This window comes from Stomoxys calcitrans, chromosome 2 (assembly GCF_963082655.1).
Source record: "Stomoxys calcitrans chromosome 2, idStoCalc2.1, whole genome shotgun sequence".
Classification (NCBI taxonomy): domain Eukaryota; kingdom Metazoa; phylum Arthropoda; class Insecta; order Diptera; family Muscidae; genus Stomoxys; species Stomoxys calcitrans.
In genome coordinates, this window is record NC_081553.1 from 8,901,969 (window position 1) to 9,168,518 (window position 266,550).

Below are 266,550 nucleotides of genomic sequence, written 5' to 3' on the forward strand. Positions count from 1 at the left end.
TTTTACTTCTTTTTTCATGTTTTACATCTTTCAACTTTTTATTTTGTCACCCGCCTTGCGGGTAGTCTATGAGGAGAGTTCTTCCTATAATGAAAACCTTTTTTAAACCATTATTTGCGGTGTTTTTTATAACCTCTACCAAAGGATGGGGTTATACTTATTAAGTCATTCCGTTACTGCAGATTATTTCAATATCATTATTATCTGTGTAAATTACCACAAAGCGGGTTAATGACCATAAAAAAAGAAAAGAAATGACCACAAAAGTCGAAAGAAAATCGTCAGCAGTCGTCGACAGTTTAGTAATAGAAAATTGTTCACACTCTATATTTAGTCTGCCCAAGCTCTTCCATTCAAACGAGTCGGTGTGAATGTGAAACTCACCACTCAGTATTCTCCCGCTATCATGCTGTTATTGGCAGGGCATGGGTACAATTAATATGGAGTGGGACAAACCTTTAACTTCCATAATGTTAAATTAAGCTCCATACTTGAGAGTGCCATTAACTGATATACCTCTTATAGTTTTCTCCAAATTTTTCAGTCGAATTCGACATACGTGATACCGGAAATGCAAAAGAATTTTCATCTTCGACAACTATAATACCATTAAGTAAAAATATCGAAATTCGACAACCGGAATATGGGTGCAGAGTCTTTGTAGAGCTCAAAGTAATCTCGTGTCAGATTTGATATGGGTCGTTGGGGATTGCAAATGGGCCATATCGGTTTAGATTTGGATGTAATTCCCATAAAAAGTTGTCCTTCGACTTGACTTCTTGAGCAACTACAAGCCGCAATTGTGATCATAATTTACACGTAGTGTTATGCTAGGATTTCTAACATTCGTGCTAAGCCTGGCCCATATAACCTGTTATGGCTGCCATATAAACCGATTTGCTGATTTGATTTCCAACATTCGAGCTAAATATGGTCCATATAACCTGATATGGCTACCATATAAACCTATCTGCCGATTTGATGTCTTGAACTTATGAAAGTCACAATCTTTGTGCGATTTGACAACAAATTTTGATGTGGTGTTTTGTTACGATTTCCAACAGCGATGCCAGGTTCGGTCCAAATCAGTCGTTAACCTAATATGCATAGCTCCCCTATAATCCGATCTCTCGATTAGCCATCTCGGCTCCTAGAAGCTTCAATGTTTTGGAATGTAAATTAAAATAATGCCTTTCAACTAAGTTTATTTTGGATTAACTTTTACAGAATACATGGATGTGGGCTCCCAAGATTTGCCACGGCCGAACTACGTTTGTTTTTACTTGTTCCAAGCAAATACTAAATCCAGAAAGGTTAGGTTATGTTAGGTTTAAGTGGAAGTCTGCCATCAGACTCACTTAGACGTTTTGGTCCATTGTGATATAACGAGAACAGAAGAAGGAAGATGCCTTCTAGTTCCTACAGTTGAACCATCCAAATCGCTTTAAAAAGCCCAATAACTTGCGAATGTTCGCATCCGATAAATCAGGCAGGTTCTCAAAGAAATGAAAACCTAAAGTGGAACTCCTTCTAACTGCTAGTGCGGCACACACACACAGAAGGTGTTCTATAGTCTCTTCTTCCTCGATGTCCCTACAGCTTCTACAAAAGTAGTTGCAGGCAACATTCAGTCTGTCAGCATGTTTTCCGATTAGACAGTGGACTGTCATGACGGACACAAGGACTAAGACGTCTGTTCTAGCCAATGACATCAAAGCATTAGATCTCTATAAGTCTAGATGAGGCCACATAGTTTCCGAATGCTCACAGCCCCCTATTTGTGACCATCTATCATTCGTTGCCCTTCGGGTCTGTTCCTGAAAACTAAGCTTACATGTCGCTAGAGGTATACCCACAGATTCCAGTGTCCCCGGAGTGTGTAAGGTAATTCCTAGTCTCGCAAGCTCGTCCGCTTTAGAATTCCCTGGGATATCTCTGTGGCCCGGCACCCAGAACAGGTGAATTTTGAACTGTTCAGCCATCTCGTTGAGAGATCTGCGACAGTCGAGGGCGGTTTTTGTGTTTAGAAATACGTTCTCCAGAGATTTAATGGCTGCTCGTCTTAATGACATTATATCTTAGTCATTCCACCACTTCCTTAATTGCAAATCCAGAAAAGAATGGATGAATTTTACATATTTTCCATCCGAAAGCAAAGTGGATTTGAACTAGCAAATTCATTTGGTTTAGAGAATTTACAAAACCCATTCTTCTCACGCACATCCCATAACACTAAGGTGAGGAGACTTTTCTTAAATTCAGGAGTTCTGGCCGATTCAAGTTTTCGACTCAATAAGAAGAAACCTGGAGACCACCTGGGCATAGAGGTTAGCTTGTCCGCCTATGACGCTTAACTCCAGAGTTCGAACCCTGGCAAAAACATGGGACAAAATATTCAGCAGCGGTGTTGTCCGCTCACTAATGCTGGTCACATTTATGAAGTATTCAGTCGTGCAAAACTTCTCTGCTAAGTGGTTTCGCTCTGAGACACGGCTTCGGACTCCGTAATAAAAATGGCGCCCACTCATTGGTATGAGATAAGCATCCCCTAAAGTTCATTGTAACAAGGAACCTCCAATTTATAACCGATTCCAAAGGTTATGAGGCGACTCGGCTCCGTATGGTATTTAAGTTTTACAAAGTTGAAGGCTTGACAAATGCCAAGAGTAAGGAATGGATGTAGCGAGGTCACGCTTAAAAGGCATTTAATTTTAACTGCGCCACTGTGGCAAAACAAATCGGAATTTCGGTTTGTTTTATGAAAGGTAAGTAAACATCGATCGATTTGAATACAATATAATTTCAATAGTTAATTAAAAGCGTTAATGTAGGGGTTCTTTGCCATCTTCATCATATATTCCAATTTTAATGAAACAAATAAATTGTAGTGCTATCATTTCTCGGTTTAACGAAATTAACGAAGTGTTTCTATACCCTACACCACAACTGCGGTACAGGTTATTATAACTTAGTGCGTTTGTTTGTAACACCCAGAAGGGAGAAAGCTACTCCCAGGCATAAGTATGCCGACCGACTCAGAATCATTTTCTGAATCGATTTAGCTACGTCCGTCTGTCTTCCCGTCTGTCTGTCCATCCATGTTAATTTGTGTAAAAAGAACAGTTCGCAATTTTCATCCGATCGTCTTCAAAGTTGGAACGCATTTCTAATGAAAGTGGCTCTGAATATCTCCAAGGCATTTAATAGGGTCTGGCCCGGGGCAGTTTTATCAAAGCTTGTCGCTTTTGGAGTCGGTAATAACTTCGTTCGATTTATATCGAGCTTTCTTAGAAATCGCACTATACGAGTTGTTGTAGATGGGTTCCCATCAGACGAGTATACATTGACCGCAGGTGTGGCTCTGTCCTATTCCCTACCCTTTTTCTTACTTTCGTTGACGATCTATTGGGTCAGACTTCGAATCCAGTCTACTCATTTGCCGATGACAGTAGTCTGTGTCATTCATATTCATTCGATCATAGGCCCAGTTCTCAAGAAATTGTGAACAGCAGCCGCATTATGGATGAGACGCTCTCCCAGGATTTGTTGGTCATTTCCGAGTGTGGTAGAATGAACAGAGTAGACTTTAACGCACAGAAGAAGCAGTACTGTCTCTTGTCTCACAAGCGATTCACTGACCCATTACAATCGTCGATATCTATCGACGGTATAGATATTGAACAATCAGATACTCTTGATGTTCTGGGGATGAAGATACAATGTGATGGCCGTTGGTTAAAACACCTATTCGAAGTGTCGAAAGAAGCATCCAAGTCTTTGGCTTTCTTAAGCGGTGCAAGAAATATTTCACCTCTTCTGATCTTCTCGATATCTATACTACCTACATCAGGCCGAGGATGGAATATAACTCTCATATATGGGCAGGAGCTCCAAAATCACCCTTGGAGCTACTTGACCTGGTTCAACGGAGAGCAATGGTGTTGATTGTGGACAGTAGGGTATCCAACTCTATTAGCGTTGTATTGCTCTATCGTTATTTTCATGGCGTGTGTTCCAGGGACATTTATCTTCTTATCCCTAACGTTAGGATGTTCACCAGGAGTACAAGACTTGCCAGGAACGCACACCCATTTGTAATTGATTGGCTAGTCGACCGAACCATGCATTAGCGGGAAAATTAATTTTTCCCCCGAACCTTTCGTATGTGAAATCGATTTCCGGCTAATGTCTTTCCCACCGACATTGACGTTCAGAAATTTAAGACTTAACTTTCCTAATTGCCAACGCAATACACTGCATATATAGGGGACATCCCCTGCGTGTTGGTTACGTGAAAAAAAAATTGTTTTCCATACCACGACTTTAAGTTGTTTCATGTCTGGTATTGTGTCCCCACATAAGTGAAGGTGTCTGTTAGCCGCGAAAGCCGGAAAATGACATAGGAAATGCTCCAACATCGATGTTGCATAAGTGAGCTCATAGTCCTATGTGTTTTTCCTTTCAGTAATAGCCCCTTCTTCTCACGACTCGGATCTCCCAATAGGATTTTCGTCGTCTTATCGGCCGTCTCGCTGTCCCACAGTGCTACGAAAGTCTTCGGATTAACCAAGTTTATTGGCGGCAGTTAGCATGTCCGCCTATGACGCTGAACGCTGGGGTTCGAATCCTGGCGAGACCATCAGAAAAAAATTTTATCGGTAGATTTCCCCTTCTAATGCTGGAAACATTTGTGATGTACTATGCCATGCAAAAACGTCTTTCCAAAGAGGTGTCGCACTGCGGCACGCCGTTCGGACTCGGCTATAAAAAGGAAACCCCTTTTCGTTGAGCTTAAAACTTAAATCCTACTGCACTCATTGATATGGGAGAAGTTTACCCCTGTTCTTTAGTGGTATGTTCATGGGTAAAATTTGCAATTTGCCTACCCACAACGGTGAAGAAGAAACACATTTGAGTTCCAAAAGGGTTCTTAAGTTCTTTTTTTAATTATTTAAAAAGCTATCACGATTCACTATCATGACGATCCGAGTAGCCTGTCAAATGCATTAACATGACATGTTTGGCTTACTTTTTAAGTTTTGTGCTATGATATTCTTTGAATAGAAGCATTCCACACAATGATCTAATGCTGGACCAATATCATGCATGTAATCCCAAAAAGGTTTTGGGACCAAAGAAAGCAAAAATAGATATAAAAAATAGACGTAAATAATCCAGCTGCATCTTTGTATCCAAAAATTTGGATAAACGTAATTGTGGAGAATTCATCAAATCCATGATAGGGTAGGGATAAATTCTAACAGGTTTTTTTATTATAAATCGATCGCAGTGCTAAGCATTGAGTACACCCGTTTAACTCAATAACGACGAATGGGTAGACAATTACACAGAGCGGTCTAAGTAAAAACAAGCTCAAACTGTTGTTGTAACCACATTTTCATATGGAGGTGGCGATCCTGGTCAAGCTCCTGTAGGTGAGCAAGCTCGTTACGATCCAAAGGACCGATCGCTGCGGGAACAGTTGGCCATTGGTTATTTAAAGACGCCAATAACTCGCCTTGTCATATCGAGCTTCGTAGGCACTCAGTATTTGTGCAAGAGCTGGTGCCACCCGACCTCTCACTGAGACTCTTCGCTCGATACGGCTGATTGTCCGCGACTGTAGTTACAGCGACTCCGGATGGAGCATTCCACTATCCGCAACCTGTGGACGCGCCCGGTAGCTCGCAGCTAAGCTTCTCATAACAGCAATGAACACCACACAGATCGGACTTCAATGTTCCAGCTAGTGTGGTGCTCACAGCTATCCCTTGACAGCTCAAACTGTGTTAGAAGCATTCCCAGTTTACCAGCAAAAATGGTACTACAGCAGAATAAAACAAGTAAAAAGGCATTAAGTTCGGCCGGATCGAACTTTGGGTACCCACCACCTCGGGTATATGTGTAAACCCCCTTTCATCACAATCCGGTGAAAATTGGATAACTTTAAAATTTTAACAAAATTGGGTAATAAATAAAGCATTTATGAGCTTCAGGCCCTTAATCGGCACATCGGTCTATATGACAGCTATATCGAAATACAGTCCGATGTTTACCATATTTGGGTCGGATGACGGGTGGCCTAAAACTACCTACTGTTTAAAATTTCAGTGAAATCGGATAAAAATATAGCTTTTATTCGCTTTAGACCTTTTATCGGGGGATCGGTTGTATGGCAGCTATATCTAAATATATTCCGATTCGAACCATATTCGGGACGGATGTCGGGAGACCTATAAATACCCACTGTTTCAAATTTCAGCGAAATCGGGTAATAAATAGAGTTTTTATGGGCTTCGGACCCTTTATCGGCAGATCGGTCTATATGGCAGCTATGTCTAAATACCATATTTGGGTCCTATGTTAGGAGGCGTAAAACGACTCAATGTTTCAAAATTAAAATATAAAGCTTTTAAGGGCTTTAGACCCTTTATCTGGAGATCGGTCTATATGGCTGCTATAACCGAATATAGTCCGATTTGATCCATATTTAAGTCAGATGTTAGGAGGCTACAAATAATCCATTGTTTAAAATTTCAGTGAAATCGGGCAATAAATAAAGCTTTTATGGGCTTCAGACCCTTTATCGGCAGATCGGTATATATGGCAGCTATATATAAATATAGGCCGATATGAACCATATTTGGGTCAGATGCCGAGAGGCCTAAAACTACTCACTGTTTCAAATTTCTGCGAAATCGGATGAAAAATAAAGCATTTATGGGCTTCAGACCCTTTATCGGCAGATCGGTATATATGGCAGCTATGTCTAAATATAGTCCAATCTGAACCATAATTGGATCAGTTGTCGGGAAGCCTTAAACTACTCACTGTTTTAAATTTCAGCATAGTCGGATGAAAAATAAAGCATTTATGGGCTTCAGACCCTTTATCGGCAGATCGGTATATATGGCAGCTATGTCTAAATATAGTCCAATCTGAACCATAATTGGATCAGTTGTCGGGAAGCCTTAAACTACTCACTGTTTTAAATTTCAGCATAGTCGGATGAAAAATAAAGTTTTTATGGTCATTAGACCGTTTATCCCCACATCGGTCTATATAGCAACTATATTCAAATATGGTCCGATTTGGCCCGTTCAAGAACTTAACCAGCGTGTATCAAAAAGACGTATCTGTGCCAAATTTCAGCTCAATATGTCAATTTTTGAAGGCTGTAGAGTGATTACAGCAGACGCACTGATAGACGGACAGACATACGGACATCGTTAAATCGTCTTAGAATTTTACGACGATCCTAAATATATGTTGCAAACGGAATGACTAACTGACCCCCTATCCTACGGTGGTGGGTATAAAAAGACTAAAATTTTATGAAAAATTTCTAGCATTTGAAATTTTTACAAAAAAATCCTTTTTGTTCTTGTAAATATGTCAAAACTGATATGAAACGAAAAATTTACTCCTTAAAAGGCAGCTATGTATTTTTATAATAGCAAAAATCCTAACATCAATTATTTTTCAAAATTTTGGTAGCGAGATTTTTGCAAACCGTTGTATGTCGTATAGAACATGATGTCTTCTATTGGGTTGCCAAAAAAGTAATTGCGGATTTTTCATATAATCGGCGTTCACAAATTTTTTCACAGCTTGTGACTCTGTAATTGCATTCTTTCTTCTGTCAGTTATCAGCTATTACTTTTAGCTTACTTTAGAAAAAAAGTGTAAAAAAGTATATTTTATTAAAGTTCATTCAAAGTTTTATCAAAAATGCTTTTACTTTCTTTTAAAAAATCTGCAATTACTTTTTGGGCAACCAAATATATTTGAAAAAAGATGATGTCGTCCCATGTTTTGCCAACAGATTTTGATTTTATGACGTGGATATTGAAGTACACACTTAGGAATTTTTTAGTCAAATTTAGTTTTTTAGGAAATCTTTTTAACATAACTGCTGTAAATGAAAATCGTATCAACTACTTGAGGCATATACCAATATACCTAAGATCCTGTCGTCCTTGCAGCGTCTCATTTCGAGAACATTGTTTTGTTTGTACTTTTTCCCCTTTACTATTTGAGTTCCCCACACTGCGTCCTTACAAATTGGTATAAACGTCCGTCCTGATTTTAAATTGATTTTAACAAAAAAATAAAAAAATAAAAATAAAAACTCCTCAAAAAACAAAAACGTTGTAAAGAATGAAAAAAAAAGGAAATAGTATGAAAAAAGACAGATATTGCTCATGTTTCTCCCACTATATATGTCGTAAGGAAATGATGAAAATATAACAAGACGAAAATCATTGAAAACAAAAATAAATAAATACATATATATATAGAATTTAATATAGGCACCAAGGCACAAGTGATTGAATAACAACAAACCAACAACCCTGTAAATACACTATATAAATAAATTTAATACTTATAAGTGAAACCCCCCAACAAAAAAAAAAACAACAACAATAAAACCGAATTCAACAAAAAAAAGCATACATAAGATAATTTTTGTAAATTTTATGTACTAATTAACATATTGAAGACAAAACAAAAGTGAAATTGCGAAAACTACTTTTAATTTTTAAGGTAACCAAGCAAACAGCTCTGGGTTTAAAAATATTTAAAAAATATTGCAAATCTTAAAGAGAAAGGACGAATGAAGAAAAAAAAACAACAAGCAAAACAAAAAAACCGAACAGATAAATTGAATGTAAAAGTACTTCTAACATGTTTTTTTGTTTGGCTCTAGAACCTAAGAAGAGGAAAAAAACAAAAGAACAAACAAGTATTATACATTATAAAATAAAAAAAAAAAAACAAAAAACAAAATAAAAAATAAAAAATAAATATACGAAAACAAACAAAAAACGAGTAAACGAATACAATTTAAAATGAAATTTTATTTATTTAAATTAAAAAGGAACAAGTAAAATGGCGTTAAATTCGGCCGGGCCGAACTTTGGATACCCACCACCTCGGGTATATATGTAAACCACCTTTCGTCGAAATCCGGTGAAAAATTCATACCTTATGCCCCATGGCAGCTATATCGAAATATGTTCCGATTTGGTTCGATTGTGTATAACAAAATATTGATCTTTTTAGTAGTTATATCTAAAAATAAACCGATCTGAACCATATCGACAGGGATGTCGAAAAGCCTAACATAAGTCACTGTGTCAAATTTCAGTGAAATCGGAGTATAAATGAGCCTTTTATAGGGCCAAGACTATAAATCGAGATATCGGTCTATATGACAGCTATATTCAAATCTGGATCGTTTTGAGCCAAATTGCAGAAAAATGTCGAAGGGCCTAACACAACTCAATGTCCCAAATATCGGCGACATCGGACAATAAATGCGCCTTTTATGCGCCCACAACCTCAAATCGAGAGATCGGTCTATATGGCAGCTAAATCCAAATCTTGACCAATCTAGGCCAAATTGAAGAAGGATATCGAAGGGCCAACATAACGCACTGTCCCAAATTTTGGTAAAATCGGACTATAAATGCGCCTTTTATGGGCGCAAAACCTTAAATCGAGAGATCGGCCTATATGGCGCTATATCCAAATCTGGACCGATCTGGGCCAAATTGAAGAAGGATGTTGAGTGGCCTAACACAACACACTTTCCCAAATTTGTTTATTACTGTCACGAGAAGCTTAGCTGCGAGCTACCGGGCGCGTCCACAGTTTGCGGATAGTGGAATGCTCTATCCGGAGTAGCTGTAACTGCAGTCGCGGACAATCAGCGTTATCGAGCGGAGAGTCTCACTGAGAGTTCGGGTGGCACCGTCTCTTGCACAAATACTGAGTGCCTACGATGCTCGATATGACAAGGCGAGTTATTGACGCCTTTAAATAACCAATGGCCAACCTGTTCCCGCGGCGATCGGTCCTTTGGACCGGAACGAACTTGCTCACCTACAGGAGCTTGGCGAAGATCGCCACCTCTACATGAAAATGTGGTTACAACAACAACAACATTCATGCAGACACGGTAAATAGCTACCGGGTAAATGTAGTCCATGGGGAGCGACCGCCACCCATTGCAAACCAGAGTAGTTCTGCCATATTTACGTTCCAGAAGATGCAGCCGCCTTAACTCCCTCAGAGCAAGGATTAATGCCGACGTGCAAGATGTATGTCCCGATTGTAACCAAGGACCACACGATACATGTCTCCTGTTTAACTGTTCAGCCAGACCCACTCGACTCAGACCCAGATCCCTGTGGACACACCTCATCCTAGTCGCAGAGTTCTTGGGTTTGACACTCAACAGAATCAATCAGACGAAAAATAGAACACAACAAACTGCTACAACAACAACAACTCATAAAATCCACAAACTCGTCGATCTTGCCACGGAAATGTAATTCAATGGTACACTTCCCGGCACTGGCCTGGCATTATTGGGTTGGGATGATGCTGTTGCGGGTCGGGGGATTCACATAGTCCGGCGACGACGACGATGCTTGGGACCCACTGCTGTCTATGTTTGCACAGCACCTTGCAACATATTCAGTGTTACTATACTCTCGTAATGATGTAAGGCCAGAGCAAGATGGGAAATGTACCCACTCAATGCACCGGTTACACCTCACAGACACCGACCGATGATGGAGGTTCTGGCAAACCGAACAAAACCGGGATCCGGGGTTCTGAGATATGCCTCTCCCATGACGAAAAAAGGACGAACATACATTGAGGCGGCAGCCCATGCCGATGAAGGATTCCATCGGGTCAATCTGGTGCGTACAACCGGCTGCCAGGGGATTGAATCGATGTATCGCCAAGTATCTGTATGTTCGTCAGACATTTGTGGAATTTAGGGATAAGTCGAAACACCGTAGAGTGTAACAGAGAATTCCCCAAGGCGCGGTGATATGTCCGGCACTGTTTAATTTCTATCTCCGGCACTTCACCCCCTCCAGACAGCATAGAGAACGTATCGTATGCGGACGATTATACAATCATGACATCATCAGGCGCCCCATTCATTGTTGACATCGGGGATATGTTTAACGAACTTGCCGCTTATTTCGCTGCAAGAGATTTGAAGATATCTACCCCCAAATTTTTGGACACATTTTTGACTACATACACACATGTGGGGGATAAGGATCCGAATGCGATAATGAATGAAGAAATGATTCCAATCATCAAGTGTCCCAAAATACTTCATGTCACATTTGACAACTCTTACATATTCCCCTCACATACCTCTGCAAATTGCGATAAGGTCAGAAATAGAAACAAGGTCCTGAAATCACAAAGCAAACCCACTATAGTCGAAAAGATCCTGGATCTGGATATTCAACAAAAGCAAGCAAACGAAAGTTGGAATACAGAGCGAGTGATTAGTGCTTTTAAATAACGAATGACCATGATGTTCCCGTTCCTATGGAGCTTGACGGGGGATCGCTAACTCCACATATAAACATTTGGCTCCAACACCAACCAGTAAGGACATTTTTTCTAAATTTCCTTGTATGTTTATAAACAAATTTCAACTAGGAAATGCTTTATTTATTGAGAACAAAAATAGATTGTTATTGGAAATGTAATCTTTTCCATGTCAATTACCAAGTAATTAGATGAGAAAGTGCAGACATACATATGTACAGTAAAGATTGCTTGAATATTATATACGATTGTACCTAATTGACTTGTATGTATTTATATTTTTAAAGTTACGTACGCAACCGTTAAGTGATTGATTGTTTGATTGAAAAAAAACGGATGATTCATTTTTTGAATGGTAAGTATGTGGTAAGGAAATACGATAAAGAACATTCGGTCAAAACGTAAAAGAAGATGCAATGATATACAACTATTTGAAGATAACCAATTTCGCCTTACAATTACTGTACACATGTATTGGGTTGCCCAAAAAGTAATTGCGGATTTTTTAAAAGAAAGTAAATGCATTTTTAATAGAACTTAGAATGAACTTTAATCAAATGTACTTTTTTTACACTTTTTTTCTAAAGCAAGCTAAAAGTAACAGCTGATAACTGACAGAAGAAAGAATGCAATTACAGAGTCATAAGCTGTGAAAAAAATTGTCAACGCCGACTATATGAAAAATCCGCAATTACTTTTTGGGCAACCCAATATGTTTGTTGAAAGAAGAAATCGCTATGCAGGGTTTGGTTTTTCTTTTTCATTTAAACAACAAATAACTTTATTGCACATATTTCAGGAAAAAACATCCTGGGAATGATTCTTTGTATAGGTGTAGACGCAAAACTCAATAGTCATAAGGCCAAAATGACTTCTGGGGAATGCTGATGGCAGCCATTCTAGTTTCATGCCAGATTTTTCACACTTTTGGAAAAATGAAACAAAGTAACATTTTAAATTGTTACTCTGCGTCTTAGATGGAATTATAAACTTACCTCATAGTTATCCGAAGCCGTCTCGGGTGCATTGGAAAATTTTAGAAAAACTCTATGCTCAGGTTCTTTAGAACGACATTTGGTCACTGTTATTTGACTGGAAATTTTCGAGAAAAATGGCACAAAACTGCCCTTATTTAATGGTTCCGTAGGACGTTGTAATTCAAGTTTGGACTACAATGACAGAAAAATACAAGTAATTAAATAGTGAACATTAAAAAAAATTACAAAAGATATGAAAATTCCTAGTTTTTTGAAGTTTTATGACGCCTTCGCCAATTTTTTCAAGCGCCCATAAAAAAAAGCAGGTAAATTATAGATTTTTTGTTCGCTAATAATACAAAATAGGATCACTGGGTAATTCATATTGGAATCTCTGGGAATCAACGATTAACAGTGATAGTTGCCTTGAAAAAAAAAACAAGTAAAAAGGCATTTAGTTCGGCCGGGCCGAACTTTGGATACCCAGCATCTGAAGTATATATGAAAACCCCCTTTCGTCAGAATCCGGTGAAAATTGGATAAATTAAGCACCCAAATTCGACACGGACATTGAGTGGTCGAATATCTATGACACTATTCAATTTTGTAGAACAAAATATTGGTCATTTTGGCAGATATATCCAATTATAAACCGATCTGAACCATATTAAGGTCGGATATTGGGAAGCTCAGAAAAACTCACTGTTTCAAATTTCAGCGAAATCGGTTAATAAATAAAGCTTTAATGGGCTTCAGTCCCCTTATCGGCAGATCGGTCTATATGGCAGCTAAATCTAAACATAGTCCGATCAGAACCATATTTAGGTCGGATGTTGGGAGCCCTTAACCTACTCACTGTCTCAAATTTCAGCGAAATCGTATAAAAAATAAAGCTTTATGGCCTTCAGACCCTTTATCGTGAGATCGGTCTATATGGCTGCTATATCTAAATATAGTCCAATCTGAACCATATTAAGAGCACATGTCGGGAGGCTTGAAATATAGTCCGATCTGAACCATATTTAGGTCAGATGTCGGGAAGCCTTAAGTTATACTCACTGTTTCAAATTTCAGCGAAATCGGATAAAAACAAAAGCATTAATGGGCATTAAACCCTTTATCGGAAAATCGGTCTATATAGCAGCTATATCCAAATATGGTCCGATTTGGCCCGCTCACGTACTTAACCAGCGTGCATCAAAAAGACGTATCTGTGCCAAATTTCAGCTCAATATCTCAATTTTTGAAGCCTCTAGAGTGATTACAACAGACGGACAGACACACGGACATCGTTAAATCGTCTTATAATTTTACGACGATCCTAAATATATATATTTGTATATATACTTTGTGTTGCAAACGGAATGATTAAATGAATATACCCCCTATCCTACGGTGGTGGGTATAAAAATATAGCACGAACAAACGATATAACACACTACAATCACAGCAACTCGTACATAAAACGAGTAAAAAGGCATTAAGTTCGGCCTGGCCGAACTTTGGATACCCACCACCTCGGGTATATATGTAAACCCCCTTTCGTTACAATCCGGTGAGTATTGGATAACTTATGCACCCAAATTCGGCACGAACATTGAGTGGTCTAATAAATATAAGTCACTGTTCAATTTTGTAGAACAAAATTTTGGTCTTTTTGGCAGCTATATCCAAATATAAACCGATCTGAACCATAAAGAAAAAGGATGTCGAAAAACCTAACATAAGTCACTGCGTCAAATTTCAACGAAATCGGATAATAAATGCGCTCGAGAGCTCTTTCTAAATGGCACCTATAACAAAATTTGGACCGATCTGGACCACATTTGGACCGATAACCACTACAATATACGTAGTTATATCTTAATAGGGACAGGTCTCGATTATATATTATTCAGGTTCCGAAAACACATATACAAGTAAAATTTTCGGATAACAAATCTGCTTTTTATGGGATTAAGACCCTAAATTGGAAGATCGGTCTATATGACAGCTATATCTATATAGTCTGATTTGAGCTATATTAGGGGCGGATGAGGGGAGCGTTAAAACAACTCACTTTTCCAAATTTTACCGAAATCGGATAAAAACTAAAGCTTTTATGGGCTTCAGACCCTTTATCGACAGATCGGTCTATATGACAGCTATATCTAAATATAGTCAGATGTGAATCATATTTGGGTCGAATGTTGGGAGGCCTAAAACTACTCACTGTTTCAATTTTCAGCGAAATTCGATAAAACATTAAGCTTTTATGGGCTTCAGACCCTTTATCGGGAGATTAGTCTATACGGCAGCTATATCCACATATAGTCTGATCGAAACCATATTGAGGTCAGTTATTGGGAGGCCTAAAAGTACTCACTGTTTCAAATTTCAGCGAAATCGGGTAATAAATAAAGGTTTTATGGGCTTCAGACTCTTTATCAGAAGATCGGTCTATATGACAGCTATATCTAAATACAGTCCGATCTAAACCATATTGAGGTCATTTATTGAGAGGCCTAAAACTACTCACTGTTTCAAATTTCAGCGAAATCGGGTAATAAATAAAGCTTTTATGGGATTCAGACCCTTTATCAGGAGATCGGTCCATATGGTAGCTATATCTAAATATAATTCGATCTGAAACATATTTGGGTCAGATGTTAAGAGGCCTAAAACTACTCACTGTTTCAAATTTCAGCGAAATCGGGTAAAAAATAAAGCATTTATGGGCTTTAGACCCTTTATCGGCAGATTGGTCTATAAAGCAACTATTTTTAAATATTGTCCGATCTGAACCATATTAAGGTCAGATGTTGAGATGATTAAAATAACCCACTGATTTAAATTTCAGCGAAATCGGATAATAAATAAAGCATTTATAGGCATTAGACCCTTTATCGGGAGATCGGTCTATATGGCAGCTACATCCAAATATAGTCCGATCTGAACCATATTTGGGTCGGATGTCGGGAAGCATTAAATTACTCACTGTTTCAAATTTCAGCAAAATCTAATAAAAAATAAAGCATTTATGGTCATTAGAACCTTTATTCCCAGATCGGTCTATATAGCAGCTATATCCAAATATGGTCCGATTTGGCCGGTTCTAGAACTTAACCAGCGTGCATCAAAAAGTCGTCTCTGTGGCAAATTTTTGAAGGCTGTAGAGTGATTTAAACAGACAGACGGGTATAAACAAATTTTAGTGATGCTGTGTGGAATTTTAGTGGAATGCTCCATACGGAGTAGTTGTAACTCGCGGACAATCAGCGGTATCGAGCTGAGAGTCTCATTAAGAGGACAAAAGGCTTAAATACTGAGTGGCCATGATGCTCAATATGACAAGGCGAGTTATTGGCGTCTTTAAATAGCCATTGTGCAAAGTGTTCCTGCGACGATCAGTCTTATGGACCGAAACAAGCTTGCTCACCAATTGGAAGGAGGATCGCTCCCTCGACATGAAAATGTTGCTACTACTACTGCTACAAGATAGCATCAATCCCAGTTCAATGAAATATGGGGCGGATGCATCCGCCGGAAAGCAGAACTAATGTGGTTTCCCGATGGTTATGAACTTCAACAAATGATATGGGCGGCGGATGGTCTCTAAAAAGGCCATTCACTATGTAGCAGTTTACTGCTAAAAGCTGCCCAAGCTCCTTCGTTTCTTTTTTAAAACCTGTTGTAGACTACTAAACACGACCGTATGAAATGAGACAAAAGATTTTATACTTGCATTTTTTGTTGAAAATATTCGTTTAACTGCTGCTGCTTGATTAAAGTACCAACCGTACTTAACAAGTCCTTTATGTTTTCCACTTGTTATAAGCTGGGTAAAATTTGGCAGTCGAGGTCTGTCATTGAAACCAAATGTTTTACTAAAACATGAAAACATATCCTGCAGGCGTATAAAGAATACCAACATTATTTCCAATACACAAAAAAACGAGTAGACGATATAACCTCACCTCATGAACATGAAACGTATGCTTAATATTATTGGAGTCTTGTAGAATAATACTGTCATTAAGTATTTCAATGATATGATCTAACCATGCTTCATAGCTTAAGAATGGCTGATTGACGGCATCTCTTAGAGGCGGTGACGGCACGGTTGAGGTAACTTTTAGATTATTTGCGGGCTGTATACTGATGGAGGATTTCTGAGTCTGAGTCTGAGTCTTAGAATTAAGTACTATTAGTTTACTGGAATCTATTTTTGAAATCTGTATAAATTTCTTATCGATTTTGGGCAGCTTCCGTATGACACCCGGCGTGGTTATTTTGATGATTTTCACAGGACTTTGTTTAACTATAACAGATTTGTTGTTTATGAAAACTTGATTGCTTTTTGGCTTGATAATGACTGTCTTCGCACTGTCAGAGACGGCAGGTGTTGATGGTGGTGTTGGTAGTGGTAGCGGCAGTGGATTGATTGTTGATTCTCTTTCTTCTTTCTCTTGCTCTTGCTTGATTTGAACCACTTGTGACGATAGATTTGGTGTCACCTGCGATTCCAGATTATTAAGGTTCTCAATGTCCTTTGCTAAAGCTATATTATCACATGATACTTGAACGTCCTCGTTGAGATGAAATTGTTCAATTAAACTGTTTTCATTGGAATCAAACAGCATTGATAGGGGTGACATTGTGCCCGATGACTTTATAGTGGGAAAATTAAAGTCAAAGTCATAGTCGACATCACTTTTCTTAGTAATGTTAAATTTAAGTTCAGGCGTTGAGGTGGAAACTTTGGGTTGTTCTTCAAGTGGAGTCATCGGTGGTGACAGTTTATCAGAATCCACATCAAAAATCATGTCGGAAAAATCCGGGATAGTCTGAAAAAAAAAATAAAAAATTATTAATAATGTACTCTAGCATAGAATAATTCGTCTTAAGATTCCTACTTGAGAATGTACAAGTATCTGCATAGTAAATGGGTTGTTGGGCTTTAAAATACGAAATTGAGAAAAACTCACTGTTTAAAATTTTAGCGAAATCGGGTAATAAATAAAGCTTTTATGGGCTTCAGTCCCTTTATCGGTAGATATGGCAGCTATATCTAAATATAGTCCGATCAGAACCATATTGAGGTCGGATGTTGAGAGGTCTTAAACTACCCACTGTTTCAAATTTCAACAAAATAGGGTAATAAATAAAGCGTTTATGGGCTTCAGTCCCTTTATCGGCAGATCGGTCTATATCTAAATATAGTCCGATCTGTACCATATTTACGTCAGATGTCGGGAGGCTTAAAGTAACCCACTGTTTCAAACTGGGCAATAAATAAAGCTTTTATGGGCTTCAGACCCTTCATCGGGAGATCGGTCATTATGACAGCTACATCCAAATATAGTCCGATCTGAACCATATTTATGTCATATATCGGGAGGCTTTAAATAACCCATTGTTTTAAATTTCAGCGAAATCGGGTGAAAATTAAAGCTTTTATGGTCTTCAGACCCTTTATCGGGTGATCGGTCTTTATGGCAGCTATATCTAAATATATTAGGGTCAGATGTCGGTAGGCTTAAAATAACCCACTGTTTCAAATTTCAACGAAATCGGGTAATAAATAAAGCTTTTATGGCCTTCAGACCCTTTATCGGGAGATCAGTCTATATGGCAGCTATATCCAAATATAGTCCGATCTGAACTATATTTGGTTCATTTGCCGGGAAGCCTTAAACTACTCACTTTTTCAAATTTCAGCAAAATCGGATGAAAAATAAAGTTTTTATTGCCATTAGACCCTTTATCGGAAAATCGGTCTATATAGCAGCTATATCCAAATATGGTCCGATTTGGCCCGCTCACGTACTTAACCAGCGTGCATCAAAAAGACGTATCTGTGCCAAATTTCAGCTTAATATCTCAATTTTTGAAGGCTTTAGAGTGATTACAACAGACGCACAGACGGATAGACGGACAGACACACGGACATCGGTAAATCGGTAAATCTTTGTAGGGTAGGAAATTGATATTTCGATGTGTTGCAAACGGAACGACTAAATGAATATACCCCCTATCCTACGGTGGTGGGTATAAAAACAAATTTGGACAGCAACGAATAAGTTTTGCAAGAAATGAAATCTCTAAGCTCACTATTGTTCACCGGTTTATGGATGAAAATTTGCCCCACTAGAAAAAATATTAGTTCGTACATAAAAAAAAAAACAATTACATTGAAGCAACCTTAGCCGAAATTATAGCTTCTTCGAAACAAAATAAAAGAAGGTTTGTTTCGCTAATATATAAGAGAGTTGGACAGTCTAGATGTCCTTACTAAAAACGAATCTGCAATGCATGGGCCGACCCTTGGAATCATAAATTGTATGGCGTGTGTGGAATTACAAAACGCAAAAGAGTCCCCCATAAAATGTAGAGATTAATTTCTGTAAGTTTTGTAAAATTGCAATAAAATCCGAATGCTTAGAAAATCGAAAAACTGCATTCCAAAAATCGTTTGACGGAGGGAGATTCATGGTCATAAATGCCATAAGATAACGTAACACTCTAATTATTTCCAATTTAATTTGATCATATTTCAAGTGGAGGCCATCGTAATTCAGAGGTTAACCGCCTTTGACGCTGAACGCCTGGGTTCAAATCCCGGCGAGAACATAAAAAATATGATTGTGCCCTCCTGTCTCTACGGAGGGCAAGCCTTTCGCACTCGGCAATAAAAAGGAGGTCCGTTACTATTGGGCTTAAATTTGTGTCAGACAGTAATCATTGATATGACAGAAGTATGCCAGCTGTTCTTTAATAGAATAATCATGGGTCTGGATAGAATACACAGGTGCTGGCGAGATCGGTCTCTACTGTACCCAATGGTGTATCAAGAAATCCAGTCCCGCCTCCATTGAGTGTCCGATCCTTACGTAGCACATTGTAGATTAGATTAGGCGGGTCTATAACAATGCTGGGAAGTCGAGCAATTTCGACTCGCCTCGGAATTCCCAAAATTTTTTTTTATTTAACTTTAACAAAACTTTTCAAAATAAAACTAAATTTAGGTTCTTTTTTCCTATGTCATCATACTTTTGTAACAAAAAGATAATAGCGGATATTAATGACTTTGACATAAAACCGCACATATTGTCAACATGTTTATATGGAAAAAATCAAATACAACAATTCCATTAAAAGGTTTCCAGTCATCTCACTCCTTAGAATATTGAGATTTTTGTTTTTATACCCTGTCCGTCTGTCTGTCTGTCCGTCAGTCTGTCTGTCCGTCTGTCTGTCCGTCTGTCTGTCTGTCCGTCTGTCTGTCCGTCTGTCTGTCCGTCTGTCTGTCCGTCTATCTGTCTGTCCATCTGTCTGTCCGTCTGTCTGTCTATCTGTCCGTCTGTCTGTCTGTCTGTCCGTCCGTCTGTCTGTCTGTCCGTCCGTCCGTCTGTCTGTCCGTCTGTCTGTCCGTCTGTCTGTCCGTCCGTCCGTCTGTCTGCCCGTCTGGTCCGTCTGTCCATGTTGATTTGTGTACAAACTACAGGTCGCAATTTTCATCCGATCGTCTTCAAATTTTCTATGGGCATGTTTTTCGGCCTAGAGACTATTGAAATTGGAAAAAATTGGTTTAGATTTGGATATAGCTCCCATATATATGTTCGTCCGATTTGCAATATTAATGCAATAAAATCATCATTTGTTAACCGATTCTCTTGAAATGTATTAGGAAGGATTTTCTTATGACTCTATCCGTCTGTCTGTCCGTCTGTCTGTCTGTCCGTCCGTCTGTCTGTCCGTCTGTCTGTCTGTCTGTCCGTCCGTCTGTCCGTCCGTCTGTCCGTCCGTCTGTCTGCCCGTCTGGTCCGTCTGTCCATGTTGATTTGTGTACAAACTACAGGTCGCAATTTTCATCCGATCGTCTTCAAATTTTCTATGGGCATGTTTTTCGGCCTAGAGACTATTGAAATTGGAAAAAATTGGTTCAGATTTGGATATAGCTCCCATATATATGTTCGTCCGATTTGCAATATTAATGCAATAAAATCATCATTTGTTAACCGATTTGGTTCAGATTTGGATATAGCTCCCATATATATGTTCGTCCGATTTGCAATATTAATGCAATAAAATTATCATTTGTTAACCGATTCTCTTGAAATGTATAAGGAACGATTTTCTTATGACTCCCGACATTACAGGTGAATTTCATAGAAATCGGTTCAGATTTGGATTTGGATAGCTCCCATATATATGTTCGTCCGATTTGCAGTAATAATGCTATAAAATGGTCTTTTGTTAACCGATTCCCTAGAAATTTGACAGGAAGAATTTTCTTACGTCTTTCGACATTACAGGTAATTTTCATAAAAATCGGTAAAGATTTGGATGTAGCTCCCATATATATGTTCGTCCGATTTGCAATAATAATGCAATAAAATGGTCATTTGTTAACCGATTCTCTTGAAATTTGTTAGGAAGGATTTTCTCTTGACTCTCGATATTATAGATGAATTTCATAGAAATTGGTTCATATTTAGATATAGCCCTCATATATATATATCGCCCGATTTTCACTTCGCAATCGCATTTTTTTAACCAATCTTGCCAAAAAATTTGCACAACGCTTTTCTCGACGAGTACCACATTATCTGAGAAACATGGTCGAAATCGGTTTAGAGTTAGATACAGCTCCCAGATATATGTTCGTCAAATTTTAGGTAATTTGCAATAATATTGTCATTTGTGAACCGTAGTTATTATAGTTTGAACATATTTACTCGAAATGTGATACGGACTGATGCTCCGAGCACGCTACAACTCGGCTACTGGGGCGCCTTTCATTACTCGAGCTAGAATTTTTCCAAGACAGCTATATTCTTGGGTTTATTTCTAGCCACTCGTCTTTAAAGGGTTAAGTCAGTCTTCCCATATCCGTCCGTCAGTTAAACAGATAGCCAAATCACGATAGCATGCGAATGATTGAGGCTATCCGCATGAAATCTTTCATAGATACTTCTTATTGATGTTGGTCGTTGGCTGTTACAATTGCGTCATTTGGCCCGGCTTGATTTTATTTTATACTAAAGTCAATCTGTCTCGTACTACGTTTCTGGAAGTGCAAACTGTTGAGCATTTTCAAAAAAAGGTGCATGTTTTTTAATATTAGTATACCCTACACCACTATTGTTATACAAGGATGATAGCACGTGATAGCTGTGAGCACCAAACAGGCTGGAATAATGAGGTCCGTCAGTGTGGTGTTCATTGCTGTCACAAGAAGCTTAGCTGCGAGCTATCGGACGCGTCCACACGTTGCGAATAGTGGAATGCTCCATACGGAGTAGCTGCAACGGCAGTCGCGGACAAACAGCGGTATCGAGCGAAGAGTCTCAGTGAGAGGCCGGGCGGCGCCGGCTTTTGCACAAATACTGAGTGTATGAGGCAAACGTGGCGCAGAGGTTAGAATGTCCACCTATGACGCTGAACGCCTATGTTCGAATCCTGGCAAGGCCATCGAAAAATTTTTCAGCGGTGGTTTTCCCATCCTAATGCTGGCAACATTTGTCAGGCACTATGCCATGTAAAATTTTTCTCCAATGAGGTGTCGCCCTGCGGTACGCCGTTCGGACTCGGCTATAAAAAGGAGGACCCTTATCATTGAGCTTAAACTTGAATTGGACTGCACTCATTGATATGTGAGAAGTTTGCCCCTGTTCCTTAGTGGAATGTTCATGAGCAAAATTTGCAATTATACTGAGTGCCTGCGATACTCGATATGACGAGGCGAGTTATTGGCGCGTTTAAATAACCAATAGCCACACTGTTCCCACGACGATCGGTCCTTTGGACCGGAACGAGCTTGCTTACCTATAGGAGCTTGACGAGGATCGCCACCACCACCTGAAAATGTAGCTACAACAACGAAGAACGATCTACTCAGAATTACTTTCTGATTCGATTTAGCTATGTCCATCTGTCTGTCCGTCCGTATGTCTGTACGTCTGTCTTTTTGTTTTGAAATTGGAAGAAATCGGTTCAGATTTGGATATAGCTCCCATATATGAATTTGTGCGTCCGATTTGGACTAATACTGCTTTTTCATATAATTGTATAGAAATCGGTTCAGATTTAGATACAGCTCCCATGTATATGTATCGTCTGATTTTCACTTCTAAAGCCATTGCAAGAGCTTTTATCAACCGATCTCAACTATTTCTTCTATAACTCAGTCGAAATTCTACATAGAGACAAGATTTTAATAAATTTTTTTCAAAACAATTTTCTTAAGCATAAAATGTTAATAATAATTTCTGCCAAACATAACATTTCAATGAAGTTCTTTTAACACAAAATTTTAATACAATTTCTTCTAAGGAGTTGTTCAATGAAAAGTTTTTTACGACATCCATGCCCGTCTGTCTGCTTATCCGTTCATGTTGGTTGGTCGGTATGTCAGTTGGGATTGTAAATGGACAATATCGATTCATGTTTTGATATAGCTTTCATATAAACCGATATTGGATGATGAATCTTTAGGGCTCTATAGGGCTTAATTCTTATACGATTTGGGTAAAATCATGTATAAGGCGTTTTACTCCGACTTCCAATAACAGCGTTAAGAAAAATTCGAATCAGTTCACATCTCATATAGCTCCCATATAAACCGATCTCTGGATTATACTTCTTAAACAACTAGATGGCGTAATGCTTTTTATATTTTGCCGAAACTTTGTACAGTGGCTTCTTCTATGATCTCCAATATACGTGCTAAGTATGGCCTAATTCGGTTCAAAACCTAATATAGCTCCCATATAAACTGACCTCCCGATTTTATTTCTTGAGCCCTTTCATTTAACTTATAAAAATTTCAATGGAATGCATTTTCAAGATATGATATAACCAAATGAGAAATGAAACACGATTTTCATATACGAAATATGGATAGATGATTTTAATAAGACCCCGACTCCGCAGCTCGGGTCTAGGTAGCATTCACGCAGAAACGGTTGGAGAATCGGTGAACAGCTACCGAGTGAAACCGAAAGAAGTTAGACTCTCTCGACAAACCAAAGTATCTCGTACAGAGCTAGGATTGATGCCACCGTGTTGGATGTGTGTCTCGATTGCCGAATGCCTAGCCTATCCTATTCGACTTAGGGCCAGATCCCTCTGAACTGGATATTAAATAGAACCCAGCAGACAAATGGAAACTTCAACTAAGTAAGATTGATTGATCTCCGGTTTTGTTAAATTATCTCCTTATATGTTTACTTTTTTGGACTAGCCTATTACTCATCAATAAATTCGGTGTACTGTGCTAAACGATTATCAACTTTCTATCTAATAACAGCTTGATAATGAAACAATGGAGTGCGTATAATCGAATTGCTATATATTGTATTACGATTGTTCGGCTTTTTCGGGATACGTTTCAGATATATCATGTGATTCCTATTCTCGTTGTATGTTTGAGGGCAAACACAAATTGATCTGCACATTCCTAGTCATAAATCGCACGTGAAAATTATCGTTTGAGGGGATCAATACCGATAATGGTATCTGGGGAAGTTCTCAAATGAAATGCATCACTGTTAGCTACTGATTTCAATTCATGTGGAACACATCTCTCTTGAGATACAAACATGTTATCAGAGAACTTAAGTAGAGAAAGCTATTATAAATTAATATCTATGTACGCTTATGTTTGGGGTACAAGGTAAACCAACAAAAAAAAACAACATCAATTAACACACATTATATACAAACAGCTTAAACCATTAACTATCACGACCCGACGTGACGTGACGGCGACGATGACACGCTATCTCCAATCGATGTCGCCTTTGCATTTTTAACCAGTTCCCAGGCATATCAAGAAAACAATTGTTGAATTTCCGTTGTAAGTTTTTTTTTTCCAACTACAAATTAATGATACAAATAAAGCTAAATATGTCTACACACACACACACACACAGGTACATACACATATATGTATGAATGGCCTTTTACGTATTTGATACTCACATTATCGGAGAATAGATCTTCACTATAATTAAATAGATCTACCGGATTTGAGGGTAATATCGAATTGACTTCGCACTTATCGGTACTATCAATTAAAGACGACATATCAAAGTCAATTAGATTGGAACTGGAATCTGCATTTTGTTTTGGAGTTGATGTGACCCATAGGTGTTGCATAGCTTCAAGGAAAGCCCCATACATAGTATTGCCATCGGACCGGCTAAGAATGGCAGCCAGTAGCAATAGCAAATGGTCGCATATTTCCTTCTTCATTATGACCGTGTAATCGGGCTCAACGACAATTTTTAACTTTTTGCAGGCGCACAAATAGAATCCTTTCTTGTTGGCCAACGAATTTGCGCACACGGTAACATGCAAGCGTCCAGCAGGAAAATTATTCATTTTGCCGTCACAACCAACTACGAACGTTGAAGAGTTTAATCGCTGAACACATGGAACGTCTTCGTTTTTGTGACGACAATACAAATCCCAAAGATTTTGCTTTTGCGCCTCAGCAATTTTCAAACTCCACATTACTTCCTTGTCGATGACATAGACCTCGGCCTGTGGGATGTTATCTATTGAATATTTAATGGCCTTGACATGCTTACAGTTGACGACAGGCGCCTCCGCACTCCCATCATATTTGCACTCATCCACATAACACACGGCTTTTGGGTATCCAACCTCCAAAGAAGACGATTGAGTAACACAAATACCCACAAAATTACGAACATGGCTCAGTTTCTCTTTGATTCTCAAAGAGTAAAGGCTAATGTTGTCATTGTAAGTGACAAGTTGGATTGGATCATAGGGCTTAATTGCTGCTAACATGCTTTTACGCAAGCCACAATCAAGATTTCGACACACAATTGTCCGCTGGGTATTTACAAAACCACAAGATGGGCACTTTCTCGATCCTCCTCCCCACGAGGAGCAATTCAAAATATTACTTTTATTCAATTTTTCACATTCCGGTTCGGTAATCATCTTTTGCTCATTGGTTTCTATAATCTTTATTTTTTGAATCGACCGACGAGCATGCTACAGAGACATGATTCAATCCCCACCACACCGAATTCACACAAAACAAATGTAAATAAAGGGTTGAACTGTCAGTTTAACAGGTGGTTATGCGCAAGATATATTACCAGGGTAGTGTACAGCAAAAAGCCAAACAGCTGAGTACGCCTTTTGCCATGGTGTCAGAAACATGAACCCAATCAAAACAGTCGGACGACTGAAGAATTGTTATATATAAATAGGGTGGGGCGATTAGAACACCTTAAAGCCCTTAAAATCGAGCCTCCAGATTTTAACTTGCATATTTTCACACACTTTTTGTACGTTTTTTTTAATATTTTTTACTATAACTAACCATTGAGATTTTCGATCCAATGGCGAAACAAATAAAAGTGGTCTCATTTGTACAAAAAACACAAATCATATGGTGCAAACCGCCATCTTTACAAATAATGGTGGTCTCATTTGTACAAAAAACACAAATCATATGGTGCAAGCCGCCATCTTTACATCAAGCTGATCAACATTTTGCCAACACGCACAAAAAATTGTGTGTGCGTGTATGTATACACGTGCGTACATGAGCAAAGAAAATTTGCGAGAAAGAAGATCACAACAAGGAGAATGCAAACAAAAATCTGACATTTTAATACTGTCAAACCTGGCTGACTGTTAACAGCTGCTCTCGTGAGACCCACCTTATTAAATCCGCCTTGATCCAATACTAAAGCTGAGTCAATCCCAAGGCAGCCGGTTATACGTACCGAATTGACCCGATGAAGTCCTCAGTGTACAACACACTGCTACAACAACAACTAAAGCTGAGTATTCTGTTCAGTTTTTCGAGCGGAATGCTGTCAAACTCCATATAAAAAAAAGCCGGCGAAACGTTGACTGAAAATCGACGGAAGAGTAGCACTCTGTTTATAGTGAGGAAAATAGTGGCAACACTTGAAACTATTGCCGGCATCATTTTAGTTTGTTTCATTAGTCTCAATGTTTCGTATTTCTTTATTTATTTGGGAAAAATATATATAATAGAAAAAACAATTAGTGCAGATAAAGAAACGTGTTTTGGTATGAAAACAAAAACATTTGACTGCTGTCAGGGTTCACTGAATAAGGTTAAGCCAAGCGATCAGCCGATATGCTTTTTTTTAATATTTGGCAGTACTTGGCATTGAGGATGTCAACTTGTTCTCTTTTTACATTCATTCTTTGTTTACGTTTTCTCCTATATGATGACATTTTCAATCGTCAGATTTGACATCCTTAATGATGCTTATGGGGCCTATCCACTTTGTGTTTTGCATGTGACCTAACCTTCTATTAGTGAATCCTGGACTGCTGTCAAATTTCGCTCGCGAAATAACTAAAAACTTCATAAGGCCAAAACTGCCTCAAGGAGCTTCCCAATGCTATTGCCTTTGCGCTACTATTTTCGTCTTAGGGTTGGTAATCTATTGGGTTGCCCAAAAAGTAATTGTTGATTTTTCATATAGTCGGCGTTGACAAATTTTTTCACAGCTTGTAACTCTGTAATTGCATTCTTTCTTTCGTCAGTTATCAGCTGTTACTTTTAGCTTGCTTTAGAAAAAAAGTGTAAAAAAAGAATATTTGATTAAAGTTCATTCTAAGTTTTATTAAAAATGCATTTACTTTCTTTTAAAAAACCCGCAATTACTTTTTGGGCAACCCAATAGTTCCAGCCTTTACACAACAAATGCACGCTCGTATCTAACGGAATAAGTTAACCAACTCTCAACTTTGAACGCGTTTCAGGGCGTTCAGGCGTTAATTGTTCAAAAATTGTTTTGCAGTCCGTTAATTAGAGGAACTATTTTATTATAATAGGAGGCCACCATAGTGCAGAGGTTAGCATGGGTTCGAATCCTGGCGAAACCATCAGAAAAAAATTTCAGCGGTGGTTTTCCCCTCCTAATGCTGGCAACATTTGTTAGGTACTATGTCATGTAAAACTTCTCTCTAAAGAGGTGTCGCATTGCGGCACGCCGTTCGTACTCGGCTATAAAAAGGAGGCCCCTTATCATTGAGCTTAAACTTAAATCGGACTGCACTTAATGATATGTGAGAAGTTTGCACCTGTTCCTTAGTGGAATGTTCATGGGCAAAATTTGCATTTGCATTTTATCATATTAAACAACATCATTGCCAATTTTCATTAAAATTAACTTTGGAAATGACATAAATTAGCTGATTTTTAGAAATACGTGCCCAGCAAAAAGCGCATGATATGTTACTCAACCAAAAGAACGCATGTGGCCGCGTTAGATTTCTCAAGTACGCATAAGTGCTGCGCGTGGTATGTAACTCTAGCTTTTTTTTTAGATAATTGATTTTGAAACAAAAAAATTTTTCTTCAAAGTATTATGTTTTCATTGAGATTTTTGTATTGTTTCAATGTGTGTTTTCGAATGTGAAAAACGAATATAGTACCAGCCTTAAAACCACTTTGACATATCAATTTACTACATTTGGCACTCAAGGTATTTGTTGGGGGTAGAATTTTGTTGTTGTGCTAATGACCCTACCCCTTAATTGTATCATGTTGTACATAGCTGTTTGAACCAAGATATATTCATTTACAGGTAGTGGCAGTTGCCCAACACCAAAATATCGAGTACACTATCTGTCAAAATCAGTGATTACTGCAACTCTGACTAACGGTTCTTAACTATAATACACACACGTAACCAAAACTGGTTGACAGATAGTTCACTTCGCGAGAAAAAATTGTACTCAGCTGTTAATGGTACACTACCTGGTAGTTATGTCATGGTTCGAACGGCCTCACCCGAAACAATTAAAGGTGGTCTCATTTGTACAACAACCATAAATCATATGGTGCGATCCGCCACAACAAAAAGAAAATTGTGTGTATATGCGTACATGAGCAGAGAATATGCGGGAAAGAAGATGACAACAAAAAGACAAATGCAAACTAAAACCTCATAATACCGTCAAACCTGGCGGGCTGTTACAAGTGTTCGCGTGAGACCAACTTTTTAAATCCGCCTTGGACCTCACCTTAAGTGCATCCTGACAATGACCACACATCATATTGTGTCATGTAAAGTCCCCATTACAAGCAATGGTCAATAAAACGAAAAAGTTGGCCATTCGACTTTTTAGCCACTAAAAGTCGACCTCTACTTCTTAACCCAAAGCACAGACAATAGATTGTTATAGATGAAGTATCACTCTCTCAAACAAATAGCAACCACGCAATGATTAGAAATCTGGCATTTATAAAATCAGCAGAAAAATACAAGTTAATTAACAAAAAGAAGCTAACAGGAGAGTTGAAGTTTTTTGTAAAAATAATTTAAAGTTTCAAATCAAAAAAGTGTCTACAATCCATTGAAAACTCATTCATTGTGCATACACAGTAATGTTGAAATTCTCTATTTTCTTAATTTTCTTCGTTTATTACTAATCTTTGCAAGTGGTGCGATGCCTCATCTATACCTTTGAACATCTGCGGTCTAAAGTAGACTTTGGGATCCCTAATTCCTACTATATAAAAAATAAAAAAGATGTTTTTATTTTTAAGCATAATAGTGATTTGTTTTTTACTGACTGTTGCCAGAGACATTGTAAAACTGGTGCGAGTTTATTATATTGTTTATGGAAATGTTGAGATAAGTTTTATTTTATTGCAGTTTCGAATCTCTTCAAGAATCTCACGCCACTACAATGTGACTACAAATCCATTACAAGATGTACTAAACAAGGCCAAAGCGGAAAGGGACGCTATTCTAAATGAAACAGAACAAGATCGCTATGTCAGACAAATCAAGCTTATGAGGGCAGAAGACAAAATGATGGAGGCTGAAAAAAAAATCAAAAAGGTGCAGAGGAAAAAGGAGTTGGAGTCCTACTATGTAGAGCTTGTGGCTGGATACGCATTTAAGACCATCTTGTACTTGATACTAGCCTTTATAACGATTAGGAATCGGTATAATCCTGTTATGACATTTGGCGAGGACATTAATTTACAACCTTTGCAGGGCTTGTTGAGTTTTCCAACGGGCGTTCCCAATGCAATATCCGTTCCCATTTGGGGACTATCCTGCAATGTTAGCTTTAAATTGATAACTGATTTGGTAAAACAGCAACTAAGTAAACCAAAGATTAAATGAAACGATAACTATGATCGATTAATGGTTTTATAAGTTGTGGCTATTAAAGCCCTTAATTATTTACTAGTACATAGGTACTAGTGTAAAGAATAGTTAAAACATTTTTATTGTATGAATACCAAATAAATTATTTTCTTATTTTATAGAGTTGTTCATTACTAAGACAATCAAATTCCACCTGGGATTCTATCCATCTTGCAATCGTTAGTAGAAGCGTTTCGTTGAACATGTTACTCATCAGCTGTAGGGAAATAGGTAGACCTTGCTCTGATAGCCGTATGGGCAAGGAAATTGCAGGAATCCCTGCCATGTTTGCAGGTTGCGTGCAGAAATCCTGCACTGCGCATTGATCTCGGTTGGAGACGGAAGTGAAATCCTTATATAAGGGAGCAACCGTTAGAGTTGTTGGTGTAAGCAGAACGTCCACTTTATTCTTATCACTGGTGTGGACAAATACTTTTTTGAAGTCATCCGATATTAGCCGTCGTACTCTTAAAGCCTTTTCGAAATACTTCTCATAGTTCTCACGTAACAAATAGTAATTGCCTGAGAGAATACGATTCTTAACAACGCTGTTGAAACCTGCTGCTCTTGTCTTAGCATATAACTCTTCGGTGCTGCGGTCGGCATCAGCGCGGTATCCATATTCTATGCCATCATATCGAGCCATGTTACTGGCCACTTCGCACTGATTCAATATGGAGTACACAAATATGCTACTGGCAGTGTGTGGCAAAGAAACAGATTTTACCTGTGCTCCACCGTCTTCTAAAATGTCAGCTATCTTCTTCCAGGTTTCCAATACATCTGGCGAAAGCCCATCACAAAAATATTCCTTAGGTATTCCAATACGTATAGCACTTAGTTTTATTTGATCAGGTTCTGGTAGTTGTATGGGTTTGAAAGGCTGCTTAAACATAGTTGAGTCAAATGGATCAGGTCCGGCTATGACATTTAATATTTCAGCACAATCTTCAATGCTACGTGCAAATATGCCGGGTACATCCATAGAGTTTACTAAAGGTATTAAACCATGTCTAGAAACCATACCATATGTAGGTTTTAAGCCAACCACACCACAATATGAAGCAGGATTGCGCGTAGAACCTCCAGTGTCAGAACCAATGGAGCTGCAGAAATATAACAAAAAATGAGGATAACATTATAATACAATACGTTTTTAAACACATAGTCCCATAACCACCACACACAGATAAGGTCCGATCTGTGTGGTGTTCAGTACTGTCCCGAGAAGCTTAAGGGCAAGCTACCGGGCCCGCCCACAGGTTGTAGATAGATGAATGCTCCACACGAAGTAGCTGCAACGGCAGTCGCGGACAATCAGAGGTATCGAGCGGAGAGTCTCAGTGAGAGGACAGGCGGCACCGGCCTTTAAACAAATACTGAGTACCTTTGATGCTCGCTATGACAAGGTGGGTTTTTGGTGGTCACACTGTTCCCTCGGCGATCGGCCGTTTGGACCGGAACGACCTTGCTCACCTACAGAAACTTGACTAGGATTGCCATTTCTACATAAAAACTTGGCTACGTCAACGACAACAAACCTCCAAAAAGCCCGGCGCGGGATCATTACGGGCACAAAATGAGAAAAATTTAAAAAAAAAAATTCCAAAAAAAAAAAAACAAATCTGCTTAAATGCAGTTTACGAGCACCTTATCAATCCTCTTGAAATCGATATATTTTGTGTAGCTTGGTGTGCTGATTCACACAATGATAAAAAAATTTCCCAGGAAGTTAGTTAGTCTTGAGAAATACGCCCTCAAAGGGATGGTCAAAACATTGCAATATTTCAGTTGCATTTTATGGACAGCACACTATCGTAAAGATATTTTTATCATCTTTCAGATGAGGTATACTTAATTTGTGTGCATAATTATTAAGAAAGTTATAGACAAAAAACTAAATCTAAATCTCAAAATGTGACCCATATAACCAGTCCAATGAAAGCCCTTCTCTAGAATTTTCATTTGCTATATAAAAGTTTAGTTTTGCATACTGGGGAACTCAAGTAATTCATACATGTTTCGCAATAAAAAATGTTTTAGAGAAAAATGTACTTGTTTTTACTAGAATAAAAAGTGGATTTTTTATCTAAAATACTATTGAATTCATGAGAAACTTGAAATTTTTAATTCAATTTGTCTACATAATTTTATGGCTACGACCCCGTTTACATTAAATCCGAATTTAAGACCCTCGTCAGCTGATTTTATGAGGGAAAACAGATGATCGAGCCATTAAATCCGGATTTTGAGAGCAATGTAAACGGGGTTTAAAATTTTTTTATGGCATTAGAAAGTTTATACTATCCGGTCCTATAAAGTTTATCAACTGTATCTTTGGTTTTTTGGGTAATAATTTGAAGTTCTACACTTTAAATGAAAGTTTGAGATCTTGGTTTTTTTATCACGTCTTAATTTAGACCCATACAAGCTTTTTGTAAAATTGCTGTTTTTTAAAAAAATTTGTTTATGTTTATTGCCGCTCGAAAAGGGTTAAAGATATTTTTATATTTTGTACCTTGTTCGAAAGGTTATTAAAAACAAACAAGATGCGCTTTATTTCGTTAAAATCGGCTATATCTCAAGTACCGTGTCCTTACCGGACAAAATTTTTATTTTATTTGGTTCGGGGTATAAGCGCTATCATCGAAAAAGTTGTTTAAATCGGCGAGGGACTCGTAAACTGCATTTGCTCCTATTTTTCTTACATTTTTCTAAAGACAAAATTTCAATGAAATTTTTTTCTAAAAACAAAATTTGTTGACATGTGTTAAAGACGAAATTTAAAGAAATTTCTTTCTTAACACAAAATTCTAATGAAATTTACAAAATTTTTTCCTTAATCCTTCTTTGTTTCTCTTTCGAGATGAGCTCATTGATCGGAGATGTAAATGAAAAAGGAAAGCCAAAGATTGCAACATACACCAATCACTATGGGACGCGTTTCGTCTTTGGTTAGAAGACTTTTCAACCATATTAGGTGTGATAGTTTCAAGGGCTGTGCGTTGTATTTGAATCGCCTTAATAGCGAAAACGCATCTATGATACAATTACCACATTAACCAAACTCGACAACCCTGCTTATTAGCTGTACTTTTCCCAATGCATGTATTGGGTTGCCCAAAAAGTAATTGCGGATTTTTCATATAGTCGGCGTTGACAAATTTTTTCACAGCTTGTGACTCTGTAATTGCATTCTTTCTTCTGTCAGTTATCAGCTGTTACTTTTAGTTTGCTTTAGAAAAAAAGTGTAAACAAAGTATATTTGATTAAAGTTCATTCTAAGTTTTATTAAAAATACATTTACGTTCTTTTAAAAAATCCGCAATTACTTTTTGGGCAACCCAAAATTTTTGTGTAATGACAGACATTCTGTCTGTGGCAAATTACACTTCTTCCGTACTACACATGATTTTGTGCATCTATTGGAAATTGTACTGATGGCTTGTTGTTGTTGTTGTTGTTGTAGCAGTGTGTTGTGCACTGAGGCGGCAGCCCTTGCCGATGAAGGACTTCATCGGGTCGATCCGGTACGTACAACCGGCTGCCTTGGGATTGACTGATGGCTTCGATCGCTAAAGACAACGGCAATGGCTTTCGCTGTTGTTACATGTACCCATGTTCGAATCCTGGCCGGGCTCTGCCGAATTTTTCATTTTTCAAGTTTTTTTTTCTTTTTGAGCCTATAGAGGGCGCATTTCTTGAACGCTTGGCTGAAATTTTTGGACAATGTCTTGCGTAATGATTCTCATCTTATATGATAAATTTGGATCAAATCGGTCTATAATAAAAACCGATCTCTTGATTTTACTTCTTTGGCCCCTAAACGGTTGAATTTTAATCCGATTTGAGAAAAGCGATAATGTTGAAATTTCCAAGTGATCTCGTTCCACTGAATTTTATATCTAACATTTTCTTAAACAAAAAACCTGTACCCTAACAACCCTGATATTGTAATGTGGCAATGGAATTTTTCTAGCTTTTGATGCAAGCTATTTTTATATACTTAAATACGAACATAGGGTTTTCCGTTGAAAACCCATTTTTTGCGATTACTTCTTTGAAAAACTGCACAAATAACAATTTTATTAAAATTTTACCATAAGTAATGAGGGAATATCCTACTGAATGAAATCAGCAGGTTTTTTGTTTTAAAATCTTTTAAAAAAAATCAGTAAATAATACCGCGAAAAGCAAATAGAGTACCAGCCATAACTTTCAAATAATAAATCTTAAATAAACTGTTCAAAACTATTCAGTAGAAAACTTCAAGATGATTTCAACGCTCTCAGCTTTAAGATTCATATGTGTGTTTGTGCTGTCCACAAAACAACTATTTCTTAAATTACTTAATTCATTTCATACCATAGCATCTTTTCAATTCCTGTGTGAGGAATCACCCAATTTAAGTACCGTTACGCTTTCACTATTTTACGTTTTTTTTCAACAGATTGGCAATTCTCTTTCCTTTAACAAGAATGACATTTTTCTGACGTTAACTGTCAGTTCGTCTGTTTCTGTAGCAGCGCTGTTAACCATCGAGTGTGTTTTTCATATAAGAATTTTGACAAAATTTTCGTAATATTTTGACATATTTTTTAGGAAAACGCCAATAAAATGTCGGCTCTTTTACGTTTTGTCAATCGAGCTGCATTACAACGCACATTGGCTGTGCGTGGTATTAAAACTTCACCCAAGAAAGATGAAACAGCTGCTGTCGCTGGCCCCGTTACAAAAGAGGACTTTGCAAACCCTAATCCCAAAAATTGGGTGAGCTACGGCTTCGATTACAAAGATGAAGCCAACGATCGCAACTCAACAAAATCATCATTCTTCTTTGCCGTAACCTTGTGTCTGGCATGGGGTACCTTCGTCTGGGCTTATTTGCCCGACACACAAATGCGTGATTGGGCACAACGTGAAGCATTTTTGGAGCTCAGACGCCGCGAGTTAGCAGGTGTGGACTTGGTTAGCCCCAATTATGTAGATCCAGCCACAATTGTACTGCCATCCGACGATGAATTGGGTGATACCGAAATTATCATCTAAATAGATGTTGTGCTTTTCTTTAAAACTTATGAACTACTCTTAAGTATAATTGATAAACGTCGTTATGTAATGAATAAATCGAAAATTCAATCATCCACGGCAGAGGATTTATAATAAAATAGTATTGAAATGAGGAGAGAAATTTCAAGTGGTTTAATTAAATTGTGAAAATTATACAAATTCTATTTGAAATGCGAATGAAAAAGGTGGATATGTTTGTTTGAGGTTGTGTTTACATGCTCGTTAAACAGCCGATTTCGATAGAAACGGTAACACTGCCTTTGGATATGTGATGAAGGAATAATAAATACTTAAGTATTCTTTGTGTAGTTTTAAAATTCCCGCACTTACCCGTAACACATGCCAGTGGCTACTGCCAGAGCAGAACCTCCCGAGCTTCCACCGGCAATACGCCAATTATCTTCTTCGAAATTTTCGCTCCACACATTTTTTGCAGGACCAAATATAGAATCGACAGTTCCAGATCCCATAGCAAACTGGTCCATGTTAGTTTTGCCCACTAACACAGCTCCTGCTTGAGCCAAACGTTCGTACACTGTGGCATTGTAGGGAGGTACGAAGTTTTCCAGCATTCTTCAAAATCGAACAAATCATTAAGCCTTCGTTTATGAATACCATATTTCACTTACTTGGATGCACATGTTGTGTGTATGCCCTTCGTGCAGAAATTATCCTTTATTGCTACAGTTACGCCGTCTAGTGGCCCTTTGGCCTGCTGTTCATGATAACGGAGCGCGGACTCCTTGGCTTGGTGCAAAGCCAGTTCTGGAGTTATTTTGATAAATGCATTCAAATCTTTCAGCTTCACAGTATCATCCAAGGCACAATCGGTGACTTCTTTCGGAGAATAAAAGCCGTTGGCATAACTGGTGGTCAACTATAAATAAGAAAAAGCCTATAAGAAAAGTCATTTCTGTTATAAAACTGAAAATACCTGTTTAATATTTTGCTGAAGATGTCGTCTCATTTTTCAAACATTGATTATGAATGAAATTGTTAACAGCTGTTTTTTATTTACATTGGTGGTATGTTATATTTTAGTGTTGGTCAGTCTCGCATCAAACTTCAGAAGGCGCTAGTGCAAAACGAATACATTATTGCTTCGGTTATTGACAATCGGTTCCAGATATTATCAAACTTATTTGTTTCACAATTATTAAAAAAAAACTGCAATTCACTAAGAATTGCATAAATAGCCATCGGAAAATTATAACAACTCATTTGGGCTTATATAACGCTCTTAACTTCACGTTTGGATTTCATTGGTGACGGATCCGTGTGGAGTCCTCGTTGTTATTCCATTCGTTTGAAACCGTGTTTCCATGGAACAAATCTAGATTTCGGAAATCTCGTGTAATAATAACATTCGATAAGATCGCTACAACAATTTAATTGCTGACCACAATTTAGTTGCTGAACGCAAACAAAGGCAGATCACAAAAAAAAACGCTTTGACAAATGCAAATCACTTCAATCGTACTGTAAACGGGTTTTGGGGATCATCTCAAGTCTAGTGGATTTTAATTCTAGCGTAAACGTGATTTTAATGTTACACATAACTGTAGTATCGGTTTACTGGCTGTGAGGCAGGATTCAGGTGGAGCAAATCTAGATTTGCGACGAAGTTTCCCATACATTTTCAGTGTGATCAAATCACGTTTAAACCATGTTTCCACTAGAGCCCAAATCTACTTGAATTGAGATAATCTCCAAAACCTGTTTCAACTACGATTTATTCGGTTTTTTTAGGAGGCCACCGTAGCGCAGAGGTTAGCATGTCCGCCTATAACGCTGTAGGCCTGGGTTCTAATCCTGGCGAGACCATCAGAAAAAAATTCCCAATAAATACCGGTATTCAATGCAAACGCAGTGTTGCATTTGAAATTTGAAGGAGATTTGCTGCAAATATCCTCAAATAAGTAGATTTGCTCACATTGAAAATGTATGGCAAACCTCGTTGCAAAATACGAGATTTCCGAAATCTCGTCGCAAATCTAGATTTGCTAGAAGTGGAAACATGGTTTTACATTAGAGCTCAAATCCACTTGATTTAAGATATTCTCCATACCCCGTTTACACTGCGATTGGAGTGATTTGCATTTATCAACAGGGATGTTTTTGACAGCGTTTTTATTGTGATCTGCAGTTTTATTGTGTTCAACATATATATTGTGCACAGCAATTAAATTGGTGAAGGGATCTCTTAAAATTTAATTGAAATATTTTACAATTTCAATAAGAAATTGTCAGATCTTGAGAAAAAGTTCTGCCCAAAACTACCGATAAAAACCGGTATTCATACAAACGCAGTGTTGCACTTGAATTTCGAAGGAGATTTGCTGTAAATCTCCTCAAATATGCATATTTCCTCACACTGAAAATGTAGGGGAAACCTCGTTGCAAAACACGAGATTTCCGAAATATCGCCGCGATACTAGATTTGCTCCAAGTGTAAACATGGTTTTATGTTCACTGAACAAACCTTTTTTAAACCCTTAAACCCTTAATATGTTTATACTCGAGCCCAAATCCACTTGATTTGAGATAATCTCCAAAACCCGTTTACACTACGATTCAAGTGATTTGTATTTGACAACAGGGATGTGTTTGACAGCGTTTTTATTGTGATCTACATTTTTATTGAGATCGGCATTAATATTGTGGTCAGCAATCGAAATTTTCTGTAACGGTACCGTTTCACTAATTTGCAAACGGTACCGTTAAAAAAAAATTCGATTACAGGTACGCAGCTCAAATGAAATTTTCTTTGCGTAACAGGGTGCCACGATATTCACTGGTGAATTTTTTCTTGCAATTACGAATGAAAATATATATTTTAATAGCTAATTTGCAAATCAAAACGATACATTACAGCAAATATGCACTTTATTAGCAAAAAGTTATTAAAATTCGGCCAAAATTATAAATCGATGTGTGTCGTCATCTTGTAGTCTACACAACTATTTTCCAGTGGAGACAGAGATGTCTTGCCTGCAATCGAAAATTTCGCCAGAGGCACATTCCGCGCTTTATGACTATCGCAGGATTGTGTTATAAATTGCACTTGCTTCATTGCAAACAGGATTCACTGAATAAGGTTAAGCCAAGCGATTAGACGACACACAATTTTTTTAATTTTTGGCAGTACTTGGCATTGAGGATGTCAACTTATTCTCTTTTTACATTAATTTTCTCTTGTTTGATGATATTTGCAATTGGCAGATTTGACATCCTTAATGATATACATGGTGCCTATACACTTTATGTTTGAGTGCAAGCAGCTCAGTCAAAAAATATGAGAAACGAATCACATATTTGGGTTGTTTTATTTACCAGTCTAGCGGATTCACTAGCTTAAGGATGAATAAAACGCTCTTCCCGCTAAATGATTTGCAGCCGTATTCACAAAGTTATAGAGGCTTTACAAACTACTAATAGGCATTTAGGGTTTAAAAAAGCTTTGTTCAGTGAGCATTTGTTATTGTAGGCTCTGACCTTCCTTAATCAAATAGTAACCCCACTTATGGTAATTTCTGCATACATTAGCAAAATAATGAAATATCTAATAAAATATTTCTGTTGAAAAACAAAGAGAATTTTTTTAAGACTTTGGAAAATGATCTCCTAAGGACATTCAGATTAATATATTTTGTACTACTTTATTAGAAAACACAAATTTAAAAATTTGTAAAAGCTAAAAAAATTGGCAAAAACTATTTCTTTATGTGTGTTTGACAGATAATCGAAAGAATTTGGAGCGGACGCATGAAAGTCCCAAATAGCCAAAAGCAAAAATTAACATTTTTTAATTGGTGTCTCCCATTTTATTGTACAATGTGAATTATCTGATTGCAAATCTATTGGAATACATTCAATTCATTAAAAATTCATGTAATGTAGTAAAGGAGTTGTTCTTAAGTTACGCTGGTTATAAATCATTGCAATTTGAGATGTTCCGATGGCTATCTGTGCAAATTTTGTGATTTTGTAATAAAATAGCCGGGCTCATTTTTAACGATGCATGCCATGGCGAAATAATTAAAGGTGGTCTCATTTGTACAGCAACCACAAACTATATGGTGCAATCTGCCATCTGTCCATCAAGCTGATCGACGATTTGCCAACACACTCACTGTGTGCTTACAACCGCATGCTTATGATATCCCTGCTGCTTGTGACAAGAATAAATCCATGTGTTCTTAGTGATTTATAGTTTTTTTTTTTAACAAAAAAGTTTGATAATATCTGGAACCGATTATGAAAAAACCGACGCAGTAATTATTTTTTTCGGTACTATCACTAAAAGGGCATAGGATTACTCAATATATATTAATTTCCAGGTAGCGGCAGTTGGCCAACAGCAAAATATTGAGTGCACTATCTGTCAAAATCATTGATTAGTGCAACTCTGATTTTGAGTATGTCACTAGTTCGCGCCATTTTTCGTCGTTTGTGTGTATGGTTCTTAACTATAATACATACACACACACTACCAAAACTGGTTAACAGATAGTACACTTCGCGAGAATAAATTATACTCAGCTGTTAACGGTACGCAACCTGGTTGTTACTTAAGTTACTCAGCTGCTATAGTAGGGTTTTGAATACGAAATGCTAAAGTGGATTTATTGTACTAAATATAATCGTTTAAAAACTATTGTGCACTTTAATGCTTCATTAGTAAATTTTTGTGAATACGGTTGTTGTACTTTAACGTTGGAAGCACTGACGCACATCCCAAATAATGAAATATCAACAAAAAAAAAAAAATAATAAAATTTAAACGGATTAAATAAAAGAGAAAAGTTCGTAAACGTCATATGATCTTGGTAAAATAATATTCTACCGAGGTTTTGAGCAACAAAACCTCGAATACGTGTGTTAAGCTGCAGTCGCATGATGGATATAGAAAAAACCATGGCGAAACAATTGAAGGTGGTCTCATTTTTACAAAAACCACAAATCATATGGTGCAAACTGCCATCTTGCCGATCGACGTATTGCCAGCACAGCGAGAAAGACGATAACAACAAAGAGAATGCCAACAAAAATCTGACAACTTAATACCGTTAAACCTGGCTTGCCGTAAACAGCTGTTCGCGTGAGACCACCTTTATAAATTTGCATTGAGAAATAACTAAAATTTTCAAACCACAAATGATACAGGCATCATAGCTTTCAGAGGAAAACAAGGCGAGCAGCCAAGGCGTATTTATAAAGTGGCCGCATCGGCGAATTGCTACAACAAAGCATCTTTTTTGGGAACTTGATATGTCAAAATTTTGTATACAGGGCGAAAAAATTCGACTCGCCGTGACATTTAAAATTTACGGTAAATTTGCTTCAACCAATCAGAACAAGAAGAAAGAAGTTTATTATTATTTTAGTGTCAAGCTTCTTGCTTGCAAATTAAAAAATGTTTAAAGTTTCCATTAATTCCAAAGGCTTTACCCACAAAACTACCAAGATGGCAGGTTTAAATAGTTTTCACTAGTTTATTGTAGCGATAAAATAGCTCTCCAGTGCAGACCAGGGTAGTTCTGGCTCAATTCAAATTGGGCTGGCATTGTTTCTCGTTTGTAACCAGGGACTACACATCACATGCGTCAAATGTATTACTCTCTGGTGGACATGAGGTTCTTCCTGAATTGAATTCATACTATTTTGATGAGCAGAATGTTAAGCCTACCACTAACGAAGGGCACAAATAGGAATATTGTGATTAGAACTCAATCACCACAAGAACGGGTTTTGTACCCCTTTTTGAGACTCTTGGATATTTGTGGTATTTTCAGATCATTTGAAATGGAAGGGGTTACTGTTTGTTGGCTACGAGGATGACGTTTAATCTTGGTGACGTTTAATATAGTATGCTGCCAAGATTGGCCAAAGGGCTTGGTGTAAACCTCCGAAAGATACAGTTAGAGCTATTCACCAATATGAGGTAACTTGGTGTATTCTGGGGTCCACTCCTACATTTGGTGGAGCTGCCGCTCTCACTACTGATGCATTGCAATGTCAGAACTTGAACGTCGCTATGGACGCATGACGGATTTACGCATGGTTTGTGGGGATGAGGAGGAGTTGTGGACGGTTGAGCACCTGGTGTAAACCTCCGAAAGATACAGTTGGAGCTATTCACCAATATGAGGTAACTTGGTGTATTCTGGGGTCCACTCCTACATTTGGTGGAGCTGCCGCTCTCACTACTGATGCATTGCAATGTCAGAACTTGAACGTCGCTATGGACGCATGACGGATTTACGCATAGTTTGTGGGGATGAGGAGGAGTTGTAGACGGTTGAGCACCTATTGTGGCACAGCCCCAAAATTGTGGGAATAGGCACAGGACTATGGATAAATGAACACCTTTTTTCCTGTCTACATTATTTCCAGGCACATAGTCCTTTCGCTATTCTTGGCTATAATATGGGCTTAACACGACAGATAGGAGGGAACTTCTTCAGCCCGCCTGGCTTCCATTAATATCATGCATGTTGGTTCCTTATCTTCTTCATTCTAATGTCTGGCATTGTACTGCCGAAAATTTTTTTTTCTTGTTCTTCAGCGCTTTTTAAATGTATTTCGGGGACTACACAATGAACCTAGTTCCCTGAGTGAAGCTGATGGCGATTAACGTTGTTAGACGCGTAGCATTATATAACCTAAGTTTAAGTACCACAACAGCAGAAAACACAAAAATAAATTTAAAGAATTTTTGTTTTAAAGTTTTTATTTAACAAGGCGAATTCAAAAATGAATTGACATATCAAGTTCCATCAGCTGTGCTGATGCGGCCACCTTATTAAATACGCCTTGCGAGCTGCCATTTTCACTAGCGCCATCAAGTAGGCATCACCTTTACACCCATGAAAGTAGGCATAACCTTAAAGTTGGCAACATTGTTTTCTATGACAGCCGCGTGTTGTTGTTCCTTCTCATGGGAAACAGAGTGAGAGTGATGGGGGAATGTTTAAGTTAATTTAGTGACAGTTAGGTGAGTGTGTTCTGCCGCGCTGCCGTCCATGAAAACGTTGTTGTTTTCGTTTCGGTTAATATCCTCTCTTATTTGTTAGTTCGTTGGTTTTCGATTGTGATTTTCATTTGATTTGTGACAATATGCCCGCATTTTATTATAAATCGAAATAAATAAAATAGTTTAATTCATCCTACCGCTGTGTTAAAGTGAAACTATTTGACTGGCGTTTACAAAAAGAAAAACGTATGAAAAGAAGTAAGTGAAATTTATATATTTTGTATGCTTTTTTTTAATATTACTCATCGCAAAGTATAAGCATACATACCTTGCCTATATTTATAGTTCATGCGAGATCTCTCGGCAAATCAATTGTTGCTCCTATATTTTTTTCTGCTTCATACTTTTCATATTCGACATTGTTAAATTCCTTAATTTAGTGTGTTTGTTGTTGGCGTTTTATTCTCAAGAGAATCACAACATCATCATCGTCAAAGCAATCAACAGCAAAGCGACGGTGGGAAGTAAGTAGTAACTTAGTTTAGTGGTAAGCGGCGTCGTTGGTTGCTTTTCATTTCCCGCCGCACCCAACATTAAGCGGTGCTACTTACCATAAGGGACGGAAGAAGTTTTTTGTTTTACGCCCATTTTTTCAGTAATACTTGCGTTTGTTCTTGTAATTGTCTGCTCTTTTTCACCTATTACTTAAAATGAATTCTTTACTTTTTATTTTATTAATTTCATGCCGTTTACATCTAAACTACACATACACACGCGTATCCATACCACCGCCCATTGTCTTCCCCTCCCACCAACGGGGATGTTTGGATGTGCACATTCTTCCATACGTCAGATATCCATCCATGTGCCCACCATTAAGCATAAAACAGCAACAACGACATTCATTTATTCAAAAAAAAAAAAAAAAACCCAGGAGCGTGAGCACCCTAAGCAAAGAGCGAAACATTTTTTGTTTACGTTTTTGGTTAGCCAATTAGAAAATTCTCTTAAGTATATTTGCGCTCTTATTCGATTCTGTCATAAACAGTCGGTGTATATAGTGGGTACGGCTTTAAAATGGAAGATGAAATGGTTTACAGGCAAAGTAAATGGACAATGAAAATATCAAATCTTTTATATACCTCTGTGCAGTTCCTAGCAACATCTTATAGTAGGTTTGTTCGCGTTATTTTCCAGTAAAAATTTGCCAATTAAAATTTGCAGGTGAGTAAAAGCCATTTTACTCTCTTTAAAAAATTTGCAAGCAAAAGTACGCGAACGACTTCCAGTGAAAATTTGCGGAAAAACAGATGGTTTTTGTTTTGGTTTGTTTTTTGCCTGCTTGGAAAACAATTTTTATACCCTCCACCACAGGATGGGGGTATACTTATTTCGTCATTCTGTTTGTAACTGTCGAAATATTCGTCTGAGACCCCATAAAATATATATATATATTCTTGATCGTCGTGACATTTTATGTCGATCTGGCCATGTCCGTCCGTCCGTCTGTCTGTCGAAAGCACGCTAACTTTCGAAGGCGTAACGCTAGCCGCTTGAAATTTTGCACAAATACTTGTTATTAGTGTAGGTCGGTTGGGATTATAAATGGGCCATATCAGTCCATGTTTTGATATAGCTGCCATATAAAACGATCTTGTGCCTTGACTTCTTGAGCCTCTAAAGGGCGCAATTCTATTCCGATTGGAATGAAATTTTGCACAACAAGTTTTGTTATGATATCCAACAACTGTGCCAGGTATGGTTTAAATCGGTCCATAACATGATATAGCTGCCATATAAACCGATCTTGGGTCTTGACTTCTGAGCAACTCGAGAACGCAATTCTTATCCGATTTGAATGAAATTTTGCACAAAGTATTTTGTTATGATATCCGTTCACAATTGGCAGACTAATTTGCACTAATTTTTTCTAATCCCACTGTGCGACACTAGTTCAATTGCCCAGCTAGAACCACTCAATCCCATGACAGCATCTTCCCTCCTAAACAAATTGAAAGGAACGGTGTTGGTTTCATCGTAGCTCTCCGATGAGGATGATTCCATCAGCTGGCAAATAAAGTAGAATTTGTGCAAATTTGGACAAGTTTTTGAGTTCCCGAGCACAGCTATTGTGTAAAAAGCCTTCAAGTACAAAAAAATCCTGATCCGATCATTAGCCCATAGTCGAACAGCTGAGATTACGCACCACTTTGCAAAACAAAACAAAAATTTGGTAAATGGTGCAGAACCTATAAAAAGCATAAACGATTTAATAATTAAGGATTCTCAACGGACCTTAAACCCTCAAAACAATTTGCACCGAAGCAACCTTGGTTTGATATATCATGCTATTGGGCACAAAAGTAGCTTTCATTCAAATTAAAAAATGGTTTTCCCCTCCTAATGCTAGCAACATTTGTGAGGTACTATGCCAGCCCCACAACCCCTTGAAATGGGTTTATTTGACGATTATGACAATATGGGACTCAAATGAAAGGTATTCGGGAATAGATTCAGAATATGGTCAGGACCCTCCACCTCCACCGTTATCCAAAAAACACCACCGAAAATCAAAAGTGGACCGATAAGGACAATATGAGTATCAAATGAAAAGTATGCGGGAGTAGATAACGTATCACGGATATATGGGACTCTGTTTGTTTGTTCCGTATAGACTAAAAAACGATAATAAAACACAACCCAAAATCAAAAGTGCACCGATCGGGACAATACAGGTATCAAATGAAAGGTATTGGAGAGTAGAATACGAATATCGGTTGGCTACCGCAACCCGAAAACTCCTCTTAACAGATATATTCGAAGTTCATGTCAATATGGGACTCAAATGAAAAGTATAAGGCAGTAGATTACAAATATGGAATAAACCATTGGGTCCAAGTAAAGGGAGGTCGCCCACCCTCAAATTCCCCCAAATGGGCATATTAGCCGACCATGGCTATATGGGACTCAAATGAAAGGTATAAGGGAGTAGATTACGAATATGACATTAAAATTTGTGTTCAAGTCTAATTGGCGCTTTTCCTCCTAAATATACGTCAAATGGGTTATTTGACCCTTTAGGCATTTGAGAGTACAAAACGGAAAGCACACCCTAAACTGGGAATAAAGAACGAATTTGAGATCTATTTTCAGAGCAAAGTGCCGGTGGCCGCCCCTACCCCAAAACACCCTCCAAACGGTTCACATTTACCGTTCCTGGCAAATAGGGTGCTCAAATTAGAGGGATTTGGAAGTGCAGCACGAATTTGACATAAATATTTTAGTCGAAATTGTTGCTTGTGGACGCCGCTATTGCAAGGAAGAAAAACCTCATTGTGTCTAGTGATGCTAATGCACATCACCAACTATGGGGAAATTTAGGGGGTTATGGTATAAGTAGCACACCCCTACTTATCGAATATATTATAAGTAGAGAGCGGATATATATGCATTTTTTGTTTATGGACCGATTTTGACCAAAAATTGTATTTATGCATTTGGCGTAAGAAAACGGATTTTGACATCATATCTGATGTATGCAAAAAATATGCAAAATGTACGAGCAAAAATAGATACGTTTAGAACCTTCAATGATTTAATGGTTTGAGTTCTAAGTACTTTTGTGGGTACAAATGTTCTCTTTAAACCCATTTTCCTCTAATTGTAACCCAAGAACAAACTTGGTCCGATCTAGGGTCTTAGGCCTATAAAAGCGACTTTTATTATACAATTTTGCAGAAATTTGGCACAACGAGTTGTGTTTAGATCTTTGATATGGTTCAGATCGGTCTATATCTTATCATAGCTCCCATAAAGACCGATCTTCCGATTTAAGGTCTTAGGCCCATTAAAGTCGTATTTATTTGCCGTTTTCGCTGAAAATTGACACAACGAGTTGCGTTTAGATTTTTGATATTTGTACCAAATATGTTTCAGATCGGTCTATATCTTAGTATAGCTCCCATATGGAGTGATCTTATTATTTAAGTTGATCAGATTCTTAAACATTTGCCTTCCGCATTTTCAACGTATCGGGGTTTTTTGTTTGTTTCTCTTTCGAGACGAGCTCAATGATCGGAGATGCAAATGGAAAAGTAAAGCCAAAGATAGCGTTTCGTCTTTGGCTAGAAGACTTTTCAACCATATTAGGTGTGATGGCTTCAAGGGCCGTGCGTTGGTATGTTGTATTTGAATCGTATTAATTGCGAAAACGCATCTATGATACAATTACCACATTAACCAAGCTCAACAACCCTGCTTATTAGCTGTACTTTTTCCAATGCATTTATTCTTGTGTTATGGCAGACATTCTGTCTGTGGTAAATTACACTTCTTCCGTACTACCCATGATTTTGTTCATCTGTTGGAAGTTGTATTGATGGTTTCGAACGCCAAGACAACGGCAATGGCTCTCGCTGTTGCTCCGTGTACCCAGTTTCGAATCCTGGCCGGGTTCTGCCGAATTTTTCATTTTTCAATTTTTTTGCCTGTTGGGGCGAGATCATTAAATTGTAAAATTTTTGTTTGTTTCTCTTTCGAGACGAGCTCAATGATCAGAGATGCAAATGGACATGTAAAGCCAAAGATAGTAACATACACCAACCACTATGGGACGCGTTTCGTCTTTGGTTAGGGGTTTTGCAAAAAAAAGAAGCCGTTTCTTTAAATACATTTTAAAATTCGTATATTTGAATTCATTTTTAATATATACTAGCTGAACCGGGCCCGCTCCGTTGCGCCTTCTATTACTTCATATGGAACAAAATTGTCCTTTGAATATTTATTTTCGACAATTCAAGAGCTTTAAGTGAATATCATGCTACGAAAATAGTAAATGTTTATCGCTTGACTAATAGTAGAACAATATAAAGATCATCTGATCTGTATTGGTCTATGAATTCGCTCGAAGTGTTTTAGTTTGGATGTACTCCACATTTAAAAGACATTATTTGAACCCGATATTCTCATGATGTCCGATTTGGGGGTGTTCTCGGGGGTGAGGTGGTCCCCAGGCACTTAGCTCGGAAAAAACAATATATAAGCGTCGTGCTCTACTCTTGAATACCATTTATTTAAATATCCTATTGTCATAGGATTAAGGGAAGTTTATGAGATGAGGCGTCTCCAAATGCTTGGTCGAAATTTTTTTTATCAAATTCCATCTCAATTCAATCTCTAGTACCTTATATTTGAGAAACATATGGCCCATGGTAGATAAATTTGTACTCTTTTGAGAGTGTTTTGGGGAAGGGGCGATGCCCCAGACATATGGTCTCACATTTGGATATCAGATTCATATTCTACTTCCAAATACCTTTGTTTTAGCCCATTATTGCGATGGTCAGTTAATAATTGCTGATTGTGGGTGTTTTGGGAAAGGGGTAAAACCCCAGAAAATTGGTCCCGAAAGTGGGTGCCAATTTCATGCTCTACTCCCCAATACCTTTCATTTGCAAAGTCAGCAAATATGTCCGGTTTGGGGTATGGGCCCAAAAACTATCAATATCAAGCTCCAATCTCTTTAAGATCCAAATTGTCATGGCGAGGGTGGGATGTCCCTTAGACAGATGGTACCGAATGTTGAAATCACATTCATGATCTACTCCCAAATACTTTCTATAGTCGGCAAACATGTACGGTTTGGAAAGTGTTTTGGGGGATAGAGCGGCCACTCATTGACTTGACCCTGAAAATTTATCTAAGATTCATGTTAAACTATAAAATACCTCTTATTTGAGTCCCATATTGCAATGGTCAGCAAAACCGACCTACGTCCGGGCGGTGTTATGGAGGTGCGGTGGCCCCATAGACACTTTTCCCAAGTATTTATATCAGATTCGTGCTTTACTCCCAAAGACCTTTCATTTGAGACCCAAATTGCTATGGTCGTAAATTTGTCCTCTTGGGGTGTGTTTCTGGGGAGGGGCGGCCCCACAAACACTTGGTCCCACATTTGATATAAGATTCGTATTCTTCTCCCAAGTACCTTTTATTTGTGCCCCATATTGCCAGGGTCAGTAAATAAGTATATGAATTTTTATATATGTACCTACTTGGGCCTATCTTAGAGTTCTGTAGAGCCAAATTTTAGATACCCATCGGTCGGGTCTAGATGACATGTGTCCAAATATCTTAGATTTCAATCAGATATTGTCCCATTCTACCAAAGTTCTTTTGGGTTGGGCCGTTCACCAAATAGCTTGACCCCAAACTTACCACCATATTCGTATTTTTGAGTTACTATAAGGGTACATACAAAAATAAGCTTAAATCGGTTGAACCATCTTCGATAACTGGCGTTTTTATACCCACCACCGAAGGATGGGGGTATATTCATTTGTCATTTGACATGTCCATCTGTCTGTCTGTTGAAATCACCCTACAGTCTTTAAAAATAGAGATATTGAGCTGAAATTTTGCACAGGTTCTTTTTTTGTCCATAAGCAGGTTAAGTTCGAAGATGGAATATATCTTGATATAGCCCCCATATAGACCGATCGGACGATTTAGGGTCTTAGGCCCATAAAAGCCACATTTATTTTACCGATTTTGCTGAAATTTGGGACAGTGAGTTGTGTTAGGCCCTTCGACATCCTTCGTCAATTTGGCTCAGATCTGTCCAGATTTTGGATATAGCTGCCATATAGACCGATCGGACGATTTAGGGTCTTAGGCCCATAAAAGCCACATTTATTATCCGATTTGCTGAAATTTGGGACAGTGAGTTGTGTGAGGCCCTTTGACATCCTTCGTCAATTTGATCCAGATTTGGATATAGCTGCAATATAGACCGATTTAGGGTCTTAGGCCCATAAAAGCCACATGTATTATCCCATTTCGCTGAAATTTGGGACACTGAGTTGTGTTAGGCCCTTCGACATCCTTCGTCAATTTGGTTCAGATCGGTCCAGATTTGGATATAGCTGCCATATAGACCGATCCTCCGATTTAGGGTCTTAGGCCCATAAAAGCCACATTTATTATCCGATTTTGCTGAAATTTGGGACACTGAGTTGTGTGAGGCCCTTCGACATTTCAATTTGACCCTGATAGGTCAGATTTGAATATAGCTGCCATATAGACTGAATTCTCGATTTAAGGTTTTGGGCCCATGAAAGGCGCATTTATTGCCCGATGTCGCCGAAATTTGGGACAGTGAGTTAAGTTATGGCCCTTGACATACTTCTGCAATATGGTACAGATCTGTCCAGATTTGGATATAGCTGCTATATAGACCGATCTCTCGGTTTTAGGTTTTGGGGCCATAAAAGGCGCATTTATTGTCCGATTTCGCTGATATTTGGGACAGTGACTTATGTTAAGCTTTTCAACATCTGTTTCGTATATGATTCAGATCGTTTTATTTTTAGATGTAGCTACTAAAAAGACCAATATTTTGTTATACACAATTGAACAATGACTTGTACTTATTAGTATTTGGTCCAAATCGGAACATATTTCGATAGAAGGTGGTTTACATTTTGATGGAAGGTGGTTTACATATATACCCGAGGTGGTGGGTATCCAAAGTTCGGCCCGGCCGAACTTAACGCCTTTTTACTTGTTTAGTCAACAAATATGCACAAAATATGCAAAATATGCTAAAAATATGCAAAATATGTAAAAAATATGCAAAATATGCAGTTTGCATAAAATATGCAAAAATTTCTGAGCGTTTTCTAAACCTACATTCGATGAAACGAATTTCTGTGTTTTCAATATTTTTTCCGATGCTCCAAAAAATATATACAATTGCATATGTATCCGCTCTCTAATTATAAGTAGCAATCTGGCGAAGGAAATAGTTCGACCTAATAGTTCGAATACACTGTGGTAGGATTTCTTGACTAATGTTAAAAAATTTAAGATTTGAATCTTGTTGTTGTAGTTATAGCAGTGTATTGTATTGTACACTGAGGCGGCAGCCCTTGCCGATTAAGTACTCCATCGGGTCAATCCGGTACGTACAACCAGTTTTACGAGAGCTAGTTGCCTTTGGGAATTCTGTACTCGTGACCCAAATTGCGGGCAGAGTTCAACTATGGTGTTGCATACAAAAGGGTGGCATAACTCATAACCCTATTTAAACAAATAGGCTCTAGTGGGTAAGAGCTAATGGATAACCCTCCTTTTATAATGTGAGGAAGCTGGAAAGCAAGAATATCCTCAAGAAAATAGGCAAGTTTTCTATTTGATGTGTCTTTGTCTTTAAATGTTATTAGTACGGGTTTACAAAATAACAAATTTCTTAATCTCTCTCAAGTCTGGCGATAGTATAGTTTTAAATATGGGTGATTGCGGATTTTTCATATAGTCGATATTGAAAAATTTTTTCACAGCTTGTGACTCTCTAATTGCATTCTTTCTTCTGTCAGTTATCAGCTGTTAATTTTAGCTTGCTTTAGAAAAAAGTGTAAAAAAAGTATATCTGATTAAAGTTCATTCTAAGTTTTATTAAAAATGCATTTACTTTCTTTTAAAAAATCCGCAATTACTTTTTGGGCAACCCAATATATTTCATGTCAGTCCAAGATTTGAAGATTCTGTCATGTCTACCCTTTTAATAGGCTGATTGGCGGCAAATGAAAAAAATTATTTTACGTTTTGAATGCCCTATGATTGGTGATCGAATTATGCGATCAAGTAAATATTTGCCGTTTTGATAGAAGATGTAAATCCAGGGATAGATGATATATCATACTTTTGCAAATTATTCGCCAATGAAATATTTTGTTGACATGTGTGGACCCATTGTTTTTTTTAACTTTTTCACACCTTTAAAACATAAAATATGATAACCTTGAAGTTTTCATTTATTTTACTTTCTGTGGCAATTTTCGGATATACGTGTATTTTTAACTTTTTTTTTGGACAAAATATTTTTTTACCCTTTTTTAAAACTTTTATTAATGATCTGTTAGTCGTTTTGTTTTTTCTTCGATTTCAGTCAGCTTTAGTCATTTGCATTCGTATCTTTTGTAATCGGGATTTCTTTTGTGGTTTTTAGTTTTCTGTTCCATATCTGGCAGATTAAATGATAGTTTGTTGTATTTTGATTTTTTTGTTTTGCTTAATATGAGATTATGCGGGTCAAACTTCTCGCATATTCTATGACGTAATGGTTGTTTGACATTTTTTCAGTATAAAATGCCATTAATCAAAACCATCTAAATTGTGGTAGAGATTATGTTTTATACTTGGTAAAGACTTTACATTTCGATTTGTCATTGAACGTCTTTGCATGTGAAGTTACTTTGTTAGGATCTTTCATTCTTTGTTGATATTTGGCATGGCAGGAATGACAAATTAAGGAGCATCCTTACTTCAAAAACAGAAATTTAAAATGTTCAATCAAAGATGTATTAACCGAAAAGCTTTATCTTACTTACATATGTAGTCTACAAAGTCTACAAATAATATAAAGGGTGATTTTTTTAGAGCAATAGGAAAGTTATTCAAATAAGATATCTACAATTCAGAAAATGTTCTTTCTTTATTTGAATCGATAATAAAGTCCATATAATTGAATGTTTGAAGATTATTTCATGCAAATGTTGAACGTGACTGCGCCTCAAATGGTCCACCCACTTAGTCCAATGCATACTCTTGCAACATTTCAAACGGTATCTCACGAATTGATGCTTCTAAATGTCTTCCAGTGCGTCAATTGAAGCGGGCTAAAGGCGTTTAATCGTACGATCTAGGCGGTCAATTGACCGGTTCCGTACATAGAATACAATTTTCAACGAACTCGCCTCTCAATAGGTCCATTGTTACGCGTGCTGTGTGGCATGTGGTACGGTCGAGTTGAAACCACATGTCATGCAAGTCAAGCTCTTGAAGTTTGGCAAAAAATAGTTGGATATCATCTCACGGCAGCACTCACCATTCACAGTTACGTTACGATTCGCATCATCTTTAAAGAAGTACGGTCCAATAATGCCACCAGCCCATAAACCGCACCTAATTGTGATTTTTTCTAGATGCATTGGTAGCTCTTGCAATGCCACTCCAAAATGGACAATTCTGCTTATTTACGTATGTGGAATGGAACGTGCACACATCTTGATAATAAAACTCAATAATTTGCAAGTGTTATTCGTTTGTGCAACGATTCATGGTTAAATTATAAACCAAATTGAAGATGTTTGACAGTGAAACAAAACACGAAACGTGTGTGAGCTGTTTAAAACAGTGTTGCCAAAAAGATAATAGCTAAAAAATTACCCTTTACAATAGAAAACAAATGATATTTTTCACTGAGCAAGCCATACGGACTCGCCTCGCCTGCCATAAAAACCGATCTTGGGTCTTCACTTCTTGAGTCTCTAGAGGGCGCAATTCTTGTCCGATTTGACTGAAATTTTGCACGTGGTGTTTTAGTATCACTTCCAAAAATTGCGCTAGGTATGGTTCAAATCGGTCTATGTTTTGATATAGCTGCCATATAAACCGATCTTGGGTTTTGACTTTTGAGCCTCTAGATGACGCAATTCTCATCCGATTTGACTGAAATTTTGCATGTCGTGTTTTGGTCCATGTTTTGATATTGCTGCCATATAAACCGATCTAGGGTCTTGACTTCTTGAGCCTCTACGATTTGACTGAAATTTTACTTGTCGTGTTTTGGTATCACTTCCAACAACCGTGTTAAGTGTGATTCAAATCGGTTCATAATCTTGTATAGCTGTTATATAAACCTATCTTCGCTCTTGACTTCTTGAGCCAATGGAGCGCGCAATTCTCATCCGATTCGGCAGAAATTTTGTACAACGGCTTCTCACATGATACGTGTCTAATATGATCTGAATCGATCAATAGCTTGATACAGCTCCCATATAAACCTATCTCTCGATTTTGCTTCTTCAGCCCCTGCCAGGCGTAATTCTTATCCGAATAAACTGAAATATTACACAATGACTTACAATGGTCAGCATTTATTTATGGCCCGTATCGGACTATGGCCCGTATCGGACTATAACTTGTTTATCTATAGAAAGTTCCTCCCATTTTCGGAAAGTTCTAGGTCTAATCATAATTGCAAAAGCGTGATCATATGGATAATAAAACCATCGCCATAAAATTTTAGAAACATATTGTTTGCTAAAGTATTGAAAGTGAAATTTTAAGTATGCACTTATGGATGATTAAAACGAGTGAATATTTATTAAGTTAAAGTCGTATTTTCACCCTGAACAACCCTTCGTAAAGTAACCGCAGTTTTGCAGATGGGGAGCCATCCTTGGACAGGAATGATCCTGGATCGATCAAATCGGATTGTAATTGCGCTCACTCTTATTTGGCTGAAATTTGGCCCAAGCTATTTGTTCTGACCTCCAACATCCGTGCCGAACATGAACCGAATTGGTTTACAAACTGATATAGTTCCCATATAAACCGATCTCCAATTTTGACTTTAAGAGCCCACAATTTTCATCCGATTTGGCCGAAATTTGGACCAAGGCTCTGACTTCCGAGATCGATTTTGAGTATGATTCGAGGGCGCCCCGGTAGCCGAGTTGGTAGCAAGCTTGGATTTCCAGTGCAGGGGTCGTGGGTTCGATTCCCGCCAGAAGCCTTGATCTGTTGCTACTGTGGTATCACAATGGACTTAAATTGTCTAAGTGAGTCTGTGAAGGACTGCCACTCTTACCTAACCTAACCTATGATTCGAATCGGTCTATAGATCCACGGATTTGATTTCTTGAGCCCATAAAAGCCTGAATTTTCATCCGATTTGTTGGAAAGCATTCGTGCCAAGTATGATCCGAGGGGCATATACCAGTTATAGGCCGCCATAAATACCGATACCCCGATATGAATTCTTGATACCATACAAGCAGCAATTAATTCTCGATTTGATTGTTTCATAATAATTGAAATACAAACTGAGTTAATAATATGTGTGTTAGCGTACTCAAAAATTTGTCCAAATTTCCACAAATTGTTAGTGAAAATAGTTCGCGTAATTCACTGCCAGCAGATAAAAGCGGGAAAGTGCGTGAGAGCGAGCAAAATTTTGAGAGTTTGGTAATTGAAAGCTTGAAAATTTCTACTGGAGTTTTTTTCTCAGTTGAAATTTGCAGCATCGAACAGATGTTTTATGAAAACCAGTTGTTTACTTCAAATAAATAGCAGAAGATAGTAATAAAGGCAGTACTTACTGCAAATTTTACTGGAAAAATAAGCGAACAGGGCTAATGTTAAATTTTTAACGGAATCCCTGGTGGTTAATCATGTAGAAATTAGAATAGGGATATACAGTTCGATTTTTGACGTCATCTAAAGGTTTACTTATAAAATTTTGAAGGGTTTTTTTTACTCAATAGCAGAAAAATTAACTACAAAAACTCAGCAGAGAGTTTTTGCTATCAATTGAACCAAAATTTCGCAACAGACAGAGAGCTTGTTTTTGGAAATTTTGATAACTAAAATTTGTAGGTTCTGCCATTTTATCTGGGTATATATCATGCAGTAACACTACTACTTTATCCTTATTGTAGATTTGAGCACCTGATGATTAGATGTGGGCATTTTAGTTCCTTTAAGTGATCGCTTCTTTTAGTTCCATTCCACAAAACGAACTAGTTCCTTTTCTTAGTTCCTTAGATCTTTTTTTATTTGCGATCCCCTTTTTCTTCATAGAAAACAAGAAAGGGGCTTGGAATTTGGTTTTTAACCTTAAAAGATTTATTGACAATAAAAAAATAATATGTGGATGCCACCAAAGGAAAGGACACCTCACCCTCTTTGGTGAGGTGCCCACGTTTCTATATTTGTGCCACCACATTCATTTAATGTGGTTGCCACAAAAAATTTATTTTCCTTTCACTTAAATCACAACGTACACAGTTGTTGTCCATTAAAAAAAGTTGACGCTTCTATTTAGTTGCTGTATGAAGCTGAAAAATATGGCATGTCAATCAGCTGGTCTACAAATTAACAAAAGGGAGCAAAAGAAAAGTGTACATGCAAAAAAGGAACTATAAGAAGGAAAGAGATGGAACTAGTTACAGCAGTTCCTTAATTGGATGAGTTCCAATGAACTAGTTCCATCCGGAACTACCCAACTCCACTGATGATATCAGTATATCGCTTCACATTTGGGGTCACTATACGGTCCTAATTGACAACACCGTGTTTTAGCTTTTCTATGTGCGTACGAATAATTGACTGATCAATGTGATTAGTGCTAAACATTATATAAATTGGGGAGTGTATTGAATTGATTTCAATTTAATGGTATGCTATGGCATTAACCTCTCTGAAAGTCCAAGAAAACGAATGTTCAAGAAAAGAAATATTTTTTATTTATATGTTCACTTAGTTGATACTACGGTGCGAATTTTTGTATTACCTTGGCATTGAAAAATAATAATGGTAATAGTGCAAATAATGAATACTTTGATCCCAAATTTAGTTTATTGTGCCTACACTTAAAACTCTACCGAGTGATAGCTTTTAAAATTATTATGTCTTTTATTTGTTGGGTTAAGCTGCTAATTTTTTTATTATTATTGTTATTGTATGGCCTTCTTGTGGCAATTGGAGATTAGTTGTTATTGCGATATTCCTTTGGCGAGGTGTTTAAAGAAACTTCATTATGAATTATGATGGCACGCCTTTGTGTATAAAGACTTTGTACTCATCCAATGTTGTTTGATTCTCTCCTCTCTCCACTATTCAATTAATCGATCATAGATTCTTTATCCGCTTGTATAACATACATAAAATGTTTATATGTGAACTAAGTGGGATTCAATTATTTACTATTTTTATTTCGTCAATTATTATCAAATTTAAAAAGCTACGATAAAATATTAACCATAAAGAATTAAAAAGGCATTAAGTTCGGCCCGGCCGAACCATATTTAGGTCAGATGTCGGGAGGCTTAAAATAACCCACTGTTTTAAATTTCAGCGGAATCGGGTAATAAATAAATTTTTTATGGTCTTCAGACCCTTTATCGGGAGATCGGTCTATATGGTAGATATAGCTAAATATAGTCCGATCTGAACCATATTTGGGTCAGTTGTCAGTGAGTAAAATACTCACTGTTTCAAATTTCACCAAAATCGAATAAAAAATAAAGCATTTATGGGCATTAGATCCTTTATCGGAAAATCGGTCTATTAAGCAGCTATATCCAAATATAGTCCGATTTGGCCCGTTCCAGAACTTAACCAGCGTGCATCAAAAAGTCGTCTCTGTACCAAATTTCAGCTCAATATTAAAATTTTTGAAGACTCTAGATTGATTACAACAGACGGACGGACAGACACACGGACATCGTTTAATCGTCTTAGAATTTTACGACGATTTGAAATATATAACTTTGTAGGGTCGGAAATTGATATTTCGATGTGTTGCAAACGGAATGACTAAATGAATAGGGGGTATATTCATCCTACGGTGGTGGGTATAAAAATGGAATTTTGAATTAAAACGGCCCACTCATATACACCCAGAAAACAGATTTGTTGTCTCAACCAATATTTTTTGCCAACCTCAACTATGCTATTGTGACAACCAACGTTGGTTTTGAGGTTTTTGTCTAGTTTATGTTATGCTACCAAAAATTGGAGGCCACAGTAGAAGTATATATATAAAATTTCAGCCAAATCGAATAAGAATTGGGCCTTTTAGGGGATCAAGAGGTAAAATAGGGAGATCGGTTTATAGGGGAGCTGTATCAGACTAAAAACCGATTCAGACACTATTTGACACGCATGTTGGAGGTCATGGAAGAAGCCGTTGTACAAAATTTCAGCCAAATCGGATAATAATAAGACCTTCTTGAGTTTCAAGAAGTCAAAATACCAGATCGGTTTATATGGCAGCTATATCAGGCTGTGGATCGATTTGAACCATACTCAACACAGTTGTTGGAAATCATAACAAAACACTTTATGCAAATTTCAGCCAAATCGGATAAGAATTGGGTCCTCTAGTGGCTCAAGAAGTCAAGATCTCAGATCTGTTTATATGACAGCTATATCAAAACATGGACCGATATGGCCCATTTACAATCCACACCGACCTACACTAATAAGAAGTATTTGTGCAAAATTTCAAGCGTCTAGCTTTACTCCTTTGAAAGTTAGAGTGCTTTCGACAGACAGACGGACGGACATGGCTAGTTCGACTTAAAATGTCATGACGATCAAGAATATATTTACTTTATGGGGTCTTAGACAAATATTTCGAGGAGTTACAAACAGAATGACGAAATTAGTATACCCCCATCCTATGGTGGTGGGTATAAAAACGTTTGGAAACCATTTTTTAAAAAAATGTTTGATAATAAATACATATTTTTCGAGCCGAATTTTCTTAAATAAGTTTACAGAAAAAATAACAAAAAAAAAATTGGCCGGCCGGGGGACTCGAATCTCGGATTCCCAATTTTTCAGTTGTATGCGAAACTTTTATATGCAATACTAACTGCCGGAAGGATAGTTAGCCCAACTACCGGCAAGGGGTTAGTAGAACTCCGATATGGCAGTTAGCACAACTACCGGTAGGGTAATAAGCAAAACTACCATAAAGGTGTTGTGTTAACTCTTTGGTGGTACTGCAGAAAATAAAACGTTGTTGATACAATTGGCAGAAGCAAAACGAATTTATATTTTTATGGAAATGATTGATGGAACTAATATATCGATAAGGAGCATCTTCTTTTAACCCCATTTATTGTATCGTAGTTAAGATAGCTACTGAACTATGAAAATAACCAAACTGTGGTTCAAACAATTGAAATTTTTTTTACATTATTATCTTTTTGTTCTTACAATCGAATTCCAACCAATGTTTTCTCTGGGTGTAGGAAATAAAAGTTATAAGTACAATAAGTTTGTACAGACGTCTGTTTTGAAATTGCCACTTAGAAGCAGGAATTTTATAAATACTATAAACATTAAATACTCTATATTTCTATGTCTAAAAATGGTTTATTAAGAAATTTTTCTGTTTTACTGTATTTTAGATTGATTAAACAAATAACTTTTTTTTTTCAACTACCTTTGTTCAGTATCTTTTATTGATGCAAAATGCGCTGAAGTTCGAAAATTAAAAGAAGATGAATTCGCTTTTCAAATATAAAGACATGCGACATCTAAGCAACACTTGTTAATAAATACAACCATCAACTCGGCATCATATCATTCTTTATTACAATGGAATTTAAGAATTTAATTTAAAAACGAATGCCTGGTACTACAAATATTTACGACTAATTCCTGTAAAAATTATCAATGAATGATTTAATCACATATATCGGCGAATTCTGTGAATTTCCATATTTGCACATTTTAAGCCGAGTAAATAGAATTACTGCATTTCATGTTCATTGACATACATATAATTCTCAGAACAATACATTTTGTAAGGTGAGACATTTTTTTTCTGTACACAGTGTAACCTTGTGATATTTATGTTTACACAAAGAGCTTTTAGTTGTCACAAACTATAAAATCTGCGCAGTCAATTTTAGAATTTAACGCTGCTGTCAACCAACAGTTGCTGACAATATTTGGTATTTAGTATTTTTCAATTATAACGCCATCCTAGACATGACAGTGAAAGTTATATTGATGTTTCGTTTAAAATACACAACAAAATAAACATACGTACTTGTTAATATAAATAAACTTCATGTAGCCTTAATATAGTGAATTGTATAGTTGCCAAATCTTATATATAAAAATCAATTTGTTTGTCTGTTCCGTATAGAGTCAAAAACGCCTGAACCGATTTTCTTGAAATTTTCACAGTGCACAATGATCCCGTGGTGAAAATAGGGTCCTTTTTGGTATTTTATTGGATATTTTTTGATATCTGAAGGGAGGCGGACCCTCCCCCTTACCCTTATTTTCAGAAACTCCAGATTTCGGAGATGGATGGTGCAATTTAAGCGAAATTTTTTGTGCTCTCTTAACTTTTTTGTGCTCCCGTAACTTGAAAACAAAAATTTGGTATCCAAATTTCGGATGGGGTACCTAGGGGGACCCCCCCAAAAACTACCAAATATATATATATATACCAATCACGACAATATAGGACTCAAATGAAAGCTATTTAAGAGTAGAATACGAATCTGATACCCAAATGTGGCGCCAAGTGTTTGGGGGATCACCCCAACCCCAAAAACAACACCTAAATCGAACATATTTACCGACCATGGCAATATCGGACTCAAATGAACGGTATTAACGAGTAGAATACGAATCTAAAAACATCCCCAAACAGGACTTATTTACTGACCATCGCAATATGGGGTTCAAGTAGAAGGCATTTGAGTGTAGAATAGGAATATGATATCCAAATGTGGAACCAAGTGCTTTGGAGGCCGCCCCTCCCCAAAAACACCCCCAAAGAGTATAGCAATATGGGGCTCAAATGAAAGGTCTTTGGAAGTGCCGAACGAATCTGAAGTCAATATTCGGGAAAAATTTTTTATGGAGCCAACCCACCCCATAACACGACCCAAATAGGAAGTATTTGCTGACCATTGCAATATGGGGCTCAAATAAGAGCTACTTTAGAGTAGAATACGAAGCTGATATATATTTTCAGAGAAAGTCACTGAATAGCCGCCCCATCCCCGAAAACAACTTACCAAACAGGATATGTTTGCCGACTATGCAAATATGGGGCGCAAATGAAAGGTATTTTGGAGTAGCCCACGAATCTGATATCAACATTCGGGACCAACTGTCTAGGGGACGTCCCACCCCCATAAAAACCTTCAAATAGGACGTATTTGCTCACCATGGCAATTTGGGTCCTAAAGAGAGTGGATCTCTCCAAAAAGCTAAAATATTTGCTGACTTTTGCAATAAGGGATTTAAAAAACAAGTAAAAGCGTGCTAAGTTCGGCCGGGCCGAATCTTATATACCCTCCACCATGGATCGCATTTGTCGAGTTCTTTTCCGGGCATCTCTTCTTTGGGAAAAAAGGATATTAGAAAAGATTTGCTCTGCTATTAGAGCGATATCAAGATATGGTCCGGTTTGGACCACAATTAAATTATATGTTGGAGGCCTGTGTAAAATGTCAGCCAATTCGAATAAGAATTGCGCCCTTTGGGGGCTCAAGAAGTAAAATAGAGAAATCGATTTATATAGGAGCTGTAACGGGCTATAGACCAATTCGGACCATAATAAACACATATGTTGATGGTCATGAGAGAATCCGTCGTACAAAATTTCAGGCAAATAGGATAATAATTGCGACCTCTAGAGGCTCAAGAAGTCAAGATCCCAGATCGGTTTATATGGCAGCTATATCAGGTTATGGACCGATTTGAACCATACTTGGCACAGTTGTTGGATATCATAACAAAACACGTAGTGCCAAAATTCATTCAAATCGGATTAGAATTGCGCCCTCTAGAGGCTCAAGAAGTCAAGACCCAAGATCGGTTTATATGACAGCTATATCAAAACATGGACCGATATGGCCCATTTACAATACCAACCGACCTACACTAATAAAAAGTATTTGTGCAAAATTTCAAGCGGCTAGCTTTACTCCTTCGGAAGTTAGCGTGCTTTCGACAGACAGACGGACGGACGGACGGACGGACGGACGGACAGACGGACGGACATGGCTAGATCGACATAAAATGTCACGACGATCAAGAATATATATACTTTATAGGGTCGCAGACGAATATTTCGAGTAGTTACAAACAGAATGACGAAATTAGTATACCCCCCATCTTATGGTGGAGGGTATAAAAAGGTATTTGAGATTAGAAAACGAATTTTATATCCAACTTTGAGTCCAATGAAAATATGGGGTTCAGATAGATGATATTTGAGAGTAGAGCACGATACTGATTTATTTTCAGGGCTAAGTGTTTGGAGGACAACCACACTCCCCGAAACATACCTAAATCGGACACGTTTACGGAACAGGTCAATGGTCGGTAACCTCGAAAAGTATGAAGTTAATATTCTTGCCCCTCTTGGTAACCCCGATCGTTGCATTATTTCAGCATCTTTTTTTCCAGCATTTGAATTGAAAACTTTTTTGAACAACGACATAAATGCTGCGGCTGAAATGATAGAAAGGATTATCCTTATTGGAATGAAGTCATTTATTACGTACACGTGCCAAAGTTATTGCTTCTTCAAGGGGAAGTAAGAGCTTTTGATCATTTGTAAAAAGGATAAAAGGCAACTCGTCGACTATTGTGACTCTAGTTAAAGATAATCAGATATTAAATGACGCGGTTGCTTAGGCTAACCTACTGGTTGAAATGTTTGTAGGAAATTTCACCAACACTTCACTTATCTAAGTGTTCTTCGACACTTGCTCGTCAAATACGCAACCTCTTCAACTTTGCTTACCGTGCGGGAGTTTCCCAGCGTGTTGGAAGGTTGCGAACGTTAAGCCGATTCCCAAACTCTGTAAATTACCGGTCAATTGCTTTGTGCTCCCCGCTTTTTAAGGTCATGGAGAGCATGGTTATTTACCATATTGTGAGTTATTTGGTATATCAACACTTGTTCTGTCTAAGCATTACGGAACCTCTTCAACTTTGCTTAACGTGCATGGTAATCTAGGCAAACCTTGATAAGGTTTGCACGGTGCACTTTCGTCATGACTAGTCCCTTTTGTTGTGGGTAATGACTTCGTTCGGTTTATATCGATCTTTCTTAGAGATCACTCTATTCGAGTTGTTAAAGATGGATTCTCATCCATTGAAATCCGATCTACTCATTTGCAGATGGCAGCAACTTCTGTCTATCGACCATAGACCGAGTCTTCAAGAGGCGGATTATGAACGAAACACTCTGTCGGGACATGCTGGCCATTTCAGAGTGGGGTCTCACTATTAACACAACCTACATCAGGCCTAAGATAGAATATAACTCCTATGTATGGGCGGAGGCTCCAAAATTCTCTTTGTAGCTACTTGACGGGGTTCAAAGGAGAGCGATGGTGTTGGTCGACGATGGTAGGATATCCAACTCTATTGTTTCCCTCGAGCACCGCCGGAATGTAAGCAGCGCTTTTATATCGATACTATGATGGTGTTTGCTTCGCAGAGCTACGTTTCCTTATCTCTAAAAGTAGCGAGGTTCGCCACTACACAAGAGTTTCTAGGAACGCACACCAGATTGGGCAGTTGACCAAACCCTGCATTACCGTGAAAACTAATTTTTTGCCTGGACAATCGACTTCCGGCAAATATCTTTCCCACTATTTACGACCGCCCTACTCCTGATATTCCATTCGCCAAGGCAATGCCCTACATGTAAAGGGGACATCCCCTGCGTGTTGGTTAAATATAAAAAAACGTTGTAAGCTTTTAGCAATGAAACGATAGTTCTTATCAACCTATGCTTAGTTCTGCATCATCTTTGTCTCTAAGACCACGTTCGAAGCCTACCAACGTTTAAATTAAGTTATTATTGGATAGAATAATCATTAAGCATTTAAAGCTATTGAATTGCCTTATTCACCATTTAGAAAAAGATATTAATGAACTACTTTTGTGCATTTCTGATAAAGAGATTTAGAAATAAACAAACAGAGTAGGTTGTCCAGTTAGGTCTAAAGGTTAACATCTGCAAAGGTTCTTTCTTGGAACGTGCAAAACAAAACCATATTAAGAGATTTGTTGACATGTTTTCAAAGAAAGATATATATTTTGGGGACTTTGGGGCAAACTTCTCACAAATCAATGAGTGATGTCCGAGTCCGAACGGCGTGCCTCAGAGCGATACCTCTTTGGGGAGAAGTTTTTACATGGCAAAGTACCCCACAAATGTCGCCACAATTAGGAGGGGATAACCACCGTTGAAAATTTTTCTGATGTTCCTGCCAGGATTCGAACCCAGGCGTTCAGAGTCATAGGCGGACATGCTAACCTCTACGCTGCGGTGGCCTCCAACGGGACGGGGATTTAAAACAAGATATTTGTTTTGGGACTTCAAGCAATATATTAATATTGAGGACTTTTTAACAATGCAAATTATTTCCCATTTGAATCCGGTATGTTCCTAACACGTCAAAACTCAAAATTCCGCTATATAATTGTTTATTTTATTGAAGAGCATTTTTTCTTACACCTATCGTTAATTAAAGAATCACGTTTCAAAGTTCATTGTACAATCAGCAGAAATTATTCTGAATCGAGTTTCTTTGAAAAAAAATATTTAAATTTTCTAGGCCCATTACTTTTGACAAGTGTCTTTAAATTCTTAGATCCCGTAAAGTTCATTCGAATCGGCACCAGACTTCCTGCTCATTCAACATCGATCTCTTTTTTGATTTAAATTCGACCATCCAGTGCGTAGTGCGTATTCATGAATTAAATTTAAATCATATGGCTAGTTTTCAGATAGGTCAATGGCCGGAGGTAAAAGGGCTTATTAATATTCTGAAGCAGAAAAAACACCACAACTACTAACTGCGTCCCATCACTTTAATTTCTTTAACGCAACACGCTGTCGTTGCGCATCATGATACTGGTGGAATGTCCAAACGGGTTTCATAGCTTCCATTATCTGAGGCGTTGTAGGAACTGGCAGAAGAAAGACTATTCAAATAAGCTCTCGCTTTCTGTGTTTGTTTCTATTTTTGTCAATATGTGTAAGTGCGTGCATTCCTTTGGTGGCCAGCACGATAGCCAAGAATAACACAGTGTTTGGGAATGCGTAATAAAAAGATCAAATCGTTCTTTACAACAAAATGTAAAAAGAATGTGATGGTAATACGATATTAAGTTCCTGATTGGAATGATTATACCCTACAACACTACTGTGGTACAGGGTATTATAACTTAGTGAATTAGTTTGTAACACCCAAAAAGAAGAGAGATAGACCCATTGACAAGCATACTGATCGATCCAGAATCACTTTCTGATTCGATTTAGCTATGTCCGTCCGACTATCCGTCCGTCTGTCCATGTTAATATGTGTACAAACTACAGGTCGCAATTTTTATCCGATGGATTTAGCTCGCAAAATTTTGTGAAAATCGGACTACAAATGTGACCTGTACTTTGATTACAAAAATACATGGACAGACAGACAGACATAACTAAATCGAATCAGGAAGTGATTCTAAGCCGATCCGTATACTTATCGATGGGTCTAGCCCTTTTCCTTCTTAGCGTTGCAAACAAATGCACAAATCTATAATACCCTGTACCACAGTGGTGGTCTTTAAAAAGACATTATTATACCCTACACCATTGGACCGTAGTTACTTAGGCCTTATAAGTGTATATTGAACAATGCATATCCCTATATATTTAATTCTCAACAGACTTTAAAGGAATATTTAGCTAAAACTAAACCGGGGATTGCATATCTTTGGAAGCTGTATCTTAATCAATAGCGTTCATGCCCAAAACAAAAATGTGGCATCTGAAAAATATCTTGAAAAATACAAAAATTTGTCCTGTATCTTCATAGCAAGGATACACATACACATATTAACACATTTTAAGCATATCGAAGGGAGGGATGATCCATCTCTTAATGTTTTGATCGAAGATAACTGTATAGAACAATATAGTACGAGTATAAGTGGCCCAGTCAGAGATTAGGCAACTTTTCGCGTTTTAGGAATAGGTTGTATGGTTACCCAAGTACAAAAGTCAATAAAATACCTCACTGTTGCTTTAAGTTTATCTCCTAGACTTAGAAAATTGACTTATTGCTCCGTAAATTCCATTTACTTATATACTGGCCGTAGTCTGGGCCTTTACCCATAACGTTGGGCACAAAAATAAGTATTCGGTATTTAAATTTGATGAAACTTAAATGCGTTTGGCCTATAAGTTTATGGGTCCTTTGCCCTGTTAGGTTATGGGTTTTGAGTTGGCATTTAATTATTTTAAGTTTTTATTACTTCATTACTTGTCTCAATATGCATAAGCCATTAAAATATATTTGAACTTTAAAAATTAAATTTTTGCAGTTTGCCTTTGTGAATTCCTTAAATAATTAAGTTTAAGCGACTTATTATTAATACTAAAAAACATAAAACAAATTGTAATGAATACCAAATGAGTCACGAACAAATGAAGCATAGCAGGGAATTTGTCAAAAAAAAATATGCTCCTCTTACAAAATTCGCCATAAAAGCAGCAGTTCGCACAAATGGCTGAAGTGACACTGAAAAATTTAATTACTTTAATTTCGAGGTACTCAATGTGAATGTTAAATATTTTTAAAAGGTTTTAACCAGTTATAATAAAATGAAAAAAAAATGGTTTTTTTAAATAAAAGACTAAGAAAGGGATTGTAGTGAATAAGAATTTATTTGGGAGTTTTTGTTTACACTACGCACATGAATCTTTTTTTTTGGTATGGGAGAAGCTATACCAATCATTAAACTCTTCAAACCCCTTTGATTGCTCAATACATCAGCTTACTCTTAACATTAATTCAGCGATAGGCAACAGCTTGCACTCTATTACATATTATTATGTGCGTAGACTGAATAATTTAACCAGAACTTGAACTAAGCTACCATTAGACTATCAGACGTGCCATATGTAATATCAAAACCAGTAAGAAAAGGCAAAAGTCGGCCGGTGCCGACTTTATAATACCCTATAACTCCCATATAAATACAAAGTGAGAGCTATATCTAATTCTGAACCAATTTTGATGGACCTCGGCGGATGTTTTCAGATGGGTTATTAAAATCCCCGTATCAAATTTCGAGCAAAGCAAATATGTTCAAAATGTAATAACTACGGTTAACAAATGACAACAAATCTGACGAACATATATATGGTAGCTTCATCTAATTCTAAATTGATTTTGACCAAACTTCTTAGATATTGTGGTAGTCATCGAGGAAAGCGTTGTTCCCCATTTTTAGCAAAATTGGTAAATAAAGGCTATATCTAAATCTGAAAAATTTCCATGAAATTCACCAGTAATATCGAGAGTCATAAGAAAATCCTTCCTGTCAAATTTCGAGAGAATCGGTTAACAAATGAGCACTTTATTGCAATATTTCTCAAAATCGAACGAACATATATATGGGAGCTACATCTAAATCTGACCCGATTTCGAGCAAACTTTATAGATATTGTGGTAGTCGTCGAGAAAAGTTTTGGCAAATTTGGTCAATAAATGCACTTGAGGTGGTTCTAGGAATGTAAATCGGGCGATATACATATATTGCAGCTATATCTAAATCTAAACCGATTTCTATGAAATTCACCAGAAATATAAGAAGTCAGAGGGAAATTCTTTCTGCCAAATATATATATATATATATATATATATATATATATATATATATATATGTATATGAGAGCTATATCTAAATCTGAACCGGCTTCTGAACTGGGCTTCTATGGAGAAAAACATAAGGACCATACAATATGTTCAGTGAAGAAGTTGTTTTGGCATAGGCGGAGCGATGAGCGATATTCGACCCTTTGACATACACATTAAGTGTGAGGTAGCCATTGCAGCTTTGGATTGAGGATGGGAGCAGCTCATATCATCGCGGTATAATCGAGGCGACGATAGGAAAACTGGAAGAAAGGGAAGAGGTTTCCGATCGGATCGGAGATGAACCTTGAAGTTGAGTGCGAGGCAATGCTGCCATCGGCACAGTCTTGGATTGACGGAACCCTAGTATTGCCATCTGGAAGATCATGTTACTCGGATGGATCAAAGCTAGAGGAGAGTAGGCCTGGGGGTTTACATTGAGAACCTAGGGACTGAGGTCTGTTTTAGACTGCCTGACCATAATACGGTCCTGCAGGCGGAGATCCGGGCGATCACGGAATGCGTGAAGTGGTGTGGTGCTAACACGAGGACGTCGATTGTGAACATCTTTACTGACAGAAAAATTGCCATAAGGGCAATAACAACCAGGACAGTAAGGACACGAACAGTCTTGCAGTGTAAGAAGGAGATTAACGCCTTCTCGGAGGATGAGAAAATCCACATCGTTTGGGTGCCGGGCCATAGCACAGTAAGGTGAAGGCCAGAGGACTGCCGTCAATAAACTTGGTTAACCCGAAGCCTTTCGGGCCGACGCAGTCCGAGTTAAGGGAGTGGGCTACGAATGCGCATACAACTTCGTGGAACAGCGAAACGGTCGGTAGGACGGCGAAAATCCTATGGGGGGATCCAGATCGTGAGAAGATGAGGCTATTACTGAAAGGAAGCAAGAAGGAGGTTAGTATAGATATTGGTATCACAACGGGACACATAGGATTACGAACTCACTTATGTAAAATCGGTGCGGCAAGTGATAACATGTGTAGGGCATATGGAGAAGATGATGAGACGTTAGAGCATTTCCTTTGTCATTGCCCGGTTTTCGCGTAAAAAAGATACCGATACTTAGGTGGAGACACAATATCAGACATGAAACAACTTAGGGGAGTGGTATTGAAAACAATTAAGGATTTTTTAAGTAGCACGGAATCCTAACTTAAAATGTTCTTTTTAGAGGTTACTTTATAGTTTTTAGAGCGCAAAAAGAACCGATTACTGGCTTATGTGTATGTCCATAGTGGCATGGGGCGGATTAATATCTGCACCCTCTTTTCAAATTAACCTAACTTAACCTATTGCAACTTAACCTATCCGAACCAATTTTTTCCAATGCCAGTACAAAATTTGAATACGATTAGATGAAAATTGCGACCTGTAGTTTGTACACAAATTAACATAGACAGACTGACAGACGGACAGACAGACTGACATAAATAAATCGAATCAGAAAGTGATTCTGAATCGATCGGTATTCTAAGTAATGGGCTTATCTCTCTTCCTTTTGGGTGTATTAATTTAAATTAAATCGAGCTTTTACTTTATCAAATACACATGTCTATAAAAAAAGTACAATGCATATGAGAATACATGCCGATTAGAGTGCGCTCTATTCGTATATGACGTTCAAGTCTTATGAATGCAGAAAGTGGAAGCTCTGATGGTGATGGTCTGATGGTGTAAAAGGAGCTTTAGATACTTAAACAACGCTTGAAGGCAGTAATTGGGAAAACATGCCCCCTTGGTGTGAAGTGGATAATGTGACCTAAGGTCCACTTTTTAAAAATGTTCCCGTTCCAGTTTACTTACGTAGCCACTGCAAACTTGCCCATGAACATTCCATTAAGGAAATGGGGCAAACTTCCCACAAATCAACGAGTGCTGTCCGATTCAATTTTAAGCTCAATGATAAGGACCTCCTTTTTATAGCCGAGTTCGAACGGAGTGCCGCAGAGCGACACCTCTTTGGGGAGAAGATTTTACATGGCAAAGTACCTCGCAAATGTCGCCCATATTATTGTGGTTGGTATATATATATATTTAGTAGGTTTTGGAGTGGGTCGTCCCCTTACGAATTTGTATGCCAAATTTTTGTTTTTAGGCTTCTATAATAGATCACACAAAATTTCGCATAATTCGCACAATCCATCTCCGAGGTTTGGCGTTTTTGAAAATTTGGGTAAGGGGAGGGTCAGGCCCCTCTTTAGAAATCAAAAAAAGTAGTACCCTATATTCACCACGGGATCATTATGCACCATCAGTGAAAACTTCACCGAACAGACACGCAAACAAACCAACAAACAAACACAAATTGATTTTTATCTATAAGAAGAAGATAATAATCATATTTTTGTAGGCAAAGTTTATAAATTTTTTTTAATTTTTTTCACCGAACTCTTTTCCACTAACATGTTCATTAATAATTCACCCTTCTTTGCGTTACACTGTGTTTTTCTTACGTCTACGGTGGCCTTTAAAGCATTTCCATCTGAAAGAAATTATTTAAATATCTTTAATCAAAACCACCTGAACACGTACCCGCGTCAGTTTATCGCTCAACACAATGCCCATATGTATGGGTGTCCACTTTTTAGATTGGATTCTCATGACGTTTTTAGTATTTTTAAGAGAAACCCAAGGTGTATTCATAAACATATCTACATTCGATTATCTCGTTCTTTATATCTTTTTGGGAGATTCAAATTAAAAATGAAATTCATATCATCTCTTCCATAGTCAGTCTGGGCGGAATAAGCGATAGAGAAATGTATTGTATTCAAAGCAAATAAAATTAACACACAACCAAAGAAATATGGGAAATTCTTCTTTGCTTATAATCGTATAAACAAACATTTTAAATTTTTAATTGGGAAATGTGCCGTGGACTTTGTTCGCCAAAATATGAAGCGAGGTAGAAGGTTAAGAAAGTGAATATTTTAGATAAGTTTCGACTTTTCATATAGCAACAATATGAAGTATCTTACCATACAATAGAACGATTATAAATTTTATTCTTCATTTCATACTTATGTAACCTATTTTTGATCATTTTTGTAACATATACAGGGGTGGGAGAAAAGAAAAGGGACAACAGTTACTAAGAATAATGTTGCACAAAAAGGTTAAGAAAACGTGATTAGTTCTATATAGGCTGAACCTGAATATTCGTAGACATGATGGGCTTTAAACGGTGAACTTAAATTTCATATAAAGTCTCATATAAGTCACGGATACTGGTTATGGTGATTTTTGCCAAATTCACTTGGAAAAAATAATAAGAACACATATCAAAATGTTGTAATTACTTATGAATTGTCTTTTTATTATAATTTTTTTGCAATATTCATTTCGTAAATTAAAGAATTAGCACCTCACAATGGTTCGTGAAGTTAACACAACTGAAGAAAAGAAAAGTGGTTAAAAAATTAAAAAAAATACATATAAAAACCGTAAAAAAGTTTAAAATTTTTATTTTTATACCTCAGAGGTCTTAAATAAGGTTAAGGTTCAATGATTGCGATAGACCTTCCATATTCGGTACAAAATCATAAAATTTTTTGATATCATAACCAGGCGGACTAATCCCTTCCCCTAAAACACCACCCAAAGTCAAAAGTGAATCGATCGGGACAATGTGGGTATCAAATCAAAGGTATACCGGAGTAGGGTACGAATTTTATATTACAAAATTGGGTTTAGGTACATAGGTGGCCGCCCGATACCTAAACCCCGTCATAAATTACGAATATGGTGTGGAAAGAGTAATAGGCTAACGGAAGGGGCGAGACCCTCTTCCTTGCTCAAAAAGCACCATTAAAAACTTAAAGTGAATCGATCAGTACATGGGACTCAAAAGAAATGTATTCCCGAGTAGAATACGAATTGATACTACAAATTGGGTCCCAGCACCTATAGGGCCGTCCGGACGCCAAAACCCCCCTCAAATTGGAATTTTGGAAGAGCATGGCATTATGAAACTCAAATGAAAGATAGTCGGGAGTAGATTATGAAAATAGTTTTCAAAATGAGATTAAAATGATAGGCGGCCGCCGCACCCTCCAACAACCCTCCCCAGATAGGAATTTATGCTATGGCTATATGGTGTACAAATAAAGGATATTTGGGAGGCTGAACGGCTGAACCGATTTTCTTGAATTTTTTATAGACGGTGCAGAACAGTTCTGTGATGAAAATAGGTTTCTTAATTTTTTGATATTTGAAGGCGCCACCTTTTTACCCTAAGTCAAAAAAAAAGATCTCGGAGATGGGTGGTGTAATTTAAGCGAAACTTGTTTAGCCACTTAAAATAATCTAAAAACCCGTCCAAACGAATGTATGTACCGATCAGCACAATATGTTCCGTTTGCAACACATCTTGATCAGCGTAAAAATCTAAGACGATCTAGCCATGTCCGTCCGTCAGTCTGTTGAAATCACGCTACAGTCTTTAAAAATAGAGATATTGAGCTGAAATTTTGCACAGTGAAATTTTGAGTCTTTTTTTTGTCCATCAGCAGGTTAAGTTCGAAAATGGGCTATATCGGACTATATCTGGATGTAGCCCCCATATAGACCGATCCTCCTATTATGGTCTTAGGCCCATAAAAGCCACATTTATTTTCCGATTTTGCTGAAATTTGGGACAGTGAGTTATGTAAGGCCCTTCGATATCCTTCTTCAATGTGGCCCAGATCGATCCAGATTTGGATATAGCTGCCATATAGACCGATCTCTCGATTTAAAGTTCTGGGGCCATAAAAGACACATTTATTGTCCGATTTTGCCGAAATTTGGGGAAGTGAGTTGTGTTAGTTTCTTCGACATTTTTATGAAACTTGGCCCAAATTGGTCCATATTTGGATATAGCTGCCATATAGACCGATATCTCGATTTTAAGTCGAATTGTAAATTGCTCCATTACCAACATTGCACAATGACTTCTATTATGACTTTGAACATTCGGATTTGACTTCTTGAGCCCACAAAAAGTGACAAACTTATTCGACTTGGATGTATTTTTCACAATTTTTTATTTATTTTTATCAATTTTTATTACGACTGATTTACACTAGTAATGTTAAAATAACGTATAGATATATAATATAAACTAGAAAATTTAGCCTAGTTCGAATTCATGTTGCGGAAATAGTACCTATATCCTAGTTTCTCCTCGGATTTATGGCCTCTTAAGGGACTAGATGCATTGGTCTAGTTCTTGGAGTCTTCTGGTGACTGCATAGTTTCTGTAGTTTTTTCACATGTTTCAGGGCGTGAATGGATATTTCTTCCGATATTCTCCTCACTCCTAAGTCTCTGTGTAGGTTGGTGTTTCGTATGTATTATGGTACGAAGTATTCAATTTTGATATTTTTGGATCTTTTCCAATTCATTCTTGGCAGTGTAACCCCAAAGCTGTATTCCGTAGGTCCTTATTGGTTTGATCATTTGATTATACAAAAGTTTATTTTGAATCGACAATCTATTGTCAACTAGCATCCACTACAACTCGGAGAATTTTATTTGTATTTCTTTATTTATTTTTTTCTTCACTAGCTCTTTCCACTTAATTTTTGTGTCTAGGATCATTCCCAAATATTTGGCTATGTTTGTGATACAATGGTAAATAACGAAGCTCCTTGTTTGTGAATAGTATGTGGATTGACTTATTTTCGTTTAGATTCATTCTCCATTTGTTTATCCAAAATAAAATATTTGACAGAGCTGCTCGAAGTTTTTTTGTAGCTCCAGTTTCAGTATTGGCAGTCGTATGAATTGCAGTGTCATCGGCAAATGTTGCAATTGTTGCATCAGGGGGCTTTGGGATATCTCTGGTGTAAAGAAGGTATAAAACATGGCCTAGGACACTCACCTGAGGTTCTCCAGCCAGTATTGGTTTCAATTTTGAATACTTATTTTCTATTTTTACACGAAAGTACTGGTTTGTTATGTATGACTCCAAAATTTCATAGTACTCCTTTGGAAGATCGTTGTGAAGTTTGGTTAAGAGCCCTTGATGCCAAACTTTGTCAATTGCTTGTCCCACGTCTAAAAACACGCCGGAGCAGATGAGTTTATTTTCAATGGCTCTTTCGGCTACATCAACTATTCGGTGAACTTGTTGTATTGTTGAATGATTATTTCGGAATCCAAACTGATGGTCTGGTAGGAGAAGCCTACTTGTTAATAAGGGACGCAGTCTTTTTAAATAAAAAATCTTTGACATCACCGTTAGTAGCGATATCGGACGGTATGATGTTATTCCATGGTCAGGTTTTCCAGGTTTCTTGATTACGATAAGTTGCATTTATTATAAACAAAAAAATTTTTTTTACATCTATAGGTGGACGTTTTTTGATGACTTTCAATATTCTAGCCAAGTATAGTCGGCATTGGTTCATTAACTTGAATAACTCTCATAATAACTGATCTTCCAATTTGGATACAAATAGATAGGATACATTTAAAAATATTAATCGCTCAAAGTGTTTCGAAAATGCTATTCAATCCCAGCCGAACTTTAATGCTAAACGGTTTGATTTAAATTTTTAAACGTTATTTTTCCCAAAGAGGAGTAAAGCGAGCTAATGACAATGAGAATGAATATCACCAGAAAATGAAGGATTTTATTGAAAACTGAAATTTTCAAATTTAAATTTATCGTTATTTAATTTATAAATTTTTGTATTTAGTTTTTATTTTAAAATTTTTTTACTTTTTAATGTTGAATTTTTAATTAAAATTATATATTTAAAATTTGAATTTTTATTTTTTTTTTTTTAGTTTTAATTTGAATTTTTTATTTTCATTTAAATTTTGCTTATTATTATGTTGCATATTTTATTGATTTAATTTTTAAATTGTTTTACGTATATATTGAAAATATATATATTGAAATTTTCGATTCAAACTTTTAATTGCCAATCATTATTTATATCTTATCTAAAAACTCTACTTTCAAGAGTATATTATTTATAACTTAGCCAATTTAAATTTCTTTTCTTTGTAGATAAACCTTTATCTTAGTTTCATGTACATACAGTGGGAAGCAAAACCGAGTAAATGTTTCAGTAGATGTTGATGTAGTTGTTGATGTTTCAGCATTTCTTTAGAATATTTTTAATTTTTCAAGTTTTTTTTGCCTGTAAGGACGAAGTTCATTACATTTTACAATTTTTGCTTTTTTCTCTTTTGAGACGAGCTCAATGATGAATATTAAGAATCAAAAGTAGAGCAAAATCATTTCCTTTTTTAATTTAATGCTCTTCTAACTATCAATTATCTAGTTTTGATAATAACTGAAATTGAATATAGAAAATTCTTTACAAAAAACTAGTACGAACAAAATTAACACATGCACTCTTTGAATAATTTTGGAAAAGGTTTTTTTATTGAAAGTGATGTATTTGACTATACTAATATTCTGTTTGTGTAGGCCACCGTAGCGCAGAGGTTAGCATGTCCGCCTATGACGCTGGACGCCTGGGTTCGAATCCTGGCGAGACCATCAGAAAAAATTTTCAGTGGTGGTTTTCCCCTCCTAATGCTGGCAACATTTGTGTGGTACTATGCCATGTAAAACTTCTCTCATTCGGCTATAAAAAGGAGGCCCCTTATCATTTAGCTTAAAACTTGAATCGGACTGCACTCATTGATATGTGAAAAGTTTGCAATATTATGTTTGTAACAACTAGAAATATTAAACTAAGACCCAAAAAAGTATGTATACCGTTGATCGTATATATATATTCTGAGTCGATTTAGATTGGTCGTCTGTCGTTCTAGAGTTCGAAGGTATTACACCTTCGAACTCTAGCCATTTAATTTACCTTTAGCCATTTAATTTACCTCAACTGTTTTATACATTTCGAAGAGACCATTTACAATTTTCTATAAGATTTTTGTTGAAAAAATATCCAAACTTTGTTATTCGCCTCTTTCGACATTAAAATTACGGATTTGATTAACATAATAACGTAAGAATTAGAGTTTGCATCAGGTAAAATGTGACTTCTCTGACAAGACACGTATTTTTGGCCAAATTTTCGGGGTTGAGGGTTTGATTTTGAATATTCGAAAGAAATATCTACTCATTCTTGCTTTCCACTGTATGTAATAAACTCGCATATATGTATATACAATTTATTCCAACATTATATTAAGGTCTCTATCGCTGGATAAGTATATATCCAGTATACACAAATATAGTATCATGCATATAAAGATATGAATATTCACATTAGAGCGGGTCGTGGAAATAAAAAACGATATTACATAATTAGCAGAAAGTAATGCTTTTGTCATGAAAAACACTCTTTTTGCTGTTATCTATAAGAGTCAGACTTACGTGAATCTTATTTCGCAGACGTTTGATCGGTTATCCCTTAGAATTGTTTTATTTATACGTTTTGCGCTAAATGTATTCGGTCTTGAAATAATTCATATAATCGGATATTGTCCGGCTGCAGACAGTAGGGTTCGCTGTTTCTACTTCCAATACGAACGGCACGCTGTAAACAGTGTAGGCTTCAATCGCCTTTCGCGGCTAATAGGCACCGGAATTTAAGTGGGGATACAATATCAGACATAAAACAACTTAGGGGCGTGGTATGGAAAACAATTAACGATTTTGTTAGTAGCACAGAATTTCTGACTCAAATTTTCTTTTTCGAGGCTACTTTTTAGTATTTAGAGCGCACAACAAGTCGATTACTGGTTTAGGTGTATGTCTATAGTGGCATGGAGCGGATTAATATCCGCACCCTCTTTTCAACCTAACCTAACCTACTCGTATGGCAATCGAGGATTGTTGAAGTAGCCTTTGGGCAAGTGTGTTTTGTTGTAATCGTTGTCTTCATTTGGCAGAAATATATGAAGAGGAGTTTGTTTTCTTTCTTGTTGTGCTACAAAAGGAAAAAAAACTTAAGAATATAGTGTCAGCAACGTTTGTGGTGCCAAACGAAATCGCGATCTATTGCTATTACAAAGCAAAACACTTTTCTGCCTAACTTTAAAAATATGGTTTTTATACCCACCACCGAAGGATAGGGGTATAATCATTTTGTCATTTCGTTTGCAACACATCGAAGTATCCATTTCCGACCCTATAAAGTTTATATATTCTTGATCAGTGTAAAAATCTAAGACGATCTAGCCATGTCCGTCCATCTGTCTGTTGAAATCACGCTATAGTCTTTAAACATAGAGATATTGAGCTGAAATTTTGCACAGATTCTTTTTTGTCCATGAGCAGGTTAAGTTCGAATATGAGCTATATCGGACTGTATCTTCATATAGCCCCCATATAGACCGATCCGTCGATTAAGGGTCTTAGGCCCATAAGGGCCACATTTATTTTCCGATTTTGCTGACATTTGGGACAGTGAGTTGTGTTAGGGCCTTCGACATCCTTCCTTAATTTGGGAAGAGATATTGAGCGGAAATTTGCACAGATTCTTTTTTTTTTCTATAAACAGGTTAAGTTCGAAGATAAGCTATATCGGACTATATCTTCATATAGCACCCATATAGACCCATCCTCCGATTTAGGGTCTTAGGCCCATAAGAGCCGCATTTGTTTTCCGATTTTCTGAAATTTGGGACAGTGAGTTGTGTTAGCGCCTTCGACATCCTTCCTTAATTTGGCCCAGATCGGTCCAAATTTGGATATATCTGCCATATAGACCTATCCCTCGATTTAAGGTCTTGCTCCTATAAGAGGAGCACTTATTGTCCGATTTTGCCAAAATTTGGGACAGTGAGTGGTGTTAGGCCCTTCGACATCCTTCCTCAGTTTGGCCCAGATCGGTACAGATTTGGATATACCTGCCATATAGACCGATTATTCGTTTTAAGGCTTTGGGTCCATAAAAGGCGTATTTAGGGTCCGATGTCGTCGAAATTTGGAAGAGCAAGTTAAATTAAGCCCCTCGACATACTTCTGCAATATGGCACAGATCGGTTCAGATTTGGATATAGCTGTCATATAGACCGATCTCTCGTTTTAAGGCTTTGGGTCCATAAAAGGCGCATGTATTGTCCGATGTTGATGAAATTAAGGACACTGAGTTGTGTTAGGACCTTCGAAATTCTTCTTCAATTTGGCTCAGATCAATCAAGATTTGGATAGCTGCCATATAGACCGATCTCTTGATTTAAGGTTTTGGGGCCATAAAAGGCGCATTTATTGTCCGATTTCGTCAAAATTCGGGACCGTGAGTTGTGTTAGGCTTTTCGACATTCTTTTTCAATTTGGCTCAGATCGATCCAGATTTGGAAATAGCTGCCATATAGACCCATCTCTCGATTTAAGGTTTTGGGTCCATAAAAGGCGCATTTATTGTCCGATTTCGCAGAAATTTGGTACAATGTGTTGTGTAAGGCTCTTCGACATTTTTCTGCAAACTTGGCCCAAATCGGTCCAGATTTGGATATAGCTGCCATTTAGACCGATATTTCGATTTAAAGTATTGGTCCCATAAAAGGCGCATTTATAATCCCATTTCACTGAAATTTGACACAGTGACTTTTGATAGGCTTTTCGACATCCGTGTCGTATATGGTTCAGATAGGTTTTTATAGATATAGCTACTAAAAAGTCCAATATTTTGTTATACACAATTGAACAATGACTTGTACTTATTAGTATTTGGTCCAAATCAGAACATATTTCGATATAGCTGCTATGGGGCATAAGGTATGCATTATTCACCGGATTTTGACGAAAGGTGGTTTACATATATACCCGAGGTTGTGGATATCCAAAGTTCGGCCCGGCCGAACTTAACGCCTTTTTACTTGTTGAAAGAAGTTTTTAAGGCATTTTTTATTGGAATAAATGATCTTATGAACATTTAAGATCACGTAACTAAATTGTAAAGCACCTTCAGTTTTTATTTTCAATAATGAAATGGGAAAAAAGAAGAAGCTAATTTATGCCACATATTTTCCTGGTTTCTTGGCTATTTTACTTCATATACCGCTTTCAAATTCCCCAGCACAAAGCATCAATCATTGCAACAAGCCCCCAGAGTTGAGTGCGTGTACGATGATTTGTGATTGATTTTGAAATCATCGAACTTCCTAATTGAATCATTTTTAAGCGTTGATTGAGAAAAAAAAAAACACCTCGTCTAGTGTTAATTGAGTCAATTTTCCACATGTAAAGTGGGAATAGCAGATAAACTGTTGTGGTGTTCAGTGCAGTTTTTGGCTTTGTTTACAGTTTCGTTACATTTTATCGCATTTCGGAGCCGTTTCGGTTGTTTGATGCACGCAATTCACTTGTTTGACCCCCCCTTCACACACACACGCAAACACTATGACTCGCCTTTTGGCGGGTTTGATCGATTGTTATTTAGTAGCAGCGGCTGAAAAACTGCGTTACTGATTCTGTTGCATACTAGCTGGATGGCTCTAGCTCTATGCCTTGAGAATGCAAAATGCGGAACCATGAAAATAGTTTGTGTATAACTTGTTATGCATAATGAGAGCTCCATGCCAATAATACCACCCATGCACCCATTGATAGTGAATTACATTTATAAATGAATATTAAATGCTCTTTATTTCTCTAGACCAACGTACAAACAATTCGTGTCTGTTTATGGGTTTATGACAACAAAATCTAATGAAGAACAAGTGTTTCATTGTGTTTATGCACTTGTTACATGAATTTTAGCAATAAATAGTTCAATACCACTTTAACAAAAAAAAAAATAAATAAACTTTGTTAGCAATATTTCCAATTTTTTAAGAATTAAATCTTCTTATTTGTAGATTTACATTCTTTATTTAGTGTGTAACAAACCCAACCATGAAATGGTACGCTACAGGTTTAGATTGTGGAAGTCAATTTCGTGTTTTAGATTTTTTTGCAAACAACAGAATTTTCAGCAGTCGGCATGCATTTTGAAATGGCAAACATTTTGCTATAACCGCAGAACTATTGCTGAAACATTTCTTAACAACTAAGAATATGCCTTTATCAAATGTAAGTTCAATTTTTTTACTTTCCACAAGTAAAATATGGTTTTATAACTTTGAAACTAAAAACCCGAGTAAAAAAAGTTGATATGGGCAGATCCAATAATATCTGGCATCACATATAATTGGATCCAAGAAATAATTGGATCTAATTGTATCAAATTAGATCTAATTGGATACGATCTCGAATTTGTCCCATATATAAAAAGATCCAATTATATATAATAATATCTAATTGGATCTCAAAACTTTAATTAAAAAAAAATGTTTTTTGTTTATTTTACATCTAAATGTTGTTGTTTTTAATTAAACTCTTATTTTTTTTATACCATTTTTCCATGTAAGTGTGCTACCTTTACTTTTTGCCGCCAGTGGGGTTTGAACATGGGTTCTCTTGTTTCCTAGTCAGATGCTCTACCAACTCAGCCAACCACATGTTTATAAATACAATTGGTATATTTTTAGTACAAACAGCATCGTCTTTTGCTCTCGTCAATGCTCATTATTTTTTCCTACTTTTGGAAAGAGGTTATGAATTTCAGTCTCTTTGTATTTGGCTTGCACTCACACCCAACATATCGTTCATGTGCAGACTATTGAGCCCATATAACGAGCATTTTTTATCCCATTTCGATGAAATTTGGACTCATACCAACGAAGGAACTTGCACCAAGAATTTATAAAAGGACAACATATATTTCAGGCTTTGCGGAGAGATTTGGTAATTCCAACATTTACAACAAGGACTCATACCAACTGGCACTAAAAAGCGGCAATACCGTCAACAACCTATTTAGCAAGACTAAAACCAGGATAAGGAAAGAGGAAAAATCGAACGTGGTATACAAGATAAGATGCGATGGGGACAAGTCCAATTTATGCCCAATGGCATATATTGGCACTACAAAAACAAAACTAAAGACAAGGGTTTCCGCTCATAAATCGGATCAAAAGGCAAAGGATAAGCCTTTAGAACAGAAGATTGCACTTACAGCCCACTGTGCATCTCCAGGACATGTACCAAATTTTAAAGACGTCAAGATATTAGCCCAAGAACCTGACTACAAATGAAGATACACATTAGAAATACTGCACATAATTAACACCCCAACTGGCGAACGTATGATCTACAAAACGGATACAAACCACTGTGCACCAATATATAGAAACTTAAAAGGCATTAAGTTCGGCCGGGCCGAACTTCGGATACCTTTCGTCGCAATCCGGTGAAAATTGGATAATTAAGCACCCAAATTCGGCACGGACATTGAGTGGTCTAATATATAAGTCACTGTACAATTTTGTAGAACAAAATATTGGGGTAATAAATAAAGCTTTTATTGGCTTCAGACCTCTTATAGGCAGATCGGTCTATATGGCAGTTATATCTAAATATATTCCGATCTGAACCATTTTTAGGTCGGGTGTCAGGAAGCTAAAAATAACTCACTGTTTGAAATTTTTGAGAAATCGGTTGAAAAATAAAGCTTTTATGGGCTTCAGACTCTTTTTAGGCAGATCGGTCTATATGGTAGCTATATCGAAAAATAGTCCGATCTGAATAAAATTTGGGTCAGTTGTCGGGAAGCCTTAAACTACTCACTTTTTCAAATTTCAGCAAAATCGGAGGCAAAATAAAGTTTCTATGGCCACATCTATATAGCAGATATATCCAAATATGGCCCGTTCAAGAACTTAACCAGCGTGCATCAAAAAGACGTATCTGTGCCAAATTTCAGCTCAATATCTCAATTTTTGAAGGTTGTAGAGTGATTACAAAAGACGTACGGTCAGACACACGGACATCGTTAAATCGTCCTAGAATTTTATGTTGCTTTACAATCAGAGATCAAGAGCTTCCGCTTCCTTCCACGCTCCGCTCCCGCCCCTTACATTTATATTAACTACTGTTTTTTCATAATTTTCTTATAAACACAGTCATAGGACAAGTGTGTTCATTAATTTTGTCAAGCAAGATCTAGCAATATTCAACTTCGATTATATATATTCTCGATTGCCGTCTTTATCGGACTATATCTTTAAAAAGCCCCATATATACCAATCTTCCGATTTTTTTTTTTTTTGAGTCTCTACAGGGCCCCATTCTTATCCGATTTGGTTGCTTTTACATCGATTTTGATTAAATTTGCCATGGATTTTGAAAGTCATAAGAAAAAACTATGTACACAGTTTCAGCGAAATCGGATAACATTTGCAAATATTCCGAGTTCATCGCTCGTTTTTACGTGGATTTTTGAATGTTTCATCATTTTCAAACTATGCAGCATATTATTCCGCAGATTTATTCGAAAAGAAAAGAAAGCTTGCTTATTTTAAAGAAACTTTTTTTTAAAGTAAATTTTTTCATATATACTAACCCAGGTACATTTTATTGTACGAAGTAAATTTTTTTAGTTTTTAAGAAATTTTAACATATCGTAAGTAATAATCATGAAACTAACCTTTATTATGTAATAAATTCAAAACAACGATGGGTGTTCTTGAGTGTTTAGACCAGTGGCGGCCAAATACACTCTATAGGGAACCATTCTTATCCGATTTGGCTGGTTTTAGATCGATTTTGAAAAAAACTTGCCATGGATTTTGGAAGTCATAAAAAAACCATGTAAACAGTTTCAGCGAAATCGGATAACATTTGCAAAGGTTCCGAGTTCATCGCTCGTTTTTATGTGAACTTTTGAATGTTTCATCATTTTCAAACAATGCAGCATATTCTTCCGCAGATTTATTCAAAAAGAAAAGAAAGCTTGCTTTTTTTAAAGAAACTTTTTTTAAGTAAAATTTTTACATCCACAGGTAAATTTTTATTGGACGAAGTAAATGTTTTTAGTTTTAAAGGAATTTTAACATAACGTAAGTAATAATCATGGAACTAAACTGTATTATGTAATAACTTCAAAATAACGATGGGTGTTGTTGTGTTTAGACCAGTGGCGCACAAATACACACACACTATTGCACATATAGAGCATAAGCCCATGGCTGGGAATTTTACGCATACTAACACATGAGCACAACACAACAGAAAATATATTGATATCTTTTCTAGATCGCGATTTCGTTTGAGACCACATCAAACTCATCAGTAGGATTTGTCAAAGAAGTATGGGAGAACATAGAGCTGACATAGAAAAAGGAACACAGAAAACAGCTTTGGCGCAACATATTTAGATTTAGAAAATGTCAAAATATTAGATTAAGACAACAAAGAGAGAAAGAGATACACTTTAGAAAGCTTAAGAATACAACATATAATAGATAGGACGATGAACTTGAAACTTGGACACAAACAATATTAGTATAAGTTAGCGTGTTGCAATGTAAAGATCTGTGATATTAAAATTTAAGATGTCTCCAATATAATTAATGTCGTGTTGTTAATAAATGTGTTTTTGAAGAAAAAATTCATGTGAATATATCCTAATTTATTGTAAGTTAATTATATTTCCATGAAGATTTGAAATAAATGTAATGTTTTAATTAGATAGACGTATCCCCTGAAGATGTCGAAAATTGACGAAACGTTGGGACAAATAAAATAAAAAGGAATTTTTATTTACGGAACTTGGGTCCAAAGAGCTTAAGATAAAATTTAATAAAATCGAATTGGACCAAGAAAATCTGAATACAAAGAAGTATGTCTCCTAGGCTGAAACTAGCGCGAAACGTGCGAATAAACGGAACGACACGTCGCAAACAGTGTATGCTGCAATATGTTTACATTGAAAACTTACTCTTATGGCAATCGGCGATTGTTTAAATTAGCAGTTGGGCAAGTGTGTTCTGTTGTAATAGTTGGATGTCTGCCATTTAATAGAAATATATGAAGTAGAGTTGTTTTCTTACTTGCTGCGCTACAAAAGAAGAATATACTTAAGAGCATAGTTTCAGTGTAGAAAAAGGTATGTTACCTTTTTGACAGATTCTACAGATGAGTTTGGATTGGTGCCAAATGAAATCGCCATTTAGGAAACCAGTCAAATGCCATTAAAAAGCAAACACATTTTCTCTGACTAACTTTAACTGACTTTTCTGTTTTTCTATTTGTATTGGAAACAGAGAACCCTTCGGTCTGCAGCCGGAAAATATTCGATTATATGAAATTTTTAAAAATTTTAATAATTAAAAAAAACTTATTATCAAATCCTTCTGTTATAAACCTAAACTGTGCAACCATTATCATCATTTAACCAACCATTTGGCCACCCATGCTACCTAAGCCCTTATTTAAGGTAAAAGTTGTTCGGTCAATTGAATACACTTTACCTCCTCCAGCAATTGTTGAAGCAACAGGTTGCTGCAGTAGCTGTATTACGACAATCAACCAGCCGACGAACCAAACCATATCGGACAGCAAGTCTACCGACTTGACCAACATTACAGCATTGTAGACTCACACGTACCATTGGCGAGCATTCATCAGCGTACGTCCGTCACCTGTACACGTGTGTGCTATGGTTGAAGCCAATGCTGGCCCCTTCAGCACCTCAAGCTAACTGAATTGCTAACAACAAAATCGATCATTTATTGATGGGTACGATGGTGGTGCTAACGTTCCAAGCAAAAAGCCCAAAAAAGAAACACATCCAAGTCGGTCAAAATAGCGGCAACAAGTGAAAATTTCTGGGTTCGTTTGATGGTAGCTTGGTTAGTTGGTTGATCGCTTGATGGGTCTCTTGTTGCTTGGTGGTGAAAAGAATGAACAAATTATTGGAATTCCATTGAGCCGGCTGACTGCTCTTCCCCCCATTAAATGTGTGTATGTTTTTTTTTTTTTTTGCTTTTCAATTTATGATGATTTTTTTTTTCGATCCTCTTCAATTTCTTTAAAATTGTATTTCGGTTTACTTTGACGTTAATTTTTGTTTTTGTTTTGGGTAATTTTGTACGGCTGGGTGCGTGTGTGCGTCCATTCAATACCACTACATATCATTGTCATAATAATGCATACTTGTTAATAAAATAAAAGCGAAACTTTTCTTCTTTGGTTGGATTGTCGTAATCAAGGTTTCCTTCCATTAAGATTTTAGTTGATTGCCAAAAACGCGCGCACACATAATTTTTGGTCGCATTGGTCACTTAGGAATCGAAACTAGTTCGTTGTGAATCAACGTATAGGCCAGCCAAATAATCCATGGCTAGACATCTATTTCGGCATGCAACACACCACCTACCACCTACCTACGATGGACATTGAATGCGTAAGCCAAAAAGTTGCTAATCAACGCAACATTGACCCATTACATTGTATTGGGTAAGCTTCCAAGAAACCTTGAACAAACCTTTGTTTGGGAAGTAGATTCTGTCTGAGTCAGTGCTTCTGGCTACACGGGAAATACGATGAGTATAAGCAGGTGTTGTATGAACCTTACGTACTATGTTGGTAGTGTTGGCAGATGACTGTTGAAGAAGATAGAGTGCGGACCAACCACTTGTTATTTTAACTAGTTAATGTAAAAGCTATGCGAAACCAAATTATCAAAAAGTCACTGGGAAGAAAGATACTGGGTTAGGTTAGGTAAGCTTGGCGGAGGATGATGCCAATACCTTAGTCGTCTAGGCATTCACATTCACCAGACTAAGCCCCATTGTGATTCCTGATCTTCCCTCCCATAAACATTCCATTAAGGAACAGGGGATACTTTTCACATATCAATGAGTGCAGCCCGATTTAAGTTTAATCTCAATGATAAGGGGCCTCCTTCCTTATGCCGAGTCCGAACGGTGTGCCGCATAGCGACACAACTTGGTAGAGAAGATTTAATATGGCAGGATACCTTACAAATGTTGCCAGCATTAGTAAGGGGAAAACCACCTCTGAAAACTTTTCTGATGTTAACGCCGGGATTTGAACCCAGGCGTTCGGCGTCATAGGCGGACATGCTAACCTCTGCGCCACGGTGGCCTCCGATGAATTCTTACCACAAAACTTACCGTCCATTAAAGTGGTTTTCGGTGCCAAAATGCAAATTTGTCGATACACATTTCATTAAGGAAAGGGGGCAAACTTCTCACTGCTATTCGACACAAGCATGGTTCGAATCCAGGCATTCAGCGACATGGACGGATATGCTAACCTTTGCGCTATAGTGGCCTCCTAGCCTTCTGGTGCCACCCGGATGAAAAGGCAAACGCCTTGATCCTGCGCAGATTAACGTCTCTAAGTTTTTGTAGTGCCTGAAAGAAAATAGAACCCAGTATTCGGTTTCTACTTTGGCTAATGCATTTCATTAACGAAGAAAGTGAAAGATGTCCTCCGAGGCGTCGATCTTATGACACCACCAACAGATGTCATCACTCCTAATTCCAATACCAGAAATATGTTTACTTTGCTTATTATGTACTGATATAACTCCGATTACTAGACGATTACATTCGTCCCATAAAAGCTTTGTTTGTTCAAATCCGACTGTTGTGTTCCAGCGATTTAACCATGTATTATTACAACGCTCCTTAATTCCATGAAAAATTCTGGATAGTAGTGAGTATACAACCAGTTTTGGCACATGAGCAAGGTTTTCCACCGATCGCGCAAGCGTTTCCGCCTTTTCGTTTCCTAAAATATTCTCATAAATTCACATCCGGCTGTTCAGTTCCAGCGATTCAAACATGTATCCTTGTAACGCTCCTTTCATTCCATGAACAATTCTGGATGGTGGTGGGTATACATCAAGTATTGTCCGCTTTCTCGTTTCCTATAATATTCTTATGTCCAGGAACCAAGTATTAAACCGGGTTATGATACCACCCTATTTAAAACCTTTTAGCAACGACCCAAAACTTTAGATCCTATACTCGTGCCAATCTAAGGATATCAGATTGATCTATTCCTCTAAATAGTACAAACTTCGCTGTTATCGCAAAGATTTCCGTCTGGATGGTGCTCCAGTCATCGCGCATTCGTAAAAGAGTTCAGATGTCAAGTTTTTGCCTGTGTTTAGAGGGCATATGGAGTAAAAAAACATAAGCCCGAATGGGGGATCTCGGCTTTAAATTTGGAGAACTCGAGAGGTTTTGTAAACGGGCCAAATCGGTCCATGTTTTGATATAGCTGCCATATAAACCGATCTTTGGTTTTGTCTTCTTGAACCTCGAGAGGGCGCAATTCTCTTCCGATTTGACTGAAATTTTGCAAGTGGTGTTTTGGTATTAGTTCCAATAACTGTTCTAAGTATGGTTAAAATCGGTCTATAACCTGATATAGCTGTCATAAAAACCGATATGGGTTCTTAACTTCTTCAGCTTTTAGAGGGCGCAATTCTTATCTGATTTGGCAGTTATTTTGCACGTGGTGTTTTGGTATTACTTCCAATAACTGTTCTAAGTATGGTTCAAATCGGTCTAAAACTTGATATAGCTTCCATATAAACCGATCTTGGATCTTAATTTCTTGAGCCTCTAGAGGACGCAATTCTCATCCGATTTGGTTGAAATTTTGCAAGTGGTGTTTTGGTATTACTTCTAATAACTGTGCTAAATATGGATCATATCGGTCTATAACCTGATATAGCTTCCATATAAACCGCTATATCATATAGAGGACGCAATTCTCATCCGATTTGGTTGAAATTTTGCAAGTGGTGTTTTGTTATGACTTCCAACAACTGTGCTAAGTATGGCGCAAATAGGTACATAACCTGATATAGCTGCCATATAAACCGATCTGGGATCTTGACTTCTTGAGCTACTAGAGGGCGCAATTCTCATCTGATTTGGCAGAAATTTTGCACAACGACTTCTCCCATGACCTTCAACATACGTAGCCAATATGGTCTGAATCGATCTATAGCTTGATACAAGGTGCAATTCTTCGCCGAATGAACTGAAATATTACACAGTGTGTTCTACAAAGTTCAGCATTAAATTCAATTATGGTCCGAATCGGACTATAACTTGATATATCTATTATTCATTATTCTTTGTTTGCCTAAAAAGAGATACCGCGCAAAGAACTCGACAAGTGCGATCCACGGTGGAGGGTATATAAGATTCGGCCCGGCCGAACTTAGCACGCTCTTCTTTTAATAAACATTTTTAAATTTCTTTTTAATTTTACAGCATTATAGTAAAATCAAACAATTGAAATGTTGCACGTCATACTGCAACAACACCAAGTTGGTGTTTGATACATATGTAGTTAAATTTTAAAGTATTTAGTCTCTGACAAAAGCTAAGCATTCCAACTAAACATTTTTAAAATTGTGACGTTAAACAACTTGGCATGCATTATGTGAACTACGTACTTATGTATGTTATATAAATTATTCTTCCCTATTATCTTCTAGTAGTTTTTTTTTTCATATCCAGTGTCAAGTTTTGTTTTTCAAACAACATTTTAGTGTTTTTTCTTTTGTTGTTTAGAATCCATTTCGTATGATTGCAATTAATTATCTTTTATTTCTATGTATTTATTTCAGATATAGTTTTTTGACTACTTAGGTAAGTTTAGCATAATAATTACTTGTACAACGTCGTATTTTATTTCATTTACATTGTGACGTTTGTGCTTAAATTAAACGATTTCATTTCATGTTTGAATAACAACAAATAAATATAAAAACAAAACAAAAAAATCTGGAACTGGCATAAGGAAGTATTGTAGTATAACTCAAAATATATAAATCAAAATGTTTAGTATTGATTGAAATTTCCTTACAAAATTGAGTATTGATATTTTTATATAAAGTATACTTATACAATTAAATACTCAATTAGTTGTAATAAATTATTATGTGTTAAAATCAAATGCATAAATAATTAATTAAATAATTTTTAATTGTCTTGCAAAACTTGTTGGCTTTTAAAGGCAATGTTATTTAAATTTATTTAATCTTTTAAACGCATGTAATTGCCTTTCATTGTCTAATTCAGTGTACTTTTCCACTGAAAAGTATATGAAAAGAAAAATAAAGATTTTTTTGAGCTTTTCTGAAATTTTTTAAAAAAAAAGAATTTTTTTGAGCTTTTCTGAAAATTTTTTAAAAAAAAAGAATTTTTTAAGTTGAAATAATTTTGTTCTATTTTTAAAGTGCCATGTAGTAGTAAATAATTGCTGAGTTCGACGAGGCCGAATCTTGGAAATCCACCACTATGAATTCTGCTAGAAATTAACACAAATGAATGTATTTGAGGCGCAAAATTTTACTTTACGTACCATATTTCCGTAGAAGCCGAATCGGTAGATCGGTTTTTACGGGAGCTATATCAGGTTATAGACCTATTTAGCCAATATTTACCATGGATGTCGAAAGTTGGGCTTACAAAGGGCTCAAAATGTCAATTCAAAAGATCAGTTTGTATGGGAGCTATATCCGATGTGGACCATACTTGTCTTGGTTGTTGGAAGATAGAAAACTGCTTGACACGTAAATCGGATAACAAATGCATTGTCTAGGGGCTCAAAAAACCACGTCGAAGGACCACTATATCCAAATCTGGCCCATTTGCTATCTCCAACGACTATTTTTGCAAATGGCTAGATTGTACGGACATCGGACATGGCTAGATCGACGATCAAGAATATTATTATAATGTAAAGGGTGATTTTTTCGCTATTATCTTTTTGGCAACACTGGTTTAATGTAAACTGGTTTATAATGTAAAGGGAGATTTTTTAGCTATTATCTTTTTGGCAACACTGGTTTAAACAGCTTACGCACGTTTCGTGTTTTGTTTCACTGTCAAACACCTTTAGTTTGGTCTATAATTTGACCATGAATCGTCTTATCAAAATGTAATTTAATTATCAAAATGTGTGATCTAATAAGAAAGTTCATCGCGCGTTTCTTCCATTCCATCGACGAAGCTCATTTTTGGCTCAATGGGTACGTAAATAAGGAGAATTGTCGATTTTGCAGTGAAGATCAGGCAGAAGCATTGCAAGAGCTACCATACCAATGCATGCAGATAAAGTCACAATTTGGTGCGGTTTATAGGCTGGTGGCATCATTGGACCGTACTTCTTCAAAGATGATGGGAATGGTGAGCGCTACCGTGAGATGATATGCAACTTTTGTTGCCCAAAATGCTTGCAAAAAATGCAAAGAGCTTGACTTGCATGACATATGGTTTCAACTAGACGGCGCCACATGCCACACAGCACGCGTAACAATGGACTTATTGAGAGGCGAGTTTGGTGAACATTTTATTTCACGTTCGGGACCGGTCAATTGACTGCCTAGATCGTGGGATTTAACGTCTTTAGACTATACAGAAAAGCCCGCTTCAATTGAAGCATTTATTCGTAAGATACCGGCCGAAATGTTGGAAAGAGTATGCCAAAAGCGGTATGGACCATTTGAGGCGCAGTCACGGTCAACATTTCATAGACGAGACAAAAACTACCTTACAAATTCCAGGAGAACTGGAACCTTTAGGTATTCCTCCAGCGACATGTAGGCTAAGTATTCAGGATCAGTTCAGGCTGAACGGGTTAAAGTCACCAGTTGTGGTCACCAGCTTAAGGCAGACGAACTTGCGAGACTACGAACTACCTTACACATTCCAGGGGAACTGAAATCTGTAGGTATGCCTCTAGCGATATGTAAGGTATGTTTTTAAGGATCAGGCCCGAAGTGTAATGAATGACAGATGGTCACAATGTGGGGTTTGTGATCACAAAAAAAGGCACGTTCCTTCTTCTGTTCCTGTAGTATCGCAATAAACGGAAACGTCTAAGTGACACTCATGGCACCTAACCGTGACGGATTGTTTTTTGTTTTAGTTACTACTATTTTCAACCTATTGCTTTGCTAGCGATCTGAACACCAAAGTCGATTAAGATCTAGCTATAACTCCCATTTATATCTATCGCCCGATTTACACTTACTAGGCCGTAGTAACTACAGCATTCAATTGGGTTGCTACAGAACAATATTTGTATCGGGTTGCTAATTTAGTAATTTCAACACTTTGATAAAATAAATTTCATCAAAATCGGTTCAGATTTTGATATAGTTTCCATATAAGCTGAAGTTATCTGCAACAATTGTAGGGTATAATGTAGTCGGCACCGTCCGACTTTAGCCTTTCCTTACTCGTCTTCATTTTCAAACCATCCGCTGTTGGCGCTATAGTCAATATTCTCGTAAGTTTCAACTTTAAAGGATCTAACTTAAAGGCCTTTTTCGAATGACTAATGTGGTCGTGGGTATTTTTTATATCCACCACCGAAGGATGGGGGTATATTCATTTTGTCATTCCGTTTGCAACACATCGAAATATCCATATCCGGCCCTATAAAGTATATATCTTCTTGATCAGCGTAAAAATCTAAGACGATGTAGACATGTCCGTCCGTCTTGAAATCACGCTACAGTCTTCAAAAATAGAGATATTGAGCTGAAACTTTGTACATATTCTTTTTTTTGTCCACAAGCAGGTGGATGGGCTATATCGGACTATATCTCGATATAGCCCCCATATAGACCGATCCTCCGATTTAGGGTCTTAGGGCCATAAAAGCCACATTTATTATCCGATTTTGCTCAGATTTGGGACAGTGAGTTGTCTTAGGCCCTTCGACATTCTTCGTCAATTTCACTCAGATCGGTCCATATTTGGATATAGCTGCCATATAGACCGATCTCTCGATTTAATGTTTTGGGCCCATAAAAAAGTGCATTTATTGTCCGATGTTGCCGAAATTTGGGACAGAGAGTTAAGTTAAGCCCTCCACATATTTCTGCAATTTGGTCTAGATCCATGAAGATTCGGATATAGCTGCCAAATAGACCGATATCTCGATTTAAAGTCTTGGCCCCAAAAAAGGGGCATTTATAATCATAAGACATAAGGTATGCAATTTTCACCGGATTTTGAATGAAAGGTGGTTGACATAAATGCCCGAGGTGGTGGGTATCAAAAGTTCGGCCCGGCCGAACTTAACGCATCGCCTTTTTACTTGTTTTAGTTTAGTTTTGTATCCAAAAATTTAACACCTTTTTCATTTTTGTCTAACAAAACTGGTTTTCGTTTTTTTTTTTTTTTAATTTTCAAGAGAGAAATGCTCTTTGCTAGAAATTCCATGTGGTAGTGTTCTTTTTTTTATCTGGTGATCAAGTGTCAATTTAGGTCTTTTTTGTTAACTCATGCCAGAGCGTCGTAATGTATAGAAGGTCCGAACATTGTTTTTGAACGTTTGAGAGGTTTTGTCAACTTCAGAGGATCCTTTCAGAAGGTTTTTTGTATCGAAGTACAAGTACAAATCTGTCCCCTAAAAAATATATATACCCAAAAAACATAAAAAAGTAAAATCTTTGTCAAAATCAAACATTAAAATTTGTAAATACATGTTATTCTAATCTTATTGCTTTGCGAAAAAGACAGGCTGTCTATGTCACATAAATAAGCTCTAACTAGGAAACGAAACAATTATTTGTCATGTGCCGAATTTTAGGTTATTGACCGATCCTCAAGTTTTGGCTAAATTGTGATCTTCTTCCGGCAATAAGTTTTTCAGTTGTTTTTTTTCTCAACAAATGATTTAAAAGAATTCGTCTTTTTTAAACGACCTGAATTTAGTTGTTTTTCCATCATGTTTTTGTTTTTTCAAGTTTAACAAAATTTATTTAATTTTATTTTGTTGTGTATTTATTTATTTACTTATTTTATTACACTTTATCAGAAACTACAATTGACAAACAGACTGAACAATGGACAGGTGGACAAAGAGACGGAGTGGGAAGGAACGGCAGACAATGGATGGATAACCTTCTCACATGTCTAACTCAAATGTGTTAATTTCTTAAGTACTCTATGAAATTTTGCACGTTTCCAATACAATACACGTCGCACGCACGCACGTATGTACATATCATCCATCCATTCATCCACCTATCTTTCCATCTACTCGTCCATACGTCTGCGTATTCAAATGTATGTGATGGACATATCTACTGGCCACATCTCATCCATAGATGAATGATGTTCACTGAGCATCTAGATCCGCCATTCATGCGGTTGCGGTGCGCTGTAGAAATATCATCTTCAGTCGAGTTCAATCAAATATGAATGAGGAGTCAGTCGATAGGTTGGACGGTACACCTCTGATATGTAAAATTCACAAGTATTCATATTTGAAAAAGGTTTCTGTATCCACCACCATAGGACAGGGGGTATATTCATTTAGTCATTCCGTTTGCAACACATCGATATATCCATTTCCGACCCTACAAAGTATATATATTTTGGAGATCGTCATAAAATTCTAAGACGATTTTACGATCTCTGTGTTTGTCCGTCCGTCGGTTGTTATCACTCTACAGCCTTCAAAAATTGAAATATTGAGTTGAAATTTGGCGCAGATACGTCTTTTTGCTGCACGCAGATTAAGTTCTTAAAAGGATTTGGATAAAGCTGCCATATAGACCGATCTACCGATTAAGGGTCTGAAACCCATAAAAAATGCATTTGTTACCCGATTTCCTTGAAATTTGAAATAGTGAATTGTTTTAAATCTCCCGACATCCCAATCCAAATATGGCTCAGATCAGACTATATTTAGATACAGCTGCCATAAAGACGGATCTGTCGATTAAGGGTCCATTAAAGATTTATTTATTGCCAAATTTCACTGAAATTTAAAATAGTGAATTGTTTTAAGCCTCCCAACATCCCGATCCAAATATGGCTCTGATCAGACTATATTTAGATACAGCTGTCATAAAGACCGAGCTGCAAACATAGTGTCTTAATCCCGTAAAACACGCTGGAATTTGACACAGTGACATGTATTAAGCCTCCCATGATCCGACCAGAATATGATTCAGATCAGACTATATATAAATATAGCTATTGCTGCCATATACCGATCTTCCAATTTAGGGTCTTTATCCCATAAAAAGTGGATTTATTGTCTGATTTCGCTAAAACTGTGATTTTTATAAGAGTTTTCGGGACCTGAGTCAAGTATAATCCATGGTGGTGGGTATACCAAGTTCGGCACGGCCGAACTTAACACGTTTTTTCTTGTTTTTTTTTTTTTTTTGTGGGTTGGGCAGGCCACTTCTTTTCCACGGAAAGGTGAATTTGTGTTAATGGCAGGCAGTCTTATAAGTGTAGTTTAAATAAAGGTATTAAAGTAGGAATTACGCAATTTTCTATAAAATGTTAACCTTTACCAAATTTTGTATAAAAATTTAAAAGAAAGAATATCTCATTTGGAAACGTTTTTCTACGGACAAGGGTAACAATTTTATTAAAATTAATAACTTTCAATGTTTTTTATTTTATTTAATGTTTTTAGTTTCTGTTCCGCAATTACTTTTTGGGCAACCCAACATTTGCTTACATTGGGATATTTTCCGGCTGCCAACCGTAGGGTTTTCTGTAGAAAAGAAAAAAAAACACCTATTTTTTAAAGTTACACAGAAAATGTTATATATTTTGTTATGTTATATCCCAGCAAAAACTTTCTTTACCAAATAACCTGTTTGGTAAGGTGATTCAAAATCGAAAAACTACTTATCTCTAGGAATCGCTTTTAATTACCTTAACATGTCGATTAGGGGGTAAGTTCTTCCGTATAAGCATACTAAGAGTTCAAAAATAAGTACTTATGCCCAAGCATGCAAGTTATAAACAAGTAAAAGCGTGCTTAGTTCGGCCTTATATACACTCGACTCTTATATACACTCCACCATGTATCACATTTGTCAAGTTCTTGGCCCGATATCTCTTTATAGACAAACAAAGGATAATGGATAAGAATTGCTTGTTATTGGAGCCATACCAAAATATAAACCGATTGCGGCCATACTTAGTTTGGCTGTTGGAGACCAAAGCCATTGTGCAAAATTGCAGCAAAATCGGATAAGAATTGCGCCCTCTATAGGCTCAAGAAGTGTAATCGGGAGATGGTTTTATATGGGAGATAAAATACTTAAACCAAAATTTCAGTCAAATCGGTTAAGAATTGCGCCCTCCAGTGGCCCCAGAAGTCAAGATCCAAGATCGGTTTCTATGGCAGCTATATCAAAACTTGTATCTATATGGCCCATTTACGATCCCAACCAACCTACACTAATAAGTATTTGTGCATAATTTCAAGCGTGCTTTCGACAGACGGACGGACATGGCTAGATCGACTTAAAATGTCATGCCGATCAAGAATATATATTTATGGGGTCTTAGACGCATATTTCGATGTTTTACAAACAGAATGACGAAAATAGTATATCCCTATGGTGAAGGGTATACAAATTTTTACTGAAATTTTGCACGTAGTGTTTTGGTGTCACTTCCAACCACTGTGCTAAGTACGGTTGAAATCGGTTAATAACCTGGTATACTTGCCATATAAACCGATTTTGGATCTTGACTTCTTGATCCTCTAGAGGGCGCAATTCTCATCCGAATTGGTTGAAATTTAGCATGAGGGGTTTTCTTATGACTTCCAACAACTGTATGGCGCAAATCGGTACATAACCTGATATGCAAATTGCAAATTTTGCCCATGAACATTCCACTAAGGAACAGGGGCAAACTTTTCACATATCAATGAGTGATAAGGGGCCTCCTTTTTATAGCCGAGGCCGAACGGCGTGCCGCAGTGCGACACCGCTTTGGAGAGAAGTTTTACATGGAATAGTACCTCGCAAGTGTTGCCAGCATCAGGAGAGGAAAACCACCGCTGAGAATTTTTTCTGATGGTCTTGCCAGGATTCGAACCCAGGCGTTCAGCGTCATAGGCGGACATGCTAACCTCTGCGCTACGGTGGCCTCCAAACAACCTGATATAGCTGCTATAAAAACCGATCTGGGATCTTGATTTCTTGAGCCTCTAGAAGGCGCAAGTATTATACAATTTGCCTGAAATTTTGTACAACGGCTTCTCCCATGATGAAATATGGTCTGAATCGGTAGCTTGATACAGCTCCCACATAAACCGATCTTCCGATTTTGCTTCTTGAGCCTCTACAAGGTGCAATTCTTATCCGAATGGACTGAAGTATTACACCATGACTTCTACAATGTTTAGCATTCAATTTATTTATGGTCCGAAGCGGGGTACAACTTGATATAGCTCCAATAGCATAACCGTTCTTATTCATACTTCTTTGTTTGCCTAAATAGAGATACCGCGCAAAGAACTCGACAAATGCTATCCCGGAGGAGCTTAGCACGCTCTTACTTGTTTTTAACTCTTTTTCATTAATGATGGCCATGCTTTTTTGTTAAGTTTGGACATATTCCATTTATAGACATAATATTCTCACCCATGTGCATCTGCTTTACAATACAAAGGTCCCGAGTTGGAATCTAGGACCAGAAAAATAATTTTAAAATTTTTCATTTCGTCTAAATTTTGCCCCACAGAATGCCAATTTGTAGAGAGACAAAAAATATATTTTGAAATTAATAATGCCACAGGCTTTAAATTTCATTTTCCTTAAGTAGTTGATTCAGTGATAAATTTTGGAAAAGATGTAGTCAACGATGATGACATGCTTTTATTGACTTTAAATAAGTTGAGTGCTTACACCAAAGATATTCGTTAAAGTAAAATTTCTCACTCCAGTTAAATTATAAACTATTCCATCTATACTCATGATCTATTTAATTTAGTTCATTTTACCAGTTAAGAAATTTTAACTAGAGTGAGTAAAGATCATGAACTACCCTGTTATATAACATGTACTCATATTTACGTAAGGCATCATAACGAATAAGTGATTATTCTTTAGCTTCGTCGAAGGTTGGGTGTAAAGGCATGTTTATGCATTACTGGTAACTCTGTCCGTATTCCTGTTGATAACTCATTATATTTAAGCAGCTACTACAATATCTCTGATGATAACGAGTTATCCATTATTTTACTTGCCAAAAATAATGGCATGTATTAACCAAGTTTTTGCTGGGATTCTATTTTAATTGATTTTATTTTTGCTAATTATAATACCACCCCTCTAACCGAGACAAGGTATTTGTGATAGCAAACATTTTATTAGCTTTTATGCGAATTTGTTTTCATTTAACATTTTTGCCCTCTTGAAGATATTTTTGTCAACAATAATGTCGATGTACAGCAGTCCCTGCGTCCGTCCGTTCATTTGTTCGTTTAACCATATTGTCTTGATGCTGTAATAAACGTTTTTTCTTTCTTTATAAGTTTGCTGCTGCTCCACCTTTGCTTTCATCTCTTCGATTTGTTGCTTTTTAGGTCGTTGTCGTAGTCGCCGCCTTCGCCGTTTTCGTCTTCTCCATTGACGCTATAGTTGGTCATTCGTTGTTGCCATTTTTGATGACCACATGTTGACCATGAAATGTTTTTTTTTCGCTGACGCTCTGCGAAGTTTTCATTTCATTTAAAAACTCTTCATTGTTATTCCCAGTTAGCGTCCAGCGTCACTGCCATAAACGACATTGTTGTCGTCAACGACGTCGTTGTTATCTTTTCTTCCTTATTTGCCATACCATTTTAGCTTCATCTTCGCAGATTTCATAATAAAAGTAACCCTATGTACGTAAATAAGTTTGCATGGACACCTTGTGTGCACATTAGAGTGGGGCGATAGTCATTGAAATATTGAAAAATCTAAGTTAATTTTTTTTTTTTAAATTCAAACATGACAAAATTTATGAAAAAGGAAAAAAAAAAGAAAAAAATTACTAAAAAAAATTCAACGAGCATTGTGAATAAGTTTAAATGAAATTTTGTTTTAATCCCTTGTAAATCCGTTTTGAAAAAGTTTTTGGTACCTTCATTTTGAAAAAATTTTTTAAGAAATCTCTACTGCCTTCAAAAATTGAGATATTAAGCTGAAATATGGTACAGATACGTATTTTTGATGCACGCTAGTTAAGTTTTTGAACGGGCCAAATCGGACCATATTTGGATATAGCTGCTAAATAGACCTATTTTCCGATAAAGGGTCTAATATCCAACTTCGCTGAAATTTAAAAACAGTGAGTAGTTTTAGGCCTCCCGACATCTGAACCAAATATGCTCCATATCGGACTATATATATATATATAGCTGCCATATATACCGATCTCCCGATAAAGGGTCTGATGGCCATGAAAGCTTTATTTATTACCCGATTTCGCTGAAATTTGAAACGGAGGGTTATCTTAAGCCTTCTGATATCCGACCTAAATATGGATCAAATCGGACTATATTTAGGTATATTTGCCATATAGAGGGTCTAAAGCCCATAAAAGCTTTATTTTTTAACCGATTTCGTTGAAATTTGGAACATTGAGTAGTTTTACGCCTTCTAACATAGGTCCCAAATATTGTTCAGAGCGGACAATATTTAGATATACTTTATTATTTTTACGCTTCCTAGCATAGGACCCAATTATGCTTCAGATCGGACTATATTTAGATATAGCTCTCATATTGACGGATCTGCCGACAAAGGGTCTGAAGCCAATAAAATCTTTATTTGTTACCCGATTTCGCTGAAATTTGAAACAGAGCGTTACCTTAAGCCTCCCGATATCTGATCTCCTAAATATGGATCAAATCGGACTATATTAAGAAATAGCTGCCATATAGACCGATCTCCAGATAAAGGGTCTGAAGCCCTTAAAAACTTTATTTTTTAACCGATTTCGCTGAAATTTGAAACATTGGGCGGTTTTATGCCCCCTTACATAGGACCCAAATGTGATTCAGATCGGACTATATTTCGATATAGATGCAATATAGCTGTCATATAGACCGATGTGCCGAATAAGGGTCTGAAGCTCATAAAAGCCTTATTTATTACCCGATTTTGTTGAAATTTAAAATACAAAATTCAACAGTGACTTATATTTATTAGCCCACTCAATATCCATGTCGAATTTGGGTGCATAAGTTATCCAATTTTCACCGAATTGTGCCGAAAGGGGGTTTTCATATATACCCGAGATGGTGGGTATCCAAAGTTCTTCCCGGCCGAACTTAATGCCTTTTTGGTTGTTTTTTATTTGTTGATCAAGTTTTGATTCACCCCCTCTAGTGCACATGGCTGCAAGGCATTTGTACTTCTCCCATAGTCTGTATCCCCCCATATTTAACTCTTTGTACTTAATGATTTGACGATCGATATCAATTTTGTGTAATCATAAATTTTTTAATTTTTATTTATTGCACTTACCTTGTTTTTGATTACATTTGGACCCATTCCATAATAGTGAATAAAGTGATTTGAGTGGTAAGCAAAATATTTTTTTTATTTGTTATATTAAAGGAAACGTTAGGAAATGATTTACAATATCGCTCATTTACATTATTTTTCTTTGACGTATTCTACTGATTAATATTTCCAAAAACACTTGTGTAGAGGGCAACCCTAATTCAGAATACATTATTAATATTTGGTGACATTAATGTAATATATTGTATTTATTCCGCGTAATAATAATTAAACACAAGACTTTGTTCATCAAAGTAAAAATATCGAATAGAGCTAATAACCCATGAACGCCTGGCCCTGTTGAAAGGAACTGTTAACGGTGTGAAGTAAAAAAAAATAAATCGAGCTAATTTCTCATATCTTGCTCTGAAGTAATGAATATGCCAGTAAGGACAGTTTGCATCGATCAAAACGAATCATCTGAAGAAGCCATGCTTTGTTAATAAGGAAGTCAATGGTCTCGTACCTGTCGCAAATTCTGATCGTTTTTCGCTGATTACTCTCTCAAAATGAGTCAATTGTGTTCGGTACAGGTCCTTTGTGATAGTCAAATCCCATTTCTACAGCTCATACGATCCCACTCAATACGAACTTAATTGCATGATGTCCAAGTTTTTAAGGAAACATTTCCCGTAGTGAAAGATTTTTTATGTAATACAACAAAATTGTTATCATAAATAGAAGTTAAGTTATAAGTAAAGGAGCTATTAATGCTTTATTTTGCGTTTAATTTTTAGAGACAAAAATCTTTAAATGAAGGTCATAATATTGTTTGTATCATAAAATGTTTGGAATATCTTTGCGACAAACAAATTTGTTTTATTAGGGAAGTACTATTTTTATAGTAACTGTGTAACATTTCTCTCCACTGTTGAACGATAGTCGTGGATTTATCACTTTTCGATGTAGAAGTCACTTCTTTCATGGTAAAACTTTTAGGAACATCGTCTGTGGTAAAGGATGGTTTTTTTCGCAAAAATTTAAAAGTTCTTTTTAGCCAAAAATGTCACTTTTTGATGTAAAAGTCACTTCTTTCATGTTAAAATTTTTAGGAACTTCGTCTTTGGTAAATAATGTTTTTTTTCGCAAAAATTTAAAAAGTTCTTTTAAGCTAAAAATGTTTCGTTTACAGCAGAATTTGTTTTGTTGCCTAAAAAGCATCTTCGTTTAGTGCAGTTTATGCACTGGTGGCATCATTGGAACGTACTTCTTCAAATATGATGGGAATTGTAACGTAACTAGGAATGAGTACCGTGAGATGATATCCAACTTTTTTTTTGCCCAAAATGCAAGAGTTTGACTTGCATGACATGTGGTTTCAACAAGACGGTGTCATATGACTTATTGACTTATTGAGAGGCGAGTTCGGTGAACATTTTATTACACGTTCGGGACCGGTCAATTGGCCGTCTAGATCGTGCGATTTATCGCCTTTAGACTGTGTTTTGTGGGACCAAGTTAAAGCTCATATCTATACAGATAAGCCCTCTTCAAGTGACGCATTGAAAGACAAAATTGAAGCATTTATACCGGCCGAAATGTTTGAAAGAGTATGCCAAAATTGGACTAAGCGCATGGACCATTTGAGGTGCAGTCACGGTCAACATTTGCATGAAATAATCTTCAAAAATTAAATTATATGGACCGATTAAAGCAAATATTTCATGCATTTTTCTGAATTTTATGTGTTTGGTTTTTGAAAAACCTTCCTGTAGCTCTTTAAAAATCTTTAAAAACAAACTTCGTTTGTGGTAAAAGAGGACCTTTTTCACCAATATTAAAAAAAATCTTTTAAGCCAAAATTTTTTCGTTTACAGTAATGGATGCTTTGTTAAATAAAAGATAATTCGTTTACTTATTTTTTCTTTTGTATCTCTTTTAATTGACAGAGAGTGTGAGCGCGAGTGCGTAGTGCTGCGTAAGCTCAAGATTCATATTTTTCATTGAGTTTAACTCAATCCTCTAGAAATCATTTGCATAGTCTATGGTGTTCCCCATGTAATTGGGGTTTTCCTTTTACTATCATTTAGCTCAAATGCAATTGCCTCAATATGGAAGGATAGCAATTGCGTCATAAAATTGACTTGGTCATCAGCCCATTAATCCATCCATCCATCGTTGGCCAGATGCACACAGTTATGTTATGTTGAATGCATTTCTGGTATTTTCCCAGACAGGTATTTTTTGCAAAACAAAAACAACTATCGCTTCAAAAAGAGTAAAACCTGTCGGTCAATGGCATTCAGGTGAAGTTCAGTTGAATGTTGAACAATTACACAGAAAGTTTAATTTACGACGCGATTGATTGTTTTATAGATGGGGGTTTAGTTAACAAATATAGCCTCCCCCTTCCCACAAATATGAAAGAGTGGCTTAAATATGGACAATAGTCATTATAAAAATTCCAGAAAAATCTCAAAAAAGACAATTAATTGTGTTCAATTAAAATGTGTGTTAAAACTTTTAGCTTGATTGTATATAATTATCGGCTGAAAACCCCCCTCTCTGTAATTGTCTAAAAGTTTTGCAATCCAAATTGAAAAAAATGCCACTTTTCTCATCAACAACAATGTCCATTGAAATACTAAATTGTTCGTTCGTTAGCCTCTATCTCGAACGGTAACACTCTGAATGAAAACAATCGACCGCCGCTACTTTGTGGCAACAAAAACAACACTGCCTCTTATTGAACTTCAATTTTAGTTTTTAAACTCCCTTTTTGATGGGAAATTAAACACACACTTTGAATTAACGGTCATTTTAGAAAGAAAGAAAACGAAATAATTAAGACACGCAATGTCTTTAAAGCTGCCCATTGTGGTTGGAGAGCAGAATTATGTTTTTTCTTAGCTGATATGGTTTTGCGAAAATGTAAGTAGGTATACAACTAAAAATTGACTTTTATGATTGGGAACTAAAAGTGATAGAAATACCGGTAGCGTAAAGTGTGAGTAGTTTGTTCCAATTCATGCGGAGCATTGTGTAAGAAGAACGGGGTTAAAATTCACAATGGGTTATGAGGATAAATAACGACAAATCGTTTTAGAGCTTTACTATGTCCTCCAAAATTCCAAAAAATTTTCTTGTTAAAATTATTGCAATACCTATAAACCTTTTGCTTAGATGTTAAGAAAACCTCATAGTACTTGTTTTCAAGTGGCAAAACATTTGATTAAATCTGAGCTAAGTTATAAAACGATTATCAATAAATTGTGGAATTAAATGATTGCAATATTCGACACTTAAATTAACTTAATTAAAAAATTGAGGCAGTCGAATATTTAAAGTCGAAGATCGGGGGTTCGTCTTTCCATATCATTTTATGGAACAAGGTGGACCGTATTTGGCGCGCCTGCTTAAGGCCAACAGTTCATTTCACTTACAAGTTGATAGCTTAAATTGATATCATGAAGGCCCACAGGAGATCAAGAAGTCGAGTCGGGGAATTGGTCTTTTTGTGAGCTATATGGCTCAATAGGAATTTCCTATGATTAACATCAAAATTTCAAGTGAACTGCAGATCCGAATTATTCTTAGTAGTTCTGTTCGCATACTTTTCCTATAAAAAGCTGCTGGGAAGTAAGAGCCATTTTACTCTCTTTAAACAATTTGTAAGCTAAAGTACGCGAACGACTTCCGGTGAAAATTTGCAGAAAAACAGCTGATTTTTGTTTTGGTTTGTTATACCCTCCACTATAGGATGGGGATATACTAATTTCGTCATTCTGTTTGTAACACCTCGAAATATGCATCTAAGACCCCACAAAGTATATATATTCTTGATCGTCGTGATATTTTAAGTCGAACTAGCCATCGTGATATTTTAAGTCGAACTAGCCATGTCCGTCCGTACGTCTGTCCGTCCGCTGTCTATTGAAAGCACGCTAATTTTGAAGGAGTAAAGCTTGCCGCTTGAAATTTTGCACAAAATACTTCTTATAGGTGTAGGTCGGTTGGGATTGCTCATGGGCCAAATCGGTCCGTGTTTTGATATAGCTGCCATATAAACCGATCTTGAGTCTTGACTTCTTGAGCCTCTAGAGGGCGCAATTCTCGTCCGATTTGACTGAAATTTTGCACGTGGTGTTTTGGTATCACTTTCAACAACTGCGCTAAGTATGATTCAAATCGGTTCATAACCTGATATAGCTGCCATATAACCCGATCTTGGGTCTTGACTTCTTGAGCCTCTAGAAGGCGCAATTCTCATCCGATTTGACTAAAATTTTGGACGTGGTGTTTTGGTATCACTTCCAACATTTGTGTGAAGTATGGTCCAAATCGGTCCATAATCTGGTACAGGTGTCATATAAACCGATATTTACTTCTTGAGGCGCTGAAGGGCACAATTCTCACCCGAATTGGCTGAAATTTTGCATGCGGTGTTTTGATATGACTTCCAAAAACTGTGATGAGTATGGCGCAAATTGGTACATAATCCGATATAGCTCCCATATAAACCGATCTGGGATCTTGACTTCTTGAACCTCTAGAGAGAGCAATTATAATCCGATTTAGCTCAAATTTTATACAACGGTTTCTCCCATGGCCTTCAACATACGTGTGCAATATGGTCTGAATCGATCTATAGCTTGATACAGCTCCCATATAAACCGATCTCTCGATTTTGCTTCTTGAGCCGCGGTTCGGACTATAACTTGATATAGCTCCTTTTCCTCCTTCTCCTCGTCCTCCTGCTACGTCCTTATTCATTATTCTTTGTTTGCCTAAAAAGAGTTACAGCGCAAAAAATTCGACAGATGCGATCCATGGTGGAGGGTATATAAATTCGGCACGGCCGAATTTAGCACGCTCTTACTTGTTTTCTACTTGCTTGCTTGCTTGAAAACAATTTTTTCTAATAAACAATGCTGGCGATACTTTGAGGTATTTTCCATAGACAAACGTCAATTTATTGACCCTAGAGTGAAAAGGCTGGAAGAGGAGCCATTTGCATATCAGTGATGTTCGTGCCGCTGGACAGCCATCAGAAATTACCGTGCAATCCCATGGCAGCCGGTTGGACCCGATGGAGTCTATCATTGGTTCGATAGAGTCTTTCAGTGTACGAAACACTGCTACAACAACAACAACAACCGTGCATCATCCGTGACGCTGGTTCCGGACAGAATCTCTACATTGATGCTGAAAAATCTGAATCTGTCTGGAGTCGATTACCTTACAACTGTCCCCAGCCTATCTGAACACTATTATAGTACCCGATGTGTGGAAGATGGGCAGTCAGATCCCGCTACTGTAACCTGAAAAGGACACGAGTAAGGGGCAGCCGTACAGACCGATCCCCCTTCTCTCATCAGTAGCCAAGACGCATGAGGGACTACTCCTCCCGCTCCTCTCGTTGGACAATTTCCATTCACCGAGCATCAGCATGCATTTCGAAGGCTGCATAGGACTACAACTGCTTTACATGCCATCACCGTATACAAAAGTACACTTGTTGTGCTGACAAAGAAATCTTGGACTAACCATCTAATGTTTTTGGATATTGTTGCTAGATTAATTGCTGCGACCACTGATGTGAGGCTAAGGGAGCCCTCTATTTTGGTATAAGCTTTTGTATTTTCATGTAATGGCTGCTTTTCATAAAACAGCGGACCTTTACAAAACATCGGTTCAAAGTTGCAAATTTCTGCTGGCAAAAAAGCCCCTGTAGAAATTTGCATGTTCTCTATTTTCGAACTGTTAAAATTTGCTCTCTCTCTCTCTCACGCTCTCTTCTGCTGGCAAATAAAGTACGCGAAAGACTTCCAGTAAAAATTTGTGCAAATTTGCAAAATTTTTTGAGTTCCCGAACACAGCTAGTCTCTATGCCGATTGGTGTATCAACAAGTCTCCTCTGGGTACTACTTTATGTGGTGGTCTCAAGAAAGGCGGTATTTATTTTCGATGGACTCTCACAATAGTTTTTAAGTTTTTGTGCTTGTTTCTATCAGGTTTTACCACGTTGAGGTGTTTTTTTCCTAATTAAATTATATCAGTGATCAAAACTAATTATTTAATGGCCTGATGCCCTTCAAACGTACATATAGTAAATGTGTACTTGATATAAGAAACAATTTTGATGTATTGCTGCAGCCCCCCATTGTGCAGACAAAGAGCAAATTACAATATTGGTCACTATGCAAGCGTAAGCGAAAGACAGATGAAGAGTGCCAACATAAATGGGCGAGCTAAAATCTTCCGTCTTTTTTGCCAAATAGATTTCGACTCGTTTTGTTGGCCCGACTTACTGACAGACTTACGGGCGAGCATTCATCCATCCATTCATTCAGACATCTGCGTGGAATGTTCGGTGTAAACTGCATGCATGGATGGTCGAGCGAATGGTGAGAGGGTAGGTAGTACGCACATACAAAGCGCGCAAACGCAACACAGTTACCCACCTACCTAGCCGGCTGCTGTTGGTTGGTGGTGGTGGTCATTATTGTTGGCCGATTTGTTGCGGCTTCTTTCTTTAGCAGCTTGATTGGTGGCAGAAAACATAAAACAAAGCCAAAAAAAAGCCAACCAAAGCAACGAAAGCGAAAGTGGTTTCTTTCTTAATGCTGCCTCTGTTGGCTGGGCTCCCCAATGCTGTATCTTTCCCACCATTGATCATGATGAAGATGATCATCACGTCGTTTCTGCATCTCCGTCACCACCATGATGGTGGTGGTCAGGGAAGCAGACTTATAAGCTCTTTGAAATGAAAACCGTTAATAATGCCTGCTATGGCTGGTTGGTTAGTTCGCTGGCGGGATAGGTGGTCAGTTAACTGGATGATGGTTTCTGGTGCTCTTTGCTTCTGCCTTATGACGGATGCCAGTAGAGTAGTAGTAGCAGCAGTAGAGAGAGCAAAACAAAAGCCAAAAGATAACGTTTTCTGCGTTACATCAGTTTTGTTTGAAGAAAATAAAGCATGAAAAACCAAAGACACCAAAGAAAATTATTAAAACTTAAACATAGTATAGTATTATGAGATTGCAATACCAACCATACATACATGAGTGGGCGAATTGATAGCATTCAAACTGTAATACATAATAGAGTTAATGAGAAAGCTAAAAGAACCTGGAGATTTTTTACTCTATTTATTAGCTAGAATGTTGCTGAAATGGTGTAAATGCTGCACCCAGCTACTTTTTCTAAACTTTCTTAACATTTTTTGCTTTTTTTAAACTAAACGACAATGATCTCAGTATCCCCTTTTCCTTAATGCAATGTTCATGGAAACTTTTGTATAAACGATCTCATTAGTGGATGTCACCGAGGCGCAGATTCTATAACACGACTTGGTTCGAATCTTGACAACCTTGAATCTTTTTTGTAGGTGCAAATTCAGCGAAATGCATGAACACTTTATTTGAATCGATAGTACGGTTCATATAATTTAATGTTTAAAGAATATTTCATGCAAATGTTGACCGTGACTGCGCCTCAAATGGTTTATCCGCTTAGTGCAATTTTGGCATACTCTTTCCAACATTTCGGCTGGTATCTCACGAATAAATGCTTCAATGTTGTCTTCCAATTCGTCAATTGAAGCGGGCTTGTCTGTAGCCAAATGACCGGTTCCGAACGCGATATAAATTTTCGCAGAACTCGCCTCTCAATGAGTCCATTGTTACGAGTGCTGTGTGGCATCGTAATATTGAAACCATATGTCATGCAAGTCAAGCTTTTGCATTAAGGGCAAAAAAAGTTGGATGTCATCTCACAGTAGCGCTTATCTGTCACAGTTACGTTACGATTCGCATCATCTTTGAAGAAGTACGGTCTAATAATTCCACCAGCCCATAAACTGCACCAAACTGTGACTTTATCTGCATGCTTGGTAGTTCTTGCAATGCTTCTGGCTGATCTTCACTCTAAAATCGACAATTCTGCTTATTTACGTACCCATTGAGCCAAATACCCAACTGAACATAAAATGGAAGAGGTGGACGATGAACTTTCTTAACAGAGCACGCGTTTTGATAATAAAATTCAATAATTTGCAAGCGTTGTACGTTTGTAAGACGATTCATGGTTAAATTATAGACCAAACTGAAGATGTTTGACAGTGAAACAAAACGCAAAACGAGCGTGAGTTGTTTAAAGCAGTGTTGCCAAAAAGAAAATAGAACTTCCTTTATAATAAGGCATTGGGAATCAATCAAAAAAAAAAAAAAAGGCGTCTTATCCGAAAATGTTTCTGAGTCGATCCGTACACTTATCTATGCGTCTATCTCTCTTTAAAAAAATGCGCTAAGTTATGATACCCTATACCACTGTAGTGATACCAATACTAACTGCAGTCTGACCGACAATTATTCAATGAGAGCGTAATTACCTGTACGCTCACGCTCTCTCAAACTCTGCCAAATGATAGACACAAGAGATCAACTAAGCAAACGGTTCGTGTTTTCTTGAAACAAGCATCAAAAGCATCAAAATTAACCTAAAAATTTTTAAATATTTTCGTATTTGAGCCATCCTTTACCAATGAAGAAGTCCCAAAGGTTTTACCATAAACGAAGCCCATAAAAGCTTTATTTTTTAACCTATTTCGTTGAAATTTAAAAAGTGAGTTTTTAAGCCTCCCCCACCTGACCAAAATATGGATTAGTTTGGTCTATATTGAGAAATAGCTGTCATATAGACAGATCTCCCGATAAACGGTATAAAGACCATAAAAAGCTTTATTTTTATCCGATTTTGCTGAAATTTGTAACAGAGCGTATTTTTAAGCCCAAAATCCGACTCAAATATGGTATCGATCGGACTATATTTAGATATAGATGTCATATAGACCGATCTACCGATAAACGGTCTGGAGCCCATAAAACTTTAATTTTTAACCGATTTCGCTGAAATTTTAAACTGAGTTTTTTTAAGCCTTCCTAAATTCGCCTTAAAATTTGGTTCAGATCGGTCTATATTTAGATATAGCTGCCTTATAGACCGATTTGCCGATAATGGTTCTAAATCCCATAAAAGCTTTATTTATCACCCGATTTCGCTGAAATTTGAAATAGTGAGTTGTTTTAAGCCGCCCGACATCCGCCTCAAATATGGATCAGATCAGACTATATAGATATAGCTGTCATACAGATTGATCTTCCAATGTAGAGTATTGTCTGAAAATGTTACTTGTGTATGAGTTCTCGGGACCTGAATAAAATATGATTGAGACCAGCCCCTATTAACATATAACTACGTATATGGAAGTGGAGTTATAATAAAATAGGATGATTATTATATCCTTGTTTAGTTTGGTCCACATCGCTCCATAGGTTATAGGTGCCATATAGAAAGAACTCTAGATTTAAAGTATTGGCCCTATAAAAAGCGCATTTATTATCCGTTTTTTTTTTGAAATTTTAAGTTATCCAATACTCACCAGATTGTGACGAAAGGGGGTTCACATATATACCCGAGGTGGTGGGTATCCAAAGTTCGGCCCGGCCTTTTTACTTGTTTTACTTCCTTTTTTAAAACACTCCAGTTCGAGTTATTTTTGGTATTTTTCCTTGCAAAGATATTTTGTACTATTGCAACCATAGCGAAAAATAGTCAAAGCAGTCGTCGGCAAAAATCAACTTGAAACCAAATACATTTCGACTTTTGTCGATTTTCTTTTAACTCTTCCGACTTCTTCGTTTATTCGACTTTTTTAAACAGTAAAATTCGACATTGATCTTTTGACGTTTTTACACAAAATTAATCGATTAGTCGAAAGCCGTCTTTGGGATCCCTGACTTCTTCTTGATGTATTGTAGATTGTTGGGGATTGATAGGCCATATCGGCTTAGATTTGGATAAATGTAGCTTCTATATAAAATTGTCTTTCAGGTCCATAAATAGATATACACCACATATAAACCGATTCCTGTATTTGAAATCTACAGCTCCTTGTAGGCTGAAATTTGTCTATCCAAAAACACTTGGGCCCTCCAACACTCAAGTCAAATATCACCCAGATAGGTCCATGAACAAATAAAGACTTTATGTAAATTTTTCCCCAGTTTGACTTCTGGAGACTCCAAAATTCTTTATTGATTTCTTCAATACTGATTTCATTCAAATACAAACTGATTTTATTAATAGACAATTTCAACAGAATTCATGGTGGAGGGAATCCAAGGTACGGCTCGAACTTGGACAGTTTTTTCTTGTTTTTTTTTTACTCACTTGGATACTATGAAGAAATGTATGCAAAGTCCCTCGCAACACTTAGTTATGGTCATTTGCATACTATTAAACAAAACAAAAACAAAAACCTCTTTAGCTTCTAAGGTTTCGTAGACGGCGAATGTTACGGCCTATGCTTACCTTTTAATCAATTAGCATAAGCACATGCAGAAGTAGAATCCGCTCCATCAACAGTGAGCTGTGAGTTTTCTCTTCTAACGTTATGCCATCAATGAGTCAATGAACAATTGAATGCTCCATGTTCTGATATGTTTTTCTCCTGCACTCTCCTCGATACTTGTCGTCCATTAATCGCTACTACAATCGGTCGATCTAGGGTTAGCCGATTGCGATGAATTGACGGGTGAATATTATTTAAACCTAGAACTCAATCACAAACAGTCAATGTTCATATTGTGATCACATTTGTTTGAGCTCTTCTCCCGGAAAGCAACGGCATCGAATAAACGGACGGGTAAACGAACATGTTAGATAGAAAGATGCTTGTAAAATTTCTAAAAAAAAATATATTTTTCGTTTTTTTTTTTGTTAAATTAATTTATTCAAAAATTTGGTATTTTTTCGTTCTCTACTGTCCGCCAACTGGGCGAAGAAGAAAACTAAGAGGAAGGAAAAAAGCAAACATAAGCAAAGAAAGTTATTTACCATAATAATGTGTCGATCGATGGTGGCGATGGCTGTAGCGAAGTCGACTCCTCGTCGTCGTCGCAATCGTCATCATTGGTGATGAGGTTGATTTGATTGGGTGGCGAAGTTGGCGGCGACGGCAGCAGCAGCTGTTATGGTTTGGGGCCTGACTTGCAAATAGTTGACATGGAGTTACTGACGCCGCGGCCTCAGTCCGGTCGACGAACGCTGCTGCCGCCACTGCCTGATTTGGTGCGGTTAACGTTTTTGTAAATGGAATTTTGTCGTCAGTTGCATTTTGAACGCTTACGTATACGGTTGCTTTCTGTTCCAATTACTACTCTCAAGCGGTTGGTGAAAATACACACGGATATCGACGACGATTGTTTTGTGACGATTTTGCGCTGTAGTTGTTAACATTATACGACCATTTGTTGTTGGTGTAATTATCAGCATTTGCTTCATTTATTTCGCGTTTTTTTTTTTTGGTTTCTGAGTCGATCATACACCGTTAAAGTTTTGTTTTGGAATAATTGTGTAACCCCAGAAATCTGCCTGGCGGCAATGGTGATGGTGACCAAGTGAAAAGCAAGTTAGGGAAGAATCAAAATTACAAAAAAGTACGTCTTCTTCCTTAGAGATAGTGAGCATCAATAATTTTAATTGTAATAAGTGTGTGTTTAAGACCGATTGTGTTGTTCAACGGTATTATCGGTTAAAAATTTGAGTTCAATCCATAATGGCATGAATCATATGATCAAACCATGGCTGCATGAATGATTAACCAAACGGGAAACACCAAAAACGACTACAATGATAAGAAACCAACCCCTCAAGGATTAGTAACTCAGTTTTCAGAGAGTTTTATTGAATCCACTTCTACTATTTCTCCTCGCTATCAGTCCCCCCAGTTAGCCTGAGTGAATCATTTTGTTTATAAACATTGGGCTGGCAGGAAAAATTCATCATACCTTGATAGACTTTGCTCGACAAGACCGCCACAACGAACGTCAACGACTTCGACTGTGAAGTTATCTGTCTGCCTCTATTGCTGATTAGTGTGGTTTTTTCGCTTTTCTGCGGTATTTGAACAGTTTTTGCCGAATTTGTCGTCGGACGCCTTGTGAATTGGGTGAGTGTTGCTTCCGCCTCCCCACCCTTTGCCGTTTAGCTTTGTTATCGTTATGAGGATTTGTTAAAGATGAAGAGAATGCTTCATAATTTGCAAACTTTTCTGTTACTTATTCATCGTTTTGGTGTTGCAAACAACAACAAAAGCAAAAAAATTACCCTTGATGGGGGTTTTCTTGATTTGTTAACCATTTTCTGTCAATGCTTCGATATTGTAACTCTAATTCACCTCATTTTGTGGTGAATATTTAAGGTACTATAATTGCACAACTATAAAAATAGAGAGCGGCGTTAAAAGTGAATATTTAAATATAATCCAATAAAAAAGAGAACAAATTTGCAGATTTTCCCGATTATTACAATAATTTAAATATAACAGTAAATAATAAAAAATGTAAAATATTTGCAAAAATAGAAAATTGTGTCAACAATTCTGCAATTCAATAACAAAAAAAAATGTTTTTTTACATTATGTTTATGTGCGCGGATTAAAAAAAATTAAAAAAAAAATAGTAAATACAACATTTAATGAAATTTTTTTCTGTAAAAACCTAAACAAGTTTAAAGAATAAATTTTAAATAACAATTTGTTGAAGGAAATCATAGCTCCTTTCTTGTTTGGGAGCAATTATTTTATATTTTCCCGTTTATACCATAATCTTAATCAAATCGATCTAACTTAAAAAAAAAAATAAATATTTGAAAGCAGAATTTTATGAAACAAGTGTGAAATATTTTCAAAATTGAATTTGTGTTAAAAATTCAAAAACAAAAAATTAAACGAAAATCAGAAAAATACAAAAAATACATATTGTTTAAAAAAATATTGTAACATTTGGGAAACGTATTTTAAACAAAAAAACACAAAACAGTAATAAAACACTCCCTATATCAAATACAACTAAACCAATATTTAAATTGAATTTAGCAGCAACATGTTTAAAATGAAATCAAAAATAATTAAACCAAATATTATGCTATGTGTAAAAGAGACAAAATATTTCGTCAAAAACCAAAGAAAATTACAAGAAAAAATGTCATCCTCATTGAAAATTGCAAATTTTGTGCGTAAAAAATGTAAAACAAGTAAAAAGGCGTTAAGTTCGGCCGGGCCGAACTTTGGATATCCACCACCTCGGGTATATGTGTAAACTACCTTTCGTCAAAATCCGGTGAAAAATGCATACCTTATGCCCCATAGCAGTTATACCGAAATATGTTCCGATTTGGACCAAATACTTATATGTACAAAACATTGTTCCATTTTGTATAACAAATTATTGGTCTTTTAAGTAGCTATATCTAAAAATAAACCGATCTGAACCATATACGACACGGATGACGAAAAGCCTGACATAAGTCACGGTGTCAAATTTCAGTGAAATCATAATTTAAATCGAGATATCGGTCTATATGGCAGCTATATCCAAATCTGGACCGATTTGGGCCAAGTTTCAGAAAAATGTCGAAGAGCCTTACACAACTCACTGTCCCAAATTTTGGAGAAATCGGACAATGAATGCGCCTTTTATGACACCAAAACCTTACATCGAGAGATCAGTCTATATGGCAGTTATATCCAAATCTCTACCGATCTGCGCCATATTGCAGAAGTATGTCGAGGTGCTTAACTTAACTCACTGTCCCAAATTTCGCCGACATTGGACAATAAATGCGCCTTTTATGGATCCAAAACCTAAAATCGAGAGATCGGTCTATATGGCAGCTATATCCAAATTTGGAACGATCTGGGCCAAATTGAAGAAGAATGTCGATGGGCCTAAGACCACTCACTGTCCCAGATTTCAGCAAAATCGGATAAAATATGTGACTTTTATGGACCTTAGACCCTCAGCATCAGCGGATCGGTCTATATGGTGGATATATTCAAATCTGAACCGATCTGGAACAAATTGAAGAAGGAGGTCTAAGGGCCTACCACCACTCAATGTTCCAAATTTCAGCAAAATCGGATAATAAATGTAACTTTTATGGATCTAAGACCCTAAATCGGCGGATCAGCTATATGGCAGCTATGTCCAAATCTGGATTTATCTAGGCCAAATTGAAGAATGATGTCGAAGGGCTTAATACGACTCACTGTCCCAATTTTCAGCAAAATCGGATAATAAATGTGGTTTTTATGGGCCTAAGACCCTTAATCGGTGAATCAGTCTATATGGCAGCTATATCTAAATCTGGACCGATCTGGGTCAAATTAAGGAAGGATGTCGAAGACCCTAACACAACTCACTGTGCCAAATTTCAGCAAGATCGGATAATAGATGTGGACTTATGGGCCTAAGACCCTAAATCGGTGGGGGCTTTATCAAGATATATTGGGTTGCCCAAAAAGTAATTGCGAATTTTTCATATAGTCGGCGTTGACAAATTTTTTCACAGCTTGTGACTCTGTAATTGCATTCTTTCTTCTGTCAGTTATCAGCTGTTACTTTTAGCTTGCTTTAGAAAAAAAAGTGTAAAAAAGTATATTTGATTAAAGTTCATTCTAAGTTTTATTAAAAATGCATTTACTTTCTTTTAAAAAATCCGCAAATACTTTTTGGGCAACCCAATAGTTCGATATAGCCCATCTTCGAACTTTACCTGGACAAAGAAAAATCTGTGCAAAGTTTCAGCTCAACATCTCTATTTTTAAAGACTGTAGCGTGATTTCAACAGACAGCGAGACAGACGGACGGACATGGATAGATCGTCTTAGATTTTTAGGCTGATCAAGAATATATGTACTTTATAGGGTCGGAAATGGATATTTCGATGTATTGCAAACGGAATGACAAAATGGTGGGTAAGAAAATAAAATCTGTGTTCCCATGACTAGAAATGGGAAAATGGTAGTGTGCGGATATACAAATGATGCCATGAAATTGTGCTCCATTAAAATGCAACTTAAATTGAAAACGAAAATACAATAATACCTCGATTTAGAGTTCAAGTCGTTTCGATTTACGTCATTTCAATAGTTTCAAAACAAAAATCGGTCTATGTGCTTTTTTGATTATTAATATCAGGGAATGCAAATGGTCAATAAGCGCGACTGTCATTTATTATTTGGATAACCCCAATTTTGGTCCATGTGCCTATTGGCTTATTTGTTGAGTAGGCTTTTAACAATCGAAAGGCCAAGCATTTTTCACACATTTCTTTGCCGAATTCGCCAAAATGATTGATTTGGTGGAAAAATTATAAAATTGAAAATTGTTGCTTTAAAACCGACAAAATCAATAAAAAAAAATTGTTTTTTTTATCAAAAAAAAAAAAAAAAAATCTCAAATTTTAATCTCAAAATAGCTCTAATCGGTCCTTTTGACCGGTATGGTCTCTCTAGAGTTAATAATATTGTCAACGCGTAAGGTGAATACTTTCTAGTGTCGAGGTGAATACTTTCTAGTGTTGAGGCGAATACTTTCTAGTGTTAATATTGCCAACCAATTAGGGAGAACACAATGCGGTCGATACCAAAAATTGGGCTAAAATGCAGTTTTCTTAGAAAAAAAAATAAAATCAAATTTTTGCAGTCCCAGACTAAAATGAACGCAGGGACACGAATTCCTTTTCACTCAAGTGAAGTGATGCCGAAGAATTTAAAAGAAATAAATAAAAAAAATCGCGAAAAAGCTTTTAGAAAGATTTTTTTAAAAATTCGAAGCTCGCAAAAAAAATTTATTTTTTTTCAAAAAATCTCAATCTTCACGATTCCTTACGGTCTACTTTAGAGGTTGACATAATCAGGAAAAGATTCCTATTCCGCTTCGAAAATTCTCAAAACTCGGAGCCCCAGTATTAACATTATATTCGTATTCTACGTAAAATTTAATTAAGCTTTTGAGTTTCATTTTGGCTATATTCGGCGCTATTTCACTTGGGTGTGGATAGGGGTTTCTTGGGGTCCCCAGGCTCGAGCCTAGAAACTCACTTCATATCCGTGTTTTAGAGCAATATTTTTGGCCGTTTTCCCGTGCACTGCACTTTTACCTTTGGACTTATATGCAAATGCAAATTTTTCCCATGAACATTCCACTAAGGAACTGGGGCAAACTTCTCACATATCCTTGAGTGCAGTCCGATTCAAGTTAAACTCAATGATAAAGGGCCTCCTTTTTATAGCCTAGTTCGAACGGCGTTCCGCAGCGCGACATCTCTTTCGAGAAAAGTTGTACATGTCATAGTACCTCACAAATGTTTCCAGTATTAGGAGGGGAAAACCACCGCTGAACATTTTTTCCGATGGTCTCGCCAGTATTCGAACCCAGTCGGTCTATATAGCGGCTATATATAACTAAACCCCTACCAATTCCTGTCAAATGTGGACCATATTTGGATACAGCTGCCATATAGACCGATCTTTCGATATTGTGTAATGAGACTATAAAGGGAGCAATTTTATACCCTCCCCCATAGGATGGTGGTATACTAATTTCGTCATTCTGTTTGTAACTTCTCGAAATATTCGTCTAAGACCCCATAAAGTATATATATTCTTGATCGTCATGATATTTTAAGTCGATCTAGCTATGTCCGTCCTTCCGTCTGTCTGTCGAAAGCACGCTAACTTTCGAAGAAGTAAAGTTTTACGCTTGAAAATTTGCATAAATACTTCTTATAAGTGTAGGTCGGTTGGGATTGTTAATGGGCCATATCGGTCCATGGGGTTACTGGTCCAGCGTCCCAACCGCATGGGTTTTGTGGGATTGCACACGTATCCCTCGTTGTGGCGAGCCGCTTGCTCCGACGCTCGTCGCCAGCCGCCCCTAACCTGGGAACAGGCGCTGATGTTGGCCATTGGTTATTTGAAGGCGAAGTTTTACATGGCATATTACCTCACAAATGTTACCAGCATTAGGAGGGGAAAGCCATCGCTGAACATTTTTCTGATGGTCTCGCCAGGATTCGAACCCAAGCGTTCAGCGTCATAGGCGGACATGCTAACGTCCGCACTACGGTGGCCTCCCTCTGTCTTCAGACTCACTTAGACTTTTTCGCCCATTGTGATAGCACAGGAACAGAAGAAGAAAGATGCCTTCTAGTTCCTACCGTTGAACCTACCAGATCGCTTTAAAAAGCCCAACAACTTGCGAATGTTGACATCCGCTAAATCAGACAGGTTTTCAAAGAAACGAGAACCTAAATTAGAACTCCTTCTGACTGCCAGTGCGGGATACACACACAGAAGTTGTTCTATAGTCTCTTCTTCTTCGAAGTCCTCACAGCTTCTGCAAAAGTTTTACTGGCAACCTTCAGTCTGTCAGCATGTTTTCCGTTTAGAGAGTGACCTGTCATGCAGACACAATGACTGTCATTGACGGACACGATGAAAGCAAAGCGGCAGACCTCTTCAACTCTAGATTTGGCCACATAGTTTTGGAATGCTTACAGCCCCCTCTTTGTGACCAAATATCATTCGTTGCCTTCGGGCCTGAACCTGAAAACTTTGCTTACATGTCACTAGAGGCATACCCACAGATCCAATTATCCTAGAATGTGTAAAGTAGGTCCTAGTATCGCAAGCTCGTCCGCTTAACAATTGCCTGGGTTATCTCTGTGGTCCGGCAAGCAGAACAGGTGAATTTAGAACTTTTCAGCCATCTCGTTGGGTGATCTGCGACAGTCGACGGCAGTTTTTGTTTTCAGAAATATGTTCTCCAGGGATTAAATGACTGCCTGAGAAGATAATTATGCCAATCGTCGTTATGACACTATATCTTAGCCATTCCACCACTTCTTCAATTGCAAGAATCTCTGCTTGATACACACTGCAGTGGTGGGGTAACCTTTTCGATGCGACCAGTTCTAGTTCTTTAAAGTACACCCCAAAGCCCACCTGGTAGTCTAGTTTTGCACCATACGTATAAAAGTGTATGTAACTTCTATTACCAGGGATATTGTAGTTCCAATCGGTTCTATCAGGAATAGTGGGACAATACTTTTTATACCCACCACCGTAAGATAGGGGGTATATTCATTTAGTCATTCCGTTTGCAAAGTATATATATTTCGGATCGTCGTAAAATTCTAAAACGATTTAACGATGTCCGGGTGTCTACCGTCCTTCTGTTGCAATCAGTCTACAGCCTGCAAAAATTGAGATATTGAGCTGAAATTTTTCACATATATGTCTTTTTGATGCAAGCTGGTTAAGTTCTTGAACGGGCCAAATAGGACCATATTTGGATATATCTGCTTTATAGACCGATTTTCCGATAAAGGGTCTAATGCCCATAAAATCTTAATTTTTCATCCGATTTTGCTGAAATTTTTAAATAGAGAGTAGTTTTAGGCCTCCCGACATCTGAACCAAGTATGGTTCAGATCGGACTATATTTAGATATAGTTGCCATATAGACCTATCTGCCAATAAAGGGTCTGAGACCCATTAAAAGCTTTATTTATTGCCCAATTTTGCTGAAATTTGAAACAGTGGGTTATTTTAAGCCTCCCGACGTCTGACCTAAGTATGGTTCAGATCGGACTATATTTAGATATAGGTGCCATATAGACCGATCTGCCGATAAAGGGTCTGAAGCCCATAAAAGCTTTATTTTTTATCCGATTTCGCTGAAATTTAAAACAGTGAATAGTTTCAGGCCTCTCAACTTCGAACCTAAATATGGTTCAGATCTGACTATATTTAGATATTGGTGCCATATAGACCGATCTGCCGATAAAGGGTCTAAAGCCCATAAAAGCTTTATTTTTTATCCAATTTCACTGAAATTTCAAACAGTGAGTAGTTTTAGGCCACCCGCCATCCGACCCAATTATGATAAAAATAGGACTATATTTAGATATAGGTGTCATATACACCGATATGCCGGTTAAGGGTCTGAAGCTTATAAAAGCTGTACTTATTACCCGATTTTGTTGGAATTTTTAATACAAAATTCAACAGTGACTTATATTTATAAGACCACTCAATGTCTGTGCCGAATTAGGGTGCATAAGTTATCCAATTGCATCGGATTGTGACGAAAGGGGGTTTAAATATATACGCGAGGTGGTGGGTATCCAAAACTCGGGCCGGCCGAACTTAATGCCTTTTTAATTGTTATCCGTTAGCATATAACGATGAAGATAAGATCCTTATTTCAAAATCATGCTTTCGAAAGTTGAAGTGTGTAATAACTAGTTTTCGTTACTTATTCTAAAAAACCCCAAAACGCCTATACAAAAAATAATACTCATTAACAAAACAGTCTTAATTCATTATGTATGGGTAATAGATAAACAAGCATTTAAAAAACTAGAATTTTAACTTTTCTTTTCTATCTAAAATTTGTGGTATTGCCAAAACCAAATGGCCACAACCAGTCTACATTTCTTTTAAATCATAGGTTAATGCCTTTTTCTCGCCACTTTAAGACTTTTACGTCTAGATTTCCGCATAAAGTTAATATAATTTACAAATCAACAATGGTATAATGACACCGCACTTTTAAGGCAGAAGAGGTTATTGCGAAATTTAATATGAATATTGAATATCGCAAATTTGCATAGAAAATACATAAACGCTTGCAAAAAGGCAAAACAACTTTTTAAAACATTTACGTTAAATATAGTTGGATATGATTGAAAGGTATACACAAAAAAAATAAATAAAACGTTTGCGACTTTTTTTCTTTTATTGTAACAGAGTAACGTTTCGCTTCAACATATCAAACGTTAGCCATAAACGTAGCATTATTGAACGTAACTAACTTTGTTTGTTGTAAACCCTTTAGTAGCTTCGCTTACGGTAAAATACCTTTCTATTGTTGTTAAACCAAAAGCTTTTTAATTGCAAAAAAGCTTTGATAGCCGCAAACGATTATTCGTTTGTGTCTCTTCTACTAGAGAGAAAGAGTGAGTATTCGAGCATATAGACTATTGCAAGTGGAGGCTACCGTAGCGCAGAGGTTTGCATGTCCGCCCATGACGCTGAACAAAATTTCAGTGGTGGTTTTCCCTCTTAATGCTGGCAACATTCTCTCCAAAGAGGTGTCACACTGTGGCACGCCGTTCGGCCTCGACTAATAAAAGGAGGCCCCTTATCATTGAGCATAAAACTTGAATCGGACTGCACTCATTGATATGTGGGAAGTTTGCCCCTGTTTCTTAGTGGAATGTTCATGGGCAAAATTTTTTTTTAGACTATTGCAAGGCGTATTTATAAGGTAGCCGCATCGGCAAATTGCTACTACTACAAATTGCATCAGCAAAATCTGCTGTTTGAGCACACAAGTCTGCTGAAAAAAAATGTGTACGCTACATTTCCTAGACATTTCCTAGAATTATTTTTAGAAATTTTGTTGGAAGAGATGATTTTTATTTGTGGAATATTACCGTAAAGTAGTTACCTGATCCATCTCTTGGTATAAATTTCGACATGTGGCTGAGCTATTTCGCTTTTTTTGTTATTGGTCTAGTAATGTGCACATAACTTTAATGGTCTTGTGTATCCAAATTTTAAGAAAAAAGTTATGGAAAGTATACATTCAGTGGTTACAAACATCCACTGTGACACATTTACATATATGTCCCATTTTTTCTTCTAACATCGCCTTCCTAATTAAGCAGCAGTCATTTCCAGCAAACAACAGAGTTTTCAGCAGTAAGCCTGCTACTCTGAAATTGCTGCACTACTGATGTAATAGCAGAACTACTGCTACAATAGCAGCAAAATTAACTACAAATATTCAGCAGACAGTGTTTGCTATTTTCAGCTAACTCTTTCAATAACGGCTGGACCAATTTTCGTGCAATTGTCACAAATGGTTGGTTGCCCCCCGATGGATATAGGGTAATCAATTATAGGTAGATCAATTTATGATAACCTAACCCCCTGAAACAGAAGTAATGTCTGCTTTCCCATTTTTAGCAGACAAAAACTGCAGTTTTTGCTGTTTTGAGTAAAAAATTTTGTTGAGTGTACTATCAAATACCATTCGTTTGAGTCCTGTCCCGTCCGTTGCCCATGTCTTGGGGTATAATTTATGGTTGGGGCCACTCTCCTGGGAATAGACTCTAAATTTGTACATAACTTTCGCATTCTATTTTTAAGTACCTTTCGTTTGAGTCCTGTATTGTCCCGTTCGGTACCCATGTCCCTTTGGGGTATAATTTTGGGTTGGGGCCACTCGCCTAGGAAAAGACTCCAAATTTGTATGTAGGTTTCGCATTCTACTTCCAATTACCTTTCGTTTGATACCCATATTTCCCCAATCGGTAGACATGTAATTTTTTGAGCGGTTTTTGGGGGTGGACCTCCTAACTCTTGGGGTCAAATTGATTCATAAAGTTCGTACTCTACGCTTAAATACCTTTTATTTGATACCCATTTTGCCCCAAACGATAAACATGTCCGTATGGGTGTGTTTTAAATTTGGGCGTCCCCCACGGTTATTTGACCCCAAAGTTTTATATCAATTTTGTGTTTTAGGGTTACCATTAGGGGGCATACAAAATTTCGTTTTGTATGTACCATCGATTTAAGCGAAATGCCCCATTATGAATAATAGGTATACCGTATACGCATTTCCGTTAAAGAAAATTTTACAAATAAAATAACGTGCTTAAAATAAAGTTTACATCGATTGAATAATTGCATATGTACAACACCCATAAGTAATTTTTTGTTTTGTTCTTAGCATAACCAATACAGCAAATCATAATACAAACCCATAATTGAGTTGTGCGAAAATGGAAGGTTTTTAATTTAATTGTGTACCAATAATCACTAAGAGTTTGAATTACCCACTGAATTCTGCTTACAACTGGTAAAAATTGGTTACAACAATTAATTAAACTTGATATCATTTTCAATATTTTCACAATTTCTGGTAATATCAGAGTAAAAAACTGTATATTTGTCACAAATTCTTGCTTGAATTTATCGCAAAACAACATGTACGTTCATCGTAAACCAAGTCCAACGTTTTTCACAAAAGAAGTTTACTTGTCGAAAGTTTCTTTTATGTGAGAATATACATTTTTTTGCGTGTAGTACAGTCTATCATCAAATTTAATTGCGATTAATTGAACAAAAATGTAAGCACTACCTAATTTTATGGACTTTTGTATATAAAGTCAATCAATTTATTTAATTCTACATTAAGCTGTTTATTGCATTTGGAATTATGAATTGATTAGAATAACTAATTGCGAAAATACTATCTTAAGACGTGTACTCTTCTAAAATAAATAAAAGAATAATTTTATGTCCATAGGCATTTAATGTCAAAGAAAATATTTTGTTAAAGAGAAAAATTATTAATATAAGAACAAATCGAAACAATAAGCTTCATTTTTATTTATCCTGTAGAAAGATGTACTATGCATAAGCCTGGATACCAACCAATCCAGAATTTCTTTGCACTGGATAGATAAGGACATTCCAAAAAGGAACACTCATATCAATGAGTGCAGTCCGACTAAAATCTTAGCTATTCTTGAGCTACATCCTTGTTTGTGCCGAGTTTTTTACAAATCATATTTTCATATAAAAACCCATATTTTGCTGTAAACAAAACATTTTTGGCCTAAAAGAAGTTTTGAATTTTCGGATAAAAGAGCCAACCACATACGAAGTTCCTAAAAGTTTTACCACAACCTAAGGTTTTACGTTAGGTAAGAGTGGCAGTCGTTTACAGACTCAACAAATACAACAAATCTTACCCATGAACATTCCATTTCTCCTTGGAAAGGAGTTTTACATGGAATAGTACCTCACAAATGTCGCCAGCATTAGGAGGGGAAAACCACGCCTGAAAATTTTTTCTGATGGTCTCGCCAGGATTCGAACCCAGGCGTTCAGCGTCAAAGGCGGACATGCTAACCTCTGCGGTACTAGCCTTATAGTACAGTATACTGAAAAAAAATTGTAATTTTAATGATTCGAGCCAAAGATTAGCGAACTTAATTTAAAGATTACCAATTTTCCAACTTTTTAAGAAAACATTCCCTTTGGTGAAAGATATTTTCGTTGATATTAAGGATTCTTTATTTTTAATGGTAAATCATCATGACGTAGAATAAGAATCAATCAGCGATCAAAATTTAAAACCGAAATTTTATTTAAAAATTTTATTTAAAGATAGCATCTTTTTGTTAAAGTTTTGGTTCTTTGGCTCGTTTACATTGCCTATCGATAAGGAAAAATCTTATATTTTCGAACAAAATATTTTTCAGTGTAGCTGGCCCGGTGTGATTTGCTACAACATTAAGTGTTTGCGGTCCCCTTTTTTAACTCTCACATACCTTTCATTAGAATATTATATTGTCCCGTTTGGCATACATGTCCATTTGGGGCATAATTTTGGGGTGGGCGACACTAAATTTTTAAAAATCTTTCGTAATCTACACTCCAACAAATAACCGTTATTTGACCCCAAGTTTTATATAAATTTTATGTTTTTGGGTTACCATAATGGGGCATTTCGCTTAAATCGATGGTACATACAAAACGAAATTTTGTATGCCCCCTAATGGTAACCCAAAAACATAAAATTTATATAAAACTTGGGGTCAAATAACGGTTATTTGTTGGAGTGTAGATTACGAAAGATTTTTAAAAATTTAGTGTCGCCCACCCCAAAATTATGCCCCAAATGGACATGTATGCCAAACGGGACAATATAATATTCTAATGAAAGGTATGTGAGAGTTAAAAAAGGGGACCGCAAACACTTAATGTTGTAGCAAATCACACCGGGCCAGCTACACTGAAAAATATTTTGTTCGAAAATATAAGATTTTTCCTTATCGATAGGCAATGTAAACGAGCCAAAGAACCAAAACTTTAACAAAAAGATGCTATCTTTAAATAAAATTTTTAAATAAAATTTCGGTTTTAAATGTTGATCGCTGATTGATTCTTATTCTACGTCATGGTGATTTACCATTAAAAATAAAGAATCCTTAATATCAAGGAAAATATCTTTCACCAAAGGGAATGTTTTCTTAAAAAGTTGGAAACCTTTGGCTCGAATCATTAAAATTAGGGCATACGTTTTTTTCAATATAGTGGTCTATAAGGCTAGTACCGCAGAGGTTAGCATGTCCGCCTATGACGCTGAACGCCTGGGTTCGAATCCTGGCGAGACCATCAGAAAAAATTTTCAGACGTGGTTTTCCCCTCCTAATGCTGGCGACATTTGTGAGGTACTATTCCATGTAAAACTCCTTTCCAAGGAGAAATGGAATGTTCATGGGTAAAATTTGTTGTATTTGTTGAGTCTGTAAACGACTGCCACTCTTACCTAACCTAAAACCTTAGGTTGTGGTAAAACTTTTAGGAACTTCGTATGTGGTTGGCTCTTTTATCCGAAAATTCAAAACTTCTTTTAGGCCAAAAATGTTTTGTTTACAGCAAAATATGGGTTTTTATATGAAAATATAGCTCAAGAATATCTAAGATTTTAGTCGGACTGCACTCATTGATATGAGTGTTTCTTTTTGGAATGTCCTTATCTATCCAGTGCAAAGAAATTCTGGATTGGTTGGTATCCAGGCTTATTGTTTCGATTTGTTCTTATATTTATAATTTTTATCTTTAACAAAATATTTTCTTTGACAAAATATTAAATGCCTATGGACAAAAAATTATTCTTTTATTTATTTTAGAAGAGTACACGTCTTAAGATAGTATTTTCGCAATTAGTTATTCTAATCAATTCATAATTCCAAATGCAATAAACAGCTTAATGTAGAATTAAATAAATTGATTGACTTTATATACAAAAGTCCATAAAATTAGGTAGTGCTTACATTTTTGTTCAATTAATCGCAATTAAATTTTATGATAGACTGTACTACACGCAAAAAAAATGTATCTTCTCACATAAAAGAAACTTTCGACAAGTAAACTTCTTTTGTGAAAAACGTTGGACTTGGTTTACGATGAACGTACATGTTGTTTTGCGATAAATTCAAGCAAGAATTTGTGACAAATATACAGTTTTTTACTTTGATATTACCAGAAATTGTGAAAATATTGAAAATGATATCAAGTTTAATTAATTGTTGTAACCAATTTTTACCAGTTGTAAGCAGAATTCAGTTGGTAATTCAAACTCTTAGTGATTATTGGTACACAATTAAATTAAAAACCTTCCATTTTCGCACAACTCAATTATGGGTTTGTGTTATGATTTGCTGTATTGGTTATGCTAAGAACAAAACAAAAAATTACTTATGGGTGTTGTTGTTTTCGCACATTTAAATACCTACTATGGGATGGATATTTTTTATATATTTCTAGAGAGCTGATACATATGCAATTATTCAATCGATGTAAACTTTATTTTAAGCACGTTATTTTATTTGTAAAATTTTCTTTAACGGAAATGCGTATACGGTATACCTAAACAGACCTACCGGTCATTTTGACCCCTTGTATAAAATAGTACACTGTTTGTAAATTTTGTCAAAATACTACGTAAACCGGTTTGGTCCCAGTAGGTACATAGATAAAAAATCATGGTCTTTCTAGTGTTAAACTCTAAGGTGTATTAAAGAAACGCAAAACTGCGATACATTGAAAGTGCGGAGCAATTTTTTAAAAATATTATCAACTTATTGTAATTCATAAGATCAGTCTGTAGGGGAGCTATACAAAAATAAAAACCGATCTGAACCATATTCGGCACGGATATCAAAGATCTAAACACAACTTGTTGTACCAAATTTCAGACAAATCGGGTAATAAATACGGCTTTTATGGGCTTAAAACCTTAATTCAGGAAGTCGGCCTATATATCGGCCAGATATCTGGGAATTTAACACTCTGGGAATTTAAGCCAAATCGGATAATAAATTTGGCTTTTATAGGCCTAAGACCACAAATCATGAGATCTGTACAAATTTGGACCTAGTAGGTTCTTAGGATACAATTAGAGGAAAATGGGTTTAAAGAGGACATTTATACCCACAAAAGTACAAACGCAAACCATTAAATCATTTAAGATTCTAAACGGATCTATTTTGGCTCCTACATTTTGCAAATTTTTTGCATGTATCAATATGACGTCAAAATTCGTTTACGTTTACACCAAACTATGCCTAAATACAAATTTTGGTTATAATCGGTCCATAAACAAAAAGTGCATATATATCCGTTCTCTATATATTAATAAACAATGTACGTGCCTTAGAAATTTGTATTGTATTTTCTTGTACCTGACAGCCATTTGTCTGTTGCTCTAGTGATTTCTGTTTTTATACATCTTCATAGGATGGGGGTATACTAATCAAGTCATTCTGGTTGTAAAACCTCGAAATATTAATCTGTGCACCCATAAAGTAAGTATATTTTCTTGATCGGCTTGACACTCTAAATCGATTTTGCCATGTTCATCCGTCTGTCGAAATCACGATAGCGGTCGTACGAATAGAGCTTGTACATATAAATCCTTTTGATGTGGGTCGTTGGGGATTACAAATGAGCCATATCGGTTAAGATTTGGATGTATTTCTCAGATAAACCGATGTGACGTCTTGAACCCCAGGAAGCCGATATTGTTATCCGATTTGGCTTAAATTTTGCACGAAGTGTTCTGCTACCATGTCAAGCACGGTCCAAAACGATCTACAATCTGACATAGCCCCATATAAACTGATCTCACGAATTGAGACGATATGACTTTCAAACACCATGTCAAATTTTCAAAATCGGTCAATAACCTGATGTAGCTCCCATGTTAGGCTTAACTTTTTGGCTAAATTGTCAGAGTGCCCTTCATCTAAGTTCGTTTATGTAAATTTGTAATTCAATACATGGTTGTGTGTTCCCAAGACCCGGCCCGGCTCAACTTGGCACGTTTTTACTTGTTGCACCTTAGACGAAACTTTAAAAATTTTCACTTTCGAGTTTACTATCAGCACTTGACCGAGCTGTTCAACATACTGACTGCTCTTTTGTCCGTCGAAAAAAAGAAACAAATTTGGTGCGTGAGAATGTGTTTATACCAGTGACAAGCACATAATTCCAATTACTTGCAAGCCCATAGATCTGCTTGAGATTATTTTCTTGTGTACGTGCACAATAATGTGCAAAAGTGAGCGTTTTTGCCCATCACTGGTATATACGTTTTAACATTCACCCTTTCTGTTTAGTAGAAGAGACAAAAGGGAATAATTATTGGTGCGGTAAACGAATAATCTTTTGCGGCTATCGAAACACTTTTGCCATTAACGATTTTTTGGTTTTACAACATAAAAGTCTTTTTACCGTAAGTGAAGCTGCTAAAAGGTTTACAATAAACAAAGTTACGTTCAATAATGCTACGTTTGATATGTTGAAGCGAAACACTACACAGTTACAATAAAAGACAAACTTCGTAATAAAAGTGTTTTGTTTGTCGTAAAAATGTCCCAAACGTTTTTTTTTTATTTTACGTGCATATAAACCAATTTGGTATATCCACAGAAATAGATTCCGGATAGGTCCAAGCATAAACTAAGCTATTAATATTTTCAACTAGGTGTGTGATCGTTGTAGTCTTGAGGCTACCACTCAGTATTTGCATATTTTCATGAAATCGGTATATTTTTAGCCTAGCATTCGTATTAAGCCCAAAGTAAGTCTTAATTTAAGACCAAAGTAAGTCTTAATAAGACCAAAGTAAGTCTTAATTTAAGACCAAAGTAAGTCTTATAGTTGAAATTGAGTTTCCTAATGGTAACAATTCGTAGTAAGCCCAAAATAAGTCTTAATTACTTTATCACTACATAAATGTTATTATAGTGAGTTCCCCTAATGGTAACTTCTTTGTGGTGATCATAGATTTTCTTTTCAAGCAAGACCTTGCCTTTCGCGCTTGCCATGAAATCGGGGACTTGTGATTTCATTATCATTGCCCTTAGTTGTTGTAATTACGTAATCGTCAAGATAATTTGTATTCCCCCTTGTATGTATTTTTATTTGCTTTATAAATGTGCAATATTCGCATTTTTAACATTTGATCTTGGCAAATATTAAACGAATTTTTAGAATATGAACTCTCTGTCTGCCTCGGCTTCAATGTGGACGCGCAAGAATACTAAGTCTTTCTCAGTCTCTGTCTCATCACGCATTCGCTGACTATCCGAAGAAAATACCATCAAATCGATGGAAAGACGGACGGATGGACAGACATGTTTGCAGCCGCTTCAGTGCGAAAAGAAAAAGTTCACACAACTTTTGTTCGGCTTTGTGTTTGAGAAGAGAATCTTTTACCAAGTGAATTCCGCATACGGCAGCGCATTCATATCAAGACTGTCACCACCATCGTTTGGCTAAAAAACAAAAACTAACTAGCACATCGTCTGCCATCACCCCGATTTGTTGTCGATTTGAGAACAAAAAAAAAACATTAATTAATTGTAAGAATCATTATGCGCTTATCGTTCTTCAAGGCGTTTGCTTCCCCACCGATACAATGGAATATTTTTTCTTCACCATCACTTTCTATGGGAGATGACTTACCCCACTTCCCTCATTTATATTTGTGAGATCACAAAAAAACTTTAATGACCACAATTTTTTTTCTTTTATTTGATTATACCATTTTGTCTTCTTCTAATATTAATTAAGTTTTAACAACATTTTATTGTCTCTTTTTATTTACAGATTTTTTGTATATATAAGTTATCCTATATATAGTATATATTGGATATAGAACATTAGCTTTTGTTGTTAATATATCAATCTGTGGATTTGGTAAGTACAATTCATTTTATATTTTGCAGTTAAGTGATAAGGTTATTTAAGTAGTGTAGCCAATTGCATTCGACGTTGACTGCTAAAATAACAAACTGAAGTTGAAATAACTGTGTTCTAGTGCAAATAAAATTCTTTCCTATGGTGAATTGTACTCATTTCGAAGAAAGATTGCTATCTTTACAAGGAGTTTTATTCAAATCCGATAAGTTTTATCACTCATCGAGAAAGTGAACCCATCGAACTCTAGCAACATTATAAATATCGTACCATTCGGGGAATTGTGAGTTCTATTTTCAACAAAAGGGTATCGTTAGTGTGGTATCACAATGGACTACAAATTGATCTGGAAATTGAATTCTATTGAACTCTTGCAAATGAAAAATGAGACGTTTTTATACATACCACCGATAGATGGGGGTATATTCATTTTGTCATTCCGTTTGCAACACATCGAAATATCCATTTCCGATCCTATCAGCATAAAAATCTAAGACGATCTAACCATGTCCGTCCGTCTGTCTGTTGAAATCACGCAACAGTCTTTAAAAATAGAGATTTTGAGGTGAAACTTTGCACAGATTCTTTTTTTTTGTCCATAAGCAGGTTCAAAGATGGGCTATATCGGACCATATCTTGATGTAGCCCCCATATATACCAATCCGCCGATTTAGGGTCTTAGGCCTATAAAACCCACATTTATCATCCGATTTTGCTGAAATTTGGGCAGTGCGTTGTGTTAGGCCTGTCGACATCCTTCTTCAATTTGACCCAGATCAGTCCAAATTTGGATCAAGCTGTCATATAGACCGATCCGCCGATTTAGGGTTTTAGGCCCATTTAAGCCACATTTATTATCCGATTTTGCTGTAATTTGGGACAGTGAGTTAAGTTAAGCCCTTCGACATACTTCTGCAATATGGCGCAGATCGGTCCAGATTTGGATATAGCTGCGATATAGACCGATCTCTCGATTTAAGGTTTTGGGTCCATAAAAGGCGCATTTTTTGTCCGATTTTGCCGAAATTTGGGATAGTGAGTTGTGTTGGGCCCTTCGACAATCTTCCTCAATTTGGGTCAGATCGGTCCAGATTTGGATAAGGTGGTTTACGTATATACCCGTGGTGGTGGGTATCCAAAGTTCGGCCCGGCCGAACTTAACGCCTTTTTACTTGTTTGTTCTAAGTTGTGAAATTTTGCTTAAAGAAAATTTTATTGAAATTATGTATTTGAAGAACACTGCATGGAAATCATTCTGAGCTACGGTGGCCAACTAAACAATTATAAAAACTGAGTTTTTAAACTATTTAACCGTTTTTTATGTCAAGAACATGCTGGAAAACCTTATTGCTGAAATATTAACTTCGAGAATTGCTTGAAAACCTGGTTATGGAAAGCCTGGTTATTGATTACTTTTCTACTGTAATTAGCTATGAGAGCACATTTGTCCCATTAGCCGAACTCATGCTCTGCTTCTCCAATCTCTTACACCTAGTTTCGAGATGTCTTTCATACAACAACAGTGCTTGCTTTCAAAAGACTTCGATGGAGCTCATACATTCATTCCGACAACATGACATAGCCAATGCAACCATTGTATTTTGATACGTTTAACTATGCTAACGTCGTCATACAGTTCGTGGTTCATACTATGGCGATATTCTCAATCAATTTAAATTGGATCATAAATTTTACGAAGTATTTTACTCTCAAATACTACTAGCATTGCCACTTCAGCTTTCATGTTCCCATGCCTCGGAACTATATAGCAACACAAGTAGCACAAGTTCGTCGGTCGAGAAGTGGGCTTATTTCTAAACTGCTTGCCTTTTGCAAAGTAGCATATTTGCCAACATTATTCTTAGCTTTATTTTAAAACTGATGGCATTCGTTTCGTTAACGGCGGTGCTGCGGTAGTTAAAGTTGCTGATTATCTCCAAGTTGTGGTTCCCAACTATCTCCATATTCTTTATTTGGTCAGGTGTATAAAACGTTGGGGGAGTTGATACCATCCATTTTGCTTTATCTTTTATAACTGCCAGACCCCTTTCTCTTTTGATTCTTTCAAAAGGTCTCTTGGACCGTATAGGGCTATAGAAAACGGCTTCGTAGTCAACGGGGAGTTCTTAAATGTTGTCCTGGAAAATCCTGGAGAAGACCCGAGTGCGTTCGAGAGTATTTTGCATGCGATGGGGAGGAGATTTATTTCCCTGAAGTTGGCACATTCTGTCATTTCTCCTTTCTTGTGTACGCAGAATATATATAGTTAAGCTGGTAACCCATCGGCTCCTGTTGCCTTGTTCTTCAATCGGGTTCTGCGGTATCGTCTTTGCTGCCATTGTCGGACACTAGCAGCTGGGAAAGAAGTTTTTTTTCATATTATAGCACACTATATGTATTAGAGTTTGTGCCAAAGCTATCGGTTTGATGTTTAATTCATTGGTAAAATTTCCGGATTTCATTTAGACTCCTGTACATCTCAATTCGCTCATACTCAAGTCTCTGCTCTCCATTTCTCACGATACCTCTCCTTCATATGGTGCGTTGCTACTATTTGCAGGGTTCCTCTGTATGCCGCATGTTTTACTTAATTAACATTTGGACACTCTTTGTAAGTTTCCCAAGTGTTCTCTTATCGGGACAAGGAGTGCTTTCATCAAGCAGTTGGGTCAGTCAAGTGGAGTATGTCGTTGCCATATGTTATGTTTGCAGCTTTTCAATGTCCAGCTTCCGTGTCAGATCGTACTTTTCTCGCTACGCTCAAATGGCAAGAAGGTAATCATCCGAATCTATGTTGGCTTCTCGGATCGATCGTACATTAATGCCCTCCATCTATTGCAACGTGATCAATTTGGTTTCTTACTTCTTGATCAGGTGACAAGCAGGTGGTTTTGTCAATTTTTTTTATGTTGAAATCTCGTGCTCCTAACTACTTTGTTAATAAAAAAACAAAAATGTTCGCTGTAACTACTAAAAGTCTGCTTAAAATTGGGCAACTGTAATTTTTTGTCCATAAGCAGGTTAAGTTCGAAGATGGGCTATATCGGACTATATCTTGATATACCCATATAGACCGATCGGCCGATTTAGGGTCTTAGGCCCATAAAAGCCACATTTATTATCCGATTTTGCTGAAATTTGAGACAGTGAGTTGTATTGGGCCACTCGACATCCTTCAATTTGGCTCAGATCGGTTCAGATTTGGATATATCTGCCATACCGATCCTCGGATTTAAGGTCTTAGGCCCATAAAAGGAGCATTTATTATCCGATTTTGCTGAAATTTTGAACAGTGAGTTCTCTTAGGCCCTTCGACATCCTTCGTCAATTTGGCTCAGATCGTTCCAGATTTAGATATAGCTGCCATATAGACCGATCCTCCGATTTAGGGTCTAAGGTCCATAAGAGCCACATTTGTTATCCGATTTTGCTGAAATTTGGGACAGTGGGTTCTTAGGCCCTTCGACATCCTTCTTCAATTCGGCTCAGATCGGTCCAGATTTGGATATAGCTGCCATATAGACCGATCCTCCGATTAAGGGTCTTAGGCCGATAAAAGGCACATTTATTGGCCAATTTTGCTGAAATTTGGGACAGTAAAATGTGTAAGGCCCTTTGACATCCTTCGTCAATTTGACCCAGATCAGTCCAAATTTGGATATAGCTACCAAATAGACCGATCTCTCGATTTAAGGTTTTGGGCCTATAAAAGGAGCATTTGTTGTCTAATGTCACCAAAATTTAGGACAATGAGTTAAGTTAAGCCCCTTGACATACTTCTGCAATATGGCACAAATCGGTCCAGATTTGTATATAGCTGTAATATAGACCGACCTCTCGGTTTTAGGTTTTGGTGCCATAAATGGCGCATTTATTGTCCGATTTCGTCGAAATTTAAGACAGTGAGTTGTGTTAGGCATTTTGACGTCCGTCTTCAATTTGGGTTAGATTGGTTCAGATTAAAATATAGCTGTCATATAGACCGATCTCTCGATTTAAGGTTTTGGGCCCATAAAAGGCGCATTTATTGACTGATTTCGTCGAGATTTGGGACAGTGAATTGTGTTAGGCTCTTCGACGTCCTGTAGACCGATATCTGCCTGTAGACCGATATCTCGATTTAAAGTCTTGGGTCAATAAAAGGCGCATTTATTGGGTTGCCCAAAAAGTAATTGCAGATTTTTCATATAGTCGGCGTTTACAAATTTTTTCACAGCTTGTGACTCTGTAATTGCATTCTTTCTTCTGTCAGTTATCAGCTGTTACTTTTAGCTTGCTTTAGAAAAAAAGTGTAAAAAAAGTATATTTGATTAAAATTCATTCTAAGTTTTATTAAAAATGCATTTAATTTCTTTTAAAAAATCCGCAATTACTTTTTGGGCAACGCAATATAATCCGATTTCACTGAAATTTGGCACAGTGGCTTATGTTAGTCTTTTCAACATCCGTGTCGTATATGGTTGAGATCGGTTTATTTTTAGACAAAGCTACTAAAAAGACCAATATTTTGTTATACTCAATTGAACAATGAATTGCACTTATTAGTATTTGGTCCAAATCGAAACATATTTCAATATAACTGCTATCGGACATAAGGTATGCAATTTTCACCAGATTTTGATGAAAGTTGGTTTACATATATACCCGAGGTAGTGGGTATCCAAAGTTCTGCCCGGCTTGTTGTTTTTGTTGCACATTCATTATTTCCCTGAAATTTTTTTTAATTTTATTTCTAAAAACTACCATAAATGTCATGATTTTAACATAGGGCTATCGCTCGAAAAAATGCTACTTTATTTCTTCAGCCAATTCAGTAAATGCAGTATGCAAATGTTTTCCAAAAATTTTCTAAAAAAAAGTAGATTAAAATTCAGTGAAATGGCTGAAGAAAAAAAAGCATTTTTCGAGCGTAAGCTCTGTGTTAAAATCATGACATGTTATGTAGCTTTGGAAGTAAAATTTTAAAAAAATTGCTTAGTTATAGTAGAGGGAAATACATTTTGTTGCCGCCTTCCTTGCTATAATTATTCTGTTATAGTTCACGAAAACTAATTGAATTCGTCAATATTTTATAAGTATGTGTTTAATATGTAACTACTAGTAGACATTTTATTGTTAATTTATTCACATTAATTAGTGATTTGATTCAATTATTTCTTTGCTTTCAGTTTTTATTGAAACAAATTAAAAATGGCCCTTGTAATAGCACATGACATTTACGACTGGTACAGGGATCTCATGGACAATAAAAGTGGTAAGTATTTCGTATAAATTATTCACATTTTATTCGATGTTGTCCCATACGAGGCCACATCTATTATCATATTAGCCATATAGAATTCATGAATTTATTTGTATGCAATTTGATAATTGAGTGGGGGGGTCAAACAAACGAAAGCACATTGTTTTTTCTGTTTGTTCGGATCCATAACATTAACCTTTAGCCGATTCTTGTTGTTGTAACAGTGTGTTATTTGTGAATTCAGAGTGATCTGAGTCTGAGTCAAGTAGGTCTAGCTGGGTAGTTAAACAGGTAACGTGTGGCGTGTTGTCCCTGGTCACAATCGGGACACACATCCTGCACGTTGGCGGATGTATATGCCGCTACACTATAGATCCAGAACTACTCTGGTTTGCCATGGGAGGTCAATTTCATCAGGGGAGGTCAATCTCAGATTAACCTGGTAGCTACTCACCCTATCTGCTACCGTGAATGTTGTCTAGACGTAGTAATGTAAGTAATGCTTAGACAGTTTGTAGTTATGTCTTTGAAGGAGTATTATCTTTGTCTTTCAATGAAGGTGGAAACTGAAGAGGAAGCCCGTTCCAGTTCGATAATCGGCATTCTGACAGATCTGCAAATTATTCCACTGCGTGTTACATAGCTGATGAGACCACACTGCAAATGCAAATGCCAAATGCAAATTTTCCCATGAACATTCCATTAAGGAACAGGGGCAAACTTTTCACATATCAATGAGTGCAGTCCGATTCAAGTTTAAGCTCAATGATAAGGGGCCTCGTTTTTATCTGGGTCCGAGTCCCAACGGCGTCCCACAGTGCGACACCTCTTTGCAGAGAAGTTTTACATGGCATGGTACCTCCCAAATGTCGCCAGCATTAGGAGGTGAAAACCACCGCTGAAAATTTTTTCTGGTGGTCTTGCCAGAATTCGAACCCAGACGTTAAGCGTCAAATGCGGACATGTTAACCTCTGCGCTACGTTGGTGAGTCCACACTAGCGCTACATAACTTACCACTGGACCGACCAATTGCTTTGTAGGTCGTCAACAAGGTTTCTTTGTGAGCACCCCAAGTGCTCACACCCAACTATTTTGGGGCACTTGATGGTCGGAATCGTTACTCCATCGATTTTCACATTCAGCTTATCTTTTACCTCATGGGTGTATGTAGTGAACAATGTGTCTGAAGGTTTGGTGGCGGATATCTTTAAATCTCTTGCAGCGATATAGGCGGCAGGATCGTAAAGTTAAATATTTTACCTATGTAAGGTGGTTTTGTCGAAGGCTGAGTTAAGTTCAGTCGTCTCCAGGGTGGGTCAAAGGACCCACAAACCTTAAGTGATAACACAAGTTAATTAGAATCGAGGGTTGACAAAAGGTGACTTTATAGGTTTAATTCAATGTTTAAATCTGCAATGTGACGAAGAGTGAGTAGGTTTTCGTCTTCGGCTCTTGCTTACGAGAGTTCGGTTGTAGCAGCGTTTATTGGATGACGGTTGAGTTTAAGGATTTTAATGTGGGCTCGGCTGGCGGGCCCTCGTAAGTTCAAGGCACCCTTGTTGCTTCGGTTGCCGACGGCAGTGTTATGCGGGCAATGAATGGTGTTTGGGGTAGATAGCGGGCGCCTTGTTGTCGAATTCCCCTTGTGTAACTGTGCGCTGGCCTGAGGTCAGACAGGCCATTTGCATTTAAGTAAAAAAGTTAACATATATTTTTTTTATACCCTCCACCATAGGATTAATTTCGTCATTCTGTTTCTAGCCATGTTCGTCCATCTGTCTGTCGAAAGCACGCTAAATTTCGTAGGAGTAAAGCTAGCCGCTTGAAATTTTGCACAAGTACTTTTTATTAGTGTAGGTCGATTCGGATTGTAAATGGTTCAAATCGGTCCATGTTTTGATATAGCTGCCATATAATCTTGGTGATGACTTCTTGATCTTGGGTCTTGACTTCTTGAGCCTCTAGAGGGCGTAATTCTCGTCCGATTTGACTTAAATTTTGTACGTAGTATTTTGGAATCACTTCCAACAACTGTGCTAAGTACGATTCAAATCGGTTCATAATGTGGTATAGCTGTCATTTAAAACGATCTTGGATCTTGACTTCTTAAGACGCTAGAGGTCGTAATTCTCATTCGACTTGGGAGAAAATTTGTACAACGGCTTTTCCCATGACTTTCAACACATGTGTCCAATATGGTCTGAATCGATCTATAGCTTGATACAGCTCCCATATAAACCGATCTCCTGATTTTCCTTCTTGAGCCCCTACAAGGCTCAATTCTTATGCGAATGGACTGAACTATTACTCAATGACTTCTATAATGTTCAGCATTCAATTCATTTATGGTCCGAATCGAACTATAACTTGATATAGCTCCAATAGGGATGCCGCGCAAAGAACTCGACAAATACGATCCATGGTGGAGGGTATATAAGATTCGGCCCGGCCGAACTTAGCACACTCTTACTTGTTTTTCATTTATATGGTCTTTTTATATGCAATGAGTATGTCATCAATAGCAGACATCTTCATTTTCCAGTTTATTACTGGGTTAAAACTATCATTTGATAGTGTTGATAATTGATCCATAGGAATGTTCAAAGTACAGTCTACACTAACGGCCTTATTCACAAAACTTTTTGAAGACTTAAAATAGGTTTATCTGACAGTTCTGTAAAGGAAATATGTCAAATAAACCAATTTCAAATCTACATTAAGTTTTTTGAATAAGGCCGTAAAAGTAGCACATTTACACTTGTTTAAGATAATTAATTTGTTAGTGGTAACTCACTTTTACAATTGAGCAATTTTTAGTTAGACGATAGCTATCTTTTGAAACTTCCGACAAAATTAATAAATTATATGCTTGACCGACCATAAAATCATATAGCTATATGGACATTTGTTCAATTACCGAACTAATAGGTAATAGTTTTAATATCTCTTGTTTGATCTGTCACATTTTAAAAACTATAGAAGTAATTGCCAGAAATTCACAAAATGGTGTATAGAAAATTTTTAACTTTGTATGTATATTAATAAGAGTATAAATTAAAACAAAATTTATTTGCGCTTATTAAAATTTGTGATGTCATGGTGATATTTTAATTTTTAAAACTCTTGTTTGTTTTATGATTTATAATTTGTTTCAGATTTAGAATTGGTTGAAAATGGCATTTCTGCGAGTAAATCCCAAACATAGTTGTTGGTCGAAATTGGAATTTCTTTGAATAAATTTTTTCAAAAAATAAAAATAAAACTAAAATCGTAGTAGATTATTTAAGAATGCCAAATTATCATTGCGAAAATAAGTTGTACGAATTTAAAATGAATATTTAGAATATATTTTGGAAGTTTTAAGGAATGTTTTACATTTTGTTTTTTATTGCTTTAGATTGATTATAATTTGGCCAAATTAGCGAATCGCGACTTCATTAATTTGTTCCCGGATTTAAATGTTCCTTGCAAGAATAAGCAAGCAAAACCACTTTAAGTTCTGCTGGAACGAATCTTATATACCCTCCACTATTGATTGCATTTGTCAAGTTCAATATTCAATACACAGTCAGACTTCGATTATCCGGCATACTCGGGACCGGAGGCAGAACGGATAATCGCTTTTTTTTTGCAATTTTTAACAAAATATTTCATATTGTTGTACACTTTAAGCAAAAATATACAATTATTTAACTATTTTTACTATATAATTATAATTTTTACTGAAAAGATTTTTTTATTTTATTGTTTATTCCCATTATCGTTTTGTTTGATTATTCAAACGTAATCGTAAAATCTGTTTATACTCCCCTATAATAGAGGTAATCACGGATAATCGAGGCAATGAAAACAAGAGAAACATTTTTTTGCTTTCAGCAATAATCGAGATAGGTAAGGTTAGGTTGAAAAGTGGGTACGGATATTAAACCGCCCCGTGCCACTATGGACATACACCTATGCCAGTAGTCGGCTTGTTGTGCGTTCTAAATACTAAAAAGTTATCTCGAAAAAGAAAAACTTAAGTCTGGAATCCCGTGCTACTTACATAATCCTTGTTTTCCCTACCACGCCCCTAAGTTGGTTCATGCCCCCACCTATGTGCCGATGTCTGTTAGCCGCGAAAGCCGGGCAAATACAAAGGCAATAATAGAAGTTTAGGAATCAATAATAGTAGATTAAAATGTCTTTGATTTGTTTGTGCATATTTCAATTTTAATGCACAAAGATAAAAATAATTTTGAAAACCAACAACTTTGGTTGAAAAACTACCTATGAAAGTTGTTAATTTCCCTGCAACAATTTATTTTGAATCTCAACGACTCAAAGTTCAAATTTGTTTTGTAAAAAGCACTCTTTCCAAGCCAACATATAACAACAACGACAACAATATATCCATAAGCTAGACAAAAAACCAACTAACCAGCCAACGCATGTGCTTTGCTTCGGTTGGTGGTGTTTTTATTTTCTTTGTCCAACTAGCGTCTTTGTCTCGTTCGTTTTACTGCTGCTTTCGGGGTTTCCCCTGTCACTCTTTACTATTACCCTTAAAAACTAATTTTAATAATTTTGGTGTCGCAGAATATTGATCTCGTGCTTGGTACTCTTGCACGCATCCTCTAGCCTACCGACAACATCTTCTGTATGATCAAATAAATCAATAAGTACTGCTGCACAGTAATAAGTGTCTCAGTTAAATAAATTAAAACAAAAGAACCACTCTAGAAATATATATAATTTTTTTTTGTTGAATTTTCTAAGTTTAATGAAAAAGAAAATAAATTTTTTTTGGCCGACCGGGAGACTCGAACCTGTGGTTGAAAGTCATGAATGGCATGGTAGATTTGTGCTCTAAATGGTAGTACGCCTATTTGACAACTATCTCAACTAAAGAATTTGTTGAAAGTCAAAAAAATTTTATTAATTTTGTCTTTTGTAGAGATCTACTTACGTACTTTAACAAATAATGTCTTCGATTCAATGCTAAAATTCGTTGAGAATTTAAAGTTTCACATACAAATTTGGTAGTTGGTTTTTTCCAAGAGTTTTTTTTTTCTGTGCATATATTTGCATATCTGCCCTAAACGTTCACATTCAGGCCGTTTTTAGTGCATTTTCATAACAAATTGAGCGTAAAAACCTTCGGCCGAATATGGAGTTTTACAACAAAACGACGCACAGTGGGCCAAACGGCGAACAAATTTGAAATAAGTCCACAACTTTTGACCGGTTCATCTGAGTGGTAAACAAGTAAAAGCGTGCTAAGTTCGGCCGGGCCGAATCTTATATAACCTCCACCATGGATCGCATTTGTCGAGTTCTTTTCCCGGCATCTCTTCTTAGGCAAAACAGGATATAAGAAAAGATTTGGTCTGCTATTAGAGCGATATCAAGATATGGTCCGGTTTGGACCACAATTAAACTATATGTTGGAGACCTGTGTAAAATGTCAGCCAATTCGAATAAGAATTGCGCCCTTTAGGGGCTCAAGAGAAGTAAAGTAGAGAGATCGATTTATATGGGAGCTGTATCGGGCTATAGACCGATTCAGACCATAATAAACACGTATGTTGATGGTCATGAGAGAATCCGTCGTACAAAATTTCAGCAAATCGGATAATAATTGCGACCTCTACAGGCTCAAGAAGTCAAGTCACCAGATCGGTTTATATGACAGCTATATCAGGTTATGAACCGATTTGAACCATTCTTGGCACAGTTGTTGGATATCATAACAAAACAGGTCGTGCCAAAATTCATTCAAATCGCATAAGAATTGCGCCCTCTAGAGGCTTAAGAAGTCAAGACCCAATATCGGTTTATATGACAGCTATATCAGGTTATAGACGGATTTGAACCATTCTTGGCACAGTTGTTGGATATCATGACGAAACACGTCGTGCGAAATTTCATTCCAATCGGATAAGAATTGCGCACTCTAGAGGTTCTAGAAGTCAAGACCCAAGATCGGTTTATATGGCAGCTATTTCAGGTTATAGACCGATTTGAACCATACGTGGCACAGTAGTTGGATATCATAACAAAAAACGTCGTGCAAAATTTCATTGCAATCGGACAAGAATTGCACACTCTAGAGGCTCAAGAAGTCAAGACCCCAGATCGGTTTATATGGCAGTTATATCAGGTTATGGACCGATTTGAACCATAGTTGGCACAGTTGGTGGATATCATAACAAAACACGTCGTGCTAAAATTCATTCAAATCGGATAAGAATTGCGCCCTCTAGAGGCTCAAGAAGTCAAGACCCAAGATCGGTTTATATGACAGCTATATCAAAACATGGACCGATATGGCCCATTTACAATACCGATCCTAACACTTATAAGAAGTATTTGTGCAAAATTTCCTTTGGAAGTTAGCGTGCTTTTGACAGACAGACAGACAGACGGACGGACATCTCTAGATCGACATAAAATGTCACGACGATCAAGAATATATATACTTTATGGGGTCTCAGACGAATATTTCGAGTAGTTACAAACAGAATAACGAAATTTGTATACCCCCATCTTATGGTGGAGGGTATAAAAATGTTCTCGACATTTGTAGAGGAAAATATAGGCTTTCAGGAAAATGGTTCTTGGTCTATCTGTTAATGATACGAGATCCAGCAATCAGCATTGACCAATTTCTTATTCTCCAACTTTCAAGGGTTTATAACTTTTGATCTACGGAATCGATTTGCATGATTTAGGACTCTGGAGAAAGAGCTTTTCCGGAAATCCTATGTCCTCTTTCAAACGTCTAGAACATTTTTCTACCGCTCAGATCAAAAAAGTGGACTTATTTCCAGCTTTTGTCGCCGTTTGGCCCGCTGTGCGACGGCTTGCCGTGTGTTAGCAAACACTATAGGTATGGAAATGTCAGCTTCAAATATGACTCAATCTGCACCATATTCGAGGAGGATGTGAAGCGGTCTAACATAGCTCACTGTACTTAATTTCCGCAAAATCGGGTAATACAAACGCTATTTATGGGTGAAAGACCTTCAATGGGGAGATCGGTCAATATGGGGGCTATTCCCAAAAATGGTCCCATCTAAACTATATTCGGCACGGGCGTCGAAAGGCCTAACACAGCTCACCGGCCTAAGCTTTTAAAGGCCTAAGACCCTAAATCAAAAGATCGGTTAGCCATATTCGACACGGATATCAATGAACTTAACACAATTCATTGTGTCAAATTTCAGTCGATTCGGAAAATTAGTGCGTTTTCTGTGAGTCTAAGACCTTAAATCAGAAGATCGGTCTATATATGGGGTTTATTTTAGTTTATATTAAGATTTAGACCAAAGAAAATGGACACTTTGGTCATACAAAAATTTGTTCGGGGTGCCAACAGCTCATTTGTGGTCCGATTGGAGTCTCTACGGCTTTTTAACAAAAACTGGCGATTTTGCAAACTTCTTTCCTCAGTATAGGGATTTTGGTTATTATAAATTCAAAAATGTCGGACTTATTTCCTCTTATTTTTTTTTTCTATACTACTATGCAGTGGTTCATATTCACCTGTACCATGGATCGCATTTCTCGGATAGATTTATTATAGAGACAGAAACTAAAATAGTACGGTTGGAGGTCTTAAGAGAACTCAAAATAAAAACAATGGCCTTCCGGCGGCCATATCTGGCTGTATGCGGAATAGCTTAACGGATAACTTAATACGCAAGATACCATATTGGGATATGGCAGAAAGCTACATCATGTCATGGACCTATTTAGACCTTGGCGTGCATTGTTAATAGTTATTGCATACTAAGTGTGGTCATAATCGGATAAGAAATGTGTTCTCCAGATGAACAAGAAATGAGTGTGGAAAATTGATTTATTAACAAGTAAGAGTGTGCTAAGTTCGGCCGGGCCGAATCTTATATGCCCTTCACCATGGATCGCATTTGTCGAGTTCTTTGCGCGGTATCTCTTTTAAGGTAAACAAAGAATAATGAATAAGAACTGTTATGTTAGTGGAGCTATATCCAGTTTTAGTCTGATTCGGGTCATAAATGAATTGAATGCTGAACATTGCAAAAGTCTTTGTGTAATATTTCAGTCCATTGGGATAAGAATTGCGCCTTGTAGGGGCTCAAGAAACAAACTCGGGAGATCGGTTTATATGGGAGCTGTATCAAGCTATAGATCGATTCAGACCATATTGGATGAAGGTCATGGGAGAAGCCGTTGTATAAAATTTCTGCCAAATCAGATGAGAACTGCGCCCTCTAGAGGCTCAGGATGTCAAGATTCCAGATAGACGGTTTATATGGCAGCTATACCAGGTTATGAACCCATTTGCGCCATACTAAGCTCAGTTGTTGACAGTAATAGTCAAAGTCAAATCGGATAAGAATTGCGCCCTCTAAAGGCTCAGGAAGTCAAGACCCAAGATCGGTTTATATGGCAGCTATACCAGGTTATATACCGATTTGAACCATATTTAGCACAGTTGTTGGAAATGAATTCAAAACACCGCGTGCAAAATTTCAGCCAAATCGGACGAGAATTGCCTCTCGGCTAGCGGCCCAAGAAATCAAGACCCAAGATCGGTTTATATGGCAGCTATATTAAAACGTGGAACGATTTAGCCCATTTAGCAACCGACCTTTACTCTTTCGAAAGTTAGCGTGCTTTCGACAGATAGACGGACGGATGGACCAGGCTAGATCGACTTAGAATGTCATGACGAATATACTTTATGGGGTCTTAGCCGCATATTTCGAGGTGTTACAAACAGAATGGCGAAATTAGTATACCCCCATCACATGGTGGAGGGTATAAAAAGGAGAGATTGTTTGAGCAATTTTATTAAAAGTTTTTACAGCCATAACTTTAATGATTATCTTAATATAAATATATTTAATCATTATCTAATAAATAAAGAATTGTCGATTTCGTTTTTTAACCACAAAATATTTCTTAATTTCTTCTCACAGATCCCCGCGTCAATGGATGGTTCATGATGTCCTCGCCTGCGCCCACATTTTTCCTGTGTGTCTTCTACGCTTATTTTAGTAAATCATTAGGACCAAAGTTAATGGCCAAACGCAAGGCCATGGATTTAAGAAATGTTTTAATTTGGTACAACCTCTTCCAGACGGCATTTAGTGCGTGGATATTCTACGAGGTAGGTTCAAAACAACTCATTATAGACCCTAGGGGTATTCTCATTATTTACTCCACCCCCAAGAAATAACGAAAAATCTAAAATAATAAAATCCATTATGATTTTATACATTTCAGTATTTAATGAGTGGCTGGTGGGGTGATTACAATTTGAAATGTCAACCTGTTGACTATAGTACTAGTCCAAAGGCCTTAAGAGTAAGTAAATACCATCATAAAGTCTAAAACAACATTAATTGGGCATAAATTAAGATATCAATGGGGTTAGCTTTCTCATAAAATAAAATCATTGTCAATATGTTTGAGCTGTATGAGCTGAATGAAAAGCAAAAAAAGTGTTTTTTTTGTTCGTGATAAATGGAATTGGATCACTTGGAATTTTAATTTGTTTTTCTTCTAAAGTGGTTTATTTCTATGTAAATAAGGATGTATATCTCTTTGAAAAGCAGCCATATGTTTGTTTACATAATTAATTATATGTTTATTTGAAACGTAAGCTCCTGACCTAAGGGTAATAAACTACTGAAATATTATTTTAAATCAGACATTTGTGTAGGAACAACAATTAGGAAATGTTTTTAAGGAATCAGAATATCTCAGTTTTCTATACGTCTAACTAAGTGCAACATAAGGACCATACAACAGGTTCAGAGACCATGTTGTCTTGGAATAGGCGGAGCGATGAGGACCACGCCCACTATAGCACTGGAGACTATTCTAGATATCCGACCCATTGACATAGAGATTAAGTGTGAGGTAGCCACTGCGGCTATGAGACTTAAGGCGATGGGAGAATGGATTGAGGATGGGAGCAGCTCATACCATCGCGGTATAATCGAGTTGACGATAGGAAACCTGGAAGGAAGTGAAGAGGTTTTCGATCGGATACCTGAGATGAACCTTGATACCTGAGATGAACTGTGCCATCGGCACAGTCTTGGATTGACGGAACCCTAGTATAGCCATTTGGAAAAGCATGTTACACGGATGGATCAAAGCTAGAGGACAGAGTGGGCCTGGGGGTCTACAATGAGAACCCAGGGACTAAGAACTATTTTAGACTGCAGGCGGAGATTCGGCCGATCACGGAATGCGTGAAGTGGTGTGGTGCTACCGCGAGGACGTCGAGTACGAACATCTTTACGACCAGTAAAATTACCATAAGGGCAATAACAACCAGGACGGTAAAGTCATGAACAGTCTTGCAGTGTAAAAAGGAGATTAACGCCTTCTCTGAGAATGGCAAAATGCGCATCGTTTGGGTGCCGGGCCATAACGGAGTAAGGGGAAATGAAAGGGCAGACGATTTGGCGGTGAAGGCCAGAAGGCTGCGCTCAATAAACTTGGTTAATCCGAAGCCTTTCGGGTCGACGCAGTCTGAGTTGGGGGGTGGGCGTCGAATGCGCATGGAACAGAGAAACGGTCGGTTGGACGGCGAAAATCCTATGGGGATCGAAATATCCATTTCCGACCCTATATAGTATATATATTCTTGATCAGCGTAAATTTTGCCTTGTCCATCCGTCTTTCCGTCTGTGTGTTGAAATCACGCTACAGTCTTTAAAAATACAGATTTGAGCTGAAATTTTGCATAGATTCTTTTTTTTTTGTCCATAAGCAGGTTAAGTTCAAAGATGGGCTATATCGGACTATATCTTGATATAGACCGATCCTCCGATTTAGGGTCTTAGACCCATAATAGCCACATTTATTATTCGATTTTGCTGAAACTTGGGACAGTGAGTTGTGTTAGACCATTCGACATCCTTCTTCAATTTGGTTCAGAACGGTTCAGATTGGTTCAGATTTGGATATAGCTGTCATATAGACCGATCCGCCGATTTAGGGCCTTAGGCCCATAAAAGCCACGTTTATTATTTGATTTTGGTGAAATTTGGAACAGTGAGTTGTATTAGGTTCTTCGACATTTTTCTTCAATATGGCCCAGATCGGTCCAGATTTGGGTATAGCTGCCATATAGACCGATCTCTCGATTTAAGGTTTTGGGCCCATTAAAAGCGCATTTATTGTCTGAAGTCGTCGAAATTTTGGGCAGTGAGTTGAGTTAGGCCCTTCGACATACTTCTGAAATATGGTTAAGATCGGTCCAGATTTGGATATAGCTGCCATATACACCGATCCGCCGATTTAGGGTCTTAGGCCCATAAAAGCCACATTTATTATCTGATTTTGCTGAACAGTGAGTTGTATTAGGTTCATCGACATTTTTCTTCAATATGGCCCAGATCGATCCAGATTTTGATGTAGCTGCCATATAGACCGATCTCTCGATTTAAGGATTTGGGCCCATAAAAGGCGCATTTTTTGTCCGATGCCGCCGAAATTTGGGACAGTGAGTTGTGTTAGCCCCTTCGACATTCTTCTGAAATTTGGCTCAGATCGGTCAAGATTTAGATATAGCTGCTATATAGACCGTTCTCTCGATACAAGGTTTTGGGCCATAAAAGGCGCGTTTATTGTCTGATTTCGCCGAAATTTGAGACAGTGAGTTGTGTTTGGCTCGTCGACATTTTTCTGAAACTTGGCTCAAATCGGTCCAGATTTGTATATAACTGCCATAAAGACCGATATCTCGATTTAAAGTCTTGGCCCCATAAAAGGCGCATTTATAATCTGATTTCACTGAAATTTGACACAGTGACTTATGTTAGGCTTTTCGGCATCCGTGTCGTATATGTTTCAGATCGGTTTATTTTTAGATATAACTACTAAAAAGACCAATATTTTGTTATACACAATTGAACAATGAGTTGTACTTATTAATATTTGGTCCAAATCGGAACATATTTCGATATAGCTGCTGGCGAAAGGTGGTTTTGTTGTTGTTGTAACCACATTTTCATGTGGAGGTGGCGACTCTCGTCAAGCTCCTGTAGGTGAGCAAGTTCGTTTCAGTCCAAAGGAAACAGGGTGGCCATTGGGTATTTAAAGGCGCCAGTAACTCGCCTTGTCATATTGAGCATCGTAGGCACTCAGTGTTTGTGCAAGAGCCGGTGCCACCCGACCTCTCATTGAGACTCTCCGCTCGATACCGCTGATTTTCTGCTACTGCAGTTACAGCTACTCCGGATGGAGCATTCCACTATCCGCAATCTGTGGACGCACCCGGTAGCTCGCAGCTAAGCTACTCGTGACAGTAATAAACACCACACATATCGGACCTCAATGTTCCAGCTTGTGTGGTGCTCACAGCTATCCCGTGCCGGGTTTACATATATACCCGAGGTGCTGGGTATCCAAAGTTTGGCCCGGCCGAACTTAGCGCTTTTTTACTTGTTTGTGATGTTTAAGCCAGCATTCGAACGCAGACGATTATCGTCATAGGCGACGATAATCGTCACCTTGCTCTACATTGGCTTCAATTTTTTGTGAACAGTAGACCAAATATTTTGTAAATATCAAATTTTATTAATTTTCATCTCTTAAACATTTCTGAGTTATGTCTTACGTGTTTCCATTAATCTTAATTTTTTTTTTTTGTTTTCATTTGTAAACATTGCTTTTGTGAAAGAATCATACTAAACAAATTGATATTCATCTTCATATTTAATATAGGCAAAATGTTTGTCAAATATGTTCATATATATAATTTGAGTAAATTTTTCCTAGCAGTTAAAATTTTAAAAATGTTTGCCAATTGAAATTCTGGTATCTACAAAGTTTGACTAAAATTTCGGTAATGCTTTCTGTAACCCTGCTTTGCCCAAAACATTCAATCGTATTAAGTTGATCGAATTTCTTGTATTACTTTTTACAGATGGCAAACATTTGCTGGTGGTACTACATTTCAAAGTTCACCGAATTCTTTGATACACTGTTCTTTATATTGCGCAAGAAGACCCAACACGTATCAACGTTACATGTCATACATCACGGCTGTATGCCCTTCTCGGTGTGGTTGGGCTTGAAGTTTGCACCAGGTAATTTCGAAAACGATTTCGAAACTATTCATGTTGTAATGAATCACACTTGTTGGATTTGCTTCATTTACAGGTGGCCACAGTACCTTCTTTGCCCTGTTGAACTCATTTGTACATATAATTATGTATTTCTATTACATGATTGCCGCCATGGGCCCCCAATATCAAAAATACATTTGGTGGAAGAAATATTTGACAACTATCCAAATGGTAGGTTTACGTGATTTACGTACATAGAGGAACTGAAATTCGTTTATGGTACATTATTTTTCAGGTCCAATTCGTGGCTATCTTCATACATCAGTTCCAGCTGTTGTTCCGCGAATGCGATTATCCCAAAGGATTCATGGTTTGGATCGGTTTGCATGGCGTTATGTTCCTATTTTTGTTCTCAGACTTCTACAAAACCAAATACACAAGGGCTGGCCAAAAGGTTAAAGCGTCGAATGGCCACATCAAAACCGAGGCCAAAGAACACCTTTCGAATGGTAAACCTGCGGCAAATGGCACTGCCATCTATGCCAATGGAAACAGCAATAAGGGAGCTTGTATGGTAAGTGTTTCACAACAATAAGACCTTGGCGTAATTGGTTCGGGGTTTTTTGCAATCTTTAATGTTTTGAGCCTACGAAATCTAAGTGGGAATATTTTTTTACCAATTCGAACTATTTAGATTAAGAATCTAAGTTAGTATCCATTATTATCAGAATACTCGGTCGATCTAGCAATTACAATTTTCTACAAATACTTAGTGCGTTGTGATTGCTTGTGGACTATATCGGTTCACATTTGGCTATAACTCTTCGTTATGGGGTTTTGGGTGCCTAATAATCTCAATTCATGCCTCATCCACATCTATGCAAATTTGCCCATGAACATTCCATTAGGGAACAGGGGAAAACTTCTCACATATCAATGAGTGATGTCCGATTCAAGTTTTAAGCTCAATGATAAGGGACCTCCATTTTATAGCCGAGTCCGAACGGCGTGCCGCAGTGCGACATCTCTTTGTGAAGAAGTTTTTACATGGCTGCCATACCAAATGGTACAGTATCTCCCAAATGTCCCCACTATTAGGAGGGGATAACTACCGCTGAAAATGGTCATGATGTTCTCGCCAGGATTCGAACCCAGGCGTTCTACGGCATAGGCGGACATGATAACCTCTGCGCTACGGTGGCCTCCTCCAAATCTATATAGGTTGCCCAAAAAGTAATTGCGGATTTTTCATATGGTCGGCGTTGACAAATTTTTTCACAGCTTGTGACTGGGTAATTGCATTCTTTCTTCTGTCAGTTATCAGCTGTTACTTTTAGCTTGCTTTAGAAAAAAAGTGTAAAAAAAAGTATATTTGATTAAAGTTCATTCTAAGTTTTCTTAAAATTGCATTTACTTTCTTTTAAAAAATCCGCAATTACTTTTTGGGCAACCCAATAGTTACTCTAATTAAACAGATTCCCCAAACCTAAATTTTTCAGGCTCTAAAGGTCTCATTTATTTGCTGCTTTACTACAATACTTTAACCATTTACATTCAATTAAGGAACTGGGAATACTTCTCTCACATCAATCAGTGCAGTCCGATTAAAGTCTTAAGCTCAATAATATGGGGCCTCCTTTTTTTATGCCGAGTCAGAACGGCGTGCCACATAGCGACACCACTTTGTAGAGAAGTTTTAACAAGTTTTAACATGCTAACCTCTGCGCCACAGTGGCATCCAATTTACCGCTTAACTTTATTAAAATAATCTTTTATTAGGCGCTGTGTGGGACTGAGCAAATGTGCAAAAAATTTTCATTTTACAGAACCCATAGTTATGGTATCAACCGATATGCTATGCCGAACTTAGCAAGTTCTTAAACCATCCACCGATCATGCCATGTCCTTTCGTACATCTGCCTTCCACTCTAGATTTGGAATGAGAAAATATATTCTCTCGAAATGTCGCATAAAGACTTGTCTTAAATGTCGCTCGATTGGAATTAAGCCAAATGGTTCATTGAGCTAAATGGGGTTTTTATGGGATTATTAGATATACCTTCGATGTAAACCGATTTTTCGAATTGATTTCTCTAGTGGGCACAGTTCTTCTTCGATTTTTTTCGAATTTGAAAATGATTTTATGACTTTCAATATCTATGCCATGTATTTATTATCCAAATTTGGACCTGCATCTGCTTCACAATTAGGAGTGGTCCCATTGAAACGAACCTTCTTGAGTCTATGGAGAACGCAATTCTTATCTGAGTTCTGTTATGACTTGTACTATCCATATGGTCTAAATCGTTCTCCTGTATGACCTCTCAACTATGGCATTTTAGTTTCTGCCGATAGGAAGAAATCCTCCAAGGAACTTGACAAAAGTGATCTAAAATGGAGAGTGTATAAGATTCGGCCGGCCGTACTTAACACATGTATATACCCTATAGCAATACTGTGGTACAGGGTATTATAACTTATTGCATTTGTTTGTAACATATAGAAGGAAGAGAGATAGATAGATTCACTGATAACTATACGGATCGACTCATAATCACTTTCTAATTCAAATAAACTATCTGTCTATCGATTTGGACCAAATACTAATAACAACAAGTCATTGTTCAATTATGTATAACAATATATTGGGCTTTTAAGTAGCTATATCTATATATAAACCGATCCTTACCATATACGACACGGATGTCAGATTTCAGTGAAATCAGATTATAAATGCGTTTTTATGGGGCCAATACTTCAAATCGAGAGATCGGTTTATACGGCAGATATATCCAAATCTAGACAAATTTGGGCCAAGTTTCAGAAAAATGTCGAAGAGCCTAACACAACTCACTGTCCCAAATTTCGGCGAAATCGGATAATAAATGCGCCTTTATTGGCAACAAAACCTTAAGTGGTTTTGGTCTATATGGCAGCTATATTCAAATCTGGACTGATCTAAGCCAAATTGAAGAAGGATATCGAAGGGCTTATCTTAACTAACGGTCCCAAATTTCGCTCACATCGGACAATAAATACGTCTTTTATGGGCCCAAATCCTTAAATCGAGAGATCGGTATATATGGCAGATATATACAAATCTGGACCGATCTGGGCCAAATTAGAGAAGAAGGATGTCGATGGCCTAACTTAACTCACTGTGCCAAATTTCGGCGAAATCGGACAATAAATGCGCCTTTTATGGGTGCAAGACCTTAAATCGAGAAATCGGTCTATATGGCATCTATATCCAAATTTGGACCGATATGGGCCAAATTAAAGAAGGATATCGAAGGGCCTAACACAGCTCACTCTCCCAAGTTTCAGCAAAATAGGATAATAAATGTGAATTAAATGGGCCTAAAACCTTAAATCTAAGATGGGGTGCGTCCAGAGGGATCTAAGACCGAGTCGAGTGGGTCTGGCTGAGCAGTTAAACAGGTGACGTGTGTCGTGTGGCCCGTGGTCACAATCGGGACATACAACCTGCACGTTGACAACAATCCATGCTCTGTAGGTATTGAGACGGCTGCATCTGCAGGAACGTAATTAAACCAGAACTAGTCTGGTTTGCCGGGGGAGTTCAATTTCTTCTGGTGCTAGGGGAGGCGGTCGTTCTCTAAGGACCACATTCACCGCATCTGCTATCTGAATGTTGTCTAGACCCGATTGATCTGGAGGTTCTGTCTTGAAGCGCTGGACCTCACACTCTAGATCATGTAGATCTTCCTTAAGGTTAATGGGCGGTGGATAGCTATCCACAAGATGATGATTTGGATGGTCTCTGCGATAACAGCCCAGAAGGTATTGCTTTGACAGCATGTAGTTTTGTCTTCGAAATTACCAATTACTTAATTGAAGCTATACAAATGCAATGCAAATTTTGCCCATGAATATTCCACTAAGGAACAGGGGCAAACTTCTCACATATCAATGAGTGCAGTCCGATTCAAATTTAAGCTCAATGATAAGTAGCCCACTTTTTATAGCCGAGTCCAAACGGCGTGCCGCAGTGCGACACCTCTTTGGAGAGAAGTTTTACATGGCATAGTATTTCACAAATGTCTCCATCATTAGGAGGGGATCACCACCGCTATAATTTTTATTTTGATTATCACGCCAGGATTCGAATCCAGGCGTTCAGCGTCATAGGCGAACATGCTAACCTCTTCGCTACGGTGGCCTCCAATTTAAGCTATACAATTATGTTAATTTAGCACATTTCGTTTTAAAAGTTTAGTTTTCTTTAGGTGAATTCCTCCATGAATAACTATGTCATAGTTTTTGGAACTTTTCCACGTAAAACAATGAATATTCATTTATTTCCCATATGTTGCCAAGCCAATGAATGAATGTGTCTTAAAATTCCCCAAAAAAATGTATGCTTTTTTTTTTGAAATCACTTGTTAGTTGGTTTAAGAGAGCAAATCAATCAATCAACCAATCGAGTTGACAAAACGGGGCAACCTTCAGCGTTTACGTGTGATCGTTAACCTTTGATCTCTCGTTTGGAGGTTTTAGTACAAACAGACAAACACTTCACCTCACATTTGTCAGATTTAATGGAGATTGTTTATTTAGATTTTTAGCACTTTTTGTACACATGTCCCAAGTATTTGTCATCTCATCTTAAGATTTGAAAAAAAAAACAACATCCCAACTTGCTGTTCACATTCACCGAGTGCCCTCAGCCCCTGGCACCCCTGCCCAGCCTCAGGCAAGGTGTTGTTAAGGGTGGCCAGTAGATCGTTGTTATTGTTTACTTCTAAGCAAATATTGAAGGAAGCCTAACGAATCGTAGCCCAACAAGTGTCGATTACTTGAACATTTAGGTCCGGTTTAACATCAAAGTGTTAATTAAACACAATTACCTATAATAGGAAAATATTAATGGCAAACATTGGAAACATTAGAGACAAACACCCTCAGTCGGGTGGTGTGGTGTTGTGCTTAAGTACCCCTCCCCAGTAAATGGTAAGTGCCTCTTGATTTCTACGCAAAAATTCTGATTGACAAGCGCTGACGTTTAGCCATCTAGCCAACAGCGAAGGTGCCCCGAGGTGAAAAATAATAAAAAAAAATTCTTTTGAAGAGTTTAATGCATCGACTCGAAAGCCTACAATTCGATAGCTTTGCATATTTATTTAATAATTTTACATAATAATGTTTTTCAAGCTTAGACTAAAAATTATTCTTAATTTCCATAATGCAGGGAATTTTTTTTTAATAACTGAGTGTGGAACTATACTTTTTCCACTCCTCCTATGCATTGTAATAATTCAGTTGATAATAGTATGTACTTGATAATTATTCAAAATCATTATCACATTTATATAACAACATGTTATCGAACAACTAAAATATTCTATATGACTACAATTGATTGTAAGGAATGTGCAATGATTCGAGGTTAATTATAAAACAAAATTGTGCTGTTATTTAGTAGATTATGATTAGGGAATTGCATAGCCATTATAGTCATATCCAATGATGAAGGTATAAAAAATTATTATAAAAAGTATTAGTCAAACCGGGTCGCTTTTTCTCTTTTATAAATATACCAAACGAAATTTCAGCAGCTATATCAAAAAATTGGACCGATGTTGTTGGAAAATATACCAAAACACTACGTGCAAAATTTAAAAAAAACTCGGATAAGAATTGCGCCCTCCAGAGGCTCAAGAAGTCAAGACCCAAGATCGGTTTATATGGCAGCTATATCAAAACATGGACCGATTTGGCCCATTTACAATACCAACCGACCTACTCTAATAAAAAGTATTTGTGCAAAATTTCAAGCGGCTAGCTTTACTCCTTCGAAAGTTAGCGTGCTTTCGACAGACAGACGGACGGACGGACATATATATACTTTATGGGGTCTTAGACGCATATTTCGATGTGTTACAAATAAAATGACGAAATTAGTATACCCCCATCCTATGGTGGATGGTAAGAGCGTGCTAAGTTCGGCCGGGCCGAATCTTATATACCCTCCACCATGATCGCATCTGTTGAATTCTTTGCGCAGTATCTGTTTTTAGGCAAACAAAGAATAATGAATAAGGACGGAGGAGGAGCTATATCAAGTTATAGTCCGATTCGGGGCTCAAGAAGCATAATCAGGAGATCGGTTTATATGGGAGCTGTAACAAGCTATAGATCGATTCTGACCATATTGCACACGTATGTTGAAGGCCATGGGAGGAGCCGTTTCAAAAAATGTTTGCCAAATCGGATGAGAATTGCGCTCTCTAGAGGCTCAAGAAGTCAAAACCCTATATCGGTTAATATGACAGCTGTATCAGGTTATGGACCGATTTGGATATTTTGATATCAAAACACTATGTGCAAAACTTCAGCCAAATTAGATAAGAATTCCGCCTTCTAAAAGCTTAAGAAGTCAAGACCCAAGATCGGTTTATATGGCAGCTATATCAGGTTATGGACCGATTTGCACAGTTGTTGGAAGTGATTGCTTAGCACTGTTGTTGGAAGCGATATCAAAACACTATATGCAAAATATCAATAAAATCGGACGAGAATTGCGCTCTCTAGAGGCTCAAAAAGTCAAGACCCAAGATCGGTTTATATGGCAGCTATATCAAAAAATGGACCGATTTGGCTCACTTACAATCCCAACCGACCTACATCAATAAAAAGTATTTGTGCAAAATTTCAAGCGGCTAGCTCTACTCCTTCAAAAGTTTGCGTGCTTTCGACAGACAGACGGACGGACATGTCTAGTTCGCCTCGTGCCTTACCCTACAGAGTTACTAACATGAGATGTTACCAATTAAAACGATAAAATTTTTTTGTTTGTTTTAAAAACCCTTTTTTATTGATTCAAATGACAAAAATTTGTGCAAGTATCTAAATTTCAAAATCCATTCAAGTTTGCTCGTTAACACCATCTGTTATGCCTGAATCGATCTGCCAATTCCCGTTCAATAGCTTTCTTCAGTGCAACCATATTGGCATACTTTTATACATAGAAAAAATTAAAAATTGGTTCAATTAACACATTTGTACATTCAATTAAAAACACTTGCTGAAAACCATACCAAACCATAAAGAATTTTGTATTATTAATTAACAGTTTTGCAGTTTGAATTTATGATAAGCTCAAATATCCAATTAAAGCCGTTATCAACCCCATAAACTAATTTATTTGAAAGTCGCCTTTTCTTTAACTGTTTTCATTAAAAAATCATTGTTTACCAATCACTTCCCGCGATAAAAAAAAAACTAATTTCTATGACAAACATTATTAAAGTAATTAAACGCCTTGTTCGAAAAGTTTTTATAAGTCAACACCATGTTTAAAGGCCAAATAAAGGCCTATATTTTTTCTGTGTACCCACCCGTCCGTTCTTTAGTTGAAATCATGCTATAGTCATTAAAAATTAAGATAATTAGTTGAAACGTTAGCATGTCCGCCTAGACACTGAACGCTTGGGTTCAAATCCTGGCTAGACCATCAGAAAAACTTTTCAACGGTGGTTTTTCCCTCCTAATGCTGGCAACATTTGTGAGGTACTATGCCATGTAAAACTTCTCTTCAAAGGGGTGTCGCACAGCGGCACGCCGTTCGGACTCGTCTTTAAAAAAGGAGACCCCTTATCATTGTGCTTAAAACTTGAATCGGACTGCACTCATTGATACGTGAAAAGTTTGCTTCTGTTCCTGAGTGGAATGTTCATGGGCAAAATTTGCATTTGCAGTTGAAACGTTGCATAGTTTTGTTTTTTTTTTTGAAGATGGGCTATATCAGACTATATCTTTATGTAGCCCCCCTATAGATCGATCTACCGATTTAAGATCTTATGCTTATAAAAGGCGCATTTATTGCCCTATTTTGCTGAAATTTGGCACAGGGAGTTATGTTTTCCCCCATCATGCCGAGTATGGTCTAGATTGGACTATATGAGGATATATATATCTAAAAATATCAATCTATCGATTTAAGGTCTTGGGCCCATAAAAACCACATTTATTGCCCGATTACAATGAAATGAGTATTGTTGGTATGTTCATGGTCTACGATTGTAATGGTTGTGTGCTCACGGCTCCAAGGCAGCATCCGAAATGTGTTCCCGTTAATTTTATCGTCAGAGAACACGATGTTGGAGAGTTCACCGCGTTCGTGCAAGTGCCGCAACTCCTTTACTATTTTAGGTCAAACCTTTTTTTTATACCCACCACCGAAGGATGGGGGAATATTCATTTTGTAATTCCGTTTGCAATGCATAGAAATATTCATTTCCGACACTATATCAGCGTAAAATTCTAAGACGATCTAGCCATGCCCGTCCGTCTGTCCGTCTACAGTCTTTAAAAATAGAGATATTGAGCTGTAACTTTACACAGATTCTTTTTTTGTCCATAAGCAGGTTAAGTTGGAAGATTGGCTTTATTGGACTATATCTTGATATAGCCCCCATATAGACCGATCCGCCGATTTAGGGTCTTAGGCCCATATAGACCGATCTCTCAATGTAAGGTTTTGAGCCAATAAAAAGCGCATTTATTATTGGGCCCATATATGGGCATTTGTCCGATGTCGCCGAAATTTAGGACAGCGAGTTAAGTTAAGCCCCTCGACATACTTCTGCAAATATGGCACAGATCGGTCCGGATTTGAACATAGCTGCCATATAAACCGATCTCTCAATTTAAGGTTTTGAGCGCCCATAAAAAGCGCATTTGTTGTCCGATATCACCGAAATTTGGCACAGTGAGTTGTGTTGGGCCTTTCGACATTCCTCTTCAATATGGAACAGATCGGTCCAGATTTGGATATAGCTGCCATATTGACCGATCTTTCGTTTTAAGGTTTTGAGCCCATAAAAGGCGCATTTATTGTCCGATGTCGCCGAAATTCGGGACATTGAGTTGTGTTAGGATCTTCGTCATCCTTCTTCAATTTGGCCCATATCGTTCCAGATTCAAATATAGCTGCCATATAGACCGATCTCTCGATTTAAGGCTTTGGGTTCATAAAAGGCGCATTAATTGCCCGATGTCGCCGAAATGTAGGACAGTGAGTTAAGTTAACCCCTTCGACATACTTCTGCAATATGGCATAGATCTATCAAGATTTGCATATAGCTGCCATATAGACCGATCTTTCGACATAAGGTTTTGGGGCCATAAAAGGTGCATTTATTGTCCGATTTCGCCGAAATTTGGGGCAGTGAGTTGTGTTAGGCCCTTAGACATTTTTCTGCAACTTGACCCAAATCGGTGCAGATTTGAATATAGCTGTCATATAGACCGATCTCTCGACTTAAGGTTTTGGGACCATAAAAGGCGCATTTATTGTCCGATGTCGCCGAAATTCGGGACATTGAGTTGTGTTAGGATCTTCGTCATCCTTCTTCAATTTGGCCCATATCGTTCCAGATTCAAATATAGCTGCCATATAGACCGATCTCTCGATTTAAGGCTTTGGGTTCATAAAAGGCGCATTAATTGCCCGATGTCGCCGAAATGTAGGACAGTGAGTTAAGTTAACCCCTTCGACATACTTCTGCAATATGGCATAGATCTATCAAGATTTGCATATAGCTGCCATATAGACCGATCTCTCGACTTAAGGTTTTGGGACCATAAAAGGCGCATTTATTGTCCGATGTCGCCAAAATTTGGGCCCTTCGACATTCTTCTTCAATTTGGCTCAGATCTGTCCAGATTGGGCCACAGCTGCCATATAGACCGATCTTTCGATTTAAGGTTTTGGGTCCATAAAATGCGCAGTTATTGTCCGATTTTGCCGAAATGTGAGTTGGGGTAGGCTCTTGAATATTTTTCTGTCCACATTTGCATATAGCTGCCATATAGACCGAAGTCTTTGCTCCATAAACGGCGCATTTGTAATCCGATTTCACTGAAATTTGACACAGTGACTTATGTTAGGTTTTTCGACATCCGTGTCGTATATGGTTCAGAACGGTTTATTTTTAGATATAGCTACTAAAAAAATCAATATTTTGTTATACACAATTGAAAAATTACTTGTACTTATTAGTTTGTTGTCCATATCGGAACATATTTCGATATAGCTGCTATGGGGCATAAGGTACGCATTTTTCACCGGATTTTGACGAAAGGTGGTTTACATATATGCCCGAGGTGGTGGCTGTCCAAAGTTCGGCCCGGCCAAACTTAACGCCTTTTTACTTGGTTTGGTATAAAATCGTCTTTTTGAAATTTTGTTGGAGCTAGTTTTTCAATACACATTGAACACTTTCACGATCTCTGGTCAATTGATTGCCACTGCGGCGATTTATGGTGCGATACATAAACATTTTGTTTACTTTGAGATGTTTGAGTTCGCCAACAATAGCCGTTTTTAATTTTTGATCTAAATATAATGCAATCAATCACACTACTACGCTTGAACTCTATCACGAATAGCTTTCTTTTCAAATGAGCTTAGAAGCAAATGCTTTTGGTGGCTTGTAAACAATGTAAGGAGCTGACAATAAAACAACTACGTAACTGTCATTTCTATTTTGACAGATATACCAGTGTGAACTTGGTAGCACCTTGTGTTAGCTACCCGGTATGAAAAAATCATTTACAAAAAGTGTGATGTTGTAGGCGTAGACTCTCTTTTTATACCCTCCACCATAGGATGGGGGTATACTAATTTCGTCATTCTGTTTGTATGCGTCTGAGACCCCATAAAGTATATATATTCTTGATCGTCATCCAATTTTAGTCGATCTACAACGGCTTCTCTCATTACCTACAACATACGTGTGTAATATGGTCTGAATCGACCAATAGCTCCCATATAAACGATCTCCCGATTTTGCTTCTTGAGCCGCTACAAGGCGCAATTCTTATCCGAATGAACTGAAATATTACACAATGACTTCTACAATGTTCAGCATTCATTTACCGTCCGAATCGGACTATAATTTGATATAGCTCTTATTCAATATTCTTTGTTTGCCTAAAAAGAGATACCGCGCATAGAACTCGACAAATGCGATCCATGGTGGAGGGTATATAAGATTCGGCCCGGCCGAACTAAACACGATCTTACTTGTTTTCTACTCTACCATTTAAATCAAACTAATCATTTTTGTTATTATTTTCTTTATCGTTGCAGCCCATTTTGGAGGATGAAACTGAAAACACTTTCACGAATGGCCATTTGAAAAATGGCATCTACTCCAATGGCTTTGCCAATGGTGGTAACCATATACTCAAGGAAGGCGTCATCTCATCCAATGAAGCTATTCTTAATCCAGATACCAGTAGCTCTAGTCTGCATCAGAGAAAAGTCAAATAAGCTAAACCAACAAAACACTCGATTTAAGCCTATTAAAATATTTAAATTAATTTTATATAGTTTTTAGCAACAAATTCTAAACATACGAGTAAATACATACAAAAAAAAAATAAACCTACAGCAACAAAAACAAATTTAACAACAATTGTTTAAGGAAAAACTCTTGGATATGAATTTTAAGTTATATAATTTATACAACAAATTACAAAAACAAAAAGGAATTATTGTAAACAAACAAATGAAAATCAATCAAAACAGAACAAAAAAAAAAAAAACACCAACCAACTAAAAGCCAACTATAGCAACAAGAACACCTTTTATATTATTAATAGCGTGGGTAGTTATAAAAGTCATTGGATTTAAGCAAGGTAGCAGCAGCAGCAGCACAACAAACCCAACCTCATCCAAACCCCAACAGCAACACCCCTACCACCTACCAACAACAACTACCTTAAATGCTACTCTACTTCTCGTCGATAGCAATGATAAGCGAAACAATCAACAATCTTTCATCAAATCATTTTCTTGAGTTAGTTTTGTTTTTTTCTTGTAAGTTATTGTAAGTTATACTAAATGCAACACTGTTATACACATACACACATAGAAATTGACTAAAACTAAAGAACGTAAAAAAACTAAGACTAAAGTGCATAAATTTATCTAAAATAAGTACATCATTTGGTTCATAAGATTCGTTTATTTTTGTACACACACACACACACATAAACGCCGATCAATATACATACACACTAAATGTGTTGTTGTATTTTTTTTTTTACCTATTAATTTTCGCATTCAACATTTTTGCTAACAATAAAGTGACAAGTTTTTATAATGTCTTGGAAGTTTTATAGAACAAATGTGAAAAACAAAACAAAATATGGAAATAAAAAAAAATTGTTATATGCTAGAATATCACAAAGTATTTTTTGCAAATGGCTGCCTTTTTTAAGTTCAAATCTTAGAGAAAATGTTATTTTGCATTTAAAGACAGACGTATATAATTTTTGATTTGTTTAAGGGGTTTAATAGAATCCACAATATTTTTTTTTTATAATTATTGGACAAATGGCGATATTAAAAACGGTTATGTCACACATTTTTTCCAATTAAATCGAATTTTTCTAAGGTATTTGGTTTCTTTTACATTATTTTAAACTTTTCGGTTTCAATTGGGACTATCGTAGGGTTAATCCTGTCAATTTTCTCATTATTCCCATTATTATACCTAAAAAGAAAAAAAATTACAGAACATTGAACGAAGAATTGATTCCAACGGTATTAACAGTAAAATCATAGGAAAAGCAATAAGGAAGGGCAAAAGTCGCGCGATGCCTACTGTATAATACCCTACACCTACCCTATAAGTACAATGTGGGAGCTATATCCAAAAAGTACAATGTGGGAGCTATATCCAAAAAGTACAATGTGGGAGCTATATCCAACTTTTGATGGACCTCGGCGGATATTTTCAGAAGTCCTATTAAACAATCCCTATCAAATTTCGAGCAATTAAGTTCAAACTGTAATAACTATGGTTGAAAAATTACAACAATATTGCAAATTACCTAAAATGCAAATTGCAAATTTTGCCCATGAACATTCCACTAAGGAACAGGGGCAAACTTCTCACATATCAATGAGTGAAGTCCGATTCAAGTTTTTAAGCTCAATGATAAGGGGCCTCCTTTTTATAGCCGAGTTCTTAACGGCGTGCCGCTGTGCGACACCTCTTTGGAGAGAAGTTTTACATGGCATAGTACCTCACCAGCATTGCCAGCATTAGGAGGGGAAAACCACCGGTAAAAATTTTTTTTGTTGGTCTCGCCAAGATTCGAACACAGGCGTTCAGCGTCATAAGCGGACATGCTAACCTCTGCGCTACGGTGGCCTCCCAACCTAACCTAAAATCTTACGAACATATATATGGGAGCTATATCTAAGTCTGAACCGATTTCAAGCAAACTTCTCAGATAATGTGGTAGTCGTCGCGGAAAGCGTTGTGCAAAATTTTGGCTAGATTGGTCAAACAATGCGCTTGCAGTGGCTCCTGGGGTGAAAATCTAGCGATATACGTATATGATAGCTATTTGTAAATCTAGGCCGATTTCTATGAAATTCATCAGTAACACCAAGAGTCATAAAAAACCCTTCTTGCAAAATTTCGAGAGAATTGGTTATAAAATGAGAACTTTCTTGCAATGTTTCTCAAAATCGGACTAACATATATATGGGAGCTATATCTAATCCTGAACCGATCTCGAGCAAACTTCTCCGAAAATGTGATAGCCGTCGAGGAAAGCGTTGTGCAAAATTTTGGCAAGATTGGTCAAACAATGCGCTTGCAATGGCGCTAGAAGTGAAAAATGGCGATATACATATGAGAGCTATATCTAAATCTGAACCGATTTCCATGATATTCACCAGTAATGTCGAGAGTCAACAGCCTTCCTGCCAAATTTCGAGAGAATCGGTTAACAAATGACCATTTTATAGCATTATTATTGAAAATCGGACGAACATTGTTTCCAATTTCAATAGGCTTTGTCTCTAGACCGAAAATCATACCTGTAACAAATTTGAAGACGTTCGGATGAAAATTGCGACTTGTACTTTGTACACAAATTATCACAGACAGACGGACTTAGCTAAATCGAATCAGAAAGTGGTTCTGAGTCGATCGATATACTTATCAATGGGTCTATCTCTCTTCCTTCTGGGTGTTACAAACAAATGCACCAAGTTATGATACCCTGCACCACAGTAGTGGTGTAGGTTGCGAGCTTTCAACTGATCCCCAAAAAGGCGAACAACCCAGCGAATTATCGACCAATATAGATATTATCTGTGCTCTCCAAGGTTATCAAGAGCATGGTTAACCACTATTTTGTGATGTACTTAGAATCCAACGATCTTCCAAGCTATCGACAGAAATCGCTCTACCGGAGACGTAATGGCATTTCTGTCAGAATGTTGAAGTCGATGCCTCCAAGGCTTTTGGTGGGGTCTAGCACCATCTGTCGATTAAAGGTCTGGGGCCATAAAAAGCGCATTTATTGAAGTCGATGTCTCCAAGGCTTTTGGTGGGGTCTGGCACGGTGTAATTATATCAAAGCTAAACGCTTTTAGTGTCAGTAATCACCCTTTTGCCGTAGTCGAATTTCGAAATGGTTTAATGGTTGTCGAAGACGAATATTCTTTTACATTTTTGGTATCACATAAGTCGAATTCGACTTTCAAATTTGGCGAAAACGATGAATATATAAGTTAATTGCACTCGAAAGTACATCTTATCTTTTTGTCGAAAGAGTGTGGAGCCTACTTTTATATTATTTTGTTTTCTACCACAACATATTTCTTTTATTAAACTGTAGAAGGCAAATGCAAATGCAAATTTTGCCCATGAAAATTCCACAAAGGACAGGGCAAAATTCTTACATATCAATCAGTGCAGTCCGATTCAAGTTTGGGCTCAATGATAAGGGGCTTCCTTTTTATAGCCCAGTCCGAACGGCGTGCCGCAGTACGACACCTCCTTGGAGAGAAGTTTTACATGGCATAGTACCTCACAAATGTTGCCAGCATAAGGAGGGGAAAACCACCACTGAAAATTTTTTCAGATGGTCTCGCCGGGATTCGAACCCAGACGTTCAGCGTCATAGGCGCTAACCTCTGCGCTGCGGTGGCCTTCGATGATCGGAGGCAAATAAATTACAGAATAACACGAAATTTGAATTTTGCCTTTAAGTGTTTATTTCAATTCAGATTTGTTAGATATCGCACTATACGTGTTGTTGATGCATTCTCATTTCTTGCCTCCTCTTTTTTTATTTTCATTGAAGATCTATTAGGTCTGACTTCAAATCCAGTTTACTGATTTGCTGGATGACCTGCAGTCTGAGTCATTCATATTCGCCGTTTCGCGTGGTTTTTTTGCATTCGCTCATAGGCCGATTCCAACAAATTGGGTACCAATTGGGTTTTTTGGTCATTCCTTTTTAATGCACGAAAGACGCGTTGAGGTGTCTTGCCTTACAAGCGATTCTCTGATCCACTGCAATCTTCAATACCTTTGGACGGCATAAAAATAGAGCAATCGGATGCTTTCGATGTTCAAGGCATAAAGATACAGTGTGATGTCCGTTGGTCAAAACATGCATTCGAAGTATCGAAAGAAGCATAAAAATGTATGGGTTTCCTTAAACGGTACAAAATTATTTCAATTTCTCTAATCTTCTTAACATCTATACTACCTACATCCGACCGCGGATGGAGTATATCTCTCTTATTGGGTAGGAGCTCTAAAGTTATTCTTGGAGTTACATGAACGGGTTCAGTGGGGAACCCGGGTGTTGCTGGGCGACAGTAGGGTGTCCAACTCTACTCTCGCCAAGCGTGTTTTTCACCCGATTATGCCAATAGTTGATACAATGATTAAAAAGCCATCTTAGCACAGAGGTTAGTTAGCGCAGAAAGGTAATGAAATAGGAAACATTTTTGAAAAACCAAATATTAAGAAAAAATATTTTTTATGAAAACATGGAAAATTCTTCAAACAAAAAACATCTTTGGGCGTTTTCTAAAGCCATTTATTTGTTTAAAAGTTATAGCGGTTCGGTTGTTTTATTAAAAAGTTTGACCCCTGGCAGCCCTGCATTACACGGACCTTAAATCACTCTTTCTTTCAAACGAAAATGAGAAGTAAAAATCTGGAGATCGATTTGTATGGAAGCAATATCAATGCACAGACCAAAAAAAACCAAAGTTAATAAAGTCAGTTGGAAGTCATGAGAGAAATCATTGTACAAAATGTTAGCCTTATCGGATGAAAATTGCGCCCTCTATAGGAGCGATGTATCTTAAAGGATACATTTAGTGTCGGATTGCTTATTTTTGTTTTATTAGCTTGTTAGTTTTGCAAAACATTTAACTTTTCCGATAGTATCCATCGAAAAAATATCAATCGATATTCAGTCAAAAAATTAAATATCGATAGTGCCATCGATATTTTGCCAGCTCTAGGTTGTGACAAGTTTTCTTTCGAGAATTAAAACTTTTAATCGGATTATTCTTATTATTGCAATTTTCTTCGGATTTCCCAAAAAGTTAGAGGGAAGATCAAAATGCTTTGATCGATGAAAAAATAAAAATTTTTTGTGGTCTGCACTACAACTAAGTTTGGGATAAATATTTGTGCAGAATAATGTCGTCGGATTGTCATGGTATGTTTTTCACAAATAATTGAGTCTACCTAAAGAAATACATTTATTGACTATGACATAGTAGAGTAAAAAAACAATTACACTGAGGAACATGTTTAAAATCAAGGTTGAGGGGTTAGAGCATTCGAAGTCAGGGTCATGGTATTAGGTCAGTAGAACAAAACCCCAAACAACACCTGCGACCTTTAATTTATGTCTTATATTGTACCAATAAGTCTATAACCCGTTTCGTGTGGTTTTTGGGGGTAGGACGGGCATACTAATATTTGGCTCAAATTTGTATATCAGATACGTAATCTACTCCTTAAAACGTTTCATTTAAGTTCCATATTGAGCCGGTTGGTCTATAAGTCCGTTTGGAGGTTCATGAGTAGGTGTGTGCTCGCTGGTTATTTGACCCCTAATTTTAATATGCCATTTGTGTTTTTCGGTTATTATAAAACAAAAATTCGCATAAATAACCCTCCCATCTATGAAATATATCTCGGATATATCGCAAAATTTGGACCCTTTCGTCTATTTTTAAGGTCATATTAAAAGGGCCCTAACATTTTTGCTATAGAACTCTAAAATCTTTGAATTTGTTTCTACTAACCTTATATCATCACCCTGACTTGGCTGCTGTTTTGCGTTATGTATACAACGCGCAGATCTCAATAAATTTAATTTAATTGCTGTGTAATGTGTACTGTCGAAAATTTCGCTTAAGTGAAACATGGTGGGAAGAACAGTTGCTACTTAATTTTATGACAGCCGGTTATACGTACCGGTTGTCGGAGCCGTAGTCGAATTTCGATATTTTTACAAAATGGTATTATGGTTGTCGAAGGCGAAAAATTTGAAAACCATTTTCATTTATCCGAACCATGCTTAAGCGAAAATTCCGGATAAGTGAAACAAAATGGATTCAGTTTTATCATTTCACTTATCCGTTTTGGACTGTATTTAAACTGTCTGCATTCAGGCCTTAGCATGTCCGCCGTCGGGGCTTTAGCTGTGATTTCCCCTCTTAGTGCTGACGATACTTGTGAGATGTTGTTGTTGTAGCCACATATCAATATGTGGAGGTGGCGATCCTCCCTTACGTAATCAGCCGTGTTAACTTACGGAAGTGGTGTCGCTCAGCAACAAGCCGATCGAAGTCTGCAACAAAGAGAAGGTCCTTATCATTGAAATTAAACTTCTATCGTAGAGCACTCATTGATATGAGAGAAGTATACCCGCTGTTCCTTAATGGAGTTCATGGGCAAATTTGCGATTTTGCATTTGTTTGCAGCGAGAAGGAGATGAATAAATAATTTGTTTTACTTAAACAATCTATGTATAGAAAAAAGGTGGTTAAAAACTCTGGGGGCATGCAACGAGACAAATTCCAATAATATTTTTTTTTTCAAGGATTAAATTTTAATAAAATTTTCTCTAACGACAAAAATTTTAATGAAATTTTCTCCAAAGACCAAATTCGAAACAAATCTTCAAAAATTAAATTCTTTTTAATTTTCTTAACTCCAAGCTATAATAGATTTTTTTTAGAATTCTTTCCTGGAAAAAAGCTTTTCTTTCATATCTTGACTCAAATAATACGAGATTGAGGAGCCACGTGCTCTAAAACTGAAAGTTTATTCCGATAGAAAATATGAAACATTCCCCGTTGTGCATGTTGTATTTTTTGACATTTAAAACTGTTTCTACTTGAATTAGCGTATTTTGGAAGAGGATGATACTAGACACAAGATATCCCCGTATCTCCTGAGCTCACAGTGTTGCCCATTACAATCCAGCAAAAATGTTGTACATACAACACTCAATCAAGCATAACTCCCCCAATTCATATTTCATAGAAACGTTTAAAATGTTATTCTACATTACTTCCCATGATGTAGGGCATTTTGTCACTTTGGGAGAACAGTCGAACTTCTATATAACGTGGAAACCGAACAAATGCTACTATATAGAGAAACTAAGTTGTGGAGAAATTGATCAAAATTAGGTTCAATTTGACCTAAGTGCTAAAAATAATTATACCACTGTGTGTTTAATGGAATCGAAAAAAAAACTTCGAAAAAATCTGCCGTTTGAGAACGGGAAGAGATATCTCTTTGAAATTTTGAATGGTTATAGCCGAGGTGTTAACGAGAATTTTAAATCCTAAAGTGGTGTGAGCGCCCTTAATGAAATTTTATTTTTAGGTTCAATTTTCAGATATGCAATTTTCTGAAAACGAAAAAATAAATACTACCCCAATATTTTCACAAAAATATCCAACATACCCACTTCGGACAAAGATGGATTCAAAATCGTAATTTTGTAGTAAATTCGCTGAGGAGGCTAAAAATATTCAGCCCAATTCTGAATAAAAATTAATTTCTCCCTCAAATAAAATCCTTCTATTCTGATTGAATAGGAAAATTTGGGAGAGGGAATTTCGAATTTTCGAAAACAGCTGTTTTATTTTTGGTAAACATTAGACAATTATTTTTTGGAAAAAAAAACATAAAATGGAAAAATAACCAAGATGTTGTGATAACAATTTTCCGTCTTCTTCCAACAATCGTTGGCTAAATTAGATGCTTTCAGAGTGGTCTGGTGGACAGATAAATAGTCCCTGGTTGCATGCGGGGCACACATTCCGCATCTATGGTTAGTACATGACACATTTAAAACGGGAGAACCTAACAAAATTTTTACTTGATTGGGTGAAAAAGTGAAAATAAATTTCGTAAATAGCATGTCCGCCTATGACGCTGAACGCCTGGGTTCGAATCCTGGCGAGATCATCAAAAAAAAATTTTCAGCGGTGGTTTTCCCTCCTAATGCTGGCAACATTTGTGAGGTACTATGCCATGTAAAACTTCTCTCTAAAAGAGGTGTCGCGCAGCGGCACGCCGTTCGGACTCGGCTATAAAAAGGAGGCCCCTTATCATTGAGCTTAAACTTGAATCTGACTGCACTCATTGATATGCGAGAAGTTTGCCTCTGTTCTTTAGTGGAATGTTCATGGCAAAATTTGCAAAAAATAGAAAGAAGTGGTACCATTTTTATATCCACCAGCGTAGGTATATTCATTTAGTCATTCCGTTTGCAATACATCGAAATATCAATTTCCGACCCTACAAAGTATATATATTTCGCATCGTTGTAAAATTCTAAGACGATTTAGCGATGTCTGTCCATCCGTCTGTTGTAATCACTCTAAAGCCTACAAAAATTTAAATATTGAGCTCAAATTTGGCACCGATACGACTTTTTGATGCACGCTGGTTAAGTTCTTGTACCGGCCAAATCGGACCATATTTGGATATAGCTGCTATATAGACCGATTTTCCGATAAGTGGTCTAATGCCCATACATACTTTATTTTTCATCCGATTTTGCTGAAATTTGAAACAGTGAGTAGCTTAAGGCTTCCCGACAACTGACCCCAATATGGTTTAGAACGGACTATATTTAGATATAGCTGCCATAGAGACCGATCTCCCGATAAAGGGTCTGAAGCCCATAAAAGCTTTATTTATTACCCTATTTCGCTGAAATTTAAAATGGTTGTTTATTTTAAGCCTCCCGACATCTGACGTAAATATCGATAAGATCGGTCCATATTTAGATATAGCTGCCATGTAGACCTATCTCCCGATAAAGGGTCTGAAGCCCAAAAAAGCTTTATTAAGACCCGATTTCGCTGAAATTTAAAACGGTGGGTTAATTAATCCTCCCGACATCTGACGTAAATATAATTCAGTTCGGACTATCTTTAGATATAGCTACCATATATATATAGCTACCATTCCATGCCGATAAAGGGTCTGAAGTCCATAAAAGTTTTATTTTTTTATCCGATTTCGCTAAAATTTGAAAAAGTAAGTTATTTTTAGCCTCCTGACACCCGACCTAAATATGGTTCAGTTGGGACTATATTTAGATATAGCTACCATATAAACCGATCTGGGGTCTGAAGCCAATAGAAGCTTTATTTATTACCCGATTTCGCTGAAATTTGAAACACTAAGTTTTTCTGAGCCTAACGATATCCGACCTTAATATGGTTCAGATCGGTTTATAATTGCATATATCTGCCAAAAAGACAAATATTTATTATTTTGTGTTACAACATTGAATAGTGACATATATATTAGACTCAATGTCCGTGCCGAATTTGGGTGCATAAGTTATCCAATTTTCGCCTGATGGTGACGAAATGGGGTTTACATATATACCCGAGGTGGTGGGTATCCAAAGTTCGGCCCGGCCAAACTTAATGCATTTTTACTTGTTTTTTTTTTTTTTTTTTAATCAATTAAATTCCTAATTTCTTCTCCTAACTCCCTTTTATTTGTTTGGGGGAATTTTTCGCAAGTTTTATAGTCTTGTTCTCCCTTTTATTTCGATTCAGAATAGCTATTTTTTCCTCCTGGGAGATATTTCACTTTTTCGAAGTTTGTTTAGAATATGGGAAAAGGGAGAAGGGGAAAAATTCCCAGGAAATTATTATTTAGAATAGGGGAAAAGGGAGTAGGGATAAACTCCCAGGCGATTGTTATTCAAAATTAGGCTCATTATTTTTTATATAGAAGATCGACTGTTCTATTAGAGTAACTTTCAATTTTTTTTGCTGGGGATCCATTAGTCTTGATATCGAGCATTTGTGGATATATCCGATGAGTGACGACACAATCCATTAATCTACCATTTCCTTCTACTTTAACTGCATACTGAATTCTGGTTTTGATTTCACTTTTCCTTTCACTCCTAGAATGACGTGTCGAGATTTCATAATTTTTCATCAAAGGAGTTTTGAATAATAAAGGATTTTTTTCCGGATTTGGCATCCTTATTTATGTGATAATAAGAAAATTGTTTATAAGGAAAAGGGAAACCAAGAGCATACCCCATAAACTTTTGTGTATTTCATTTATAGAAATTCTTAATATAATTTTTTGCACTCCATGCATTTGATTTGAAGAAAAAAACCAAATTCAAGGTTTTTGTTATTGCGACTTATTTACATATTAGGTTATCATAAATTATTTTTATACAAAAAATGGCTTAATTGTTGCTTCATTTTAAACTAGTTTCTATATTAATTAATAAAAATTGGCAAACATTAATTTCCAACACAGTGTAACTAAAAACCACCTAAACTCTTTAATTTTATATAAGTGTATAATAGTCTTTAAATAAAACAAAGAAAAAAAAAACTACTATTAATGCATATATTTTAAAGTACCATCTGTTTTTTGTTGTTATGTTTAAAAGTGAATTTTTGTATATTTTTTTTTTGATACAAGTTTAGAAAACAAAAAAACCTAGTAATTTTTAAGTGAACAAAGGACCAGGGTTTTCTATTTCAATAGAATAGAGAATATACTACAAGGAGTTGGTTAAGTAGTCATTTGTTTGTAGATTATATTAAGAAAAGGAGACCGCTTAAAAGTTATCTATACCGAAAAAAAACAAAACAAAATAATGCATCGTCATTTGAAATATTCCAAAACAATCAATCGTTAATCCTACAGAAAAAAAATGCAAATTAAATACTACGATTTGTATAAGTCAAAACCAATGGTAATATTTCAAAAAATAAGAATAAAACAAAAAAAAAAAAGATAATCCCACAATTTACCAAACAGTCAAACTGCTTTTTGGGATTATTGGAGTAAACTGCTAAAAACTTCAACATGAAAATCATCTCTAAATTTTTAAAATTTTTTCAATGCAATGGTTGCCTCTTCTTTATATGAAACTATGGCAACATACATACTTGCATAAAAAAATCTACACTACTATAATTAAAATAATTTTTCCTACATGAACAATCAATCATTTATACGATAAGCGAACAGAAAGCATAAAATTATTTGCATTTATATAATAACTATAATAAAATTGAATGTTAAACCAATAACAAGACCAACCAAAAGCTAAATAAAATTCAAAAATTCACTCCCACTCATATTTGTTTTCATTTTATATGGTTTTGGAAAATTGCCAGAGTTTGTTTTATGAAAATCAGCCGTTTAATTCAAATAAATAGCAAAAGAGAGTAATGCCTGTGCTTACTACAGTGATATTGTACTCACTGGGGATTTTAACTGCAATATTCTCCAAGAAACAGGCTTGTTAACGAGCATGGAATCGAGTGGGTTATATACGCACTATTCAACAACCTACGCACTATTCAACAACAACAGAAACTCTTATCGACTTAGTTTTTGTAAGTTCAAGATCTGATGCGGAACTTTATGATCAGTTATCGGCACCCTTATTTTCGAAGCATGACTTATGTTTTTTAACATTCGGTATTCCAATGGAGGATGATAAGAAGTTTACTTACAGAGTAAAGTAAACTTCTTATCATCAGCTCTATACCATGTCCTCTGTTGACGAACAAACGGCAAACTTTTTTCAGCAAAATATAAATAATTTATTTGACAAATGTGTCCCAATAAGGACAAAAACTATTCAGAGTAGTGGAAGCCCATGGTTCGATAATGAAGTTAAAGCACTAATTGAAAGAAGAAATGATCTATACTCCCGTGGGAAACGTTTTAGGATATTTAAATTTCATAATGCTTACAAATGCGCAAGGAACCTATTGGGTTGCCCAAAAAGTAATTGCGGATTTTTTAAAAGAAAGTAAATGCATTTTTAATAAAACTTTAATCAAATATACTTTTTTTACACTTTTTTTCTAAAGCAAGCTAAAAGTAACAGCTGATAACTGACAGAAGAAAGAATACAATTACAAAGTCACAAGCTGTGAAAAAATTTGTCAACGCCGACTATATGAAAAATCCGCAATTACTTTTTGGGCAACCCAATAGTAACTTCCACCATTAAAGCCAAAAAATTGCTTATTTATTTTACAAAAGATACCTGGAGGCATATTAAGTCAATTGGAATAGGGGGAGATAATATAGCAGTTGATGATAACGTGGATTTGGATGCAATTAATGAAAGTTTTTTAAATATAACTCTACCAAGGGCCAGTATTAACTTTTATGGGAATGTATTAAGTAATATTGATAATGATATTACTCCAAATCAGCTTTTTGATTTCGGACACTTTGAACCATATGACATCATCGATGCCGTCAAATCAATTAAATCTAATGCTGTAGGATCTGATCTAATTGATCCTAAATTTTTAAAAATAATATTTCCCCATATTCTGCCTTACATTTGTTATTTCTTTAACAATATTATATTAAGGAGCTGCTATCTACAATACAATTCTGGAAACAGGCAAGAGTAGTCCCGGTACCGAAAAATAATCAAGAATACTTCCATATATTTCGAAGATATTTGAATACCTTTTGAACAAACAAATTTCGCAACATATTGCGGATAACTTACTTTTAACCAACCTCCAATCAGAATTCCGGCCACTTTTGAAAGTTGTTGAAGATATAAGAAGTAATATTGATCGCAACAAAATCACTTTTCTGGTTCTTTTAGATCATTCTAAGGCGTTTGACTCTGTTGACCCCAAAATTCTCTGTCTTAAACTTTTTAAATTTTCCGAATCTTCAACAAATCTGATTCATTCCTATCTTTCCAATCGTAGCCAATCTGTATCAGTTGGAAATCGTAATTCTAGATACTACCTTCCAGTTTCACGAGGTGTCCCACAAGGTTCGATATAAGGCCCTCTCCTTTTTTCTTTATACAGCAATGACCTTCCCAAACAGTTGCAGCGTTGTAGTATACATACATATGTATGCCGATGATGTTCAACTGTATATAAGCACGTCAGCTGAGAAAATAAATGATACCATAGATCGTCTGAATAACGACCTTAACAATATTAATGCGTGGGCGAATGCGAATGGCCTTCAGTTGAATCCCTCGAAGTCAAAATGCATAGCCATTTCCAGGAATCGCACAATATTGTCCCTAAATATTGGGTTGCCCAAAAAGTAATTGCGGATTTTTTAAACGAAAGTAAATGCATTTTTAATAAAACTTAGAATGAACTTTAATCAAATATACTTTTTCTACACTTTTTTTCTAAAGCAAGCTAAAAGTAACAGCTGATAACTGACAGAAGAAAGAATGCAATTACAGAGTCACAAGCTGTGAAAAAATTTGTCAACGCCGACTATATGAAAAATCCGCAATTACTTTTTGGGCAACCCAATACATATGCATTTTCGCATTTTAACAATGTGGCAACCCAATATTTAAAATTTACTATATAGTTATTTTATACAATTTATAATTTTTTTCTCTCTTATTAATTTGATCTCTGAATTTTCATTGCTGCCTTCAATTTGTTAAAATTAAAATATATTACTTAATTTTTACTTTATAACTAAGTTGCAAATCAAAAATGTACGATTACCTGACCCATACTTTATATAAGACCTAGTCTTTTGTATGGGTATTATCACAATAAAATAAATACAAATTCAAATACTCTCCTAACAAATTTTCCTAGCATATTTTTACTGGAAAAGTACGCGAACAGGCCTATTGACATGATCAGTCTACATGTCCATCTTTGGCAAGAGGTGCACCAAATGTGTATGTTAGATTCGTATTCTACTAAAAACTGCCTTTTATTTGAGTCTCATATATACTCAAAACCATCTTGTGAGGTATTTAGAGTCCAATGTCCTTCTTAGCGACCAACAGTATGGGTTCCGCAAGGCACTTCTGTAGGAACGTTGGAGTCGCTCAATCCACCAGTTTGGTGAGAGTAAGGTTGTGGCTCTGTATATGTCCAAGGCATTTGATAGGGTTTGGCACGGTGCACTACTATCATACTTGTCGCATTTGGTGTCGGTAATAGCTTCGTTCTATTTATTTCGAGCTTTCTCAGAGATCGCACTATTCGAGTCGTTCGAGGGTTCTCATCCAATGAGCACAAATTGACCGCAGGTTTACCCCAGGGCTCTGTTCTTTCTCTTTCTCCTTCCCTTTTTCTTATTTTCATCAACGATCTGTGGGTCACACATCAAATCTGATCTACTCATTTGCGGATAACAGTAATCACTGTTATTCCTACTTATTTCACCATAGGCCGAGTCTTCAAGAGATTGAGGACAAGAGGCGGGCTATGGACGATACACTTTGCCAGGATTTGCTGTCCATTTCTAAGTGGGGTCGAATGAATCGAGTAGATTTTAATGCACGGAAGACTCAGTGCTGCTTGTTGTCACACAATCGATTCGCTCACCCATTACGACCATCTTTGTCTATCAACGGTGTAGATGTTGAGCAATCAGAAGCTCTTGATGTTCTGGCATGAAAATACAAAGTGAAGTCCGTTGAACTAAACATGTATTTGAAGTGTCGAAAGAAGCATTCAAGTGTTTAGGCTTCCTTAAACGTTGTAAGAATTACTTTACTCCGTGTGATCTTTGTCTACACCACTTTCATAAGACCGAAATGATACTACAACTCACATGTATGGGCTGGAGCTACAGACGGACGGACATGGCCATATACTTTATGGGGTCTCAGACACATATTTCGAGGTGTTACAAACATAATGACGAAATTAGTATACCCCCATCCTATGGTGGAGTAAAAGTAAATGCATTTTTAATAAAACTTAGAATGAACTTTAATCAAATATACTTTTTTTAGACTTTTTTTCTAAAGCAAGCTAAAAGTAACAGCTGATAACTGACAGAAGAAAGAATGTAATTACAGAGTCACAAGCTGTGAAAAAATTTGTCAACGCCGAATATATGAAAAATCCGCAATTACTTTTTGGGCAACCCAATGAATAGGAAAAGTCATCACCTAAGGGACTTAACCCAAAATTTTATTTATATCCTGTTTACTCAGTAATTGAAAAAGTGTTTAAAATTGTTTCAACTGTTTATTTGTACTTGCACAGAAAATATTTATGTCCGTTCACTTCCACGATCAAAACTAAAATAAACTTATTTTATTTAATTTTTTTTTTATAAATCTTACTATCCCTAGGAAGTTTGTGTTTTAGCTTAGTTTAGTTAAAAAATCACTCAAACCAGCTACATTTTAACAAAATTTAAAGTAAAAATTTGTGATTTTTTTTATAGTTCCACAAATCTATTTTACGGATCGCTGAACCGAAAGCAAAGAAAATTTAGCAGGAGTAAATGAAAGCATTGTTTACTAAAGGAATATTTTACTTGTTTAATTGAATTTCGGTTAAGTAAAATTACTTACCAAATTAAAGTTTATGAACTATTTGCGATTAACTAAAGATGTGTAAAATTTGATTAACACTTGCCAGTTTCCTTGTTTTATGCAAAATTTAACTAAATCATATTAAAGTTGACTTACTTAATTGGCATAAGTTTTTTATTTTAATTCTATGAACCACTTTTTTGTTAGTGTAGGGGCTTAGGAAATCAAAACATTTAAAAAAAATTGCTACGTCAGTATAAATTCTCTAAATTATGAATATATAAAATTTCCTCAAAATTGGACAAAGGAATCGAGGGTCAGGCGTAATGAGATAAAATTTTGTCTTCAAATTTATTTAAATTTAGGAAAATGTTGTTTGGGACAGATAAGCATAATAAAAATACTTTAAAAATTTTTATGCAAAATGTAGTGTCGCAAAATGCTAAATTGTATTAAAATTTTGGGTTAAATTTTTTTTTTTAGGTCAGGTTGTCTTTAGAGAGTTTTTAGCTGAAATTTAGTCCTTAAAAAAATTCATGAAAATTAAATCTTTATAAGAAATTTTATTGAAATTTATTTTATTTGTCTTTAACAAATAGTTTCGAGGGGGTCCGGCCCGTGCTGAAGTTTTGGCATTGGAGGATGTTGGACTGCAGAAAAAATTCATAAAATTTTTTTTAGAAAAAATGTCATTTAAATTTTGTTTTTACTTAGAATTTTATTACAATTTTGGAGGCTGGGGCCCGATGGCCCCCCCTGGCTACGTCCCTGGTACGTCATATACGAATAGAGCGACCTCTAATCGGCATGTATACTCATATGTATTTCACTTTTTTATAGACATGTGTCTACATATATATTCAGTGAAATAAAAGCTCGCTTTAATCGAAATAGTTGCATATTTATTCCATAATTTGTCATTTAAAATTTTTCGTACGTATCACACGATATATATAACTTTCAGATATGCTATTTTTGAAATTACATTGGCAGCTATAGTATCGCAACGGAATCGCTGATGATTGTGGCTATTACAACAAACTAATTTTTTTGCTTTGGTAATTTAAAAGCATACCTTTAGGCGGCATGATTTCAAGTAGGTGTTACAGTGGTACGAAATCGAACAGTATAACACTACTCCACCGATCCATCCAAGCAAACCAACTTAACCCTACCATTTAAGCACCGAGTCGAATGCTAACAAATTATATGATCACACATATAAATATTTTAGTGAAAATCAAAGCTTACTTAAGCTTCAATCAAGTGGCTTAATAAATAAAGATCGTTTTGATTTTTCTCTCCACCGATCGCCGCGGGAACAAGGGTTATTAAAAGGCGCCAATAACTCGCCTTGTAATATCGAGCATCATAGGCACTCAGTACTTGTGCATGACCCGGTGCCGCTCGACCTCTCACTAAGCATGGAGCATTCCACTGTCCGCAACTTGGGGACGCGTCCAGTAGCTCGCAGCTAAGCTTCTAGCGACAGCAATGAACACCATACAGATCGGGTCTCAATGTTCCAACCTGTGTGGTGCTCACAGTTATTCTGTGCCGGGACCCTTAATAGGATATTAAAGGTTTGTGAATACGGTTCTTGGTGCAAATGGCTATCAGCAGTTTATAAAGCCTCCATGACATTTTGTGAATACGGCTGTTATTTTTATACCTTCCACCATAGGATGAGGGTATACTAATTTCGTCATTCTGTTTGTAACACTTCGGAATATACGTCTGAGACCCTATAAAGTATATATATATATATATATATATATATATATATATATATATATATATATATATATATATATATATATATATATATATATATATATATATATATATATATATATATATATATATATATATTCTTGATCGTCATGTAGCCATGTCCGTCCGTCCGTATGTCTGTCCAAAGCACGCTAACTTTCGAAGGAGTAAAACTAGCCGCTTGAAATTTTGCACAAATACTTTTTATTAGTGGGTCGGTCCATGTTTTGATATAGCTGCCATATAAACCGATTTTGGTCTTGATTTCTTGAGCCTCTAGAGGGCGCAAATCTCGTCCGATTTGACTGAAGTTTTTTACGTAGTGTTTTGGTATTAGTTCCAACAACTGTGTTAATAATAATTTAAATCGGTTAATAATCTGGTATAGCTGCCATATAAACCGATCTTGGATATTGACTTCTTGAGCCAATAGAGCGCAATTCTCATCCGATTTGGCTGAAATTTTGCATGAGGTGTTTTTTTATGACTTCCAATAACTGTGCTAAGTATGGCTCAAATCGGAACATAACCTGATATAGCTGCCATATACACCGATCTGGAATGTTGACTTCTTGAGCCTCAAGAAGGCGCAATTGTCATCCGATTTGGCAGAAATGTACAATGGATTAAAATAACACAATGTTTCAAATTTCAGCGAAATCGGGCAATAAATAAAGGTTTTATGGGCTTCAGACCCATTATCGGTCTATATGACAGCTATATCTAAATATAGTCCGATTTGTCTCTTAATAAGGTCGAATATTGGGAGGGTCAAAGCAACACACTGTTGCCAATTTCAGCGAAATCGGGTAATAAATAAAGCTTTTATGGGCTTTAGACCCTTCATAGGCAGACTGGTCTATATGACAGCTATATATAAATATAGTCCGATCTAAACTATATTTGGGTCAGATGTCGGGAAGCCTTAAGTTGGACAAAAAATTAAGCATTTATTAATTAGACCCTTTATCGGCAGGTCGGTATATATAGCAGCTATATCCAAATATGGTCCGATTTGGCCCGTGCCAAATCTGTGCTAAATTTCAGCTCAATTTCTCAATTTTTGAAGGCGTCTTAAAAGGAGGGGAACATGGTCTTGTTGTTGATGTTGTTCATCTAATTTTTTTATAGTTGTCGCGAAAATCATGCATGACATTTTAAGTGTTTTTGTGAACGAGCATGTCATTAATAATGTCATATATAGATGACAGTATCCCTCATATATTCGTTAATGACAATATTCCAAATTTCCTGCAAGTTTGTCTTCGATGACAAAGGAAAGGATCCACAAAATTGTTATTGACGAATTCATTTATTATAAAAATAGACAGAAAATAATTAAATTTTAATTTGGTTCTCCTTTTTTTCCGGGAATTTTGCCAATTTTTTTATGCAAAAAAGAGAGAGAGAATGAAAAAAAGATTTGGTGACTACTTTGGGGACACGATCAGTGAATTTGTCCACAATAAAATTTAGCATATTATCTATGCATGAAATGTCACCAAAAATGCCATATCGGTGACAAAATTCTTAAATCAATTATCTTAAATAAGTCTTTGAAGAGAATGTCATGATAGACGTTTGGACTGCTGGGCATGGGCTTGGAAATAATGTGCGCTTATGTTTGTTTGGCAATCACTGATGTTAACACTTAAAGAGAATTCATTTATTTGCTTACTGATTAATTAATTTAATATTACGTACTAAATTATTCCATAATCATAAAAAATTGGAGAATATTTTCTAATGCGTCAGGAAAAATTTAATATTTATGCGCTTATGCAACTAAATAAAAAAATTCGCCCGACCCGCCTTATAATTTCTTTGTACTTTTGGGGCAGAAATAGACTCTTTTAAGTTCTCGTTTCATAATAAATCACCCTTATTAGCTATGGCGTAGTCAACTTTCGAAATTTCTACAAAATGGTATTATGGTTGTCGAAGACGAAATTTCTTTGACCTTTTTGGCATCACGTATGAAGTCGAGTTCAACTGTCAAATTTTGTGAAAACGCAAAAGAATAAAACGTTCAGGATATTTTTACGAAAAACAAAATACTTTTATGGCAAAGTTTTTTTTTATTGTAACTGTGTAATGTTTCACTTCAACATATCAAACGTTACCCATAAAGGTAGCATTATTGAACGTAACTAACTTTGTTTGTTGTAAACCCTTTAGGAGCTTAGCCTACGGTAATAATACCTTTCTTTTTTGTGAAATCAAAAACTCTTCAATAATGGCAGGGTTTCTTATCGTCTTAATTTGTATACCCACCACCAAAGGATAGGGGTATATTAATTTTGTCATTCCGTTTGCAATACATCGAAATATCCATTTCCGACCCTATAAAGTATATATATTCTTGATCAGCGTAAAAATCTAAGACGATCTAGCCATGTCCGTCCGTCTGTCTCTTGAATCACGCTACAGTCTTTAAGAAAAAAAATATTGAGCTGAAACTTTGCACAGTTTTTTTTTTTGTCCATTAGCAGGTTAAGTTCGATGATGGGCTATACCGGACTATATCTTCATTTAGCCTCCATATAGACCAATCGACTCAAGGTTTTGGGCCCATAAAAGGCGCATTTATTGTCCGATTTTACCGAAATTTGGGACAGTGAGTTGTGTTAGACCCCTCGACATATTTCTGCAATTTGACCTAGATCGATCAAGATTCGGATATACCTGCCATTTAGAACGATCTCTCGATTTAAGGTTTTGGGCCCATAAAGGCGAATATATTGTCCGATATCGCTGAAATTTGGGACAGTGAGTTGTGTTAGGCCCTTCGACATACTTCTTTAATTTGGCTCAGATCGGTCCAGATTTGCATATAGCTGCCATATAGACCGATCTCTCGATTTAAGGTTTTGGGCCCATTAAAGGCGCATTTATTGTCCGATGTCGCCAAAAATTGGGACAGTGAGTTAAGTTAAGCCCCTCGACTTACTTCTGAAATTTGGCCTAGATCGATCAAGATTTGGATATAGCTGCCATATAAACCGATCCATCGTTTTAAGGTCTTGCGCCCATAAAAGGCGTATTTATTGTCCGATGTCGCCGAAATTTGGGTCAGTGAGTTGTTTTAGGCCCTTCGATATCCTTCGTCAATTAGGCCCAGATCGGTTCAGATTTGGATATATCACAGTTCTTGAAAGTCACAATTAAATACGTCATGCAAAATTTAAGCCAAATCGGATTGAAATTGCACCCTCTAAAAGCTCAAGAAGTCTAGTCCCCAGATCGGTTTATTTGACAGTTATATCAGGTTATGAACCGATTTGAACCATACTTGGCACAGTTGTTGGATATCATAACAAAATACTGTGTGCAGAATTTCATTCCAATCGAATAAGAATTGCGCCCTCTAGAGGCTCAAGAAGTCAAGACCCAAGATCGGTTTATATGGCAGCTATATCAGGTTATGAACCGATTTGAACCATACTTGGTACAGTTGTTGGATATCATAACAAAATACTTCGTGCAAAATTTCATTCCACTCGGATAAGAATTGCGCACTCCAGAGGATCAAGAAATCAAGACCCAAGACCGGTTTATATGGCAGATATTTCAAAACATGGACTGATATGGCCCATTTACAATCCCAACCGACTTACACTAATAAGAAATATTTGTGCAAAATTTCAAGCGGCTAGCTTTACTCGTGCGCGTGCACGCATTTTTCATCGGAGTTTGGCGAAAGGTGGTTTACGAGGTGGTGGGTATCCAAAGTTCAGCCCGGCCTAACTTAACGTCTTTTTACTTGATTATTTTTGGCATGCAATTTATCCCCCTTGTTTTATCGTATGGGGCTTATTTCACTCTTTTAGAAATATAAAATGTAAGGAATTGCGAATTTTCTTATCGATTATTCCGAAGCGTTAATAAAAACTTAATTTTTTAATTCATTACAAAAGTTGGTTATCAATATGAAAATTTGTGTAACATTTGGCTTCGTTAATAAAATGATTTCCGTCAGTTTCCAAAAAATTTCATCCTGAGTGTAATTTATGGTATATATTTATTATTAAATTAAATAATAAATTGTAAGTTTTAAAATTTGTTCCTAAAATTAATTTAACAATTACAATATTGCAACAATAAAGGCAGTCAATGTGATTTGTTTTTTGGCTCATTCACATTTGGTTTGTTTTACCATCAGTGATGTGATGTTTCCTTTATACCTTCAAAAAAGACAGGTTTCTGGAGATTCCAAATAAAAAAAACATTTTTAATAAATTATTATATATTTTATTGTAAAACAATGCATAAACATGAACAGCCCAAAATGCAGAAAGATAAAGGAAACAACAATCCCTTCACCACATATTATGTTACTGTTTGGGGCACAAAACAAAATGTGTATGTGTGTTGGATTTAATGTCTCAACTAGGAAGCAGCATTCAAACATAAAGTGGAAAATAACAAAATTGCGATGCAATTTTGCCAAACGCGTTCGAGCAACCTGGGGTTAATGATCGATCTCAATAAAAACTAGTCTGAATATGAAAAATCGAAGGATTCTTCTGGTTCTTTGTGATGCCGTGCCCCCCTTTGGCGGCTTGAATGGAAAATTTAATTTGGATTTTTTGTGGGCTACTTTTATGATTTCTTACAACGAAACGGATTCTGTTTGGTAATGACCGAATATTGAAACTCAATGCGGAACACTGAGGATGTACCAGAACAATCTAAAATGCTTGTGACGTAAGCAGGTGTAATGCTCGAACCGGTTATCTGATAGGCTTATCATCGAAGTTGATTTGATCTTATGGGCATGCCAGTTAGCTTTAAAGACTAGCAAATGTTGGTCTTTGTCATGGGGTAAAGAAAAACATACGTTGAGTAATCACGCGAATGACGAAGGATGTGTTAAGAACTATTTTGAAACTCTACTGTGTTTTGATACGGCAAAACTCTGTAAAATTTTGGAAATAAAAACATCTTAGGGGAAATGGGACGTCCCATCATGGTAAGGACTTAAAAACATGTGCCAGTAGGGATGCGCTAAAGAAAACCATTGGCAAACTACTGTCAGATTACATTCGTGCGTCTTGCAATAGTCAAGGCTGAAGGTGGTCATATATCGTAAAAGTAAATGGATACTGAAATTTAGATTTCCTCGACACATGTTTGGTTTGTCATTTAAATTACTACAAACTATTTTAATAAAAAAGTCGTTTGAATTGGTAACACTTCGTGTCAGCTATCCTGTATATCATCGAACTCGAATAGCGCTCAAATAAACGAAATGAAAAATCTCTCGCAATGTCGTCCTCTTAGAGCCAAAAAGATGTATATATGTACACAGAAAAAAATCACGACAATTTTTTAGATAAAATTTAATTGAAAATAAGTGATTAATTTTCTAATTGAATTGAAATTGAAAATTTATTTTTCAATTGCGATTTTGATTGAAATTTTTGTTATTTTCAATTAAAAAATTAATTGATTCAATCATTTTTATACCCACTAGGGGGTGAATTCCATTTGCAACACATCGGAATATAAATGTTTGCTGCACACAGATAAAGTTTTTGAACGGGCCAAATCGGAATACATTTGGATATAGCTGTTATATAGACCGATCAGCCGATAAAGGGTTTGAAGCCCGATTTCGCTGAATTGAAACAATGGGTTGTGAGACTCCCGACATCCGACCGAGGTATGGTTCAGATCGGACTATATTTGTATATAGCTGCCATATAGACCAATCTTACGATAAAGGGCTGAAGCCCATAGCTGCCATATAGACCGATCTTCCGATAAAGGGCTGAAGCCAATAAAAGCTTTATTTAATAACCGATTTCCCTATAGTTTGAAACAATGTGTTGTTTTAAGCCTCCCAACATCCGATCCGAATATTGTTCAGAACGGACCATGTTTAGATATAGCTGCCATATAGACAAATCTACCGATAAATGATCTGAAACCCATAAAAAGTGCATTTATTACCTGATTTAAAACAGTGAGTTATTTTAACCTCCCAACATCCGACTCACATTTGGTTCAAATTGGATTATATTTAGATGTAGCTGGCACATAGACCGATCTGTCGATTTAATGTCTGAAACCCATAAAACCTGCATTTATTACCCGATTTTGCTGAAATTTAAAGAATTGAGTTTTTTAAAGCTTCCCGACATCTGACCCGAATATGGCTCAGATCGGACGATATTTAAATATAGTTGCTATGTAGACTGATCTGCCAATTAAGGGTTTGAAAAATAGAAGTTCTTTCAATCATTAGGTCTGTATCCTTTACTCTCTTTAGCTATTGGGTTGCCCAAAAAGTAATTAAGGATTTTTTTAAAGAAAGTAAATGCATTTTTAATAAGACTTAGAATGAACTTTAATCAAATATAATTTTTTTACACTTTTTTTTTAAAGCAAGCTAAAAGTAACAGCTGATAACTGACAGAAGAAAGAATGCGATTCCAGAGTCACAAGCTGTGAAAAAATTTGTCAACGCCGACTACATGAAAAATCCGCAATTACTTTTTGGGCAACCCAACATTTGTTTGAATTACAAATTTTTTTTAGACTCAACAGCACTGTAATGACTGTCCGTTTTGAAAAAGTATAGCCGCTCGAAATTTCGATAAATATTACCAAACCGTCCCGCCCTCTTCTGCTTGCAAATAGAGTAAGCGAACGACTTCCAGTAACAATTTGCGTAAATTTGCACACATTTTTTAGTACACGAACGCACTTATTATTTAATTGACTTGCAAACTTTTTATACCCGCCACCATAGGATGGGGGTATACTAATCTTGTCATTGCGTTTGTTACACCTCGAAATATTCATCTGGGACCCCATAAAGAATATATATTCTAGAACGTCTCGACATTCTGATTCGATCTAGCCATGCCCGTCCGTCCATCTGTCGAAATCACTTTAGCGTTCGAACTCGTAAGCTAGCCACTTAAAAATTTGCACATATACTTAATATTTATGTAGGTCATTGGGGATTGCAAATGAACCATATAAATCGATCTTCCGATTTGATTTCTTGAGCACCTGAAAGCCGCAATTTTCGTCCGATTTGGCTGAAATTTTGCATGTAGTGTTTTGTTATGACTTCCAATAACTGTGCCAAGTATGGATTAAATCAGTCAAGAACCTGATATAGCTCCCATATAAACCGATTTGTCTTCTGGAGCCTCTGGAAGTCTCAATTTTCGACTTGGCTGACATTTTGCACTTAGTGTTCTGTTATGACTTCCAATAACTGTGCTACGTATTGCCCAAATCCGTCTTTAACCTGATGTAGCTTCCATATATACCGATCTCCCGATTTGACTTCTGGAGCCCCTGGAAGCCGTCATTTTTGTCCGATTTGGCTGCAATTTTGCACATAGTGTTCTGTAATGACTCTCAACAACTGTGACAAGTGCGATCCAAATCGGTCTATAACCAGATACAGCTCCCATATTTTAGCAGAATCCATGGTGTTGGGTTCCCAAGATTCGGCCCGGCCGAAATTAGCATGCTTTTATTTGTTTAGACTCAACAGCACTGCTATGACTGTCCGTTTTTAAAAGTTGCATTTAAAGTAGTGTTCGTAGACGCATACACCATCATAAACATCAAATGCGTGTTCCAGGAGTTTTACATATGTGAACCATGTTGCATCGCAAAAATGTTAATATCACATTTGTTCAATTAAATTTTTAATTGATCCAATAAAAGATTTAATTGGATTTTCGGAAGTTTCAATCATTATCTTAATTGAATCACTTAAAAAATTGATTGCAAATTTCAAAATTTTCAATCATGTTTTTAATTGAAACACTTTTCAATCACCTTTTCAAAAATTGTGATTGATATCATAATTTTCGTGATTGATGCAGTTTCAATTAAAAATTTAATTGGATCATTTACTTTCGTGATTGACACCGATTTTTATTTCTTTTTGTGTAGGTAGCAAAATTTAAAATTTACCTAAAAGCCTTCAAAATTAGTTCACTCCATCAAGCAGTATAAAAGCTGAATTGAATTTTGTAACTAAATGTTCGCTGTATTATGCGCCCATTGTTACATTGATTCCACATATAGTATTTGCCAAACGGTAGCGCACTTGGCCAAAGTGCATCGAATTGTTTGCATCGCGTAAGAGCAGTTGGTCAAATTGTCAACAAATAAAACAAACGTCGTACATGCTTCACAATGGAAATGTGGACAATTTCAAAAAATCAGACAAAAACACAACCACAGGGCCAATAAAATCCATTAATTCAAAGTGCTACTTTCGTCATTGGACAGTCAGTAAATGATTCAAATGCCTCTTATTTGGTATTGCGGCGACACGTTGAAGATATACCCACTTCAGCTTGTTTTGAGAACAAACAATTAGAATATGACATTTTCTCCGATTCTGAATTTACATTGGCGCGCTATGATCAGCATAAGCATTAGGGGTAAGGGGCAGCAAACTCGTCATCCGAGCAATTGACGTTAACAGCTTCATTCGATTAAATCTCATTGTCGAATGATGTGGCATTTTCCTTAAAGCTTCATACTACAGGTATTGATTTTGTATTGGTATTTTTTCGTCATTATTAAATCATCGTTAAAAAATTTCTAGAGTTTTATTACCTTTCTTCAAGTGTTTACTAACATGCCTTTGCACTTTGCGAGGATTTTTATTTGTGTCAAATGTGACGAGGCAGATACGTTTTGAGGTCTATAGTTATGAATGAAATTCATAGGCTAAGTAATAGAAAGGCTGATGCTCGACGGGCTCTTGTAGATGAGCAAGCTTGTTCCGGTTGAAAGGGCCGACCGCCGCGGAAACAGGATGGCCATCGGTTGTTTAAAAGCGTCAATAACTCGCCTTGTCATATCGAACATCATAGTATTTGTGCAAGAGCCGGTGCCGCCCGGTATCTCACTGAGACTCTCCGCTTGATACCGCGGACTGCCTGCGGCTGCATTAGCAGCTACTCCGCACGCAAACGAAGCTTTCCGCTAACTGCAACCTGGAGACGCGCCCGGTAGCTTGCATCTAAGCTTCTCGTGACAGCAATGAACACCACATAGATCGAACCTCAATGTTCCAACCTGTGTGGTACTCACAGCTATACCGTGCCGGGAAAAAAGGGCGGATGATATATATATGTATGTATATGATAATAAAGAGACTAATAATAGCGACATACATCGGTATACACAAAACTTAATAAAGGTTTATTTGGCAGAACTGTTAAAAAAGGCTTCATTAAGTTAATAAAATATGGCCAATAGCCTGTAACGTTTGCGCTTCTAGTTTCTATTATATTAAAATCATTTGACGCCTCTAAGAATTGAACCTGCTGTCCTCAAAAACGGCTGAACTTATTTTATACAAACATATATAGCTATATCTAATTCTAAACCGATTTCGAGCAAACTTCTCAGATAATGTGGTACTCGTCGAGAAAAGTGTTGTGCAAAATTTTGGCAAGATTGGTAAAAAAATGCAATTGCAATGACTCTGAAAGTAAAAATCGGGCGATATACATATATGACAGCTATATCTAAATCTGAACCGGTTTCCATGAAATTCACCACTAATGTCGAGAGTCAAGAGAAAATCCTTCCTAACAAATTTCAAGAGAATTGGTTAACAAATGACCATTTTATTGCATTATTACTGCAAATCGGACGAACATATATATGGGAGCTATATCCAAATCTGAACCGATTTCGATGAAATCGGTTATATTGGGATTCCGGACCGGACATATTTATCGATTAGATAATATGGATATCGAAAGAAAGCAGGGACGTGGCCAGGATTTTATTTTGGAGGGTTCCATGTTAGAACCACAAAACAATAATAAGTACGTATACGCGTTAACATTCGAAAAATAGGAATTTTAGGGGATAGCACCCCCTGGCTACGTTCCTGGATGAATTGTATTTGGAAGTAAAGGTCCCCCAAAACGGACCTTTGTATATCTATCGACACAAAATGAACATATAATAAAATGTCTTAGAGAGAAGATTCTAACATGTATAACCCGAAAATAAGGGACTCTAATAAAAGTTCAAGTATCTGAGGGAGCGATCTTCAAACGTACATGTATGGTACTCAAATGAAACCCTTTGTGAGTAGAGTAAGAATTTGATATCGAAATTTAGGATAAAATTCTTGCAACCGTAATATGTAATTTGCACAACAAGAATATAAAATTCTTATAATTAAAGTACGGGTAATTTCTCCAACAGTTGTACATAGTAAAGTCTTAAAACTAAGAATCGATAGCTATACAATACATCACAGATTTTGAATGAATAATTTATTAGATTGAAATAGATTGATACAAATTGGTAGATTTAATAAAAATGCTATTAATATTAATTAATTGGAGAGGAATTAATAGACTTAGTTGATCCGAAAAGAAAGAAATTAAGGTAAGTATATAAGAATAAAATAAATAAATAAATGAGCCTTAACATTCATCAACCTAATGTAGTAAAGTGTTTTCAAAGTCCGGTTTTAAATGTTGCCGAGTCACTGAATAAATGCAGATCGTTTGGAAGTGAATTCCAGAGACGTACAGCGAATATGAACATATGCCATTCAGAAACAAGCTTCCGATGAATTATGAGAATGATTTTTTTAACTCTAATAGATCTGGCGAAATCAATGAATCCAAACAGATATTGTGGTGCCTGCGTGTAGATCAGTTTGTGCAGGAAAATAAGCGACCTCAAGTAAAACAAGTGCTGTAAGGAGACGCCATACAGTGATAAAGTGTATTCAGAGATGGAGTCGTGCCAAAGAATAATGAATAAGGACTGTTATGCTATTGGAGCTACATCAAGTTATAGCCTGAATCGGACCAGAAATGAATTGAATGCAGAGCATTGTGTAATATTTCAGTCCATTCGGATAAGAATTGCGCCTTGTAGGGGCTCAAGAAGCAAGAAGGCCATCCGAGAAGCCGTTGTAAAAAATTTGTGCTAAATTGGATGAGAATTGATCTCTCTAGAGGCTCAAGAAGTCAAGATCCACGATCGGTTTATATGGCACCTATACCAGGTTATGGACCGATTTAGATCATACTTCACACAAATGTTGCACAAATACCTTTCATTTAGTGTACGTCGGTTGGGATTGTAAATGGGCCAAATCAGTCCATGTTTTGAAATAGCTGCCATATAAACCCATCTGGGGTCTTGACATCTTGAGCCTCTGGAGGGCGCAATCCTCGTCCCATTTGACTGAAATTTTGCACGTGGTGTTTTGGTATCACTAACCGATCTGGGATATTAACTTCTTCAGCTTTTAGAGGGCGCAATTCTTACCCAATTTGGCTGTAATTTTGCACAGGGTGTTTTGGTACCACTTCCAACAACTATGCTAAGTATGATTCAGATCGGTTCATAACCTGGTAAAGCTGCCATATAAACCGACTTGGATTTTGACTTCTTGAGCCGCTGGATAGCTGCCATATAAACCGATCTGGGATCTTAACTTCTTGAGCCTCTAGAGGGCGCAATTCTCATCTGATTTGGCAGAAATTTTGTACAACGGCTTCTCCCATGAATTTCAATATAGATCTGAGTCGATCTGTAGCTTGATACAACTCCCATATAAAACGATCTCCCGATTATGCTTCTTGAGTCCCTACAAGGCGCAATTCTCATCCGAATGGGCTGAAATACAATATTATCCAATGACTTCAACTACAGTCTTTCACATTAAATTCATTTATGGTCCGAATCGGACTATGACTTGATAAATAGCATAACAATTCTTATCCATTATTCTTTGTTTGCCTAAAAAGAGACACCGTGCAAAGAATTCGACAAATGCGATCCATGGTCGAGGGTTTATAAGATTCGGCCCGGCCTAACTTAGCACGCTCTTACTTGTTTACATATTTAGATGTGTTCTTAGCTAGAGCGAAGTTAAAAATTGTTTAACTTTTGCGAGTTTCTTTTGTGAGATTTGTTTGCAGAGTTGCTTAGACGCGCATAGTATGTTACTCCACCTTTAAGCGCATATGCGCAAGCTAGTGTGCCCACATGTAACCCCTCCTCTGCTATTACATTCCTTTGTTATTTGCTTCGTGGAATAGTTTATACTTCTTTGTTGATGTTTAATGTCAATATTTGTATCAACCGTCATTTTATCTATCGATCTTCCTTTTTCGCATTTAATCATGTAAAATTACGTCAATAAATTGTAGTATTTTACTTATATTTTTAATAATTTGAAATCGGTTGAGATTACCCTCGAATGACTATCCGGTTCTCAATTTTGAAAAAAGTTCGCAGATAAATGAAAACTTGAAATGAGTTACGAAAAAAAAAACACCAAGTCTAATTGAAGTTCAATGGAAAAAGTGACAAAAACAAAATAAAAAAACAATGTATATAAATAGTCGCAATTGTTAAGGCTAAATAAAATAGAATTCAACTTTTATTTCCCATTCTGCCTGCACTAAAAACTTTGAACTTGGGTAAGTTTAATGCAATGGTGTGGTATGATTTGTAAGGTTATGTTTTTTTTTGATTTTAAATATGTCATTGAAGTGCATAATTATGCAGTTTATTTACATCGAATTTTTATGGTTTATACGATTTCCTTCAATTGTTGTAATAAAAATAATCATGCTTGCGATTGATGTGGAACCTGATTCGGTTGTTTGTTTTTTTACAACTTTGTTGCTATAAATATTTTTCTAGTTTTCTTTGTTTGTTTTGTGTCTCTATTCAGTTGTTGTTGCTGTCCACATTAGTCCTCTGTTATTTTTTTGTTTTCGTTTTATGTTTGCAAGTAGCTTCAGATGATTTTTGTGCTGTTGTCAGTTGGAAGTCTTTTCAATAAACTGCTACGATTATCAGTGACATTTACGTTGCCAGACCATATTATTAAAAAATTGATTTAGTTTTTTTCCAAAAATAATTCACAAGGGAAAATGTTTCACAAATTTTTGTGAAATTCGTTCCCAACATTAAGGAAGATAATACAAGCAAGAACATTTATTCGTAGGCAGATTCGGCTGTTACATGATGTTTAAGATCGATTTCGACCATACTTGCGATGTCATAACAAAACAGTCGTGCAAAAATTTCGACGAATCGGATAAAATTGCATCCTTCAAGGACTTAAGAAGACAAAATGGGTGCTAGTTATATGAAAAGCTACATTCTCAACTGATCTATATAAAAAACAAGTAAGAGCGTGCTAAGTGCGGCCTGGCCGAATCTTATATGCCCTCCACCATGAATCACATTTGTCGAGTTCTATGCGCGGTATCTCTTTTTAGGCAAACAAAGAATATTGAATAAGAACTCTTATGCTATTGGAGCTATATCAAGTTATAGTCCGATTCGGACCATAAATGAATGCTGAACATGGCAGAAGTCATTGTGTAATATTTCAGTTCATTCGAATAATAATTGCACCTTGTAGGGGCTCAAGAAGCAAAATCGGGAGATCGATTTATATGGGAGCTGTAACAAGTTATTGATCGATTCAGACCATACTAGACACGTATGTTCAAGGTCATGAGAGAAGCCGTTGTACAAAATTTTTGCCAAATCAGTTGAGAAGTGCGCCCTCTAGAGGCTCAAGAAGTCAAGATCCCAGATCGGTTTATATGGCAGCTATATCAGGTTCTATACCGGTTGAAACCATTCTTAGCACAGTTATTGGAAGTCATAACAAAACACATCGTGGAAAATGTCAGACTAATCGGATGAGAATTGCGCGCTCTAGGTGCTCAAGAAGTCAAGATCCAAGATCGGTTTATATGACAGCTATACCAGATTATGAACCGATTTAAATCATACTTAACAGAGTTGTCAGAAGTGATACCAAAACACTAGGTGCAAAATTTCAGTTAAATCGGACGAGAATTGCGCCCTCTAGAGGCTCAAGAAGTCAAGACCCCAGATTGGTTTATATGGCAGCTATATGAAAACATGGACCGATTTAAACCATACGAACGAGAATTGTACCCTCTGGAGACTCAAGAAGTCAAAATCCAAGATCGGTTTATATCACAGCTATATGAAAACATGGACCGATTTGAACCATATGGAGGAGAATTGTGCCCTCTAGAGGCTCAAGAAATCAAGTCCCAAGATCGGTTTATATGGCATCTATATCAAAACATGGACCGATTTGGCCCATTTACAATACCAACCGACCTACACAAAAAAAAAGTATTTGTGCAAAATTTCAAGCTCCTAGCTTTACTCCATCGAAAGTTAGCGTGCTTTCGACAGACAGAGGGCGGACATTGCTAGATCGACTTAAAATGACATGACGATCAAGATATATAATTTCATCAAGACATATATTTTATGGGGTCTCAGACGCATATTTCGAGGTGTTACAAAAAGAATGACGAAATTAGTATAGCCCCATCCCAAGGTGGGGGGTATAATAAGTTTTTATGTAAAATTCCAAGTGGTTAGCTTCACTCGTTCGAAAGATACGGTGCTTTCAACATACATACAGATGGACGTTAAAACGTTATGGTGATCCAAAATATTTACTTTGTGGGGTCTAAGATCAATATCTCGAGGTGTTGTAGTTACTTTACCCCCATCGTATGGTGGAGGGTACAATAGTTAATGTGTATGTTTCCTATGATTTTAAATATAAACTTTGAAAATATTTTTCTAAAAAAGAAGGCCATTATTGGGCCTTTGTGATACACTAGCGAGAGGAAAGTGCACACTCCTTCAAGTATGCCCCAAATCAATCTAAATCCTGATATAGCACCTATATTAACCAAGCCTCTAAAACCCCGCAATTGATACCCAATTAGGCTGAAATTTTGCACGGTGTGTTCTGTTACGACTTCCAACAAACGCGTTAAATACGGTCCAAATCGGTCTATAACCTGACATAGCTCCCATATAAACCGAGCTTCCGATTTGACATCTTGAGCCCCTGGAAGCCGCAATTGTTGCCCAGTTGGATGAACTTTACCATGTAGTGATTATTCGTTTATCGGACCAATAATTATTTTTTTTTTTTACCTGTTGATCTGAGCAATAACAAAATTTCCAAGACATTTGAACACAGAAGAAAATAAAAATCGAAAAATCACGAAAATGATAATATCAATCACAGTTTTTGAAAAAGGCGATTGAAATAATTGTTAATAAAAAAATCGCATATTCAATTAAAACAAGTAAAAAGGCGTTAAGTTCTGCCCGGGCGAACTTTGGATACCCACCACCTCGGGTATATATGTAAACCCCATATCGTCAAAATCCGGTGAAAAATGAATACCTTATAGCAGCTACATCGAAATATGTTCCGATTTGGACCAAATACTAATAAGTGCAAGTCATTGTTCAATTGTTTATAAGAAAATATTGATCTTTTTAGTAGCTATTGGGTTGCCTAAAAAGTAATTGCGGATTTTTCATATAGTCGGCGTTGACAATTTTTTTCACAGCTTGTGACTCTGTAATTCCATTCTTTCTTCTGTCAGTTATCAGCTGTTACTTTTAGATTGCTTTAGAAAAAAAGTGTAAAAAAAGTATATTTGATTAAAGTTCATTCTAAGTTTTATTAAAAATGCAATTACCTTTTATTAAAAAATCCGCAATTATTTTTTGGGCAACCCAATATATATAAAAATTAACCGATCTGAACATATACGACATCATATACGACAATGATGTCGAAAAGTTACATAAGTTACTGTGTCAAATTTCAGTGAAATCGGATTATAAATGTGCCTTTTATGGGGTATCGGTCTATATGGCAGCTATATCTAAATCTGGAACGATTTGAGCCAAGTTGCAGAAAAATGTCGAAGTGCCTAACGCAACTTACTGTCCCAAATTTCGGCAAACTCGGACAATAAATGCGCCTTTTATGGGCCCAAAACCTTAAATCGAGAGATCGGTCTATATGGCTGCTTTATACAAATCTGGACCGATCTGAGCCAAATTAAAGACGAAGATTGAAGAAGGGCACAACTCAACACTGTCCCAAATTTCAGCGACATCGGAAAATAAATAAACTTTTGATGGGCCCAAAACCTTAAATCGAGGGATCGGTCTATATGGTAGCTATATGGAAATCTTGATCGATCTAGGCCAAATTGCAGTAGTATGTCGAGGGGCTTAACTTAACTCACTGTCCAACTTTTGGCGACATCGGACAATAAATGCGCCCTTTATGGGTCCAAAACCTTATATCGAGAGATCGGTCTATATGGCAGTTATACTCAAATATGGACCAATCAGGGCCAAATTGTAGAAGGATGTCGAAGGGCCTAACACAACTCACTGTCCCAAATTTCAGCAAAATCGGATAATAAATGTGGCTTTTATGGGCCTAAGACCCTATATCGGCTGATCGGTCTATATGAGGACTATATCAAGATATAGTCCATCTTCCAACTTAACCTACAATATCTCTATAAAGACAGTAGCTTGATTTCAACAGACAGACGGACGGACATGGCTAGATTGTCTTAGATTTTTACGCTGATCAAGAATATATATACTTTATAGGGTTGGAAATGGATATTTCGATGTTTTATTTGATTGAATTTGTTCAAATTTTCAATTAATTTTTTTATTGATGCAATTAAAAAAATGATTGAATTTTACGAAATATCCAATTAATTTTTTTATTTAGATCAATTAAAAAATTAATTAAAAATATTGAAGCGTGCTGTATATGGCGCACCCTCAATTTCGATGCAACATGGTTTACATATGTAAAACTCCTGGAACACGAATTTGAGGTTTATGTTTGGGTTCATGATCACCCCTTAAAAACAAAATATTTGTTTTCCGAATTATAAAAGATAGAGTAGAGAGGCATTACCTTTATGAATTACATGCATTGGGGAAGTAAACCAAACAAAAAACCATTTCGCTAGAATATTTTGATCGATGATAAGGAAGCCGTTATACCATTAATTTGCATATTTTGATTATTAATAAGATTAGAATAGGGTCTAGAAATTTAAAAACGTAGTCGAAAGAGTGTTTGTTAGGGAGTTTTATTTTTATGTATAGAGAGTATTTTTCAAAATTTTGAACGGCTAGACTTTTTCAAAAACGGACAGCTGCTGTTGTAGTTGTCAGGTTTAGAAAAAAGTTTCCGATTTCATTGAAAAATGATTGAAAGGACTCGATTCGTTCGCCAATTTACTCTATAAAATCAGTCGTTTTCAATGAATTGGCGATCGCATTGAATGACAAAATGAAAAAAGTTAGTGGTCTTGGTCGTTATTGTTTAATTGAAAAAGATTAAACTTTCAATCACATTTTGTATATAAAATTTTTGAAGATTTAACTAAAACAAAATTTTAAAAGATCAAATTAATATTTTAATTGAAAATGACAAAAATTTCAATCACAGCCGTAGTTGAAAAAAGTTCAGATTCAATTAAAAAAATGATTGAATCAATTAATTTTTTTTTTATTGAAAATTACAAAACTTTCCATCAATAAAGTAATTGAAAAAAGTTCAGATTTAATTAAAAAAATGATAGAATCGATTAACTTTTTAATTGAAAATTTCCAAAATTTCAACCACGATCGTAATTGGAAAAAAATTGTGTTCGATTAAAAAATGATTGATTCATTTAACTTTGCAATTAATAAAATTTTTATTTTCAATTTATTTTTTAATTTTTATTTTAAATTAATTTTTTAATTTTCATTTTCAATTAATTTTTTCATTGAAAACATTTTTTTTTAAATTTTTTTTTCTGTGTAGAGGAGGACATAGGCTTTCAGGAAAATTTTGGTCTAAATTTTTAATATATGGTGTCAAAGTTGGCCACTTCTCCAAGTTTCAAGTGGCTATAACTTTTGATCTACTGAACAGCTTTGCATCATTTAGAACTCTTGAACTAAAACAGCAGTCTAAAAACTTTGTTTTAGTAAACTTCTTTTGGTATTTTGAAGAACAAATTTGGCCGAGTGTAGATGCAAAGCGGAAGGAGTATGCCGCAATGGCGTACTCCTTCAGTTGGAAAGACATCCCGACCTTTCGTGTCATATTTTGCGGTTCTTTTTAGTCAACTTAATTTTTCTCAAATATAGGGAGAAATATAAAAGTTAAAAATATGATATGATTGATCAAAAACAATTTTATCTACCGCTCTTGGTTATTGAATGGACTTCTATTGGATAATTACCATAAACACGATATGAATTTGCGTCATATTTAAAATAGTATATTTGACGACAATACGGATGTCGATTAGATATTTGTTTTTGTTCCTTATCCAAAGTGTAGAAAGCTGACTCACGATGAAATTAATTTATTAGGGACAACAATTGGAAATAAACAAACTTTGAATATAAATCATACGATTATAACAAGATCAATAATTTGTATGATGGTAGTAAATTCTGAATAAGACTATGAATGTAAGAACGTTAATGTTCAAACATTTTATGCAACTGAATCACACCTCTGTTCCAATTTGCAATAAAGAGTATGTTAAATATTACTAAAAATTAGGCTATTGGCTGCAATTCTTAATTCCGAAATTACTTTTTCACATCAAATAATGATAAAATTTTTTAAAACTAAACTTTCGTTTATTATGATATCGTTTGTGAAGGCATATAAATAATGAACCCGTTTGATGGCAAAATTAATTTATGCCATAAGAGTCATCGAATTAAACATGAAGAAGAGAAATTAAAAGGTTGTTGTTCTTTGGAATATGTTATGTATTCATTGCATGTATTCAGTTCCATCACACATAATGTGTGATCATTTTTTTTACTGGAACCTTAAGCATTCAAGGGTAATACAGCTGATTTTTATATTGGGAATAATAAAACAAACATCAAACCTCATTTGTTGTATAATGATTACTTCTATATTAACTCAATTGCTCTTCAATTATTCTTGGAAGAGTATTTTTTTCAATATATTTGGTATAGTTTGAGCAAAAATAGATCCAAAGAACAGCCTTGCCAAAATGACTAACCATGTCCACTGAAACAGCTCTTTACGACCTAGTTGCCTGAAAGGGGATTATCTTGCTGCCAAGTAATATGCAATGACAGAATTTTTGACATTGATCTTACACAGATGGAGAAAATCGAAAAAAAAAAACTGATAAAAAATATGCCGTGTGAGAACGGGTGGATGTATTTCTTTGAAATAGTTTGAGCTAAGGTGTAAGCGAGTTTGGGTGCAAAAGTTTGTCCGGGCGCCTTTTGGCAGGCCCCTAAATTTGGTCACCTTGGCATTTCGAAAAATTTTTCGGTCTGTAAAATCTTCATTTGTGGTCCGATTTTCAAAATTCTTGGTGCTGCTCAAAAATCCCCACAAAAAAATCCGCTTGAAATTTACAATATATCCACTGGTTATGGGGAGGGGTCAATACTAGCGTAAGAAAGTTTATAAATAATTTACTTACTAAAAGATGCATTACGGTAGGCTTGGGATCTGTCGATCTAAAAAGATGGGCCATTACAGGAACACCTCAAGGACTTATACTGTTGTAATGTATTATTGTCTTTGGAAGAAAGAGGTGTAGAAGTGGTCGCGTATGCTGATGACGTGGGTATTACGATTAGGATTTATTTTATTTGTGATACCAACACAACAGGACATGCTCTTATATATGACAGTGTTGGTTTCATAGATGTGTAGACAATAATTAAGTCTAGTTTATAAAAGATATTATAAAAGTTAAAGCATTATATATTGTAATTAAAAATATTAAAATTTAAAAGAATATAATAATTTAATATTTAAAAATAAAAAAATTAATTATTAATATTATTGGAAAAATGAGAAAAGCTCTTTTCTGAAAGTTGTAAAATGTTCGCTTATTTCCTTATTCCTTATTTTACGCTTATGCGTTGAATGTTCGAAGAAAGGTTTTTCCAGAGACGTATTGTAGCAATGCAGAATTGTCTCTCTGAGTTCAGGCAGGTATAATTTTCAGTCCTCTATAAGATCGAGCAAATTTTAGATGAGCGTAGAGATACCCAGGTACTTTCGTTTGGATAATTTTGTAAAGCAGAATTAGACTTCTTATATTTAGATAGTTTTAAAAGGATACATTAAAAACTTGTAGCGCAAATTGTGAAATACTTTTATGATGTTTCTATTAAAGATGTACCTGGTAGTGTTATTGAAGGCAACAGTAAGTATGCGATCATTTTCAAAATCACAGCTCTGGGAATCAGATATAATTTGCAAGCAGCATGCGGATTTGAATTGGTGTAGAGAGGTGGACTTCAAGACTGCCAAGAATTTTACTTATGTGATTAGTCCAGGTTAAATTGCAGTTCAAAGTTAAACCCAAGTTACAAGCAGTTTCAACTCGTGGTATTGAAGTGTTATTAAGATCTACAATTAAATTATCCAGGACAGTTAGTTTACGTCTATGGATTACGAGTAGTTTCGATTTTGATTGTCCGTCCGTCTGCCACAAAATCTTTTTTTTCCATAAGCAGATTAAGTTCGAACATGGGCTATATCGGACTATATCTTGATATAGCCCCCATATAGACCGATCCACCGATTTAAGGTCTATGGCCAATAAAAGCCACATTTATTATCCGATTTTGCTGAAATTTGGGACAGTGAGTTCTGCTAGGCCCTTCGACATCCTTCGTCAATTTGGCCCAGATCGGTAAAAATTTGGATAAGCTACCATATATACCGATCCTCCGATTTAGGGTCTTAGGCCCACAATCTTTCTTCAATTTGGCCCTGATTGGATAGTTCAAGTAGACTGGAGCAACAACTTTCAGTTTCTACCGCTTGTGCTCTAAGTTTACTGGCGGTATGAGAAAAATTAAACAGTTTTCCAGTTTTTTTTCAGAATATGATGATCAACGGTATCAAATGCTTTACTGTGGTCTAAAAGAAGTAAGAACGACACCATTTTGTCATCCACGTTTTGGCGAAGGTTTTCACCAGCATCTAACAGAACGGTGCAGCAGCTTCTTTTCTTCCGATATCTTGATTGTCTGACAGTTAGAAAATTACAAGAAATGTAGTATAGTTACGGGGTGGTCCTCTCTATTTGCTTTAGGAATAGGTAAAATTTTTCCCTCCATTCAATGCTGTGTTGATTTGTTTTGAAGCAGTCTTCCTGGCAGATTTGAATTGACTATGTAAGAAGGGAGTTTTAAAATGTTTCCAACGTTTTTATGCAGCATTTCTTTTATCAATCAGGTTTCTAATGGTTACATTGAACCAAGGAGGTTGGCAGTATTTTATTTTTATTGGTTTTAAAGGAATACAACAGTTATATATTGATTTTATCCCATTTTGGAGAAAATGTAAATGCTCATCGATCGTCTGTAGTTGATAAATAAGGTCCCAATGTATTCCGATTAGGGGAATGGGAGAGATCTTAGAGATATACTTCAGGAAACTCTAAATGGGACAGTGAAGAGAGCTACCGAAAGTCTAAGCGTAAATTCGTTAACGACGGACGTTGACGTTTCTCCTTAGGAGAAGAGAATGTTCCATACATTGAAAGCGCAAAATACCTGTGTGTTTTGCTGGACAGCAAATTTAACTAAATACAAATCCAACACAATGGAAAGGCAGCTCTTCCCCTTTTAAGTTGCAAGAGAACCATTGGCAAAAGTTAGGGGCTTAAACCGCGTGTCATGCACTGGTTGTGTACTGTTGTTGTCAGACCTATATTGCTGTATGGTGTTGTGGTCTGGTGGACGGTGCTTTTTAAGTCCACCTACAGTTCAATACTCAGCAGGATCCAAAGGATGCGTTGTTTGTGCATCACATCGGCACATTGTAGCTAGACAAATTGCTGCGATCTTTGGTCATGTGGCGGCTATGGACACTGTGTCATCCTTGATACAATGCCCGGTGTTCCAGGCAATATGAATTACACAATGTTCTTATATTTTTTATTATACCCTCAACCATAAGATGGGGGGTATACTAATTTCGTCATTCTGATTGTAACTACTCGAAATATTCGTCTGAGACCCCATAAAGTATATATATTCTTGATCGTCGTGACATTTCATGTCGATCTAGCCATGTCCGTCCGTCCGTCTGTCTATCGAAAGCACGCTAACTTCCTAAGGAGTAAAGCTAGCCGCTTTAAATTTTGCACAAATACATCTCATAAGTGTAGGTCGGTTGGTATTGTAAATGGGCCATATCGGTCCATGTTTTGATATAGCTGCTATATACGCCGATCTTGGGTCTTGATTTTTGAGCCTCTAGAGTGCGCAATTCTTATCCGATTGCAATGAAATTTTGCACGACGTGTTTTGTTATGATATCCAACAACTGTGCCAAGGTTCAATCGGTTCATAACCTGATATAGCTGCCCTATAAACCGATCTTGGGTCTTGACTTCTAGAGTGCGCAATTCTTATCCGATTGCAATGAAATTTTGCACGACGTGTTTTGTTATGATATCCAACAACTGTGCTAAGTATGGTTCAAATCGGTCCATAACCTGATATAGCTGTCATATAAACCGATCTTGGGTCTTGACTTCTTGAGCCTCTAGAGGGCGCAATTCTTATCCGATTTGAATGAATTTTGGCACGACGTGTTTTGTTATGATATCCAACAACTGTGCCCAGTATGGTTCAAATCGGTTCATAACCTTATATAGCTGTCATATAAACCGATCTGGGATCTTGACTTCTTGAGCCTGTAGAGATCGCAATTATTATTTGATTTGCCTGAAATTTTGTTCGACGGATTCTCCCCCAAAAGGAGCCCCAAAAGGGCGCAATTGTTATTCGAATTTACTGACATTTTACACAGGTCTCCAACATATAATTTAATTGTGGTCCGAACCGGACCATATCTTGATATCGCTTTAATAGCAGAGCAAATCTTTTCTTATATCCTGTTTCGCCTAAGAGGAGATGCCGGGAAAAGAACTCGACAAATGCGATCCACGGTGGAGGGTACATATGATTCGGCCGGGCCGAACTTAGCACGCTTTTACTTGTTTAATTTTTTTATATTTGAAGTGGGTAGGAAAATGACGCATGACGCCTTTAAAAGTATGTATGTAAAATGTTTAAACTTCACACCATCCTTTCTAAATCTGAATGGGGAGCTAAAAGTATATCTATATTTTTGTCGTATATTTTAATATTCTGCGTGCATTTTGATATTTACTATAAATATGGCTCGTACTGACTACTCATTAAACGTACTCGTAATACCTCGATTGTTCGTGTCACCCTAATACACACTTCTAAGCAAGCATCTAGAGAACTTTTCTTAAATGAAATGTATGGTGAATAACTAACTCAAAGCAACAAGGTATGCTCCTATATCGATTTATTTAAAATGCACAGGATGATAGTTAAGATGGGTAGAACCAAATAAATTGATAATAAATAATCATTGTCAGGCATGTTTTATTACAAGTAAATATATTCCTATCAAGATTTTTCTACCGAGGTTTAAAAATTTTATTCGAACAATATGTTTAGGTTCATTACGCATTCCGGTTCAGAGAATATTGGATTATTTCATACTTCATGTGCAGTATGGGACTAAAAAGGGAGTTCCCATGGAATCCTATGAAATTATGCAGAGATATTTTTATGCCCACCACTGAAGGATGGGGGTATATTCATTTTATCATTCCGTTTGCAACACATCGAAATATCCATTTCCGGCCCTATAAAGTATATATATATATATATATATATTCTTGATCAGCGTAAAAATCTAAGACGATCTAGCGATTAACAAGTAAAAAGGCGTTAAGTTCGGCCGGGCCGAACTTTGGATACCCACCACCTCGGGTATATATGTAAACCACCATTCATCAAAATCCAGCGGAAATTGCATGCCTTATGTTCCATAGCAGTTATATCGAAATTTGATCACATTTGGACCAAATACTAATAAGTACAAGTCATTGTTCAATTGTGTATAACAAAATGTTGGTCCGTTTAGCTATATCTAAAAATAAACCGATCTGAACCATATACAATATGGATGTCGAAAAGCCTCACATAAGTCAATGTGTCAAATTTCAGTCAAATCGGATTATAAATGCGTCTTTTTTGGGGCCAAGACTTTAAATCGAGATATCGGTCTATATGGTAGCTATATCCAAATCTTGATCGACCTGAGTGAAATTGAAAAAGGATGTCGAAGAGCCCAACACAACTCACTGTCCCAAATTGTGGCGACATCAGACAATAAATGCGCTTTTTCTGGCCCCAAAACCTAAAACCGAGAGATCGGTCTATTTGGCAGCTATATCCAAATCTTGACCGATCTGTGCCATAATGTAAAACTATGTCAAGAAGTTTAACCTTACCCAATGTCCCAAATTTCGGCGACATCGGACAATAAATGCGCTTTTTATGGGCCTCAGACCCTAAATAGGAGGATCGGTCTATATGACAGCTATATCCAAATCTTGACCGATCTGAGCCAAATTGATAAATAATGTCGAAGGGCCTAACACAACTCACTGTCCCAAATTTCAGCAAAATCGGATAATAAATGTGTCTTTTATGGGCCTAAGACCCTAAATCGGAGGATCGGTCTATATGGCAGCTATATCCAAATCTGGACCGATCTGGACCAAATTGACGAAGGATGTCGAGGGCCCTTATATAACTCACTGTCTTAAATTTCAGTAAAATCGGAAAGTAAATGTAGCTTTTATGGGCCTAAGACCCTAAATGCGAAGATCGGTCTATATGGCAGCTATATCCAAATCTAGACCGATCTAGGCCAAAATGACGAATTATGTCGAGGGGCCTTACACAACTCACTGTCTTAAATTTCAGTAAAATTGGATAATAAATGTGGCTTTTATGGGCCTAAGACCCTAATTGCCAAGATCGGTCTATATGGCAGCTATATCCAAATCTGAACCGATCTGAGCCAAATTGACGAAGCATGTCGAAGGGTTTAACACAACTCCCTGTGTCAAATTTCAGCAAAATCGGTTAATAAATGTGGCTTTTATGGGCCAAAGACCCTAAATCGGCGGATCGGTCTATATGGGGGCTATATCAAGATATAGTCCGATATAGCTCATCTTCGAACTTAACCTTCTTATGGACAAAAAAAGACTCTGTCAAAATTTCAGCTCAATATCTCTATTTTTGAAGACTGTAGCGTGATTTCAACAGACAGACGGACAGATGGACGGACATGTCTAGATCGTCTTAGATTTTTACGCTGATCAAGAATATATGTATATACTTTATAGGGTCGGAAATGGATATTTCGATGTGTTGCAAACGGAATGACAAAATGAATATACCTACATCCGTCGGTGGTGGGTATAAAAATAGAGATATTGAGCTAAAACTTTGCACAGAATCTTTTTTTGTCCATGGGCAGATTAAGTTTGAAGATGGACTATATTGGACTATATCTTGATATAGCCCCCATATAGACCGATCCGCCGATTTAGGGTCTTCGGCCCATAAAAGCCACATTTATTATCCGATTTTGCCAACATTTGGGACAGTGAGTTGTGTTAGGCCCTTCGAACTCCTTTGGTCCAGATCGGTTCAGAGTTGGATATACCTGCCATATAGACCGATCTCTCGATTTAAGGTTTTGTGCCCATAAAAGGTGCATTTATTTTGTCCGATGTCGCCGAAGTTTGGGACAGTGAGTTGTGGTAGGCCCTTCGACATCCTTCTTCAATTTAGCCCAAATCGGTTTAGATTTGTATATAGCTGTTATATAGACCGATCCGCCGATTTATGGTCTTAGGCCCAAAAAAGCCACATTTATTATCCGATTTTGCCAACATTTGGGACAGTGAGTTGTGTTAGGCCCTTCGACCTCTTTCTTCAATTCGACCCAGATCGGTTCAGATTTGGATATAGCTGTCATATAGACCGATCCGCCGATTAAGGGTCTTAGGCCCATTAAAGGCACATTTATTATTCGATTTTGCCAACATTTGGGACAGTGCGTTGTGTTAGGCCCTTCGATATCCCTCTTCAATTTGGCCCAGATCGGTCCAGATTTGAATATAGCTGTCATATAGACCGATATCTCGATTTAATGTTTTGGGGCCATAAAAGGCGCATTTATTGTCCGATGTCGCCGAAATTTGGGACAGTGTTTTTTATTAGGCTTTTCGACATTTTTCTGCAACTTGGCCCTTAATCGGTCCAGATTTGGATATAGCTTCCATATAGACCGATATCTCAATTTAAAGTCTTGGCCACATAAAAGGAGCATTAATAATCCCATTTCAATGAAATTTTACACAGTGACTTATGTTAGGCTTTTCGACATCCTTGTTGTATATGGTTCAGATCGGTTTATTTTTAGATACAGCTACTAAAAATATCAATATTTTGTTATACACTATTGAGCAATGACTTGTACTAATTAGTATTTGGTCCAAATCGATACATATGCAATTTTCACCGGATTTTGATGAAAGGTGGTTTACAAAGGTGGTGAATATCCAAAGTTCGGCCCGGCCGAACTTAACGCCTTTTTACTTGTCATAATTAAAATATTCTTCTAGAAAATTTGCCTCATTTTAGGCAAGAGGTATTTCAAAGCAGTAAAATCCACATCAATATTCAAGCTCTAAAAAACAAAATTATAGCACTTCATCAAAACTGGCCAATTGCTAGCCATTCCAGGCATAGTCATATCTGCGAATAAATGTCAAGAGTTATTTGTAGACATAAATCAAATTTATTAAAAATGAATAAAAATGTTTTTTTGCGATATAACACAAACACGGATATTTTATTAATTTTAAGAATGCTGTCTATCTTAAAAATTGTCATACCACGAATTCGAGTCGCATTACTGTAGAACTGTTTATATCATTTAATCGTATTTCTTCATTTTTATACCCTCCACCATACAATGGGGGTATACTTATTTCGTCATTCCGTTTGTAACACCTCGAAATGTTCATCCAAGACCCCAAAAAGTCGCCGTGACATTTTAAGTCAATGTAGGCATGTCCATCCGTCTGTCTGTATATCGAAAGCACCCTTTGAAGGAGTAAAGGAGATATTTTGAAAAATACTTTTTATTAGTGTAGGTCGGTTGAGATTGTAAGTGGTTCAAATTTGTCCACGTTTGATATAGCTGCCATATAAACCGATTTTGGATCGGTTTATATGGAAATCTTGAAGCTTCTAGAGGGCGCAATTCTTATCCGATTTGGCGGAATTTTGCACGTGGTGTTTTGGCATGACTCCCCAACAATTGTGCCAAGTATGCTTCAAATCGATTCATAACCTTATATAGCTGCCAGATAAAACGATCTCCTGATAAGACTTCTTGAGCTTCTTGAGTGTGCAATTCTTATTCAATTTGGTTGAAATTTTGCTAATGTCTTCTTGGTATGACTTCCAACAACTGTGCCAAGCATGGTCTAAATCGCTTAATATCCTGATATAACTGTCATATAACCCGATCTCGCGATTTGACTTTAGCCTGAAATTTCGGAGGTGGTATTTACCTAGGACTTCTAACAGCCAAATACGTCCATATCGGTCAATAACTTGATATACCTCATATATATTTGAAAAAGTCATTCAAAGATCTTAACAAATGCGATCCATGGTGGAGGGTATATAAAATTCGGCCCAATCAAACTTAGCAAGCTTTAACTTGTTTTTCTTCGTATTTCCCATTCACTTTAGTTGGTCACACCCTGCACGCATATTGTCTAATTAAAAGTCCAAATAAATTCTTTTTTATTCAAACATCAGTACCTGGATGAACACGTACGAACAGACTCTAATACCTTTGGACAAACAAAATACTATATGGAAGACACACATGTTCACAGTAAAACCCGTTCATTGAACAGTTCATAGAACGTTTTGTATCATCACAATCATCATTATCTTATTGTGCCTTTTTTGAGTGAGCCGAAATAAAATGCGAAATTGGAAGAAAATACTGTAATAAAGGTTGGACCTGGACAAGTGTCTAGAATGGCAAATATAAGATAATAAAACTAGTTTTTTTATATTGGCTTGAATGCATCACTCCGATGTTTGATTAGCATTGTTTCAGAAGAATTAACTCAACCGGAACCACCATTGACACAAATCATAAGGATTATGGTTCTTATTGTTAAATGCAAAGTATAATGGTTATGGCAAGTAAAAATTCCATAGACTGAAAGTAAAAATTCCATAGATTGAAATAAATTAATAAAACAAAGATATCCGCACAAAACAATCTAATCGATCCATAAATATTGTTTCAGCAAACAATACACAGTTTAACTCTTGTTTTATAACGAAATATCACCGCCGATAGGTTCCTTCCTGGATTCATTAGCAACTACAATTTTCCATAGAAATATTTGAAATATTTTTATACATTTCATGATTACAGAAGGGTTTTGAGAATATTTCGATTTCGAATTACAATGAGCGAGTAAATCCGCTTAATGGTTAAAGAATACACCCCTATCAAAAGATGAAAATATCGTCCATTTATAAGCCCAATTCACCAACACTAATAAGAAGTATTTGTGCAATATTCAAGCTTTTGATAGACAGATGGACGGACAGGCATTGACGATCAAGAATATGAATTTTTCATGGGGCCTCAGACGAATATTTTGAGGTGTTACAAACGGTATGACGAAATTAATATACTCCCATCCTATGGTGGAGGATATAAGGAAATAATCTGCAATAGCTGAAAGGAAAGTAATTATCTTAACAATGTCAAATATAAAACAAGTAACCACCTCGGGAATATATGTAAACCACATTTCGTCAAAATTCGGTGAAAATAGCATGTACATCGATATATCGATGCCATAGCAGCTATATCGAAATATGTTCCGATTTGGACCAAATGCTAATAAGTACAAGTCATTCTTCAATTGTGTATATCAAAATATTGATCTTTTTAATAGCTATATCTAAAATAAACCGATCTGAACCATATACGACACGGATGTAGGCTAGCCTAACATAAGTCACTGTGTCAAATTCAGTAAAATAGGATTATAAATGCGCCTTTATGGCCCCAAAACCTTAAATCGAGATCGATCTATATGGCATCTATATCCAATTCTGGACCGATCTGAGACAAATAAAGGAAGAATGTCGAAGGGCCCAACACAACCCACTGTTCTAAATTTCGGTGAGATCGGACAATAAATGCGCTTTTTATGAGCTCAAAACTTTAAATCGAGAAATCGGTCTATATGGCAGCTATACGAAAATCTGGACCGATCTGCGCCATATTGCAGAAATATGTCGAGGGGCTTAATTTAACTCCCTGTCCCAAATTTTGGCGACATCGGACAAAAAATGTACATTTTATGGGCCCAAACCCTAAAATCTTGAGATCGGTCAATATGGCAGCTATATCCAAATCTGAACCGATCTGGGCAAAATTGAAGAAGAATGTAGAAGGGCCTAACACAACTCACTGTCCCAAATTTTGGCAAAATCTGATAATAAATGCACCTTTTATTGGCCCAAAACCTTAAATTGAGAGATCGGTCTATGTGTCAGCTCATTTTTACGCTGATCAAGAATATGTACACTTTATAGGGTCGGAAATGGATATTTCGATGTGTTGCAAACGGAATGACAAAATGAATATACCCCCATCCTTCGGTGGTGGGTATAAAAATATGTACAAAATCAAATACACTCACCTACATTAAATATATCATGAGATAAACCGCTTTCTTCACTCATTAACGCTGAATGGTAGAAAAGTACCCAAAAATAGGGCTGTGATAAAAAAACCAGCTTGTAATGGCCACTTATTTGGAGATGAAAATTTGACTTTTTTTCTTTCCCACCTGGGGCACTTTTTTTTTTTTTTTTTTTTCTTCCTTTAAAAACCGCTTGCGAGTGTTATGGAACTTTATATATCAATACCCGACTTCTATTTCTACCAATCATCGACTTATATTTTATAGATGCATTGGAATATGTCGTGAAGTTCATTTGTTCATTTTTGTCTTCCACTGTGAACACATTGATCTAATCAAATTTTAGAGTACCGCTTTTTCCATTTTTTATTTTGATCATGGGCAGACGTTTTATGTCATTGCTTTGATATGTTTCCATATTCACACATTTGCGTTCCTATGCGTTCACATGCGTTTATGTGCCTACCAGTAAATATCAAAACGACATGCGGCTTTCAATTATTTGTTTTGATCTTGATACAGAACTTCTTGCGGGACTAACTGTCAGGCAGATTTGGCAAAGCACATTTTTTTTCTGTAAGCCTCGTATAGTGATTTGAACAAATTTGGAAGAAATACGAATTTTAATTTTTATTAGACTCAATTGGAACCCAACGATAAATTTTCCCTCAAATCTCTCTGTGGTGCACATAATGGTGGCACTATGGTGAGAATAGTGATCGTGAATGTGGCAACTTTAGAAATATTGGGAATTTTTTTTTTTTGACATCGAGTTTTTGTAAAGAGGAAGAAGCTACTTGCTTCTAATGACAACTTCGAGACTTCCTATTTGCTGCGAACTGTTAAAGTGATCACATCGTGTAGAAACCACATAAGTTTTCCCAGTGCGAGAGTTTAATCGTTTGATCTGTTTCGGCAATAGATAAGAATTTCAACAGACGAAACCCGTCAACGCTATTTAGTTCTTGACCTTTGGAACTGCCTCCTTTGCCACGGTGAGATAGGATACATTTTCAATCCCGTCTTGAGTTTTTGACTCTATCATCCTTTGATGTCTGGCTACCCACAGGGTATGCACAGACTCAATTTTTTACTTGGAGGAAAAGGGGAACAATTGGTAAGATATGCAATGCTTTTCACCAAGAATCGAAGTGTCCAACTAGAGCGTTTCCCATTTTGTACACAGCTCCCGAAATCTTCATACGCTGCATTTTCTTTGGGTGCACAGGCTTTAATTTCTTGGCTCCCCAAAGGACAGATTTATAAAGTTTACTGGTGCATTTAACCTCAAACTGGGGTGGACCTTGTGAGGCCCAATTATATTTTTTGAAAGCTAGTCTGGACACCATCCACTATATGTAGAAGATCCAGGCATATTATCCATAATTCCATATATGATGTCAAGATAGGTGCCGTTTTGGCTTAACCTACAATGTCTACACGATGAACCATGTGCCTGGCTATGTATGCAGTCAGCGATGAGAGTGATGTGACCTATGTCCAATTTTAATAATCATTCGCCAATTTGAACAATATTAATCAAACGAGGATTCAACGCGTCTGTTGAATGCTGTCTCTTTGGCATTGGCCATAAAGGAAAAAAAAAAAAACTTCATTTACCTACATCATCACGACGTCAGACTCGTCTTTGCAAGGCAACATCTTTATATCCAGAACCAACAAATATGATTCCACAACAAGGAAATATTAAGTATCACAAGTCATTTGATATTTTTCACTAAATTCATTTCAATAAGCATATCATTAAAATTTAATTTAAATATTACAGATTAGTTATTAAGTTGAGTTACATCTTTTGAGTGAATAACCCTAATTGTAAAAAGGCATGAATGAATTTATTTCCTAAGCACCAGCTTATGAAACAACAACAACAAACAGCACTGAGTACGTGGGAGGCCTTCTTCGAATCGGTGATGCTTGGTAAGTTTTTTTAAATCTCTTTATTCATGCTTTTATTTTCTCTTGCGAGTTGTAACTCTCATATTTGTGGATCGTAGACGCAATGAGTAAGGGAGAAGTAATAGTAAAATACGTAACCTACCTCTGCCAGTGAAGAGTAGTTAAAAGAAAAAAAAACACATAAATTTGATTCCACATTACTCTCCGTTGCATTCATTTCTTCCGCAGTTCACAAGCATCTTTTCCCATGCTAGTTTAGTTTTTTCTTCTAATTTTTATATCTTTTGAATACGAAAGATATCTTAGTGTTTAACCCTTTATGGGACAAAAAAATTTTGACTGTAGTAAAAAGTTAAGATGAATAATTTTTTTAAATTGGTTTTCAATTTAGTTTACAAAACGTGAATTATATTAAAATGTTCATAAATGATCAATTTCGGTTAATATTTTAATAAAGAATTTTGTAAGAATGAATTCTTAGAAGGTTTTAAAACGTTTTCTTGTTAAACCGGTCTTTTAAAGTGGGATAGGCATATTTGGGGTTCCTTAACATAATGTTTTTTTGGTCAAATAGGAACATCGGTAGGCGAGGGTAAAGAGACCAACTCCAGTCTCGATCTATGGAGTTGACAGTTTAAATGATTAAGAACTGATACCACCCGTTTGGCTTTATGTTTGTTTTATATAGGTGTTTAGAAGGGGAATTTGATTTTTCTAAACATGTTGGTCCACTTAAGTATCAAAACTAAAATAAATCGGGAGTCTATAATAATTGTTTGTAATGGGAAATGAATTAGTTAGAGCAGGACCCGAACCCCCCACCCGACTGACGGCTAGCTGTTCAAAGGCTCCCATGTCCTAACTCTATCTAATTTTCAAGATGACTTTCTAAAATTAAACAATTCTCATCCAATTCCTATTCGGGACATTACAATAAATTTGGCGCCCAACGTGGGGCCGATAGGCAACCTATGTCTTATTGGCTCTTTATTTTTTTTATTTATTTTTTTTCTATAGTCCCAGAAGTACTTTAGAGTTCAAACCTACAAGTAAATTTTGGGTATTTCTCTGTATATCTGTGAGACATTTGCAAGAATACTTGATCGAGTCTAGGTGGACCTTTAGATACTTGAGGTTTATTTTGTTCGAGCATTCTAACCCTTAGTTTTTCATCAATATTTTCTTGTAAGGGATCCAGATTCTAGAGATTCTAAACATTTACTTTGCTTTTATGTTTTTTTCGTTGAATTTTTTTACGGACTTAGGAATCAGCTCCTATTGTGTACCTTGGATTTTATTGCAAAGGCCTAGCCCATTGTTATAACCAGGCGGACAATAGTGGAAGGTATTTGTGATTAGAGTAGCTGGTGTGTCTGTATAAAGGAGATGGGTAAGGCGTATTAGCTCCATAGTCCAATTTGTTTTCACTTCGTATCAGTTTTTTTCATTTTCTATCCCACTTTGAGTTAAGGTTTAACAAGAAAATAAATAATGATTTGCATATTTCGGTAATTTTACAAAAAAATTGTCATATTTGCTGCGAATTTCGGCAGTACTTTTAATTAAGGAAATATTTTTGAATATTAAAGATGTCGCTTCCACGAACCCCTACTATATCAGGAGCACCCGCTGTTCCATCAGACCAAAGTTCTTTAGAACCAGTTTTGATAGCACCTTCTTTTTGTTGAAGAAAGTATATATATTCTTGATCGTCGTGACATTTCATGTCGATCTAGCCATGTCCGTCCGTCCGTCTGTCTATCGAAAGCACGCTAACTTCCTAAGGAGTAAAGCTAGCCGCTTTAAATTTTGCACAAATACATCTCATAAGTGTAGGTCGGTTGGTATTGTAAATGGGCCATATCGGTCCATGTTTTGATATAGCTGCTATATACGCCGATCTTGGGTCTTGATTTTTGAGCCTCTAGAGTGCGCAATTCTTATCCGATTGCAATGAAATTTTGCACGACGTGTTTTGTTATGATATCCAACAACTGTGCCAAGGTTCAATCGGTTCATAACCTGATATAGCTGCCCTATAAACCGATCTTGGGTCTTGACTTCTAGAGTGCGCAATTCTTATCCGATTGCAATGAAATTTTGCACGACGTGTTTTGTTATGATATCCAACAACTGTGCTAAGTATGGTTCAAATCGGTCCATAACCTGATATAGCTGTCATATAAACCGATCTTGGGTCTTGACTTCTTGAGCCTCTAGAGGGCGCAATTCTTATCCGATTTGAATGAATTTTGGCACGACGTGTTTTGTTATGATATCCAACAACTGTGCCCAGTATGGTTCAAATCGGTTCATAACCTTATATAGCTGTCATATAAACCGATCTGGGATCTTGACTTCTTGAGCCTGTAGAGATCGCAATTATTATTTGATTTGCCTGAAATTTTGTTCGACGGATTCTCCCCCAAAAGGAGCCCCAAAAGGGCGCAATTGTTATTCGAATTTACTGACATTTTACACAGGTCTCCAACATATAATTTAATTGTGGTCCGAACCGGACCATATCTTGATATCGCTTTAATAGCAGAGCAAATCTTTTCTTATATCCTGTTTCGCCTAAGAGGAGATGCCGGGAAAAGAACTCGACAAATGCGATCCACGGTGGAGGGTACATATGATTCGGCCGGGCCGAACTTAGCACGCTTTTACTTGTTTAATTTTTTTATATTTGAAGTGGGTAGGAAAATGACGCATGACGCCTTTAAAAGTATGTATGTAAAATGTTTAAACTTCACACCATCCTTTCTAAATCTGAATGGGGAGCTAAAAGTATATCTATATTTTTGTCGTATATTTTAATATTCTGCGTGCATTTTGATATTTACTATAAATATGGCTCGTACTGACTACTCATTAAACGTACTCGTAATACCTCGATTGTTCGTGTCACCCTAATACACACTTCTAAGCAAGCATCTAGAGAACTTTTCTTAAATGAAATGTATGGTGAATAACTAACTCAAAGCAACAAGGTATGCTCCTATATCGATTTATTTAAAATGCACAGGATGATAGTTAAGATGGGTAGAACCAAATAAATTGATAATAAATAATCATTGTCAGGCATGTTTTATTACAAGTAAATATATTCCTATCAAGATTTTTCTACCGAGGTTTAAAAATTTTATTCGAACAATATGTTTAGGTTCATTACGCATTCCGGTTCAGAGAATATTGGATTATTTCATACTTCATGTGCAGTATGGGACTAAAAAGGGAGTTCCCATGGAATCCTATGAAATTATGCAGAGATATTTTTATGCCCACCACTGAAGGATGGGGGTATATTCATTTTATCATTCCGTTTGCAACACATCGAAATATCCATTTCCGGCCCTATAAAGTATATATATATATATATATATATATTCTTGATCAGCGTAAAAATCTAAGACGATCTAGCGATTAACAAGTAAAAAGGCGTTAAGTTCGGCCGGGCCGAACTTTGGATACCCACCACCTCGGGTATATATGTAAACCACCATTCATCAAAATCCAGCGGAAATTGCATGCCTTATGTTCCATAGCAGTTATATCGAAATTTGATCACATTTGGACCAAATACTAATAAGTACAAGTCATTGTTCAATTGTGTATAACAAAATGTTGGTCCGTTTAGCTATATCTAAAAATAAACCGATCTGAACCATATACAATATGGATGTCGAAAAGCCTCACATAAGTCAATGTGTCAAATTTCAGTCAAATCGGATTATAAATGCGTCTTTTTTGGGGCCAAGACTTTAAATCGAGATATCGGTCTATATGGTAGCTATATCCAAATCTTGATCGACCTGAGTGAAATTGAAAAAGGATGTCGAAGAGCCCAACACAACTCACTGTCCCAAATTGTGGCGACATCAGACAATAAATGCGCTTTTTCTGGCCCCAAAACCTAAAACCGAGAGATCGGTCTATTTGGCAGCTATATCCAAATCTTGACCGATCTGTGCCATAATGTAAAACTATGTCAAGAAGTTTAACCTTACCCAATGTCCCAAATTTCGGCGACATCGGACAATAAATGCGCTTTTTATGGGCCTCAGACCCTAAATAGGAGGATCGGTCTATATGACAGCTATATCCAAATCTTGACCGATCTGAGCCAAATTGATAAATAATGTCGAAGGGCCTAACACAACTCACTGTCCCAAATTTCAGCAAAATCGGATAATAAATGTGTCTTTTATGGGCCTAAGACCCTAAATCGGAGGATCGGTCTATATGGCAGCTATATCCAAATCTGGACCGATCTGGACCAAATTGACGAAGGATGTCGAGGGCCCTTATATAACTCACTGTCTTAAATTTCAGTAAAATCGGAAAGTAAATGTAGCTTTTATGGGCCTAAGACCCTAAATGCGAAGATCGGTCTATATGGCAGCTATATCCAAATCTAGACCGATCTAGGCCAAAATGACGAATTATGTCGGAGAGCCTAACACAACTCACTGTCTCAAATTTCAGCAAAATCGGATAATAAATGTGACTTTTATGGGCCTAAGACCCTAAATCTGAGGATCGGTCTATATGGCAGCTATATCCAAATCTGGACCGATCTGAGCCAAATTGACGAAGGATGTCGAGGGGCCTTACACAACTCACTGTCTTAAATTTCAGTAAAATTGGATAATAAATGTGGCTTTTATGGGCCTAAGACCCTAATTGCCAAGATCGGTCTATATGGCAGCTATATCCAAATCTGAACCGATCTGAGCCAAATTGACGAAGCATGTCGAAGGGTTTAACACAACTCCCTGTGTCAAATTTCAGCAAAATCGGTTAATAAATGTGGCTTTTATGGGCCAAAGACCCTAAATCGGCGGATCGGTCTATATGGGGGCTATATCAAGATATAGTCCGATATAGCTCATCTTCGAACTTAACCTTCTTATGGACAAAAAAAGACTCTGTCAAAATTTCAGCTCAATATCTCTATTTTTGAAGACTGTAGCGTGATTTCAACAGACAGACGGACAGATGGACGGACATGTCTAGATCGTCTTAGATTTTTACGCTGATCAAGAATATATGTATATACTTTATAGGGTCGGAAATGGATATTTCGATGTGTTGCAAACGGAATGACAAAATGAATATACCTACATCCGTCGGTGGTGGGTATAAAAATAGAGATATTGAGCTAAAACTTTGCACAGAATCTTTTTTTGTCCATGGGCAGATTAAGTTTGAAGATGGACTATATTGGACTATATCTTGATATAGCCCCCATATAGACCGATCCGCCGATTTAGGGTCTTCGGCCCATAAAAGCCACATTTATTATCCGATTTTGCCAACATTTGGGACAGTGAGTTGTGTTAGGCCCTTCGAACTCCTTTGGTCCAGATCGGTTCAGAGTTGGATATACCTGCCATATAGACCGATCTCTCGATTTAAGGTTTTGTGCCCATAAAAGGTGCATTTATTTTGTCCGATGTCGCCGAAGTTTGGGACAGTGAGTTGTGGTAGGCCCTTCGACATCCTTCTTCAATTTAGCCCAAATCGGTTTAGATTTGTATATAGCTGTTATATAGACCGATCCGCCGATTTATGGTCTTAGGCCCAAAAAAGCCACATTTATTATCCGATTTTGCCAACATTTGGGACAGTGAGTTGTGTTAGGCCCTTCGACCTCTTTCTTCAATTCGACCCAGATCGGTTCAGATTTGGATATAGCTGTCATATAGACCGATCCGCCGATTAAGGGTCTTAGGCCCATTAAAGGCACATTTATTATTCGATTTTGCCAACATTTGGGACAGTGCGTTGTGTTAGGCCCTTCGATATCCCTCTTCAATTTGGCCCAGATCGGTCCAGATTTGAATATAGCTGTCATATAGACCGATATCTCGATTTAATGTTTTGGGGCCATAAAAGGCGCATTTATTGTCCGATGTCGCCGAAATTTGGGACAGTGTTTTTTATTAGGCTTTTCGACATTTTTCTGCAACTTGGCCCTTAATCGGTCCAGATTTGGATATAGCTTCCATATAGACCGATATCTCAATTTAAAGTCTTGGCCACATAAAAGGAGCATTAATAATCCCATTTCAATGAAATTTTACACAGTGACTTATGTTAGGCTTTTCGACATCCTTGTTGTATATGGTTCAGATCGGTTTATTTTTAGATACAGCTACTAAAAATATCAATATTTTGTTATACACTATTGAGCAATGACTTGTACTAATTAGTATTTGGTCCAAATCGATACATATGCAATTTTCACCGGATTTTGATGAAAGGTGGTTTACAAAGGTGGTGAATATCCAAAGTTCGGCCCGGCCGAACTTAACGCCTTTTTACTTGTCATAATTAAAATATTCTTCTAGAAAATTTGCCTCATTTTAGGCAAGAGGTATTTCAAAGCAGTAAAATCCACATCAATATTCAAGCTCTAAAAAACAAAATTATAGCACTTCATCAAAACTGGCCAATTGCTAGCCATTCCAGGCATAGTCATATCTGCGAATAAATGTCAAGAGTTATTTGTAGACATAAATCAAATTTATTAAAAATGAATAAAAATGTTTTTTTGCGATATAACACAAACACGGATATTTTATTAATTTTAAGAATGCTGTCTATCTTAAAAATTGTCATACCACGAATTCGAGTCGCATTACTGTAGAACTGTTTATATCATTTAATCGTATTTCTTCATTTTTATACCCTCCACCATACAATGGGGGTATACTTATTTCGTCATTCCGTTTGTAACACCTCGAAATGTTCATCCAAGACCCCAAAAAGTCGCCGTGACATTTTAAGTCAATGTAGGCATGTCCATCCGTCTGTCTGTATATCGAAAGCACCCTTTGAAGGAGTAAAGGAGATATTTTGAAAAATACTTTTTATTAGTGTAGGTCGGTTGAGATTGTAAGTGGTTCAAAATTGTCCACGTTTGATATAGCTGCCATATAAACCGATTTTGGATCGGTTTATATGGAAATCTTGAAGCTTCTAGAGGGCGCAATTCTTATCCGATTTGGCGGAATTTTGCACGTGGTGTTTTGGCATGACTCCCCAACAATTGTGCCAAGTATGCTTCAAATCGATTCATAACCTTATATAGCTGCCAGATAAAACGATCTCCTGATAAGACTTCTTGAGCTTCTTGAGTGTGCAATTCTTATTCAATTTGGTTGAAATTTTGCTAATGTCTTCTTGGTATGACTTCCAACAACTGTGCCAAGCATGGTCTAAATCGCTTAATATCCTGATATAACTGTCATATAACCCGATCTCGCGATTTGACTTTAGCCTGAAATTTCGGAGGTGGTATTTACCTAGGACTTCTAACAGCCAAATACGTCCATATCGGTCAATAACTTGATATACCTCATATATATTTGAAAAAGTCATTCAAAGATCTTAACAAATGCGATCCATGGTGGAGGGTATATAAAATTCGGCCCAATCAAACTTAGCAAGCTTTAACTTGTTTTTCTTCGTATTTCCCATTCACTTTAGTTGGTCACACCCTGCACGCATATTGTCTAATTAAAAGTCCAAATAAATTCTTTTTTATTCAAACATCAGTACCTGGATGAACACGTACGAACAGACTCTAATACCTTTGGACAAACAAAATACTATATGGAAGACACACATGTTCACAGTAAAACCCGTTCATTGAACAGTTCATAGAACGTTTTGTATCATCACAATCATCATTATCTTATTGTGCCTTTTTTGAGTGAGCCGAAATAAAATGCGAAATTGGAAGAAAATACTGTAATAAAGGTTGGACCTGGACAAGTGTCTAGAATGGCAAATATAAGATAATAAAACTAGTTTTTTTATATTGGCTTGAATGCATCACTCCGATGTTTGATTAGCATTGTTTCAGAAGAATTAACTCAACCGGAACCACCATTGACACAAATCATAAGGATTATGGTTCTTATTGTTAAATGCAAAGTATAATGGTTATGGCAAGTAAAAATTCCATAGACTGAAAGTAAAAATTCCATAGATTGAAATAAATTAATAAAACAAAGATATCCGCACAAAACAATCTAATCGATCCATAAATATTGTTTCAGCAAACAATACACAGTTTAACTCTTGTTTTATAACGAAATATCACCGCCGATAGGTTCCTTCCTGGATTCATTAGCAACTACAATTTTCCATAGAAATATTTGAAATATTTTTATACATTTCATGATTACAGAAGGGTTTTGAGAATATTTCGATTTCGAATTACAATGAGCGAGTAAATCCGCTTAATGGTTAAAGAATACACCCCTATCAAAAGATGAAAATATCGTCCATTTATAAGCCCAATTCACCAACACTAATAAGAAGTATTTGTGCAATATTCAAGCTTTTGATAGACAGATGGACGGACAGGCATTGACGATCAAGAATATGAATTTTTCATGGGGCCTCAGACGAATATTTTGAGGTGTTACAAACGGTATGACGAAATTAATATACTCCCATCCTATGGTGGAGGATATAAGGAAATAATCTGCAATAGCTGAAAGGAAAGTAATTATCTTAACAATGTCAAATATAAAACAAGTAACCACCTCGGGAATATATGTAAACCACATTTCGTCAAAATTCGGTGAAAATAGCATGTACATCGATATATCGATGCCATAGCAGCTATATCGAAATATGTTCCGATTTGGACCAAATGCTAATAAGTACAAGTCATTCTTCAATTGTGTATATCAAAATATTGATCTTTTTAATAGCTATATCTAAAATAAACCGATCTGAACCATATACGACACGGATGTAGGCTAGCCTAACATAAGTCACTGTGTCAAATTCAGTAAAATAGGATTATAAATGCGCCTTTATGGCCCCAAAACCTTAAATCGAGATCGATCTATATGGCATCTATATCCAATTCTGGACCGATCTGAGACAAATAAAGGAAGAATGTCGAAGGGCCCAACACAACCCACTGTTCTAAATTTCGGTGAGATCGGACAATAAATGCGCTTTTTATGAGCTCAAAACTTTAAATCGAGAAATCGGTCTATATGGCAGCTATACGAAAATCTGGACCGATCTGCGCCATATTGCAGAAATATGTCGAGGGGCTTAATTTAACTCCCTGTCCCAAATTTTGGCGACATCGGACAAAAAATGTACATTTTATGGGCCCAAACCCTAAAATCTTGAGATCGGTCAATATGGCAGCTATATCCAAATCTGAACCGATCTGGGCAAAATTGAAGAAGAATGTAGAAGGGCCTAACACAACTCACTGTCCCAAATTTTGGCAAAATCTGATAATAAATGCACCTTTTATTGGCCCAAAACCTTAAATTGAGAGATCGGTCTATGTGTCAGCTCATTTTTACGCTGATCAAGAATATGTACACTTTATAGGGTCGGAAATGGATATTTCGATGTGTTGCAAACGGAATGACAAAATGAATATACCCCCATCCTTCGGTGGTGGGTATAAAAATATGTACAAAATCAAATACACTCACCTACATTAAATATATCATGAGATAAACCACTTTCTTCACTCATTAACGCTGCACAGTGGGCCAAATGGCAAAAAAATTGGAAATAAGTCTACAACTTTTTATCTGTTGATTTTAGCCATACAAAATGTTCTAGACATTTGTAGAGGAGGACATAGGCTTTCAGAAAAGTGCTGTTGTTGGTCCATATCTTTAATACAGGGTGAGCTACAGGGTGTCAAAGTTGACCACTTTTGACTTCTCCAAGCTTCTGGGGGCCATAACTTTTGATCTACTCAACCGATTTACATGATTTAGGACTCTAGAGAAAGAGCTTGACAAGATCTAAAAAACTTATGCATAAAGTACCATGCCATCGTGTACTGTTAAGGAGTTATGAATTGTTTAATTTTAAAATATGAAAATTTGGCCTTGGTTTTTTTCAGTGTTTTTTTAATAACTCCGTCAATTTTAAAGCTATAAACTTCATACTTCACACAAATTATGCCAGCATATGTGTGCATAAAATACAAAAGGAATCACGTGAATATCTTTGGCGGTTTAAAAATGGCATCGTTTTCAATATGAAAAATATTTTTTTTGTCAAAAAATTGCAAAATTTTTCAAAAAAGATACTCCCATTTCCTTTAAGTTTTCGCAAACTTTGGCCGTCAAAGCATTATCATTTCTTTCCATTTTCACAAAGTCGAGGTATTAAGAAAAGTTTTAAGTGCTAATTTGGCTAATTTCGATATCAAACAACACCGTTATCTTAAGACCAAAATGGCCAATTTTTTTACTAAACTTCAAAAGTTTCTCACTGGAAAAAAAGTTCCACGGGGATTTTTTCGCTTTTTTTGAACTTAAATGAAAGCTTAAAATGTTCCCAACATTTTAAGGTATGTCTCGCCATATCCTAGCCATAAATGAGATCGTAGCGATCAAAATACTGAAAAAAGTCAATTTTCAAGTAGTGCTATATTCATTGCTAAAAAACAAGTATTACGTCACATTTTATTGCAAAGATGTTAAATAAACTTTTATTTGGTAACACTTCTTCTACAAAACACAAAAAGAATCATGGAAATATCTCTATTCTATTCCATTTTATGGAACCGGCAATAAAAAAGTCAATTTTTCAAAAAAGTCGAATTTCCCAAATTTTGTTTTTGTTGTCCTAATTGCACATGACACACTATAGCCATATTTACGCAACATACCTTATCGTAAAGGAAATTTTCATACCTTTCCAACGATGTATAAAACATTTCTCAACTCGGATTCTATCTACTCTAAAATTCATTTACACTTCATTAAACTCTATATAAAAATGTCTATTTGTGAAATGGAACCTTATATGGGGCCTACACTAAAACATTGATAGATTTGCCCAGGGTTTACAATACAAATGTGTTAGAATAAAAAAAGGTCTCCTGCCAAAGTTTAAAAAAATTGGAATAAAAATATGTGTTTTAGAGCGAAAACACTTCGCATCGGCGTGCGTTTGTATAGTACCTACATCTATTTTTAATGTAAGCTGATGATTTTTGAATAAAAAGTAACCTAGAAATATACCTGCATATATATATATATTTGTGTTAAGATTTGATGCAGACAAATGTTACCTGTTTCGCTATGTCGAATTCCCAGGAAATCCACCGTATCAATGAATGTGAAAAAACCTACCCATAAAAAATTCATTGTCATTTTTTTTAACCAAATTCGAGTCCAGGTAAATAATTATAGAAGAGTAAGTAAAAAGAGGCACTTTGGACCCCTTTTTACGATTGCGTCTGATACCTGAAATGGGTCATTAATTGTGAATATATTGCATAAATATTTGAACAAAATCCAAATTTTCTTCATTATATTTTGTAGAGGCGTAAAGGACATTTATAAGTTATGGAAGTCATACTGAAGTATTCCACTCTTTCGAAAATTGTATGGGACATCAAAAATGATTCCAAATCATACACGGAGTCATTTAAGGAACTTGTTTACACTTTGGACCACATATATGGAATAAGGCTAAATAAAGACGCTTTAGACAAACTTGAAAAATTCTACAAATCATTTGAGAGAAGGTTGCCAGAATGTTCATTCGCAAAAATCAAGTTTTTCAAAATGTATGAGAAGTGGCTGAAATCGGATCTACTTATTGAAATTAAACCGCTGATTCCCGGCCGGCCTAGCAAAGCATACGACGAAGTTACGGAGAAAACCAAAAAGAAAAAACAAGAGGAACTATTGGCGGCACATCCGCCAAATTTAATAAAAGATACGTTCAAAACAGCATTGTTAAAAACACAACCAAAAAATGTTGGACGAATTGTCGATGTTTTACCATTAGCATCTCCGAAAAGGGTAAAGAGAATGGTAGAAAGTATTCCAACTCCAAAATCGACTACAGAATTCACGGAGGAAGATGCACTGGCCCTGATTTTGAACCTAGGCCTCTCAAGAAACAAATACTCAACAATGAGGAAGGCTCTTCGTGAAAAAGGATGGGGTTGTTTACCCTCAAAACATAAATTGTACAACACCAGGACGAAAATGGTGCCATCAAATATATACGTGGACGAATTAAAAGCAAGAGTGAAACTTGCTGATCTTGTTGAAAATACAGCTGTTAGAATTATTTCTAATTTTACTGAAGAACAGTTGAACACATGTAATAATTCCGAAGTGGTTTTGATCAGCAAATGGGGTTGTGATGGATCATCTGGATTTTCCGAATATAAGCAACAAACAGAAATAGATACCAACTTCGCATCAATTTTCATGGCATCATTAGTACCATTGAGAATGAGATTGTACAAGGACCAATCTTCATCATCGAAAGAAAATGCATTTCAAGATATATGGATAAATAGAACACCTGGGTCAAAATATTTATGTCGCCCAATTCGGTTTGAGTATACAAAGGAAGACCGGAACACAACACGATCTTTGGTGAACGAAATAAAGGAAGAAATTGCTGCATTACCCATGATTGTTATAAACCAATTGGGAAGAAATATAAAAGTTTCGTTTCAACTACAACTCACTATGATCGATGGAAAGGTGGCAAACGCATTAACTGGCGTTATGTCCAATTGGAGATGCAATATTTGTGGCAAGAAGAATGGGCAATTCGAGGACAAGTCTGATGAAAATTTAGTAAACGAAAATGCGCTCAATTTCGGTATTTCGCCCCTGCACTGTAGAATTCGATTCATGGAGTATTGTTTGCATTTATCGTATGACCTTAAATATCGGACTAGCCCTGGAAACCGCGATGTCTCTGCTAGAAACAACCAAGATCTTCACAAAATGAGGCAGGAAGAGAAGAATCGAATCCAGTTGGAGTTTAAACAAAAGGGACTTATAATAGATAAACCTCTTTACGGATACGGAAGCACAAATGATGGCAACTCGGCAAGGCGGTTTTTTGAGGACCCCGTATCGACATCTAAAATAACCGGTCTTGATGAACACTTGCTAAGACGATTCAAAGTGATTTTGGCTGTAATCAATAGCAAAAAGATGATAAATTCAACCAAATTTGAAGCTTATAGTAATGACACAAAAAACATTTTATCTGATTTATATTCGTGGAAAGCTTTAACACCGACAGTACATAAAGTCTTACATCATGGCAAGGAAATTGTGGAATACAACATACTTCCGTTAGGAGAACTTACAGAAGAAGCTCAGGAATCCCGTAATAGAGATGTTAAACAGTTCCGGCTTTTCAATACCCGAAAGAGCACCAAATTTAACCAAAATTATGATTTACTTCAATATTTATTGTTATCGTCTGATCCGGTACTATACAGCATCAGAACTAAATGGCTACCAAAAATATGTGACGATATAGATAAGGACGATCCCGATGCCATTCAAATTAAAGAGCTTTTAAATTTTGATACCTTAGATTATTTGGTAGAGAATAAAATCAAATAATACAAAACTAAAATGCTTTTTTATTTTGGGAGTAGCTAATATACATATAAACGCACGCCGATGCGAAGTGTTTTCGCTCTAAAACACATATTTTTATTCCAATTTTTTTAAACTTTGGCAGGAGACCTTTTTTTATTCTAACACATTTGTATTGTAAACCCTGGGCAAATCTATCAATGTTTTAGTGTAGGCCCCATATAAGGTTCCATTTCACAAATAGACATTTTTATATAGAGTTTAATGAAGTGTAAATGAATTTTAGAGTAGATAGAATCCGAGTTGAGAAATGTTTTATACATCGTTGGAAAGGTATGAAAATTTCCTTTACGATAAGGTATGTTGCGTAAATATGGCTATAGTGTGTCATGTGCAATTAGGACAACAAAAACAAAATTTGGGAAATTCGACTTTTTTGAAAAATTGACTTTTTTATTGCCGGTTCCATAAAATGGAATAGAATAGAGATATTTCCATGATTCTTTTTGTGTTTTGTAGAAGAAGTGTTACCAAATAAAAGTTTATTTAACATCTTTGCAATAAAATGTGACGTAATACTTGTTTTTTAGCAATGAATATAGCACTACTTGAAAATTGACTTTTTTCAGTATTTTGATCGCTACGATCTCATTTCTGGCTAGGATATGGCGAGACATACCTTAAAATGTTGGGAACATTTTAAGCTTTCATTTAAGTTCAAAAAAAGCGAAAAAATCCCCGTGGAACTTTTTTTCCAGTGAGAAACTTTTGAAGTTTAGTAAAAAAATTTCATATTTTAAAATTAAACAATTCATAACTCCTTAACAGTACACGATGGCATGGTACTTTATGCATAAGTTTTTTAGATCTTGTCAAGCTCTTTCTCTAGAGTCCTAAATCATGTAAATCGGTTGAGTAGATCAAAAGTTATGGCCCCCAGAAGCTTGGAGAAGTCAAAAGTGGTCAACTTTGACACCCTGTAGCTCACCCTGTATTAAAGATATGGACCAACAACAGCACTTTTCTGAAAGCCTATGTCCTCCTCTACAAATGTCTAGAACATTTTGTATGGCTAAAATCAACAGATAAAAAGTTGTAGACTTATTTCCAATTTTTTTGCCATTTGGCCCACTGTGCGCTGAATGGTAGAAAAGTACCCAAAAATAGGGCTGTGATAAAAAAACCAGCTCGTGCTGAGTTTTCGATTTGCATGAAGCGGTCGAATGATATTAGTTAAATTGGCTTTTTTGTTGCGTAAATTTAGAAAGATTACTGTGTTTATATATATGTTGTTAGTAATGATTATATGAAATTTCATCAATATCGCACAAGAGAATCAAATTGTTAAAAGCATGTTTCGAACGAGCAAAACTAACCTCTGAAAATTTGGTACAAGTACTTTTTATTGAAGTAGGACAGTTATTGGTAATAAGTCATATTTTAATGGAGATCACTATGACGCTGAAAGCCTATGTTGCACCCTTAATAATGCTGGCTAGATTTGTGAGGCTTTTAAGCCTTGTAAATGAAGAAAATGATGTCTCTTACTTTTGAGCTATTTGTTAAATCGAAGAGATCAGTTGATATATAAGCAACATAGATAAATTATATATAGATAAAGAATTTGAACTTGGCACATCGACTGGATGGTGGCACTTGTGGATATTGCAAATGCAACTTTTGCCCATGAACATTCCATTAGGGAACCGGGGAACCGAACTCACATATCAATGAGTGAAGTCCGATTCAAGTTTTTAAGCTCAATGATAAGGGGCCTTCTTTTTATAGCCGAGTCCGAACGGCGTGCCGCAGTGCGAAAATTTTTCTGATGGTCTCGCCAGGATTCGAACCCAGGCGTTCAGCGTTACAGGCGGACATGCTAACCTCTGCGCTACGGTGGCCTCCTAAGAGATCTAAGAACATGGCGCAAGCAGAATTCTGCTATCAACGCCATGCACTTTGCGTTGTTTGAATTTTCTAAATATACATTACTTCCTTTCCCGTGAAGGAAACTATGGCGTAATGTACGTATTTAGGGTTTTGGCAGTATCAGCTTCCAAAATGTGTATCTTTCTATCTATCCTTCTTTCTTTTTGCGGTAAACTTGATTTTATTTTTTTGACAGAGTTGCTTGCTTTGACATTTGCTGTAAAATTTTTGAGAGTACTGAAATTTCTCTGTTATTTCAGTCCTCTTTGTTTCTTAATGGAATATTGTGAGAATATTTGCAATAAGTTTTATTTATTTTCAAAGATGTCAAAAGTACCAAACATCTTTGAATGTTTGCATCTGTTTAATACGGTATTTTAATTGGTGAATAAATCGCAGGAACCACTTTGCGTTGCGCAAGTCTTTTTCTTAAACAGGTTTGGTGTAAATGTATCGTAACATTTAAAATAAGGTTCATTTTTACATTTATTGATCTAGTCATTCTCGCAAACAAAGCCTTTTCAGATAGAGTCAAGTAAATGAGATTATTATGAGATATGATTTGCATTGGGTTAATTTTTATTTTAAACACGTTTATAATTAACGAGATCTTAATTTATTTTAAAAAAATCACAAGTTTTTTTACAAACAGAAAAATGTTAACAGAGAGAAAGATTCGATATACGATTACAAACGATTGCGATTATTTAATTGTATTTTCTCTTTATGTGTAAACGTTATTTAGAATACTCGGCTAGTCAATGCACACCGCGTAACATGCAATTAAACGCTGGCTTACACTTTTGATTAACCCTTTATTGAGCAGCTTTATAGTTACATCAATTTTAAAAAGTGGTATGCAAAAGTAAATTCAAATAATTGCACTTTTCAAAGTTGTTGCCCACAAAGGGTTACATGTTAACGTTTTTTTTTAACAATTAAACAGGAAAAATGTAAACACCGACAACATAAAATTGCTGTCTAAAGCGTGGGCAGAATTCGCAACAAGCAATGTGTCAGAAATGATTTATTTTAAATGGCTCACCAAGGCTCGTTTGGAAAATTTCCGATAAATGGAATTAAGTCATGTGGGGGAGAGGAATTTTTTAATTAAAACAAAACGATGATAATGCAATTAATGCGATATGAAACCATTAAAAAAGTTTCCTTAGAATATTTTGTTAACCATATCAGATGTAATTGTCTCACACCAGATCAAAGTACGATAAGAGGATTTCGTTAAGCGCCAAACAGTGATTTTAAAATGTTGTTATCATTAATTCCTCTGAATGTTGGGAACATGATTGCAACAATAATTGTTTAAAAGAATGGTGCTCATTGTTAAAAGGATCACCAGAATGCACCATATCGTTTATTTACTTTATATTTTTTATACCCTCCACTACCCTCCACCATAGGATGGGAGTATATTAACTTCAACAATCCGTCTGTAATATATCAAAATATTGGTCTTAGACCCCATAAAGCATATCTATATATTCTTGATTTTTATGACATTTTAAGTCGATCGAGCCATGCCAGTCAGTTTGTTTGTCGAAAACACGCCAAGAAAGAAGGAATAAAGTTAAATTTAAGCGCCAGGGTCTAAGACTAATATTTTGATAGATTACAGACGGTATGCTGAAGTTAATATACTCCCATCCTATGGTTGAGGGTATAAAAAGATATATAAGTGTAGGCTGGTTGAGATTGTAAATCGGCCATACCGCTCCATATATTGAAATAGCTGCAATATAAACCGATCCTTCGATTATTCTTGAGTTTCTGGAGAGCGCAATTTTGAATGTATGGACTATGGCGTTTTCTATGACTTCCAGTATACGTGTCAAGTATGGCCTGAATCAGTCTAGGACCTGATGTAGCTCCCATATAAATCATTACTACGATTATATATCTCGAATCTATAGAATGAGCAATTCTTTTTTAATTTGGCTGGAAATTTTGCTCAATAATCTCTAGCTCCCATATCAACCGATCTCCTAATTTTACTTCTAGAGCTCCTATGAGGCGCAATTCTTAAGCGCCTTAATTCGTGACTCCATCAAAAATCGAAATTTCACTTGGAAAACTTAAAATGGCTGTATCCCCTTAACTAGGCGTGGTAGAGATAAATGGGCTTTAATCAGTGAATTCGTCAAGTATGGCCTGAATCAGCCTCGAACCTGATATAGCTCCCATATAAATCGTTATTCCGATTATACTTCTTGAACCTATATACATAGGTAGCAATTCTTTTTCAATTTGGCTGGAATTATTGCTCAATAATTCTCTAGCTCCCCAAACTTCTCACATATCAATGAGTGCGGTCCGATTCAAGTTTTAAGTTTAATAATAGGGGACCTCCTAACCGAGTCCGAATGGCGTGCTGCAGTGCAACTTTGGGGAAAAGTTTTTACATGGCTGCCATACGATTTTTTCAAATGGCATAGTTACTCCCAAATGTTGCCAGCATTAGAATGGGATAACCACCACTGAAAACTCTTCTCGCCAGGATTCGTATCCATGCGTTCAGAGTCATTGGCGGAAATGCTAACCCTGCGCTACGGTAGTAAAATAGGGTACTAAATTTTTTGATATCTGAAGGGGGAGGGTGGGCCCCCCCCCCCCCCTTTCCCACATTTTCAGAAACTCAAGATCTGGAGAAGGGTGGTGCGATTTATGAGAAATTTTGTGTACTCTCTTATAGTAACCTAAAAACAAAGTTTGGTATCCAAATTTCGGATGGGGTACCTAGGGGGACCCCTCAGAAACTACCAAATATATATAGACCAATTACGACAATATAGGACCCAAATGAAAGGTATTTAAGAGTAGAATACTAATTTGATACCCAAATGTGGGACCAAGTGTTTGGGGGATCACCCCAACACCCAAAACACCCCAAATGGGACATATTTACCGACCATGGCAATATGGGAATAAAATGAAAAGTAGTTACGAGTAGAATACGAATCTGATATCGAAATGTGTGACAATGAGTTGTGGGGGCCGCCCGTCCCTAAAAAACACCCCCAAACAGGACTTATTTACTGACCATCTCAATATGGGGCTCAAATAGAAGGTATTTGAGTGTAGAATATGAATATGATATCCAAATGTGGATACCCCAAAAACACCCCCAAACCGGACGTGTTTGCCGACTATGCAAATATGGGGCGCAAAGGAAAGGTATTTTGGACATTCGGGACCAACTGTCTAGGGGACGTCCCACCCCATAACAACCTTCAAATAGGACGTATTTGCTCGCCATAGCAATTTGGGTTTTAAAGAGAATGGATCTCTCCAAAAAGCGGACATATTTACTGACTTTTGCAATGAGGGGTTTAAATAAAAGGTATTTGAGATTAGAAAACGAATTTTATATCCAACTTTGAGCCCAATGGCAATATGGGGTTTAAATAAATGATATTTGAGAAAAGAGCACCATGCTGATTTATTTTCAGGGCTAAGTGTTTGGGGGACAACCCCACTCCCCAAAACACAGCTAATGAAAAGTATTGGGGAGTAGAGCACGAAATTGATGGCCATTTTCGGGACCAATTTTTTTGGGAGACTTCCCTTTCACAAAAACACCCCACAAACAGCAATTATTTATCGACCATTGTAATATAAGGGCTCAAGTAAAGGTGTTTGGGAGTTCAATACGAATCTGATATCCAAATGTGGGCCCATGTATTTGGGGCACCGGCCCTTCCCCAAGAATAAAAATTTACCAAGCAAATGAAAGGTATTTGAAATTGGAAAACGAATATGATAACCAATTTTGGGGCCAAGTGTTTGGGGTACACCTCATCCCACAAAATTCACAGTAATATGGGGTTAAAATAAATGGTATTTGAGAGAAGAGCACGATGCGAATATAATTTTTACAGGACCAAGTGTCTGCGGGCCAACTCACCCCGAAAACACCCACAAATCGGATATAATACATATTTACGGGTCATGGCTATGTGGGACTCAAATTAAAGGTGTTTGGGAGTAAATCACGAAATTCATGCCCACGTTCGGGACCACGTTTCTGGGGGTCCACATCACCCCCTAAATCCACCAACCGCCACCCTGGAAGCCGTCTTACTCCCGAAATCCCCATGAGAACATCGGGCTCAAAGAAAGTCTCTTAAGAATGGAGTCATCTAACGTCCAAACTCAAATGACCCTAAACATTTTGAGCGAATTCATAAATCAGTAAAGATAGTATTTCACTAAAAGCTCTTTAATTGTCGAAAATAAATATTTAAAGGATAACTTTGTTCCATATGAAGTAAAGGAAGGCGCAGCGGAGCGAGCCCGGTTCAACAAGTTTGTTATAATCATCATCATCATATTTTAATTCAAAGAAAAGATTCTTATATTGAAGTCGTACTTTTTTGATTCGAAATGTGTACAATCAGATTTACAACCGAAATTGTATGTAAAAATCTGATTGAACGACCTTTATACAACTATAAAATATCTATTAGTCTTGCTTTTTTGGGTCACTGTGATTACTTTGGATTCGCTCTTCATATTAAAGTCTTAAATTGAAATGGGGAAGCTTTCTTAGATATTAATAGCATTTCCCTTGTTTCTTTCTCACATGTTTCAGGAAGTTTATAAGAGAGAATTGGTTGTTGATATGATTTCATTTTCTTGTGTTAATTCGAAATGTATAAGTACAATCAGATTTACAAACTAAAAGACTTGTTTTTTTTTGACCACTGTGGCTATTTAGGCTTCGCTCTCCATATTAAAGTTTTGAATTCGAATGAGCAGCTTTCTTAGTTATTAATGGTATTTCCCTTGTTTCTTTCTGACATGTTTCAGGAAGTATATAAGAGAGGATTTAATTTGATTTGGTTGGTTGTTGAGTTGATTTCATTTTCTTGCGGTGATCGCTCTTCACTATACAATTGGAAAAAATTTGCCAGCCCCGTATCATTATCTCTCTGGTTTTTTTTTTTTGTATCACTTAAGTCCCTTCTGCAAATTCCATTGAAATTATCTTCCGCCAAAAAATTTTTGCTATTCTAGTACTTCAAATGCTGCAACGTAAATACTTATCGCTTCGTCCAAGTGCTGGTTAAAATCAATCTGCTAAACTTCTATTACGCATTTGCCAATATCAAGATTGATTTTGTTATTTTTTTTTATCGACAATTTGTCGTCTATCGGAATACATATCGGTACATTAGCCAAATTACTCGGCATTCTATGTTTATTTTGGTAATTTGGACATACGTTGTGAGTTTTCACAAAACTTGGACAACTATGCTGATAAAGCGCCAATAAGCCATAATTTTTAGTATGAACATTATTTATTAACCAGTTTTAATTGGGCAATGCAATGGAGCATGAAGGTGCAAATACAGTCTCGAGCATAGGAATGTGTTACTCCTACTTTTTGGAACTAATTTTAACAGGGAAAGACAAAATGTTGGCCATTGTAGGGGGTAATGTCCGTCTGTAAGCATTTAGTGCTTCTTTTGCATTGATTTGACATGACCGTCATTGAACTTGGCTCATCAATTTAAGGCTTAAAACTCATTTCATGTTTGATTTGACGTTTAAAAAGACACCTATTTTTGGTTAGAAAAATACAAAAATACAAGCCTGAGATGTTGTCGATCTATGCACGTTCGTACATTTATCATTATTTGCAGTATTCTACAAAAGAAACGTCGCATAAACATCCAAAATTTTTATGGTTTTTAGCCGCATTAAATCCCACGTTGCGTGTTTCAAATGTGTCTATTTTGCTAACCGCAAATGAGACAATTTTTCTTTACTTTTGTTTAAGTTGTATCCCTGACCATATATCATAAAATCTAAATAGAAGTCTCTTTTCGTTTGAGAAACAGTTTTTCATTGGCATGGTTATACATATTTTCAATTCAGACAATTATACACATTATGATGTATGATATGTATATTCGTGCAAATGGGACAATAATATTCTTATTATAAAAGATCATTACAGCAGAAAAGTTATTTTACAGATGTGTAAATACTTGGAAACAACATTTGGATCTACGAGCACAAGAAGGTAAGTTAATCCCAATATGCAAAGAAGTATTTTGTTCCGCGTGTTGTAATAGAGGGAGGAATGGATCTAGGCTTACCAAATGATCGGCGTTATTCCGTCTTCCTGTGATTGCCGCAACTCTCAACTATAGGGAAGAAATATTGGAAAATCTCGACTTTTCTTTAGTATTTATTTGGAAATAGCAAATGTAAACAAAAGTATTGAATGGAATTTTTTCGAAATTTTTGAATGAAATGTTTTGACTTTTCAACCATATTAAGTGTGATGGCTTCAAGGGCCGTGCGTTGGTATGTTGTATTTGAATCGTATTAATAGCGAAAATGCACCTATGATACAATTGCCACATTAACCACGCTCGACAACCCTGTCTATTAACTGTACTTTTCTTTTTTTAATGATCTTCGCGCTAAAAGGCGAAAAACTTGAAAAATTAAAAATTCGGCGGAGCCCGGTCGGGATTCGAACCTGGGCACACGGAGCACACGAACAGCGAGAGCCGTTGCCGTTGTCTTAGCGTTCGAAGCCATCAATACAACTTCCAACAGATGCACACAATCATGTGGATTTCCGATCATTGAGCTCGACTCGAAAGAGAAACAAACAAAAATTTAAATTTTATTTATATTCCTAGCATTTTTTGTATTCCAACAGGTTTAATTATTGAATAAATGGGAACCGTTCTTCCGCTTTTACTATCTGTCATTCAGTTTGAAAGATGACACCATTTGGTTTTTAATTTACTCGTTTACCAACAATGCCATCTAAAATCATTAGTTGGCTGAATAAAACAATTCTATTTTTGAACTCAATCCCCAAACTGTCAAGCGGGGGTCTTCATGTGCACCCTGTTCAAGTGCTTTTATCGACCGGGCCGAACCTTTGGGACCTATACAAATTGTAGTTTAGACGAGGAATATTTTGAAGAAAGTATATTAGCGAATAATTATTATCTAAAGACTGAAGGAGGGTTCAGTTTATGGAGGGGCTTTATCCATTATGGGTCTTATTCTGTGTGGTTTTGAAAGTTGTGAGTGTACTTCAAATTCCACATTTCAGCCCAAAAATATTGAGTTTTAAGGGCTTAAGAAGTTTAATCTGGAGCTTGTATATATATGTATATTCGTATCTAAAAAGGGCCTCGTTTGGTGTGGATACTGAATGACATAAGTAAGCTTCATATGAAAGATTGTAGGCGAAACGTAAACATTTAGTTTTCTACGGGTTTTGCCTTCCACTTCGTGTTCAGAAACGATATAACATGTTGGACATTCTATTGAGTGAATGTTCTACAATATACAGGGTGGAATGTTCTACTATATATATTTGTCGAATTAGAAATGAGAGCTAAATGAAATAAAAATATATGAAAAATGAATAAAAATATACTAAAATTGATAAGAAATGGTTAAACTGTTTAGAATTGTTCATAAGTTGTTTTGAAAAAGATTGAAATGTTAAAAGGAATAAATATTATAAAAAATCGAAGATTTAAAGTGTTTTTCATTACTTAAAGTTTGGATATGATTGGGAAGAGTATTTCAAAAGGGGTATTGCACAAATATAAAACTATTGCTTTGATATGCGATATTGGTGTCGTATTTGAATCGCTTGCTTGCCTCTATTAGAATAAGCATAACGAAGCATAGCAGACAAATAAGACGGCTTATTAGTGTATATCATTTTGTGTAGTGCCAGCAGCGAACGTATTTTAAGGTATGCATCGATAGTGACACCATGTAACTGTCTGGGAACTTTCGATATCCGATTTCTCCTACGAATACCAAAAACATATCTAGCAACATCATTAAAGGCAACATGTAATGTAATTTTCACAATTTGAAAATATTTCACAAGAATACAAAAGTTTTGGCAGGATATATACGATATAAGGTTCCTAATACACCATACGTTTTGCCAACTGCCGAGTTAATATGATTAGCCCATGACAATTTTTCATTAAAAACTACACCAAGATTACACGCTGAGGTCACCATTTCGATTGCAGAACCATTATTTGCAATGTTAAGATTTAGCGGCAATTTCTGCAAATGGATATGCATTTTGACTTCGAGGGATTCAACAGAAGGCCATTCGCTTACGCATTATTTCTGTCAAGGTTGTTATTCAAACGAACTATGGTATCATTTATTTTCTCAGCTGAGTAGGCATATAATCAAAAATTTTAAGTCTCCAATAAGGTACAACATGGCTCTCGGGGGTGTTTTTATACTTTTAAGGATTAAAAATGGTCAAAAGTGTCATTATTAGCATCCCCAAGTTGCTGCGCTTGCACGAATAAATATCGTGTTTTCTGGCGAGAAAAATTTTCTAATTGAGCAATTCGAAAACTCCAAAAATTATGGTGTTTACAAAAACAAGCGCATGTTACGAATGACCAACCGAAGTAATTTTACATCTTAAGTGATTGTGACAATGGCAGCTCTTCAATCTTTTTTTATTAATACTGGTATTACAGTAAATGCAACTTATTATGGGAAAAAATTTTGGAAGCTGTTTGTTTCCCACGGGCACGCAAACATTTCGGTCGTATACAATGAAGATACTAACAAGATAACCACGAATGGCTAAAAAGTCAAATTCGTTTCGTCCACACAGATAATTAGCCAAATACCAATCCGTTGGACTTTTCTATTTGAGCCATTTTAGAGAACAAAGTAAGGACTAAACCAGTAAGGAAAGGCAAACGTCGGGCGGAGCTGACTACATAATACCCAACACCACCGAGTCTTCGTACTATATTTAATACATAGAACCTACATCGAAATCTAGTCAGACTTTAATTTTGCATACCTGTGGAAATATTTCTTTAAAATTTTGTTTTTAGAAACTTTTACTTTTAGAAAAATTTCATAAAATTTGTGTTTTTAAAACCAATTTTTTTGCCTTTAGGAAAATTTTTAAAAAACTTAGTCTTAGAAAACATTTTACTAAAATTGTATCATAAGTTTTCTAAAGATAGAATTTTGATTGATATCGGATCCATATCGGACTATATTTAGATAAAGCTGCCATAAAGACCGACCTGCCGATAAAGGTTCTGAAGCCCATAAAATCTCTATTTATTACCCGATTTCGCTTAAATTTTAAACAGTGGGTAGTTTTAGGTCTTCCGACATCCGTCTCAAATATGGTTCCAATCGGACTATATTTAGATATATCTGCCATACAACCCGATAAAGGGTCTGAACCTTTATTTTTGATCCTATTCCGCTGAAATATAAGGAAGTGAGTTGTTTTAGGCCTCCCAACATCAGACCTAAATATGGTTCTGATCGAACTTTATTTAGATATAGCTGCCATGTAGACCGATTTCCCGATAAAGGGTCTGAAGCCCATAAAAACTGTATTTATTACCCGATTTCGCTGATATTTATAACAGTGGGTTATTTTAAGCCTTCCGACGTCTGACCTAAATATGGTTCAGATCGGACTGTATTTAGATATACCTGCCATGTTGACCGATCTCCCCATAAAGGGTCTGAAGCCTATAAAAGCTTTATTTTTATCCTATCCCATTTTTAACCCATTATCATAATTTGAATCAGTGAGTCGTTTTAAGCCATCCTCCATCTGATCCAAATATAGTACATATCGGAATGTATTTAGATATAGCTGTCATATAGATCGATATGCCGACTAAGGGTCAGAAGCTCATAAAACTTTATTTTGTTACCCGAATTCGTCGAAATTTGAAATAGTGAGTTGGTTTATGCCTCCCGACATCCGACCCACATATGAGTCAGATCGGACTGTCATATAGACCGATCTTCCAATTTAGGGTCTTAATCCCATAAAAAGTAGATTTATTGCCTGAAATTATTACTTGTATATGAGCTCTCGGGACCAGAATAAAAGACCAGCGACTATTAAGATGTAACTACGGATATAGTAGTGGAGTTATAATAAAATAGTATGATTATTATGACTTATGATAGGCTTTTTGACGTCCGTGTCCTATATGGTTCAGATCGGTTTATATTTGGATATAGCTGACAAAAATACCAATATTTTGTTCTACAAAATTGAACAGTAACCTATATTTATTAGACGATTCAATGTCCGTGCCGAATTTGGGTGCTTAATTTATCCAATTTTTACCGGATTGTGACGAAAGGGGGTTTATATATGGGGTTGCCCAAAAAGTAATAGCGGATTTTTCATATAGTCGGCGTTGACAAATTTTTTCACAGCTTGTGTCTCTGTAATTGCATTCTTTCTTCTGTCACTTATCAGCTGTTACTTTTAGCTTGCTTTAGAAAAAAAGTGTAAAAAAAGTATATTTGATTTAAGTTCATTCTAAGTTTTATTAAAAATGCATTTACTTTCTTTTAAAAAATCCGCAATTACATTTTGGGCAACCCAATATATATACCAGAGGTGGTGGGTATCCAATGTTCGGCTCGGGCTTTTTACTTCTTTAGAGTTCTTTAATTTTCGTCATCAAAATTCCCCACAGTTAGCACATCGAAAGAAAGATATATATGGGATTTGTATCTAAATATGAACCGATTTTGTTTAAAAAAAGTGATTTGTGTAGAATTTTATGACAGTCGGACAAAATATGGGCTCCAGGTACCTTGATAGTACCTGGAGTCATATCCAGCAATAGGGAATGAATTTTGAAATTGTGATTACTTTCATACATTGTTGTCATTTTAATCAATATTTCGCACAAAAAATGCGGTAGGTTGAATTGGTAGCACTTTGTGTCACCTACCCTGTTCAATTTGTCGTTGATTTCGACAGCATCACAATGATTGTTTATTGTCTTTTACAAAATAACCTATGCTAATAGATATTGCGGATGTTATCCCCTCCCAATGCTGGCGACATTTGTGAGGTACTTTGCCATGCAAAAACTTCTCCCCAAAGAGGTGTCGCTCTGCGGCACGCCGTTCGGACTCGGCTATAAAAAAGGTCCTTATCATTGAGCTTAAAATTGAATCGAAAAGCACTCATTGATTTGTGAGAAGTTTGCCCTAGTTCCTTAATGGAATGTTCATGGGCAAATTTGCATTTGCAATAGGTATAGCTGTCCTAAAGACTAATATGTTGATTTATTTTTATTGAGACATAATTTTAGAAAGGCGAATTTTGCCGATTTTAGTGAAAAATGGAATAGTATTATAAGACCTTTCTAACCGGATAAGGGTACCATACAGACCAATCGCCGATTTAACTTCTTGAGTTAGTAGTAGGTGGGTGTAGTTTAATTCTCACGTCACTGAAATGTGGAAAAACAAATAGTTTATGTTAAAAGTTTGTATTAGCTCCGCTGATGCCACCACCTTAAATAAGAATTGCGTTACAAGTGTTCATAATCTACCGTATATGCTATTCACGCACCTTTCGTACAGCGTTTGCAACTACCATAGCGATTCAGTTGTAGTACTTCTCAAGTACACAAATTGTTGGGATTAATTCAAAATTTCATACTCAAACAAATCGTCTCATTCCAATGATGTGCTGACGGGCTCAACCCGTCAACGACCATACGAAAGGGGAATACGAGTGCTGAGAAAATATTTACGTCGATAGTTTGCTATTTATGTTATTTCTTGTTGATGATTGATTTGGCCAATATTTGATCAACTATTTTAAAATCATTGGAAAATGTAACGGTCGAATGGATTTTTTTTTAAATGGTGGCAACAACTCTTCCCCGAAATAGCACTAGGGGAGAAAAGAAAAGAAAAAGGTGTTTAAAAGTGGTCTCATTTGTTGTTATGATGGGATGAGTCCATTGAGATCTATTCGGATGCTGCTGATGCCCGATGGCCGATGTTGATGCTGGTGATGACAATGAACTTGGCTTATGAAATTAGAGGCCTTTGTTATGTAAAGTTCCGCTTACATAATCAACATTCGATTTTTATGAATGAAGTGGACAAATAGTAGTAGTTCTGCTTCGTTGCAATCAACTAAGATTCCAAGTAAACTAGGCAAGGTCATCACATTAGCTGTTTATGTTTTATTGATTATTCACTTGAAATTAAGCATTTTAGACTTTGCCCCATTGCGAAATTTGGCGGGGGGGGGGGGGGGCAATTCACAAAGCATATATGAGCACAATGAAATTATTTATTTATTTGTAAGCGTTTTAGAAGTTTGTAATGGAAAAATTTTCCTCCAATAAGCGCATGATTTCCATTAAAAATCACAAACACTGTGCAACAAAATCTTAATGATAATCTTACAAACTGCTCCCTTGGTTTCATAGATACATCATTACCAATAGTTTTATTTTTGTAATTAGTTAAAAACCAAAATACATTTTAAAATTCTTACAAATAATTAAAAGTTCTGTACTATTTTGTAAAAAAATCTATAAGTTTAAAACTAGTTGACTAGTGTTATTGAAGCTAATCAATAGTTACATTAAGTAACGATTGATGTGTTAGGTTACCGCTAATTATTTTCACTAGAAGTGATTTTAAAATCATTCCATTCTCTTCCACCAACACCACAATTTGATTACTATTTACATATTCAATTTATTACATCTTAGGAAATTATCTCCATCATCTTGGGGCAAATCCAATTTAAAACAAGTTTGGTTTACAAACCTCTATTTTCCAAGTATAATATAGTGGACATTTAATTAATATAAGTGTTAATTAAGTAATTAGCATAAACGTTTCTATATTTGTTATTGTCAGTAAAGAAAGCTAGAGAGAAGAATAATTTTTTGAAACAATATATTTTGGATGATTAGATGATTTAGATTAACTACAGAGTAAAACCTGTTTTGCGATCGAGAGAAGAATTCTTTTAACAATCTTAAAAAACCCCCTTTGTCGTATTAAGGAAGAACGCAAAGTAATTAATTCGTAAACAGCAAAGGGTGTTTTTATTATGTATATCCTAAAATATACATTTAATATACATTTCTAGCAAATAAAATCGGATGAGCAACGACTTAAAACGGGGAAACAATACTAAATCGACAGTTCGATATTTTTAGGTGTTATAAAAAAAGTAACTTGATTAGTATACTGCCTAATGATGGTAAGTGTAATAATAAATTCAAATTTACAAAAAATTTTTGCTATTAAAAGTCGCAAATTATAAAAAGAACACTTTAAACTCAACAACTGAAGGCGTGCTAAGTTCGGCCGGACCGAATCTTGTTGGACCTCCACCATGGATCGCATTTGTCGAGTTCTTTTCACGGCATCTCTTCTTAGGCAAAAAAAAGGATAAAAGGAAAGATTTGTTTTGCAATTAGAGCGATATCAAGTTATGGTCCGATAGGACCAAAATTAATTTTTATGTTGGAGACCTGTGTAAAATTCGAATAAGAATTGCGCCCTTTGGGGGCTCAAGAAGTAAAATAGAGAGATCGGTTTATATGGGAGCTGTATCAGGCTATAAACTGATTCAGACCATAATAAGCAGGTATCTTGATGGTCAATAGAGGATTCAGACAAATTGGATTATAATTGCGACCTCTTGAGGCTCAAGAAGTCTAGATGCCAGATCGGCTTATATGGCTTCTATATCAGGTAATAGACTAATTTTAACCATATTTGGCACAGTTGTTGAAAGTCATGACAAAGCACGTCATGCAAAATTTCAGCCAAATCGGATTGAAATTGTGCCCTCTATGAGTTCAAGACTTTATGGGGTCTCAGACGCATATTTAGAGGTGTTACAAACAGAATGACGAAATTAGTATACCTTTATGGAGTGGAGGGAATAAAAAATAATTCATATATGAATATATATTAAAATCTCAGGAAAATGTTTTCTTCCAAAGATGTGGAAAAAATTTAGTTAATGGGGATTGAGATGTACTCAAATGCTATTCTACATTACTTGGAGGTCATCGTAGTGCAGAGGTTTTCCGCCTACGACACTGAACACCTGGGTTCATATCCTGGCTAGAACATACAAAAATAATTCCAAAGAAGTGTCGCAATGCGAAAGGCGTGCCTTTCGGACTCATCTATAAGAAGAGGACCCTTATGATTGAGCTTAATCTTGAACCGCACAGCACTTATTGATATGTGAGAAGTTTGGCCCTGTTCCTTAATGGAATGTTCAAGGATAAATTTGCATTTACAGATGTAATCCTAAACTGCACGGCATTTTTATACGCACCACCGTAGAATAGGAGATATACTTATTTAGTCATTCCGTTTGAAACACATCGAAATATCTATTTCCGTCCCTACAAAGTATATATATTTAGGATCGTCGTAAAATTCTAAGACAATTTAACGATGTCCGTGTGTCTGTCCGTCCGTCTGTTGTAATCACTCTACAGGCTTCAAAAATTGAGATATTGAGCTGAAATTTGGCACATATACGTCTTTTTGATGCACGCTGGTTTAGTTATTCAGCGGGCCAAATCGAACCATATTTGAATATAGCTGCTATATAGACCGATCTGCCGATAAGAGGTCTAATGCCCATAAATGGTTTATTTTTTATCCGATTTCGCCGAAATTTCGAACAGTGAGTAGTTTTAGGCCTCCCAATTTCTGACCAGAATATGGTACAGATCGGACCATATTTGGATATAGCTGCCATAGAGACCGATCTCCCGATAAAGGGTCTAAAGCCCATAAAAGCTTAATTTTTTATCCGATTTCGCTGAAATTTGAAACAGTGAGTTTTTTTAGGCCTCCTAACATCCGCCCCAAATATGTTTCAGATCGAAGTACATTTAGATATAGCTGCCATATAGACCGATCTGCTGTTTAATGGTCTTGAACCCATAAAAACTTTGGGTATCCAAAGTTCGGCCCGGCCGAACTTAATGCCTTTTTACTTGTTTTAATTAGTTTTAGATGAAGAAAAAAGCGTCACAGAAAAAAGCATTTACGGTGAACAATCTTTCAAAAATCGCGCGATGTTTTGAAAGTATTTCTCAATTTTTGAAAAATGCTAAAACCGCTCGATTTTTTTAAATATTTAATTTTTTTTTACAGAAGCCTCCTCTGGGGTAAAATTTTCAAACAGCTCGATTTTTTGAAAATGATTTTAATTTTTTTTTGAAAAAGCGCCGCTTGCGAATGTTTTTAAAATTCGCCCCATTTTTTGAAAATATTTTCAAATTTTTTAGTAAAAAGCAGACAAATATTTTGAAAAAATTTTGAAATTTAATACGAAAATTAATTATTATTTTTTTTGTGTTGCTCTTATATAAAATTTGGAAAATATACCCCTATTTGTTGCTGTTGTATAAAAATAAATACATTTTAGCCCCGAAATGGTGAAATTAGACCCCAAAGTAAAATAAAAATGTGCCCAATATTATTTATCCCCCAATAGTCCCAAATGCCTCACAAAAAGGCCCAAAAAAGACAAAAAAGAACGCCAATTGCTATTTTTCTTCATATACTTGGGGTAGATTTTAATTTTTGATTTGGGCCCAAACTTCATATCTCTTTGATTGACATTGGTGTACTATTAAAAAGGCATGAAATAAGACCCCAAACTATTATCCGTGAAACAAGAACGATAATTGGGGCTTTAATTAACTTTAAAAATTAGGACTTAATTTCGTATGAAATATGTCCCCAAATTAGGAAATGACATAAAGCTCCAAACCCTGTTTTTGGGGCTTTATTTTGTTTAACATACATTAAAAATAAAATAGAGAGCAGCACATTTCGAAATATTTGCCGGACATTAGTGAACGGCCCACTTATTAGGGCATTATTTCGTTTTAAAATTGGGACTTAATTTCATAAGAAATTATGCCCTATATTTTTTAGCCTAATTTCATTATATTTTGAGGGATTTTTTATTACGTTGCGGCCTTATTTCACTTTTACTTTTGGGCTTGCATTTCATTATGAAATAAATATAGCCATATTATTTGTGTTTTTATTTCGTTTGGGGTTTTATTGCATTAAGACCTTATTTTATACCGCCACTATTAAAAATTACACTTCAGCCAAATCGGACAAACACTGAAACTTTTTGGAGATCAAGAAGTTAAATCAGGAGATCAGTTTGTATGGGGGCTATGTTTATCTGTTTATGGTTATACATGAGCGTTATCAAGTGTGGTTGGTGAAGTGTATAAACATGGTTTACATAACAAGTTTCAAGACATGCATCAAAAAGAAGTATCCGTGCAAAATTTGAAACAGATATCTATATTCGTTCGGCTGCTTTAATGGTTTCCACAGACAGAGGCTATATCTACTTAGAATGTCAAAACAATCAAGAATAAAGCTGTATGATTAGGTTAGGTTGAACTAGTAAGAGCGTGCTAAGTTCGGCCGGCCGAATCTTATATACCCTCCACCATGGATAGCATTTGTCGAGTTCTTTGCACGGTATTTCTTTGTAGGCAAACAAAGAATAATGAATGAGAACTGTTATGCTATTGGAGATGTATCAAGTTATAGTTCGGACCATAAATGAATTGAATGTTGAAGACCATAGAAGAAGAAGTCATTGTGTAATATTTCAGTCCATTCGGTTAAAAATTGCGCCTTGTAGGGGCCCAAGAAGCAAAATCAGGAGATCGGTTTATATGGGAGCTATATCGATCTATAGATCGATTCAGGCCATATTGGACACGTGTATTGAAGGTTGTACAAAATTTCATCCAAATCGGATAAGAATTGCGCCCTCTAGAGGCTTAAGAATTCAAAATCCCAGAACGGTTTATATGGCAGCTATATCAGGTTATGTACCGAGTTGCACCATACTTAGCACAGTTGTTGGATCGGTTTATATGGGAGTCATAGCGAAACACCTCATGCAAAATTTTAGCCAAATCGGTGACTCCAGAATTCAAGATCCCAGATCGGTTTATATGGCAGCTATACCAGGTTATGAACCGATTTGAACCATACTTAGCACAGTTGTTGGAAGTGGACCGTTTTGGCCCATTTACAATCCCAACCGACCTACACTAATGAAAAGGATTTGTGCAAAATTTCAAGCGCTTAGCTTTGCTCCTTCGAAAGTTAGCGTGCTTTCGACAGACAGACGGACGGATGTATGGGGTCTTAGACGAATATTTCGAGGTGTTACAAACAGAATGACGAAATTAGTATACTCCCATCCTATGGGTGTGGATATTAATCCACCCCTTGTTACAATGGACATACGCCTAAGCCTGTGATCGCCTAAATTAATTAAAATTTTAATATAGATTCGTTTTGAATAGAGGTTGGGGATATTAATCCGCCCCTTGTCACTTTGGACATACACCTAAACCTATGATCGGCTTATTGTTCGCTCTAAATCTGAAAAGTAGCCTCGAAAAAATCAAGGTCAGGAATTCCGTATAGGTATATGTAAACTTTATACCGTCGCATATCAATAATTCGAGATGTTACCAAACAACTAGACTAGAAAAGCATACCATCCCATCCTTTTGTGGCAGGTATAAAAATCATAGTCTTAAATTCCAAGAAGTTTAAATTATGAACATGTCACCTGATATGTCATCCCATTGCAAATCTAAAACCTAAATCTAACTGCGACCTAGGGTACATGCATAGTACGACAAATGCGTACCATTAAATCAAATCAAACTCGAAGTTTCGCATATAAATTGTCCAAAATATTGAGATGGTTGGCATGCGAACGATATACATACGCTGTCGGTAAGCAAGCAGTTTACTATGAGTATCCATTGTTATTGGACAAAATGGGACACATTTTGCGTTATTTTTTCAAATCAATGTCATTACATAAAAAAATAAATAAAGTAATAACCAAATAGATGATATTTGGCAATAGTTTAACCCTCAACTACGTTTATACGCATATTTGCCTATGTACACACATACATACATCTGCGTGTGTGTATGTATATTCGGACATGGGCTCGTTGGTTTATTTGATTATGACTCTGCCACTCGTATTGCTTGCTTCTGCTTCTAACAATCAAGTGGCGATAGAGAAGTTTGATAGGTATCAAAATTGTTGATTTTTGGCACATGTTTCATATTCCCACGTACTGTGGGACGAAGTTGATAACGAGTTACAAATCAATTTTCAGTAAACATGAGGTGTAAAGTTACAGACTTAATGCACCGATTTGTGAAACCCAAAAATCGGCTTAAAACAACAAAATTGGAAGATTTTCAAAGTGAAAACATTTTAGCGCAGTGATAACTGAACTCCTTACAACGGTCTACTGTAGAGCGACTGGCTGAGGTTTGGCCAGGTAAAAAGAGGATGCTGATATTAATCCGCCTCATGTCGTTATGAACATACACCTAAGCCAGTAATTGGCTTGTTATACGTTCTAAATACTGAGAAGTATCCTCGAAAAAGAAAATTTAAGTTAGGAATTGCGTGCTACTTACAAAAACCTCAATTGTTTTCTATACAACGCCCCTAAGTTGGTTCATATCTGATATTGTGTACCCACCTAAGTACGGGTGTCTGTTAGCCGCGAAAGCCGGGAAACGACATAGGAAATGCTTCAACGCCTCATCATCTTCCCCACATGGTATCACTTGCCGCACCGATTTTGCATAAGTGAGTTGGCAGTCCTATTTGTCTCGTTATGACACCTAAAGCTATACTGACATCCATTTTACTTCCTTTCACTAATAGCCTCGTCTTCTCAAGATCCGGATCTCCCCATAAGATTTTCGCCGTCCTACATATCGTTTCATCATCCCTCATCATCTTCCCCACATGGTATCACTTGCCGCAACGATTTTGCATAAGTAAGCTGGCAGTCCTATGTGTCTCGTTATGACACCTAAAGCTATACTGACCTCCATCTTATTTCTTTTCACTAATAGCTTCGTCTTTTCACGATTCGGATCTCCCCATAAGATTTTCGCCGTCCTACAGATCGTTTAGATGTACCACAGTGTTACATGCGCGTTCGTGGAACACGTCCTTAACTCCGACTGCGTCGACCCGAAAGGCTTAGGAGCTTAACCTGCTCCTAACCTCTGTCCATTCTCTCATTGCCTTAAGTCGCCGCAGTGGCTGCCTCAAACTTAATCTGTATGTCTATGGGTCGGATATCTAGAATAGTCGCCAGTGCCCTAGTGGGCATGGTCCTCATCGCTCCGCCTATGCCAAGACAACATGTTCTCTGAACCTGTTGTATTATCCTTATGTTGCACTTTTTCTCCATCGCGGACCACCAAACTACTGAGGCGTCAATGCATACCACCAATGTGAACATCTTGGCATCGAAGGATTCTTTTATTTTATGCACAACCTCGTGCAGGGCAGTGTCCACCGAATTTCCCTTGACATAAGCAATCTGTTTGTATTTGAGCAGTTCGTTTGATGTCCTACTCTTTGTCATGGCATCCACAATACGTTCCACAATTTTAAGTAAAAAGGAAACGCGACTAAAAATTGTTTGATATTACCATCAGGCCTAGAATGCAGGCGGACATGTGTGTTGTTTTAGAGATAAGGCTAGGTTGAGAGAGATATATTTTCATGCTACTACGGACATACCCCTAAGCCAGTTATCGGCTTGTGTGCGCTTTAAATCTATGGTTTTCCAATAAGTAGTGTTATTTTGGTATTCAAAGAAAAATTCCATTCTTATACCCTCCCCATAGGATGGGGATATACTAATATTGTCATTCCTTTTGTAACTCATCGAAATTTTGATCTGAGACCTAACAAAGCATATATATTCTTGATCGCTTGATGTTCTAAGTCCATTTACCCAAACTTTTTCCTTAAAATAGCTTTCGATGCTTGTGTGGCAGGTAGCGCCTTGTAGAAAGTAAACGTTGTCCAGATCAATATCATTCAACTCCGACCATAAAAATCATTAATCATCTGTCGATAGCGCAATCCATTCACCATAACTATTGAACTAAACTCATATTCGAAAAAGAATGGTCCAATTACCCAGCCGGATCAATTATCGCACCAAACAGTCACATGTGAAGGATCGAGTGGCTTATCAACAATAGCTTCTGGACTTTCCCAATAATAATTTCAATGCGTTGTAAAAGGGTGTATCATTCCAGTTTTATACCCACCACATTAGGATGGGGGTATACTAATCTAGTTGATCTGCGACCCCATAAAGTATATATATTCTTGATAGTCTTGACATTCTTAGTCGATTAAGCCAAATCCGTCTGTAGAAATCAAGATAATTATTATTGACGTAGATATGGATATAGCTCCCATACAAAGCGGTCCTTCGACTTGACTTCTTTAGTTCCTAGAAGCTGCAATTATTAACCGATTGAGCTATAATTTTGCACATAGTGTTCCATTACGACTTTCAAGTATGGTCTGAATGGGTCTATTACCTCATATAGCTCCTACATGTATAAACCAATCTCCCGATTTGATATCTTGAGTCCCTGAATGCCGCAGCTGTTGTACGATTAAGCTGACATTCTGCACAGAGGGTTCTGTTATGACTTTCAATAATCGTGACAAGTATGGTCCAAATAGGTGTATAACCAGATATAGCTCCTATATAAACCGATCTCCTTAGGCCCCTGGAAGCCTTAATTTTTTATTCGATGGGGCTGAAATTTTGTACGTAGTGTTCTGCTACGACTTCTAACAATTGTGTCACGTATGGTTCAAATCCTTTGTGTACACTTTTAGCAGAATCCATGGTGGTGGGTTTTCAAGATTCAGCCCGGCCGGGTATGCTTTTACTTGTTAATAATGGCATAGTTTCTACATTTCAAATGCCAGCGGACAAAGGCTTCGAAATACCACCTCTTGTTGGAAAACTCTTTACTATTAAGTAACCTCAAAAAATATGTATATCAGGAATTCCATGTTACCAACAAATTCCTTAATTGTTTTCCATTCCTCACCCAAATTGAAGGAAGATGTTAAAGGGCCTAACACAACTCACTGTTCTAAATTTCAACAAAATCGGATAATAAATGTGGCTTTTATGGGCCTAAAAACTTAAATCGGCGGATCAGTCTATACGGGGGCTATATCAAGATATAGTCCGATATAGCCCATCTTCGAACTTAACCTGTTTACGGACATACAAAGAATCTGTGCAAAGTTTCAGCTTAATATCTCTATTATTAAAGACTGTAGCGTGATTTCAACAGACAGATGGACATACATGGCTAGTTCGTCTTAGATTTGGTGGCGGGTATAAAAATGGGTAATGATACTGAATGCTTTGCCAAATCATCCCACTGTGTTACCAATCATGTCAGTGTGACTACGTACAATGTAGACGCATGCGTATTTACGCATCGGTATTTGCAATACGTTATGCTGTGGTGGTGTAGTACATACGACTACTGCTTACCTTAACTTTGCGCAAACTGAGCTGGTTTTGGACCTCTCAGCATTTTGGTGGCCAATGATGGCAGTGATGATGACTTCTATGTTCATAAGACAAAGACCAGGAGTATTAGGCAATTTGACGTGAAATGGGTGTTTGAATTTACTGTTAACACTTAGTAGGCCTATACTGAAGATGGACGGACTGATTTGTCTAATATGCCAAACGCTACATCATGGCCTAGTCGTTGAAGCCGACATACACAAAATATTCACGGCTGCCGAATGTAAGCTTGGCTATTGTCTTTACAAGAAAAAAAAAAACAAAAAACAGGCAAATTGTTTAACATGCTCTCTAATGTTCAACATTTGCCGTTTGCAGTGACTTTTGATATTGAAAACATGCAAACACCTTACAAGACCAACAACTCGAAGACAACGTTGACTACGAATTACATTGATTGACAAACGCAAAGCAATTTGGTCAAGAGTAACTGAGGCCGATTTGAATTGCAATTGCTTTCTGTTGACTTTGGATAATTAATATGTTTTTTTGTTTAATGGAAATGAATTGAATTTCAAAAAAAAAAACCTCAGCAAACTGCACTCAACGTAAGACATCTGTGGAATAATAAAGAAATACAACGTCTATTTGGACTAGTATATCATACAACGAGTTGAGAAAGGAACCGGGCTGTAAAATGAGAACAACAATAAATAACCATTTCCAATTTCAAACTGAAAGATGAATTCTAACATAATCCATTTTACGATACGAAATTGACCATTAAGAATTGATAATGAAAACAAGAATCATTTTACGAGCGTTAACTCATCTCGTTTAAATTAAAAATTATAGGAGTGTCATAACAGAGCAAACATTAACTAAAATAAAGCGCAATATGATGAAATACTCGCATAGGTCGTTCTAAGTGGCATTTGGACGTATACAATAACTGAGTTAGGTTCAAATTCATATAATTCCATATCTAAAATAATGGAGGCAATACTTCAAAACCAGGCAAAAATTAAATCTGCTAGGAGCCTAACAAGGATAACCGAGAGATCGGTTTATATGGGAGCAATATCAGGTTGAAGTCCGATTTGGACCGCACTTGGCACAGTTGTTCGAAGTCTTAACAGAACCTTACCTGCAAAATTTTGGCAAATCGGAAAATTTGGCTGCTTCCAGGGGCTCAAGACTTGCAATCGAGAGATCGGTTTTTATGGGAGCTATATCTGGTTATAAACTGATTTGAACGGTATTTGACACGATTATTAGAAGTCGCAGCAGGATACTACGTGACATTACGTTTTAACCAAATCGGGTAACAATTGCGGCTTCCAGGGGCTCCACACGTGAAATCAGGAAATCGGGATCGATTTGGAAGTCGGAACACTACATGCAAAAATGTAGCCAAATCGAACACATATTATGGCTTCCAGGGGCTTAAGATGTCAACTCGGTAGAACAGTTAATAAAGCAGCTATATCAGCATATATACCGATTCTAACCATACTTAGCACGGTTATTGTCAAAACGGAACAATACGTGCAACATTTCAATCCAATCGGATAACAATTGAAGAGGCTCAAGAAGTCAAGCTTGAAGAGGCTCAAGAAGTCAAGCCAAAGGACGATATCAAGATATGGTCCGGTTCGGACCACAATTAATTTATATGTTGGAGATCTATGTAAAATTTCAGTCAATTCGAATAAGAATTGCGCCCTATTTATTTTACTTCTTGAGCCCCCAGAAGTAAAATAGAGAGATCGATTTATATGGGAGCTGTATCAGGCTATAGACTGATTCAGACCATAATAGACACGTATGTAAATGGTCATGAGAGGATCCGTCGTACAAAATTTCTTTCCAATCGAACAATAATTGCGACCTCTAGAGGCTCAAGAACTCAAGATCCCAGAACGGTTTATATGGCAGCTATATCAGGTTATGAACCGATTTGAACCTTATTTGGCACAGTTGTTAAAAGTCATTATAAAATACTTTGTGCACAATTTCAGCCAAATCGGATAAGAATTGCGACCTCTAGTAGCTCAAGAAGTCAAGATTCAAGATCGGTTTATATGGCACCTATATCAGGTTATTGACCGATTTGAACCTAATTAAGCACAGTTATTGGAAATCATAGCGAAACACGACGTGCAAAATTTCGTTCCAATCGAATAAGAATTGCGCTCTCTATAGGCTCAAGAAGTCAAGACCCAAGATCGGTTTATATGGCAGCTATATCAAAAAATGGACCGATATGGCCCATTTACAATCCCACCCGACCTACACTAATGAAAAGTATTTGTGCAACATTTCAAGCGGCTAGCTTTACTCCTTCGAAAGTTAGCGTGCTTTCGACAGACAGACGGACGGACATAGTTAGATCGACATAAAATGTCACGACGATCAAGAATATATATAATTTCTGGGGTCTCAGACGAATATTTCGAGTAGTTGCAAATAGTATGACGAAATTAGTATAAAAATGATTGCAAATTTCCGAAATATCCAATAAAGTTTTTAATTGGATCAATGCAAAAAAAAATGTTATATGCAAATTTTTGTGAAAAGCGCGCTGTACAGGGTTGCACCCTCGATTTCGATGCAACATGGTTTACATATGTAAAACTCCTGCAACAGAAATTTGAGGTTTATGTTTGTTGATCACTCCTTAGAAACAAAACGCCTCTTGGGATATTCCCAAAAATGCAACGGAAAATATTGTGGGCCTGCTTTATGTCTAGCTACCGACATAGTAACTAACAGTTAATATAATTTTTTATTTCAGAAACATAAATTACATGTATTGGGGAAAACCACCACAGAAAAACATTTATCTATAACATGTTATAATTAGATCGATGCTAAAGAAGCCGTTATGCTATCAAAATGCATATTTAAGAAAAATTTTTCAAATTGCGTCTAGAAATTTAAAAAAAAGTAGTCAAAAGTCTGTTTGTGGGGCAGTTTTATCTTCTATATATAAAATGTATTTTTCAAAATTTTGAACGGCTAGATTTTTTAAAAACAGGCAGTCATAACAATGTTGTTGTAGATCCAAAAGCTTACCAAAAGCTTACGATTAAATTAAAAAATTATTGAAAGAACTAACTGCCTACATCACTATAATTTTTTCCTTTTTATACCCTCCACTGTCCGTCCGTCTGTCTGTCCAAAGCACGCAAACTATCGAAGGAGTAAAGCTAGGCGCATGAAATTTTGCACAAATACTTTTTAAAGGACGGAGGATCAGAGACAGACATACGCGCACATATCATCTGGATCTGATAAATATCCCAATCTGGATCTGATAAATATCCCAATCTGGATCTGATATGTATCCAAAAAAAACCCTCAAATCTTACATATTAACTGACCATGGCGATATGGGGCTCAAACGAAAGGTATTTGAGGGTAGAGCCCGAAATTGATAGCCACTTTCGGGATCTGATATATATCCCATCTGGATCTGATATATATCTAAAAAAAAAAAAACTCAAAACGGACATATTCACCGACCAATGGCAATATGGGGCTCAAACGAAAGGTATTTGAGGGTAGAGTACGAAATTGATAGCCACTTTCGGAATCACGTTTCTGGAGGTCCATACCACCACTTAAACCCACCAACCACCACCACCAGGGGCCCTTCTCGCTCCCCAAAATCCCCATGAGAACATCGAGTTCTTATAAAGTCCTTTAAGAATTCAAACTTTAATGACCCTCAACCCTCCGAGCAAATTCATAGACCAAAAAAAAAAAATCATATGGGATTCACATAAAGGCATGGTATTTCACTAAAAGCTATTTAATCGTCGAAAATAAATGTTCTAAGGATAATTTTGTTATATATATTGTGTTAGAAGGCGCAGTGGAGCGGGTCCGGTTCAGGTGGTATATATATAAAGCGCAATTCGTATCCAATTTGGCAGATATTTTGCACAATGACTTCCACTATGGTCTCCAACATCCAAACCAAGTATGGTCCGAATCGTACACTGCACCTTCTACTTAAAGAGTTCGGAAGTTCCAGGCGCAGATTCGTGGTTAGTGGTTTTTAAATCGTTTGCCAGGGTATTAAACATAAGAGAGTCTAAACTTAACTTGAAAAGTTTCAGTCTAGAATTGCAACATTCTGTATTGTTAGATTTGATATTTCAATGTACGTGCTCCACTATTTCTTATCAATTTTTCTAAGGTAATATTTTGGTTCAATTCCTTGCCTACACTATCAATGGCGGCCATATTATTGGAGGTGAGCATTTAATGTTCGTTCGGACGTGCAAATGTCAAGCCTGCTATAAAAAAATTCCCAAACATTTGTCAAGGCATACCACTGATTGTACTGGAGAGTTAGACCCGTTCTCTTGTCATTAGTTTAGCAGTTTGTGACTGCGCAAATGTTGGTCGCACTCTGCGCACTTCTTGTCGTCTCAAATGGCGTTGTTGAATTTTATGCCCTTGGCTTCATTGTGGCGTTGTTGTTGCAGTTTAGTCTGTAGTTTTTTTATTTGTTTGTTTAGCATAACAAATAGTAGTACAGTGATTAGCATGACTTTATTGGTTTATGTTAATACCCCGAAACTATTTTATTTAAGAAATTTGCGATTTTATTGAATTGTTGGTAGTTAAAGATTATATTGAATTATATTTTTCCAATAGTTTACTCTGAATCGCAAATGCCATTGTCATTTTTAGCCATTACTAAGAATTTTTCTCACTTCAGTGCGAGCCTAAATGGAAGCAAAATAGTTTTTGCAAACATTACCTCAAAGTTCTTCTCAAAATAACTTTAAATAGAACAGTTCATGAGATTAGCGGCACTTAAGTTAAAATGCCCAAAGCGCTCTAGCCATAGGAGCCGCTTATGTCCATATAACACCCTATTGATTTCTGGATTTAGTTATTAGTTTGTACACTGATAGAAAAAAGAAGTTGCCAAATAATGCTCCACTGGCGTCTATATCATGAACAGGTGTTGTTGAAAATATTGCCAATATGCGGGGATGATTTTTGAACGGGCGTTATTGGTTTAATGCACCCACCGTGATGAATATAATCCCAACATAATATGTTTATATGGATACAAATCTTAAGTTTAAATTACTTTTAAAACAATGTATGTATTGTACATAGGCGGTGCAGTACAATAAGGTAAGGCGCTTGTAAATACATAATCATGAGATGGATTGAACTCGGCAGAAATCTTTTCAATTTAAAAACAAGTAAAAGCGTGCTATGTTCGGTCGGGCCGAATCTTATATACCCTCCAGCATGGACCGCATTTGTCGAGTTCTTTTCCCGGCACCTCTTTTTAGGCAAAAAAAAGGATAAAAGAAAAGTTTTACTCTGCTATTAGAGCGATATCAAGATATGGTCTGGTTCGGACCACAATTAATTTGTATGTTGGAGACCCGCATAGTTGTTGGAAGTCATAGCAAAACACCTCATGCAAAATTTCAGCCAAATCGGATAAGAATTGCGCCCTCTAGAGGCGCAAGAAGTCAAGACCCAAGATCGGTTTATATGGCAGCTATATCAGGTTATTGACCGATTTGAACCTAATTTAGCACAGTTGTTGGAAGTTGGAAGCAAAACACGCCGTGCAAAATTTTATTCCAATCGGATAAGAATTGCGCCTTCTAGAGGCGCAGGAAGTCAAGACCCAAGATCGGTTTATATGGCAGCTATATCAGATTATGGATCGATTTGAACCAAACATGGCACAATTGTTGGATATCACAACAAAACGCGTCGTGCAAAGTTTCATTGCAATCGAATAAGAATTGCGCCATCTAGAGACTCATGAATTCAAGACCCAAGATCGGTTTATATGGCGGCTATATCAAAACATGGACCAATATGGCCCATTTACAATCCCATCCGACCTACACAAATAATAAGTATTTGAGCAAAATTTCAATCGGCTAGCTTTACTCCTTCGAAAGTTAGCGTGCAGACAGGCAGACGGACGGACGGACATGGCTAGATCGACTTAAAATTACATGACAATCAGGAATATATACTTTATGGGGTCTCAGACGCATATTTCGAGGTGTTGCAAACAGAATGACGAAATTAGTATAGCCCCATCCTATGGTGGAGAGTATAAAAAGCCAATGATTTTCAAATTACGAAATTATTGAAATTTTCAATATTTTTTTATTTGTATCAATTAATAAATTAATAAAAAAGTTTGACAGTTTCAATAAATTTGTTAATATTACCATTTTTGTTGTTGGAACAGTTTCAAACAACCAAGTGGATCATTTAATTTCGAGCTTGAAGGATTTTAATTTTTTTCTCTGTTCTTTGAAATCTTTCAAAATAATTTTTCATTTTTAGAAACTTTAGGAGAAACTTTTCATTGACAAACAAATTTTAGCAAATACAATGCTTTTTTGGAAATTTTTAGAACTTAAATTTTTTTCGGTTTGAAAATTTTTAAAAATTCGTTTTTAATTCATTCAATTAAAAAAATGATAGAAATTTAAAAAAAAAATCAATTATTTATTCAATTGAATATAAAATGTTTTTAATTGCATCTTTTTAAAAACGGTGGTTGATTTCGTGATATAAGCAGTTTCAATAAAAAATTAATGGTATCAATTTATTTTGTTATTCAAACCGATATTAATTTTGTTTTGGACGTTTCCAACGGAATGATAGTTCTCCGTATTCATCTCCTGACAAAGGTTTGGTATGATTTGTTGATATGCTTAATGTTAAAAACTTTAATAACCCTCTTCTTATGAATGACGAACGAACCACTGTGACCCAAAAAATCTTACCGCTAGGAAAATAAAGAATGTTTTTTTGGATTTTTGAGGAATTGTGGTCGAATGTGAGAAAACGAGTGTCACTTCTGAAGTGAACAATGCAACATTTTCTTACAATACCCCTCACAAGTACAATACAATGAAAAAAACGAAACTAATATTTGGGCATGTTGACACTTGTATACACTTGTGGACATATGGCCCGCAGTACGTGTAGCAATTAGCGATGCTATTGTGCGGTGGCGCATGCGCATTCCGTCCGCCGTACTCAACATACTTGGACATGACATAATGGGACAACGACGTGAAATTAATGTTGTATGACATCTAATTAAGGTAAAACTCTTTAATTTCGTATCATTATTCAATTAAATGCGAAACCTTGTCAAGCCAACCAATATTTATTCATATTTACCTCTAATTACCAGATTTTACTAAAAGCCTTATAGCAGAGTTGTTAGTATTGCCGTTGTTGTTGTTCTTTGAATTGTGCTTTGGATAATTTATTTAGTTTTTTTTGCAAACTTTTTGTCTTTTCGGAAGATGTTGTGGCGCACACAAACAAGTTGTCAAAAACTTGCCTGGCATCATTTTTCACCCATTTTTCATTGTATTTGGCCGATATTCCAATAATCGTTTTTTGACCAAATATTAGTCAAGTGTCAAATTTAGATTTTGAAATAAACCATAATTGGTGTTTGGATATACATAATTAGTTGGTCAAAACCGTATAAATGTCATGATATTTTGAAAGTATTCGTAGTTTAGACACACACACACACACACAAATTGGATTGGTTGGGTCATTTTGGATATTTTTCTTGTTTGATATATACAGGAGTCAGACTGAAGGGCGGAATATTTAGCAAACCGATGGCATTGGAACAGGCACAACCTCCTGCAGAGTCATAGAAGGAAATCTGGTAAATGATGCAGAGGATATGCCGAGCGAATTTTTTCCAGTTGCCTGTATCCGACAATGACAGCGAAGAGGATACCGCAGAACCAATTCGTAATGATGTACTATGAGCGTACTGTGTGAAAGATTTAAATCTAAAGTTAATGATATCATTGGGCCCTAGCGAAACGGTTTTAGACCTGGTAACTCCACCATAGATCAGATATTTACACTGCGCCAAACCTAGGAAAAGACCCTAGAAGATCACGGCAACAATTACTATCCCTTCGTTGACTACAAAGCCGCTTTCGACAGCCCCATACGTTCAAGGTATTTCCCTCCAAATTTAATAAGCCAATCGCTGATACACTTTCCTCAGTAAGAATAGGAAATAATCTCTCCGAACCATTCAATACTAAAAACTATTTCACACAGGGAGACAGCTTACCGCTGAACATTTTTTTGATGGTCTAGGCACTATTCGAACCCAGACGTTCGGCGAACATGCTAACCTCTGCGCTACAGTGGCCTCCAGTTTGCTGTAATGGACAACGTTAGGCTAGTATCAAAGTACAACGGTTCCATTTGCTAGGTCATGTTGTCAAAATGGATGAAGAAACAGGGACGACGAAGAATTGCAGAAGATTCAGGAGGTTAAAAATCTATTCTAAGTTTGGGACAAATATTCAGTCATAGCCAATTAAAGTAAAGTAATGCAAAGATTTGCTGTTTTGGGGATGTAAAGAAAGGCTTGTATAACATACACCCAGAGAATAGTTGAAACCAAACGTAAAGCAACACCATATGGTACAAAAACAATACCCGATGATATGAAACATAATATGATTAGTACCGATTGGTACTAACTTTATTACCGAATTGGTATTGGTTTTAATACCAATCTATTATTGGTTTTAGCAAGAGACCGTTATTGGTTTTGGTACCAAACCGTTATTGATTATTCCACGCCCTAATGAACCAGAAAAAACCGTTAAAAATAATTTTAATCTATTTTATACCCACCACCGAAGGATGGGGGTATATTCATTTTGTCATTCGAAGTATTCATTTCCGACCCTATAAGGTATATATATTCTTGATCAGCGTAAAAATCTAAGACGATCTAGCCATGTCCGTCCGTCTGTCTGTTGAAATCAAGCTATAGCTTTTAAAATTAGAGATATTGAGCTGAAACTTTGCACAGATTCTTTTTTTGTTTTTAAGCAGGTTAAGTTCGAAGATAGGCTACATCGGACTATGTCTTGATAGAGCCCCCATATAGACCGATCCACGGATTTGGGGTCTTAGGCCCAAAAAACCACCATTAACCGATTTTGCTGAATTTTGGGACAGTGAGTTGAGTTAGGCCCTTCAACATCCTTCCTTTATTTGGCCTAGATCGGTACAGATTTGGTTATAGCTGCATATAAACCGATCCACCGATTTGGGGTCTTAGGCTCATAAAAGCCACATTTATTATCCGATTTTGCCAAAATTTGGGGCAGAGAGTTGTGTTAGGCCCTTCGACATCCTTCATCAATTTGGCCCAGATCGGTTCAGATTTGGATATAGCTGACATATAGACCTATCTCTCGATATAATATTTTGGGCCCATGAAAGGCGCATTTATTGTCCGATTTTGCCGAAATTTGGGACGGGGAGTTGTGTTAGGCCCTTCGATAGCCTTCCCCAATTTGGCCCAGATTGGTTCAGATTTGGATACAGCGGCTATATAGACCGATCTCTCGATTTAAAGTCTTGGCCCCATAAAGAGCACATTTATAATCCGATGTCGCTGAAATTTGACACAGTGACTTATTTTAGGATTTTCGACATCCGTGTCGTTCTACAAATTAAAATTGTACTTATTTGACCTCTGGACCATATTTCGATAAAGCTTCTATGGATCCATATATTATGAATTTTTCACCGCATTATGACGAAAAGTGGTTTACATATATACTCGAGGTGGTGGGCATCCAAAGTTCGGCTCGGCCGAACTAAACGCCTTTTTAATTGTTTTCACTAATTTGACACACATGCAAATTTATAGACTATTTGATGGTGAACAAAAAACACATGTTAATGCTAGGTGCGAACCTGCTGAAATAATGTTGTTATACTGGACCATATCGCTCAATGTAGAATCCATTTGTAAGGCCAGTGGAATGTTAGTGATCGACTGAGATACCTTTTGTCAATATAAAACAAGCTTGAAATTGAGTGTTGTGGAGGTAGATTGGTCCTTTCACCTACAGAGCGGCATGCAGATTTGAAATATTGTTTGCCGCTGATGAATATAACCCCCTTTTACTTGTTTTGTATATGAATTGAAAATTGATCAAATTTTTAAAAATAATCATACGTTTGAAGTATTTATGGGTGATAATAAAGTCGCCAAAATTAAACTGCAAAAATGAGAATGAGAGATATTGCTTGTGAATTTCTAGGTTAATAGACTTAAAACGATGCAAATTGAAATGACTGCCGGCAATACATTTGAAAATTGACACAATTAAATATTTAGAACAGGTTGCCAGACTTGACTTGGCAAACAATTATTAGCACATTTTTATCCACTTATCTTGATATGAAATATGGAGACGCTATCGCTTGTTGCGTTTATGGTAATCCCATGTCCATCAAAAGATTATCGGGAAGCAAATTTTGGGAGGCTGAAGCTGAAGCTGCCGCACCTTAATCGATGGCAGAGTTTGGCACCTTTTGAATGGAAGTTCAAGAGGAGAAGAAAAAGAGTATGTCTTGAGCTTTGTTTGGCAATTCCATGTGAAGCATAAAAAAAAATAATATTTCAATACATTTGAGCAATTCACGGGGGAGAGAAAAAGAGTGAGATAAAGAGTGAGTGGCAAATCTACGACACAGTAAGACGACGAAAGTTATGTAATATTCAAAGATTTTGATGTTAATTTCGGATTTGTTTTATGCACATTTTCGGGTTTTTCTCAGCCGTTGTCCGTGCTATTTTAAGATGGAGAAACACGTTTTCTGCTATGCTGAGACTTGCTGCTGTGTGGTCGAATCGGGGAGTTGAAATGGCCGCTGGCCACAATAGACAAACTGCTTCGGTTAGCATTCCTGATTGCCAAATAGCAGTGAATGCAGTCACATTTGTCCAAAGCGAAGCTACTATTGACCGACTGACCGATAGAGCGATCAATCGATGAAGACATACCTATCAGACAAACGCCTCAAACTGATATGCTTCACACAACACAACAGCCACCACTGGCCATAAAGTTCAAAACCGATGTGCCCAGATGCATTGTGAATACTTATTAGGATGACGTTTGCTTGAACGGCATCTTTTGTATTCGAATCACCATCGAATATGCATCGTCAGATTGCATAAATATACCAGCGCCAGCGCCAGCCTGTAGATTTGACACATTTCTTTTGCAGCCCTTGAATTGTGTGCTGGTGGTGTCAAGATTTGTCCTCTATTTTAATGCGGATGCCAGAAAATGGGTTTATGAATCAAGGCCAACAGTCTTGTTTATGACTATCGAGACATTGAGGTGTATTAAATGAATTGCCGGTTTTATTCTTGATTTTTGTTTAAATTGTTATAGATATTATGCTTTAGGTTATAAAAAACAAGTAAGAACATGCCAAGTTCGGCCGGACCGAAAAATGGGACCTCACCATAATGGATTCTACCTAAAATTCACATAAAATGAACTCAGTTCAGGGGCATAATTTTACTCTGAGTACCCAATTTTTGCCAAACCAGGCTAAATTAAAGCCGCTGGGAGCTATAGATGTCAAAATTGGGATTGTAACAGGATATAAAAAATATTTGGGCAATATTTTCAATATTGGTAATGACTCGTTTGATTTATATCGAGCTTTCTTAGAGATTGCGCTATAAGAGTCGTTATAGATGCTTCTCATCCGATAAAAATAAATAGAAAACAGGTATATTACAAGGCTTTGTCCTATTTCCCTCCCCTTTTTATATCCACCACCGTAGGATAGGGTGTTTCGACCCTACAAAGAATATATATTTCGGATCGTCGTAAAATTCTAAGACGTTTTAACGATGTCCGTGTGTCCGTCCGTCCGTCTGTTGTAATCACTCTAGAGCCTTCAAAAATTGAGATTTTGAACTGAAATTTGGCACAGATACGTCTTTTTGATGTACGCTGGTTAAGTTTTTGAACCGATCTGGCGATAAAGGGTCTAATGCCCATAAATTCTTTATTTTTCATCAGATTTCGCTGAAATTTGAAACAGTGAGTAGTTTCAGGCCTCCCGACATGTGACCCAAATGTGGTTCAGATCGGACTATATTTAGATATAGCTACAATATAGACCGATCTGCCGATAAAGGGTCTGAAGTCCATAAAAGCATTATTTATAACCCCATTTCGCTGAAAATTGAAACAGTAGGTTATTTTAAGCCTCCGGATATCTGACCTAAATATGGTTCAGATTGGACTATATTTAGACATAGCTGTCATATAGACCGATATGCCGATAAAGGGTCTGAAGCCCATAAAAGCTTTATTTTTTAACCGATTTCGATAAATTTGAAGCAGTGAGTTATTTTTAGCCTTTTGACACCCGACCAAAATATGGTTCAGATCGGACTATATTTAGATATAGCTACAATATAGACCGATCTGCCGATAAAGGGTCTGAATCCCATAAAAGCTTTATTTTTTAACCGATTTCGCTGAAATTTGATTCAATGGGCTATTTTAAGCCTCTTGATATCCGACCTAAATATGGTTCTGACCGGTCAATATTTAGATATAGCCGGCATATAGACCGATCTGCCGACAAGGGGTCTGAAGCCCATAAAAGCTTTATTTATTACCCGATTTCGCTGAAATTTGACAGTGAGTTGTTTTTTTAGCCTCATGATATCCGACCCTTATATGGTTCAGATTGGTTTATATTTGGATATAGCTGCCAAAAAGATCAATATTTTGATCCACAAAATGGAACAGTAACTTATATTTATTAGACCACCCAATGTCCGTGCCGAATTTGGGTGCATAAGTTATCCAATATTCACCGGATTGTGACGAAGGGGGGTTTACATATATACCAGAGGTGATGAGTATCCAAAGTTCGACCCGGCCGAACTTAATGCCTTTTTACTTGTTTAGTTTCATGAACTATCTTTTGCACCAGAATTCCTATCCGATCTACTCGTTTGCATATGCCAGCAACCTCTGTCAACCGTACACATCCGCGGGGCGAGTTATCGTGGGATCCAAGACAAGAGGCAGATTACGGACTATACACTCTGCCAGGATTTGCTGTCGATTTTTTAGTGGGGTCGCATGAACAGAGTACATTTTAATGAACGGAAGACGATGACACATCACAATCGTCAATATTTATTATATTGTCCGTTGGCCGAAAACATTACATACAGTCGAAGTGTCGAAAGCGCTTGGGCTTTCATAATCAGTGAAAAAATATTTCACTCCCTCCTCTTCTAAACATATAAAATTTTTTTAACAAATTTTGCCCATGAACATTTCATTAAGGAACAGGGGCAAAATTCTCACATGTCAATGAATTTTGTTAACCTCATTGATAGGGGGCCCCCTTTATTTAGCCGAGTTCAAGCTGTAACAAACAGGACGGTAAGATCTCGTACAGTCTTGGAGTGTAAGACAGTAAATTTTAGGTGAATGTATCATGGGGTATTGCTCCACCACCAAAAAACTGCTTAAAGTGGACAGACATGGGACTTAAGTGAATTGTCTTCCAAGGCTGTCGCACCCCAATATTCATTTCCTAACATGTCATAATTCAAAATCCACAGACTGTTTGTCGTGAATATGTGTTTCGGTCAAGTGTAACGCATGCGATAAACACTTTGACCGTTAATTACTTGGTTCGGTTTGGATGGTTTACTTTAGTTAGTTCGAATTTACACCACCTCACCGTCATCGCTCATCGACGATGAATGATTGCTCGGTTATCGTCGTTGATCATCGTTTAATAATAACCATTATCGTTTACATTTTTCACCTTGAATTATTTTCGTGCATGCCCATGGTCACATTCACTCACTTGCTGTCTGCCGCAGATCAGTGTGTGTGTGTGTGTGGGTACTCTCTTTACCTTTTCTGAATTCAATTTTGATGTCATTTGGCAAGAGAAGAAGACACATAGATGGTTGTGGGAGATGGTTGCGGGATTGAGCGATGGGTCGATGGGGGAAAGAAGCATATTACATTTGTGTGTTTCGAATCGTCTTTCGTTCACTCATTTCTGTCTCTATGGGGGATCATAAATTTGGTCAAAACTGAAAATAATACCTATCTGTCTGCTGCCTGTTCATATGTCTAGCTCAAGCTTAAATGCTTGGGGGGTGCGACGGCTTACAAGAGATGGTTATACATGTGAAAACACGCACGAATCGATATCAGGTGTATAAATAATTAATAAATTTCGAAAACACTGGTATTTTTGACATTTTCTTTCTCTACAAGCTCATAAGGTAACTAAGTATAGGTGTGCACTAGAGCCAAGACGCATGCGCGTTGCTTGTATATTTTGTTTTTTTTTTCGATGATTATTTCGTTGAAGGCGAACCGATGAAGAAAGAGTGTCACCATTTGAAAAATTAAACAGGAAAAATTAGGTGGCTCAGTAAATAGTACAAGGCATATGAAATTATCAATGAATGAGGGAACAAACGAATGGTAAAAAAGTAATCGCCCGCTTTATGACTTACATAAATTCATTGACTCTGATCAGTAGGGGCCTTTTTTAGGTCGCTGTGGAGCAGACGTCATGGCCGAGAAGACGAATTGGGTGGAATGTGGAGGCATTCGTCACACACAAACTACATATGATCCAATAAAATCAATTAGTGATTTTTAATTAATACAGCATAGATGCATGTGGAAATAAATTTATTCATTTCAGTTTTTGTTCCCATTATTTTAAAATCTTTTATTTCAATTTTTCATTTTATGTTAAAATTTTACGTAGTGTACGTTAGGGCACAGTTGTGCATAAGTTAGCATGCTTCTCTTGCACTCAGAACGCTAAGGATCTAATCACAAGTTGAGAGACAATGTTTTTCGAACATTGTACTACTACCTACACAGAAAATCTAAAGACCTAAATTTGACCGGTTAAACATGGTATTGACTTATAAACATTTTTTCTAACATGGTGTTAATTACTTTTATTATTTTGATATAGAAATACCATATAAATTGTATCACGGAAAGTGATTGGATTGGATTGGACATAAGTTGCACATATTTTTTAATTGTACGAATAAATTTGTGTATTGATCAAGTCCATATTGTGTTCTCTTTCCCTTATGCGAAAAGAAGTAAGAATGAGTCAGATATCACATACAAGCACAAAGTGGCATGGCTAGACCAAAACTATCAAGAAAATTAGAAGCGTGGTTTTTATCTCTATATATAATGTGTATTTTTATACCCGCCACCGTAGGATAGGGGGTATATTCATTTAGTCATTCCGTTTGCAACACATCGAATTATCAATTTCCGACCCTATAAAGTATATATATTTTGGATCGTCGTAAGATTCTAAGTCGATTTAACGATATCCGTGTGTCTATCCGACTGTCTGTCTGTTGTAATCACTCTACAGCCTTCAAAAACTGAGATATTGAGCTGACACAGATATGACTTTTTGATGCACACTGGTTAAGTTTTCGAACGGGCCAAATCGGACCATATTTGGATATAGCTGATATATAGACCGATCTGACGATAAAGGCTCTAATGCTCATAATAACTTCTTGTAAACCAAGAATGCTAAAAAATCATGTGCCGCACTTCATTTCATCTACACTGTGGCTGTAAAATTCGCCAAATGCCAATCCGATGGACTTTCATATTCGAGCAATTTTAAAGACCGAGGTATTGCTACAAAAATTCGGAAGCCAGTATGGAAGCGCTGAAGAAAGTGTACGGGATTGGGCCAAAATACCAACTGATTACATTCGTGCAGCTTGCAATTATTTTTTTGACGGACTCAAAGCATTAGGTACTGGTATAAAAATCAAATATCAAAATTTGGGGACAAGTCCTTGGGCGACACGCACCCCCAATAGAAGACTCACATGATAGGTCTCTGATGCACAGAATAAAATGGTACACTTAATACCTCTGGTCTTTGTGGCTAGACAAATTGCTGCGATCAAGGCCGTCAGAATACGCTATCATATTGCAGGGCACCAAAGTGGACGAACATAAAATTGGCGTCATTACTCAACTGGTTTGAGATATTTTCATACCCTCCACCATAGGATGGGGGTATATTAATTTTGTCAATCTGTAACACCTCGAAATATGCGTCTGAGACCCCAAAAAGTATATATATTCTTGATCGTCCGTCCATCTGTCTGTCGAAAGCACGCTAACTTTCGAAAGAGTAAAGCTAGCCGCTTGAAATGTTGCACAAATAATTTTTATTAGTGTAGTTCGGATGGGATTGTAAATGGGCCAAATCGGTCCATGTTTTGCCAAATAAACCGATCTTGACTTCTTAAGCCTCTAGAGGGCGCAATTCTCGTCCGATTTATCTGAAATGTTGTACGTGGTGTTTTGGTATCACTTCCAACAACTGCGCTAAATATGGTTCAAATAAGTCCATGTTTTTATATAGCTGCCATATACACCGATCTGGGGTCTTGACTTCTTGAGCCTCTAAAGGGCGCAATTCTCGTCCGATTCGATTGAAATTTTACCAGTGATGTTTTGGTATCACTTCTAATAACTGTGTTTAGTATGATTCAAATCGGTTAATAATCTGCTTTAGCTGTCATATAAACCGATCTTGGATCTTGACTTCTTGAGCCAATAGAGAAATTCCCATCCGATTTATCTGAAATTTCTCATGAGATGTTTTGTTATGACTGCCAAATAAACCGATCTGGGATCTTGACTTCTTGAGCCTCTAGAGGGCGCAATTCTCATACGATTTGGAAGAAATTTTGTACAACGGCTTCTCTCATGACCTTCTACATGCGTGTCTAATATGGTATGAATCGATCAATAGTTTGATGCAGCTCCCATACAAACCTATCTCCCGATTTTGTGTCTTGAGTCCCTACAAGGCGCAATTCTTATCCGAATGAACTGAAATATTACACAATGACTTCTACTATGTTCAGCATTCATTTATGGTCCGAATCTTCGGCATTTTTTTCTCAATGCCTAAGAAAAACAAATTAAAATTACTAGGCGTTGGTTGACTAAGGCTTTTGTCGTTCTAAGAATTTTTTAAAAAGTGACATTTGAATTGAACTCCAACACATTGTGTTATGCATGTATGTAGCATAGCTTCAACTAACACGTGATAGGAAATAATAACACTAAGAAATGTGGCCAAAAGCCACACACAATCCTTTAAATGCAAACACATATATCTGTACACACTTGTTTTGCAAAGATAGCTATCAGGACAATAATAATTTTGCGAATGTTTGCACGAATCATGATTGAAGTCCTGGGGTAGACCTTCATCTCTCCCATGAATTGGTCGCAGCCCATGGCAGTGCTAGAAATGTACACAAGTAAGTATAGTTTATAAGCAGATTATTTTGAAGAAATAAAATCGGTGTGTTTTGAGGGCAGATATACATACATTTCGAAAAAGCGACGTCGGACGAAAGTACCAGCAGTGACATTTAAGGATCCGTTTATATGCCTTATCTAAACCGAATTGGGATTCGGTATAAATGAAGTTCATATACCACATTTTAGCCAAATCGGGAAAATAATTTGACTTCATAGGTGCAGGTCCGGGGGATCGACTTATCTAAGTGATGTACCTATTTATAAATCTACTTGGACCGTTTTCTTGTGTGGGGGTTGCAGGACATAAATGACCCCAATCGAAATTTCGGCGACATCGGACAATAAATGCCCCTTTTATGGGCCAAAAACCTTAAATCGAGAGATCGGTCCATATGGCAGCTATATCCAAATCTGTACCGATCTGGGCCAAATTAAGGAAGGATGACAAAGGGCCTAATACAACTCACTGTCCCAAATTTTGGCAAAATCGGACAATAAATGCCCCTTTTATAGACCCAAGACATTAAATCGAGAGATCGGTCTATATGGTAGCTATGTTCAAATCTGAACCGATCTGGACCAAATTGAAGAAATATGTCGATGGGCCTAACACAACTCACTGTCCCAAATTTTGGCAAAATCGGGCAATAAATGAGCCTTTTATGGGTCCAAAACCTTTAATCGAGAGATCGGTCTATATGGCAGCTATATTCAAATCTGGTTCGACCTGGCCAAAATGAAGAAGAATGTTGAAGGGCCTAACACAACTCATTGTCCCAAATTTTAGCAAAATCGGATAATAAATGTGGCTTTATTGGGCCTAAAACCCTAAATCGGCGGATCGGACAATAAATGCCCCTTTTATGGGCCAAAAACCTTAAATCGAGAGATCGGTCCATATGGCAGCTATATCCAAATCTGTACCGATCTGGGCCAATTTAAGGAAGGATGTCCCAAATTTTGGCAAAATCGGACAATAAATGCTCCTTTTATAGACCCAAGACCTTAAATCGAGAGATCGGTCTATATGGCAGCTATGTTCAAATCTGGACCGATCTGGACCAAATTGAAGAAATATGTCGATGGGCCTAACACAACTCACTGTCCCAAATTTTGGCAAAATCGGACAATAAATGCGTCTTTTATGGGTCCAAAACCTTTAATCGAGAGATCGGTCTATATGGCAGCTATATTCAAATCTGGTTCGACCTGGCCAAAATGAAGAAGAATGTTGAAGGGCCTAACACAACTCATTGTCCCAAATTTTAACAAAATCGGATAATAAATGTGGCTTTATTGGGCCTAAAACCCTAAATCGGCGGATCGGTCTATATGGGGGCTATATCAAGATATAATCCGATATAGCCCATCTTCGAACTTAACCTCCTTATGAACATAAAAAGAATCTGTGCAAAGTTCCTGCTCAATGTTTCTATTTTTAAAGACTGTACAGACGGACGGGCAGACCGATGGATATAGCTAGATCGTTTTATATTTTTACTTTTTATAGAGTCGGAAATGGATATTTCGATGTTTGCAAACGGAATGACAAAATGAATATACTCCTATCCTTCGGTGGTGGGTATAAAAACTAGATGAAACTCCGAATAGCATCTTATATATATATCACGATTAAAAGATATTGTTAGTGTAAAATGACTCTATTTGCACACAAAGTCTTTTAATTTATCGCAAAAGTAAAAAAACAAGTACTTTTATAGCAAACAAAATCCTACGTTTACCAGAAAAGAAGTTTACTTGCCTAAATTTTCTTTTATGTGAAACGATTTTTTTTTTTTTCGTGTAAATGCCCAGTGTGTGTATATAGGTATTTTTTGGGTATTTTTGATAGGTGCCCATCTGTACCCGTTCCGTTTAGGATCCACCCTAAATGCCATCGAAAAGACAAATAAATGCAAGCATGTACATTTTCAGGATATTTTCCGCATTCGCTGACAAAAGTTTGGTACTGTTACACAAACGCACAGACTTACAAATATCCTGTTTACATCCGCTTGATTCATGTAAACAAACCATAAACAATTGAAGGGTGTGATCCAAGAATAGGTGGTTGGTTGTCATGAAACTCAAATTAACCCTTTTCCCTTTGGTTGAATCAACCCCTAGAAAACAAATAACTGACCACAGGTAAGTAAACAAACAAAGGGAAGCCCTGAGCAACGCACCATGGGTAGGTGTGTATGCAATAGCAACGACACACAGCAAAAGCGCAATCGGTTCAATGGGTGAATTTTGTAATTGCATTGTGAATACATACGTGCGAGCCATGCACACACATGCAAGTGCAGCAAGCGCAATCCACAAAAAACAACTAGCACATGCTAATTTGCCTGTACTAATTACTACAGACAAAAACATCAGCTGCAAAGGGTTAAACACATGCACATACAAAATAAAATATTCTTAGAGGTGAAAACTTATCTTCTGATCATCTATCTGGCAGGAGCAGGTTAGTCAATACTCAAATATTAGCCGGTGTAGTAAATAAGAAAAAAATTGAGTGCTACCGCACCCCCGCAAACAACTATTGATGACTATACTAAACCTTTAGCAATACTTGTGTAGAGAACAAAATGTACAGCTTTATGATGCTGCTGCCGTCGACGTCGCAGTTAGTAGCGAATGGCTCAATTCGTTGTGAGTATGTGTGTATGTATGTTGCGTCAAAGTGTATCTAATGACAGTGTATGACAACTTGATGACATAATACCTAGGAGTCAAAGTTAAGGCGGCAGAACAAACAAACATTTCGTACTAACAGTGTATAGTACTCGCCATCCTAAGCTCTCATTTACCTAGCCAATATATAAAGAGTAACAGTGAGAGATAAGTGCTTATTTATCGACTCCATCAGTTAGAATCAGAGAATAGTAAGAAAAAAAGGAAAGTATTCTAACAATGAGAAGAGAGAGAATTAGAAAAATCTTGATGTTAACTGGTTAAGCTTTTATCTGTGATGTAAAACAATATCTTCCTTAATAGTGGTAAAAGGAAAAATGGTGCTCAAGAGTAGTTTATAGTTGGACTCTTTAAATTCTAATATCAAATCATAATAATTTAATGTTAGATATCTTAATCTGAAATTAGCAGGTAACTACTGTTTTCTTCATCTTTGTTGACTGAGATGAAGTTGAAAAAAAATACCTAAACTTAATTAGTTGTCAGTCAAATAATGTTGTATGCATTATTTTGAAGCTGAAGGCCCAGGTTTAAGCCCCGACGAGGACATACAAAAATTTTTTACTGCGGTGCTTTCCTGAGGTAATGAGCCTCTACTAAGTGGACATTTTTTACCCTTCACCATAGGATGGGGATATACTAATTTCGTCATTCTGTTTCTAACACCTCAAAATATACGTCTGAGACCCCATAAAGTATATATATACTTGATCGTCATTTTAAGCCGATCTAGCCATGTCCGTCCGTCTGTCTGTCGAAAGCACGCTAACTTTCGAAGGAGTAAAGCTAGCCGCTTGACATTTTGCACAAATACTTTTTATTAGTGTAGGTCAGTTGGGATTGTAAATGGGCCAAATCGGTCCATGTTTCTATATAGCTGCTATATAAACCGATCTTGGGTCTTGACTTCTTGAACCTCTGGAGGACGCAATTCTCGTCTGATTTGACTGAAATTTTGCACGCGGTGTGTTGGTATCACTTCCAACAACTGTGTTTAGTGTGATTTAAATCGGTTCATAATTTGGTATAGCTGTCATATAAGCCGATCTTGGATCTTGACTTCTTGAGAGAATAGAGCGCGCAATTCTCATCCGATTTGGCTGAAATTTCGCATGAGGTGTTTTGTTATGACTTCCAATAATTGTGGTAAGTATGGCACAAATCGGTACATAACCTGATAAAGCTGCCATATAAACCGATCTTGGGATCTTGACTTCTTGAGCCTCTAGAGGGCACAAATCTCATCCGATTTGGAAGAAATTTTGTACAACGGCTTCTCTCATGACCTTCAACATACGTGAATATAATATGGTCTGAATCGATCAATAGCTTGATACAGCTCCCATATAAACCGATTTCCCGATTTTGCTTCTTGAGCCCCTACAAGGCGCAATTCTTATCTGAATGAACTGAAATATTACACAATGACTTCTACAATGTTCAGCATTCATTTATGATTCGAACCGGACTATAACTTGATATAGCTCCAATAGCATAACAGTTCTTATTCGATATTCTTTGTTTGCCAAAATGAGATACCGTGCATAGAACTCAACAAATGCTATCCATGACGGAGAGTATACAAGATTTGGCCCGGCTGAACTTAGCACACTCTTACTTGTTTTTTACTTTTCATAAAACTCCAACATTCATAACTAAATCGATCGCCCGGTTTGGATTTTAAAGCATGCGCATTTTGGGTTTCGCAGTTAACCTCCAACTTCAGAGGAGTCCATGCTGTTTTTTCACCCTTTTCGAACTCATATTAATTATTAAATTAAACTGAATAGTGCTGGGCAAATAAACGCAAACGCACAGTTGCACATAATTGTGTAAGTGCACCAGAATATAAGCCCATGGGCTTAGAAATAGGTAGGTGCATGTGATAGTGTGCCTACCACTGATTTAAGCTATATCTCACCATGTACAATATCTCGCTATAAATGAGGGCGTGGTAGCCAGAACACTAAGAATAGTCTACTTTCGACTGTAGTGTAGTTTACGTTTTAATAACTTACGTATCTCTTCCTCTTTAAAAACTTAAAGGAATCTTGAAAATATCTCAATTCTATCCGAAATTATTTTTAACACCAATAAGGAAAGGCAAAAGTCCGGCGTGGCGACTATATTAAACCCTACACCACCGAGAATACGTACTACGCTCAATTCGACCCATGTTTTGGAATATATTTTCGCCATGAAAATACTTTTACCTAGAAAATATCGTGTGCTAAATTTTAGAAATATTGAAATATCAGTGTGGGTTTTAGACCACAAACCCTACGTTTTCATGGACTTAAACCTTATGTTGGACAGATGTGGACCATATTCATTCCTAGATGGCATAGTCAAAAAAGCATTTTTTTTTTTTGGTCGTGCCAAGCACTTTCATGAGAAAATATAATCAGGATATCGATCGGTTCAGGAGATCAATGTTTATGGCCCCCAGAAGGTTTGAGAAGTGGTCTACTTTGAAACCCTGTATTAAATATATGGGCGAACGGGAGCACTTTTCCGTCCTCATCTAAAAATTTTGGAACATTTTGAGTTTGCATAATGGTAGCATAATTTCCTCCAAAATGTTGACGTATTAGATTGCACCCAAAGTATTTCTAATCCAATATAAGGGACCACCACCTTGGTATGAAGGGCATCCCCATGCCATTATATTGAAACCTCCGAGTTTTTGCAGACTTGTTGTGAAATACGGATTATTTTCTATTTAGGAAGTCGTCCCAACCAATATAATATTCTGGACAAATGCATACAATTCCAGTAGAAAATATATATTTATCTACTTCTACTTTCACATAATACTGAACGCAATAAGACAAATTTTAGTGTGTATATTGTATACAAGTTTCCAGCTGATCCTAATGCTGCTATTATATTGACTGGCACTGTATGTGTACAGTACAGTATTTATAGTAAAATTTGGCACCAACTGAGCAAAATTACGACTTCATCCCAAAATGTTTTTTACATTTTTGGGTGAACTTAAGTTAAGTTTCTGTGTAGAGCTGGCAAAATATCGATGGCACTGCCGATATTTTATTTTTTATCTGAATATCGATTGATTTTTTCCTACGATACTATCGGCAAAGTTAAATTTTTTGCAAAATTGAACCAAAAACAAGTAAAAAGGCATTAGGATACCCACCACCTCGGGTATATATGTAAACACCCAGTCGTCAAAATCCGGTGAAAATTGGATACCTTTACCAAAGTCGCCACGGACATTGAGTGGTCTAATATATATGTCACTCTTCAATTTTGTAGAACAAAACATTGGTCTTTTTGGCAGATATATCCGATTATAAACCGATCTGAACCTTATTAAGGTCGGATATCGTGAGGCTCAGAAAAACTCATTGTTTCAAATTTCAGCGAAATCGAGTAATAAATATTTTTTTTGGGCTTCAGTCCCCTTAATGGCAGATCGGTCTATATGATAGCTATATCTAAATATAGTCCGATCAGAAACATATTTAGGTCGGATGTTGGGTGGTTTAAACCTACTCACTGTTTCAAATTTCAGCGAAATGGAGTAATAAATAAAGCTTTTATGGGCTTCAGACCCTCTATAGGGAGATCGATCTATATGGCAGCTATATCTAAATATGGACCGATCTTATCCGTATTAGGTCAGATGTCGGGAAGCCTCAAACTACTCACTGCTTCAAATTTCAGCAAAATCGGATGAAAAATAAAGTTTTTATGGGCATTAGACCCTTTATACGAAAATCGGTATATATAGCAGCTTTACACAAATATGGTCCGATTTTGCCTGTTCAATAACTTAAGCAGCGTGACTCAAAAAGAAGTATCTGTGCCAAATTTCAGCTCAATATCTCAATTTTTGAAGGCTCTAGAGTGATTACAACAGACGGACGGACAGACACGCGGACATCGTTAAATCGTCTTAGAATTTTACGACGATCCGAAATATATATGTACTTTGTAGGGTCGGAAATTGATATTTCGATGTGTTGCAAACGGAATGACTAAATGAATATATCCCCTATCCTACGATGGTGGGTATAATAAGAGATCCGACACTGAATCCTATAAGGCACATTGCTCCTATAGAGGGCGCCATTTTTTATTAGATTTTTTACAATGATTTCTCTCAAGACTTCCAACTGATTGGTTTAGTTCGATCTGTGCATTAATATTCCGATGTTTGCTTCTCATTTTGAAATATAGGTGATGGGAAATTAAGGGTAGTAGCATCGATACTATCGATATTTATTACTAGAGATATCGAAAATATCGAATGTTGGGATTATCGATAGTCTGCCAGCTCTATTTCTATGTAATCGGAGCCTTATTGTAAAATTCAATTCTGAACAATTCCGCCTTTCAAAGAAGGCATCAAAAAAGACCCCTGTAGGGTTTAAATGTTAAAAAGAATATTCCCCCCATTATATCCATAATATTACTATATGAACATGGAAATTCAAAGGGTCACCAAAAGCCGAATACCGAATATTCACAAAATTTTAGAAGAACAAATTCTCCCTTTTTAACTTTAAAAAAAGAAAATTATTTTTTTTTTGCAAAATTCAAAAAATTGATTTTTAGGAAAAATCTACTTTGTTTTTGTAAATGGCGAAAAGTCGATTTTACAAAACTCGAATTTTTTTAAATTTAGTTTAGTGGTTAGGATCAAAATCTTTAAGCTTTCTCCATGTTTGCAGGCAATTTCATAATTTGCTTTACCAACTTTGTCTATTGCGCAAAGTTAATTTTGGTTGAAGTTAATGGATCAAGTATGTGAATAAATAATAATTATTTTTTTTTTTTACAAAATAAACACTACTGTTTCCTACTTTGAATTAATTTTTCGAAAATATATGAGAATTGGTTGTTTGCGATAGGCATATGGTAGCGAGTAAAAATGCACAAATTTGCTATTACAAGTTTCGAATAGAGTGAACCGATACTGAATGCCATCATCCATAAAATTCCTACTCGATACAAGTTGAATTCGTACGCGAGAACATAAACATTAAAAAAAATTAACAAGTCTTTCCATTCATGTAAAAAAAAAATCCACACATAAATGAATATGCAATATAAAGCCTTTTGTTAAAGCTTGTTATTGGATTTTATCGCGCAATATCGATAGCATATTGATACTGTGTTATTTTGTTTTATCCATATGTTGTGCATATCAGGTGTCGTCGCATAAATCGATAACTTTGAATTGGAAAACTCTCCAGAATATCTGACTTGCACTGGATACGCATACATAGCTAAATTAAAACTAGCCAACATTTGACTTGCGTTTTATGGTTCCAAATGAAACAGACCGATAAACAGACACTCTCTACATTTCTGATCTACGGCATATGAAAATTTCATTTTCAAAAGTATTTTTTTCGAAAGTAAAGTTTTAGTTCTTTTGCTTCCACAATGTTAGCCGTATTGACGTAAATCGATACAAACATGTACACACATAAGAACTTTGAACAATTGTATATACATACATACATATACGAAATTGAAATGATTTATGAAGTCCCATAGTTGTGCTAAAAATAATATACTCCCAGCATTTATGTTTTAGTTCTACCATAAATCTTACATAAATGCACATGGTCACATCATAGAATACGAGTACAACAACCTACCTCTAACAATTCTAAAATCTCTAATTTGTGATATCGATAAAATCGCTAAATTGACACATTTGTTTACAAACCATTTACATGAGTATGGTGGGGATAGAGAAAGCTTACGATATATTTTCTCACAATCTGATGAGAGTATGAACAACCACTAGAAATGGGGAGAGCAATAGGGAGAGAGCTCATAAATTACAACAATAATGCTCGTATCTGTAGATACTTTTGGACACGTTTTTTCCTACTCTTTCGAAAGGCAGCCACCACAGAAAATCCCAAAACGAAACCACCACACACTCTCACTCACGGCTGGGAAGCATGCACACTTGCACACACATAGCAAAATGCTGCCACAAGTCGTCGACAAACGTTGCTATAATAAAAAAAAAATAAAATAGCATATACGTGGATAAATATCTGCGTATCTAAATGTGTTGGAAGTTTTTTTTTCAAACTTGGGCGCCCGACCATAGTATTGTATGTGGCAAGGAGAAGTAAATTGTGTGCACAAGAGAGCGAAAGCATGGAGAAAGAGCCCAAGAAGAGCACCACCAGTGAGTT

The 266,550-nt window shown here is 36.6% G+C and overlaps 5 protein-coding genes across 8 annotated transcripts; 3 read left to right on the forward strand and 2 right to left on the reverse strand.

Moving 5' to 3' along the window:
• Positions 1–11,546: 11,546 nt before the first annotated feature.
• Positions 11,547–25,414, reverse strand: LOC106084514 (uncharacterized). Its single transcript, XM_013248249.2, has 5 exons — positions 24,315–25,414; positions 16,304–17,173; positions 16,072–16,233; positions 12,366–12,539; positions 11,547–12,294 (listed from the first exon to the last, which is right to left on the reverse strand). Exons 1-5 carry the CDS (start codon positions 25,302–25,304, stop codon positions 12,166–12,168), a joined length of 2,325 nt encoding a protein of 774 aa, XP_013103703.1. The 5' UTR covers positions 25,305–25,414; the 3' UTR covers positions 11,547–12,165.
• Positions 25,415–28,582: 3,168 nt separating this feature from the next.
• Positions 28,583–29,643, forward strand: LOC106084481 (guided entry of tail-anchored proteins factor 1). The gene is made up of 2 exons (XM_013248193.2): positions 28,583–28,963; positions 29,021–29,643. The coding sequence occupies exons 1-2, from the start codon at positions 28,895–28,897 to the stop codon at positions 29,498–29,500; spliced, it is 549 nt and encodes a 182-aa protein (XP_013103647.1). The 5' UTR covers positions 28,583–28,894; the 3' UTR covers positions 29,501–29,643.
• Positions 29,519–35,609, reverse strand: LOC106084474 (glutamyl-tRNA(Gln) amidotransferase subunit A, mitochondrial). Its single transcript, XM_013248180.2, has 4 exons — positions 35,529–35,609; positions 35,224–35,471; positions 34,925–35,167; positions 29,519–30,630 (listed from the first exon to the last, which is right to left on the reverse strand). Exons 1-4 carry the CDS (start codon positions 35,559–35,561, stop codon positions 29,628–29,630), a joined length of 1,527 nt encoding a protein of 508 aa, XP_013103634.1. The 5' UTR covers positions 35,562–35,609; the 3' UTR covers positions 29,519–29,627.
• On the forward strand, positions 33,966–34,715 carry LOC106084490 (NADH dehydrogenase [ubiquinone] 1 beta subcomplex subunit 11, mitochondrial). The gene is made up of 2 exons (XM_013248203.1): positions 33,966–34,066; positions 34,127–34,715. Exon 2 carries the CDS (start codon positions 34,142–34,144, stop codon positions 34,571–34,573), a length of 432 nt encoding a protein of 143 aa, XP_013103657.1. The 5' UTR covers positions 33,966–34,066; positions 34,127–34,141; the 3' UTR covers positions 34,574–34,715.
• A 5,976-nt stretch (positions 35,610–41,585) lies between the features above and the next one.
• LOC106084351 (elongation of very long chain fatty acids protein 7) lies at positions 41,586–155,357 on the forward strand. 4 transcript variants are annotated; one of them, XM_013247972.2, is made up of 10 exons: positions 41,586–41,828; positions 86,266–86,287; positions 125,531–125,620; positions 130,789–130,874; positions 139,812–140,002; positions 140,119–140,199; positions 143,780–143,942; positions 144,016–144,152; positions 144,217–144,495; positions 155,041–155,357. In XM_013247972.2, exons 4-10 carry the CDS (start codon positions 130,811–130,813, stop codon positions 155,221–155,223), a joined length of 1,098 nt encoding a protein of 365 aa, XP_013103426.1. In that variant the 5' UTR covers positions 41,586–41,828; positions 86,266–86,287; positions 125,531–125,620; positions 130,789–130,810; the 3' UTR covers positions 155,224–155,357. The 4 variants fall into 4 exon arrangements, with proteins under 4 accessions (XP_013103426.1, XP_013103452.1, XP_013103435.1 ...); XM_013247998.2 differs by lacking the exons at positions 41,586–41,828; positions 86,266–86,287 and adding an exon at positions 107,540–107,623; XM_013247981.2 differs by lacking the exons at positions 41,586–41,828; positions 86,266–86,287 and adding an exon at positions 108,076–108,928.
• The last annotated feature ends 111,193 nt before the right edge of the window (positions 155,358–266,550 follow it).

Coding starts and splice junctions, on each gene's coding strand:
- LOC106084514 (XM_013248249.2), bottom strand. CDS start 25,304: ATGATTACCGAACCGGAATGTGAAAAATTGAATAAAAGTAATATTTTG. Junction 16,234..16,303: donor ATACGTTTCATGTTCATGAG/GTGAGGTTATAT, acceptor ATACGCCTGCAG/GATATGTTTTCATGTTTTAG. Junction 12,295..12,365: donor CGGCTTCGGATAACTATGAG/GTAAGTTTATAA, acceptor TTTTTCCAAAAG/TGTGAAAAATCTGGCATGAA.
- LOC106084481 (XM_013248193.2), top strand. CDS start 28,895: ATGTTTTTATTTTTAAGCATAATAGTGATTTGTTTTTTACTGACTGTT. Junction 28,964..29,020: donor CCAGAGACATTGTAAAACTG/GTGCGAGTTTAT, acceptor ATTTTATTGCAG/TTTCGAATCTCTTCAAGAAT.
- LOC106084490 (XM_013248203.1), top strand. CDS start 34,142: ATGTCGGCTCTTTTACGTTTTGTCAATCGAGCTGCATTACAACGCACA.
- LOC106084474 (XM_013248180.2), bottom strand. CDS start 35,561: ATGAGACGACATCTTCAGCAAAATATTAAACAG. Junction 35,168..35,223: donor CACACAACATGTGCATCCAA/GTAAGTGAAATA, acceptor TCGATTTTGAAG/AATGCTGGAAAACTTCGTAC. Junction 30,631..34,924: donor GCCACTGGCATGTGTTACGG/GTAAGTGCGGGA, acceptor ATATTTCTGCAG/CTCCATTGGTTCTGACACTG.
- LOC106084351 (XM_013247972.2), top strand. CDS start 130,811: ATGGCCCTTGTAATAGCACATGACATTTACGACTGGTACAGGGATCTC. Junction 143,943..144,015: donor GGGCTTGAAGTTTGCACCAG/GTAATTTCGAAA, acceptor CTTCATTTACAG/GTGGCCACAGTACCTTCTTT. Junction 144,496..155,040: donor GCAATAAGGGAGCTTGTATG/GTAAGTGTTTCA, acceptor TTATCGTTGCAG/CCCATTTTGGAGGATGAAAC.